Source organism: Lemur catta, chromosome 22, assembly GCF_020740605.2.
Source record: "Lemur catta isolate mLemCat1 chromosome 22, mLemCat1.pri, whole genome shotgun sequence".
Taxonomy (NCBI): Eukaryota; Metazoa; Chordata; class Mammalia; order Primates; family Lemuridae; genus Lemur; species Lemur catta.
The window spans coordinates 14,937,496-15,225,853 of NC_059149.1; the positions used below are offsets into that span (position 1 = coordinate 14,937,496).

Below are 288,358 nucleotides of genomic sequence, written 5' to 3' on the forward strand. Positions count from 1 at the left end.
GATTGTTTTAAAAAATTATAAGATTAGGAAAACCAGACTTGATTTAGGGATGATTTATTGTGAAAGACAAATTTTCCCTCAAGTGCCTTTGAGGGTCTTGGTGTAACAGAGAAGTGTTAAGCTCACTAGACACCGTGCATATGTGGGGCATATTTAGGTTTCTTAGGCTAAGCACCTCTGCTCTGTCCCTCTAAATGCCTGTAGCACAGCTCTAAACAAGACATTCCCTCAGTGTCTCTCAGATTGACAGAACCAGAGACATCCTGTAGTTTCTTCTGCCTTCTGCAGTGACATTTCTAGGATTGGTTTTCCAAGGAGAATGCTCATAAAAGAGAATGCATGCCTAGGCCTCATTTGCAGAGGGACCCCATAGCACTTAATTGTCACTTTTCTGTGAGAAGCACAATTGGGCTTAGGTTCTTGCTGTTGTGGACTCAAGGTCCCGATCTCCTAGATAGATTTGTTCCAGGTCCCTCTGCTCTCTTAAGTAATTAGACTTCCTCTCTTGAGCCAGAAGCCTCATATTTACAAATAGAATGGTGAACAGATGGAGAAGGCTGAACTCTTTGAAGGAATTAAGTCCCGGAGATCCCCAAGGAAAGGTTGAGAGGGAGCTCTTGGCTGTTACTCAGATGTTAGGCAGACTTCAGTTGGAAAGTTTCATAGCTAAAAATCTTTATTCAATGTGTGGCTGAAGGCATGGTAGCCTATAAACGTAGACTAGGGAACAAATGGTTTCCACATGCACTGCTTGGTTTGTGTGTTTACCTCTCCCCCTACAGGTGAGCTTGGACCACCTCAAGAGCTGAGTGTGTAGCTAGCTGAAGGGCTTGGCATGGTTGACTTCTCGTTAGTGTAATGGCATGTAGACACTTCATTTAGAATTTTACAATTTTATTTTAGCTCCTGGCCAAGACAACTTCAGGTCAAATTCTTGCTCATAAAAATGGATGCCTTTAAGTAAAGAAAATAAACTTCTAAGATTAGCAAAGGACATGTGAGAGTTGACCTCTTGTCTCTAGCTGTGTCTTTTGTGATGAGTGAGCTACCTAAACTGATGTCTCAGTCCGCTGAGACAGCTGCTGCTTTGTCACTTCTGCCCTTGGACTTTGAAGGTCTTTTGCTTTTGGCTTGAATTTTGTCGTGTGTGTGTGTGTGTGTGTGTGTGTGTGTATGTGTTTTAGGGGAAGGCAGAGAATGAGAGGAAACCTCTCTGGATTTTTCTCTCTCTGAGTTTGCTGGCTTGTATCTCCTGATCTATTAATTTCTTTAGAACAGTTTCTTTCTTGGCCAGTATATTTCTGTTCAGCAATTCATCTTTCCATGATATGGGGAATATAGCAGTGTTATGAAGGAACATAGTTATTTTAATGGTGCAGAAACCTTTTTAAGATTTGACTTGCTTTCATGAAGTCGTTTTAGAGGTTATGAAGAAAGTGGAGATTATTGCTTGGAATATCCTCAACTTGTGTCCTAACAATGAATTTAATGCTGAAATGAACAGCAGTGATGAGCCATCATGAAGTGTGGGCCTCTGCATATTTTCTACTGGTGATTCTTTTACGTTACCATTATGCATTCTTTATAGTGTCATTGGAAGAAAGCAGTGTTAAAGTAGGGATCACATACCCAGCTCAAGCCATTAATTTTCATGGCTCTCCCCCTTCATTAATTACCTTTATAAGAAGTGAATTTTCTCATGTGCATTTTTAACCTTACAGAGAATTGCAGATGAAGTTTTAGGAAAATTTGTTCAGTTGTTTGGGAGATATCCAAATGCAAAAGCAGCAAAAGTATTTGTCAGCCATTCAAAAAATTATTCAGATCTTCTGTTGTACTCAGAAACCTTGAAAATAGATCAATTTACATATGACATTTATTATAGCTATTTATAGTTTGATTTACAAAATATGCTCAGCATGCAAACTTGCTGGATGCATACTAAAAAAAAATGAATACTTAAAGGGATTTTTAGCTACAGATAAAATTTAAGCTGTGCTCTTGTTCAGCCAGGCTTGGTTGACACATGTGCATGTTCTTGAATTGGATGTCTTGTCTATAAAAAAGATAAATGAATATGTCTTTATTAAAATAAAGTATTTAGGCTGAAGGCTTCAAATATCAGCTTTTATCTTTAATTCTATTATTTCTTTCTTTACATTCTAATTTATATTAAGGGGGCCAGAGCTGTAGGAAATATGAAAAAGATACAAGACAAGACTTCTTTTGGAATCCTACATTTTAGTTAGGGAGATATGACGAGCATGTGTGAAACCTTCATTGTCGTAGGCAAGGCAGTGTATAATCAGGAAGTGCATTGTGAGATGTGGGTTGTAATTACCCAAGAATTTCAGAGAAGGGAGAGAAGAATGTAGATTGGAATAATCGGAAGAAGAAGAGCTAGTATACCAGTTATGCTAACTTGAATAATTTAAAATTCAAGCATTCTAGATTCATTTGGGCCCTCAAAAAAAAAAAAAAAATCCAATCAATCCCTTCTTTCCTTTGGTTGAATTCCCTCCATAACTCCTTTTTATTCTATTCTTTCTGTCTCTTTTCCTCTTCCTGATACTTTCATCTCTTTTTGTCTCTTTGAGATTCATGTTGAACCCTTCCTCAGATCTCTCTTTATGTTCACCAATTGTCTCTTTTCCTATGTTGACTCTGCTGTTTAACGCATTTGCTGAATTTTATAACTTCCATGACTATATTTTTAATATACCTTTTTATTCTGAGAAATTTTACTTATTTTCAGTGTATCTTCCTTCTCAGCTTTCTTTCCTGATTTTAATTTTTAAACAGTGTAACTTTTCTTGTTTTCTTCCCCCCATATCTTCTTTCATGTCCTTAATTATGTTAAACATAATTATTTTATGGTTTCATTGAAATTGTTTAACTATTTGAATTTATTGAAGACTTAATTCTGAAGTTTATTGCACTCTTGATGGATAGATTCCTAGCGTATTTGTAAACTATTGCTCATGTATTTATAGTTAGTGAGCTTCAAGTTCATCTTTACTGGCATTTTATCGGTGGGACTTCTGTTGGGGACGTAGCCAATACAGAGTTGTTTTACCTTCACATTCCAAGGTATTAATAACCTGGGACAGAATTTTATGTTGGTTTCTTGGATTGAGAGGGAACCTACCATGTGGCTAGTATAAACTTAAACCAAAAGTCTGTATGTGGCCCAAACCCAGATATATGCATTCCTAGGGGAGAATATTTTTTCCACCCAAGGCTCAGTCTGCGACAGACAACTTTTTAAAGATATCTCGCTGTGCTGCTGGTTGGTTTGTTTTTTTCCCTTAACCCATCCTTTTATGAGGGTGGATTTTAAAGGGTCCTGGCTTTAAGCAGAGGCCTGAATTTTTAATCCCCACACAAAAAATCAAAACCCCTAGGATACCAATAACAACAATGGCCACCCCTTTCCTTGTCTTGCAAAGTGATGGCAGCTGGAAGGCTTACCTCTGCGGTTGTCAGCTCCTTTTTTCTCTCCTGGTATTTGAAAATTTTATTTTCTTGCATATTCATCTATACTTAAAAAAAATGTTTTTTGTATAGTATCTGGCATGTTTAGATTGTATTGTAGAAGAAGGGTTTGAGGACTCTTCTTTTCTCCCCAGAACCAGAGATCTTAATTCCTTACTATTTTCCCCATAAAGGAGTTTCCAAACCTTCTTATCCTAATGAGCTTCAGGGCTGCAATTCTCCCTTTCCTTTCCAATATTAGCAGAAAATTGCTCTTTCTGGGGTCATCTTTCTGTCTGCCTGAATTAAGCACACACCTCCATTTTGAAAAGTTTTTGCTTTCTCTCTGCCTTTTCTTATTTCTGACCCAATTCTTTTCTGCTTTTCACAATTGAAGCCATTGATAGGATGTTCTATTAATACATTGTTAGCTGTGCTGTCTGATTATCAACTCATTTCTGAATGTCTTATAATATGACTTTCATCTTGAGCTCTCCACTGAAGCTGTTCTCCCCACTGTTACCAATGACAACATACATGCTGTATCCAAAAGGCTTTTCTCCTCCCCCGGATCTCATACTATTTTGCTTCTCTGAGGTTTTTGTGTTGATCATTTCCTGTTTTAAACCTTATTTCTTTGAGGCTCATGCCATGATACTGTTCTAATTCTCCTCTACTTCTCTTATGTATCTGGCCTCCTCTCCTCTGACTTCTTCCTTGAATTCTTTTCTTCTCCCCATCCATTAAGTAGGGGTGGCATTTCTCTTCTTGACTCTGTGTTCTTATTTCTCTATGTGTTCTTCGTTTCTATGTCACTTTTTTTTAAACAGATGATTCACCAATCTCTCTTTAGCCTTGTGTCTCTTGAGCTAAAATTCTTGTTTTTCAGTTATCCGTCAGATACTTTTTCCTGGATGTCCTACTGACATACCAAAATTGTTGGATTTTATACCAAACTCATGCTTTTCTTTCTTTTTTTTTTTTTTTTGAGACAGAGTCTCGCTCTGTTGCCCGGGTTGGAGTGAGTGCTGTGGTGTCAGCCTAGCTCACAGCAACATCAGACTCCTGGGCTCAAGCGATCCTGCTGCCTCAGCCTCCCGAGTAGCTGGGACTACAGGCATGTGCCACCATGCCCGGCTAATTTTTTCTATATATATTTTTAGTTGGCCAGCTAATTTCTTTCTATTTTTAGTAGAGACGGGGTCTCACTCTTGCTCAGAGCTGGTCTCAAACTCCTGACCTTGAGCGATCCATCCGCCTCGGCCTCCCAGAGTGCTAGGATTACAGGCGTGAGCCACCGCGCCCGGCCCCAAACTCATGCTTTTCTTTTCAAAAATAGCCCATTCTTCTTTTATCTTTTTTCATCTAATCCCATCTGCATGTACCATTCTTCTGATTTACCTAATTCTGTTGGTGTTATCACTATTCTTCTCTTCTCATGGATTTAAAAAATGATTAGAGAAAACTTTAATTCTTCTTAAATTTTTTTTCCAATTTCTCTTTGATTTGTCTCCTATTTTCCAGTCTTATTGTATCTCTTCCTGTTTGAGCCATTTTTGCGCTATTTGTCTTCTAACTGGTTTGTCTACCCATAGGCTCACTTTTCTATAATCCATTCTACCCACCATCTTTAGATGATCTAATTCACCAATGACCATGTTATTACCCAGCTCAAAAACCTTAAATGGCTACCAAATAATATCAGTATTAACTCCCAACTCCTTATCAGATGGTAGCAAAAGCCTGCAGCATCTAGAGCTGTTGTCCTAGGTCTAACTTTAGCTCTATGACTAATTTGTTTTGTGAACAGGGTGAAATCGCTAGTCATCAGGGAAAAGTTCTCTGTGCTCTCAAATGAAGTTCTAGCAAAAGAAAAATGGCCCAAAGAGACTTTTCCAAAAGAGGAGACCCACGTGGCCAATTAAACATGAATATATGCTCAATCCTAATGACATATCTATCACTATATACCATAAGGACAGATCAAATAAAAAGATAGACAACAAGTATGTGTCACAACAGAAATTTTTATGTATTGCAGGTCTATGAATAAGCAACTGGTATATACCCACCAGGAATGTTTACATATATTCACCAAAGGGCATGTACAGGAGTGTTCACAACAGCACTATTCAAATTAGCCCCAAACTTGAAACTACTTCAGATATTATAGACTGGGTAAATAAATTGTGGTGTATGAACAAGTGGAACAGTATTCAGCAGTGAGAATGAACAAACTATACGACATGGATGAATCTCACCAAGACGAAGAAAGAGGCTAGATACCTAAACGTACATGCCATATATTTTATCTCTATAATGTACAAGAATGGGCAAAATGAATCTGGGCAGTGATTACCCCAGGGGTGGGTAACTGGAAGTGAATTATGAGTTTGTCCAGCCTGGCTGGTGGGAGCAGGCACAATTCTTGGTCCAGTGTGAGGACTGCTTCCTCTAGTGCTTTAGGATGGTCCTTTTCCTTGTCTTGAGTAGTTTCTCCATGTGCACACATGGATCAGACCCTCTGCAGATGTCTGAGATAATGGCAGGAGGAGACTTGAGATAAAATTGAAAAAATGACACATAGGATTGCTCCTTATCTTGGATTTATAGAGCTATTTGTAGAGGTTGTACAGTTCTGGGTCCAAAATGCCCTGAAGATGGGATGAAGTAGTGAAAAAAGGACATGACTTGGAGAATTTAATGACCCCAGAAGTCTAGACATATTTTTCTCAAGTTCTGAATGTTCAGAATCCTTGCGCATTCAGACGGAGTTGGACTGCCTCCCTTTTGGAATGAGGTCTCTTTATCATCAGAGTTCCTACACTGTTTATTCAGACTGTTTTTCTATGAAGGAGACATGGCCATGCGTGTTTTTGTTATGACTAGTGTCATTGCTTCCTTAGGACAGTGGCCAGAGAGATAAATTAACTGGGTGATTCTAATTTCAGGATGACATTGACATGAAAGGGACTCCAGGGAATAAGTACCCTGACCTCTCTATCCTCTATTCCTTCATCCTCTTGCTGGGGCTCCTCTTTGACCAAACTCTACTGGAAGCCAGAGGGCAAGGAAGTCAGTTGAAGTAGTTCATAAAAGTCAGCCTCCTGGGTCAGAGAGCCAACGGGGAAGACTGAACAGAAGAGATGAGGAACAAAAGGAAGATAGCCAGTCCAGCAGGGTTTTGTGTAACAGACAATGTATTGCAATGTAACTCTCTAACATTGCTTTGGTAGGTGGCATAGGGTCGTTAGCAAGACCACAGAGTTAGTAGATCTGTGCTTTTTGTCCCAGCTCTGCAGTGACTCACTGTGACCCTGGATACTTCACTTAACCTTTCTGATACTCTATTTGCTCATCTGTAGGAGCGGGTTAGACAAGCCGACCTCTGTGGTCTCCTTTTGGTCTTGTGTTGTGCGTACAGGAATGAGTAATCTTACATCAGACAAAATGAGGTCTAAAATAAATTTTCTGAGGCTCATAACTTGAAATTTTTATGACTTCAGCCAGGTTCAGTGAAGAAAAAGACCAGTGTTGTGGAAGATAATTATACCTTTACTTAGTAGCCATGAAAATTTTTGAAAAAAATGTGTTTTTCATGTCTAAAATCTCTTTTTAATGTAGTAACTCTGTGAAAACTTTGTCACTTAGGGATTAAAATTCTCTTTTTGTGTGTATTTATAGTCCCAATGGTCCACCTTAGAGAAAAGCTGAATTTCTTGCTAATACCACTTGCTTTTGTCAAGGAACTCACCACTTATTTTTTACAGTTCTTTCCTTTCAGGTACCCTTTCAGCATAGAGTTGGAGAAAGAAAGAGAGAGAAAGAGAAAGTTTTTGGACCTTACATGTTCTCTAGTCACTAAGGAGCCAAAAGGTTGTTTATTGATTTTCTTTTGGCTTTTGAAGTCAAAGGTATTCTCCCACATGGGCTACAGAATTCTTGGTATGGTGATGCCCTTGGGGCTCTGACATTGCCGATCCAGATGCTAGAGTTGGTTTTGAGCAAAGGCAAAGACTAATGATCCAGTAATGTTACACATCACAGACAAGCCAGATGGAATTAGTTTTCAGACTTCCTGGTGTCTGCAAGGGGAGATTTTCCTTTTGTGTGAGGCTCAACTCCATTTATACCTCATTCACAAAGCCTCCTCTCATCACATAAATCCACTGTTATCATTTTCCTTCTGCTCTCAAAATACTCTCGGTTAACAGTTCATCATAGGCAACCTTCTGATGTCAACTCACTTCTCAAGGCAGGAATCAGGGAACTTCCAATATGGTGACATGGGGAAGGGTGCATTTATTTAGGGACAAACAAAACAACCAAATTCATGATAGACACATATTCACAAGAATATGTAACTGTGTCATTTTTGGCATATCATAACAGGACTATAATATGTAGATGTAAATTGGATGACTGAGTAGGAAGCAATAGGGCAAGAGATGTTGGCCCAGGGTGGGGGGAAAAATGACAGAAGCAAGGAAACAGAGGGGAACAAGAGAAGGTGGAATTATTTTATATAAATTCACTTTCCTTGATCTAGCCCACCTTTAGGGAACTTGAAAATAGTTCATCTGATATGGAGTAGTGGATTACAAACTAGCTAAGTGTGAGTCAGTGACCACAGACGGTGGCATTGGGACAAGGTCTATTGCACAAAAAAAGGTTAAGAATTTCTGAATTAGGAAAATAACTTAACAAAGAGGCACCCAGATGACTGATATCAGTGCATTTACTAGGTCCCACATCAGCAGGGAAACTGACTTCTGAATCAGCAAACCACATATACTGCAAGGTCTATCATGTGAGCAACGTAAAGGGCTATTCAAGGTTAAGATGGCCCAGGATATGTCAGTGTGCTGCATAGCTCTCACATAGGCAATATGTGATACATGTGCAACATAAATTTTTTTTTTGATATTTGAACTTAATGTGGTTTCCTGGTAAGAGTAACTGTTCCACCTGGTAAAGCTTGATACCTACTTCCTTTCTTACACCAAAATAAATTCCAGAAGGATCAAATGTTTAAATGTAAAACCATGGATCTATAAAAACACTAGAATAAAACTTTTGTGAATTTTAAAAATGATCTTGGAATGGGTATGGCTCTTTTAAGCATGATATAAAACTTAGAGCTGTATGGAAGAGGATAAACAGATTTGCCTATATAAAAATAAAAAATTTTACATGAAAAAAATACCATAAGAGAGTCAAAAGGCAGCCTGGAAAAAAAATAATAGCAACACTTGTAACAAAAGGACTCATTTTCCATAGTACCCAAATTGCTTTTAAAAACAGAAAAGAAACAGAAAAGAAAAAGATCTAAAATTTAGAGAAAAATGTCAGTAAGACATGAGGGAGTTCACATAAAAAAGAATGAATTTGTCTTATAAACAAGTGAAAAGAGACTCATGCTCACTGATAACGAAAGCCATAAAAAATAAGTGAACAGATTAGCATGTTACCACCATTGGTTTGGCAAAGATTTAGAAGTTTTATAATCTTCTCAGTTGGCTAAGATATATGCAGACACCCTTGTACATTGTTGTTCCTGGAAGAACAAATTGGTACAAGTGTTTGAAGATCAATTTGGCAATATCTGTAAAAATTTAAAATTCTCAATTCCTTTGACTCACCAATTCTACTTTTATGAATTTCTTTTGTAGATAAATTCATGTAAATTTGCAAAATATATGTACAGGTTGATGCTTTCTAATTACAGCAAAAGAATATAATAGACACTAAGAAGTACCCTATATAGCCATCCAAAGGTGGCAGTGTATATTCATTATGGTACATTAATGCAATGGTTTATAGCTTTCAAAATGAGGTAGATCTAGTATTAATGTGGAAAGCTGTCTAACATACATTAAATTAAAAATGAGTTGCAAAATAGTATGGATGGAACGATCCTATTTGAGTTAAAAAGCATTCAGAATATTTGTAACACATGGAAAGTTAGCAGAATGGTAGGTTGGGATGGGGATGGGAGTGGGCAGGGGAAGATTGGAGATTTGCAGAATCTCCCCACCCACTCCCACTTCATAGCTTTCTGTAGTGTTTGAAGTTTTAAATAAAATTTATAAAATATTTGGAAAACATTCATAAAGATTTCATTAAAAAGGATTAGTTACTGTTATGCTTTGAATATTCCTTCTGAAACTTATATGGAGATTTAATGGATGTGGGGTTTTTGGGAGGCGATTACGTCAGGAGGGCTGTGCCCTCACGAGTGGATTAATGGCATTATTGTGGAAGTGGGTTAGTTATTGAGAGCCTGGGTTTGTTATAAAAGTGATTTCAGTCCAGTTTCCTCTCTCTGTCTCATGTGCTCACTTCTGCCTTTCACCCTTCCTCCGTGATGATCCTCGTCAGAAGGCAGTGCCATGCTCTTGGACTTCCCAGCCCCCAGAACTGTCAGACATAAATTTCTTTTCTTTGTAAGTTATCCAGTCTATGGTATTTTGTTATAGCAGCAGCAAAAAAAAAAAAAAAAAAAAAAAAAAAGACTAAGACAATTACCAAGAAAAAAAATGAATGCCTGCCTCATATTTTAGATATTCCCATTTGTATAATGTTGAGAGATTGAGGAGGGACATATTAAGGTAAGGTTGGTGCCATCGGGAATGCCCCTAGACCCACCTCATTGGTGTATGATGTTTACTCTCTTGCATTTTTGAAGAAGCAATGGCTGGTATTTTGAGAGGTTTTCAGGCTCTCAGTGCAAGTGAGGTCTTGGTAGAATCTCAGCTCTACTATTTGTCAATGTCACCTGGACAAGTTCCTTCATCTTTCTGAGGCTTGCAACAGGGAGAAAATTAATAGAGGCCACATGAAAAATGTGTGTGAAACAGATAGCAAAGTAAACCCATCTGAGTTAATTCTTTGGAAAACTGTGGAGAATTTGTTGTATACTTTATAATTTCCAAGGCACTCTTACTAGTATTCTATTATTTGAGTCTCAAACAGTCCAGTGAGGTAGATAAAGATGGCATTTGTCCTTCTTGTTTTATAGGTAAATCTAGAATGCAGTAGGGGACTTGTTATGTAGGTGATAAAAGAGACATGATCACAGTTTCCTGCCTCCTATTTCAGACCCTCTCCACTACATCTCAAAGTCTGTAGGGAGTGATTGGGCAGCACTGAACAAACAGAATGAGAAATTTCATGTAGCAAGAAGCCAGTGTACCTTTCACAGGGTACTGGTAGGGTGATCTCTTACAGAGGCCACTGCCAGTGTCCCCTCAGCTTTGTGCATTGTGGGAAGCCAGGCAAATGAACACCTTGAATAGAAAACAGGTAGGCATCTTGTGTCTTATTTCAGTTTGCCATTCTGTGACATTCCTGGACAGAGGCTATTTCCTTCTGGATTCAGGGGTGTTTGACCTGACTGTGTCTCTGCTGAGTGACAGCTTCCCAGTCCTTAGGACCGGCATCTACACTGGACTCAGAAGCATGTTTCTCTTTTAGGGCTACAGACTAGTGATAAGGGTGGCATAAGAGAACGTTAGAATTAACTTTCTGAAGACAGGATTGTAGCTGAAAGAGGGCATATGGAAGTGGGAAAAATCTCAGCAGCTTTTATGATGACAGTGATAATTGTATTACATAGGCAAAAAAAAAAAAAGAGTAAGAATTTGGGGATGTATCATGCTTAAATGGGAGTCTTTGAGACAGACCTACCTGGATCTTTCTGAGCAAAGAATGAAAACAAAACAAAACAAAACACCCCCATTTTCCGAGTGAAGTGAAAGGGGAAAAGGCTGAATTAGCTTCTCCTTCCATCCCAACAGCCCTCGAGCAGTTCTTGTCAAGCATCTGCAAGTTGACATAAGGTTGCCCCATTCAATCTGGCTCTAAATTGTTCCGTTAAATGCTAGACAACTTTTGTCACAGAATCTATCCCTCTCCTTCAGGATGATTGTCTATAATTAAGGAGAAAACCAGAAAATAATGATAGGGTTCTCTTTTGCCTTTCTAATAGCTTTCTTATTAAGCTTGTCTGAAAAAGCCACTGAGATGTTGATTTCCCACGTAACCACAAGAAGCCAGCCATTATATAATTACTTCTTTTTAAAAACTACAAAGGGAAATGTGTCAGAAATGCTTTCAATGGGCAAAAGACACCACGAAGCACAAAGAAAAAAAAATTCCTCTCCACCAAAAAAAGCAGTGAATAAATCAGTTATTAAAGAAACGTCTTTGCTAAATCCACTGAAGCGCAAGTTGCGAATCACCCATAGGGTGATCTTCGAGGTGTGCTTGCCGCAAGAAGAGGAGGACGGGATGGGGTGTGTGTGGAAGAGGACAGTGAAGCTGTGGGTGGTATAATGACATTTGTGCCTTTTAATGGTAAGAAGAGTGAGACCTCACTTACATTTTCTCTGTTGGAGGAGACCAAAATGCTCACGGGCTGAGACCTGATGCAGGTCCCTGGTGATGTCATCGCTGTTAGTCACGTTAGTGGGAAAGGGGCAAGGTCCACGTTCGCAATGCCCCTCAACTACCAGCGTATTCCCATACTGGGTGCCAGAGGGAGAGCGAGAAATACCTCGTAGGATGGGTTCCCTTCTCCTTTTGCTGTTTTCTTTCCTTTCCCCCTTCCTTCTGCCCAAAGAGAGGGACTGTTAAGGTGATTACCCATTGAAGTCACTCAATGAACAGGAGCCAATGTTAGCAAGGGCAAGGTTTGTCCTGTGGGTGTTTTATTTAAGGGGTGGAGAAGCCTATAGGACCCAGAGGTTACTTTAGGTCAAGGTCACACATTATAAATGGTTGGGGATTCATTTCCAAATTCTGTTATGATTTTCCCTCTGATGATCAGGGCTTCTCCTTTTTAAATCTACTTCTCCCTGCATCCCACTGTGGTGCTTTAGGGTGGGACATTGCTCTATGCTAAGAAAACAAGAGCTGACCAAGAAGAGCTTTTGTGCTGATGTGATACAAACATCACCTCCTTGGAGGGCAGCCTGGTTTTATCCTTTATTCATTAGGAGATACTCCTCCTTGGAGGTGGATTGATGAGCAGGGTGGAGGCAAGCTTGGAATGGCCTTAAGAAGGGATAGTGTGTGGCCAATGATTGTCTCGAAACATCTGGTTAGCATCTCAGCTCACCCCGTAGTGGAAAGACCTGGCCTGGGAGACCTCGGGTATAGACCTAGGACAAGCCATGGAACCCCCTCAATTCTCAGTTTCTTTATCCATACAATGGGATGGGACAGGGTTAAATTTTTAATCTTTTAAATTTCATGGAGTTAAAAAGTAGTTTGCGTGAATTAGCTGTATTAATCATACAATAATGAAATATTAGAATCAGAAGAATATTTAGAGGCCACTAGCAATCCTATGGTCCAATTTCCTACACAGTAAAGTAGTTTTCTTTGCAACATCCCTCACAGGTGATCATCCGGCATTAATTTGAACATTCCCAGGACAAGGAGCACATTACTTCACAAGTGAGCATTTGAATTCTTTTTAACAACTCTATCAGATGGCAAAATGTGCATACTTGTAATATCTACTCCCTGATTTAATTCTTGCTAATCCAGGACCCATGTTATGATGGTTAATTTTATGTGTCAACTTGACTAGGCCACAGGACCCAGATATTTGGTCAAACACCAGTCTAGATGTTGCTGTGAGAGTATTTTAAGATGAAATTAACATTGAAATCAGCAGATTTTGAGTAAAGCAGGTTGCCCTTTGTAATATGGGTGGGCCTCACCCAGTCAGTTGAAGGATTTAGGAAACTACAGACTGAGATCCCTCAAGGAAGAGGGAATTCTGCCTCTAGACTGTCTCCAGACTCCAGCTGCAGCATCAGCTCTTCCCTGGGTCTCCAGCCCGTTGGCCCACCTTGCAGATTTTGGACTTGCCAGTCTCCACAATTGTGTGAGCCAATTTCTTAAAATAAATCTCTCTCTCTCTCTCTCTCTCTCTCTTTCTCTCTCTCTCCCCCCCCCATCTATCTCCTATTTGCTCTGGAAAACCCTAATACACCCACAGAGCAATATGTCAGGCCTTCCTATGTTTGAAGAGCATTTCCATATCACTCCATGTTAAGTTGGGTCCTGAGAACAGGTGGATGGTTGGATGAAGATTTCTCCAGGCAAAGGAAAAGAAAGTTCACCCTTGGACTCAGGAGGGGCAGTGACAAAATGCCAAGACATAAGTGGGAAAATAAAGAATGCAAAGTGCTGAAGGTGTTAGCACCTACTAGATGCTCCTTTAACGAGAGCAGTTAGGATGACTGAAGACACATCAGGCCAGGTCAGGAGACAATGCAATCATCCCCCACCAGTGTTCTCTAACATTTGCAGGGCTTGTTGGGCTATCACAATATTTGCTTTCACGCTTGGGAGATAATTGGCACTTAGCTGTTACGGCAGCAGCAGTAGGGGAAAAAGAATAACACACGGAGAAGGGGGTACGTCTGGTTTTCATCTGCTAGATCCGGCACATGCCCATGTGAATGAAAAATAACAGCCACGGATGGCTCGGTGCCTGGACATCTGTCGTCACCCTGTCTGGTAGCTACGCTTTCTTCCTTGAGCATGAATGAGGTGACTGAGGGGGAACTGGAAAATCTCTGCAGTGTGGGAGCCAAGGACAGCGTTCCTGAGGCAGCACTGAAATGCGCCTGCAGTCGGAGTCTTTGCGTGGGTGTTCACCGTTGAACACTTGTGCAAGGAACAGGAACTGTGGCTGGTTTTGCTCATGCTTCCTTTGTGGATGACTCCTGCCCCATGAGTCTATGGTTCCAGTATTGCAGGAAAAAAAAATAGAAATAAAAATCCTACAAGCCCACTACCCAAGCACAACTGTTTTCAATGTTTTTTGTTGTTGTTGTTTTCACCCACCTGCCGACATACTTTAGTGTAATTATAATCAGTGTATGAATAGAGCTTTATATAGTATTTTTTTCACTTAAAACCCTTTGATGAACACGTTCTTATATTGTTTCTCTTCATTAGTCCCATTTTATAGCTGTGGTATTATTTCAGAGCGGATGCACCGTGGCTAAGTTCACTCTCCCTCGTTGTTAGACATTTCCAATACTGGTTATAAAAAATCTCTACAATGAATATCTTTCTGTGTATAGCTTTTTCCTCTTTTGAATAACATCCTTCAGCATTTCCAGAGAATGAGTCAAGAGATGTATTTTTATGTCTTGATATAGATTGCTACATTGTTTCCTAAAAGGGTTTGTATTGGTATAAATTACCAAAAATAATGTGCAAATGTGCCACTTTGCCAGAATGTTGCCAGATTGAGTATTAATTATAGTGAGTATAAAGAAATATTACAGGCCAGGCGAGGTGGCTCACGCCTGTAATCCTAGCACTCTGGGAGGCCGAGGCGGGTGGATCGCTCGAGGTCAGGAGTTCAAGACCAGCCTGAGCAAGAGCGAGATCCCGTCTCTACTAAAAATAGAAAGAAATGATCTGGCCAACTAAAATATATACAGAAAAAATTAGCTGGGCATGGTGGCGCATGCCTGTAGTCTCAGCTACTCGGGAGGCTGAGGCAGGAGGATCGCTTAAGCCCAGGAGTTTGAGGTTGCTGTGAGCTAGGCTGACGCCATGGCACTCACTCTAGCCAGGGCAACAGAGTGAGACTCTGTCTCAAAAAAAAAAAAAAAAAAAAAAAAGAAATATTACAGTATACTTTTCTTTTCTTTTTTTAAAAAATTAACAAAGATAATCTTTTTGCATATATTATTTAAGCACTTAAATTTCTTCTTGTATGTATTGTTTGGGCTTGCTGGGTTCTGTTGGGGTATTGATTTTTACAATTTAATTTGAATGAACTCTTTACATGTTAGAATTGATAGAAATATGTTTCTACTCTATCATTTTTATTTTTAGCTTTATCTTTTCTTTTTGTGTAAAAGGTGAATTCTTTTTTTATTTTAGTGGGCTGATTACCCTCATTGCTTTATTGAGGCAAACCCTTTAATCAACCATGTATTATCTTGTACTTGATTTTTGTTTTTATCTGCAACTTGAACTTAGTGGAATGTTGTCTAATTTCTGAGAACATTTTGATATTCAAATCTAGTTCTGGTTCAGAATGGTTCTGTTTCATCCAAACGCACTCAACCAACAAAAAATTCAAAAATAATCTTTGGCTCCTTTTATTATTCAGAATATGAAATTAATAGTTCAGTTTTTGCAGGGAAGTATGGTTCATTCCCATTTTTTGTTGAAGTCCTTGAATGGCTTTAGTCCCTTTCATATGTGCTCCATATGTATTCTCTACTTGGGGGAAAACCTTTGAAGGCAGAGTTGCAGTACTCAATTTACTTGGTGTTGAGTCTTTGCCCAGCCTCTTAGCTCGTGCATCCTCCTGGCTATATTGCCTGAGATGCCCTTTGCTCTGGTTACTGTCTGAATCAAGGCCTGTCACCAGCCCTGAAGCAGCCATTGGTTTAGGGTTGCTGACCAGTTGGTTTGCGGTTCACCTCCCTCCCACATGGCAGCTGGGAGGTTGGAACTCTGTCCCAGTTGGGTGGGTTTGTGTATGGCCCTCCTCTGTTCTGGGTTAAGACCAAGACCTACCATTCAGAGCACAGGCTGTGGTTAATTTACAAGCAGGCTCTAGAATGGAAGGTTGAGAAACCCTGCCCTGTGGTGTGTTTGCTCACAGCGGCTCGTTAGCACAGCAGCTCGTTAGTAAGTGGTGTTCGAGCATTTATCAATGATCTGGGCGTTCTTTTATGGCTTAGCCTGCATGCCATCTTAGAGCCCAACAGTAGAAGGACAGAGGAAGACAGAAGACAGAAGGAGATGTGGCCCAGACTGACAGCCACTCCCCAGACAGTTCAGTAGTTCAGGTTAAAATGTCCAGAGACTGTATTAAGCAGGGGCCCAGCCCAGGCTGCTGTTAGTACTGATAACTGAAATTAGTGATTGAAGCAAGCATCTCAATCAATCCAGGTTTATTCAGCCAGCTTTAGGGAGTGTCCAGGAAAACCGAGAGCCACAGATAGATCTGTGACTGTTTTTCCAGAAAGGCTTTCAGGAGGTTTAGTATTTTAGTATTCACATATTTCCTTAAAGAATGAAAAGTCGCATAGGAAGCGGGGCAGGTAGGTAGTAAGGCAAATGGCTACTTTCTTGTGAGACTTCATTAGTGCCCAGTAGATCTACATTTTACATAAGATAAGGTGAATGTGTGAAAAGTAAAAGGGAGTAAAGGCAGAATCAATTATGCAGATGTCTCTGGGTGCGTGGAGGAATGATTGATCTTGTCCTGTCTCTGTTCTGCACCTGGGAATATGAACGTGTAACCAACATCATCAGTGTGCATTTGAACAGACTTTAGTTTTAGGAGTTAGACGTAGCCTCAGACCTAGAGTTATAATATACATGTCCTTGTTTACGGGAGGCCAAGGAATTTCTTTATGAATGGTGTGTGGGGGCCAGTCCTTGTAGATGCCTGAGGCCTTGTACCTTCCCCTGGGGATCCGGCTGATGCTAACGCTAGTAACAGCTAATCATTTGGAAGAGCATGTCACATGATTCGGTCTCTGGGGCTTGACTTTCCCTTTGGCCTAAAGAGTTTGGGGAGGCCCTGAGATTTTTATATGTTTCCTTGATGGAACCAAACATCTGATGGGCGAAGAAAGCCTCTGGGATCCCTAGTGTAAAATTCCATCTTCGATGGGCAAGTTGCTGAGTCATGGTTCTTGGCTCTCAGACATGAGGATGAGAAACATCTAGATGAAGGGACATTCAAGGTACTGACAGGAGTGGGAAACAGTAGTTTCCTCGTGACTCTGGCTCCCTCGGAGAACCATGTCCCTTCACTTTTCAAGGCTAGCCGGGGGTCCAGAGCTCCCCTTAAAGGGACTCAAGATTTTCCTATATTTCCATTCTTGGGGGGAAGGCTGGTGGGGCGGTGGGATTGGGGGGTGGCTGGCAGGCCCATATTAAGTCTACTGAAGATGGAAAGAGGACTAATTATGCTTACAGGGGTCACCCAGGGACTCTGGAAAGGTTGCTTGCTTGGGGGTCACTATGCCTTGAATGTTGGTATTTCCCCCAATATTTGTATATGGGAATTTAGCTCCTTAGGTAACGGTATTAAGAGGTGGGGCCTTTGGCAGGTGATTAGGTCACAAGGGCTTTGCCCTCACGCATGGATAAGTGCCTTTATAAAAGGGCTTGAGGGGAGTGAGTTCGTCCTTTTCTTTGCCCCTCATCCCTGTGCGGACAGAATTCATCCTTTGTATCCTTCCTCCACGCGAGGACTCACCGAAGATGCTCTTCGTGTGCGACAACCTCAGCGGACACGGAGTCTGCGGCACCTTGATCTTGGACTTCCAGCTTCCAGGGCTGGAGGAAAATAAATTTCTATTATTTATAAATTACCCAGTGGAAGGTATTTGGTTACAGTAGCAGGAATGGACTGAGACCGGGGTCTTGCCCCACTTCCCTGCCCAGGCTGTCTTGCTGGCCGGCCCCGCTGAATTTTTTTGGGCAAAGACTCCGTCTCCTGCCCCGACTCCTGGGGGAGTGTTTCGGCTCTGGGCTTCCACAGCGCTGCATATTTCTAACATTGCTCCTCATGCATTTTTTTTATCATCATCATTATCATGACCCAGTTTTCAAACAATGTTTAACTATGTACTAGTTAAACCAATATACAAAAAAAAAAAAAAAAGGCAGAAAAACAATATATCAAGTATCCCTGTACCTGCCATCCGGATTTAATGAATGTTAATATTCTTTTGATTAGGTTTTATAAAGAAATGAAACATTATGGATACAGCTAACGTTCCACTTTCCACCACGTCTCCTCCTCTCTTTGTCCGGGCAGAGGTAATCTCATCATGATTCACCGTTTTCAGGATGTAAGTCTCCGGAGTGCACGTTTGTGGAGGGTAGCACTATATCTTATTCATCTTGAATTGCTAGCTAATAGCAGCAGCGCCTGACACTAAAAGAGATAAATAAATATTCAATGAAAGAATAAATGAGTGGCATGGATTTTTTATAATAATAATACTAATAATTTTTTTAATCTTCACTGTACCTAACAGGTGCTCTTTGAATGTTTGATGAGTTGAAGAATTAAAAAAAAAAAGTCTTGGTCTCTTACTCAGAGTAATTTCCTCAGTTTTGTCATTTTCCCTTCTCCTTTGTGTGGTCTGGACTCATAGAACGCATTTGCCCCGAGCTCTTACAAAAAGCTAATATTTTGGCATCTTTAGGCTTTTTATGTAATGCACTTTTTAGGCTTTGTGTGTAAAATATGCAGTGTAGAAAGGTGATCTACCTTGAGGAATTTACAATGCACATAAAGACCAACCTGATTTCCTCAGAATTAATTTCAGATGCAAGAAAGAGAGGAGGTGTGAAGGCATGAGATGTAGCAAGAAAGCAATTACTTAACTGATGTCATTAGAAACTGTTTGCGTTTGATTTGAGTGGGGAATATTCTAGAATACCATTTCTCTGAGCTCTTGTCAGGAAATGCCAGCCCCAATAACTTGATACACACAGAGGTGGAAAACACACACACATACACACGCTCTGTTCATTTGTGTCTGTTCTTCACTGTATAGCCCTGTGAAATCTCCTGTGGACTATTAAGAACTGGGATGGATAGCGTAGAAGAACTAGAAATTTAGCTCTTGTTATAGGAAGCTTCTCACAGTGAGTTAATATAACCAACCACACAATGCATACATTTTTTTTTTCTTTCGAGGGATGCTAGCGGTCTCTTCCATGTTTCCATGTCTTCTTAACCACCTGTTTCCTTGGTGGAAGGATATTGATGTTTCCACACAGATTTGGAGCGAAAAGCCTTGGTTTTATTCATTTTCCCCTCTGAATGAGGGAAGCTTTTCAAAATGAACATACTGAACAGCAAATTATCATCCCATTAAGCGCTTAAAATTACAGGCAGCTGAGCCAAACCTGCTACTAGTCTCCCCACCCCCTTCCCTGGGTGCAGTCTAACAAGCCAGCTACAAATTCCAGATGATCAATTAGCTTAGCTGTGATGGTAATTTACAAAACCCAGTGTTTTGCTTCAAAGTCATTGAGAGGCAATCTCCAGCGACAAGCTGTGCTTCAGGCGCTCTCCGGCAAGAAGTCTTCTGCTTGGGCTCTTGCGGATTTCATGGCTTTGGTGTCTAGAAGTTCTGGATATCAGAAAGGAGCCCTCCACTGTTGCTCACTGCTATGCCAATTTCTGGTTCTCCTGATGCTTCCACTGCCACCCCATTTGCCGCCAGATACAATGTCTCTACGTTTGAAATGCGGTTGTCATCTGGTACCTTTTGCATGAAACCAGTGGCCATGAGAGTAGAGAGTAGAGAGTGATCCATGATTGTATCCACTCACTCCTTTATTAATTAATTAATTCAGCATTTACTGAGTGAGCACCCACTATGTTCTGGACACTGTACCAAGCGCTAAGGATTAAAAGATGAGTAAGAAACAGTCACTGCCCTCATGCAGTGCTCACAGTCTAGCAAGAAAGAGAGACATATAATCAAAGGATGGCAATGCACTGGCCCATAGAAAGAGGGACAAGCTGCCACCATGAGATTGTTACAGCCCAACCAGGTTGTATTGCCTGCTGCACAGAAAGGAGCCAGCACACTGAGACAGCCGGAGCTGTAGCCGAGAAAGAGTTTAAAATCCCATAGCGCCAAGTGAGGAGATGAGAGGAATTTCTCAAATCTGTCCCCCCAGGAATTTGGGAGAAAGGGTTTTTAAAGACAGTTTGGTGGGCAAAGGACTTGGCAATTGGGTCTGCTAATTGGCTGGGTTCTGGGTGGAACCATGGAGGTGTAGAAATTGGCTTCTTGTGCTGAGTCAATTCCTCAGTGGCGCATCCATCATAAGACCGGTTGAGTCAGTTCCTTGGTACGGGCCACTGGTGTGGAGGTGGGGTCAGCCGATCCGCTGGAAGGCAGGGCCTGGAAAACATCTCAAAAACTACCCTTAGGTTTCACAAGGGTGATGTTATCTATGGGGAAAGTTAAGAATCTTTATGACCACCAGCTAGGTGACTCCTGAGTAGCAATTATAGGAAAGCAAACTGGGGGACAATGGCTGGTTATTATTATTATTTTTTAACTATGCCTGTGCCTTTGCAGAGTTTAGGGTCCTACCACGATTCTCCCCTTGCACCCCTTTGTTAATTTGTGAAGGGCGGTTTCAAGATCTGTATTCATCAAGTAGCTTCTGAAGAACATAAGGAACCTCCTCAACAACAATGTTTCTTCCCTGCTCAGTGGGGCTGTCCAATTACTGTCTGAAGAAGTTAAATGAAAGTCCATTCATGGTGGAAAGAGTCTCCAGGAATTCATAGTTCCCTGCACGTTCCCCCTACATAGTGGACTCCAGATGAACTGGATTTGCTCACTACCCACAAAGACACATTGCCCTGACTTCCTTCTGTTCATGTTCTTTCCTTTGCCTGAAATGCCTCCTCCCTGTTGCTTTGTTTAGAAATCTTATGGGTACTTTAATGCCAGGCCCACTTTGCTCCAAGCTGCTGGAGCACCCGGTGCTATTCATGGAGCACAGAGCATGGAGCACGTGGCCTTGCTTGAGCACTTTAGGTACAGCTGGGTCCCCACAGTGGACTGCGAGCATCCTGCCACATGCAGTTTCCAATAACCACTTATTTACTGAATAGGAACGTTCCCATACCAAGGAGAGAAAATTCAGTTTTGATTTTCCTGGCTGAGCTGTTACAAGGAAATCCCCCAGACTCACAGTTTGAGTCCGATCACCCTTAAAGTGAGGAAGATTTATAAAGCTAATGGCAAAGTTTCGTTTTCTGGAGTCAAGACCTGGAGGGAGATCAAAAAGCTTTGTTTCTGTGTTCTGTTTTCGTAGGGGAGAAATATTCCAATTAATTTTATTCCAGGCCAGAGGAAAAAGAAGAGCTTCTAATTAGATATGGGGGACCTGCCTCCAAACAGAGCTGTTGACTCACTGATCTAAAGTCACACGCATTGCTTTGGAAATTCTCTTGTCAGCAGCCTGACTTGTGTAGCTGTGGCAGGAGGGTCATTCTATCAGCCCAGGGGGGCTCTGTTGCCACAGCTGGGCAGGCGGGCTGGCCGATGGAGGCAGGACACTTCATCCTGTGGATGATAATGGATATGGTCTTGATTGGGATCTTGGTTGGAGTCTTGAGATGCAGGTCCCTGATACCTGTTAATGTCACTAGGATTTGGTAGCCTTTGTCCGATTTGGCATTTTCATAGCATGGTAACAAATGTTTGGTAAATCACAGGAGCTAATTCCACTGGGGAATTGAAAGAGAAGGCACGTGGATTTTAGCTTGAGAGTTTTACAGTTTAACAGGAAAGACAAGAAAAACATCCATTTCAAAGGCATGGAAACAAAGAACTGACACCCATAATCCCATATGACTTTGATGCTGTGTGCTGTGCTCCTGCCTGTGCCAGCTGGTCACTCCAGTCAGTGGGGTCTCGGTGTCTGGGCTCTGCACACAGTCCCGGTTCTGAGAAAACCAAAGGGATCAAAACACAGTAATCAGTTCAAGCTGCTTGTTGATAAAGAAATCCGTTGGTTGATTCTATGGGCATTTATAGGATGTATCCAAGAGTTGAGAGTAGAAGTGAGTGAGAAGGATATCTGGGTGTCAGCAGGCATAATGGGTGGTGATGCTGACTATTGGGTTTGGATTATCTCATCACTGGGTTTTGGGACCATGATCCTGGTCTAGGGGGGGGCCATCTGAAAGGTTAGCACAAAAGTGCACTAATGTTAAGGCTGGAAACATGAGGTCCAGAATTCTAGGCAAGGAGGTTAGGAGGCAAAATCTGGGTCAACAGCCAGAGAGATGCTTTGCAGGCTTCACCGAGGTGGTGAACATTAGCAGGGCTTTGAAAGAGGAAAGGAACATCTCTTTATTGAGAGGATAGGCACCTGCATAGCAAAGGGAAGATGGTGAGTGATTCCCAGCTGCTAACTCAGACGACTGGTCCAGGATGCCGCCCTGTGCTGGGGGAAATCTGAAATATCAACCTCAGGGTCTTACAGACCCCCTAGAAGTCAATGGGGAGGATGGCACTGTCATCCTCACTTGAAAACCACTGTCAGGATTATTTATTTGTCTTCCTTGGCAGTCAGTAAGAGTTGGCAACTCCCTGGGTATGGCAGAGTCATGAGGCAGTGTTGAAAATATGCTGCATTTTAAAAATTGTGTTTGAAATGCTGAGATATTTTAATCAGTTTAGAGTCAATCCGCCTCAGAAAAAAAGAGGATGCAAGTTTGAAAACCATGCCAGTGTAGCCCTTTAATAGCTAATTATGCTATAGGCAGGGAAATGGTTAGGCAGTGGCTGTTGGGATGAATAATGACATTAAATGAAACACAAAACAAATCCATATAGGCTTTATTGGATTGGAAGGGAGAGACAGAGAGAGGCTGAAAATTTACCCAAATCTGATTAGGGAAATAAAACCTCAGACAGGAAAAAGATGGATGGTGTGAGAGGATGAACTTGAGTTCCGCTGGGAGGTAAATGCCCTGCGAGGTTGCACCACAGAGTTCCAGGGCTGGAGGGAGTTCAGGCATTGAGTTCAGTTGCTCGTTTTTTTATTTTTTACTTTTATTTTTATTTTTATTTTTTACTGATGAAACAGCAGAGGCTTAAAGGATGAAACAACTTGACAGTTCTTACTGGCTAATAAGGGACAGAATTTAAACTTGAATCCTGATCTTCTGACTGTTGAAAAGTTTGAGGCAATTTGATGAATCACAGCGCTCAGCCCATTAACAGAGCTGCCTGCAAAAAGTACCCAATAAATATTTATCAGGCTCTATGAGTCAGTGTTCCTTGTCATCCAAGTCCCTCTGCCACCTGTCAGGCACTCAGGGATCCTGGTAGCAGAGCAGCTAATACCACGCAATACTGAGGTACCATCCTTTGTCTTTTACTCTCTTCAGTGGACAGCAGGAATCTGGGGTGGACCCTGGTTCCCTTAGTTCTCCAACAAGACTCTCAATTTCCAGGTTGGCTCCTTGGACTTGGTTCCATGTGTGTCCCCTCAGTTCCATCCAGTGCTATCCCTGTCCCACAGCCACAAGGCAGGGAGTCCTCAGGAATGTTCACCTGTGTCCTTTATTTTGTGCATAGAATCAGCGTTAAATTCAGACTCTTCTCAAACCATGCATTCAGCCATTGCCTTTTCTTCTATTTCTCAGGCCATTGTCTTTCACCAGAAACTCGTTGTCTTCCCAGCCATCCCTCTTGCCACTGAGAAAATAATTTCTTCTGCTGTAGATCTGACCTTAGCATCTTTTTTCGTTAGGTCTGAACATGGTTTTCCATTCCCTTTAGATCAGGCCTAAGATTTGACCACACCCTTTTTCTTACCTTGTCATCTTTTATACCATGTTCCAATATCTGTCTGTTTCAGAGAGAAATAATCTATGGAAGCATTTTGGACATGCAGAGAGAGAAATATGGTGTGTTAATATATAAGCTGGCCGAGCCCACAGTGACTGACGGATTTCTTTTCTAGTTTGCGAGATAATCGTGTGTCTTTCCTGACATTTCTTAAAAGGGACTTCCAGAGAGTGAGAAGCAGCTAGTTTTCTATTTGTGGCACTTTATCATCTTTGTTTTGATAAAAATGGCTTATTTAAAAAAGGTTCGAAGTAGCATTCCAGTTTCCATGCAGTCTGTTTTTGTGGTTGAAGATGATTTTAGATTTTTAGAAGCTTTTCAGTGCCCAGAAATGCATGTTGGAATGTGAAGTGGCTCTAGCTTTCCCAAGATGCCCCTCCTTTAATTATAATGGTCACATGGAAATTCTATTTTTGGCTTCTGGTTGAAGATTAAGGATCGGATGAGGATATGTTAGAAGTTGACTGTGTAGCACATGGGCAGTGACTTGAAGGTAATGAAACCTAGGAGATTTGTGATGCCACACAGTCCTGAGCCAAATTTTGCTTTTCCCTGCCATAGCTCCCAAATGCTTTCTCGTTAATTAATTCTGACAATATTGATTAAGGATTAACTGAATTTCAGGTGCTATATTACATACCAGGGATTCAAACTTGAATAATAGCACAAATCGATTCCAGATGGATTTCAGACGTAATTGTGAAAGGTAAATGAATAAAGCTTTTAGAATATGGGTGATCATTTTATGACCCTGGAGTAAGCAAAGTTTTTTTTATTTTTCCTAAAGCAGGACCTGGCTGGGCACACTGGCTCACGTCTGTAAGCCCAGCAATTTGGGAAGCCAAGGCGGAAGGATCATCTTGAGCCTAGGAGGTAGACCAGCCTGGGCAACATAACAAGACCCCCATTTCTAAAAAAAAAAAAAAAAGAATTAAAGAATTATCCAGGCATGGTGGTGCTTGCCTGTAGTCCTAGCTACTCGGGAGGCTGAGGTGGGAGGATCGCTTGAGCCCAGGAGTTCCAGGTTGCAGTGAGCTATGATTGCTCCACTGTATTGCAGCCTGGGCGACAGAATGAGTGCAAAACCCTGTCTCCACTAACAACAACAACAACAACAAGAGCAGGACCTAGAAAGGAAAAGGAATGGATAAAGGAAAAAAATTAGACTATATTAAGATTTAAAATTTTTATTCATCAAAAGACATCATAAAAAGAGTGAAAAGACAGCCGAAGAGAATGAGAAGAGATTTGCCACAAAGAACTCATATCCAGAATATATAAAGAACTCTTACAAATCAGTAAGAAAAAGAAACACAATAGAAAAATGGGCAAAATACTTGAATAGGAACTTCACAAAGGAACTTATCTGAAAGAAAGACCAATAAACATGAAAATTTTTTCAATGTACAGTCTTCAGGGAAATGTCAATTGAAATCACAATGAAATGCTTGTACATATACACTGGAAATGGCTAAAATGAAACAGACCCCAAATACCAAGTGTTGATGAAGATGTAGAACAACTAAGAATTTGGAAACCACTTTGGAAAACTGGCACTGTCTACTAAGATGGAAAAAACGCATATACACACATATGGGTGTGTGTGTATATATGTATATAAATATACATATGTATATATGATCTCATTTGAGTTTCTAAACACCACATAAGACTTCTAAGTATTGTACCCACTTTAGAAATGTGGAAACTGAGGCTTCCCTGTACGAGAATGGAGTGGGTGGTGGGGCCAGGATTTGAACCTGGGCCTTCTGATTCTTCCAGGGTGAGGCACTAAAAAACATTGAATGGGTATATATTGCTTTAGTAGGTTATATTTTATGTGGAATAAGGTCCTGATTTTTTTGGCCATGTACTACCATAAATGTTAAAGGAGTCCTAAAATGAAAAACAAATCAGAACAAAATAAAACCCATCAGCCCACATTTTTTTCTCTTCCTGGTATTGCTAGATACCTGCACTTGACTGGGAAAGTAAAAGAAATCAGTTTTCCCTCTGACCTGCCATAAATTTACTGACCTGAGGATGCAAAGAACTGGTGTGAACCATACTGTGCATCATCACGATTTAATAGGGCCACTTTCTGACATGCCAAAGTGGTTTGAGTTGAATGAATCACAGTGGTATTAATAAAAGGAAAGATTGTGCAGGGTGGCCTCATTTGAACACATCCTGCATAAATGGCTTCGGTTTTAAGGGAAATAAAATCTCCTACCCCCGAAAACCTGGAGGGTACGATTGTTGGGTTCTGAATATTTTGTGAAATGGTTTTCCAGCCGATGCAGCAGGGCACCCGCAGCCGGCTCCCTTGCATTCCAATTCAACCCTCCCCTGAAGCTACCGGAGATTTTATTACCACTTAGAAACCCTGACATTCTGCAAATTGTCTGGTGAACCCTTAATGATTTCTCAAACAAGAGTGAGGTAATCTTCATGGTAATTTTAAATATTCCAGAGGTCAGGGGGGGCATTTATGGTTTCCTTTATCATGGAACAAAATGGCTTTTTCAGTCAATCATTTAAGTAACACATTCTGTATATTACGCATAGTATCACATCGGAATCTGCTTTTCGTGCCCCATTTCGGAGGTGCTGTGGGTATTTGTCAGGAAGGCTGGAATGTCAGACCAGATGGCATGGGTTGTTATTGGAAACAGATCATTGGTTCATGCGAGCCTTTCTTCTTTCCCCTTCCTCCACTCTGTCTTCAGTTCTATCGGCACAAACAGTAATTGGCTACCGGGAAAGAGAAAAGGGAAATTGACTCTCTTGGAATGGCTGACTGAGTGAATGGCCAGATGTGAGCTTTGTTCTAGGTTCATACCGAACATATTAGCTTTCGTGTGGAGTGTGATGGGGTTGCCGATACCCAGAAGGGGAATTTGAACGCACTTTGGTGGCTTGAGTTAGTGTAAGTCTCTCCAAAAGGGGAGCTTAGATAGGTTAGGTTTCTTCTTCTGCTTGAAAACAACTTTATGAATAGAAAAGTGTGAATTAGGTCATTTTGTTCTCAGATTGTAAAAGTTTGGAAGGTACATGTTTGGGTGGCACCTTGCCCAGTGCTTCTATACGATGAGATGCTTTTGGATAATAATAGCAATCGTATTAATTAAACAATCATGAGTACTTAAATGAGTGGGAGAAAGCCATGGATTTTTCAGATTATTGTCAAGACAAGAAAGTGACATGGCTCCATGAGGTGGCATTCCTCCGTTCACCTACCGCAGAGGGTGGCTGAATGTGCCTCTCTAGGAGTTGCTTTCAGAACCTCATCCAAACACTCCAAACATTTTCATTTACAAGGATCGTAAGAGAAGGATTGTAGAAAGCCCGGCAGAGTAGGGGTCTGAGCTTTGTGCAGGAAGGAAAGTCACTGCCTTAGCGCACTTTTTGCCAAGATTTCTTGGCTGGAGCCAGGAAGGAAGGGTGTGGTGGGCCAGCATCTGAACCATGCTAAACGTTTCCTAACTACTGCCTCTCCCAAAGAACATTCAAGAAATCAAATCCCCAGTTCCTTGCGGTCTGAATATATTACAACTTGGATAAACGAGGAAAAGGAGTTGATACAGGCTAGGGCGGGAGGACAATACTGTAGAAAAATATCTCAGCAATTGGCTTACCTCCTTCCCCGCTTTGCTTCCTTAGCAGGAAACTGACAAGTGAGGGCTTCTTTCGGGACCTCTCCTATTTCCATCCTCCTCTCCCACCCCCCATACTGGGGTTCTTTTTGACCTGTGAGCCATCCATGTGTGTTGCAGCCACTGTGTCATCCCGAGTCAGTGGTGACAAACCAAGCCTCCCCTGCCTTCCCTCAGAGGACACCTCCTGTTTGAACAGTTCTGCGGGATCCCACGGTGTTTGGTTGGTACCATTTGCTGTGACAGGGGCATGAAGGCTGCTGACAGTGGCCGCTCTCAGTAGAATCATCCTGCTCCCCTCCCCCCATGTTAGGATGAAGTTTCATCTCCCTGGAGAATCTGCCTACGCTGGGGCAGCCATATGTGTGTTTGTGAAGCCACAGGGCCTGAGCCACTCATTCACATTTGTCTGATCCGAGAGCAGCCCTCTCCGCGCGGAGGTGGTGGCTGCAGGGAGAGATTTGCATTTCTGACCTGCTGCGTGCCTTTGCTGAATGAAATTCATATAATTACTACACACCATGACTTCCTCTAGAGTTGTATCCGTTCTGGTTGGCTTTTTTTCTTCCTCCACTTCATCATCATCCAATTAATTAACGGTTGCCATGGTGACTGTTGCCATGGCAGCATAAAATTCTCCCAAAGGGCTTCTCATTCATATTCTAATGGAATACATGCACGTGGCTGGGCGGCTGGAAAAAGTGGTAAGGAGAATTCAAGAAGAATGGAGGGGACATCAGAAAAGAGCTGCCTCATCCCTTCGCTCTGCCCTGTCTAGCTTTGGCTCTAGCCCGCCTCACCTTAGGAAAAGCGGGTTTATTTTTCTTTAATATTATTTTTTTCTGTAGACATGCCTGGCTATTCCTCGGGCTTATTATAGCCTTGGGTAAAGTGAGGCTTTCTCTGCCTTAGGGCCACGCTCTTCTCTCATTTTTTTTTTTTTTTTTTCTCGTTCATAAAGTGCGGGGCACATTGATTTTCCTCTGCTGTTTAGTCTGGCAGGCCTGCTGGTGGGATTTTTAATGGATTCTCTGTAGGCCAAATAAAGGAAGCAGAGCACTGTCACTTACAACTGTTGGCAGCTTCCACCTCTCAAAAGAAGGTGATATCTGTCACCTGTCCACATATAGTTTCCCAGAAAGCAATGATTCTAACAAGAATTTCTTAACTGCTTTTGCAAATCTGTCCACGGATGGCTTATGCTTGGTGAATGTCTAACTACACTCATTCATTCTCGCAGTGCCTCCAGAGAGGACTTAAAATTTCCAGGATGGGCCAGGCGCAGTGGCTCACGCCTGTAATCCTAGCACTCTGGGAGGCCGAGGCGGGCGGATCGTTTGAGCTCAGGAGTTCGAGACCAGCCTAAGCAAGAGTGAGATCCCGTCTCTACTAAAAATAGAAAGAAATTATCTGGCCAACTAAAATATATATAGAAAAAATTAGCTGGGCATGGTGGCATATGCCTGTAGTCCCAGCTACTCGGGAGGCTGAGGCAGGAGGATTGCTTAAGCCCAGGAGTTTGAGGTTGCTGTGAGCTAGGCGGATGCCACGGCGCTCACTCTAGCCTGGGCAACCAAGCAAGACTCTGTCTCAAAAAAAAAAAAAAAAATTTCCAGGATGTTTCTTGCAACCCATATATCCCTGGCATTTTGACCTGACTCTGGTGACCCTAGCTCCCTACCTACTCCTGGTGGGAGTGCGCCTATTTTGGTCTGCCTTGCAGCACTCAGCAACCTTGCAGTAGTTCAGTTCAGGTCTGCATCACCCTGCTGTGTCTTCCTGTGTCTAGACCCTGCCCTCTCCAGTCATCCTCCACACAGCTGTCACTCTCATTTATAAATCACAGTGTTTGACTGTAACCTTCACCTGCCTTCAACCCTTCCCAGGGGTCCCACTGTCTGTAGCAATGGCCTTCAAACTTTCCTGTACATCAGGATCGCTTGCGGAGCTTGTGAAATAAGCGGATCCCTGGGCGTCCCTCCTGGAGATTATGCTTCAGTAAATCTCCTTTTCTATCAAACACTAGGTTATCCTAACGTAGATTTGAGGGCTCAGAAAGCAATACTCCAAAGACATGCTGAGAAGCCTCAGAAGCTGCCTCAAAATTAAGGTCTGTCTGACCTAGTCCTTGTTCCCTGCCAAGCTCAGGGACGGAGGGGTTCTCTCTGGAATTTCCTTATGTGACCAATAAGCTTCTTTCCCAAAGAAATGCAATTGTTGTAACCCCCCTCTCGCTAGGAATCTCATCAAATAACCAGGAAAGATCACCAAAGGGAAGAGACCTGGGCATTGTCCCACTCCCAGACTCTGTCTATGCTTCCGAGGTTACCTGTGTCAGGTCAGCAGTCTGAAATGTTGGTTCTTGGTGGGCTCTTGGCTGAAGAATGACCAGTCACACCAAAAGCAAGGTAAGCACCAAATGAGGTTTATTGAGCAGAGAAAGATAGGATTATAGAGCAAGAACAAGATGTAGGTTTACAGTGCAAGAGCAAGATACATTCGCCACAGACAACAAATGGACCCCTTGGTTATAGTCTGGGGTCTTGTTTTCTGGCGTCTGGATTGGGCCCTCCTCATGGTTTAGACATCACCTTCCAACCACTGTGACGGACAGTTGGGAGTTATATAACCTGAGTCTTACTGCACATGCAGAACTCCCATGAGCCTCTCTGCAAGCCCATGTGGGAGGCTGAAACTCGATGTAGATTTAAGCTAATGACCTGATAATTAGCCTTAGGTTGTCCTAGGTCACCTTCCAGATTCTATTGTACCTGTGCTGCTTGGCCTGAGGGCTAGAGCGTTGTCTGGCTGATTTGTACTGTGTTTCCTCCTCCCCCAGATGTAGCAAGTGCTCCGGAGCACCAACCTTTGTCCCCAGGAGGGGCCAGAGGTCCCTTGCTGTCTGCCTAACACCTGGAAGGCTTTATCTGCATAATGAGACAAGCTTTGTTCTGTGTAGCTTCTCCCTTCATCTTCCTCTGACATCTCCCCCCCACCCCCCAGGTCTGCACATCTCACCCCTGAGAAGACAGTATTTAAGCATCAACCATCTGGCCCCTCTCTGAGTTCACATTTTGTATAACTCCCATGCACATGTGTGCACGTTATTAAATTTTGTCTGTCTTTTCTCCTATGAATCTGCCTTTTGTCTGATGATTTTCAGAAACCTTCAGAGGGTGGAGAGGACGTTTCCCCTTGGCCCCGACAGCGACAACTCATGGGCTGTATTTTGAGAAATGCTGGTGCAAAGGTGAAGCCCAAATTCTTAGCGTGACATATGAAGCCCACTACAATTTGATGGCAATCTCTTTCTGCTTTTTAAACTTCTCTTCTGATAATGATTCCTCCTCTGATCTTTCACCCCGTGCCTTGGGTTCTAATTATATCCAATTTTTCATTATTCCCCATACATGTTGAATGCAACTCAAGCTCCAAGCCTTTGCTCAAACTCTTCCTTTGTCTGAACGACCTCCCTGTCTCTGACCCTGGTCAGACACCTCCTCAGCTCAATGTCACCTCCTTCTTGAAGCCTCCATGTCTCTCTCAGATAGGACCACCCCTTCCTTGTGTCCCAGAGCACTTTATTAAGCCTATACTTGTCCTTATCACATTTTAGTTTAATTCTCTTTTTAAGGGTCTGTATTCCTTGCTCCTTGAAGATGTAGTGCTGATGGAAGAAAAGTGAAAATTATTTAGCACCTACTAAATATTGTTCTTGGTGCCAGTGAACCATTCTTTTCATCATAAAAAACAGCCTGTCTCATTATGCAGATAAAGCCTTCCAGGTGTTAGGTAGACAGCAAGGGACCTCTGGCCCCTCCTGCTCTGGAGCAATTGCTACATCTGGGGGAGGAGGGAACACAGCACAAATCAGCCAATCAGAACTTAGTGGGCCAACTGCAAAAGAATACAGACAATGCTCTAGCCCTCAGGCCAAGCAGCACAGGTACAATAGAATAACTACCTGAAATAACTACCTGAATGGAGTCCTCCCTTCCAGGCAGTGTGCAGGGATTTACATACATGTTCTCATTTAATATTCACGGCAGCCTTATAAAACTGCCAGTATGACGCCTTTTTAATTTTACAGATAAGGAAAAGGACAACAACTTACTCAAAGTTGATAGCTAATAAATGACTCAGTTGGAATTTATCCAAATTTGTCTGACTCCAGAGCCTGCCTCGGTGAGCCTGTCTCTCATCCTTATTGAATTTTAAGGTGGAGAAACTCGCTCGAGGGTACTCAGCAAGGGAGAGCCAGGGCTGCAGACCCCGATGTCTGGGGAAAGACACCCTTTGGGCATTGATTCCTTAGCATCTCCTGCAGTTCTTGACACATGGTTCATTGAATGGAAGCAGGTCTATTGTGCATTGATACAATTTTTATTTTAAGACTTAGAAATCACCTAGCCAGGGTAGTGTAGTTAGAACGAGGCTGAATTGAGATTCCACCACAGGCGTTTTCACGATCAAGTGAAACTTCTCCTTTGTCCCGGATGCCTCCTCAATGCTATGGACACTTGGATATGTATTTGGGATTCTGCCCATCATTTATAGCATTGTTCCAGGGGGGAAAACATATCCTGGGGTTGTTTTTAAGACTGTTAGAGTGACCACTTAGGACTTGGGCTAAGTTGGAGCATCCTCACGAGCTGCCCTGTCACTGTCCTCAGAAGCAGCAACATTTATACCCAGATCCAGGTAGGCGTCTGCAAAGTATTTATGGTTTCAGAATGGAATTGCAGTATATGTTTGGTACTTAGTCCAACAAGGAAGATCTGGAAGTGGATTCAGCTGGACCAGGCAGCTGATGAAGGAAGGAGATGTTTTCAAACCCCTTCGCAAACACAGCTCTGCCTGCACCCTCGGAGGAGCTGGAAAAAACAATCCTGCAGTCAACCCTACATGTTCTGTTTATGACAGCGTCTGTGTGACAGGTTATAGCCAGAGCCTGGCATGCCCAGTGTCCTCTGATAAGGCATCTGATGCTTTTCTTTTGCTAGGAATTTAAGTCACTGATCCATCTGTCTATCAAGCATCTGAAGTCAGCAGTGCCTCTGGTAGTCGGTGCCCAAGCTCCCTTTTCTCCCTGTCCATTGGCAAAGCTACTCACTCCATCCTGGGGTAGCTGTGAGCTATGGCTGGGGCTTTGTTCTGTCTGGGCTTCTGGGGGATGAAAGGTTGTTGGCTTTTTCCCAGGGTAAAGCCAGTGTTGAGAGGTCACGGGGTGCTGAGAGAGAAGCCCTCCTGTGCACATGACTGAGCTTCATTGATTTCCACCTTGCCCGGTTGTATCACTCCGGTGCACCTGCTGCCGGCTGCCAACACGGTAACATGCCGTGCTCAGCCTCCAGGGGAGGTGGTTGTGAAAAATTCATCTCTTGGATGATTCATCAGGCCCCTGCATTCTGATCCACTCCTGCGCTCCCTGCACCCCACCTCCCACCTTATCAGCAGGAAGATCAAGGCATCCGATTTTGAAGAGGTGGAAGTCAGAGGGTGAAATTATTAACCCCCGTGTCAATTCTAATTAATGCAGCTGGCTGCCTGGATATTTAGTGACTGGAAATGAAATCAATTGGAGTTTTAAAATTTAATATACATACAGCTGGTAGCATAAATCAGCAACACATTGCTGGGTAACTCACTCCTCTGTAGTTCAGGGGAAGCATTTCTGTCCTCATCGCTATCTGGTGTATTTTACAAATTCTGAAATTAATCCAGAGTTGTTGGTCTCCCAAGAAAGGGCATGCCGGTGTAATGGCTTTGAAAAATCTAACTCCCACTGCAACTTGGATCTGAGAAGAAAATGGAATTTCTATATTCTGCTTATGGTTGTTTTAGTTTAATTAACGATCCCCCCCACCCCCACCCCCAGAGGAAAGAAAAGATGAAATGTCTAATTTGGTTTGAGTGAATGTCTGATTTGATCATTTCAACAAAGCCTTCGAGGAATACTCAGTCTTCCTAGGAAAAAAATGGTTTGAATCTCAGATTGCCTCCACCCTCTGACGGCTTGTCTTCCTAAAATGGCATCTGGTGTATGAAGGCATCCGGTCTGCGGGGGAGTGAGGGGCTGTGGCTCACGTGACCTCATGGGGTGGGGAGGAGCCGAGGGGCTTGAGTGTAGGGGCTGTGGCTGCAGGTGGACATCTCCTTCTCCAGGTTCCTGCCTCAAGTGTTTATGGTTTCAGAATGGAATTTCAGTCAAATGTTTGGTTGGTGTCACCTGGGGCTGGCTGGGGGCTTCTCCCCTGCCTGACCCCTGGATCCCTGTGGCCGCAGTCATTGGATGCTGCCCCTGCCCATCCTGGCAGGCCCCTGGCTGTCATCGTTGGTGCCAGGCGGTCAGAAGGTGGCTCAGCAAAGTGAAACCTCAGAGCTTCCCTCAGTCCGTCCTTGCTGCCTCGCCCGGTTGATGTGGCCTGGCTCTGGGCTGGTGTAAGGCAGCTGGAGAGAGTTCTTTTTCCATAAGTCTATGCATGGAGCAGAGGCTACTCTCTTAGGTTCACTTATTCAAGGCCAAATGCAAAGAGGGGACATGGGGACACGCCTCTCATAGCTGTCCTCATAGCTGTCCTCTGCTCTCTTCAGCTCTCCCTCCATCCTCCAGGCTGGAAGAGGAGTGGGTCTTTCCCTCCCTCTCCTGTATGATAATCTTCTGCCGTGGGGGTGGCAGGAATTCTGGCCTTCCTGCCCTAGGGGAGGGGGCAGATATTCTAAGCAATAGTAGGATCTTTTTCCATCAGTGTCATCTGACAATGCGGGGTTGGGGGTGGGGAGCGTCCCCTGCAGTGAGGACCTGTGTGTGACTCCCCCAGAAAGGGGGGAGGGTGAGAAATGGGCTTACTGCTTTGGGAGTAGAGCCGGAGACTTGCTTCTGATTGGGATGGGCCTGCACACTCAGAGTCTGACAGGGCCAAAGACAAGGCGGGCATCTCTCCTGTCTGAGCTGCTGCCTTAAGGGCCCAGCAGGAAGGTCGCCAATGAACCAATGAAAACACCCTTGGCAAAGAAGAGGAACCATCACAAAACCAACCCATCAAGTGTGAACTTTCTGGAAATCCCCTTTGTATATTTTGGTTGAGCTTTTTTTTTTTTTAAATCAGCTATGTGTTTTGAAACTATTTTCTCACAGTTTGTGGTTAGTCTTTTCTTTCTCTTAACAGCGTCTTTAATAGACAAGACTTTAATGAAGTCAAATTTATCATTTTTTTTCTTTCATGGATTATTGCTTTTGGTGTTGTATCTAAAAACTCATCATCAAATCCAAGGTTATCTAGATTTCCTCCTGTTATCATCTAGGATTTTTATAGTGTTGTGTTTTACATTTAGGTCTATGATGCATTTTGGGTTAATTTTTTGAAGAGTATAAGGTCTGTGTCTAGATTCATTTTTTTTTTTTTTTTTTGCTCGTGAGTGTCTAGTTGTTCCAGCACCATTTGTTGAAGAGACTATTTTTTCTCCATTGTATTGCCTTTGGTATTTGTCAAAGATCAGTTGATGATATTTGTGGGAGTCTACTTCTGGGTTCTCTATTCTGTTCCATTGGTCTATGTGTCTATTACTTTGCTGATACCACACTGTCATGATTACAGTAGCTTTATAGCAAGTCTTGAAGTGGGTAGCATAAGTCTTCCAACTTTGTTCTTCTTTCTATTGTGTGTTGGCTATCCTAGGTCATTTGCCTTTCCACCCAAATGTTAGAATCAGTTTGTCCATATCCACAACATAATGTGCTGACATTTTAATTGGGATTGCATTGAATATATAGATCAATTTGGCAAGAACTGAAATCTTGACAAGATTGAATTTTCCTATCCTTGTACATAGAATATATTTCTATTTGTTTAAATCTTCTTTGATTTCTTTCATCAGAGTTTTGTAGTATTCCTTATATAGATCTTGTACTTTTAGACTTATACTTAAGTAATTTTTGGGGGTGCTAATATAAATGGTATTGTATTTTTAATTTCAAAATCCATTTGTTCATTGCTGGCATATAAGAAAGCAATCAACTTTTATGTATTAACTTTGTATCCTGCAACTTTGCTATAATCACCTATTAATTCTGTGAGGCTTTTTTGTGTGTGTGTTTGGGATTTCCTACATAAACAGCCATGTCATCTGTGAACAAATATGATTTTATTTCTTAATTCCTAATATGCATACCTTTTATTCCCTTTTGATGTTCACTAGGTGAGAGTGGACATTCTTGCCTTGTTCTTGATCTTAAAAAAGCATCTACTTTCTCACCATTAAATATGTTAGCTATAGGTTTTCTATAGATATTATTTATCAAGTTGAGGAAGTTCCCATCTATTCCTAGTTTGTTGAGAATTTTTATTATGAATGGGTGTTGGATTTTGTCAAATGTTCTTTCTGCAGCTATCAATGTTCCGTTAGTTATCTTAACCAGTGTCTTGTTATTGGACATTCTGCTTGGCTCTATTTTTACTATCATATATACAGCTTGATATCTTTATATATAATGTTTAAATTTTAAAATCATGTCGAGGATAAATTCCTTGAAGAGGAATTGCAGAGCCAAAGAATAGGCATATTTTAAGGCTTTTGACTGATATATTGCAAATTGTCTTCCCCAAAGCTTGTACCAACTTACATTTCCAAAAGCAGTAAGTGAAAATGCCTACTTTCCCATTTTTTGGCCAATAGTGGATATTATTATTATTATTTTCATATCTGCTAATTAAAAAAAAACGCAATATATGTGCATTCTTTGATTACTATTGAGGGTGAATTTTTTTTTTACTTGTGGGTTTTCTTTCTGTTTTTTTAAAATAATCATTTGTTGACATGCACTTTTTGGTTGTTTCTTCACTAAGTTGTTCATTTGGAATTAATTGTTTTAACAAAAGGTTCAGACCAATCAAGTCCAACTAGCTGGGTTTTACCTGAAGACTTCTCACCTAGGCAAAAGAAGAAAAGGTCTATGACAGTGCAGTTTTGATGCAAATATTCTGATTAGTCATGAATTAATCTCTGCTGGACCTCCTGCAGTTTGCCTTTTGAAACTCATTTTCCACGAAGAGTAGAGAGATGGATTATAAAATGTTGGCTAAAGGGATGATTCTCCTGAGCTAAATGCTCTGCCTAGGAAGGTCCTTTAGGTTCTCTGCATCCTTCTGGTAATAAGATTAACACGTCAGATCTGTTGCTAAGGAAGAATTTGGAATATTCACTTTCAAAAAACCCCCTTTTTTGGGCAGCTTGAGGCCCATCACTTACCTTTTTCAACAAAGCATTTAAACCTTTGAATGAATTTGGGACTTCTGGGATCCAGGGTAGTTAACTTTGTAATACTATGCAGGAAACCTGCCTGCTGGGGTACTGGGGTGAAATGATCCTGAATGTTTGTGTAGCAGTGACAGTGAGCTAGAGGCAGACATGGATGTGCTCTCAGACTCCCTGCAATATCATGAAGGAAGACTCCAGAAGAAATGGCATCCAGACCTTGCCCTGCTGCTTTGAAATGCACAACCATCAAGATATAGGGTTAACTACGTGCCTGTTGCTTTATGGGATGTTGCTCCTAAACTCTATGCCAAAAATCCTTCTTGATCAATTTGACAGGACAAAATGTTATTGTCATTATTTGTGGATTGTCCCTCCTTCCTAAAATGAGTAGACCCAGGGATTGGGATCTTTGGCCAGGAGTTATGGGAGTTTGTAGGCAGCAGCTGAACGAAGGGGAGAGACAGGGGGCCCAGAGAAGGATTTTGGAGCTGAGACACTGGGATCATGGGGCTGAGAGCTATAAGGAGAGAAAAAGAGACCCCTCAATGGAAGGCTGGGGGGAGACATCAAAGATTAAATGGAGATTCCAAGAGTTTGCTGTGGTATATGTGATATAAAACACTCTTCTAACTTCCCTATGAAATCTTTAGGAAACTCTAAATTGCACTATTGTTTAGACGGGGACAGGTTTTTTCCCCAGAGTGAAAAGTTTTGCTGAGCCCTGCATTCAGGCAGGCAGAGAAAGCCAACATGGAAGTTACAGGTTGATCACAATTGCTACTCCAACTTGAGGATCTTGTTTAACGTGCACACACACACACACACACACACACACAACTGCATGGACCCCTAGAGAGTGTGGTGCGTGGGTGTATGTTTAGTATAGTAACCTCCATTTAGTGCACACATGGAACTGCACAGTCATGTTTTTGCTGTACTCTGTCGCCCAGCTTTATCCCACAGTGTTGACCCTTATTTTGTCCTCCTTCCTGTTTCTTCACTTACTTTTTTTTTTTAATCTGGAAGTGCACAATGCATCTTAGAACCTGTTTCCAGTCTTTTTGCATGGAGCTCATGTAACTAAGTGCATGTGGTTTAATTTCAGTCAGACTCTGCAGGAGCAATAACCAATGTCACTGTGGACAATTACCCTGTCGACGCTGTTACCCAGACTGCTAACCTCACTTTCCCTTCAGCTTTACTGTAATTGGGAAAAGAGTGCGATTAAAAATACACATCAACAAAATGAGGGTGATAACTACCATCCCTGATGTCCTGGCCGTGTGACGCTTGGTGCCCCTTGATGTCTATGTCCCTCTGCCATGAGGGGTATTGCACACGGGTGACACTGTGGATTGAAGCATTCTGAGGCCAGGGCCTCCTTAACTTCCTGTGAATGGAACTCCGGCACCTTGATCAGAGAAAAGCTATTTTTGCTCCAGCTCTGCTGAGCTAGATTCTATCTCAGATTATATTAAAGGAACTGCCTTCCTCCTTTTTTCTTCGTTGCTATGGAATAGCTTTTCCTCCCAGATTGATTTTTTTTTCCCTTGAAGAAGCCTCAACCTACACAACACTTGGTAGTAATTTAAAATGAGCAAAGAGCTGTAGCTTCTATTAGAGGCATAAAGCAACCTGCTAAGCGTCGTCAGGGGTCACCAAGGACTGTCTTTTAACTAAACACCAAAGTGCTATTTTCAAACAAAGCAGACTTCTCTCCTCTTTGGCAAACACTGATCTACTGCTCGATTTTTCCAATTATGGGCTGTGCTCCCCCCTGCCCACAAGCCTGCTAATCAGACTTTTATTAGTCTTGCTAGCTTGCACCCAGGGCTCCTAGCTGAATGCAGGCATCACAGAGAGAGGAGGGCGTGCTTTCACTGGAGTCCGCTTCCCACACTGATCTATGAGTCATGAATTAGATTGAGCTGCTCGCCTGCTGTGGAACAAAATGCATTAAGTGCCTGTCCCTCCAGATCTGGCGCGTGTGTGTGTGTGTGTGTGTGTGTGTGGTGTTCCCGTGTGGACAGGCAGGGCAGCCGCAGGAAGCTGGGCTGCAGAGCCCGCTGGGGGCAGCTAACCTGGGGTGCAAATGCCGCTCTCATGCCGGCTCCTGGCGAGTTGTTCCTGCCTTGCTTCATCCAGCAATGCTGCTTTCCACACCTAGGGCCACTGCCAGCCCGTGTGGCCCTGGGGAACAGAGTGGGGTTACTTTTGGTACAAATATAATTCCCAAAATTCTATTTTCACTCAAAGAGCTTGTAAAACGGGAGCTGGGCTCGAGGAAGTGGCGTACCGCTAGAAACGCGTCTGGTTTTGGTGGTGGACATTGCCTGGTATTTCCTCAATGATCAGGCATTGAGTTTCCGGTCTCCGCCATCCGGGCAGGCTCCGGCGTGCCTTGCCTGTTTTCTCAGCAAGCTCTGCGCACCTAGCTCACAGCACCCCGATCGCATCGCGCAGTCATCGGCCCTCTGCAGGCCTGGGGGTGCTCCCAGCAACAGCTGCCGGATGTCAGGCATCGCCACTTCCGCTGGCACCCGGAAGTGGTTACTCAAGCTTTGCCGGATGTTTGTGTAAGAAGGGGAGAGACCTACGAGGTTCCGCTGGCTGACTCAAGAGGTCAATGCTAATTCTCCAGTTAGGTGATTGAGACAAGCTTATTCGATACCTTCCGATGTTTAGTCTCTCCTGTGCATATCCTAATTCTTAACTGATTCCAGGCCTTTTTCCCTCTTTGTCCAGAACACTGGGAGCCCTGGAGTCCCCCCTCCAAGCCCTCCTCTTTCTCCCCGGGCTCTGAGCTCTGCTAGCGCGAGTCCAGCTTCCATGGACACTGAGTCACCGGGACCCTGGTGGGAGGCCGGGGCTGGGAGAGATGCCAAGTATCTCACCTGGAACTGGAGCGAGCTCGTCTGCAGTTCTCCCTGTAGACCTGTCAGGTATGTTGCGTCACGAGGTTACGGGTTAGAAGTACTTTTAGACGTCTAATCGTGTATTGTTATCAATCCTTTTGTCATATATTGCGTAAACAACTGTGTTGATTGTAAAAGACTTGAAACATGGCAAACGCCTAGAGAATGCTCGAACTTGTGGAAAATACTGATGCATTCCCATTATTTGTTTTTGAGCCCAGCTAAGCCTAAGTCTTACAAAAACTGAAAATAAAAGCTTTTCTTTATGGTATCCTGAGCGTTATAGTGGCACATTATATTGACTAACTTCAGCTGACGCAAAGAAAGGAAGAGAAAAAAAGAAGTGGCGAAGGGTGACTCATCGGCTCTCGGCAGCGCAATTACGCAGGGCACAAAGAGCCTGCGACGAGGGCTCTGCGAGAGGCAGAAACAAAGAGCGGGGCGCTTCGGTGCAGAGGGTTTGCGTCCACCGGGCCAAATGGCCGTGCGTAGGTCGGTAATCATGAAAGCACAGCCAGTGGAGACGTGGGTCCTTTGAAGTTTCTTTTCTTTCCTTCCTTTTTTTTTTCTTTAAGTGATTTCAATTATAGAGCAGCTCCTGTTTTTACAGTGTCCTGGGTGAAACCAAGCGCTAAGATTTTGAAATCCTGATGAATAGAAACTAGAAAAACAGTCTAAAAGCTGCTAGCCATTTCTGTGAAAGCATCAATTTAGTTTTGGTGGAGACGTCCTTGTTTTCTGAAAGGCTCTGAAAGAGCCCTGGGGTGAAACCCGTGTCAAGGCAGAGAGCCGCTGCGTGGGGGTCGAACTGGGAGGAAGTCTAAGCCGGAGGCGATGTCTTAACACAGGGACGCAGTGATCTGCTTGGTAGTTTTTATCTGAGGGTATGGTTGAGGGGGCCACGTGGTGGCTTTCTGGTAGAGGGTGAAGGGAAAGGAAGGGTGGGTCACGCTTCTCTTTGGGGGATGACAGCAGACTGGGAACTCAGCAGGAAGGGGACCCCATATAAGGCTGATCTGAGACCCTCTGGTTGCAGTTGTCTTCCAAATGAATGTCTATGTTGTATCTCTCTTCTGTAGCCTCAACACCATCGGTCAAGTCCTGTCCAAAATTTCAGTCCGGTCTGAGTGATCACTGTGGGGAGTTAAGGGAAGGGTCTTGGGCCACTCCTGGGACAGTGAGTTAAAGGAAGAGCAGCAGCTGCATGCTGAAGTGACTTGCACAGGAGGGCTGATGTCCCAGGGCCAGAGAGGAGGTTGCAGTCTGGGCCTGGGCAGCCCACCCTGGGGACAAGCCACACCAAGACTGATTTGCAGGATATGTGAGAATTCTTGGTGGTGATGGAGGATGTTCTGGAAACACCTGGGAAGGGAAGTGGGGGTGGACATTCAGAGCAGGTGAAATTTGTGGTAGTCACAGCTCAACCAGCCATGACCGTCCTGAGGTCCCGAGGGCGAGGTTGGGTTACCTAAGACCATCACTGTCACAGAGCAGGGCAACTCCATTCTTTTCCCAGTTTTTGAATTCACTCTGAATTTGATAGCTATAGGGTTTGCATCAGGATTTGGTCTAGTCTGTTTTGGTGTGTTAAGACATCACTCCTAGGTCCTATTTAAATAGGCAGCTGACAGAATACGTTCTGACCACTGCATGGCAAGGTAATTATTTAGCTCGGTGACACATGATGTGCTCTATGCCTCCTACTCCTAAGCATCTCTGCACAGGCCTAGCATTACAATGTGACAGTTGACTGTTTACTCTGGGCTTGTTCATTTCCATGATAACCACCTTTTTAGTTAATATTCTCTATAGAATATACTTTGGCATCTTTTATTCTCCTTAAATTTCTAATTCCCACTTTTCCATGTTGGAAAGGCTGGTCCGGTCAGGGTGATTTGATCCCTGAGTCATTCCTGGGAGAGAAGCTCCTATCCATGGAGACCCGTGTTCCCAGCCACTACCTCTGCCAGAGTGACCACATCAGAACAGGAAAGGCTGATTGTTGCAGATGCCACATAACCCCCTAGTGGACAATAATAATGTGAAAAATAGCTCATGTATATTGAACTGTTTTATGAGGAGCATTGTGCTAAGCAACTTAAAAAGTGTGATCTCACCTAATCCTTACAAAACCCCTATTCGGTTGAGACCATGTTATTGTTGGGAAAAAAATGAGATTAAGGAGATTTGAGTACTTTGCCTGAGGTCATACAGGTGGTAGGTGGCCAAGCTGGGACCCAAGTCTGGGGCTGCTGGACTTGAGGGGAGGATCTCGTATCTTGCCAGTGCCACATTGTATGTGAAGGGTCCAAGCGTTGGTGCCACATGTGGGAAGGGTGTTAGAAATCGCACACCAGCCTCAGAAGCTGGAGAGGCAGCGGCACCATTAGAAAGACTACAAAGGAGGAGGACAGAACTTGCTAAAATACAGGACTGAGTCAGCCACTGTATTTGTGCCACATTAAGATAAAATTATAGTCTGATCCACACCTTGGAGGCACAGGATGTGACAAAGTTGGAACACGACATGGGTTTATGAGATTCACTATTTTGGGTGGTTGCCTCTTGTCAATCAGTCCCTCACCCTCATGTAATCCTACAATCCAGGGCACCCTCTCCACTGTGGATCCCAGCAGCCCCCTTTCCACTCTACCTTGGCCTCTGCCCCATTTTCCAGTAGAAGTTACCTACCTGCACCTAATCTCAAAAAAGGGCCATCCCCAAGGGAGTTGCCAGGAGGAGGGATTCAGAAGTTCAGGACCACTGTCCAGTTCCTTAGAGTAAAGGGGAGTGAGGAAAATTCCAGGTGGAACACATCACTCTCTACCCACAGCCAAGCCCCTCCTCGTGTCCTGGCACGTTCAAGGACCCGAAGCTGAAATCATCTCATGTCATCACTTTGTATTTTCCCAGGAGGCAGTGGAAAGTGACTATTATATATCCCCCACATAAAAAGATAAAAATGACTCTGGAACATGTTGTTTGTTTAAAAATAATGTCAATGTTTAGCACCTGAATACGTACTGCAAGAGCCCCGGGGGAGAAAGTAACAGAGAGGTGTGACACGAGTGTAAGCAATGACGGATTAGGATCTTAGCATCCTGCTGGGTTATGTAACACCAGATTTTTTTTTAGGGTTCTCAGGGACTGGAAAAATGAAGTATGAAAAACAGATCCAAAATGGAAATGACTCATATTGATTACACACACACACACACACACACACACACACGCATGCGTGTGCACACACATATCTCAATTTAAATCTCGGGGCTCATGTTGGTAATGAATGATACCTATAGCTGTAACTGCAATTATCATGACTTGTGGGCTGATTTAATTTCACCGGCCATGCTTGGTCCTGCCAAGTCCCCCTGGGATGGTCTCTCAAAAGCCATAGTCGCAGGAGGGTTGAAAATTTGGTATCTCCAGATGCCAGGGCCCTACAGGGTCCAGAAGGGGATCATTTTAAAAAGCTTGTGGTTTCAGAGACGCCCAGTGAGCTCATTTTTACCCAGCAGGCAGCGGTGGCACCTGCTGTATGAGGGCTGAGAGAAGGGACAGCTCAGGTGCAGAGAGCCCAGTAGAAATCTCCCCAAGTTTCTTTCTTTCTTTTTTCTTTTTTTCTTGCCTTAAGTCTATGAATCGAGTTTGGTATTAAAATACAATCCAGGCCGGGCGTGGTGGCTCACGCCTGTAATCCTAGCACTCTGGGAGGCCGAGGCGGGTGGATCGCTCGAGGTCAGGAGTTCGAGACCAGCCTGAGCAAGAGCGAGACCCTGTCTCTACTAAAACAATAGAAATAAATTATCTGGCCAACTAAAATATATATAGAAAAAATTAGCCGGGCATGGTGGCGCATGCCTGTAGTCCCAGCTACCCGGGAGGCCGAGGCAGTAGGATTGCTTAAGCCCAGGAGTTTGAGGTTGCTGTGAGCTAGGCTGACGCCACGGGACTCACTCTAGCCTGGGCAACAAAGCAAGACTCTGTCTCAAAAAAAACAAAAAAACAAAAAAACAAAAAACAAACAAACACAATCCATCGACACAAAGAACGAAAGCCAACCAAGACCTACTCTGTCAGCCAAAGAGTTAATTTATCAATTAGAAAATTCAAATTAGCAGAACATTCATACCTCAAAGAGTGGCCCCATCAAATGGATCAATGAGTGAACTCTTGTTTCGTCACCTGCTCTATTTAGTTCATCCTTGATCTTAACCAGCTACATGCTGGTCTCGGCTTGTGCTGGACCTCATGGCTGACAATTTCTTTTCCCTCTTAACACATCTACTCTTATTTCAGAAAAAAAAATTGCCTTCCACAGTTAGCTTCACCACCATGTTCACCGTGAAGCCTTTTTGGCCTTTTAGGCCATTAGTGATGTCCTCCCAGAGGCTGCCTCTCAGGGAGGAGGAGTATTGGGGAGTTTTAATTATTTAGCTGTACATCTCCCCCAGTGCCTTCCTGATTGTGGCAAGACTGAATTTTGCCTTTGTATCTCCAGCACGTAGCTCTTTACCTGGAACATGCTAGCCGCTCAATGAACATTTCTGGAACAAATAATGAATAATAATGAATGAAACTTCTACTTCTGTCCCTGTTAAAATTATACACCAACTCGTGTTGTAAAGGGATATATATATATTTTTTTACCCTGTACCTGCTACACTCTGTCCCTGTCAAGACACCAAAAACATTTAGCAGATATGTCTTGCTACACAGTAACTTCCAGAATTAGCGTTAGGCCCTGTCCACTTAGAGTGGATGTGACCTTCCTATGAGACAGAAATGACTGAATCTATTTCAACCGGAGTGGGAGTAGGAAGAGGAGAATGAATCTATGCAGTGTAAACCAACTAATTAAAATAAACGATGGATTTACACCTACTCTTACAGCTCTTTAGAAGAAAGTTTCAGTGCTTATTCAAATTGCTTTTAGCGTTATCTTAAGAGGCACTTGAATCAACCTTCCTGAGCTGGAGTTGACACTTTATTCTTTGTCACCATCCACCGGAATATCTTTTGATTATAGATCCATTTTATAGACTTCAGCTTAACAAACCACTTGATGTTGGTCTGAAAAATTTCTCTTAAAGGCCAAATTTCTGGACCCCTTTCTTCAAGTTTACTTGGCAGAAAACAAAACCCAAGATAAGCAAACCTAAATACTGAAGAATTCCCAGTGAGAGAGCAACACAGACAGTCAGAATTTACAATTGGCAGAGATTATAAATACCCCAAGTCTCATTTTCCAAACTAAAGCTGTCAGGATCTAGCTAAAGAGTTCAGAAATAATTCCGGCTTCATGCTTTGCTTTTTTATATTCACAGAGGAGGGGAAGGAGACATAGATGCACCTGCATGGTTTGTGTTTGTTCTCAGCCCACCCAAACTCTGCATGAGAGATCATGGAGACCAAAAATATGCAGTCCCCAAGCTGCATATTTGCAGATCCCATCCCTTCAGGTGGGCAGGGCTAGAAGCAATGTGCAACCTCTAAGTTTGATGTCTGGGGTGTGCTGTTGGTTGCCTGCCTTGGTTCCTGGCATCTCAGTCTTACCTTGATTGTGGAGTCAATATAATGCACCTGCCAAGACCTTGCTATTCTGCTCATCATAAAAGTCTAGATCTGACCTTGTCCTTCTCCCCACTGCCTGGAGTCCTGCCTTAAAGAGTCCTCCCTTGGTGCCCACAGCTTGTTGTCCACTTGGCTACTGGGAGTGGGACCACCCAACATCTCAACCACAGGGAGAACTGATACTCTCCTGGATGTTATCCAAGTTGTCACACTGTCTTGGATATTGTAATTAGATTGGGAATCACCCTTCTCAGGGGTCAGCTGCAAAGTTGGATCAGACCCTTATGCAAACCCAGGTAATTGTGTTTCTGCTGTCTGTGTTATCCCAGCAAGCCTTGAAGTCATGTGTGCATGTATCATGATAGCAGCTTTTTGTTTGAGTTGGGAGAAACCAGAGATTAAATGAGATGTTTTGATTATGTAGCTATCTCAGTGAGCTATACAGCCCACACCCCATTTTTCTTGTCATCACAGAGAACTTACTTTTTTTCTTTTTTTTTGTTAGCCATTTTGCTCAAGTTGTTGCCAAGAGGAACAAAGGAATCTGCTGTTGTGCTCTAAAATTTCCCAGAATGTGAAATTGAAGCCAAGTTTGCTGGTCTTTTCTTGGTCAAGTTGAATTCTTACCCTTTTGTCATAGCCCTAAACAAATGATCTATCTGAAACAAAGAACGGCTGGAAGTTGGGGATGGAGGTCAAACATGTTGCCAATACTGGACTTAATTTGTCCAGTGGGAGAGACCGTGGATGTGGGTGATGTGGGCTGGGTGATTTTTAAAAGAAAGCAAACAAATGGAGCCACACAATTTGGGAGATTGAATTTTGTTTTGTTTGTTCTGTGTGCAAAATGAGATTGTGGGGAAACAGAGACATTACCCATGAAGAATGCTAAGGTAATTTATGTTGCTTCCTTCTCTCAATTACGTTCTGTGAGCTTGGAGTGGAATTGCGTTCCATTGAGTTACAGTCTGTGCACTGCCAGTCTCTATAGAAATGACTCTCTAGAGTAATTTCATAACCTGCGCTGACAAAGATATAATTCATGCTGTGCTGCCTTTTGTGGGGGCCTTAACAAAAAACATGTACTACTTCACAGTTGTGGTTATGTTTTTTTTAAGTTTGACCCCCCCCAAAGGAAAAGTAAGTTTCTCTTTCTTACTAAATTATAAAACCAATTAACTTAAGGGGAAAAGGCAAAATCGAGAACCCTGAAATAAAAACTGCCGACCAAAACCAACTAATCTTCAGCAAAGCAGACAACACTATACACTGGGGAAAAGAATCTCTATTCAATAAATGGTGCTGGGAATATTGGATAGCCACACGTAGGAGAATGAAACAGGACCCCTATCTCTTGCCATATACAAAAATTAATTCAAGATGGATAACAGACTTAAATGTAAGGCATGAAACCATAAAAATTCTAGAGGAAAACATAGAAAAAACTCTTCTAGACATCAGCCTAGGCAAAGAATTTATGACTAAGACCCCAAAGGCAAATATAGCAACAACAAAAATAAATAAATGAGACTTAATTAAATTAAAAAGCTTCTGCACAGCAAAGGAAATAATCAACAGAGTGAAAAGATAATCTATAGGATGGAAGAAAATATGCAAAAACTGTACATCCAACAAAGAACTAATATCCAGAATCTTCAAAGAACTTAAACAAATAAGTGAAAAACCCAACCAACCAAATGAAGAAACACCCCCCCCCAAAAACAAAAACCCATCAAAGAATGGGCAAAACAAAGTTTTTTGGAAGAAGATAGACAGATGGCCAAGAAACATCTAAAAAAATGCTGAACATCACTAATCATCAGGGAAATGCAAATTAAAACTACAATGAGATATCACCTTACCCTATCAGAATGGCCATTATTAAAAAGTTAGAAAACAATAGATGCTGCTATGGATGCAGCGAGAAAGTAACACTTATACACTATTGGTGGGACTGCAATTAGTACAACCTCTATGGAAACCAGTATGGAGATTCCTCTGAGAAATAAATGTAGACCTACCATTTGGTCTAGCAGTCCCACTGCTGGGTATCTACTCAAAGGAAAAGAAGTCGTTTTATAAGAAAGATACCTGCACTCAAATGTTTATTGCAGCACAATTCACAATTGCAAAGATGTGGAATCAACCTAAATGTCCATAAATTCATGAATGGATAATTAAAATGTGGTGTGTGTACACACACACACACACACACACACACACCCCATGGAACGCTACTCAGCCATAAAACAGAATGAAATAATGTTGTTTTCAGCAACTTGGATGGAATTGGAGACCAATATCCTAAGTGAAATATCTCAGGAATGGAAAACCAAACACCATATGTTCTCACTAACAAGTGGAAGCTAAACAATGGGCACACATGGGCACATGGTGATATACAGGACATGAGAAACCAAGGAAGGAGGAGGGAGGCAGGCGGCTGAGGGGTGAACACATACCTGTTGGGTACAGTGAACACTATTCTGGTGACGGGCACACTAAAAGCCCTGACTGAAGCATTATTCCAAGTATCCATGTAACAAAAACACTTGTACCCTCTTAATTAATATTTTGAAATAAAAAATTGATTTATAAATTGCAGCTAAAAATAAAAGACAAAGTTGAGCATCCTAGCCTGGCAGAAAGAAACTTAAAGCACACACACACAAGTTTTCTCATATGAAAATGGCAGGATGAAACTCAATCATTTCCAAGTTCAATTCCCATGTCCCTAGAGTCTCGGACTCTCTGGTTCTAGGTTTTATTTTTTCCCTGGAAATGTGACTGCTGAATGAAAAAAGGAAGTTCCTCTAGAGGTTTTTCTTTAGAAGAGAATCCCTCTGCTACAGATGGCTTCTGTTGGGTGCTGGCTGGCCTATTTCCTCTGTGTCTGCAGGACGGATGGAGATGAGATTGGCGGAAGGGTATCATGTGATTATGGAGGCTGTCAAGTCCAAAGTCTGCAGGGTGGAGATTCAGGAGAGCCAATGTTCCAGTTGCAATCTGAAGGCAGTCTGCTAGAGAATTCTCTCTTGCTTGGGGGAGACTGGTGTTTTTGTTCTATGCAGGCCTTCAGCTGACTGGATGAGGTCCACCCACGTGATGGGACAATCTACTTTACTCAAAGTTCGCTGATTCAGATGTTCATTTCATCCAACACATTCTCATGGAAACACCTGGAATAATGTTTGACCAAACATCTGGGCACCCCATGGCCCAGCCAAGTTGACACGTAAAATTAACCCTCATAATTCCCGCTCCCCCTCTCACAAATCCCACTGGGAATGTGTGAATCCCAGCCGATCTTACTTCCTCTCAAGCTGGCCCCTTGCATCATGGTCATCCAACACAGCGCTAGAAAGATTCAGCTCAGTTTCTCCAGAAGGTCATGCGGAAGCACCTCTGTGTTTCTGTCGGGACTTGTGAGCAGGCCTCTGTGTCAGGCCTGTTCCAGCTGGATGGAGGAGAAGAGGCGAACTGATTCAGACACAGAGAAAAACAAGGGGCTGCAGTATTATGCACGCCTCCCTCTAACACGAGCGTTTTAGTATCGTCCTCCCAGCCGTCCTACGGCCTCATTTCATCTCTCTGGGAAGGCCTGACTAGTGAGGGAGGCGTTTGGAAACCTGTCAGGATCCCTCAGAAGCCTTCAACAGGGGGAGTCTCTCAGCACCCCTGGGGGATCAAAGTGGTGAGCAAAACGGCTCAGTTCCTTTCTTCCCTGATTCCCTGGAACTGACAGGCAAAAGACCGAGCATCTCCAGGCAGGCAGGCAGCTGTGGTTTCAGGGTAGCATATTACCTACAAGATCACCTCATCTTAAGACCCATTCTTTGCGTCTTCTACCAAGTCTTTTTATTTTCCTTGTCAGTAAAGTGCATAACATGTAAAGTCTTATCAGTAGGATTCAAAGCAGCATTAAATGTAGTTGCTGTTTGCTGTTACCTAGTACAATCCAGCCAGTGTCATCGCATCTGATTTAAGGAAGTAGCTTGTTAAGCTGAAAGCTAAACCTTCCCTCTTTTTTCTTTCCACCCTCCTGTCTCTCCATTTTCCTCTCCTTTCTCTGTCTATTCACTCACAGCTCCTTATCTAAGAGGTATTTATTAAGCACTATGCTGATAATTAGGAATATAAAGATGAACAACAACCATCTTTGCTTTTGAGACTATCACCATCCACCAGGGGAGATGAGATAAAGACAAACCTTTGTAGTGCTTTGTGGTGAAAACTGTGACTCACACTGGACTGCTCTGGGAAAACAGAGGCAGGAATCCCAAGTCAAGTCATGTCCTGCGGATTCGTGAAAGATGAGATGGAGTTTTCTAGGCACACACAGGGCTGGAGGTGGGGAAAGTGTCCAAGGAGAGAGATGACATGATGATGAGAAGAAAATAGGGATCAGGCTAGTTGGAGACAGTGTCTGCCCCGGGGCTTTTGTGGGGCTCCCTTATGGCATTCAAATCCTGTGTGGTCAGGCAAGAATTTTTGTTTTCTTTTCCATATTCTCAGAACTCCCTCCCCTAACCTCCCCTTGTTTTGCCAATACCGGGGCTGATGTCTTTGCCCTCTGAAGCATTTTTCTGATGCACGACAGCCTCTCTCCTTGGGCATCGCTGACCTTGGCCTCTGCCAATGATACTGCTCTCCCTCTTAGCTCAGGGCTGAGGGCTATGAGCGATCACTGATGAATTCTTATGACCCGAAAAGAGCTGCAGCGAGAGCCAGCTCCCTATCTGAGGTTTAAGTGAAATATCGGGCAGTGATTCACCATTACTCAGAAGCTTGTCAGTTCATCAATCTCAAGCAACTCCATTTCCTTTACTTTTGAGCAAACCTCACTGGATGGTGCGTATATATTGGAGCAGTTGGGTAAGGTAGCAAGCTCAGACTTGAGTTCGCTTCCCATTACTCCGGTGAGGGAATGCTTATGCTTTTGTGGACCTCTGTAAAATAGGCATGCTGACGTCCTTCGGGAGAAGTAGGAGTGTGAAAATGTGGCTGCGTTGCCAATAATATGGGAGGAGGCTGAAAATAGCTGATGGAAGTTGTGATTATGGCCAACAGAAATAGGAAACTGCTGCTAGGTCATCTGCCTGGTACCCAGAACTGGCCTATTAGCTGTCATTAGCCCTTATCCAGGAAACAATTTGCATCCGTTGAAATCCTTATAAAATTGGATTTCTGCCCACAGACCCATCATTCTGCTTTTTCTCATGGGTTAAAGAGAAAGTGGTGTGTGAACTACTCTCTCCCCTGGCCTGGGAGACAGTGAGTACGGTCACTCCTCCTGGCAACAATATGGCCACGGGCCCATGTTATCACAGGGCGGAAGAGACTTCAAGAGGCTTCTTGTCCCATCTCCTGCCAAGCAGCCTCCACCGTCCATCCCCTCAAAGCTGGGAGGTCTTAGAGTTTCTGTTGGAATCTGGTAACTTCCCAGAGAAATCCTCTCCAGGGACCGCATAACCTTCAAGTGTGCAATGTTTTTGTATGTTTCCTTCTGCGGATCCTCGTCTTGAAGATGGCTCTAAGAGGCATATGTAATTGTGTGCCCTGGAGATCCAGTTTTAGAATGTGAACCTTCTAGCCCAGGGTATAAGCCATTTGAGGCAGGTCTCCATGTTGGGTGACCCTCTTCTTAAATCCCCCTTGGCTTCTGTGTGCTCTGAATCTCCTATGGGTTTTGGAGATCTCTTCCTTCTACTCTGAATTTTTCCATTTAAGAGTAGTCTGGCCCGATGTGGGGCTAGAATGCCTGAGCCGGGGCTCTGCTCTTAGGGAAGGTGTGCTCGGGCCTGCTTAGTAAGATGTTGGTGACATCTCTGAGCTCTGGGTTCTCTCTCTCCCTCTGTCTCATTCCTTCCCTTCCTTACAGAGTTATTATGCAGCTATAAAATACGATGTTGAAAACGTTTATAAATGGATCATGAAAGACATTTAAAGAAGTTTACCTGACCTTCTGCACTAAGGTCAGGTATAACTCAAGAAGGTCTTTTTTTTTTTCTTTTCCAACTCTGACACAAGAATCTCTATTTTGCCTCCTCTTAAAAAGTTGAGACAGTATCTTTGTGATGACCTGCCACTTTCTCCTTCTACCACTCCATTTCTACTCACCTTTTAAGGTCTATGAAAAAGAACTTTCTTTCATATTTAACTTAAGCAAATCTTCCTCCTTCCTGAACAACACTCATAGAATGTCATTGTCCTTGAACACATTTTAGGACCTGGTTGTTTCTGCCCATGTTACTCATGGTTGTCTTGGATTTTTGGTTTTCTTTCCTCGATCAGATTTCACCCCCACCAAAGCACTTACGCACGATATTGAACTTCTCTACTTGGGTTCTATTGTCCCACTAGCATACAGGTGCCTTGAGGGAAGGCATGGATGGCTTATGCTCATTTTTATAGCTCTGGTGCCTGGTACATAGTAGGTGCCAACAAACGTGTGTTGAAATGAACTAGTAAACTCCACTGTGATCTTGTGCTAACAGAATGTGGAGTAGGTGGTAGAAGCTAATGGTGTAGGCTGCTTTACATAATATGACGCACATTCTCTTTTGAACTTGTATCTTGCACACACAAATGTGGCGGTTGCAGTCACTGTCCCTGGAGACCCCTGCAGTGTCTGCCTCTGCTGTGACTGTCATATCCCCTGCCCCGCCCTCCACTATGATCTCAGAGATGCAGAATGGTACAACGGGGGGTGGTCTGTGGCTGACAGTCCTGGGCGGGGGGCCTGATATTCATTCTCCTCTTCTTGCTGTTTGTTGCTGTTCACATATTCTCCCAGGCACCCTGGCAGGCAGTTGTGGCTGTGTGTCTGAATTCTAGAGGATGAGAGCAAACCTCAAACATGGCAGAGGTGACAGAGGTGCCAGGGACCTGAGCCCCCGAGACATCGCGCGGAGCCATCATACCCACTTCAGCTTTTAATGTGTGAGACAACCTTAAGGCATTGCTGTCTTGGGGCTGTTTCAGAGCCAGACTTATTGTTACCTAATGCAGGGCCCCCTGGCATGGTTTAGGCTTAGCTCTCGTCTTACAGATGAGGAAGCTGAGAGTCCAAGTGGCCAGCCTGTTTCCACAGTGTGGCGGCGGGACCCCTGAGACTAAAAGTCCAGGTCCAGGGTCCGAGCCTGACTGTGAGCAGCTCACACTCAAGTGTGAAGCTCGTGGCTGCCTCTCCAGCGAGGGCAGGCTGGGAAGGGTCTCTAAGATTTTACAAATTACTTTATAATCCTGAAGACAGACGTAGTGAAGATGACTTCATTGCACAAGATCCTGTTTCTTTTGCAATGTGTAAACAGGCTGGGGTGGGCAGTGTGGGTGCAAACCCGGTGTCTAGCACAGCCATAGAAAGCACAGTCCCGAATGCCATATACTCCCATAGCATCAGGGTTAGGAGCAGGCAGCTGGGAGTGTAGGAATGCGGTACCCAGGAAGACTTAACCTATGTACTGGCCAGACATCGGCCTTAGAAAGAAATGAGAATAGATTGTTTGCTTTCTACTAGGTGAAAAATAGGGTTTTGATCGACATTTAATAAATTTGGGAGGAAACTCAGCACAGAGGCCTCCTGGGCCAGAGTCCTTGCTATTACAGGGAGGGTGGGTGGGAAGGGTGGGAGGAGAAGGAACCTGCCTAGGATGGGCTCTGAGTACCAGTATGAGGCTGGGCTTCCCAGTGGCTCCTTCCTGCAGGGACTCTTCCCTGGCAATCTCCTTGTTATGCAATTACGCCAGAGGCGAGTGTTTTCACCAGAGTATGTTTCTACGGAGGATCTTGTAATTAGGCTCTTTTGTAAATCACAGATTTTGTATACAAAATAGAAAGATGCCCCATCACAAAATCATGTAATGATAGCAGTTTACGTGCTCACGAGACTAAAAATACTTGAGGTGGGCCAACCAGCTGGTCAGACAAATAGGCAGTGTGGTCTATGGGGGAAGTGATGACATCTCAACCCTCGGTTTGGGGACTCGGTGGGGGTCATATGACCTCTTTGTCCCTGGAGCCTTCTCTGTGGCTGTTGACTGGCCTTGTGCTGACTCTGCTTCTGGAGCCTGGTGGGTACGTGAAACATAGAGAGTGTGTGTGTGGGGAGATGTCGGGGGTGGATCTAGGATTTGCTCGGATCTTGTAGAAAGCTCTTAGAACTTAAAGGAACCTAATAATTCACCAATTCAAATCCCCCTCCTTCTTTTTCCTAACCTGGAAAAAAATCAGGCTTAGAGAAGTAACATTTTCAAGTTCACAAGACAGGTCAGTAAGAAAATCAAGAAAGTCAAGACCCACCCTCACCCCCCCCACCCCCGCCCCCGACTTCCAGAGTGGTTTTGACACCACCATAACTACAAATGAAGACTTGACCATCATCTCCGTAATCACTGGAAACACAGTTTAGGGTTTATTTATCTTTAAAAGAAGCAAACCTATATAGTGATCTGGATCGAAACTGAAACACTTGTAGAATATGGCCCTTTAGGGTCATGATACATTCTTTCGTACCCCACCCCCCACACAAATGGTTCATTAGTAAACTACAGAGAGTTCTCTGTGTCTTTAACGTTTCCTCAAAAAGTTAAACACTGATTTACCATATGATGAGGGGGCTCTCTCAAGCCTGTTTTTTTTTTTTTTTTTTTGAGACAGAGTCTTGCTCTGTCGCCCCAGGGAGAGTGCAGTGCAGTGGTGTCATCATAGCTCACTGCAACCTCAAACTCCTGGACTTGAGCAATCCTCCTTCCTCAGCCTTCTGAATAGCTGGGACTACAGGCACATGCCACAATGCCCAGCTAATTTTTCTATTTTTAGTAGAAATGGGGTCTCACTCTTGCTCAGGCTGGTCTTGAACTTCTGAACTCAAGCAATCCTCTCGCCTCGGCCTCCTAGAGTGCTAGGATTACAGGTGTGAACCACCACACCCAGCCTCTCTGGCCTTTTTATCAGGGCACTAAAGCCATTCATGAGGGCTCCATGCCCATGACCCAATCACACCCAAAGGCTCTACCTCCTCATGCCAACACCTTGGGGATTGGGATTTCAACCTGTGAATTTTGGTGGGACACGAGTATTCAGACCATGGCAGAGGCTAAGGGTATGCCAAATGAGAGGGGGAGGGGAGAAGGGGAGGAGGGGTAGGGGAAAGGCAGGTGAGAGGAGACAAGAGGAAAGGAAGAAGAGGGGAGGAGGAGGGGGAGGAGGAAATGGAAAGAGCAAGCATGCGGTGTCCCTAGCAGGGTTTGTCTGGATTGGACAGTTTGATTGATGGAGCCCTGAGCTGGTCAATATTGGTGTCTTATTCAAGCTCTATCAATTTCTAATTTTCTCTGATCTGAGCAAACTATTTGCAAGTAAATGCTGTGGGTCCCAGGCAGACCCCAAGAAGAAAGCTCAGATGACTCCCTGTAAGGTAATTTCTGGCACCAGAGAAGCAGCTCAAAGCACCTCTGTGCATAATCCTGAATGAGTGGCACAATCTCAATACTAACGATAGCTTCTATTTATCAAACACTCATGAACCAGACCCCGTCTTCAGCTCTTTACCCAGCACCACGACCCTATGAGGTGTATGCAATTAATATCCCCACTTCAGACCTGACTTGAGCAAGTAACTCATCCAGGGTCACTTAGTCAATAAATAGTGACACCTGGATACATGTTTGTCTAATTCCAGAGCCCAAACTAGTATCTACAACATGCTATGGGCTTCTTAACCAAGAATCTTTGTCTCCCAAGGGCCGGGCCCAGGCCTGAAATAGCATAAGTGCTCATCGGATGAATGAATGAAGTATGAAGGGCAGTGAGGTCGATGATTGTAAGCCTGGTACGAAAATTTATATCCTGTCCCAGGAATCACATTTCCTTAATAGATTTCCAAGGCAAGCCCTAAAAACAGAGAGGGTTTGTTTTTCAGCAATGCCCGTGCAGAAAAGCAATTTTTTATTTTTAATTTTGCAACCGCAAAGGGCCCCGAGTTTCCCTTGCAAATGAGCTCAGGATCCCGAAGTTTCCAGGAGGAGCCAACCCGGAGACTCCTTGGATCATGGTGGCTGTCTTCCCAGCCCACCCTTGGAGTGACCTGCCCCCTTGAGCTGTCCTCAAAGATGCGTTAAGGAAACACATTTTGGAAGGAAGGATGTAACCGAGCCCAGGGGCCAACTGTGCATTTGGCCGGGCTCCAAGGACACTGCATACAAGTCAGAACTACGCTTTCTAGTTGACACCACAGGATGCTGGTTTCAAAAGACTTGTCATTCTCGTCTGTTTACCACATACCTCTTTGTCATGGGCTCTTCTTTTCCAAAAATTTTTGTATTTTTCCCTGGCATTTTGTGTTTTGGTAATTGACTACAAGAATATTTCTATAGCATAAATCAACAATGAGAAACAAATTACCCCTGCCTGCATCCTTTCTTGCCTTTTTCATCCCTAATGACATTTTCTTTATGATGACTAACCCAGACTGACGTAATTTATCAATTGATCTTGACGATGTACATTAGGAAATGTGTTCTGCAGCCCTCAGCAGGCCGCCTCCCATGTGCGCCACGTTGCCTTAGAAAACCTATTAGAGCAACAGAAGTAACTAAAGCCCAGCCTTTTTGCCGAGAATATTAGAACCGGTGGTAATTACTTTATTAATCATAAGGTGAAACAGCACGCTTATGTCACGGCAGCCATAAAATAAGTGGCTTTATGGCAAATGTAGTTAAAAAGAAATGACAGGTTGGATTTATAGTACTGAGCAGTTGGAAAAAAGAAATTCTGCATATGGCAATTTTCTTTCTTTGGTTAGATGTTCATTAAACCAAATACTGCTAAAAACCATGTGTAACTAATTCCCTAGTGGGTCCGTGTCCTGAGAGGATTTATTTTAAAATACAAATTAGAGCTTGGATTTGCCTTTTTATTAAAAATAAATATAGTGAGTCAACATCTCATCTCCTGAGGGAAAGGAGAGAGAGGCGCAGACGTGGTGTAGGAAGGATTCTTGCAGAGGGAATTGGAGGCCATGCTTGCATTTGGGTTGTGCTGTAGGTGCCGGCAGAGTTCAGAGGCTACAGTCCAGACTGAAGCCCAAACACGGCCACCATCCGAAGGTAGGGACACATAGTGACCAAGACTATCATTGAGAGTGATGCTTACACTTCTATTGTTATGGTAGGTATTTTGTTTTCCTTAAAGTCAGTATTAACTCTAAGTAAATAAAAATAATCTTGGGTTTCCACAAGTGTGCTTGGCTTTCATACACCTTGCAAAAAAAAAAAAAAGAGAGAGAGAATTAGGATTCATCAATGTTTCACTTTCTGTTACTGATTAAAGCCATTTGTGTGTGTGTGTGTGTGTGTGTGCGCGCGCTCCTGTGATTAGACGAGAGAGAGAAAATTAACAATCGTTGAGTGCTGACTCCATTCCAGACACATTCTACATTAATCTAGCTATTAATGACTATCTCGTTTAATACTCAAAGCTGTTCTGTGTTGTAGATAGCCATTGTCCCGTGTTTACAGGACAAAACTGAGGCTCAGCAATCTCTCTCTGAAGGCAGCTCTGTAAACGGGAGATCTGGAATTGTGACTCAGAACTGCCAGATTCCAAAATCCAAGCTCTTTGCCCTATACTAGGATGTTTCCAATTAAAATACAAAACAAAATTATTGAATGCTGAGCGCTGGCCGATTTCATAAAGCAAAATGGTGAGGTATGTATTATTGTCCTCATTTTGCAGGTAGATACTCAAAAGAAGGTAAGTTGATAAGGTCCCATCGCTAGGGAGAGAGTTCAAACCCAAATCTGTTTACAGGAGTTGACAGCTACTTCTTTATGGTCTCAGTAACCTCTTCTGCCAAATAACTACCTGTCCTGGGAACTTTCTCTTTGTGTTCAATCCCGCCTGGCCAAAACTTAGATTCATTTTCTTTTGCTTTGCTTTTTGTGATCGATAGAAAAAACTCACCACCATCCTTTAGGCAATCATATCCACAGAGTGTCAACTCTTTAAATTATCCTCCAGCAGATTGGACACTATCCTAGTAAAACAAACCATTATGTTTTCCCTTCGTGGAGACAGTATTACTTGTTACTTCTCTTCCCGTCACACAGATCAATACAGAGAAACCAGACAGAAGAAACTGCTTCGGGAAATAGAACCTGCTGTCTTTTTATGTCACAATTGAGGCCAGTATTGTTTCAAACAGACAGAACGTGGAGTTGAGGACTCAATTTAGGTGAAGTTCTGGCATTGAATAGGCACCTAACAGATGTTGGCTCTCTCATCTCTCCTCGAGAAGCCCACTGCCCCAGGACGTGAGACCTGAGAAGTTCCCTTAGGAGGAGAGGATGGAAGTTCTGACACGCAGGTGGCCTTAGGAAGATGGGGGTAGCAGACCTGAGGGACTGGGGTTTTGGAGCAAGACTCCAGATGGAAAGGGAGGCAATGCGGTCAGCACAGGAACTTAGCGGTAACGCTAGAGTACAATGTAGATCAGAAATAAGAGCCAGAGTGCAAGTTCAAGAAGGATTGCTATCTTACTCAATGCATGACTGAGCGACATGGGTCCTTAACTTCCTTTATGGACATGATAGGTCACAGGGCCTGGGTTAACTTTGAGGCAGGTCCAGCTATATAATTTGGGGTTAGTGCAAAATGAAATCGCAGGGTCCTTGTTCTGAAGCTAGAAAAAAAGTGCTGTTAAACGTTCTAAAATGTTAAACTTTTTTTTCCCTTCCTGGTTTCTTTCTCCATTATACTGGTTTTTTTTTTTTTTTTGCTATTTGATGTTGCACTCCCTCAGGCGTGAGGATACTTGCAAAGGCCAATAGGGACTCTCACAAGTGCCTGGGGACCCCAACTTGTGACTTGGAGGTGTGGCCTACCAGCTTCCAGGACAGCCTCCATCAGCCCCCAGACCAATGTGCCATGTGATTCACAGCCTGCCAAGGACCCCTACCCACGAGCAGGCTTCCGATGAGATTGGCATCAGTTTTTGTGCCGCTACAGGCAAGGCTGTTCTGTAGATATGTGGTCCCTAACCGCCGGGTGGTGGATTGGTACCAATTTGTGGCCTGTTAGGAACTGGGCCACACAGCAGGAAGTGAGGGGAGGGTGAGTGAGTGAAGCTTTGTCTGCATTTACAGCCGTTCCCCATCGCTGGCATCACTGCATAAGCTCCGCCTCCTGTCTATCAGTGGTGGCATTAGGTTCTCATAGGAGCACAAACTCTACTGTAAACTGTGCATGAGAGGGATCTAGGCTGTGTGCCTTATGAGGATCTAATGCCTGATGAGCTGAGGTGGAGCTGAGGCGGTGATGCTAGCGCTGGGGAGCAGCTGCAAATGTAACACGCTTGAATCATCCTGAAACCATCCACCCCCCACACCCGCATGCCGTCCATGGAAAAATTGTCTTCCATGAAACCGGTCCCTGGTGCCAAGAAGGCTGAGACCGCTGCTGTAGATCATTGCTGAGTCCATTACTGAAACAATACGAGGAAGTCAGCAGTTAATTACATACTGAGGAAGCTCCTTCACAGGAGCCTGCACTCCGCTCTCTTTTCCATGCTCTCTGAAAAGACGCAATCATCCATTATAGTCATCACTGGCTTTGTTATTTTTTGTGTCCCTAATTGGCACTTTTCTTTCAGATAGTGAGGCATGGTGAAAAGTATGCTCGTGGGGAAGCCACTGGCCTGGTGCTCTGGTTCTGGGTCTATTGATACTTCAGCCTGTGACTCTGAGTGAGTCCCTTTACTGTTTTGGGTCTCAGCTGTCCAATCGAATGAGGGGGTTGGAGCAGATCTAGCTAAGTTCCACTCCTGTTGGACATTCTGTTACTGTCTTCTGTGATGTGCCCAGCAGGAGGCTGGAGATTACAGCAGACATGGAGAAGGAAGCTTGTTCTCTGGTTCTGGCCCTCAGGAAGTTCTCAGAGCTGGGGAGACTGGGTGGAAACAGAGAAGTCCATCATTGTGTAGCTCTTCAAGGGTTACAGGAGTTTGCAGGGGGGAAATTTGGTTTGCTAGCTGGAGTGAGAGGGGATAGGCCATCCTAGCTAGAGTGGAGAGAGTCCGATGTTGGAAGGAGGGAGTGAGAAAGATGAACAAGGATCTCAAATAAAGGCAAGGACGTCTGGACTTCACTGGCAATAACGCCCCAGCGTCAACATTCCATTAGGGGAGTTACAGCACGAGATAGGCTCTTTAAAAAATGTATTTGTTAGGAATGCATTTGGCTACACAAACCATAGTGGCCTAAACACATCTGGGTAGATTTTTCTATTTAACAAGACATCAGGAGCTAGCAGGTGCTGGTGCTGATTTAGCAGTCAGGGTTACTGTAACATTAGAATGCAGAAATCCTAATGTTGAGGTTATTTCTGCAATTTTCACAGCCTTTTACTCATGGTTGCAAGACAGTTGCTACAGCTCCTGCTCACGCCTCCGTATATGGCAAAAAAAGAAAAAAGAAAAAAAAGTTTAAAAAAAAGAGTGAATCCACAGAGGGTTGTAGCAGTTGAATCTTTCCTTTTATATCACAAAAACTTTAATAGAAGCCCCCAATCCCAGACCCCCTAAAAGAAAATAAAATTAGACTTCTGTTTCCGTCTCAGGGTCATAGCTTGGCCACGTGACTATTCTAGCTGCAGAGAGAATTTCCAACCTCTATAGAAGCCATTCCCAATCCTGTTGTCCCTTGCAGCCTCCTACTATACATTGTGCATTGATTTTTTTTTAATTTCTGTGGTAGCTAACTGTGAGCGTCTTAAGAAACTTCTCACCTGAGTCACTCAAGCATTTGGCTTGTGCTGGGTTCGCAACAACAATTCCTGCCTGGCTGTGAGTGTGAATTGAGCGAGCACAGCCCTGTTGGTGTCCTGTCTCTGTTGCTTTTCTCAAATAACCAAATTCCCGATGCATTGGCCAGAATTTATTTTATTATCCTGGCCCTATTCCAGCGTATTTCATAGCATCCATTAAAAAATATATTCTTCGGTTTGCACTTATGAAACTTTATTGTCTTAATCCATTCATTATCATCCGTTTGAAGTTTAAGTCCTGAAGTACAGCCTTAGCTACACAGCTGCATCTACCTGTTGGTGCAAACCACAGTGCACAGGATGGTGCACTTCCGGTGACAGATCAATCACTTTCCCAGGCCCGTGCAACCTCTGTCAATGGTAGATGATTGTAGTGGGTTTTGCTGTTTCCTGAATGACTATAAAACATTCTTACTTTGGTCAAATTACTTCTCTGGCTTCATCCATAAATTCGCTTCATTTCAGTTGAGCTTATCCTATTAAAAAGCAGGAAGTCCTCTGGCGTTCTATTTTTGGACAGGTTTGTGAGTCTTTTTTTTTTTTTTTCCCCTTGCTGTTTTTTTTTTTTTTTTATCTTTTATCTTTACAAGTTTCTGTGGTATAAAATTGGTCATTTTTACTGACCATTACTGCAGGCTGAATTCTTTCCTATAAACCCTAATTTTGCAATCTGGGAGCAATATACGTTGCTGATGTGATTTTTTTTCCCATCTCTCCTTGTTAGGCTGGAAGAGCAGCCTTTCTTGCTGTAATTTATGGTGGCGTCTTGTATTAATATTCAACACTCTCCTGTTGCAGGTGCTTTTTAAAATTAAGGCTTATGTTTTGCCTGTTTCTCAGTGAATTTAATATTTTTTCCAATTTGTCAGGTAAATCTTAACTCCCTTTTTTTCCCCCTATTGATCCAGGACTAAAATGCATGTTGCTTTATGTCCAGAGCCTGATGTATTATTACTGCAGGTAAAGATTATTGACACATTCTAACATGCGTGTGAATCTCACCATGACATGGAACCCCTGCAGAGTCACGCCTCGTTAAGGAACACTGTAACCTCATGTGCTGTCTAAGTTGAGGGCCCAAATGTGGCACCTGCCCCACTGCTGGCTGTCTCCAAGCTGGAAGGGGCAGCAAACAGCATACAGTTGTGGATTTTGGAGGGAGAGCATTAAAAAAATAATAAAACTGAACCTTGTGAGATTTGGTTGTTTACAGAACAGATTTTGTGGTCTAGATCTTGCCTGGATGCCCTGGGGGTGGCTGTCACAGAAGCCTCCTGTGGCATTGAGTGCAGTGATTAGAGATGGGGGAACGAGGAAGACAGTGGGCTGGAGGTGGAAATACACCTCCCCAAGCATTCACATTTATTCTCTCTCGCTTGAAGCCGGATAGATTTCTGCCTAGCAGTGAGGCCGTTCTGATACACAACCTCAGCACAGAATTTTAAGTTCCTTTGTGCTCAGGGAACAATGATTTGGGTTAGCTGGGATTAACCCACAGTGGAACCTCAGCAAGATTGGTTGTGCATCTCTCAATGAACTGAGGAATCACTTACAGTTTCATGAATGGGCTTCATTTGTCTGATGCGTGGAGCTGAGTTGTCACAGGCAGGGTGGGAAGGGCAGGCTGGGAACTCCCCATGCCTGGCAGGTTGTCATCCAGTGTGTCCCTTGAGTATGCACTCTGAGGGGCTCTCAGTGGAGACTCTGATGGTGACACCTCGTTTTGCTACCCTGCTCACAGAACACATACGTGCATCATGGAAGCATCTTATAATTTAAAAAATGTCCTTTACGCAAAGAACCCAGAGCCTGCATGTTTTAACTCCCAAGCGGCAGAGCCTTGTTTTGACACTTGGAGCCAGATGTTCACATCTGTGTAAAATAGTATCCACTGGATGTTGAGGACTATGCATGAAATCTTTAAGATAAGTTGTAAAGGCAGATATTGATAGCCTCAATCTAGAACAGTTAAGCCATTTTTTTTTGTCTCTTGAAGAGGAGCTAAAAGGGAGAGGCACACATCTAATAGGATTAGTCCTGTGTTGGGAAATTTGTAAATGAGCTACTATCAATCCAAATAGGTGTCAGATAGCAAACGTGCATCTTATTTCTCTAATACAGTGACATATCTGTCTCCCTGGTTGTCCCCCACCCGCCTCATTTAAGGCGACTAGCGCTTAGTAGGTCCTTGCTGTTCTTGGTATTTTTTCCCCACCGTTCTAGGGCTGTATAGATACCAACACAACAAGTCTATGGTCTGGAGAAAAAGGAGGCGAGGAGGAGAGAACCAACATTTACTGAGCACCTAGAATGTGCTGGGCTTTGTCCACACTTAGGATGTGGTGATGTCCCCACTTCCCACTAAAGACTCCATGGTAGAGACAGCTCCAGGCAAGGTCCCCAGATCACACAGTGATGAGGCACAGAACTGAGTCTGCCTGAACACAATCCCCCCACAACACCATCCATAACCCCATGTGGCCTAAAAGCAAAGCATTTAATTTCGTATTCCTAGTGATCTAGTTCATTTGCATATACCAACTTACATGTCAATTGCTGTACCTTAGACGACGACATTTTATTGGAGCAGTTTATAAGCCTCATCCTTCAAATATTGAGAAAAATATATGAAGTACTCAAACAAGCTTTGAAAGTTATTCATTCTTAGCTTCCTAGACCTTTCTGTGACTTCTAGTTCCTTCCGCATCTCCGTGTGGCTGGGCGCTTCCACAGCTGAGTGGAAAGAGGGTCACCCCAGGCCCTGATGATCTCAGGCCACACAAACCTGTACCTATTTCTTCAGAGGACAGACTCCCTGGATTTACCTAAATGGTGGTGTTCAGAGTACAGGGAGAAGGGATGGGAGTGAGATGCCCAGGCTCTTTCAGGGACAAAGCTAGTATGCCAGAGTGGGAAGGAATAGGTGGCACATGTGCTCGTTTTCAGGTCCCCTCCCCATACTTACAGCTGTCATGGATGCTCCAGCCCCTTCTGCCTCCCACTCTGTCTGGGGTATGTGCCCATTCACTCTGGCTCGGCCCCACCCAAGCTCCAGCACTAAGTGGGTTATCTCTAGATCAAATTACATCCTCGACTCTCCGCCGCCATCAGTTGATGCAATCAGTAATTAATTAGGCATCAACAGTCTGGTTAATGATAACATTAGGTTAACGTTTAGAACAGACCTTTCTCCTGTTTTATTTTAGTCCTTAATTGCCTGTTTGGGTTCATCCTTACAACACCAGCCCCAGACGAGGCTGTAACACATCTAGAGTCACCCTCCATCCACATGTGGTCTCAGCGAGGTCCTTGGAGGGGCACACCCGCAGAGGACAGCTCTCGGTGCAGCTGCATTTGACTGTCAGAGACGTGTGGGGTAAACACTGTTAGTATGAGCTTGATGCTGCCTGACGGAGCCGAGCGAGGGGTGCCATATGGCAGGGCTGTCGTCATTAATAACAGCAGCTGGCGTAGGAGTGAAGAGGTGTCTCTGTGTGCGGTGATGGGGGGAGGGGAATTTCAAATACATCACCAAATCCTCCGGGGAAAAGAGAAGTAGGAATGGACTCGACATGTGGTCGACCTCCTTTCTCACCCTTGGCCCTGCTGGGAGCAGACATGGAGCCCTCGTGGTCAGAGCACAGTGGCTTCGTCTTTTCTTGATGACTGTGGCCACACTGCCCTTCCAAGAAAATATGTAGACTCTGTCCCCCATGCTTTCCATATGGACTTTGGTGGATGACACTGGCTGGAGGGCAGATCGTCATCAGGAAGTCCTCAAGCCTGGGCGTGGCGGATGAGCCGGGAAGGCCGGAGCACGTGGCTGGGAATGAATGCACGGGAGCAGAGGAGAGGCTGCACTTCCGGTCTGCAAGTGTTGCGGGTCTCTGAGCTTCCGGGGTCATGGGCTGGTTCATTTCTAAGAGGGAGGTCAGGGCTCTGGGCAAATCATACCACGGGCTCTTCCACAATCCTCAGGATATTTTGGCCTACTTGGTACCTGGATAAAATGAATCCCCTTGTGCAGGAGAAGGAGCTGCGGAAGGAGAGCTGTCATCAAAGCCATGTATAGCCAAGGCAATTGTGTATGGAGGAGGAGGTGGGGGTTTTCTTGCCTGAGAGCCAGCTCCAGGACCACCTGCATTGCCTTGGCAACCGCGATGGGGGAAGAATTTATAGGCTCATTCCTACGTGAGTACCTTAGGTCTTTTTAAATTCCTGCTGGCTTTTCTACCCACCCACTTGCTTCTCTGAGTCACCTCTCGGGGCTCTGCGAGATGCTCTCTCACAGTCTGAGCTTTGGCACACAGCTCAGGGACTGAGGGAGGGGGCTGAGGGATGGGGGCAGGGGGAGCAGCTTTTCAATGTTTCTCTTTGGTCCCTGCAATGTCAATTCAAGGGTATAGATGGAAAAATCGACTTTTGAAGTGTTACTGCTCAAATCCCCTTCATTCACCTAAAATCTGAAGGGCCTTTCTAAACAGCTTGTGGGGTGTCAGGCACTCAGGATGATCTTGGGTGAGTTGTAGGACAACCTCCCTGTCCCTGATCTGGTCTCTGTCAACATGAGCACTGGACCACCTGGCCACAGTGGGCCACTCCGGCTCCGGCATTTTGTATGCTCTGGTTGGGCTTCTCCTTGTTTAACCATGGCTGGTTTAAGAACAAAACACCTGTCCCATTTCCTGTTGCCAAGAACTTGCAAAACCAAGCCAAGCAAGCTGCCTTGTTAGCACCAGCCAACAGGAGTTGGGAGCCAGGGCTCAAACCGAATTTGGTGCCAAAAACCCGAAAAAACTGAACCAAGTGTTCGGCTCCCAAATTACACTAAAAAAATAAAAAAAAAATAAAAAACCACACAACTGAACTTAGAAACCAAGAACCAAATGTGTATTTTTAAAAATAGAACAAGCCACTTTTTAGACTAGTTAGAACCAGAATCAGTTCTTTATATTTTTGAAAACTATTTAATTTGAACACCAAAATATACCCTGGACTGAATCAGATATTCCCAACAGTTTTGGTCTCTGGTTAAAAACAGACAAGCAAGCAAGCATAGAGATTGAAAAAAGCTCCCCGACATTTAGAATGAGACTTTGGAACAAAATTGGAAAAAGGAGTTTTAGTACATTTCAGTCAAGTGAAACCTCTATAACCAATTGGGAAAATATTGGTGGATTCCACTGTCCAAATAACCTTGGATCTACCATGGTTCATCTCTGATGCATTAGGCCACAATTTCCAGTGGCTACTCATTCCTTTGTGCCCATCTGTGCTTGATTTGTCCTCACTCAACCGAACCCCGGGACAGACAGAGCTGGGTCTGACTTGTTCAACTGCTACATCTCGGGCAGGGCAGAGAAAAGGTGCTCTGGGAGTAGTGGGTTCTAGAAAGCTCTGTCATGAGGTTGTCATCCTTTGAGTAATGGAGTCTCTCGTTATTGTCCCATTTTAAAGATGGTAACATTCCCACGGCTAATAGGAATAGCTCACATTTATTAAGCTAGGTTGTGAACAGCACCATCATATACGCACGATTTCTTACAATTAGTTTTTTCTTCTATCCAAGTTACACATGAACATAGTTTAAAAAGTCAGATTGTCCTCCAGGGTTTGTTAGGAAAAACAGCAGTCCCCACTCTCTTCAAATTGTCCCTTCCCCAGAGGCAGCTGTTTTCAATCGTTTCAGTGAATCTTGGGTATTTACTTCCATGTCTTTACATATGTGCTTGTCTCACTGGCTTAATTTATTAGGACTTCTTAGTATGTAAAGTGAGGATCTAGTTCCCGTTACTTCTTTGCCCCCAAGACACACACACACACACACACACACTCCAAACACACCACACATGTACACCATGCCCTCCTTCACAAACACACCCCCTACACACCCCACAAACACCTCTCACGCACCACATACTCTGTGCAAACCTTACAAACATAGCACACTCCTGCATCACACACCCCACAAACACAGCACACTTCCCCAAAAAACACACATACCGCACACTCTGCACCTCCCCCACAAACACAACCCCACCCCACACACACCCCCCCCCCACACACACATGACCCCATATACCCCAGAAACACATCACAGACACACACTGAACCACACATACACACACTTTCTGGACCTCCCATTCTTGCAATATGGTTATACTATAATTTTGATTGATACGGGGGGTCATTGTTTGCATTTTATGGATATGTAAATGCTCTGTACAACTGAGCCATGTAGTAAACTATGATTACTTTCCATTGCTTCAGAATTTTCCTGTTTCCCTGGAGTCAATAATTAGCTTGGGTTTTTATATGTGCGTGTGTGTTTACACTTAATGTTCTATGACTTATCACAAAGTCAACCTCAGAATCCCCTCTGGCTGCACATCTCTCAATACATTCAAGCACATTAGGTATCCCATTCGTTTCATCTTTAAAAAAATTAAATCTCCTTTCTTGATTTCATTTTGTAAAGTGGGGAATAGGAACCATTTCAGCTTTTTTCTAAGGCTTCCCTGAGGCCAAACCAGTTTGTAAAGTCCTCAGACCTTTATTTCTGGATACCAGTTGGCCCAAGTTCAGACATTATTCTGTTTAATGTTGAAATACATTTTTTATTTTTTGTCTACCAGCTTCTAACAGCTCTTAGAACGTTCCTGTCTGCAAAACACTTGTGGAAAAATAAGTCTCAAAAGCTATAAGTATAAAAGCAGGTGGATCCTGCCTGCTTTCAGCCCACATATACTTTTTTCTTTTCATTCTATGTAAGTCAGAACTAGACTGAAAATTAAAATCTTGTAATATACATAGCACGTTTGAGGGACCTGCTACCACTGTCGAGGGCTGCATGGGGTTCGATTCTGGAAAGTGAAATGGCTCGTGCTCTATCTTAAGTGCTATTTTCTATCTCAAATGTGTAAGATCACCCTCCGAACCATGGTGTTTCGTACCTTTCCCACAATGCTCTCCAAGGTAAGGATTAAATGCGCTTTGGTTAGAGTTTCAGGAGGTGGAGTAGCATCCCCGGTGAAACTTAACCTGATGGAATCCCCAAGGCTAGAACCCTAGTTGGAGAGAAAACAGGAAGGAATATCGGCAACCTCTGTCAGTAAGGCCTGTCTTTGACATTGAGGTCTTTCTCTCCATTCTCAAAGCACCTGTGCCACTAAGGAGCCAGATGTGAGCTTCTGCTTCCAAATTAGCGACATCATAGTCTTGCTAAGTTAAAGCAGTTTAGATTTCAAGACTGGCTTCTGACTCACTTCCCACCTACCCCCATTTTCCCTCCCTCCCTCTTTCTTCCTTTCTCTTTCTCTTCAGCCTCTTCCTCTTCCTCCTCCCTTCTGTTCTCCTCTCTCTTTCTCTCTTTCCCACTTTTACCTTAGAGAGATTGAACGTGAGGTAAGAATGATACTCCTGGGTTCAAATCTGTGGCTGGCTGGTTGCAGGACGTTGAGAAGTCTACATGGACTCTCTAACCATCTCTAACCATTTCTTCATCTATAGTACGGGGATGATAAGACTACCAAGTGATTATGAGGACTGAACAAAGTCATGCATGAGAAGAGCTTGGTACAGAGCTTGGAATATACTAACTGTAGAATAAATGTCTTTATAACAATCGTGATATTGTCTTAAGACTTTCACCCCCAAATTCAATGCTGCTTAAAAGAGATACCCCTACTCTAGGAAATTTTGGCAATTTTTATAGTATGAATCTATATTTCAGCTCTTTGGAATATTTAAGTGGAATAAAATCTTGGTTTGGCTCAGAGAATATATGTTGATCCAGTTTTATTCTGGCCTAACCATTTTAGCAAATATATAGATTTGTGTTGGGTTTATATCTTGGATCTGTAAGCATTGTTAAATTGGGATTTGGTGTTTTGTTTTTATCCCGGTGTTTTAGTTGTTAAAATCTTGGATTCACAGCTGAGAGTCTACATGTGGTTCTGATGGGATTCCGAGCTTTCTGCTGGAGTCCAGAGCAGAACATCCAAGGCCTTGTGAAATAACAGCTCTCTGGCTTTTCGAACAAGATACTTCCCAGGTTAGGTGCACAGAAAAGGTTTGATGAGTCTGTTGCTTAATCACACAATGTCATAGTTATTTGGAAAAACCAGCTCATCGGCCCATCAGCAAAGAGCCTCTGAATGTGGTTTCTCGTTTGCAGAATCGCATTCAATGCTCACCTGCCGGTGTGAGTGGCTGCGGTAGCTGTCAAGACAGGTGATGGGAAGGAAGCGTTGCAGGGCTTGTGTCCACAGGGGCGCATCTCGGGTCAGCCTCTCAGCGGCTGTGCGTGGTCAGAGGTCCGAGTCCGCAGTGCGTTTTGTCTCAATGAAGCACTCGAGGCTGTTCAGGGTGCTTGATTTGAGAGAGGTGAGTGGTTGTCAAGGCAACCGCCTTTTCATTCATTCATATAATGGAAGTCGCAATACTTAAGGAAGACCCAGAAATAATGGTTGCACTGGAACTGCCCACATCTAGCCAGTTCAGGAAATCTGGGCCCTTAAAGGAAGAAAACGAGATGAGAACATATACAATCAATCAATCAGGCTTACTTGGCGTCTGCATTTTTTTTCCTGTGGGTTTGATCTGAAGAAACAGTTTGGCTCAGGGAACATTTGAATATCCCACTCTACAATGTCACAGATTGCTGCCCTTGCTGTGACAGTTTGCAGAAAACACTCCACATAAACTCTTGTCCATGTGTAAAATCCTGAACGTGTGACACCTGCCTTTTCCCAGAAGATTTTAATGGCCTGTGCTGGGTGCAGTACCCAGTGTCCTGTGCCTCCATTTTAATTATTTATCCATGTAGTCATTCAGACACTCAGTCAACAAATACTTGTCGAGTATCTACTGTGTTGCCAGCTCTTGAACAAGACACTGCCAAGGTTAAGTGCCCACAGGAAACTCATGTTTAACAGATACTTGCTGTCAAGCACAGTTCTGGTATCACGTGCACAGGCAGGAAGGAGGGGTGGGTACCTGGTGAGTCCTAAAGGACGCGTGTCAGGGAGGCAGCCTTCCACGTGACTCTTCTCCCGGACAGCTCACCGGAAACCGAGCCCTGTAATTCTTCCACGAAACACTTCTCATGCCAGCCCTTCTCTCAACCCAGGGCGTCTGGCGTGGGCAGAGTCTTTATCAATTTATGGACAGATTGTCGAAAAAACCTCTAAATGGGTCTTCCTGGCTCCCATCTGTAACTCATCTAATTCATCCTGTGCAGTCCTGAGCAACACATTTTCCTTAAACATGATTTTCCCCAAGAACCAACAGTATCTCAAATCCAAACCACTCAGCTCAGCTTTCAGGGTCCATCATGTATCCGGCTCCAATGAACACATTGATTGTATTCGCCTCCGTCAGCGGCCATTGCTGACAGCTTCATTTCCTCACTGTTAAATTGGAACTAATCAGTCAACACCCATGTGTACATATGGTGGTAAAACTCAACAGAAACCAAGTAGGTGGGAGGGGGCAGGAGGAGACAGGTAAATTTACACCTAACGGGTACAAAGCATGCTACCTTGGTGATGGGCACACTTACAACTTTGACTTAAACTGCACAAAAGCAAAACATGTAATCAGAATGTTTGTACCCCCATAATATTCTGAAATTTAAAAAACGTTATAGATTTTTATAATGTTTTATAATAAAAGATGATAACAAAATATTATAAATAATTAAAAAAGTCTTGCTGTTACCCAAAACATTATGATGTCCTCCCTTGGAGGAGCAGTCCCATTGAAAACTGTAAAGGCTGTAAAGTTATCATTGACTGGACAATAGACATTTGTGTTTTTGTTTGAAGATTTTTCTAGGCCCCAGATCAGTGGGATGGTAGGTGGAGAGTCCTGTGAGAAGTACTGTCGGTGGATATGATTGAAGGCTGTTGTCTTGGAGTAATGGCTGGACTGGGCCATGCCTGGACCCTTAAAACTTCCCGCTTTATCCTCCATATTCTTTTGCTGCTGTTTATGTGTCTGGGAGTGAAGGACTCCAAGATCTCAGGGAATAACAGAGCTGGGAACATTTCCGAGTGGGAAGGTGCGTTAGAAAGATTCCCTGGTGTCCGCGTGGACTGTGGAAGAACAGGGTAGCACGTGTGTGTGCAGGGAGTATGTGTAGGCGCTTGATTCGGAAATCTAGGAAGGACTCACAAGACAATGTCCATAAAACACATAAAACACAGTGGTCGGTACTAAGAAGCGATGCGCACTGTCTGGGGAATGGACACGCTTGAAGCTGTGACTCGGGGCAGGGGGTGGGGCAAGGGCAATATACATAACGTAAACTTTTGTGCCCCCATAATATGCTGAAATAAAAAAAAAAAGGAATATTAGTGCCATTGGGCTCCTTTCCCCTGGATGACAGAAACAATTGTGGGAATAAAGAGAAAGTGAGGAGATAAAAGAGGCATTTGGAAACCATAAATCCTTGATGAGCAAATATTGAATGAATGATGCAGTATCTTCCGGGGCTGCTGAATGCTCTTACTGTTAAATGCCTGCTGGTGGGGGTGAGGGTTACTAAATAACTGTGTCCCACGTCCTCCCCTCTTCCCAAAAGCTCTTCAAAATTCAGACATCCCTGAAAAGATCAATGATGGTCCCTCAAGAGATCAAAGAGAGCTGATGTTTTGTGAGTGGCCCCAGGACCAACATGAGTACTAGGCATTGCGAGCTGAGTTTCCTTGGGATTCCGGGACCTGAGGTTGATTTGTCTACTGCTCAGCTGGACCTACTGATCAGTAGTTTCCAGCTATGGGGCCATATATGCTCACCTGAAATATGGATCTCTTCAGGCAATTGCAGTGGATAACAACTCAGTGAAATTGACAGGAATTTGGTGCAATGGGGACAGAGACCCTGTCGTCAGTCTCAGCCTGGCCGGGACACTGAGATGTCATCAGATCTATTCCTGGGCCTCTAAGCAGGGCTACATTTCCACCCATACCCAAGAGGAAGCTGTCTGCTCTTTCTAAAAATATCTTCAGATTTTGTTAACACATTGTCCCTTTTAATATACACCACTGTCTTACCACCCTAGGGAAAGGTTTTTTTTTTTTCTTTTTCTTTTTGTGTCTAATCTAATTTCTTACAGCTGCAATATAGTCTGTTTTTCTGTGCAGTTCAGTGGCTATAAAGGGACACTCCCCAGCCACCCATATGGCATTCCTTTGTGGCAGACAATGGCACTGGTGAAATGCCACATCAGTTGTCTGAGGATCCCTGTGCAGTGGAAACTCCAACTGAAATTGCACATAATCATTAACATTCTACCTACTGCAAGGGGGCTCAAAGAGGGGGTGTAAGGAAAAGCTGTGAAGCCAGGGTGCTGTTGGAGCTTCAGCCTCCTTTTCCGGCAAACACACTGGAGTTATAAATACATGCATGGACCACAGTGACAGTGCAGGGAGACAGGAGCTGTGTGGGTGTAGGCCAGCTCCCTGCCTCATCTTTGGGAGTTCTGAAAGGTGGCCGGCTGAACTTGTACCATGAGAACAAGAGGTCCATGCTGCCATGCTGCGTACCTGGTTTCTGGAAGGGACAGTAGCCTCTGCCAAGACCACAGCTATTGAGGCTGTTGACATTGATTGACTGATGTAGCTCGGTTGGTTGTGGCCCAGATCTGGTTAATGACGGGAAAGGTGGGGGACCACTGTGACTTAATCCTTCTTGGCTTTGTGGAAGCCTTTCCTATAATCAGAAGACTAGAAAAGAAACTTAGAGATACATATGCTAACTGCTACACTTTACAGAGGAGGAAAGAGGCACCCAGAGTTAGAGTCACTGACACGAAGTCACAGTGAGATAAGGCTTCTCAGAGACTGTTTGGTTGCAAGTAAGGGAAACCCACTTGGACAAAGTGAGGGGAAAGGAAGGCTAAAGCCTTGGGGCAGGAAGTGCAGAGGGAATGGAACCAGGATCTTAAAACCTTTAGAAACTGTGATTTCTTGTTCTCCTTCTCTCTTCCCCCACCGGGCTCTCTCACATTTGCTTCTCTGCTCATCTGTTTCTGTCTCTCTTCCAGTAGACCAGCCTCTCTGTGGGCCAACACTGTGCCCTGCTGGTGCCCAGCAGGGATGAGCGGTGGCCCTGGACTGGCACACCCCCGAGTCCGTTCCAGTCCCCAGCCATTTGCAGGCGCTGGGGAGCAGGTGTTCTGAGAAGCGGGTGTAGGTAGGGTGGGAAATTGTTGGCCAGCACGTCTACCAAGTGATGGAGCCGGAATGAGGTCTTGCACCCGCTTCCTGTGCTTTCCCACTACACTGGGCTGTGTCCATATAACCACTCAGAAGGCAAGTACAAATTGAAATAGAAATTTGGAATTGGGTTGGGACAAGAGATGACAATTTTCTGTTTCTTAGACCTTCCATCTGCCACTCTTTTTTTTTTTTTTTAGTTTCTCAAACTGTTTAGAGGGATGGGCGTGGTCCATTTATTGAGTTCCCTGAGATTCCAACAGCCAACTTGGCATTAGTCTGTGACAACAGCTTTGGGGTAATTTAGCAATCCTCGCAAACCAATTTGTGTTTCATAGGATCATAGGATTTAGAGCTGGCATGGGAAAGACATGTTTAGTGGAACCTCCTCCACTGCCATTTTACAGATGGGGAAACTGAGACCCCGAGAGCTACAAGGACAACTGTGAGGCATCCAAAACGCCAGTGGCAGACCTGGGGCTGATGAAGACTCTCTCTGTTCCTGATCTGCAGCTGCCTGCAACAGCTGCTATAACAGCTCCTTCCTTGGGTCTGGAAATCAGCCGTGAAGACATTTGGGAAATGAGACTCCACTCGAAAAGCCAATCCATGGGCAGGCCTTCTCTGCATGTTTCTGAAGGGCCCAGAGAGTCACTCTGCCTTCCTCAAAGACAGACAGCAGAGTGGGTCCAGCCCACAGAGCTGCCGGCAGAAGCCAGGCCTTGGAGCCTTCAGTGCCTGGCGTGGCTCATCCACTCCACATGGGAACCGAAGGCAATTCCCAGAGTGACCCTGCAGCAGCAGGGACACCCTTCTCCAGCCTCATGCACATCCTTGGGACAGAACACGCAGCCAGGCCCTGCCAGCAGGGAGCAGCGTTTATGGCTCCTCTGTGAGACACAAATCCAAACACCCACTGATTTCATTTTCCTAACAACAGCATTTCTAGCCTTCCCACAGCACTAATAAATTGCCTCTGGAGTATCACTTGCTTCAAAACATTTCCCTTTTTCTTTGCTTCTGGGAGAGCAGGCAGTTCAGGGAATTCATCTACGTGGATGGCAACCCCATTCTTTGGCTTCTGATTGTCTGGGATAGACCAGATTTGTTTTGTTTTGTTTTTTTAAAGAAAAAAAAAAAACAAGCTTTCTTATCATACCTTATTCCTTCCAAAATTCCTGTGTGCATGTTTGATTTATTTATCAACTGTGAGTATAGTCCACGCCACAGGACACTGGGCAGCAGAATTCATTGCAACGGGATTAGCAAGGGGAAGTCAGGCTGGTCCTGAATTTTCTACGCAGCTGGTAATCTTGCCTTAATCAGGGGCTGGCCTGCCTTTGTGGGTGGGGTTCTCCCTCTGGCTGCAATGGCATACTTCTGGCCCAGGGATGCATCTCTGGACTTTGGGACCCTCCCCACTTCAGCTTGTCCTTAGTTATTTGACCCAAGAAATCTGAGTCCCTTCTCATAAACCTCATCGCCAAACTCCTCCATAGGAGTTAATGTCTTTTCATGGAAAAATGGTTTGGGTAGCATTTTGAATGATGAATTAGCTGCTGAGTATTCATGAATAAATGAACCAAATCTAAAATATCTCACAATGAACACATTCATTGTAGCAATTGACCAAGGTGTCTGAGTCTTGAAACTCATCCAAGGTCTGCCAGGGACTTTTTGCTTGCCTTTTGGAGAGCTTTGCAGACAAGGCGTACTTCAAATGTTCCCGAGTCTATTGTTTGATGCTATTTTGGGTTTTCTCACATGTGGAATGTATTCCTATACTTAGATTGTACCCCAGCACCCAGGGGTATTTGAAAATGTTTCCAATTGACCAACTGTAGTGTATTAACAAATCCTTGCATGTGCTTTCCAAAGCACTTAGATCCGGCTGACTCCCTATCTCTGCGCCCTTTTCCAGCATAACCTCCAGCCAGAGCTGTGCTGACCACACCTTTTGCAAAACTTTGCCCAAAGAATGTCCCCAGCTTGGGATCACCAGGTCCCGCAGACAGCAGTAGGCTTCTATTAGTGAGGAAGCCACAAAAATAAAATGCTGCTGATGCCAGAAAGTGGGCTCTCAGAAACAGTTTAATTGGTGGAAGACAGAAGTGTATATGATCAGAAGCAATGCCTGGAGTTCCTGAGCAATGTGGCATTTTCTACCCAAAGCTCTGTCCTTCTGTACTGATAAAGGATGTCTCTTGTCAAGCACTGCAGTGGAAATCGTCTCCCTCCTTTATGCCTAAGCATGAACAAAAACCCTGAAGCTCATACCTCCTTTTTAATTGATCAAAATAAGCTTTGTGACTCTGTTTTATTCCGGGTCTAGGAGAGGAGAAACAATCGCCCGCCCAGGGAACAGGGAGGGTGGGCCATGTTTGCAGCAGTGCTCACTATAGCACGAGAATGCTAACTGAAGCCCTCAAACCCTAGAGGATTTAGCCCAAATTAAGGACTTTGTTAGCAGCTGATTGCCAGAGCCCTTCCTCCTTTTATTTCTTTTGTTGACTTGCAGCAAGCTACACAAAAGGAACCTTTTTCTTCTTCTGCCCACAGAGTCCTCTCTCAAAAAGCCTTTCTGAGAAATAATCCAATTCTGTCTCAAACATAAGGACTTTCATTCTCTGTCCTTTGTGTTGTTTATCTTGGGAATTTCTTTCTAATTTTAGGGTTTTGTCTTTTTTTTTTTCCCCCCTACTCAAAGTAAAGCACATGGCTTGCAGTGTGAGGAAGACCGCACTAGCGGGTCACACTAGACCACCGTCTTAGCGCTGTGACCAAGCCACATGGGTTTTGGGCCTCACTCTTTGTTAGCATCCTTGGGAGAGGAAAATACATTCATACAAAGTTAAGAGGCAAATTATCCATAGTTGAAGTGACTAATCATTGCTTAACTTAGTTGTGAAAGATTATGGAGGGAAGAATGCAGAATTTGTAAGGAGCTGGAAGACTGAATTATGGATTAGCAGGGGAGGTGGGGGCCTGTGACCATGAATATATATTTATCTCCATGGTGTGTCTGGGTATGGTGTTTACGTAAAACATAAAAAGACATATCTACCTCTGCAAAAATAAACCAGGAAAACATTATGCTATCTGCAGCTACGCTAGCATCACAGTTATTAGCTGCTTTAACACATAACTCAGGCGAGCTCAGGTTTTCTTAATTCCTTCAAAAATGCTTTATATATATGAAATGTCATCCCACAGTATTTTGCTAACAAATCAGACAAGCCAATGGTAAAAGTCTTAAACACAGATTTAAAAAAATAAGCACCATGTTGTAATACATACAGAATAAAAGCCCTACCTGTGACTACATCACAATTTAGGGTGGTGATTTATTATGCAAGTAAAACCTGTTTTGAATTTGCCACATTGGAAATGGCAAATAGGCCAATAATCAACTTTTCAATGTTTCAAGCTGGCCCTGATACATTCGGTTAGAGTGGAGAATGCCTTGGCATGGCCGATATCATAAAGACCAATGACCCTGGAGTGCAGAGAAGGAAAGCAGAAAGATTTCAGATCTGTTCATTCTGGTCTATGAGAGAAAGAGTTGCCTATGAATTTGTTCAAAGACTGATATTCATAGAGCAAATTGTTGCTCTTCCTGTTCCCCTCCTGGGGAATTATTCTGGATACTTCCATATGCCTGCATGTCCACATCAAATTGGCCATCAGATCTTGCAAAATCCACCTCTGAGCAGCTCTTGACTCTGTCCTGTCCCGTTCTTCCGTGGTCACTGCCTTAGACCTGGCCCTGTAGCCAGAACATCCACATTAGACTATTATTCGAGATGTAACATAAGTAAGGGCCTGAAAAAGGGAAAATATTTTACAAGTTGTCTCTTTAACCTCCCCATCCCCACTCTTTTTGAGAATTAAAACCTGCATCCTTGCCCAAGGCCAGTAATCAGAAGGGCAGGAAAATGTTCTTTGTTTCTAGTATCTTAAACCACAGGAGATGGCTCAGTGGGACAGAGGTCATGAGATCATCTTTACCGGAGATGCTGTAGTTGAACAGCAACAGCTCAAAGCTGACATCCCCCTTTTAAAAGCTCTGTATTTCTGCTTATAGGCAGGATGAGGGGACTTTAAGATGAGCGTCTGCCATCCTCTTCATTTGCTGGCAAATTAATAAACTTCTCTTTCTTTTTCCTCAAACCACTTGTCCTCATTCTTCATTCAGCCATGGGGACCAGTAGTGAACTATCAGTAACAGAGAGAAAAAGAAATACTAAGCTACAGACTTTTTCATAGCAGCTAGCCTTACCTTAACCATAGCACTTCATTTGATCAGTGCCGCTCGCGGTAAGTGGGGGAGTGAAATGCATGAGTGGCTAAGGGTTCCACGCAAGCCAGAAGGAACCTCTAAGAAAGCCACGGAAATATGCAGAACTGTTGAAGTGGGCATGAGGTTGCCCGCAGAACATGGTCTAAGGGGTAGAAGCTAATTTTATGTAAATCTCCATAGACACGGTGACCTCAACAGACATCTGCTTCCTTCCTGATGCTTTTGACAACAGGATCCACTTCTTTGTATTCCAAAGCCAGCTTAATACCTGGGGCACAGAGGGACTCTCCCAAATGGTGTTTGGAGTGAAAGACATCCTGCCATAAACACTTATGTAAAATAAAGCATCCTTTTATAAGACAATTACATAGTGCCTAATGCATCTGTTTTATAAGTTTAGATTTTTATATGCCACTTTCTTAAAGTGGGACTCATCAAAAATGGGCCAAAATCCCATTTAAGAACACATGTAATCGAACCTTCCCTTGTCTCCTCCTCCAACCCCAAGAATGCAGGGACAGGCATCGGGTCCCAGGAAGATACACAGTGTGTTCCGAACTTCAAGCTTTGAATTCATACTGTTAGCTCTTTTCTTTTGCAGCTTGTTTTTATGCAGTGCTGTCTTAGGGGGTCTGTCTCTTTCCCCTGGATGACCGATTTCCACTTAGTGAATTAATTTTGTGATGCCAGCCGTGGACCAAGTCTACTCTCTTGTACTCGCCCAGGAAGGCCCCAAATATGAGTTCCAGAAGCTTAGAGAAGACATGGATGTCACATTCTTGGGGCTGGAGTACAGAGGAAGCAGCAGAGTGAGGCTGAGGCCTGGCTTGCCAATAAGACGTCCCTACATGCCAGGTACCCAGCTTGGCACGTGGTGGCAGAACATACCAAGAGCCGCATGGAGCCTGTGCATTCTTTTTCCTATTTCTGTGTGGATTCTCAATGTCAACGGGAGAGTTGCTGTTTCCTTAGCCGACCCTAACTGTCCCCATGACAGCCTCACCTGAGTCATCCCTTCACATCTGTACACGAAACAACCCATGTCCCCCTGTTTCTAATGAAGCCCATTACAGGCTAGTGGAAGTCCCAGGGCAGCACTCCTTCCCATGCAGGGTGGCAGGAGAGTCCTCTTGTGTGCACGCTCTCTCTCTCTCCCTGCTGTGAATCTTTACAAAAGCCTGCCCCTTCTGGCCTCTTGTTTCCTTCTCCCTAGACTTTCCCCATCTTGGGTGTCTCTGCCGGTGTCATCTGGTCCCCTCAGGTCTTAGTGTCCTCCTGCTCATTCTGGACTCTTCTGCCCTTCTCTGCTCCCTTCCAACTTATTGCTCCTAATTTTTTAAACATTGTGAGGTTGACTGTGCCGTGTGGCAAACCAGTTAAGATGACAGCACTGATGCACACAGCTTACTGTTGAAGTCAACACATGTCTATTTGTCATGACGGGAACTAATGAATTTGCAGAATTGTTTGGTTTTTTTTGTGCACAGGATGTTTCATTGTAGGTGGTTCAAAAATAGTGGTAATCAGTTTCAGTTTCGTGGCCAGCCATACATGTGTGGTGTCAGTCGGTCCTGGTGGTTGGAAGGATGTGCCCTGTGGAAGATAGAGTCACACTTCCTCCCTGCGGTGGGGTAGAAGGAAGGGACTCAGCTCTGCTCTCATCTCCTCTGGCCTCACACCCACAGCTCCAGCCCTGCCCTCTGATCTGGCCGTAGGAATGGGTTTCTGGAAGTTCCCTTTTGAGTCAAGTGAATCCCGGGGCCCTTTACGGATCCCCACTCACGGGTGCCGGAACACCTGTGTGTGTGGCTCCCACCTCAGGGGCAGCCTGCAAACCACAAAGCAGCTTCCAGAGCCTGTGGCTTTGGTGTCAGACGAATGCGGGTTGAAATCCCCATTCTTCTGCTCACCCTCCTCACCAGCTGTGTAACTGGGAGAACAACCCACCCTCTCTGGGCTCTGATTTCCCCATCTGTTAAATGGGGATATTATGTGCAAACCACCCACCACAGAGCTTCGTGCATTACTGATGGATAAAGAAAGGCTTTTGATTTTCTGTCTCTGCCTCCAGCTCTAGCCAGACCCTCTTCCTGCCCAGCCAACAACCCCCACCCTGCAACCCACCCTGACCCGGAGGCCTGGGCCACTAACATTCCTTCCTTCTCCTCTCAGGCCAGAGTGGGTTGGCAGTTACCATTGCACAGTTCATTAGCAGGCAAATGGACAGGTGATACTTCCCGCAGGCAAAATAAACAGCTCCGGAGAAAGCAAATGTCTGGGCTTAATACCAGGGCAAGGCAGCTGAGTCGGGGCTGGAGCAGGGGAGGGGGAAGGAACTGCAGTTTCAATATAACCTAAAACCGGGGCTGCCCGCTTACCATCAGCACCGTCTGGAAGCTTTCTGAACACTGAGACCCACCCAGGGAGGTTTCATGGGGATGTGCCTGAACCAGAAGGTGTTTTGCCTCATGGGGACCTTCTAGAGGGTGCACAGCTGGGGTGGGGTGGCGGTACTTAGGGACTGGGTGTAAATAGGCAGATGGTGGTATAAAAAGTGAACACAGATCACAGAAAACAAATTTAAGAGAGGGATGTTGCACGATCTTCTCTAATTTGCTCATGGGTTTTTTGACTGCCACTTAAAGGCAAAAGTCCCCCAGTTGCACCCCTTGAAACCCTGAAGATGCAGGGTCTTTGGCGGGATGGGAGGAGCCAGCCCCAGGTGCAGCTCCACCTGCTGTGACGTTGGCGGGTCAGGTCCAGCTGGGAGCTTTCTCATCTGGAGCTGAGACCCCAGCTCACACTCCCTCTCTCTGTCCCTGGGCTCCCACTGCTGGTCCCTCCATCTGACCACCTGCTCTGTGGCCAACCCCCGCCCCCCAGGGAGGCCTGTAGCAGCCCCTCTTCCGTTTTGCAAGACAAACAGAGGAACAGATGGACGGGCCCCACCGAGAGGCCAGTGGACAGCTGTCCCAGCTGCCTCTCTGGGCCCTCCCCACCACCTGACACGCACCCCTGTGAGTGTTCGTGGGGGTGGAGGGAGGATTCGGCAACGGCAGGAATCAGACTGGATGTCTTGCCAACTGCCTCTGCTCAGCTCAGCCTTAGGGACCGACTTCCTCGTCTGCTGAGCCAGGAAACAGGGGCGCAAGACAGTGACAAGGCACGGGATAAGGGACAATCTGAGACAAACAGGAAGCCCACTGCTCAACTAGTCAAGGGCTTGGGTGTTTGTTTTTCTCACCACAATCCTATCAGGGGGTTCCCAGGTTATGTGGATGTGTTGATCCTGCACACAATGCCCAGGGCCCCCGGGAGCAGAGGGAGTGTTGAAATAAAACATTCGCTCTGCCCAGCCCCCTGTCCCCTGAAATCCTCCCAAAGTCAGGCAGGCTTCTTGCTGGGCATGGGCTCGTTTGTCCACAAGTGAACTTCTCAGGCTCCACTGGCCTGAGTGAAAGGAAGAGAAACACGGCACTGGTGTCTGGCTTTGCTCCCAGCAACAGACTCCCTGGCATTCCAACCTCGGACCTGCAAATCCCTCCCTTCTGGTTGGCGAGGTCCCTGTCTCGTGGGCTTTGGTGGCAGTTCTCCCGGAGGCTCCCCTGGGTAACCAGCCCTTCACCACTCCCAGCACCCACCTCTCCCACAGGGGCGTAGGTGGGTGCTCCACTCCCTGGCCCTCCTGGCAGAGGGTGGTGTTCCTGTTGCCTCTTGTGGGTGAGGCTGTACCTGCTTTTGTGGTTTCTTCCATAGATGCTGAGAGAAATGCCCTCTCCCTCCCTGAATTGCACTGTAGTCCTAGTCCTGGCCACATTTCCCACCTTTCTTGTCCTCTTCCCTGTCTTCTGCTGAGGTTTCTGGCAAAGCCTCCCAGTGATGGCCCAAGGAGGACTTGAACCACACTGGGCTCTGTGCCCTCAAGCCCACGGGTTTGGTCCGGAGCCCCAGGACCAAGCTTAGGCTCACTGCCCCTTAGAGCCTGCAGGTGAAGTGTCTTCCTCTTTGGTCCCTTGCCCCAGAGTTTAAGGGACAGCTGTAGCTTCCCAGCCAACAGAGCCCCCGTAGACCATGTGGAAATAAATAAAAACCATGGCGGACCTATTCCTGTGGACCAAGCTCTCAGTCCCTGCAGAGAAAACTATCAGTCGATTCTTCTTGTGTAGAGAGGTTTCTTGACTCCTTTAGAACGTGGAAAAACGCCTGTCTTCTGAATGAAAAAAAGTCATTACCAAGTTCAGGGTTGTGTTACTGTACAACTTTTTCTTCATTCTTTCTGCTTCTGTTATGTGAAGAAGGACAGAGACCTGGAAGGTTAAGCAGAATGAGGAGCCCCTTCAGTGAGCTCTGTCAATTGAGGGGCATGGGGCTCTCCACGTGTGCATGAACCAGATTTCCCAAAGGTAGAGGGAAGCTGGCCTAAAATCCCAGAGTCATCCTTGGAAGACTCGAATGTCAGAAGTATTCAGGTGTGTTAGAGAGGGGCATTCTAATCAGATCAGATGAAAAACTAAGATTAAAGAGGTTTCACTAAACGTAAGGGTTTGTAAGTGCCTTATCTGGGGTTTGCTGTGGCTATAATAGAATACCACAGACTGGGTAATCTACAAGGAAAAGAAATTTATTTCTTACAATTCTATAGGCTGGGAAGTACAAGGGCGAGGGGCTACATCTGGTGAGGTCTGTCATGCTGGTGGGGACTCTCTGCAGAGTCCCGACATGGCGCAGGGCATCACATGGCAAGAGGACTGAGCATAACAAACCCACTTCTGTAACAGACCCACTCCAGTGATAACCAGCTCACTCCTGTAATAACCTATTAATCCATTAACCCATTAATCCATTAGTCCATGAATGGATTAATCCATTCATGAGGTCTCTGCCAATCACCTCTCAAAGGTCCCACCTCTTAATACTGTTATAATCAGGATTAAGTTTCAACATGAGTTTCAGAGGGGACAAACATTCAAACCATAGCAGTAAGAAAGGTACAAAATTGTTCTTGTTTGTGTATTTCTTTAAATGTTATTCTACTTGAGTTCTTTCAATATATTCTTTAGTGAAACTATTAATTCCACCATTTTTAAGATCTCATGCTTAAATATCTTAATTTTCTTTGTAAAAGGATAGATAGAAAAGCATGTGATTATTTTCTGCTTTTAACTATAACAAAACTACCACGTGACCCACATGGACGTCAGCAAGGTACTGTTGCTTACATAATGCTGGCATATCCCAAATGCAGGCCAAATTCCTGAGAGGACATTACCAGTTGCTAACAGATGCTAGCTGTGTGACTCATTCTTAATTAACAGTATCAGCGGTATTTGGTTTTGCACTGTTAGTGTGGTTGGTGAAATGAAAATGATTTTCCTCTCCTGCTTGTCCATATGCCCAAATATTTAATATCTTTTGAGAACAAAATAAAACCACTGATAGCTAGCATTTATCAAATACTCATTGTGTATCTGAGGCTGTGTTAGTCACTTTCATAGAGTAGCTCATTTAATCCTTCAAGAACCCCATGAAGTAGGCATCATCATCTCCATTTTGCAGAAAAGGAAAGTGAGACTAAGAAAATATTAAGTCACTGCTCAAGGTCACAGTGCAGGGAGTGGTGGGGTTGGGATTCTGTCCCACATCTGACCAGATCCCAGAACCCCAGCAGACTAAGTTTTCCTGCAAATGCTGGAGAATTTTCAAGTTGTCCTTTGCCTGTGAGACTTTCCAATAGCTCCTTCTTTAATCAACATTGTACCATTTTTCACCATTTGATAAGGTAATAATTTTCCCCCAACTTTAAAAGCTTATTCAGTCAGGTTGGAGCCATTTCTGTCTCAGTAATATCTGAGATGTTCAACAGTTTGATTCCTTTCCTAAGGATTTAGTGTTCCTGTAAGAAATGTTTTTCCTGGCATTATGAAATTGTATGTCTCATTTTTGCATTGCCATGGCTTCTTTAAGTCAAGGTTTTGTGATGTGGGAGATTTATGGATTGACCATTATAAGCTTGCATATGTGAGGACATATGTGTATTCTCCTTTTAGGATTGTCAGATTATTTCAACAAAAAGCTGGATAGTTTTGATAAAAAATTTTCATCCACAATAATATGTGCATGACATGGGAAGTTTATAGGTTATAAGAAATCTTACATTTTATACTAGTTTTGCACTTTTGTCAATTTTATTATTTTTTTAAGAAATCTATTTGCTTCTGTGACAATTAACTTTATGTGGAAACTTGGCTAGACCATGGTACCAAGTTTTTGGTCAAACACAGATGTTGCTCTGAAGATATTTTTTAGATGTGATGAACTTTTAATCAGTAGACTTTGAGAAAACAGATTACTTTTCATGATATTGGTGAGCCTCATCCAATCAGTTGAAGATCTTAAGAAGAAAATGACTGAGGTACCCCGAGGATGAAGAAATTCTGATCCAGGTTGCCTTCAGACTTGAGCTGCAACAGCAACTCTTTCCTGGGTATTTAGCCTGCCTGCTTTACAGATTTTGGACTTGCCAGCCCCTACAGTCATGTGAGCCAATTCCTGAAAATAACTCTCTCTCTCTATATATATATACACACACACACACACACACACACACACACACACACACACACACACACACACACATTCTATTGGTTCTCTTTTTCTGAAACACCCTGACTAATACACCTCCCAATCAAGTAAAAGACATGTTTAAAGAAACACACAGCTTACTTCTTGATAGTTCAGCACATAATATGTTGGGTCTGATAGTCCATAGATTATTGATGACACTAAAAGTTATTTTCACACTGGTATTTGCCAAAGGAAATAAAAAAAAATTTCAAAGTATTTTAGCAAATCTGCAGTAGCAGATTCTTTGTGAAAAATGTGTTTCCAGTTCTCAGGAAATGTGTTCCCTCAGGAATCGGGTACCATATTTCAGGGGAAATGTGCAGGGAGCCCTTTTCTCCATGGTGACAACATTCAGAGTAGGACAAATCCATCAAAACAAGATTTCTAGTGATTAGCTAAAACTCAAACTCCAAATCACAGTGTAGTGAATTTTCAAAAGGAAGCCCTGTCTCCCAGTATTTGAGGACTATGCGTGTAAACGTGGCCTCAGAAGTCAGTCTATTGAGTATATGAACTTATGAACAGTCCCTCCACCATGGAAAGAGATAGGTGAATAGTGATGGAGCATCCACAGCTGAGAGGATTATAAGACGGGGGTTCCAGGAGGAGAAGAGTAAGAGTCCAGAGCTGGTGATGGTGGTGTGGCTGTGTGATCTATCAGGACTTCAATCAGAGCTCAGGTTGTCATATTCCTTTTGATAAGGATTACTGTTAAGCCCCAACACCACCAACTACTTGGAATATAAACAATGCCCTTCCAAAGTAGCATCTCAAAGCACAACAAAAAGAAGTCTAAACTTCACAGATTAGCAGGTGACCTATCTTACCCACCTCATCCCTAGAACTTTCTTCAACTGCATATGCTAGAATTCTTAGGTCGTGCACCACGTCCAAAGATTACTTCTAGTTATTCTCACTTCTGGGTTGGTGCCAGACTCTGTTTTGCCTTTGAAGGTGCTGCTGCCCTGCTCCAGGAGGAGACGTGGTTGGGTTTGCTCTCTCCCCTCAGGCAGCCATCCTGCCCAGTCTAGGTGCTGTCTGCAGATACGAAATATCCTGTGTAATGCTCACGCCAGGCTGGGCCTCCCTGGGTGTGGGCTGTCTGTGTTATCACTCTCTGGGATTGCAGCTCCTGCCGTTCTCTCACTCTGCCATTTCCTTGGGGTGCAAGTCTGTCTCCACGAGGGCTTACCACTGGAGGCAGATTCAGGTGCTGGGGGTCTTAAACTCCAGCACCACCATTCCCCCACAATGCTTGGCCCTTAATGGTCACAGGTTCTGCTTCCTTTTTCACATAGTGAATTATTTATTTTTTGGACTACTGATAACCCACAATCAGAAAATCTTGGTGACATACAACTCTGGTGTTTATTTATTGCTCATACATCTACAGATCAACCATGGTTTGACTGATGTAGGCTTGGCTCAGCTGGGCCTGGATGCAGCTTGGTTTCAGGCCTGCTCCACATGTCTGTCATCCTTCTGGAGTCAGTAAGCCACCTGGGGGCATGGCCTTTTCACACAGAAATGCGGATGGGCATATTCCAGCCTTTGTGAACATTGCATTGACATTGCAAGTCACGTGGCCACGCCCAACAGCAACAGCAATGACTCTTAGGTCTGAAGGCATGAGGAGTGAATCTGTGCTGAACAGAACCAGTGTACACCGTATAAGTGACTTCACACAGCCTTCTCCTAATTTCTACCTTGGTAAGAGTTACCCCACTATGTCTGACAGTCTTCGTAATTTTGAATCCTAGAAGAAAGCGTTTGGTATCTCAGGCTCTTTTCTTGCAAGAGTCTACTCCAGGGGTCCCCAACCTATAGTGAGTTGTACAATTATTTCATTATGTATTACAATGTAATTTAATGATAGAAATAAAGTGCACAATAAAAGTAATGCACTTGGATCATCCTGAAACAATCCCCCTTCCCTGGTCCATGGAAAAATTGTCTTCCATGAAAACAGGCCCTGGTGCCAAAAAGGTAGGGGACTGCTGGTCCCTGGAACGACTGTCTAGCCACTCCTCAGCATATTCTAAGCTCATTTCAGATCTATACCAATGCCCCTGTGGGTAACAAGCTGTGAATCACCAACTGCCTACCAAGCGGAAGCTCAAGCCTGGCTCAGGCAAAATGCTGTGATAAAGGGACAGATCTCAAAAGAGGTATTATCATGAGGGATCTGAGCTCTTCCTCCTTTTTTATTTGAGCAGAGTCACAATGTCCATGGTTATTCTGCCACTTTGCCGCTCACCTGCCTGGAGCATCTTTGTTTGTTTGCCAGTTAATTAATATGGAGTTCATTACAGAGGAATAAAAATTATGACAACTTTAGCATGTTCATTATCTGAATATTTGCCAGCTGCAATGTTTGCAGAGCTGACCGATGTAAAAGATTATCTTTAAATTGTATAATATTATTTTGTTGAATTATCTGGGATCAGGTTAGAAATTAACAAGCGTATATTTATTCCCCATGGTCACCAAGCGCCCATGATTGGTTTAATTTAAATTTGGAAAGGGTGAGCAGAGTAGGACATTAGCTAGATGCTTGACTATGACAATTCATTCGGTTTAGTTAATTTTGAAGGCTATTTGCTTTGTTAGTAAATAATTGCACCATCGATACAAGTCTTTTTATTTTTTCTTGTGGCAAGTTTCATAATTAAAAAATGGTAACATCATTAAGCAGTAGGTTAATCATGTGTGATATATTACCGAGTCCAATGCCTTATAATTTGGAGTGATTTGACCCCATTAATTGTGGATGGTTTTGCTGAGAAAGGCTGAAGAGGAGTTGGTGGCTGGGGGTGGTGGGAATTGGGGGCAGTTCTGCCTTGTTTCTCCCCTAACTGCAACTAAAGCTTCCGTAATGCTCGACTGTATGGGCTTTTACCCCTGGACAGGGCAGCACATGACACTGGGGTGAAATCATAGACCTGGCGTCAGGACTGGGATGTTTGTCCTTATGACACCAATTCTTCTTTCTGTACTTTGACTCACACAACCTAGCCAGCCCTCGATCTTGCCTCTGCCATATATTTGAAATGAGGTAATCTATCTAAAAGTATTTTAGAAAAGATAAAGCACTATGCAAGTGTTTATTTCTGTCATTCTCAATATTGTTAACATCCACAGGAAGCTTTCCTTCAATTACAATTTTCAAAGGAATAAATGCATTTACCTCTTTGTTTTGTTTCTTTTGTATTTGATGGTAATGCTAAAATGAAAAACTTGGGAAATTCATGGTGGTTTATTAATATCAAAGCTTCCCTCCACTCCCCCATATTCCCTGCCTGTTTGTGCTGAAACTATTTTGGTCATGGTTGATTTTTACTTTGGTCTTGGATTATATAGCTCAGTTTCTTTGATACTATGAACATAAACAATTTCACATCTTAATGGAAGAATACTTCTTTCCTCTACTTTTCCCATCTCGGCTTCTCCAGCCCCCACGATGGGTGGCCCATTGTCAGGGTCAAGGTCCCAGCCCACCCTTGACTCAACTACTAGAGCGGGGGCTGGCCCAGGTGCCGTGTCACCCTGGATTCGTCTGACCAGAGCCGAGCTGCGCTGCTGACGGCTGACCTCCCATCTGGTTTGACATTGTACCATCCACTCCGTCTCTGCAATACTTTTCAATAGTTGGCCCTTTCTTGTGTCTGGGTTTTCAAACCAAAGCCTGTGACTCAGCTTCTGCTTTGGTCTGAGACCTATAGGATCTCCTGTCAGCGTTCCTCCCTGGGGCCCAATGCCTGGCCCTGGGCTGGTCCAGGTCACCTGTGAGCTGCCCTGCCAAGTGTCTTATGTGTACTTTTCCAGACTTCTAAGGGTGTTATTTTAAGAGGTGACACTAGGTTTTCTCTTAGGGAAAGAAATGTCTTTGTTTAGGAAAATTCCTTGATAAATCACTTGAAGTAGGAGGTGTCAAAGGGAGAGAAAAATGTCACCAGGATCCCAAGACACAAAACAGTGTAGGTAAGCTGGTCTGTGAAGAAAACAGGTGCAGGGGGAGGTAGAAGAGAGCAAGGGAGAAGAAAGAAGCTGCTGCTAAAGGGAGGTGTGTGTGGATGGGGAGCCCTGGGGCGGTGGCTTTGTGTTCTTTGCTGTGGGTGAGGCCCTTGACGAGTCAGCCACGTTTACCGCGTGGATAACTGCCCCGTGTTAATTCGTTTTTATTTTTTTTACAAAAATCAAGGAAGGATTGAGTTGTACCAAGAAAGGCAACACTGCATGTATCCTTTAGGAAAAAACAGAGAGGTTTCCTCTCAGATGACGCACTCCAACTAGGAAATGGAAGAAAGTTTAACAAAGGGAACATTTTCCAGGAGGCGGGCAGGGTTAGGGAAGAGCAGCACATGAGGGTGAAGTACCCAGAACCAGCCACCATGGGGAGCTGTTTCCACCCGGACGCCGGAAGGGGCGAGGCAGGGAGAGGAGCAGTTCCTAGAACGGAGGGGCTGGAGCTGGAGGTTGGCAGCCCCGGGAGAGTGTTCCTAGGGGTGGGGGGAGGATGACCACCCTGACCCCATCCTTTCTTCTCTCCCCGCCCCGCCCCCCCCCCCCAGCTCCTGCTGTCTCTCCAATTGGCCAAACCCAACTGGAAGCCAAAAGACAAGGGTGCCCATGCCTGTGACCACCCAGGACACACGACGGGGGTGGGGAAGGATGGGACATTGGTCTGGATGCCAGTCAAGAAATACTCAGTGTGCCGTGGAAGCTCGGGCCTTAGGCAGAGGCGACCTGAGAACATAACCCTCCCAGGAATTCCCTAAAATGTTTGGGATGGCTTTGATGGTCCACAGAATAGTGTTCAGATTAAACTTATTTAGTTCTTACAGGGTTGGAAGACCCCAGGCGAATCTGAGTTGTGAAAGTTACAATCTCAATTGCCCACCTATTGATTCTGCTCGTTAAAACGCGCCATTTCCTCTGGAAACACCTGGTTCTGAGAGTTGTCTTTATCCCCTGGTCTCCATGCCATGTGGGTCTTCATGGTCAGTTGGGTCCACTTCCCTGTACCGATCGATCCTTGAATGTTGGCATATCTAGTGCCCTGTCTTGGCCATTAGCCTCTGTCCCTTGTTACAACTACACAGTCACATGTTGCAGACAAGTCCTAAGATATGACCTTCTGGGTCTCACCCATGGAGCACAGAGATACACCCATCATCCACTTATAGGCCTCAGGATTTCTTTCTGGTTCTATGGCCTGTATTTGATTACTGAATAAATATGCCTATACCTGTTCGATCTATGTCCATGAGAAGTACAGGTAAAACATCCATCTGGCAATAAGCTTCAGAGACATACAGGCCTTCCCAGGCTAGTGGGTATTTTAAACTTGACTTTGTCGATTTTATAGTTGCCACTGATGTTTTCAAAGGACTCAAATGTTCTTGCTGAACAGCCGGTTTGCTCTGTAGGAAACCTAACACGAGATGATTTTCTATTTTCATCAGATATGTATTATTTATTGGAAATTGAATCGTCATTCAGAATTTGCTCTTTGGGGTTAATTATTAAGATTGAAGTTGCACATTCTTCCCTCTGCCCACAAAAATCCTGTTCTGATCTTTTTTTGCTTCTGTCTGAGCAAACTGAATGCTGTTTAATTCACCTTGGCCTCGTTGAGCAGAACCACAATGGTATTTTGCTTGAAGCTGTGTGTTCTGGCAGCAGCTTACATAAGCAGAAAAACCTGCATTTCAAAGACAGCACAAAGACAAATGGCAAGCACCTGCTTCCAGCAAGGGTGCCACGTCAGGCACCGGCTGGTGGCATGGACTCTGGGGTAGGAAAGGGCCTGGCTCTGCTACTTACTCTCTGGGTGCCAGGGGAAAGTTAGCTGTAAAATGCAGGGGGCTAATATTTAGTCTGCAGGTTTGTTGTGGGGGCAAACCACGTTGCAAAGCGAGGGTCAGAAAGCAATCCCATCTTTTCCTAACCTTATCCTCCCATCTGAAGATGCCCATTGAGCAGAAACAGCCAATGTGCCAGGCACATACACAGGACCATTTCGAGCAGCGTAATGTCTGTAATCCCTGCAATTAGTCCCTCAGTGCCACTCAGTGGAAAGATGGTCTGGGTGGTGAGGGATGGGAGGTTACCTGGTTCCAGCAGCTGGTAGGTGAGCAGCACAGATCTCAGTAAGTGGTTTGGTATATTATTTTAGAAACTCTTAAATCCTCTTGATCATCCCTGCAGGATGCCTTTCCACCTGCCAGCTCCCTCTTCCAATACATATGTACTGATGCACGCTCACACTCACGCACACACTGCCCTGTGTCTGGCTACTTCTCTTTGTGAATGCCTCCATTTCCTATTTACAGTGAAGCCAGGTTTATCTTTGCTGTTCACCCGAGCCTGAAACAGCTCACTCAGGCGGTACTTTTTTCCCTTGATATGGAGAGAAAGACAGTGGTCTGTGAGCTGACCAAGAAGCATTTGGACCATTCAGGAATCAGGTAATGGGATTTTTTTGGAAATAGGTCTGTGCAGAGAGAATAGATATCTTTAGAAACTAACTGATGGCATTACAGTGTGAGTGAGCAATTAATTTTCTTCTCACCTGGATCCCCTGGAAAGCCTGGAAAGTCTCCTCCAGCTAATCTATAAATTTTTCCTTTAGCCAGCACTAATCCATTACTGTGTGTATGAGGCTTCAGTGCCCCTGGCGAATGCGAAACCCTGCCTGGCACAGAATACAGGAGCTAATCTAGAAAATCAGCAGCATTTCTATACATTGTCAATGAAATATACAAAAAAAAAATTAAGAAAACAATCCCATTTACAATACCTGCCAAAAAATAGGAGTAAATTTAACCAAGGAAGTAAAACATCTGTGTATTGAAAACTATAAAACATTGATGAAAGAAACTGAAGGAGGCACAAATAAATGAAAAGATATCCTGTGTTCATGGATTAGAAGAATTAATATTGTCAGAATGTCCATATTACCCAAAGTAATCTACAGCTTCAGTGCAATCCCTATCAAAATTTCAATTACATTTTTCACAGAACAAGAAAAAGAAAACAATCTTAAAACTAATATGGAATACAGAAGACCCTGCATAGCCAAAGAAATCTTGAGCAAAAAGAACAAAGCTGGGCCAGGCGAGGTGGCTCACCCCTATAACCCTAGCACTTTGGGAGGCTGAGGCAAGAGGAGGTTTGTTTGAGCTCAGGAGTTCAAGACCAGCCTGAGTAAGAGTGAGACACCATCTCTACAGAAAATAGAAAAATTAGCTGGTCATTCATGGCACATGCCTGTAGTCCTAGCTACTTGAGAGGCTGAGAAAGGAGGATTGCTTGAGCCCAGAGGTTTGAGGCTGCAGGGAGCTATGATGATACCACTGCACTCTACACCCAGGGGGGTGACAGAGCAAGACTCTGTCTTAAAAGAAACCAAAAAACTCCAGCATGGTACTAACATAAAGGACACATTGGCCTATGGAACAGGATAGAAAGCCCAGAAAGAAACCCACACGTTTATGGTCGATTTATTTTCAACAAAAGTACCAAGAACACACAATGGGGAAAGGACAGTCTCTTCAATAAATGGCACTGGAACACCTGGATATCCATGTACAAAGGTATAAAATTGGGCCCTCATGTCATAGCATATATAAAAATCAACTTGAAAGGGATTAAAGACTTAAATGTAAGACCTGAAACTGTAAAACTACTAGAAGGAAACAGGAGAAAAGCTTCATGACATTGGCCTAGGGTAATGATTCCTTGGGTATGACCCCAAAAAGCACAGGCAACAAAAGCAAAAATAGACAAATGGCATTGTATCAAACTAAAAAGCTTCTGCACAATAAAGGAAACAATTAACAGAATGAAGAGACAACCCACAGATTGGGAGAAATATTTGCAAACCATACATCTGATAAGGAGCAAATATCCAAAACATACAAGGAACTCAAAAAACTCAATAGCAAGAAAACAAATAACCTGATTAAAAAATGAGCAAAGGACTTGAACAAATATTTCTCAAATAAAGACATACAAATAGCCAATAGGTATATGAAAAAATGCTCAACATCACTAATCATCAAGGAAATGCAAATTAAAACCACAATGAGATCTCACTTTATACCTATTAGAATGGCTATTTTCAAAAAGATAAAAGATAGTAAGTGTCTGTGAGGATGTGGAGAAAAGAGAACTTTTGTACACTGTTGGTGGGAATGTAAATTAGTACAACCATTATGGAAAATGTATGGAGGTTCCCCAACAAATGAAAAATAGAATTACCATTTGATCCAACAATCCCAATTCTTGGTATATATCCAAAGGAATGGAAATGAGTATGTTGAAGAGATCTTTACTCCCATGTTCACTGAAACATTATTCATGATAGCCAAGATATGGAATCAACTTAAGTGTCCATCAGTGGATGAATGGATAAAGAAAATGTGGTATGTATTCAAAATGGAACAACAATTCAGCCTTAAAAAAGAAGGAAATTCTGTCATTTGTGACAACATGGTTGAACTTGAAGGGCATTATGCTAAGAAAATAGGCAATCTCTTTATTCTAGATTCTCTAAGTCTATTTATAGAACCTAGGGCTGAATTTCTGGTTGGCACCCATAGTGGTACTTGAGCACTTTTCACAGACACTACCGTTTAGCCATATCCACCTCCCTCTGTGTTTGTACAATTAATCTTTGGGGCCAAGGTTAGAGCCTAACATGAATCCCTACAAAATATCTCCTTATAACATTCATCTTTTCATTTCAACTTGTCAAAGGCAGTTTGGAGCATGATTCGGTCATTAAAATATTAGCTATAATTTGCTCACAGATTGGATGAGCTTGCCTTTTCTATTTTTATCAATGTCAGTAGTTCTTAACCTTTTTCTATCCAAACATCTGAGGGATATGATACTTTCCCATCAATGACACTGGCTGATTACTCAAGGAATTGCTGTTGGAGGTTGAGGAGCAGGATGGCCTAAATATTAGGTTACAAGGCATTTGTGGAGTGAAGCCCACCACCTCCCTCACCCGACCCCTGCTCATAATTCTGATTAGCCCCTTAGAATGGCTGATTCAAGCTATATTAATAATTATGTTGAAAATACAATGGTACATAACTAATTACATCACTCCAGACCAGCCACCATCTACTGGTCATTTGGAGAATATGTATCTGTGTGTGTATGTATGTGTGTGTGTTTTAGATCATTAAATAGGAAATGTCTGATTTCAAATAAAAATGTAGTTTATTATATCTCAAACAAGAAGCAGTATAGTGTTGCCGTCTTTACGGTAGCTTGTTTATGCCAGGAGTGAAGAAGCCTGGAGAGTGAGTGGCAAGGGCATTTTCCACAGCTTGTTGAGAATTGAATATTTTTCCTTGCAAGAAGTGGTCTAAAGCCTGGAAGGAGTGGTAGTCAGTTGGTGCAAGGTCTGGTAATATGGTTTGAAAATAACATGAATTTTTGACTTATCCATAGTTTCACAAAAATTGCTCTAAAAAAGTTTTTGAAAGATAATCACAAGCCAAAATGTGCGTTTGAAAGACTAAGGATGTACCTTCACAATAAAAATAAAACAAGAAGTGTCAACATGAAATGTCAGAGATATCAACTGTCAAACTTAGAACTTAAGGAAATCAGACATTTCCTACTTAATAACATAGCATGTCTGTCTGTTTGTATGTATGTATATATATTCATCCAGTAATTAATCTTCTTGGTTACAAGGTTATCATGAGACAACTTGTTAAATGCCTTATTAAGATCTACACAAACACACGCACACACACACACACACACACAGGCACACCAACTTGCTCTGGAGTTCTTTCTCGTAGAAGTCAGAATTCAGTAATAATAAGTGCTTTTGAAATTTAGAATTCAAAATACAGAGGGTATACAGATTTGGAAAGAGGTATGGACCCTCCACACAGCACTCTGTGTCACAGCATCGTCCCAGCTCTGCCCACAGCCAAAGCAGCATGTGTAGGTGATTATATAACTTCCACATAATATCATAGATTTTCATACCGGAAGTATTTTACCTTAGATACACATTTCCTCAAGACTTTTTCTGGCTTGGTTTATTACTTCAATTTCTTTCTTTTTTTTTTTTTTTTTGTTTCAAAGTATTATGGGAGTACACATGTTTTTGGTTACATAGATTGCTTTTGTAATGCTTGAGTCAGGATTTTAAGTTTGCCCGTCACCCAGATAGTGTTCATTGTCCCCGTTAGGTAGTTTTTTACCCATCCCCTCCTCTCCCCTCCCCACTGCTTGATTTCCATTGAGTTTTACTTCCCTCTATGCACATGTGTGCTCATCAGTTAGTTTATTACTTCAATTTCTTTTAGTCAATTATATTTTAGCCATTTTCATTTCCTCTGAAAAGCCAATAAAAAACATAATTACAAAAAAGTTCTGGTAGAAAAGGCTATCAGCCATTTCATTGTCTGGGTTGCTTAAGAAATGTTTATTTGTGGACCAGGAATTTCTTATTTGCATTGGCCCTGCCTTTGTGTATATATCCACTGCATAGCAAAATCCCTTTCCTGAGTTGGTGAGCCTTGGAGGCCTTTGATATAAGGCCTTGTGACAAGGCAGACCTGACAGGTGGTTTTAACAGCCCTAAATTAACCCTTTCAGGCAATGGGTTTGTTCTCTGCTCTCACCGGAGCAGGCAGCAGTATTTATCAAATGCCCGTATGAAAAACAGGTATTAGACAATGATCCAGTATTTTAAAAATATGCCACACATTCTTTTGAAAAGAAAAACAAGCAAACAAACAAAAACCAAGAAGGAAGTTTGTTAATCAGATAAATATTGCTGTATTACCTACTACTTTGAAAACAACTGGCTGGGCCCAAACCTGCTGCAGATGTGTTCAATAAAAAGGTGCCCTTGAGGAACTTAAAATCTAGTTTAAAAAAATCATTATATATTTTCAAAAATATGTTTTCTGTTTATAAAGATGACATATGTTTGTTATGGGAAATTTGGAAAATATATTAGAATATAAGAAAGAAAATTGAAATCACCCATATCCTACTGCCAAGACATAATGACCATTAACATTGGTGTAGTTTTTTTTAAATGTGCATGTGTTTAAATTTCTTTTTGCAAAGTTGGGATCACATTATACAGATTTAAATGTGGCTTTTTACCCACTATAGTTATAACATTTTCCAAAGTCATTAAGTGTTATTAATATTTAAAAATATCTTACAGGTATGACATATCCATTATTTTACATAATAATTAATTTAGCAAATTAAAAAGTTAGAACCTACAGAAATTGAGATAAGGGAAAGGGAAATCAAAGGGCATGAAATTTCAACAAATTCCTGGAGGATGGACAACAGAAGGAAGCTGCAGTCATGCCGGGGGAAGCCCTGGGCTAGGAGAGGGCAAATATGTCCGAGGGTGGAGGACGAGCTGGGGCCCAAACCAGGGAATTGGTCGAAATTCTGTATGTAAAACAGGCAACTCCAATGTCCTTTCCAGAACTCCACAGGGAGAAAAACCCAGGGCCAGACACTCATGCCCATGAAAAATAGGAGGTTCTTTCCCGTATAGTTGCACAAATTTTCTGGGAGAGGCTGTTTGGCTGTGTGAGTTCTAGAAACATCTTTTAAAAATTTAGTTCTGTTTGTCTTTCTTTGTGTGTGATGAATCTTTTCCAAAGATTATCATCTTGATGTCTCTTTTGAGGGTTATATTCTACTTCTTTGTTGCAGAATCCTTTCCTTGACTAAATGTTGGTTTTTGTTTTTCCTCATGAGCAGGGTAGGTGAATTCTCTCCATCTGGTTACTCTCAGAATCCTCCTCTCATGTCTTATTAGGAGAGATAGTTGAGGTAAATTTATATTATTATCAATGTTTACTCTTTCTAGCAAAAGTTTCTACTGAGTCCTCCTCTAAGGCTCCTTTCTGATTTATGAGGGGGAAGCAGTTTTCCTTTAGTTTGGCTCTGTGTCTACCACATGTCTGGTAGATGCGCCAACAACATAGTCCATATAGTTTCTGACATGTAAATAGTGTCTATCCACAGGTTACCATCTTGATTTTGTCATTTTTATCAGGGTGTAGAAAGCAGAACGTCAGACATCTGGGTTCATCTCTTCTTAGCTGGCAGCATGAGTGAGATAGTTATTTTTCTATTTTTGCATATATTCAAATTATGTGAGAATTTCCAAATGAGTGGGAAAGGTCACCGTGAGCTGGAATGGTCACAGGAAACCACAGAATAAATAATACCTGAGGACTTGAAGGATGGATGGGATTCAAATTGATAGAGCAGATCATGGAGGAAGTTGCTGAGCTGGGCACAAGCACAGATACACAAATGCACAAATTGGAGTCAAAAAGAGAAGTGCCTTGGTCCTCGAGAGGACTCATACAGGGTGCGAAAGCTTTCCTTTTTGGGACACTCTTGAGGGGCACACTCCACTGGTGTTAGGCTCAGAATATACGTGGGGAAGATGGGTTTATGGGCCTTAAAGTGGAAGGGCCATTTGAATATTTTGAAAGTGATGACATGAGTTGGTGCTTGGGATGACTCAGCTGTGGCCACATGACTGGCAGCTGCTGACGAAGTGGTGTGGGCTGGCGAGTGAAGGGGGTAAGGCTCCCCGGTGGAGGGGAAAGAGGAGACACCCCCGACACTGCGCAGTGGGTGAGAGGAACCCCTAACCTAGAAGCAGAAGCAAATGAACACGTTGAAACAACATTGGACACAGTCTTGGGCTTTATTTTTATATATCTTAGACTTTTCGTATGTATTATGTGATTTATCTTCCCAACAAACTTGTTGAGTAAGTAGGGCAGGTCTTATGAATCGTGTAGGTTAAATGAGGCAGTGAGGCCCAAAGAAGTCAAATCACAGGCTAAGGTCGCACCAAATTAGATAAAAAGCTACTTCCTGACTCCCTCTCCTGAGCAGTTTCAGCGCTGAGACTAATTGTGGGGTTCGTCAGCAATGATTAATGGAGGTGCTCATCTAGCCCTTGCAGGCTTTGGGAGAGAAGGTATTTTTGCCGGGTCTGGGCTCTGCCCAGTTGCCTGTCATATGTCAAAAGACATGTTGCAGGGAGTGAACCAAAGGTACCTCTTGTCCCCGAATATGACCTATGACTGGGTCATGGCAAAGCAAAAGGAAGGCTTCCTCCCTTCCTGCCTTCCCTGTCTAGAGCTTAAAGACACTGTTAAGCATCCTACTGTCCATTCTGTTTTCCAGGGGCTACCCGCTTAGCTCTTTAGATCCAAGTCTCTCCCAAGCAAAGGACACACTTGCATTTCCAATCTAACTCCAAAGCACAGAGCACTGAGGCTGCTTCCTCCGGGAAGCCCTCCTTGATCTCCCAGATCTGAGGCTGGTGTCCCGCCTTCTGCCCCATAGCCCCTAGTACTTCCACGGTACCAGCAGCTTTGACTGGCAATGGCCCATTGACCTTTCTGGGTTCCCCGCTAGACTGTACTTCTCATAGGCAAGGGCCTGCCCCTCTAGACCACCAATTTACCCTGCAAGTGATTACGGTGGTCAAGGATACTTGCTTGAAGCCATGGAAAGAGGAAACTGGAGACTGAGACTTTACAAGATCCTTCCTCCTGCCTCCCAAAAGTCTCACTCCAGCTGAAGGTTGTCAGAGAAAGTAGTGGGGGGAGTATCGATCATTCTTTGCTGAAGCTGGTGGTTTCATGGTGACTGCGATTCCCAAGAAATCTGGACCCAAAGGGTGGGTGGTGAGAGGCAAATAAAGGCCACCCCAAGGGCCCCTTACTTGGAAGGAGGAGGGGTGTAGATAAGAGGGATCCTTCCCCTGCCCTTGGAGGATAAGTAGTGAAATGGATTCCCAGCGGGACTCTGGTAGCAGCTATTGATCATGATGAAAACTAAAAGGGTTGGGCCACGTCCCCATGGCTCATCTTGGCAGCCGCACTTGGATGTGGCCTGCACAACTCCAGGGGTGAGTTTTGAACCTGAACCATTACAAAAAGGCTGGATGAACCAAATCTGAACATGCAGAATGCAAATGCCAAGAAATTTTAAAAGATGTGACGTGTGTTATTCAAACCCCAAGGCAAATAGCATTTAAGGAGAACACTGATACTTGGGGACGGCTGCCATTTTCTAACTCTGAAACACCCACTCCCGCCCGTCTCACCCGTGACTATTATGGAGAACAAGCCATAAAATATGACGGCAAAGCACTTTGCACACATAAAACGCTACACGACTGATACTTACTCTTACTTCCCATCATTTAATGTCTGAAAATAAATGTCTACCATTTATAACAGTTTTATGTGACTTTGATGACTCCTGGCTCTTACTAAACATGGAAGTAGAAACTGGGCTGTATGTGGAGGCCCTCGAGTGCCTTGTGGGTGAAACTGCCTTGTTATAATACATTTGTTTGAGTCCCTCTCATTGAAATAGATTTGTTTGCATGTCTGGAATATTCTGAAGGTAGATAAAATGCTTTACTCACTCTTTTCTCCCCTGACTGTATCACAGAGTAGGTGGTTAATATATGTTCATTGAATGAATTAATGATTGGGTGTGGTTCAAGATGAGCTAAGGCTGCAAGCTTTCAGGTAGAGGGGGAGTCAACCAACTGTCCCTAACCCTGACACATTGCTTTATGGCTGGGGTGAGGTCATTGGCATTGTGAGGGAAGTAGTCCAAGCCGCTTCCAAACTATGCATTTCTCTAGAGGTTAAGATTGTTGGATCTGAATATTGCCTCCTCATGGACCATAAGAACTGTTCTTATTTTGCATTCATGATTCAATTAGCCATTTTCCTGGAAAATGTCAGCCCCGTTTCATTGGCCAAATTAGGATTCTTCACCTCCCTTCCTCCCTCAAAAAAACAAAGACAAAAACAACCAAACAAAAAACACTGCCCTTCATACTCTGGACATCAAATATCTCATCTCTAAAGAGTAAGGGCTGGTCCAAATGCCTCCTTCCAACCTAATACTCCACAATTCCATGAGAACACCGCAGTCTAGTGCCTGCTGATGGAATCGATTCATTTAGAGAAGAAAACAGGATGGGGAAGGAGCTTCCAAGCAGCCTCAGCCACGTAACACTGTGCTTGACAGTGCAATTCACCTTGTGCTCCTTCTGGAATCACAACCTCCGATATGCTGTGTACCCCTGACAGCTGGGGCACCATTTGCTGAATGGAGGCAGGATACGCAGATATGCATTTTGCAACCATTCTGTCTCACCCACGCAGGAAACCATTCACCTCTGCTGACCTAGCAACCAGATCATAAGCTCAACAGAGAAACTGGAGGTGGTGTGGAAGCTTAGAAGACGAAAGAGCAAGATTGCTTTATGCAAGGTCATCGCCCAGATTTATTTATGGCCCCTAAGTTAGACGCCGCCCTCCCCATGCCTCAGAAAGAGAGGTCCGATATTTAGCAGTAGCATGATTTTTTTTTAATCCATGAAATTATTACACGTTGCCAGAATTCAGCTTGGAACTGTTTGGCCAGATCAGAGGACTATATTCAACAAAGACTGTGTATGAGGTCATTAACTAGGATGGCCGGGAGGGGAGGGGGCAGAATGTGGACATGCCACACAGCCCTGCTTGAACTTCACTCAAGAGCCAGGCATAGCTCTTCATTTTGAGTTTAAAAAAAAAAAAAAAAAAAAAGACAAGCTTGGCAGCATGAAATATTAATATTGAGAACCAGCCAACAGGTTCATAAAAATTAAGTACTCCTTTTGCCTTCTCTTTTTGGAATCAGACCAGCTCTCCTTGTCATTATCCGATCGATATGGCCGGTGGCAATTATGGACACATGGCAATGACGTTGATGTGTTCACTAGGAGCTCCCATCCGTCTCTCCTTCTTCCTTAATTTCTGCTGACATACATGTTTGCACTGACAAAAGGCTTAGATTTGTAGGACAAGAGCACTGGGATTGTGTCCATTTAGCCTAAAATTTGGTACTGTGGTGACGTTTTAATGAGATTTGCTCCTTGTGAATCTTAATTTACAGGACTAGCCTGAACCTGCTTTCATTTAACATTTACTGGCTCCGTCAGTGTTGGGAAGTGCAGGTACAGAGTGGACTATTCACAGACTGCCTCTCTCTGATGTGTGTGGTTTATTGGAGAACAATGTGGATAAAGGAATCATTTTTTAAAAAAAGTTACAATAGCAAGTAGTGAAGATAGGAGGGAGGTGAAAGGGAACTAGGTTTCCCTTCTGTAGCACTTCTCTCCTCCTCCACCCAGAGCTAGAGGCATCATCACGCTGTGTGCTCTCCTACACTGCAACATCATTCAGATGCCTTCAGTTGATTGAGGTCAACAGGTGAGTATGGGTGGCAGGATGTTAGCGCTCACAAGGGGCAGCAGTTGACAGAGATGACTTGTGAGATGGAGACTCCGGCAGGAGGCCCCTCCTGTCCGATCTGGTCTGCTGCAGGCTTTCCCTGCTGGTTGTGCTAAAGTCCCTTCCGCCCTCCCTCCCCAGTCTGTGAGAGCCCAGCCGGGCAGAATGCAAGAAGCCCACAGTGGTAAGATCTGGTAGCAAGTGCCACCCAGGGCACCCAGCTGAGCCTCGGTGGTGGTGTGCCCATCAGGTAGGAGTCTTCCTCCATCCTGTTTGATTGGGTTTCTCCTCCAGTTCCAACTTCACACTCCATTCTTTTCCCTACTCTCTGGACTCTGGACCCAATTCAGGGCCCTGGGACAACCCCATAGGTGCAGGTCTTTAAACTCCTTGGGTGGCTGTCACCCAGCAAGTGGGGTAAGCAAGTATTGGAGAGATGTGAGGACTAAGGCCCCCAAGGGTCCCACAGCTCCTCAGGGATGGGAAGTCCTAAGCCATGCAACAGAGCAGCTCCAAGTCCCTTGGGTTTGCCAGGGTCTACAGGGGTCATTGGGCATTGGACAAATTACTTAATCTCTGTGTGTCTGTTTCCTCGCCTGTCAAATGGTGACTACAATAACACTGACCCCTTAGAGTCAATAGGACAAAATGATTTAATAGTGTAAAGTGTTTAGAAGTAAAGCCTGTCACAAAGTGAGTACTTTTTAGGTATTAATTCTATTTTACATTTTTTTTTATTACTTCAATGTTAACCTTTAAGGAATCCACACAATTCTATAAATCATTTGCTATTTCATTCCCATTTTACTGATGAGGAAATTGGGATTTTAGAGAGTTACAATAATCTGTCCAAGGTCACATATGCATCCAGTACGTGTCTGAGTCGGGGTTCAGATCCAGTTTGGCCTGACTGTAAGGCCTGCTCATTTTGCCATATGCTCCACTGATCTCCATTTGCTCAAAAGTCAAATTTATGGTATGTTTTAAAAATCCTAGCTAATGTATACACAGATACAGTTACATGGCCTGCTATCAGTGTGGTGGCATTCTTTCTGGAGTACAAACTGCAAACCCTGGCTGCTAGAGAACCTTCTAGAAGAAGGAGCTGTGTAGCAGAGTGAAAGCTGTAATGCCAGCTTGTTAGCAAGCACGTAAACACCGAGAGAGCGACACTACAGCTATTTCTTCACACAGCGCCCAGTGCCACAACCTGCCTTCCTCCAGGGACTGACGAGCTTCGTCCAAACTTCCCCGTGGGCTCTGCCAAGCCTCTCTGCTCCCTGAACCTTCTGAGCAATGTTTGAACACCCTATTCTTCAGCCTTGGCTTTGGGAGGGAGGCGTTTACTAAGGAGCTCCCAGCCAAGCTGTGGTTTTGGGAGGAATCACTTAGCAGCGTGCTGATGATGCACAGAGTTGAAAAGGAAATAGATAATTCCAGGAGCAGCCCTGAAGGCAGTTTCAGCAGAAGAGGAGGCACATTAAGGTACAGAAGAGAAAAACAGTTAGAAGTTAGAAGAATCGACCAAAGCAAGGTAAGTCGCGTAAGTTGGGATGAACCCATTGGGTTTTGGGGCCTTGGGCAAAGCTAAGAATATCTGTGCCAGGTACAAATTCTTGGCCTCACACTTAGAGATTTGGAGCAGAAAAGCTAAAAAAGAAAGGCAGGGAAAGGAAGTCACACCCACTGTAACCAGAAGTGAGTTGCCCAACCAGGGAACCTCCCTGCTGGAGCTATTCCAGTAGCACCAACGTCAAGGACATTGCCAGTGAGTTCAGAGATTTAGCAGCCGAGGAAATGTGGCCCTAGAAACCTGATGCTGTATATCAGTGGTACTGGAAGCCTCTCAGTTATGATTCTGACCTACGTAGGAAGGCATAAGAAAGACATTTTTGTGTGTGTGTGACTTTGTGGTGTTTTTGCAGAGTAAAATAGTTTCAAATGATTCCATAAGGCAGAACAATTCCCCTTCTGAAAATTGAATGTGAGAACGACCACAAAAATCCACCTATTGAAACCTTCAGGTGATTGAGCTCGAATTAATGGAGATTTGCGCCATTTGGGGATAAGTATAATTTGGCATTTTTACTTTTGATGCAGAGGTGGTCATGAAGACCCTTTCAAAGACAGGAAATGAGGCAGTGAGAGCGACTGTGAATGGGAAATGCCAAGACACTGGTGACTGTGCAAATGAAACAGAACCGAGCCACGGCTGCGGCAGGTGATTTCACAAGGCCAAGGTCATGCCGGTTCCCTCGGTGGGGGTGTGAGTGTCCAGCAGGCCAGAGGCTCTGCAGCTCACGCTGCCCAGGGCACTGTGGGTCAAGGTCATACTCGTGGACTAGAGGTAAAGTGGAGACTAAATCTCCTCCCTAATGAGTAGCTGGATCTGGGGATGCAATCCAGCCATGAGTTCTGGAAGTTTCCACCACTCTTGCTCTCTTCACTCAAAATTGGGTGCCAGCTCTAATAAAGTGACCTTTGTCTTCAGGGTCCTTTGCCCTTTCTCTTTCAGCCTCTAATGGGTCCCACTGCTACCCCAGGAGGGGATTGGAGGGAGCCTTTCTCTCTTCTTTCAACTCACACCGAGTTCTAGTCCCGAGCATTCTGGATGTGACACCAGGAAACTTGACTCCTAGTCTCTGCCACTTAGGATGCCGTGTGATCTTTGGCAAGTCACTCCACCTCTCTGGGGGCTTGTTTTTCTCATCTAAAATGAAGGGGATGGGACGATTTCTAAAAATCCCCTTTCAAAATCTTCCAAATTCTATGAATTTCCTGTGAGTAAAACTGGGCCTGTTCACATGTCTTGGGGTAATGCCACAGAGGAGCCCAGGGGGTGAGCAGTCACTTCACCATTGGGTCTAAGTGAGAAGGAGACTGGGAGCTGATGAGAAACGTTACATCCTGTGGCCCAGATTGCATGGGAAGCCAGGGTTGTAGACATCATGGACATTGACGTAAGCAAGCCTTTTGCTTTTTCCATCGTTGAGATTAAGAATAGTCATGTACCCTAGGAGGTAGCTCTGCTAGACATGGGCCCCTTGGAATATTTGCTGGCCTATTGTACATTCAGAATCTAGAAATAAAAGGTTATGAAAGTGAATACTATTTCAAACATTTTCTCTCAAATGAAGCCCACTCCTCTCCCCAGCACTATGGAAAGAGTACTCTGCCTCTTTAGTGACTATGGATTCCATGCCAGGACTCATTCTGCTCAAGAAGTATTAATCCTTTTCCTGGCCCATGTTAGGCTTTTTGCAACAGCTGATGATAAAGTCTTGACAGCTGTTGTTTGCATGGTAGGTGGGGAGAGCTGAGCTGAAATGGAATTGTTTGTGCTTCTTTTTTTTTCTCCTTTTTTATTTTTTGCAAGATGGGGTCTTGCTGTGTTGCCCAGGCTGGTCTTGAACTCCTGGCCTCAAGTGATCCTCCTTCTTTGGCCTCCGAAAGTGCTGAGATTATTGGTGTGAGCAGGCCTGTTTGTGCTTCTTTTGTCTTGCCATCAAATAACAGTGACCTTCAGCTGAACTTCTCCAGGTCCAGTACCACCACTTTAACAAAACCTAACTCAGGCCTCGTGTTAAGACAGAGGTGAAGCACAGGGGAACCTTGAACTAAGGAGAAATGGAGGCCAAAGGTGGGGTTTACTAGGACCCAGGAAACCATCTTCCTTCCTTCATTGAGTTCTAAGCGCTTGCTTTCACTCACTCACTAATTCCTAGGAAATGATTTGAACCCACGGCTGTCTTTTTGGGCAAATCCAGTAACTGGTGCCTGTCTTTCCCCCTTGGAAAAGGGTCCACTTCCAAATCAAACATAGGATACATCTCAAGGCATCCATGTGTAGATCCAGGCAGAATCTCCCCAGGGGAGTGTTCTAAGCTCAGGCCAGGAGAATGGACTTATTTTTTAATCTTGCACTTTGCCCTCTGTGACTCCTCATCTCATTTTCTGCTCTTGGAGAAATCCTTCAGTACGTGGTCCTTCTGGGAGGACGCACAGCCAACCAGCTGTGAAGCACTTTCAGAGCCCAAAATAGAAAGTCTACGAGCTCGCCGCTCCCCGGGCCGTTTTGTGCCTGCCTGCTCAGATGCTATGGGAGTGAGGTGGGGAGGGCCGGCTCCTCTGAGCAGAGGGGATACAGGGCTAAGTCACCACCTTCATAGTTCTAGAAATCATCTCAAATCTCTGCCAATTGTGGCATTATCGCTAATCCCTGGATTCCTGCCCCGACCTGATATGAAAATAAAAGTTGATTGCTTTCTAAGATTAAATGAGCTGTACACACCGATTTTAGGATTTCTGAGGGTTACAGTGGTCCTTGGATATTGTCAACAACAGACCAACCTATTAAGAGGCAAGAAGGGGAAATGCTTTAAACAAACAAACAAAAGCCTTTCCCCTGCTCTGCTAATCCACCTTGAGATATGATGACTCATGTCGGGTTGCCTTGGTAACCATGACATAAGAGGGAGTGTGTGCGTATGTGTGTGAGTGTGTTGGTGGGGAATCCTTTCACATCCCATAACTCACCCTGTGAGTGCTGAGAGCTGACCCTTTATGCACAGACGTCGCCCTTTGGCACCTGGAATCCCTTTGCTGTCGCACGGTCTGACCATGGGCTGCTTGTTGCTGATCACGGTCCCTGCGTGAGCAGTTTTGGTGGACGGGGTGTCTGTGAGTCTGCCCAAGGGCACCTGGAGTGTGATCAGAGGCTCCGTGAGCCCCCCTCCATCCCCTCTCCGGCGATCCTGATGGGACTGTGGTTGGTCCCCATCCAGTGAGGACCTCTGCAACGCCATGGTGGTTTTAGCCCTTGGGAGATCTGGTCTGTCCTCCCTCGCTGTGCCCTGTGGGTGGGCACGTTTCACCAGAGAGGGAAGAGGCATCCCCAGCTGGGAAAGGAGAGTCAGAGCGTGTGGGTCCCCGATCTGCCTTATGTAAGTCCAAAGGGAAGCTCCTCTAACCTCTGGTTTGCTCCAAAACACCAGCGGTAGAGAAATAGTCACAACAGTAAGTTGTTAAGATAGACCCTTACTTTGAAGCAGAATTTGCAGCAAAGGCTAAACATTCAGGAGAAATCGCATTGCAACAAATCCTTTCCTGCAGAAATGCCTCAGCCGAGCTGTTCAGTATCCCGGGAAGACATCTGGATTCAGCGAGTTTTCTGCGACTCACGATCCCGGGCAGTGACCGTTTTACGTGGTTCTGGTCCGGTAACTTAACTAACACCGTGAAAAGCTCAGTAAAATGAGATTTATCAGAGAATGACTTGTATCCAGGAATAAGTGGTGTTACTAGGGGGCAACATAGTCAAAAAAATTAACCAATTCCCATCGGTGTGACCTTGGGCAAGTCTCTTTAAATCTATGACCTCGGTTTATCTATTTTTAATGACGAGGCTAGTAATATCTTTCAGGGTCACGGTGAGAATTCAAGGAGAGAGTGTGGGAAAGTGCTTTGTGATCTGGATGCGATGTTCCAGCGGAGGTTATTGCCATTGCTTCAGAGGAGATTTGAATTCCAGCCAATACCAGTACATCAAAATGCTGGACCTTGACATTGTCTTGTCATGTGATTTACAATGTCTTCCATTAACAGTATCTAAACAAAATCTGGGCTTTTTTCCGAGCTTTACTGAGGTATGATTGACAAAATTTGTAAATATTTAAGGTATACAATGTAACGATTTGATGTTATGCATATATATTGTGAAAAGATTACCATAATCAAGTTAAATAGCATATCCATTACCTCCCATAGTTAGCCTTTAAAAATTTTTTTTTGTCTGTATGGTGAGATCTATTCTCTTAGCAGATTTCAAGTACATAATACATTATTAGTAACTAGTCACCATGCTGTACATTAGATCTCCAGAACTTATTCATCTTATAACTGAAAGTTGGTAACTTTTGACCAATATATCCTCCTTTCTCAATTTAATATTTAGAATTGTATTTAAGAATCTCATGTACTAGACTTAAGGCATGTTGCGTAGATCCCTTGCTGTCATGCAACCAGGACAACAAAGTCGGAGGCGGGGAGGCGATGGAGTAGCACACCCCCTGACACCTTGCGAGCCGTTGTTACTAAGGCAGTAGAGTTGGAAGGTGAAGTGCAGGGACCCGGAAATCAGACACACCTGGGTTCCCGGTGCGCTTCGCTGCTCCTTAGTCTCTAACATCAGGCAAGTCACTTAACCTCTTCAGTCCTCAGTTTCACCTTTTGTAAAATGACTTTTGTAAATGAGCCGTAATAATGACTCATGGGTTCCTTGTGACATTTAAATAGGCCAATGCATGTAAACACTTAACCCACTGACTGGTACACAGCAAGTGCGCAGAAATGTTCTTTGTTAATAATGCTTGTAATCGGTTTATGTTTCCTTATCATTTAATGTTTCTTTTAGATATGGAACTTTTTTTAAAAAAAAAAATCACTTAATTCTGGGTTCATTTTGCTGTAGGTTGAAAATATGAGCGCACCTATAATTACCATTTCTATTTATGACTCCGGATGGAGCACATGTGATAATAGGAAAGCACCTGGCACAATGCCTGGTACACAGTGAATGTTCTAGAAACCTATCACAATGGGATGAAGACATGCAAAAATCTGCAGTGCAAGCCAGGCATGGTGGCTCAAGCCTGTAAACCCAGTGATGCAGGAGGTTGAGGCGAGAGGATCACTTGAGGCCAGAAGTTCAAGACCAACTCGGACAACATAGGGAGACCCTGTCTCTAAAAAAGAAAGAAATCAGACATTTCCTACTTAATAACCTAAATATTTTAATCCCTATACTTGTAGATGATCAGTAGCAGAGGATCAGCCAGACTAAAAAAGAAGACCATCCATATGAACGTACTCACTCGCATGCAAGTTTATAACTATGCTTCGTGGTGAACCCACGAGAATATTCTGCATGGCTACTTTGCCAAGGAAGTGACAGGTCAGGAGCAGAGTTCACAGTGTGGCTCTCGTCCTTCCTAGACGGCATCCTGGGTGAAGTCTTGGCCTCTTGGTGCCTTGGTTTCCTAGCTGTAGAATAGAGATAATAGCACCTACCTCACAAGGTTATTTTGAGGATGCAATGTCCTGATTCATGGGAGGTGCAGAGCGCAGTGCCTGGCACAGAGTAAAAACTTAAACTATGAACTGTTCACTGGCTTTTATTATTTACAGGCAATTAGTTCAGTCTCACACGATGTCTCCACATTGGCTCTTCAAGGGTTGGTAATTCTGATTGTAATTTAGCCTTTCTTCTTGGAGTAGCTTGAGAGCGTGACATTAATTTCCCCAGACATTTGTGGGCCCACAAGCTAATAGGCTGTTATTATGTCATCTTATCAATGAAAAGATTTGAATGAAAAATTAAGTATCGGCTTGTCCCAAGTGTCCTTGTGCATCCGTAACTGAGATGGCGGAAGAATCCAGAAGCTTCGCTGACCTGGCTCATCTTACTGTCAGCCCGTACCAGCCATGATGGTGCACGGTGAGCTTCTCATGGTGCTCAGAGGATCCATCCCACCCCTTGAAACACAGCTGGCCTTTGCAGCCAAAGGACCATACCCGGAGACTCCAGTCCTGGAGTCCTCGTCACACTTGCCGGGGTCCTGCTGGTCCCTTACCCTCAGTTCCTAGGCTGACGGTGAGCTGAGCCACTCCTGGCTCTCAGGAGGTCAGGAACAAAGGAAGGAACCATGGTCTTTTCTCTGTATGGCCCGGGAAGACCCCTGCACATCCAAGTAGCCAAAGCGCTGCGTCCTTGGAAGACTGGGGCGGATGAGAGGGATTTGTTAAGACCAGGATTATTTTTCCCTTCAATCAAAAATAAATGTTCATTAGAAGGAAATAAGGTTAGATTATTCAGATAAACAAAAAGAAGCCAAATATAACCTATTATTCTTATAAAATATTCACCTATAACTTTATTTCTCATAAATATCTATCCAATGTCCCAAAGGCATGGAGTTAGACGAATGAAGTCTGCCCTACAAATACATTTCAGCACTTGATAAGGTAGAATTTTCTGGTGGCATAAAAGTGGTAAGAAAAGATGAGCTGCCTTTTGAGGAAATAAGTTCCCAGACCTTGGAGATGTTTCACCTGATGGAAGAGGTTCAGTTTTAATAGTCATCTAAGAATTAAAACAAGAATTTTGTAATAATGGAAGAGGCTCCTTCCAAAGAAGCACAGAACACTCTCTCTGTGGTGTGTTCCATCTGCCCAAGACACCTAGTTCATGGTGATGATCCTTGGTGATCTTTAAAGGAAGGAAGGGTCCGTGTTAGCAGGATGTTCCAAGTACAAGGCTAGATAGATGCCCGGGGAAATAACATGGCATAAGATACAGCCAGTGCCCCAAGGGAGCTTATGGCTATTTGGATTGTAGGGAATTGGTAAAACCCATTCTCCTTGTTTCTAATGTGGTAATACCAAGAGATCACTTGCCCAGGTCACAAAGAGTTAGAGGAATTGCTGGGAGGAGAATCTGGAATTGGACACGAGGAGGCAGGAAACAGAAAGTCCCAGGGAACAAAAGGGTCAGCCAGGATGAGGGTGGACATTGGCTGCGTCATAGCCAAGGTCACAGAAAGAGACGCCCTCTGCCCTCCCCACCATGCCTGATGGCAACAGGGAGAGAAAAACAGCTCACATTCAGTTCATTCTCCTTCCTGCTGGTGCTAAGACCTCAATTCTTTGCGGCAGTGGCTGACACAGGATTTCTAGCAGTCCCCACACTCCCACCCTCCCTTCGAGAAAGCTGAGGCCCTGGGTAGGCAGCTCTGCCTGCAGCGGGGCTGACACCAGAGCACTTGCATTTTCGGTGCGCGAGCTGCATCGGGCCATGCCGTGTCCCATTTAGCAAGTGCAGGGAGAACGCTTTGATTTGGTGGCTGATGGCACGAGTCATCTGGCCTGTGATGGTGGGTGAAATACCATCTGATTCAGAGCTGCTTTCGTGACTTCCTCCAGAGCCGACTGCCTCGTTCGTGTCTCCAAAATATAAAAATAGCAAGGGTTAGATCTCTATGCCTCTCCTGGGGAGGCTGTGATTGAGTGATGATTTTGCCAGCAAAATATTGAGGCAGTTGGATTGTTCTCTTTTAATCAGAGTCTAGAAAAGGCAGCATCTCGTTGTTGGAGAGAAGAATGCTACCTCTGAACCTTGCTGCATTCCTTCCCAGGGCTTAAGGACTCAGGAGACCCTGTTTGGTCCAACATCTCCAGCTGGTTCATTTCACATGGAGCTTTGCTTTCTATCGCTGGGACCTTCTCCAAACATTAGTCTGTGGACAAGATCAATCTTTCAGCAGAGGGGTGGTTAAGGCAGGACTATGGGGGAAGGTTTGGGGTGGGACTAGAGTGCCTGGATGTCACCATGAAAGATCCCTTATATGTGGTACCTTCTACTGAGATCCTTTCAAAAGTTCCTTCAAAAAGAATGTAAACCTTCAGAAAGGGCCACACTAATTGAAGCTAAGGTATGGCGAGGTCGTGTTACTCCAGGTCAGAGGTATGGGTGTCGGGAAGCTCAGGGAGCCATGAGGTCCCAGAGACAAGGTCTGAGATGAGAAGGGGGCAGAGTCTAGGGAATCTGCGGGTGTCGACAACGGCACCCCCCTATGATGTAGGAGTGCCCAGAAGCCTTCTCATGCTGTTCATTTGTTCCGGGGCTCCCTCCTCCCACACAGAGGATTAGCGTTTGGGATTAGAGTGGATGCTCCTGATAGACGTTATGTTAAAAATCAGTTCCCTTCTCTTCCCTTGAGAAGAACTCATCTCATGCATGTGGCCAACTGTAGGCTCCCAGGCTGCATTTGAACACAAAATCCCCAGGACAATCCCAGGCCTTTGACAATGTGGGAATTAACTAGATTACATGTAGGGTGAATGTGGATCGTCTTCTTCAGGGCCCCCCAGAGCAGCAGCCACCTGCCTTAGAAAGAAGTGGATCGTGGCTGGAACTCTCTCTAAAAGCATAGCTGAGCTCCGTCATTCTGCGACCCCTTTGTATCACAAGTAGCAGCCTCCACTCCCTCTGCAATCAGCCAGCCTTCCCATTGTCCGCACACCCACAGACTCAGGCAGGGACAGTCCCCAGGGACAAAAGAGCAGTTTTTCATGGCAGCGTTGAGATGACACTCACTTAGACATAAATCTACAGATAGGCCAGCCTCGAGTATAAACGGCAATTAGATGTTTCCGGGACACCCTCCATAGGCACCTTTCTTTCTTTTATACCTTTTCTGTCTTTTCTCTCCTGAACGTACTGCTTTTATACCAGTAGGACAGGAATGGCGAATATATTCCATTTTGAGTGCCAACTACGACTAATTAGTAGAGACTTCCTGGACCACTGTATCAAAAAAGATAAACAAGCTGCATGTAAACTCTGCAATTGATCGCTAGTATCTGCCACTGAGGCATTATTATTTGCCATCTTCTTATTCATCTGTGAGCTCTCAGAAGGCAGGAACCATGTCTTGCTCAACTTTGCATCTCTGGTTATTAGCCTTCACTTATTTTTTATAGTTGAACTGTAACTGTATTAACCGTGGCATCTTTAATCCTTAACTTGCTCATTTCCAGCTCTGCCCAAATTTCAGCTGTCACAGAGTGAGTGACATTGTGTAATGGAAATGTAGCACTTCAGTTCCCCCATGGTCTAAGCATATGCACAAGAGCATAGCCAGGTGGAGAAGAAGAGAGAATGAGAAGAGTCTTTAAACATTGAGAAACTGGAGAAGGAAAAGGAAGGATGCAGGGGATGATGAGGGAATGTGTCAGAGAGCCTAGCACCAGCTGAAGGAAGTAGAAGCATTCCCAAACATGCAGTGCCACGTACTATCAGAGACCTCTGTAGAACATACATGTGAGCAGGCTTGAACAGACTTGCAAAAGCAGATTGCTAAATTTTTTTGGAATTTTGCAAGTCAGTTGACATCATGTTGATAGCTTGAAATTAGCTATGACAACAGTATTTACACCATAGTAATTGGCAAAGGCTAAAAAAGAAGGTCTCTCCCCACCCAGAGCTGATTGTCAAACATTTACCAGCACAAGGCTGAATGTATGCCCCAAAGCTCTGGGTGGAGAGAGGAATGAAAGCATTAGTGCCCATCTATGTATCATCCAAAATAGGCTCATCTGTCCTCAGTTTTAAGTCTTGATAGGAACTCTATACAGTGGGAGGGGAAGCTTGCCTGAGGTGGCTGGGAAGAAAGGACTCTCCCAGTGTAACTCTTGTCTTCTCTGCCTAATAATGGTGCGGACAGCAGAGTCTCCTGGTGGATTCCTTCTGAGAAAAAGGCGTCAAGGTGGCAAGATTGTAGCTACTTTCTCTCCTTGGAGCAGGAACCCCTCTTTCCCACTGCTGGGGCTCTTGGCCATGTCATCGTGCACTGCTCTTCCAGGTGAGGTGGGGAGGGGGCTGGGTGGGAAGGTCCTGGGAGAATGCCTGACTTGGAGGCCATTCCTTCATTAAATGTCCCTGGGGACAATCTGGAGACTCTTCTTTAGCTAGACTGTGATTTTGGAACAACGGCTGAATGGGACAGGAGAAAGAGGATCATCCTGCCCATTGACATTGTCACTGACTCGGAGCAGTAGGAATGTGTCAGGTGAAGACAGGAGCAGGGCAAACCAGCAAGACAGAGAAAATAAATGCCAGAGGGGAGGAGTGTATTGTCACTAGAGAGGGGAGAGGAAGACAGCATTTGCATATCGTCCGCTCACTCACAGAAGTGTTTTCTGAACTTCAGTGATGCCGAGCACTCTCTCACGATTTCTGCCATTTCTCTTTTCCATCTATTTTATTATTTATTTGATATTTTTGCTTAAAATAATTCATTTTTTTTGAAAAAAAAAAACTCAGCCTCATGTTAAAAATAGTATCCTTAAAACCATGGGTTTGATAGGTGATTTTAGTTTTTCTAATACATATTACTATAAATGCATGACTATTAAAATAGAAAACTCCTTATGCATCTACTCCTGAAGTCTTCATGCTGCACCCAGGTGTGAATAATGGTCTCTGTGACTGCAGACAGTCATCACCCAGAACGAAGCCACGGAAGGTGCTTGATTGTGTATTTCTGTAATTCATCAATGCCTCCCCTCCCTCACCCAACTCGCACACTGGGCAAAGCTCTCATGTGGCCTCAGACCCATTGTTTTCCCTTTTCAAAGGCCTCAAGCTCAACATGAAGGAGAATCAGAGCCGTCTGCCCTGTGCGATCGGGTGTTGGTTTATTAAGAGTGGAGTTGTTGCCTGAGCAATGGTCTACAAGGTGCTGCACTTTGAAACAGGGTTTCTGGTGGGGACTATTCTATTAATAGAAGAAGGCTTTTCCCTCCATTTAAAGCATTTTGTTTCAAGAATAAAGCAAAATAAAATGAAGGAACAAAAATACCAAGAAGAAATATGTATTTTCATTTCATCCTTCTTCCTGTGTCTGTGCTCTTTTGTTTTTTCTCATGCTGGGTCTCTTGTCTGTTCCTCATTTTCTTAATCCTTTTCTCATCTGTCTATTCTTTCTTCATCCTGACCCCCAAATAGGAATCTAGTCTCCATCTTTTTGTTATTCATAACAGGGCACATTTTTTTTGGTAGACACTTAATCCTGACGTGCAATGTTTTGGTGGCGTAAATGACTTCCGGAAGGGAGTTACAGGGCAGGTTCCCCAAACATGAGCACTGTAGGCAGCTGGTAACGGTGGGCCTGTCTGCTTCGTTGGACCGTGCTTCCACGAGGGGGCGCTCTGCCCTTTAAATGTCAAAGAGTTTATCTTCACTAGAATTCAGTATTGCAATAGGAACAATAGAAATGTTGATTTCCTTTTGGACATAGCTGCTACTGAACACAGCTCTGGGGAAGAGATGATTAAGGCTCTGCCAGTTGCAAAGAAAATACTCGGTTGTAGCAGCAAATTCACCCAACACCGTAGACATACTGTCAGTTAACAGTGGTGGCCGTAGCTGCAGTGGCATTTCTAATGCACTGACTTTCATGAGATCCTTTTCTAGCCCAGCTGTCGGCCAGCAAATTTCTTGCTCCAAATTCAACCTGGAGTCGAGGGACCCTTCTCAACAATGTCACAGAGTACTGCTAGGGCCTCTAATCTTCATAGGATGAATCTCAGGTTTGGTCTGGTTTTAATTTAAGCTAGGTGAGATCTCAGGCATTCCCAAGTCCCAACCCTTCCCTGCACAAACGAGGAGACAGGCCCAGAGAGGTGGAGCTGTGTGTCTAGACCACACAGCACCAAGGGGACAGATCTTTTGATGCTACGTTTCCAATTTCTTCAGTCCTTACATATCTGTACCTTCTTTACAAATACCTTCTTCCGGCTTTCAACGGTTGTCTTTTGACAATAAGATTTTTTTAAAGTCTTTCCAGACCTGACAGAGCCCCCTATAGCTCTGACCTTGTAATATTTTACTACAGACATGAGGTTACAGTAGTTTATATATACCGGGGGTTGCTATGATTTTTTTTCCAAATAATGCACACGTATTGAATTCTAAGGGAATAGTTTCACTGGGCCCAGGCTTGACACATGAGTCATGATGATTAGAGGATAATGAAAAAGAACGGACCCTAACTGTCTCAGCATCCAGCTGATGGGGAGCCAAGCTCGAAGGTGGGCCCGGATCCTCTTCCCTCTCAAAGGCAGGGTAAGGCCTTCATTCCATCAACTCGCATCGAGAACCTTCCATGGACTCAGCCGGTCTTACTGGCTCTGAGCTTGCTGTTCTCATTTCGAACCACAGAGAGAACGTGAAAAGGAAACGGTTGAAGGAAAATAATATGATATCTGAGAAGCCGCGTGAGGTTGTCAGGGGACACGGGCTCATGTCACTTCTCTCCCACACCCTGTGCGTGACTTTGAGCAGGTCACTTCACCTCTCCAGGGTTGTTTGCTCCACTGAAAAATGAGGGGGTCGATCGAGATGAATGCCAGCGCCATGGGGCTCCTATGCTGCAGTCCAAGCCGGTGTGGACTGAAGTCAGAAGGCTTTGTCCCCTGCTCTGGGGGTGGCCACAGGACCCCCAGCTGTGGCTCCTCACGCCCACTCTCTGCCATCTGAGTTTCAGGTTATTTTTTTTCCTTCCTCCTGCCCCTTCAATTCTTTTGTTGAAGAAGCTCTTTCCTGCTGCCTCTGCCTCTGCTAGAGCTGTTTGATCCGGTGGAGCCAGTCGAAGCCAGAAGGACACTTGCTAGAATCTTGCTTTCTGACGCGCTGGCCGTGGCTTGCTTGGGAATTAAATAGGCGCTAGCTTGTCGCCGGTGTTCACCGCGGCGGAACCACGGGTGCAGGAATGCCATTCTCAGCCAGCCCAGTTTAATCAGCTAAAGACAATGGAGCTTGCAAGCGGTGTCACATTGAGTCTCTGCACGCACCTCGGACGCTGTCATCCTTTTCATCAAAATGATTGAAAACGTATTTCGAAACAGCATTGAGGGTCCCTGTCTAAATCAAACTGCTGTATCGGTCTCATTGTCCTGATGGGAAGTGCTTCAGCTTCTGGGACACAGTGGCTTCTCAATAGAGATTCATTATTATTGCTGATAATAACAACTGTATAGACAAACAGAAAAGAAATTCCTCTTCCATGAGAAAAAAGAATCTCATTCAAACCAAGAGAATGAAAATTGCTCTTGTTCAACTGCTTTACAATGCCTGCCTTCCCTTTCTGCTGGAAAGGAGGCTGAGTTTAAAAGCTTATCTGGGTTTGATCCCTCCCCCCACCCCCCGCCAAAGCAAAGCAGAATAGCTGTTTAGCTTGAAAAGTTGCAAGAGCTCATGCCAATTGGTTAACAAACCACATACACACACCCGTGAACATCCTCATGATTATAAAATCTCAATCACCAAAAATCATCAAGAAAAAATGTAAAGACGCCCTTAAAAATTGGGCAAAGGATAGAAATAGATGATTCATAAGGAGGAAATACAAATAGCAAAAAAGAAATCATCTGAAAAAATATTCCACACACGCATCATTTTTAAAAATTCAAATTATAACAAGAAGATGCTCCGGCCACTCATCAAATTAGCAAAGACTTAAAAAAAAAAATGATAGCAAAGGAGGACTTTGCTTTTGTGTAATGAGTTCCTGGAAAATACATATGAAATATAACCCTCAGCCCCTAATCAATATTATTGTCTGCGAAAAGAGCTGTGCAATGAAGTGGTCCCGGCCTTTGCTATGCAAATCTACCATCCTCTTTGTTCCTTAAGTTTTTCCTTGGCCAAAAGTTGTTTGTATTCAGACTCTTAAATTCTACAATTCTCCCAAGGTACTGTTTTTTGTTTGCCCAAAACCTTTCAGTCTATTAGTAGATAATGTAGACACCTAATGAGTATTAGACATAGGAAAGTGTCCTTAAAAGCATCCAGTCCCGATGGTGATTTTACCGCTGAACGGAGTGAGGTTCACACATCCCGAAGGTGGGGTGGGGGTAGGGCTCTTTTTACCGTAAAAGTTTTTCCTTGGGGTAAAAGTCAACATCTAACAAAATCCACGCGGCACCTGCTCAAAGCCCTTGTGAAAAGACTTAGGGTGTTTCACCGCTGGGTTTCGCAGGCAAGAGCCACGGCCTCCCACGTGTGTACACACGGAATGATCGGCTCAAGTGAAAGAAAGATGTGTTAGGATTTCTACTTTTCCAACTTGTCTTGGCCTTTGAGATTTTCATTTTCAATGCTATTATAATGTACAGGTTAGCATAGCCGTTTATTTCTTGGGGATGCATAATCGAAATTGCTTTGCTGGTAGGATAGCGTTATCGAAAAGTTTGCAGACAACTAGAGAGGGGTGCCCATGTGTCTTATTCTGTGCGATTCGGGAAGCAGGCAGGGCCTTCGGAATGAAGGGAGGAAGCAAGGCAGGCTGTGGTCTTAGGGAGGCCCGGCAGGGCTCCTGGTAGTGGGCAGGGATCACCTCCCCATCCATGGCCACGTGGATACTAAGGCAACTGGACAGTTCGGCTGAATCGCAAGGCCATGCGGGCATGCTGGAAGACAGTCAAATTTTTTAAAGGCCATCTTGCCCGAAAAGCTCGTTTGTGGTTGCTTGGGTCCTGTCCAGCCCCCCAGGCCCTGGATTCCAGGCCTCATGACATGGGAAGCAGGGAGCTATGGCAAGCGAGCCGAGGGCTCATTGAGAGGGTTCCAGTTAGCAGCCAATGGCAGGGAAGGCCAGGCGAGCGAGTGAGCACGGTGATACACAGGGTCAGGCAGTGAACTAGAGAGCTTAGCGGGCTTATCCGAGTGAAAGCAGAGGGCTAGCACGGGCCTGGAAGCAAACTGCCTATGACAGACGGAGGTGTGTGCGATGGGGAAGGAGGAGGAGCCGGAACCCGACACTGGAAAAGCTTGATGGAGCTGTATTCAGTCCCTCCAGGAGTCTGGCACCATGTGCTAGGGGTTAGGGAAGAGCCACGACATGATTTGGAGGCTCATTTATGTTTCACTAAGGACCACAGACTCTGGGCAATCAGCTCACTAGATCATGCCTTTATTCACAAGCAGAACCGTGGGAAAAATAGGTAGATCTACGAGCCCACAGTTATTATTTCCTGGATAAGAAAGGTCCAATGGCTTTCCAATAATTTCTGGGCATCCAGACAGCCTCTCTTGGGTATGCAAGTGTAAGTAATCTCATGCGCTTCTGCTCTGGCCTCCTCGTGGGTATCTAGGACCCCCCAAAACTATCCTGGAAGATGCCACTCTTTCAACCTCAGTATCTCATGGAATCGAAGAGTGGGGCTGAATGAATTCATCCTTCCTCTCCTTGAGGCCAGCACACACTCACAGAAAGTTGAAAGCCAAATGGGAATCAAACCATTGGTTTTACTAATGGGCAGGCAGGTGCCAACTAAGCCCCAGAGTATAGAGCTCTCTGGGGAAGCTCGAGTGGAGAAAGTGGCTTCGACCTGAGGACAAAGGAGGTTCCAGCTGCTTCTCCAATTGCAGACCTTGAGCCTGCCTCTCACCTGGGCTTTAGCCTACCTGAGCATGGGGTAATGCCAAGACAGGTACAGTGCCCAGGACGCTACTGTGGACATCCTAACCCACTAGAAGCTCACTGAATTACAACTCATTTAAGCTGAGAGCTGAAGCTCTAGCATCTGTTCTAGTACACTGTAATCTAAAGGAAGAGATTAATTGAATTTAGTGCTGATTTCATTTACAAATATTTTTGAGACTATAAAATTTCCAAATTCTCTGGAAATGTTATTTTTGTTTAGTTTTTGCTTTCATGTCAAAATTAAACATTTTATTTTGAGATGATTGTAGATTCGTGGGCAAAATTGTAAGAAATAATATGGAGAGATCTCGGTACCTTTCACCCAGTTCCTCCAACAGTAACTTCTTGCCAAACTATTGTACTGTTTCACAGAAGGACGTTGACATTGATACCATCAAGATACAGACCATTTCTGTGTCTACAAGGGTCCCTCAGGTTGCCCTTTTATAGCTATGTCCACTTCCCTCCTGCCCCCACCCCTTCCCTAATCCTTGGCAACCACTGTTCTTCCTCTGTACAATTTTGTCTTTGCAGCAATGTTATCTAAATGGAATTATACAGTATGCAACTTTTTGGGATTGCCTTTTCCCCCCCACAGCATAATTCTCTGAAAGTTGTTGCATGTATCAGTAGCTTATTCATTTTTATTGCTGAATAGTATTCCATGGCATGGGTGTACCACAGTTTAGCCATTCACTTGTTGAAGGATATCTGCATTGTGCCCAGTTTGGGGCTATCACAAAGATGCTATGAATATTGGTGTACAGGTTTTCTTTTTTTGTGACCATGAGTTTTTATTTCTATTATTCATTTATTTTATTTTATGAATGCCCAGGGTGGGCAGTTGTTGGGTCATGTGGTAATTGTATGTTGAGTTTCTAAAGAAACTACTAAACTGTTTTCCAGAGTGGCTGTACTATTTTACATTTCCACCAGCAATATATGAGTGATTCTTACCAGCACTTAGTGTTGTCATTATTTTTTGTTTTAACTATTCCGCTAGGTGTGTAGTGATATCTCACTGTAGTTTTAATTTGTATCTGCCCTAATAGCTAATGATGTTGAAATCTTCTCATATGTTTATTTGCCAGCTGTACATTTCTTCCTTGAAATGTCTCTCCATGGCAGTTACCAAGGCTGAAGAATGGAAGAAAACTTTCCATTTCTTCACCTTATACAGTATGAATCATACCCAACTTTTCTAAGTACTTTTAGGTCACCCTTTTTATGATTCATTCACAGAGATACTACAAATTGAATTTCGATTTTTTCCTAACTCCCACCGCCAGCAGCTTAGGATCCATTCTCCTGATTTCTCCAGCCTCATCTTGGGCTGGGCCACCATCATTTCTCAGACTCAGCACCCATGACTCACTGCAGAGAATGTGATCCTTTGGGGAGTGGTATAAAATTGGGGAGAATGGAAGGAGGAATGAGTCATGTACCACACATTCAATTTTATTGTTTGTTTGATTAACTTTCTCTGAAGACCAGCAGAGTCACAGGCCTGGAGAGTTGGCCAGAGAGAAATACTGAAGGAAAAGAAAGGCAGGACCCAAGTAATGATGCCTTTGAAATCCCACAGTAAAAATTGTAACCACAGAGAGTGAGAATTTCAAAGTAAGTCTCTTGACCATGTACAAATATAATATACATGTAGAGACTTTTCTGTCTTTGCCTAGAAGCCCAGTAACAGAGGAGACCTTCAGGGGTGGGGGAAAGGAGAGATCTGTTGACTGGAAAGCAGCTGCCACTAGTGTGACAATTTATGTGACATCCCATGTTTATCTTTGAAATTCATACCCAAAATGCCCATTGTATTACGTGATAAATGCATGTTTGATTGATTAAAAAGATATATCATCTCTAGATTTTCAGATAAATTTATGTTCAAAGAAATTTCCCATATTCTGTGGCTTATCCACCCCGCCAATAACCACCCCCCATACATATGTATGGCAGGAATTAAGACTATGCATTTTCCATAGCTTAGATTGCTTCAGAAAGAATGACTTTGCCAATAGAAACAGTCTTTCAGGAGCACCCTGCACAAACTTACAAACAAAACCCACTAAACTGTGTCTACCTATTAAATTACCTAAAATGGAAAATCAATTGTCAAGCTTCTGATAAAATTCCAGATTTATGAAGTACAACATTCATCCCTGGAAGATTTATTTTTTTCCCTCGCTCTCTCTAAGCTCATTCTGCTCCTGCAGATAGCTGTGCTACTTAATACCCTCTTGGCACTTGGTCTATTTTCCTCCCTCGATTGCCTTTGAATGTACTGTAATCCTCTTTTCTGGGTACTGTCCCTTTGACTACAGGTAAATCGACTGTATCCAGTTGTGGGACAGATGCGACATGAAAGAAGAAAGTCACAATTGCTTTGTCTGATGCTGTCACTCATGCCCGGGGCTGAGAGGCAGACATTTTTAAAAGTCTAAGGGCTCAGATACATCTAGGAAACAGATGGGAAACAAGTGAAGCATTGGCAGATTTGCAAATTCCAGTTCTTTGATATTTGTCCGCCCAGGAGTGGGTGGGACAGAGAAATGTGAGAATAATGAGGATATGGGTGGGGAAAGGCTTGTAATTTTTCACAGTCTTCTTTGGATATGGACTGAAGGAAGGATGTGGGGAGGAGGCATTTATCGTTTGCTTTGTACCCTGACCTTTTCCTAAGTCACTGAGCTCCTTGGAATATAAAATTGTAATCAGGAGTCCCTAATGGATAACTTTGCAATTATGCATTGACTCACTCAACAAATGCACATTGATACTGACTAAATTAGGCTTGAATGGAACTCCAAGGTAAAATAACTGAGAAAATAAAATACCACGAGAGAAGGGCTCTGTGCCCCCTCCCGGACTTCAATCCCCCATAGTTGGCGCATTTGGCAGTTAAACTAGTCGAGTAAATTAGGGCAGGCCCAGGGGACAAAATCAAAGAAGAGGACATGTGAGGTTCATATAATCAGTAGACACTCTCCCTAGGCCCTGGGCCTATAGGCAATACTTTGCAAGGAATTAAAAAGAAAACAACTCATTTATTCATTCGTTTATTCCTCAAGCATTTATTGAACACCTCTGTGTGCCAGGCACTTTCCTAGGCACTGGGAACACAAAGCATGAACAGGGTGCAGCTCCTGGCTTTGAGGAGCTCTCTGCCCACTGGGGAGCGCACCTGTTCTAATGCCCATGAACTTCTGACAAAGAGGGGGTCTCCTCCACTCCCGTGCGCCTTTTGAACACAGTGAAAAATCCCAGGGCAGGCCACACTCACACATGTATGGAAAGATTCACATGCCCCAAACTACTATAGCTTCCCTGTGGAGTAGAGCCCTTCCTCCCAGAAAAAAAAAGTTTGGCAAATCAAGCCTGCTATTGGGGAAGAAAATTCATGATCAGAAGGGTCACGAAATTTATTCACTGAGTGAATCTAAACTCTCAAACCAAGAGAATCTGACATACATGCTCCAAGAGAAACATCTCCCAGGTAGAGCCAGCCAGTGCGTCTTTTAATATTTATTTAATATCTTGCTATATTCATGGCACAGTGAAGTAGATGCTGTATTCCTGACTTGAAAATGTTCAGTTGAGGTGGGGATGTGAATAAATGTATTAAAATAGCTAAAAACATTAAATTGTACAGTGGCCATGTAGGAATAGCACACATGAAAGCTCAGGGGTGACAGGAAAGCCCAACAGCTGAGTAGAGTCTACCAGGGAAGAGTTCTTAGAAGAAATGAGCTCAGAACTGGACGTTAGAAGATCACAGGGTGTGAGAAGACAGGCCTGCAGCCAAACTTCCCTGGAGCCCCATTTACTTATCCATAAAGTGGGTGCAATGCACGCAGATTACAGGAATTTTGTAAGGATAAAATGTGACAACATTGGTATGGTGTCCAGGAAGCATCAATGAATATCAGATTCCCTTCTCTGTTCTATTTTACACCATCCACATTCACTTTCATTTAATGATAGAAATGCCCGTGAAACAAGGAATAGTCCACCTCTCACATTTTCCACATTGAGCATGAATTACATATAACATAGAAAAAATAAAGCAGAAAATTAAAATAGTGTTTTCTCTCTGCAGTTTTGGTCTCAAGGAAGTAACGGGTTTTTGGTAGTCACTTCACAGCAAAAAATTGAATGAGGGCTTTCCAGCTACCCAGAAATGGTATTTTAATCCAATGTTAAGCATCCTTCACTTGCTAGTTAGACCCACTTGGACTGAAATAGATGCCAGAAATGCAATGCTATGTTTACCACCCTGTCACTCCCCAAGGGCGTGGTGAGGATTGAGGTCTCTGCCAGCCAGTGACACAAGGGCCTGAGCATTACTGTCATTGCTGCATGAAGTCACAGCCCCGCTGGAAGGGGGAGCCCCCACCCGGGCAGGCCTTGCTGGCATCAGTGGCTGGAGACCAGAAACTGCCTGAAGTGTGTGCGGCCACCTTGCAAACACAGGCTCACCCCATCAGAGAGGAAAGATTAGTCTGCTGAGTGAAAACGTGCTCAGATCTCAGGGCCTTTCTGCCACCCACACTGGGCCACATGTGCAATACCCAACAAAATTTTTGGCTAAGAAATGCTCATAATTTCGAGATAAACCTACCACTTCAACTTGTTTTCATGGCAAGGGAAGATCTGCTTTCCAGAGAAATATCATTAGTCCCAGATCTCTTAATTCCTCCGACAAAATAGGGGCAAGAGAAGTGGTGGCAGCTCTGAGTTCTCTATCTGGTTACCGAGGTTTATGCACTGTTACAGGTCACGCTGTGTCCCCAGGACCTCAGAATGTGACCCTCTTTGGAAACAGCGTCTTTACAGAGGGGATCAAGTTAAAATGAGGTGACTAGCATGAGCCTTAATCCAAAATGACTGGTGTCCTTATAAAAAACGGAATTAAGGGGAATTTTGGACACAAGACAGACATACACAGGGGCCAGGAACAAGGCCTGAAAAAGACCCATGCCTTGGGCCTTCAGAGGGAGGACGGCCCTGCCAACAACTTCCTTTCAGCCTCTGGCTTCCATACCTGTGGGACAATAAATATCTATTGTTCTAAACCACCCAGTTTGTGGTCCTTTGTTACGGCAATGCTAGGAAATGCATGTGAGTATAGTAGAGCATTTTCCCACTAAAAGAGACTTGCATAGGAAATATTCACCCCAGTGAAGACATCCAACTTCCACCAAGGTAATTGTGGGGTTGCATGAATCCTGGAGAGGAGAAAGAAACCTAAGAAATAGCTCACTGGACATAGATGTGACTAGAGTTGATGCTCTTCCATTAAATGTGGCTGGGGGTACTTCGTTCAGCAGTCTTCACCTTCATGTCCATTCTGTTCTCCATTTTAACAAAGAAGTCTCAATGACACAGGATACTTGGTTCTGTGATGATTTGGGTTTTCAGCAACTCAGCTCAACCCTCACCTCCTCAGAGAGGCAGACGTGAAGTTCCTGAGACACGGGGCACCTGACAGAGGCTGGTGGCAGAGAGGCCAGGTGTCCGGACTTCCCTGGCTGCTACTGGATTTTGTTGTTTCTTGCAGAGCCCTGTTTAACTTAATGGTGCCGCGGGAACAGGCAGAGAGGGATTTTTGCACCACCTTCCTGGAATCAGGAGAGGCACAGAAGACAAGAAAAGCGAATTCCAGGAAAGCCGCGGCATGTTGGGAGCTGCGTTGTGGTGGAATGACAAATTCCTTGTTATCTGCATGGGGATGGGATCATGTGTGAATGCAGCATGAGTCACCAACAGGTAGGACACGACCCAGGATGGTCCTATTTGGAATTCTAGCCACACCTTTGGGACTGCAGTTCTGTGAAGCCCAAGAGTCTGATGAGAGTCAAGAAAAATCTACATTGCAACTCTTGAAAGAATGTGACATCTTGGTAGATACGGTCAATATTTCTGCCTTTTTTTTAAAAGTATGTTCTTGCCTTAATATTATTTTTCATAATAAGAATAACATTGAAACACACTAAAGAAAATAGAAAATATAAAACAAAATAGTCCATAGTTCCATAACCCTAATACAATTTCTCAAATACGAAAAAATAAAAGAATCATTAAGTAAAATATAGTATATCCAGACAGGTGAATTTTATGCATTTAAATGGAAATAGCAAAGACTTTCATGTTTACTTGTGGTGAAGATTTTATAATGTATACGTATATATAACCATCAAGTTATACAAATGACTATATACAATTTTTAACTGACAACTATATCTCAATAAAATTGGGGGGAAAATAATTACATAAATATTTAACAAAAATGTCCTAAAGAATCAGAGTATTAAATTCTGTGTACCGTATGACTTGGAAAAGTACGCTCAGAAGGAAATATACCAAAATATAGTGGGTGAATTTTATTTTCTTTTTGATAGTTTTTTTTTTTTTAATTTTAGAAATGTTTTGCAATGCCTCAAAAGTGAGCTTCTACCCAGAGTTTGGTAAATGTTCAGTTTTATTTCCTTATAATTTTCCTATCATCTGATTACATATTTACTATTTCAGTGCAGCTGAAATTCTTTCAAGAATGCCATGACCCCTCTCCACTTTCTATAAAAGTTGTCAACTGATAATGTTAAAACTAGAAGAGGTTTTGGAGACCAACTACTCAACCTGTCACGGATGTGGAAACTAACTGAAACTGTTCCTGTCTGCTTCCCGGGGTCACATCAATAGTGGCAGGGCTGGCGTGCTAGGGCTTCCAGAACATCTGTCCCAGGGCTCCAGCCACAGTGTCTTGCTGTTCAACATGCTACGTGAGCAACAAGCTGGCTGTGCTGACACGCATGTAGTTCCCGATTCCAAGCAAATAAGTATGATAACCAAGTTCATCTGAAGCAGAGTATACTGCACAGAAATTTAAAATTTATAGGAAAGGCATATACATGATATTAGCAACTATTACTTGTACTCAGTCAAATCAGTTTTTATTTTATGTCTTCTCATGTTGTGAGTCCTCTGGGATCTGCACACAGGTACCAAGTCGTTGCCTATTCCTGGCGCTGGGCACTGCTGAATCGTCATCCCTGCTCTGGCTTTGTTGACTGCGCATGACTGTCTACTTCAGTAGCTCTCAGTTGTGGCCCAGATGGTCATGGGGGGGTCCCTGGGGCCTTTTAGGGGGTCTACAAGGTCAAGACAATTTTCATAATGCTAAAATACTGTTTGCTTTTTCTTTCTCATTCTCTCATCAATGTACAGTGCTGTATTCCAGAGGCAGCAGACAGAATACAGCAAGGGGAGAGGTGAGAATCCAGTCGTCATCTATCAAGCCAGACATGAAAGAGATTTGCATATATGTAAAACAATGCCACTCTTCTCACTACCTTTTTTTAACGAAAAATATAGTCATTTCTCCTATTATTGACATATTATCTATGTCAGCATGGAATGGGTTCATTATTCTTATTTTAAGTAAATTACTATATAATTTTTTTTTAATTTCTCAGTTTTAACTTCTAATAAAGTCAATACCAATAGATGTAATCCACATACACAAAAGCTCTCTGGGCTCTTCCCTGATTAGAAAGAATATAAAGGAGTCGTGAGATCAAACAGCATGAGAGCCACCACCCTACACCCGCCACCTCAGGGACTGAAGTCCCACAGTAGCAGTGTCCCTGGCTCTTGGTGCTGCTCCAGGGCTGAGGGTCACCCTACAGAATGGAGAGACTGGAGGGAATTTCTGGATCATGAGGTTGCAGCTGCTGGCAGAAGGTCCCAACACAACTTCCTTCTGGGTTACAGAAGTAGTGAAACGTTGAAGGCATGAGCAGGCGTTTGAGAGCCATAGGGAGGAAGATTGGGACAGGAAAATAAGGAATTGAGAGAAAAAAGCTGGGATGGTTTAGGCTGCTCTGTGCCCTTTATTCTGCTGTCAGACCTAAAATATCCTAAATCGACTATAACTGGTTTATCTTTAGCACTGATATCTGACGCAGTATGGCTTTCAAGTGTAGAAAAAGGCTTCACAGCCCATGGAAATACCTCCCCAAAGCATGACATTCTTTAATCTAGGACAGAACATGTCATCAGGCAATTAGAGATTTTTAAAAAGCCTAGAATATAAATAATTCCTACGGAGAGTTTATGTGTTGGTTGCAGGATGTGTAAGCCTGGTTGCACTTTAGAATCACTGGGGAGCTTGGAAAGTTCTAGGTGCCCAGGCCCCGGGGGTAGAACCAGGCATGATGGGTCTTAAATCTCACCACATGATTCCAATATGTGGCCAAGACTAAGAACCACAAGCAAATCAAGAAGGCAGGTCCCACTGGAAATGGCTGGGGCCCATTATTGCCTGACAGCCAAGGGAGGGGCGTGCCGGGCGTCCCAGAGTACAGCGGGCAGACTTCCGCTTCCGCTCCAGGCCTCGGCCAATCGGGTCTCCTTCCCTGCTACTTCCGGTGGGAGCAGGTGGGGGTTGCCCAGATTCTCTGTCCTCCCAGCCGCCCTGTGCTTAGCCAGCCCGCAGAGGGCACAGCCCTTAGCCGGCGGGAGGAGAGGCAACTTCCCAGTTCTTTTCCAGCTCTTTAAATCAACAATTTTGGTCACAGATCAGACTGCTCAGTCTTTACACGTCTGAAAGTTAGACTTTGACGTGCTTGTTTTTCTTCCCCCGTCTGACTCACAGATGAGTCATAAGGAACCTTGTTAATCTGCACTGCACCGAGGCAGGCGAGGGCGCGGGCACAGGGCTTCCTTCTGGGTGAGGGTTGGGCTGAGCCCGCAGATCCCAGCCCTGGGAGCTGCCTCCCCCCGGCTCTCTGCAGAAAGGCTGGCGGGGGATCAATGGTTACACACGCCCCCGTTCTCCCAAAATGATTTCATGAGCTATGGCTGTATCAGCATCCCGGGGTTATTATACATTACTATGACCATAAAAACATACTCAGCTGATCCATTTAATACCTTATAATTACATTTGTTTTCTTGATCAACCGATTCAATTTGTCCGAGGATTAATAATTGTTCATATCCTTTTCTTGCTCAGTTTCCTATGTACCTGGCACGATTGCATTCCCAAACTCTTCCAGAAGCATAAATCTCCTTTCGTGGCATTCAAACATGCCACTATCAGTTTTTAATTTTTTCTTTGGAGACATCCTTCTAGAGTCCCTAGCCTTTCTCGGCCTTGTTGCTTTCTACAGATTCTGTTCTGTTGTTGTCTGCATTAGGATGACGACATGCTTGGGGGGCTGTTTGTTGCAGTGCCTCCCACCGTGAAATTTACTGTACTTTCAGCTAGACTGAAATGTTCAAGTCAACCAACGATGCTTTCTCCCAGGTCTCCTGTCTTTGCCAACCAATAACTCCTTTGATATATAGCTGCAAGAATGAAGCCTTGTAGCCTTGTCTTCTAGGTCACAAAGGATTTCATCTCTGTTTTGAAGAGTCAGTGTTCCTTTTACAGAGAGAAAAACAGAGGCCCGGAGAATATTAACATTTTGCTGAAAATCCCAGAGACCAAAGTCAGGTCTCCTTTCTAGCGCCGATCTCTGACTTTCACACGAGATATCCATGAAATTCTTTTCCAGTTGATCCAGGAGAATCTAAGAGACTGAGTAGTGTATCAGCATAAAGCCGTTCCACATGATCCCTTGCAGGAGAAAAAGTGCCTCCTAAGCATGTTCCCATTACAGATGGTTATTCTTCATTTACCAGTTTTACTTTCACAATTTACTTTTTTTTAATGGGCATTTTATTTCTCAATGAGAGAGAATCATGTGGTCATATTACTTTTATAGCCATGACTATTGGAAGCCTGCAACGAAATTTCCATGACTTCCACCCACCTCCTCCCTGCCCAGCTGTAGGCTGTGTCAGTGACAGCGACAGCATGCTCAGAATGGAGCCTGTAGAGGCTGGGTCAGAACTACTCAAGAAGCTTTGTTTTCAGCAAGCCAGTTGTAAACACATTTCAGACCTCTTGGTTTCTCTCAATTCTTCTGGAGTCTGGGTTCAAGGTTGCAAGATGGCATTCCTTCTGGTAGTGAGCAAAGCTTCTCCATTCATGGCCAGGACCCAGCTTTGACAGAACAGAAATGCCAGCTCCACCAGCTTCATCACATAGCACAGAACAAAGCAGAAACATTGATGATCTCAAGGACTATGTGTTGACAAGTAAAAGCACCAAGGATAGGAGGTAGGAAGCTCGGCATGAAAGTGGCTGGAAGAAGACCGGGGTCACTGGGGGATTGATGGGTACAGAAGAGGCCAGAAATTTAGGTTTCTGTGAGATACTTCATTGCATGGAATATTCAGCCACACTCAGAACCTTGAGCATGGAAACATCCAATAAATAGCTGTAAAGCAGATTTGGATACATAATGCTCTGTGCTGTGTTTACATGTGTGTGTTTGTGTGTGTACATGTGTGTGCGTGTGCATGTTCTATTTAACTCAAAGAGACAAAGTGAAAGCATCAGAAGGTACTTTGAGTACCTCTGGTGGGTACTTAGGGTGAAAGCTACTATCTGATGTTTGTACCTCTCGAATCAGGAGCAGTTGCTACTGTCACCATATTATCTGCTCAGCCAACCTCTCAAGTGTCAAAACCAGCCAGAGGAGGTTACTGCAGGGCGTTGTAACTTACTAAGAGATGTGCTTCAAAGCATGGAAAAGGGGTCTTTTCTCAGTTGGATAATACTGAGTCATCCTTACCCAACTTTGCCTGGCTTTTTCTTATCTTTCTAAATATCAAATACTTAAGGAAACATTCTTCCCTGCCCCAAGCTAGGGCAGATACCCCATTATATGGGTCCTTCACCCTTGTCCTCTTCCTCTGTAGCACCTATCGTAGTTATTATTAGAGAAGTAAGTGTCACGAGTTATTGAATTCTGCCTCCCCTCAACACTGCTTTATGGCTGTTGCCTTAATATTATATTTATTTGTCAAATGAATGAATGGTCATTTTGCATCTAAAAATATCTGTGATACACAATGGCAAAAATCCAACATAGGGAGTACATTTTCCTTTTATTCTATGGTCAGATTTCTTCCTTCATGCCTCTGTTTTCAAATCCAAAAGCCCAAATGACGAGAGCAAACGAGAGGCCGTGCACTTAACAGAGAGGCTGGGACATTTCTGGACCACATAGGTGCGCTTAATGTATGTGATGACATTTGGTGGCCACGATGACTAAGCCTCTCTTTAGGGCTCATTGAGATAGTTAAAGATTTCTATTTAGAGTAAATTTAGCCATAATGACAGCAGCGGTCATCACCATAATAGCTAACTCAAAGACACAGCTTTCATTCAAGGAACTGAGTGGTTCCCACTTAGCCTGTTAATCTTGCCTCCCTTCTGACTGCCCGGGTAGACCCTTACATACCTTCTAGCACATTCCTTGTCCTGCCTTCTATTGGAACTTTCTCTGGCTCCCCGAACTTATATCATCCTACCTTGTTTGAACTCCCATAGCCCCTGCGTACGTGCTTAACGACATAATCAAACATTCAAGCATTTGCCCAACAAATGTGTGTTGTACAGCAGCTGAAATATGCCAGGCACTGTGCTGAGAGCACTTGCAAATATTGCAAAAATGCATCTTTCCCTGTTATTTCACAGACGCAAGTCATTTGCCCTCTGGGTTTGTGGAGGGGCTGCGGGTGGAAGAGAAGGGAAGGGAAGGCCACATCTTACGTAGTTTAACTCCTGATACATTTGGAATCGTGTTCAATCTGTTTAATCATAGAGTTGACAAATGACATGACCTCCATTTCATGACTACTGAATTCACTATGTAGGAGATGGGACTGACTAATCCAAACTTAAAGGAAATTGATATTAAATAAACCAAGGCAGGGAACAATGACAAAGATGAGCCTAGGCAGAAAATAGCAAACAGAAACATTCTGAGGCAGGACTAAGGCTAGAAAATACTCTTTTGGGTCCACACAGCACTTTTCCTGAAATACCTCCGAAGAGGAAGTTTTGGCTGCTGCTTTTGTGTGACAACACTCAGTGCTGTGTTGAGGTGCGAAAGAAGACACATGCCAGAGAGAGCACTGTGGATAGGAAAACAAAAGGGGGGTAACCCTGGGGAAAGAAAGCCGGGTGGAAGGTGGCACACAACTAGAGCACAATCACAGCATGCAGACGGACCCAAGGCACCGGGAGCATCTGCCACATGCATGGCCCCTACTGAGGGATCATGTTAGACACAGGTCACCTTGCTCTGGGCCACTTGACCAGCTCCCAGCTGATTTTAATGGGGAGACCACTTGGCTCAAAGGCTGCTGGGTGGCCTAAGTGGCATCCCAAGAAAAGGTGACCTCTGCCCAACAGGGACACTCATCCCAGGGACCAACCACATAGTCCTTATGGGCTGGCCGATGCTCCAGTCACATGGAGAAGCAATTAGCAGGTGGCACCTTCACTGCTTGCAAAAGCAGAGATGTGCAGTAGCTAATGCCATGAGGGCTCACTAGTAGTGCTGAGTAGCAACTTTTGAGCAGTCAGACAAGCTCCACGTTGCTAGAAACGCACTGTCTAGTCAATGAATGTTCAGTTCGCCAAGAAGACTGCAGACATCGATTCCTGTTCTCTCCTACTTCCCCCTGTGTGCAGGTATCTGTCCCTTGCATCCAGAAACAAGTGCAATGAACACAGACAGGTCCAAACTGGGATCGTCCTCCCGGACAGAGCAACCTGTCACCTCCACTCAGGTGCTTCCAGCTCAGAAGTCCTAGGAGGGAAACCAACTTTCCTCACTAAAAATGGTACCGTGATATGTGTGAGGATTTTAATTCTCCCTACTGTCAAACAGTTAGATTTATCACTGTTGTACCAGAGAGAACAGAGCATTTGGGGCTGACCCCTGAAAATATCATTGAATCTATAAATTTTAGAGTCTTTCCTGATTCCTATTCCCCTTAAAATATGTTCTGTCTCATCCAGTGAAGTCCCTCGTTGAGGTCCAGGACAGACCGGGTGACACTAGATCAGAGCAGGGAGACAGAAAGCAACTTGATGGACAAGAGGGACAGGTTCCTGAGATTTGCTGGGCTTAGGGGACAGGGGACAGTTTTTGGTGTCACAGGCAGCGGAAACCTCTTTAGATTTGAAGCAATTAACAATGAAGAAGGCAGCTCTCTGGAACTATAGGAGTGCAATTGATGAGAACTCACTCCTCGGAGTCCAAAGCAAGAGCAGATGGCGGCACAGTTCTCAGCATTCGGGATGCTGTGGGCCCCTATGGAATGTGGCCAGATTTCCTGCAACCCTGAATGGCCAGGAGTTTGCCACTTTCTTAGTAAGGAGTAAAGGGAGCTTGGCATTAGGATCCTGCCAGGGGTGGTCTGTGACTCGCTAAATGTGCAGTTATTTGCCTCATAACCGTGCAGCAGATTGTATGGCGTCTCCACTTCCTTCTCTAGTCACTTTCCCGCCAATGTCGGGAGGTCCCGTTACTTCTTTTTATTCCGTGCTAAAATAACTTCCTCTTCAGCTGAATTCACCAGATATGTTGGCGAGGATGCAAGGCCCTAGCATGAATGCCACAAAAGCTTAGTTTCTAATTCAGTGTTTGTCACTGACATGATCATACTTTTTGTGACATTCCTCCGTCATAGACAACGATCATGTCAGCTGAGCAGCATGCCTCGCCCTCTGGTTTCCAGTAGGAGGACGAGGTGGGCAGGGAGTGGAAAGACATTGTCCCGGGATGATATGGAAGTGGCATCCACACTCCACAGCCCCCTCCTCACCCAGGGCAGACGTCGTTCATCCGTGAGCCACTTCCTCCTGCCAACTCTGCCTCATGATCCTTTCCCACGTAGCCACGAGGAAACCACAATAAATCGACTGGCATTGGCAGATGAGATAGAACCTATGTGCCACCCGGTCTTATTCTTCTTCATCGTTTTACAGAAGTGGTTAGAAAAATCATGTCCAGACAGAAGTGGCAGAATCGATCCTGAATATATCCCTCAGAGCAAAAATTCAGGATCTTATGAATGTTAAGAGGCTCCGATAGGAGTGAACCAATTGCACTGATAGAATCAAAACAATACTGCAAATATTAGCTATGTTTGCCTATTATGAAATATATATATTAAAGGGAAAAAAGCTAAAAGATGTCTGAATTAAAGAGCTCTGCCAGGTTTAGTTAAATGTTCTCTGATGTGTAAAGAAGCTGATTCTAGTTGCTGCTTTGGTTCTGGTGTCCAGAGAGCAGAGCAGAGAGGCAGCCCCTGGTGCGATTTGCAAGATGTGTTCTTGTCCAGAGTGCCACACGCTGCACTGCGGCTATGAGTCAGAAGCCATCGTGGGAAGCAGCTGGTGCCGGCAGGCTGGTGCAGAAGCCTCCTCCGGGGAGGCTTGAGTTGGCAGCCCTGGCAGAGGAGAAGCTGGCATGAGGATCCCGTATGGGGAGAGGCCCTGAGGGAGGGAGGGAAAGGCCACAGAGCATAGGTCGAGGGACTAAAGTGCAGCGATGTCTTGCCACATTCTTCAACCCCCTTGGCAAACCAGAATGATAATGAATCTGAACTCTCACTGCAATTGTCAGAGTCTCTTAGAACACAAAGACAGGAAAGAGTTCAAGAAACTCTCAAGAACAACTTAATGCCTGGTATGGTGACTCATGCCTGTAATCCCAGCATTTTAGGAGGCCGAGGCGGGAGAATCTTTTGAGTCCAGGAGTTCAAGACCAGCCTGGGCAACATAGGGAGACCCTGTCTCTACAATAAATAAATAAATAAAATTTTAAAAATTTAGAAAAGTACCCAACTGAAAACCTGATAGTATGCCAAGTGGCACCATGAAATGTTCAAGCTGAAACCGTCTTTATTGATATAGTCCTCAGCCAGCCTTCTTTTTGTACAGATGAGGAAATGAAAGCCCAGGGAAGTCAAGAACTTCAGCAGAATTAAGCAATAGAGTTGGGATTAGGATGCAAGAGACCCAAGCCTTGGTCCAGGGACTTTTCCTGTATTTCACCCTGTCTTTCCACAGACAATAGCCTTGAAAATCTAAGAGCAAAAGACCTCACACAGCTCAAGAGACTCGTGACCGAGTTGCCGGGTCATTGAGTTGTCACCAAATTGAGAAATAGCCTTTGTGTGGAGGTCTTTCTTGGCGATGCTCTTTCGGAATCTTCATTGACATCCACCATGAATCACCGACGTCCGACAGCACGGTGGCAGCTTCCGACAGAGTTTAAGAAGAAACAAATGGGCCAACGCAGAGGAAACGAACAGTGCACTGACACTTCTGCCTCCTCCAGTGAGGTATTAGGGCTGAATTATTATAACAGGAAATGCTAAACTACTACGGAAAGAAAAGGTGTGATTACTCATGTCAATGTTCAAATTGCCGTTTTCCATGAAGGGATTAATCAGCAGCCACGACACTTTCTGTGCTTGATATAAAATACTTTCCTCTTCTCCATGAGTTTCACACCCCCCAACCCCAGTATTAGGATTTCTTATACATAATCATGTGGTCCTTTCCAAAAATTAAAAACAGAAATTTTTAAAAAATCTTGTTTAGAGAATGGTGTAAGTCTATTCTAAGTTTAGAAGGCCTCCTGGCCAGGACAAGGATGAAGGCAAGGCCAGAGGGGGGGCTGGGTGCACGCTTTGAGGATGGGGGATCATTATACCTCATACTTCCAGGGGTCCTAGGTGGGGATGGGAGGAAGGAGGCGGAGGGCCAGGGATGGCATGACGAAGAGGGACATTGCAGACAGGTGGCCTGCAATGGTGGAAGACGTAACACTCCAACAGCCAGGGCCCTGCAACTCCGGCAATTTTAGAGGTGTAGGAACTTCTACTGGTCTGCAACTGGGAGACCAAGCCTGGCAGGGAATGCCAAGGCCAGGTTCCGCATGCCTTTAGCTGAGGTCTTAAGTCGGAGATCTGGGTAAAGCCATGATGAAAGAACAGGACTGGGTTGAAAGACACACAGCACTGGGAGGGTTGGTCCAGAATGAGGAGCAAAGCCTGAGTCCCCGAAACAGGTCCCCAGGCACTGGGAACCAAGCTGGGAGAGTCAGAGGAGTCTGTAGCCAGACTGAGCTGCAGACATAGGACTAGGACGCCTTGAGTCCCCCTTGCCAAGGCAGGGCTGAGTGTTGGGGGATGGAGGAAGTGGGGAACTGGCAGCCACCGCACTCAATATTCCTCTTCTCCCACTTTCTTCCTCCCCAGTTGGTTCCCTCGCATTGCTTTGAAACAAGATGCTCTCTTGTGCCTGCCTCGATCAAAGACTGAAACCTTTGTTTAATGTTAGAAAATACCATGTTTAAAGGCGTCTCTGTTGGAGCCGCTGCATTATAGCATCCAGAAATGAATTTTGGGTAGGAAGACATAGAACAATATTCTGGCCCAAGGGATCTGAACCTGGGGTATTCATGAAATGGGCTTCAGTGTGTTTGCGAGGCTCCCAAATGAATATGCAAAATTGTGTAGGTTTGTTTAATTTTCTAGGGAGGAGAATTCACTGAACTATGACTTGGTGTCGTGGAGAACCATGCCCTGAAAAGAATCCAAGCTGCTCATTGAGAGATGAGGATTTGACACACAGAGTTGGGAGGGGTTTTTGTCTTGCATAAGGGTGTCTCCAACAGAGATCTGTCACTCAAGGAACATTTGTAGAGTGAATAAATGAATGGATGAATGAATGAATGAAGGCTTCTTGCTCTCAGTCCCTTACAGTCTCACCCCCACTCCCAGCCACTCCCCATTGGTGTCTCCAGGTCCAGCTCCCTGTGGGGACAGTGAATGCCAAGCAGGGTGACCTCAGGAGTAGAGGGAAGACATGGTGTGCAGGTGCCTCCACTCCAGCAAAGCCCCACATGGCACATCCTTCCCCTGGGGACCAATACCCTGTTCCCATTGCCCCACCACCTCTTTTCAGCAGGGGAATGACTGGCTGCCCCTGTCTGGTGAAATTGGCCCTTGGTCCTGATCTTCCGAGCTCATCAGTCCTGCCTCCAGCTCTGGGAATGTTGCATCTTGCATAGTTTTCAAGAAAATAAGAGTTTCATGTTAGAGGAGAGCATCTATCTTCTAGAACACCTGAAAATTGGCCATTGGATTGTCAAACCATGACAACTGTTTTGAGTCTACCATTGGCCCTTCCCACATCTCCACTTTCTACCTGGCTGGGGAAGTGAGAGCAGGTAACAGTGATAAATGTCACTTTGTCATTGGCTGATTAGCTGATTACATCTTCTTTCCTTCTCTCCCTCCTTCCTTCCCTCCCTCCCTTCCTTCCTTCCTTGCTTCCCTCTCACTCTCTCTTCCTTACTGGGTCACTGGACCAGGTGCTGGAGGTACAAAGTTGCATAAGATACAATCTCTGCCCTTTGAAAACTCTCCAAGTCTAGCCACGGACAGGGTACAGGGTCCCCACAGAAGGGAGTTGTCTACACAACCCAGAAGGTCAGGAAAGGTCTCACAGGTGGAGAGAAAGTAACGATTGAGATGAGGCTTACAAGACCGCTGCCAATCAAACTCGTGGCAAAGGGCAGTGTAGGCAGCTATTACACCTGCTTTGTTTACCAGCGAATATCCAGTGTCTTAGAGTAGGTCTGGAACATAAAAGATTCTTGGTGAATGCCTGCTGAATAAATGAATCTGCCATTTTCCCTTTTTTGATCATGATAGTAGCTATCATTCATTAAGGACTTACTAGAAATGAGACATTGGGCTGTTGTTTTGCGTGTAATATCTCTTTAATGCATCACAATAACCCCATGTGGCAGGTGCCATCTGTTTTGTAGATGACACTGAGGTTCAAAGAGGTGATGGAGTTGGTACAAAGCCTGCACCCAAACCATGTGTGACTCACTCTGAGTCTGAGCACTGCACCCTGGAAGTACACTGCCTTTGTAACCTCAGCGATTCTGGGCACTGGGCCAGACACATAGTAGGTCCTCAGGATGTGTTTACTGAATTGAGTCCCTATGTGAAGGACCTAACAGATGGTAGACAGAGGTCAGTACTTATGACCCATGGGGCTAATAATCTGAAGTTCCAGTGCCCGGGGTGGATTATGAAATCCAGAGCCAGGATTGGTAGAGTAGAAAAATCTCCTTCTAACAATGAGATTCATTCTCATGCCCATGAAGGGTTTAACAGAGAACCTTTCTTTCACTGTATGAGGGTGTGACTTCAAATTTTTCTCGAAATGCACATTTTTAATTAGAATACTTGATGTGGGTTGCCAAGCTTCTGAGAACTAAAAGGACACTTGTGCCTGGGGGACAGTTATGGAGACTGATCCTTCGGTAAGTGCATAATAAAAAATACACAGAAAGCAACTGAAATTAAACCCACAGGGAACCCTTTTTACTCGGTTTCAAATACCTAGAGAATGACTTGGCAGCTACAGAATAAAGAGACAGAATGGAAACAAAAACCAATCCCGATTTGCTTAATTTTGCATTCTTTTTCCTCAGAGAATTCTGAGAATCTAGTGTTGGCAGAAATGTTTGAGACCCTCATGTCTTAAGACCCCCTTCTGCAGGTGGGACTGTGAGGCCCAAAGAAGTCATGGCAAGGTCAAACCAAGTGAGCCAGGGGTAGGACAGTAAAGAAGAGAAGGCAAGACTGTGTCCTACAGCAGCACACTGCATGGGCCCTTAAGCCCCTGCTAGACATTTGCTGGTGGTGAGGACGATTTGGAGGGGGAGAGGGTGGTGTGTAGGGGACAGCTCTCCAGCAACATGGCTCTTGCTTTTGTTCCAAGTAAAATTAAAAATTGTTCAAAATGAAAATTACCATGCCAAGAAAATCAGATGTCAAGGAATAGAGAGTCATTTATTATTGTTCGTCTCCAAGACTTGATCTGGTAGATTGTAGGAGAGATGCCATATTCTTTGGGGCCCCTTTCCTGCTCCAAAATTCTCTTCTACTTGGGTCTCCCAGCCCTGGGCACATTATTATCTCTTATTGGTGCCTTAAAGCTGAGAGTGGCACCAATAAGACTTGCAAATATCTTGGACTGAACAGGAATCAGAGTAATATTAATGCACTAGAGAAAGAATGGGTGATTGAAAAAGAGAGGGTAGTATATTAGAATATATAATTCCAAGGGGAGGAATGCCTCCTACATTCAGCTCTGTTCAGGAGAGAGGGATATGGCATTCGAAGGATGCTTGTGGCTCTAATCGCTAGAGATACAGGCTAGGATGTATATATATTTCATAGCATTTTTTAAATAAAATAGTTCTCCACTCTGGATCTGATTCTATGGTCACTAAATAATCTTTTTATAGAAACATCAGTGTCCAGACAGCTTGACTCTAGGAGTAGAGTACGAGGATGTGCACAGGACTGCTGAGAGCTGGTTTGAGAAGAGCGAAGGAATAAAGTTTGGGGCCCCACTGAGGACAGACAGCTGAAAATCTTCACAGGTGGTTTGAAGTGATTAGTCCAAGTTTCATTCCCACCCTGGCAGGCCCAGTGATTTGTCCTCAGTTTCCATTGTCTCGTGCACATCAGCCCTGGAGAAGGAGATCATTCTTGCTATGAATAACAAATTGGTGGTATAGCTTTGGTGTCTGCCAGGAAGTCTGTGGACCTGTTAGGTGAGGGTCGGATCCCAAAGCCTGTTCATTCTGATTCAGCAATTCCCACCTTAGACGCGTCTTGGCAGCCAGCCATTCTGCACCAAGTAACCCCTCCTCCAGCTCCCCCAGGTTGTCAAGCCCCACATCCCCCGCCACCCGGTACTGCCCCTTGCTGGCTGGTCTCTCACTCTTCCATGCTGGGCCCCTGGCTGGCCAGGAGAGCAGGGCTCGTCTGCACTGTGGTTAAGGGTCTTCTTCACCTCTTCACCTTTCTGTGTTTCTGTTCTTTCGTCTACACACTGGAAATGCTGCCTCTGTACCTCTCCCACAGCCCAGATGAGACCATGCCTAGGAAAAGGCTTTAAAAAGCATCCAACACTTCACACAGATGTGGTACGCTGATAACAAGCCTACCAGCACACATTTCTATGCATGCTCCCTATACACTTAGCAAGATCAAAAAGATTCTCTTCTCCAGCCATTTGTCCTGAAATGGGCAAATGTCCAAGACAGATGGCCAGATCTGAGGGTGACCTTATTTGGGCCACCATAGTGTTTTATTTAAAAAAAAAAAAACCCTCAATTCACTTCCGTTAACAAATAAAGATCTTCTCTCCTAAATATAATTGCATTTCCTCCTTGTTCTTTTAGAAATGGAGAAAATGACCAAGAAGGATCTAATTCACAAAACATCTTCATACACTTGAAGACAGCCCTAACGGTGCTTTCCCGTTTGTCACCTGTAGACAAATGTCCAATTATCTTGATTTTCATATTAGTATATTATTCCTTAAGTTTTACTTTGTGTCACATGTCTCATTGTTTTTATTTCATTAGCTAAAAGTCTGAGCATTTGGAACAATTTTTCTTTATCTCAAATAGCACAATTTGAAAATCTCTGTTCCATTCCAACTCTTCTATTACTACACCATTTAACAGAGTTCTGGACTAACGGTGGGTATATTCACTTTAAGAAGCTTCTCTTTAAAATTTATTTATTTTTAATGCAGTTGTCCTATTAATAGCATAGTTGTCCTAGTTGTCATAGTAATAGGGCACTTAGAATATGGCTAAATAAATTCCTAATAAGGCTGAGATTGTGAAGAAGAAAACAAAGAATACCACCCCCTCCCATCCTTCCCACTGACTTCTTTAGAAGGTTCTGACAATTAATCACTATGCTGGATACTGTGTGATCCTAACCTCTAATAAGCATCTTCAGTTTATGTCCTTAAGGCAAATGTATGTACAATACAATGGTGTTCACACTGGGGCTGGAGCTGCTACGAAAAAACACATGCTTATGTAAAAAATATCTTGGCAGAAAAGCAACATAATTCCTTATCACAAAACATTTTTCTCAATCCCTTTTCTCCATGCCATTCCGAAAAAAATCCAGAAATCAAACCAACATTCTTTACTTTTAGTCCATCCAAAATTTTACTCTCTTGAGGCATGTGGGCATAGAGCTATATTTACAACTACCAACCAAATGCCTTGGAATCACAGATGGTTAGGACCTGGGTCATTCTCAGAGGATTTGGTTTTTTTAGCCTGGGGACCCTTATGTAGAAAGCTGAGATGGAATGGAGACCTGAGGTCTTGCCCATTTTGTGTCCCTGTTTGCCTGCCCCTTAGCGTACCAGGTAATCTTAGGTTTCCAGGGAGTAGACTGGGAAACCAACGATCTAGACAACCCTGTAGTTCTGCGGATGAAGCAGCAGAGATCCAATCCACAGGGATGAAGTGACTTGTTCTAGCCGTCACTGGCAAAGCTGGGGGGAGACTCTAGGTCTCTTGACTTCCAGCGAAGTGTCCTTTCATTTGCACAGCACGTAAGAAATGATTATAACAGATAACTACTTTTTTTCTTATTCCATTAGCCAGAAGAGTTCAGCTGAGGATCAGATGGCTGGATGGGAAAGTCTGCCCACTGGAGGCACGAGGAAATCAAATGACTTCACTGGAATTAGACAGTAGCTCTTTTCTTTGACTGAGAGGAGAGTGAAAAGTACGAGGGGAAACCAGTGTAAGAATTATTTCCTAGAAATTACTTCTTTATGGTTGGCCATGGTGTGCTGTGTGGAAGGATACCTTCCACTCATTGGCTGTGTGACCTAGAGCAAGTCACTTAACTTCTCTGGACCTTGGAACTCTTGTCTCCTCTGAGAACACAGTGGAGACCATTGGACGCCATGCTGGTCTCTTGTCTGTCCCAGATGGACATAATCTTTCCTTCCTTGTCTCAATATTTCTCATAGAGCTACGAAATCCTTAATTTTATGTGGTTTTTTATTTGTTTGTTTGTTTGTTTGTTAGGTAGTTTGTGCATTGAATAATTGTCTCCCCAGCTGGACAATAATTTTTTTCTTGGCATAGTGTGCCTTTTTGCTTCTTTTAACATGTGTTTTGCTGGCTCTCGTCTCACTTACGATGCAGGAACCCAGACCCATGCAAAGAGTCCCCTCTGGTATTTCCAGAAGCCCTGAGTGGTCTCACAGGTGCTCCCATACTGTTGGTTCAGCCATCCTTGTCTCTGATCTCTGCTCCAGGGCTCTCTAGATAGTACCATGTCTATTCAGCACCATTGCATCTGCCTGGTGTCACTGCCACCTCTACTGGGCATTGCTGTGCCCCCTTGACACTAGTCCTTACCAGCTGCAGAAAATGACATAGTAGCTGCCTGCATGTTCTTCCTTTCTCTGATGTGCATGTGTATTTTCAATTTCACCCCCTCCCTCTCCCCTACTAGTTATTAGTCTCCAGGCTACTGAATATCTAGGTAGGATTGGGACTGCACTAAGGAAGGAATAAACATCACCCAGAGCAGGGAGCTCTGACCAATGAGACTTCAAGTCTTTCCTTTTGGGTGGAAGGGGAGTGTATTTTCATTTGTATGAGGGCTACTTACATGACACTGGGTAGGAGCATGTTGTTGCTGCTGTTGTTATTTAAAAATTTAATCACAGGGGAAAAAGGGTGCGTGTGGATATTCAATAACAAAAGAGGTGAAATATTGCTCTCTTAACACCCATTCCAATCCCCTGGGCTTGCCTTTCTGAGCTACGGAATAGAAAGCTGAAATTAGATTTCCCAAATCCACTTCCAGCTAGGGTGCTTGCTTGAGATATGGTGTAGTACAAGGCCCGAAATTAAGATTCAATAACATGTACTACCTCAACACCTGGTAAAATTGAGAGGGCTTCAAATGGCCTAATCTCAAGTCCTCTGCCCACTCTGCTCTGGCAGATAAGGCCTCCTAGCCAAACAGCACTTCTTATCATGGGCACGAAGCCCAGTGCCTGCCTACCCCTGAGTAGTGGGCTCCAGTTCCCTGCCGGCACGTGGAATTATTCAAACAAGCTGATCACAACCTCCCATGGGAACCAGTGGTCACCTCTCCCTCTTGTTCCTACAAAGCCTGCCGGCCACAGTCCCTGCCTGTTCACTCTGCTCCCAGGCACAACCCCCACATGGCCCTGTAGGGTATGCAATGTCCTCCTCCCATGGACTGTGGGTATAAACTGCTGTTGGCCTCATCTGTCCAGGCTTGAGTGTCTCGTGTGTGGCCATTCCCATAACCTGAGAGCAGAAATCCCTCCCTCACCAACTGAGTGAAGAGGGAGTGAATAAAACACATGGTTCTACCAAATCAGTGCTCTTCCATGAGATTTTGAGGCAGAATTAAGCAGCGTGGGAGTAGTTATGTGGACAATATAGAGACAGAAGCATCCATTCTTCTAGAGTAGCTATGAAGAAAATTTTGGTGTTCATTCCCTGATAACATAGGTGCAGGGGAATGGGAGCTGGCTGTGCTTGTGTCTTCTTCTAGAACAGTCCCACATGGGGGTTGGGCTTTTCTCCCACTTCTGCTGTATCTGGCTGCACTTTTCCTGGCTAAGTAGAATCTTACACTGGTTCTCCAGATCTCTAGAGGTTCTGTAAGCAAAGTAATGTATTTTAATAGACTGCTTTCTACTTAAACTATCTAAAGTAGATTCTAATGTCCGTAACTAAGATGATACACGTGGCTTAACAACATAGGGTTTTGTTGGTCTCAGGAAACATGAATTCTGGAGGCAGGTAGCTTCAGGATGGCACAGTCTTCAGTTCAATGGTGGCATCAGTTTGCGGGGCCCCTTCTATCTTTCTGCAAAGCGTTTGTCCTTGTGGCTGCAAAGGTTTTTGTTCCCCCTTCAGTTCCATGTCTACCTTCTAAGCAGGAAAAAGAAAGTGACCCATGGGAAAAATATACATCTGTTTGATTTTTTCTGGGTAACAAACACACCCCAAAATCTGGTGGCTTAAAACAACAACCATTTTGTGAGCTGAGTGGTCCTTCGGCTCTGGGTCAGCTTAGCTGATCTCTGTTGGGCTCACTCATGCATCTGCAGTCACCTGGCAGGCTGGCTGGAGGTTAGATGTCCTAGTAAGGCTCATTCATGTGCCCGGTTGTTGGCATGCTGTGGCCAGGGTGACAGGAGTACCTGGGCCACAGGTCTCACATCATGTAATGAGATACCCCTGGTGTCTTCGCGTGGCAGCCTCAAGTTTCCAAGAACAGCAAATAAGGGCAAGTTCCATCCTGCAATCACATTTCTGCTTTTGTTTGCATCTTGGTTGCTGTTGTACCACCGTCACACAACCAACCCAGAATCAAGGTGTGACCCTCTGCCTTTTGCTGGGAGGAGTTGCAAAGTCAATTCCAAAAATACGGCAGTGGGAAGAATGGATGGCTATTCTTGCAGTCTATCCTGGGAGGCACCAAATCAAGACAGCACAACCGTCCGGGAAATCCTCAGCGGGCTTCTAACTGTTTCTCCCAGGTCAGTCAGAATTGCACGTGGTCCTTTGATCACTGCTAATAGCAAAGGAGGCTGTGAATGTGGTTTTGTTGTTGTTTGTTTGCTTTTAATCTGCTTCTCCTCCTGGAACAAAATTCTAGTAGTTCTGTGAGTAATGGGAATTGGGCTGGATGTTAGCAGCGTCTGCCCTCCGTAATAGGAGGAGCAATAAGGGAGCCACTTCTGTGAAACTGCACTTTCATTCCTTTTCCTGTGGAAGACCGGGTGGAGACAGACGCCATAGTCCCCACCACGCAATGGTAAAGGGTTTGTAGCTGTGCCTTTCTCCCTTGGGCCTCCAGGTATTGGTTCACAGACTCAAGACATTACACTTGGTTGAGCTCAGTGTCTCTGTCCCCTAAACACACACACAACTCACTTCTGTCTCCTCCTCCTCCTCCTCTAAATAGTATCTGCGAAGCACATGGCATACACGCTAGACCTTGGTAGAAGAATAAGCTGCCATTGCTACACAGCCCGAGGCTGATTATGGTGGGTTCAGCGTGTCATTGTCAATCCCACTATTTCATAGTCATACGATACAGAGCACAGACAACTGGCAACACTCTGTCTCCGACAGTCCTTATGATCTAGAGAATCTGTGTTCTTTTTACAGGAATCCAGCCTCTTTCTTGGGATGCCCTTTTGAAAACTTGAAATGCTCTCCAAGTCTGGAGACAAACTTCTGAGTGAACTGCATCTGAACTTATTAACTTCTTTTTTTTTCCCCCCCCTTGGTTAAATTTCAGTGAAGCCAGAGACGATCATAATTTTCATGAACACAAGCTAAAGGTTTTGTTGCCTGTTGAGCAAAGTAGCTGCTTCCTCTTGCAAAAGAACTGATTCCCATTCTCTCTGCGTTGGTGTTTTCATTAAAATTTCCATTATCCTCTTCCTTCCAACGCAGTTACAGATGAAATTGTCCCGGCCATGTTTCTCAAGCAAAATCACTCCTGCTTCAAAATATGCGAATGGAAAAGAGGAGCAGAGCCATTCTCCTCCAAATATAGATCAGCTTGGTAGGGAAAAAAAAAAATCATTTTTTTGAGTCCTGTGGCCTTCATAATCATTCTAAATCAATATTATTAGCTTCATCAGCCACACCAGGACAGAGAAAATAATGGGTTGAAATAGAGTCATGGTGATGGAGGCAGAGGTGATAGTACCTAAAGATGCTCTTAAAACGATGGCAACCTGTTCGTTAAGGGTCTACCGGTTTACTCTGAGCCTGGCCCTGATAAATGATATCTTATCTCATATCATATCTGTCCAGCCTGGGGCAGTCCATACACTACAAACTGGCCTTTGATTGGCCTCCTGAGGAAACTGGAGGTGCAGGCCTGTCACAGAATGGAGGTGCCAGTCTGGCTCTGCCATGTGCTCAGTGACCTTGGCCAAGGAATTTACGCTCTCTGACCCTCAGTTCTCTTACCTGGAACCCAATGCTAATTCACTGCTGATGGATGTCTTCCCTATCTTCCTACTTCAGACAAGTAGTCATCAAGTGAGTGCATTTGAAAGTGCTTTGTCCGCTGGAAAACTCTGTTCCAACATAAGAAAGATGGATTGGCAAAGGTCATAGAAAAAAAAAAATGGTGCATGAGTCCAATACAACCAGGCAAGTCATTCTCCTTGGAGAACGATGCCAGCCCTGTGCCCTCCATGCCTCTGCCGGGGAAAAGGAAAAGTGTGTGTTAAGCCCTTTGCTTCATGCTACCGTAGCTGCCATTTTGGAGCATTGACTCTGAGCCAAGCAAAATCATTCCCACACATCGTCTCATACAACCCTTGAAACAAAACTTTTGTACCTAATATGTAGATAAAGATCCAGAGGCCCAGAAAACTTAGGTCATGTGCTATTGTCACAACACTAGTAAATAGAGGGGCTGGGTTTTCAGTCCTTGTTTGCCTGATGCCAAAGCCAGTATTCTTGACCACCATGAGGTACTTTTACTGGGGAAGAATAAGAAACTCCCACCCTTGAAAGATATATCTCTGGGAGAAAGAAACTCAGAATGGCTGAGAGTCCAACTTAGCACTTAGCTTGCCCTGACAGACCAACCTGTTCTTCTACTGTATTGCCCATTGGAAACAAAGTCCCTAAGGAACTTTTTCCTTTCAAAATTACCTTCAATGTCATCCTATTTTTGCCAACATTTATTCAGTGCTTATTACATATCAAGCATAAATTCTGTGCGTGTATAGATATATTTAATCCTCACGATAATCTGAGGTAGATACCACTATTATTGCCATTTTAAAGTGATAACACTGGCCGGGCATGGTGGCTCACGCCTGTAATCCTAGCCCTCTGGGAGGCCGAGGCGGGCGGATCGCTCGAGGTCAGGAGTTCGAGACCAGCCTGAGCAACACCCCGTCTCTACTAAAAATAGAAATAAAAATTATCTGGACAACTAAAAATATATATAGAAAAAATTAGCCGGGCATGGTGGCGCATGCCTGTAGTCCCAGCTACTCGGGAGGCTGAGGCAGGAGGATCGCTTAAGCCCAGGAGTTTGAGGTTGCTGTGAGCTAGACTGACACCACGGCACTCACTCTAGCCCGGGCAACAAAGTGAGACTCTGTCTCAAAAAAAAAAAAAAGTGATAACACTGAGACATGGAAAAGTTATGACACTTGTCTAAGGTAACATGGCTACCAAGGGAGGCAGATTCGAACCCCGGCAGTCTGATTTCGGGAGCCTGTGCTCCCGCATTCTAACCACAGTAAAACAGTTTGCAAAAACACACGCCCAATGATTAGCAGTTATCTCTGGAAAATTAAATTTCAGTGGGAAATACACAGGGGAAGACTTTTTCTTTATTTTGTCTGTACTTAAGTACTCTTGACATTTTTATGGTATATAAATATTATTTTTATAATTAAAAAATACACATGCATTTAAATATCTTTTGCCCTCAGTCTAGTTTGGGCATTAATTAAAAACTGATTATTTATAATGATGGGGCTGACATTTTCCAGGGGATTCCAGAAATCTAGGAAAGATGCCAAGGGTGGCCCGGTTATGATGAAGCTAGAGTCCGTGTTTATCAGGCACGGCCAGCTCCCCCGTCACCCTCCCTCCTCCCCCCACCCCGATGTCAGCGCGTGGGCAGCAGACAGGCAGGGCAGGGGGCTCTATGGCTGCATTATGTGGATTTATGTCCACTCTGAACCAGAGGGCAAATGAGAAAATGTAAATTTTGGCAGCTGCTTTTGTGGGCACTGACCTCCAGGGACTCATTCAGTCCCAGACCTCACCCAGGGAGTGATTCCCCCACATCCGCTATAATTTATTGACAAGAGTTGTTTCTCTTCCTGACGCTGAAGGACTTGCCCAGCACAATTTTAAACAAAGCACCGCGTAGGTCAAAGCGGTGGACTGAATCACCATTTCCTCACACCGCCGGCCCTGCCCGGGGTCATATTTTTCCCTCCGTCCTCCCCAGTTTTGAAGACACTGGCAGCACACATCGTCCCTAGACATTTCCCATTGTCCCCCCGTCAGCCTGAAACAAAGACAAGTCGCCCCGTCTTCCCAGTCTTAACCCAGCTGGGCGGCTGAGACTTCAAGACACTATTTCGCAGTGCCTGGTAGCAGGTGTATCTTTCTTCCAATATTACAGGATGTTCACTTCGAAATAAAGAGATTTCAAATTTCCCTGCTGTCTCAAATGTCATAAAATTAAATAGACTGTATCCTTCTACATTTTTGGACAGAATGATGAAATCACAGGACATTATCATCATTAGTATTTTCAGGGTACTTGAAGGTATGCTTAGGTATTGCTACCTGTCCAAGTAAATGACCATGAGCTCCTTTTCTTCTATTGAGGACGAATGCTACCGTTTGAGTGTTTCTCTGAATGCCACGAGGTATTCTGTAAATGATCTTGTCTGATGAATCAAAACCCGGTTGTATTTCCTTCAACCCTTGTAGAAGTCATCATGGTCACAATGGTGATTCTATTCACCATGGTGACCAGTTACTGGAGTGTCTTTCTAGGTGTCAGTGCTGAGCACGTCTGTCAATGATCTGCCAGTCTCTACAACAGCCTTGCAATGGGTTATCATTCCTATGTCACAGATGAGAGAGAAGTGGTTCTGAGAAGTTAAGTCCCCCTAAATGATAAGCCACATAATTCATAAAAGGGCCAGATGGGAGTTTATCTTCTCACTACGAAGGGCTTGGGCTCAGACACTTAAAGGAACAGACTATTCTCACGTTCTGTTAGGATTCGGATTCTCCCACCATCTGGCCTCTCTGTTCCTGGCATGGGACATTTCAGCATGTCCTCCGAGGCTCCCTGGCTGTGCTCTTCTGTCTGGAATGCCCGTCCTCTCTCCTTCTGCCTGGGGGACATACTCATGTTTAGGACCCAGCTCTACCACATTGCCAAAGAAGCCACATCACTCTCTCTCCCACACCCCCCTCCACACACACCCAGTAAAACTGACCAGGTGGTTCTTTTGTCCCACTGTTCTCTGCCCAAAGGTTTATTACAAAACCTATGACACTTCACTGCTGGTATTTCTCTCTATGCCTCTCTTTAGTACTAAACTGTGAGTCCTTTCAAGGCTTGACTGTGTCATTTTCAGCCTAGACCAGTGCCTGGCAATGAGTGGGTGCTCAACAAATACAGTTGTCCCTTGATATTCATGGCGATTGGTTCCAGGAACCCTCCCGGCTCCCGCCCATACCAAAATCTGTGAATACTCAAGTCCCCGATATAAAATGGCATAGTTTTTGCATATAACCTATGCACATCCTCCCATATACTTTAAATCATCTCTAGATTACTTATAATACCTAACACAATGTAAATGCTACGCAAATAGTTGTTATGCTACATTGCTTTTTATTTCCATTATTTTTTTATTGTTGTATTATTATTGAGGTTTTGTTCTGAATAGCTTTGATTCATAGTTGGTTGAACACATGGATATGGACGGCTGACTGTATTTGTTGCATGAATGGGTGGACAGAGGGATAAATGGAAGGATACTCTCTAGAACTTAAAGGGATCAACATATAAGCAATCAACAATGTCATGTGTATTTTCTATATTCTTTGAGAATACTTAATTCTGTTCTAGAAGACAAGAAAACAAACAACATGGATGAAACTCATAAGAAACATGAGCTATAGGTGATGAATAAGCAAGTATCTTATGAGATATAGAATTCATAAAATATGTTAGGTATACAGAAGTTAGTAAACTAGGAGGCAGGTTAAACATAGATAAAGTTAGTAAAGCATGTATTGCTACACGTAGGTAGAAAGGGCTGGAAGAACCAAGAGGCAACAAATATTCGTGAAGCTCAAATCTATGTATAAAAAAATGTCTGCTGAGTCACATTTAAATTTTATTCCTACTGAATTCAAGATTTTTCCTTTCTTTAGGCAAAATCTATAGTAAATGAATCTTTAGAGCCACTCGTTCTTTTCCCTAATCCTATCAAGTGGTCTCTGTAAAATAGATTCGTTGGGGTATCACATTGTAACTGTGCTTGTGAAAGTTTAAAAGCTTCTTATAACCGAGATCTGCTGGTTCACTAACTGCAAAATAATAAATAAATAAATAAAAATAAAAAAGTAAAAGAAAAGAAAAAGAATGTCTCTATCTGATCTTGTATATTCAATTTACTCCCCATCTTCTAGTAATGGGATGATATTCCATCTCCACTAGAACAGCACGGTGACATCTATGAGCTGGAGGATGTGTAATGCTAGGAAAATAACCTTATGGTGCCTTAGGGACTGACGATACATCTGTGATCCTGTAAAGGTGTTTATTGGCAATGCATAACAGAGTCAGGGCTCAGTTTTATATATGTTGGTGAAAATAAATAGCATGTGCTGTTCCTCGGGACTTTATATCCTCAGATCTCCATGGAGCTGGAACACTAAGACTGCAGAAAGTCTCTGTTTGGTTGTCTATTTACAACAGGATTAAAGTTCCCACAGCTGGAAAGAAGGCCTGCACACTTCGCTCCATAGGGCAGCTGCTGACGGAATGGAAGCCCCAGGGAGGTGGCTCCTCTACAGACCAAAGGAAACAAGGTTGAGATAGACGGAGAGGCATAGCCACTCACCTTGGACCAGAGCCCGAGCTCCCACTCGCTAGGTGCTCACCAGGGGTGCAGCCTCCAGAGAAAGTCCAGACCCTCTGGTCCCTGGAGACTGAGCCAGCACCTGACCCCAAGGCCCACTGGTACCTTTGCATGGACGTGGAAGGGGCAGCCACCTGTGAATTTCCTGCCCACCACTTCCCCTCTCCAGCATCTGGCCAGTCACTCCTCCCAAGCTCAAATCCTCTCCAAGGAGTCTTTCACTCTACCTTTAGAAATACAGTCTTAAAGTTGAAATATGCTGATAGAGGCAGCCCGTTGTGTTTATATCGCATTAAGATGCAGATGGCTGACATAAAATGCTTTCCGGACAGCTGGCTGTGCTGGGCATGCTCTGGGCTGTGTGAGGGAAGGAAAATGCAGAAAGTTGGAAGTTGGGATCTTCAACGGAGATTTGAAACATTGAATGTTTTTCTCATTGTTCAGAAACTCTTTGGGGTATGTGATAGGTGCTGGGAGGAGGCGGATAGAGGAGTCAGTCATTGGCTACTTGTTCTTCCCTGTATTGAATGCTCTGCTTATGCTATACATTTTTTAATGTTATCCTTTGCTCTTCCAAAGAGGTCACTTTTAAACGACCAGATCTAATGTGCACAGCCTGAAGGGTTTTCCTCTTGGTTGCATCTGCCTCCCACACAGTTCTCTTTCTTCCTCTGGGATTTCACTTGCTTTGGGGATTTATGGTTGAAATTTTTACTTTGTTTATACAGAGTCTGACACGACTTCTCAGTGGATCATCCCTGTCCTAACAGAGTGTAGTGTAGGGACGGGATAAATGTTGCAAGTGCGAAAGAGGAATCTGTGGTCTTCTGGGAGCTGAGCCCATAGTTGCATTTGTTAAGTGCAAGAAAGGTCAGTGAATAGGGCACCTGCTTTGTACCAGTTTGTTCAGAGAATGGTGGTTTCTTATCCTTTCACATTAAGCTAAAGAATCAGCCCTCCACCAGGGCTGGCACAGGCAGCCGTCAGCTCTCCCAGATCTTTCTGTATTTCCCCCACCCTGTGTCATCCTCTCTCCCCTTTTGGGACATTTCTCCTCCATCCTCTCACACACTGCCCTGCCTTCTCCTGTCAAATTATGCACACAGACCACGACTTAAAACATGCTCTTGTTAAATTATAAGTCACTAGAAAGAGCTCCGGCTCTCACCTCTCCCAGTGTATTACATTTGAACAAGGATCAAAGGCTTAAATTAAAAGAATTAATCTCTTGTCGGGGGATTTCAGCCACCAATACAGGAGGAGAATATTAAAGGGGAGGTACCAGTAGGCCTTCCCAATATCCTTGAAATTATATACTTAGGAGGTGACTTGGGGAAAGAATTGAAGCCTTGGACTATTATTCATCATTCCCTGTATCCGCTGTGATGTTTCCCATGTGTACTCGTGTATGCCCCTCACTTTTCTAAAGAAATCATCTAATCCAATCCCCTGCCTGAAGCCCTGTTAGGATATTCCTGATTTGTGTTCAATCAATAGCTCAAAGATCGGAGACTATCTTACAAACAGGCCAACCCATTGAAAGACATACCCAAATGCTAGTAAGTTCTCCTGTTCCATTTACTCACTGGTCCTTAGCTCTGACCTTGAAGCCTTGTGGGTTCTGTCTGTTCTCTCTCGCATACAACAGTGTTCAAAGAGCCGAAGAGAACAGTCACATCCTCCCTCCCCAGGTTTTCCTTACATACATTGGAAATTACTCTGGCTGAGTGAATTGAGCTAAAAACCCACAGGGAGGATATACCCCTTGTGGGTGCAATTTCAAAACATGGCCACCACAAATTCTCAAACATATCTCTTAAAATAAGATGCGGTCTATGGTTCCTCCCTTTGAATCTAGACGACTTGTGACGCTTTGACCAATTGAATACAGTGAAATGACATCTTGTACCTTTTACCTTGTTTGCTAGAACAATCGCTCTTGGAGCATGAAGCTGCATATGAGAAATCCAACTATCCTGAGTTGCCATACTGTGAGGAAGCCCAAGCTACGTAGAAAGGTTCCAGCAGACAGTCCCAGTGGAGCCCAGCCTTCAGGTCGTCCCAGCACAGGCACTAGACATGTGATTCCAGCCCCCGGATTTCTGAGTCACTCTTAGGTATTCTAGTCCTGCCAAATGGAACTCCTGATATTATAGAGTCAAGACAAATCATCCCTGCTGTGCTTTGTCCGAATTTTCCAGTCACAGAAACTGTGAGTATAATAAAATGATTATTACTTTACACTATTGAGTTTTGGGTTGGTTTGTTACTCAGCAAGAAATAGCTGGAACAGAGATCCATCCCTAAATGACCTTGGCCATGGCCGCTTTTGCCCAAGAGTAACATTAACATGAATTTCCTTTACTCTTCCTTTACTGAAATTCCTTTACTCAGCTATTAAATTTGTTAATCTTGCATTTAAATGAAAACTGCCTCCAGGGTACCAGGGAAAAGCAGCAATGTCATAAACTGCAGGAAGTAATCACATAAACAGACAATGCATCAAAAACAGTGCCAAGAGAATCCAAGTCTCTAAATGTTGTGTCTTAAACTTTGCTGCTTTATATTACACCCCCCAATGCAAAGTGTTAGTCTTAGCTCATTTATTCAGATAGTAAAGACTTCAGAATCCTCTATCGTCCAGTATTAATTATGCCACTTCCAGCCTTGCATCTTCAGAGGGAGGGAAGCCAACTTGGATGTGAAGTCTGGGTAAGTCCTCCAATCTTCTGTGCGCTCAAATGCAAGTGATGGGAAATACCTCCCTTGCAAGATTGTGGTAAGGATGACAAATCAAGCAAGGAAAGTGCTCAGTGCCTACCAGGTGCTCACGGCTGCTTGCTGCAGATTTGATCACGTCCCTTTTACATCTTCGTCCAAGTTGTTAAAAGAAGCACTGGACAGGCCAGGGTCCAGGACAGGCTCACTCCTGGTGACCACCTGGGAGCCAGTTATCAACTCTTTGGATTCAATAACTGAACCAGCTTCAAATACAAGCTCCATAGAAGCTGGGATCATACGTAGTCTGTTATGTTTCCTGACATCCCACGTGCTTAGAACAGCATTCAGTAAGTACTCAATAAAGATTTGTTAAATAAATGAGTGCAATTCTGTGAGTGGCTCTCTCCTCACTCACATGTTCTGGGAAGACGCCTGGGAAGTCCCTGCTGTCCCTGCCATGCCGCCCTCTGGCCCAAGGCTGGCTCTGCCTCTCTCATCCTCGCGTATCAGCTCACAGATGTACGGAGAACAAAAGATCACATGCAGAGCTCAGGAAACTGACAACTCCCTCTGCTACACCTATTTTCCACTTCCTAATTACCAAGATGTTTAAACTATACCATGAATAGCCACATTAAAGCCATTTGTTATATGTAAAGCAGGGGCATAGCACATTGATAATTAAGGCCTCCCTCTGTGCCAACCTACATGCCAGAGGTATAATTAAGTGTAAGTACCTCTTAGTTTGCGATCCATTATTACTGGGCTTAAACATACATTCAGCAGTTATTAGTGAAATTCCATAGTGTCCCAAGGAACTGTTGTTTTAATAAATGGAGTAGGAGTTTTCCAGCCTGTATCATACTTGCTCCACTGATGTTGGGCAATGGATGGGTGGTATAATTTTTGGGTGTCTGCATATTCTCCATTTCCAATATAGAAAACCCAAATCTTAGGCACTCCCAGGACTATAAGAATAGCCTTCTGCCGTCCCTTACTGGTTTGCATCAGCCAATGAAGAGGTTTTTCTTTCTTCTAAGATTTGCTGCTCAGAGGGTCTCTACTCCATGCAAAACAAGAAACACCCATGGATCCAGTTCTCTTCACATTGGATTCCAGGGAAGAAGGAACTTAGAATCAAGAGAACAACATGCATTTATTATGAGGTTTCCGGAGTGTAGTGGTTATCATGTTCGCCTGACATGCGTTTATTACGGTCTTGCTATGTCTACAGCCCTGAGCTAGGGGGATATTGAAATAGCATGTTTTCAAAAAGAACTAGCATTATACATAGGCTTATTTAAGTACTTAGATCTCCACCTTATTAAAAGCAGACAAGAAAGCAAAGATGATGGTAGAAAGGGGATAGTCAGTCCCCTCATACCTCATTCTGGCTTCCACTGGAGTATGGGAAGAGTGAGCCCCCAGAAAGGAGTTGAGACCTTCCTGTCCTTACAGGAGGCTTAATCCCAGGGAAGACTGTAAAACCATCAAAAGAACCAAAGATCTGCTTGTCCTTTGAACAGCTGTCCCTTGGATAGCCACTTTCTGCCAAGGGTAGAGCACATCAGTTAGGAATAAGTTACAAACTGTACTTCCTTAAAAAAACTTGGAATTCAGGTCTTCTGTGCTGTCAGTTCAAGGTACGAATAGACCTTAGAGGGCAGAGAGTGTGCCTGGGTCAAAAAGCATCTCCCTTCTCTCATCTCTCTCTTTGATCCCCATCTTCTTTCACCATCTACCTCAATGTCATCCTCTCTATGGAAGCTTTGTGCTTTTCCAGACCAAAATTACTTCTTCATTCCCTAAACTCTTTGTGTGTTTTGTCCTTTGGAAGGCGCTTAGCACATTCCATCTGGTGCCAGGCATCCATGGACTCCCCTAACGGGCCAGACACAATACCATTCTCACAATCAAGCTCAATGAAATCCCACCCAGCAACCCCCTGCAAACCATGACATGGAAAATAACCTGTTCTTCAAATCACTGACCTTTCAACAGGCGTGTGGATTTATTCATCTGTTCAGAGGATGTACATGGTGGTCTATGATTTTCTCTGTGCAGTGGTTTGTCTTGCATCTTGAGCTTCCTCAGTCTGCGTGAGACCTTTTGTGACCTCCCCATCTACGCTGTGAGGTCATGGGTAAAGGTCATATCCTTTGAGGAAATGTAAGAGCAGATGGGATGAGGAAGTGGAAAATATATAATGCAGGAAACAGCCTTGACCTCTGATCCTGACACACAGACTGACTGGATTAGAGATGCTTATAAGGCAATGGGCCTGATATTATCGTAAAACACAAAGGCTAACATTCATTGAGCCCTGGATGTGCAATGGGAATTACGCTGAGCTCCTTAAAACATTCTAGTAGTCACGAGTTGTGTCATTCAACCGTCACAGTAACCTGTGGATTATTACTAGTATTTGATAGATACAGACACAAGGCTCAGAGTAGTTAAGTAAAATACTCAAGGTATCACAGTTAGTAATTTGCAGAGCAAGGATTTGACCTTGGATCCATTTGACTTCAAAACTAGGGCCTTTTCCAGCTGAGTAGGATCAAATCCCAGCTCCGCCAGTTGGGAGGCTCAGACTATGTCATTTAATTCCTGAGTCAGTTAAGCCTTAGTTTCCTCATCTAAAAAGACAGGCATAAAACAGTACGTATAGGATTGTTTTGAGGACAAAATGAGGAAATACACATAAAGCATTTAGTCCAGTACATGGCAAAAAGTAAACACATGATAAAATTTTGTTATTGATATTAATAAGCATTACCATCCACTTTAGCAAGGATGGTAACCACTGCTTACCATCACTGATGGTAAGCAAGGTGTGCATTCAATGTGAGCCATTGTGGCCAAAAATGAACCCGAATTCAGCAACATCTTAGTTTTCTAGGGATGCCATAACAAAGTACCACAGACTGTTTGGCTTAAACAAGAGAAGCTAACATATCATCAGGTAATGAATGCAATGCTGAGGGTGCTTATGGGGGCTTCTGGCCAGGCTGCCTGACCTAGTCCTGAGTGATCCAAGAGGCCAGGACAGCTGAAGTCTGAATGCCTAGCAGAGTTGGCCTAATAGTGTGGGCAGGTGTGTGTGTGTGTGTGTGTGTGTGGTGGGGGGGAGGGGTGTCAAGTGCCAGCAGATGAGAATGGGCCTTGGGAATGTTCATTCATTCATTCAAAAAATATTTATTGTGCTCCTATAATGCCAAGCACTGTGATCAAAACATATTACCATAGGTGGGTCTTTACTCCGAGAGTATGTGGTAGCCAGAATTCTAAAGTAGCCCCCAAGATTTTCGTTTCCGGGTACCTTGAGTGTGCGAAGATAAAGGGATAGCATGTCAGTGTGGTTTTTTATATTATGGGGCAAAAGAGATTTTTCAGATGTAGTTAAGCCTACTAATCAGATGGTTTTGAGTTGATCAAAAGATAAATTATCTGAGTGGGTCTGACCTAATCACGTGAGCCCTTTAATTCTGGCTGGAGAGGGCAGAGACAAAGATTTGACACATGAAAGGAATTTGATGCAAGAAAGAGTCTCCATGGCTGGCTTTGAAGAGGAAAGGGACCCAGAAGTAGCAAGTAGGAGCTGAGAGTGGTTCTCGGTTGATAGCCCACAAGGAAACAGAGACCTCAGTCTTAAAACCACGAGGAATTAAACTTTGCCAACAACCTGCTTGAGCTCAGAATAGGACTTTAAGCCCCAGGTGAGAATGCAGCCTGGGCTACAGGTTGATTTTGGTCTTGGGGCACCCTGAGTGGAGAATCCAGGCACCATGCTGACTTCTCACCTATAGAAATTGCGAGCAAATAAAATGGATGTTGTGGTAAGCGGCTAAGTTTGTGATAAATTGTTACACAGCAGTTGAAAGCACGTATATGACATTTCACCACAAATTCAGATTTGACCAATGTTTGGACATCTCCTCCTGAGCTAGGGGTGGTGTCAGGAATGTTCATACATGCCAGAGTTTTCAATTTTCCCTTTAATCTTTCATGGATGGTGCTACTTTCAGTTGACATCACCAGCACACTTCTTCGCTACCATGAAGCAGTTGTGCTGTTATACGAATAATATTCTCAAAACCCTCAGATGAAATCAATCAGCAATTCCATCGCTCCTACTGTGATGGTTGGTACAGAGAAGGATAAATGACCAAGGCCTAAGACAATTAGTGCATGGTATCCACTAAGCCAAATAATTGGCTCAGAAGTGAGCAAGTAATGTACGTTGGTCCAGTCAGGGTGAGGTCCAATAATTTTGTCTAGTGATTGGGGAAGAGAAGTTCTCTAGCTTATTCTGGGCAATGTGACATGCCACTGGGAGGCCTGGAACTGCTGCTACCATCTTTCTCCCAGGAGAAAAGCAAATAAAGAATGGCAGAAACAAGAGACCCAAAGAGAAATTTACCTGGAACCCTGATCAAACCATGCCTGAAGCTTGTCCCATATATGGACTTTTTAGTAGCCATGAGCTAATAATTTACTCTACTATTAATATTTAAACCATTTTGAGTTGGGTTTTCAGTTATTTGAAAATAAAACCATCCTAATAAAACAATTATTATTCCTATTGGATAGATGAGAAACTGAAAGTGACCGAGGCATTATTTGCCATAAGTGGCAGAGTTGGGATTTAAAGCCCAATCCTTTAGCCCCAAGTTCAGTGCTTAGTCTATTACACAAGCTGCCACACCTAATTTATCTTTGTCCCATCCTACTGGTAGAATACGCTTTGCTTCCCTTGGAAAAAAATATCACTCTTATCTTAGAAATCACCCCCTTCTCCTCATAGCTAGAAAGGGACTCCCAGCTTTACAACCTATATGTTTCTACGTCTCAGCTTCTGGCACTGTCCCATGTCTGTTTTCTACAATTCAAATCCAATAAGGTCAGCATATATCTGAAAAGAGCTTTCTTTTTTCACTCCCTGATTTTTCTCCAAGGGGTCACAGCACTGAGTCCTATGGAAACAGCACAGACCTTTCCAGGTAGGTGGAGAATAGGGGCTTAGGTCAGCACAGCAACCTAGGAAGATCTCCTGCCCCAGCTGTCTCCAAACACCCAGGGAACCAGTCTGGGGAGAAAGGTGTGCAGTGAGTAAGCAAAAGAGAAAGCCCAGAGATAAATGAGAAGGAGCCCCACTCTTTAGCAAGAAAATGTCCCATTAATCAAAGTCAAGACACACCCCCACCTCCCACAGGGCTGGCATCTGAAACGAAATCAAGTAACCAAATACAAGTTCCTTCCTGTCTTCCTGTCGGTGGAAGGCAATATTATTAGCAAATTAGCAAACACCTCCATCAGTGGTGAAAGAAAATCAATGGGTTTTGGAGTTTTACAAAAACAGGAAAAAGGCTAGAACTCACGGCAGAAAGATGATACGCCCCTTACAGGGCTCGATATTTCTTTCCTAGAGATTAAGGCCCCAGCTGGCTTCACACCCCAACCCCTAGTTCCTCGCCCTGAGGAGGGGGCCTCGCCCTCTTTCCAGACACTTCAATGGCTTCCCTCTGTTCCCTGCTCTCAGGAGCTGAGCTGAGAGTTATTCCTTTGCCTGCATACTGGCTGGCCAAAGCTCAGGAGACCCCTGGCCCTGGGGGATGTGTGTTGGAAACATCCCTTTGAAGTCCTTCCGGGATATGTGCATGACAATGGCAAGTGTTGACCTTGCAATTTCTTCTTCCAACATTCTCCCTCCGGAGCAACGAAGACATGTGCAGCCCAGAAAGAGGGAGGGTTGTACAGTCCCTGCTTTTGGAAAAGGGGGTGGGACATTTGGGTTATATACAGAGCAGTGACAGCACAGAGACTGAACCAGGAATGGCCCCACCCAGCCCTAGAGGGGGATTGATCTCTTTATCTCTTCTCTTCTTTTTTTTTTGAATCCGGTAATAGTTATAAGCTCTATTAAAAAAAAAAATGGATATTTTCTGGGGATTCACAACATTGAGGGCCCAAGTACTCCAAAGAATCCCTTATCTTTAAAAAATAAAATGCCCTGCTCTGGAGACAGACCCACCTGGCATCCTTCTCCACCAAAGTGCCGCTGAGGGCACGAACCTGGCATAGTTCAGGGTGGCAGAGGTCACTTTGAACTAAGCAAGCGGGGCTTAAATCATGAGATGGAGCGCAGCCTTCTTCCGACATCTGGAATTTTAATGAGCTCAAATCAGGCAGGCAGAGCCAGAGAATATGCTTTAGGGCCATAGAAAAGCTTTTATATAAGCATCTGGGGTGAATTTTCCAAGCATACAGAAGGCACTCAATAAAGATTTTTAAGAATCAGTTTGTTCTGTTGAATAGCAGATGCCTTTAGAAGTGACCATTGCTAAAATGCCTCCACCCCTGGAGATTTTGGAAACATACTCAAAATCTTCCCCTCCTTCTGCTCAATCATCTCAGTTTTGCCTCTTTTTTAAAGCCTGACTCAAGTTTCAGGGGAGCACATGATGACTGCCAGAGGCAGAGTGGCCCCCTCCGCTTCCTGGGGGAGGCGCTGACACAGGTAGAGAACAAGGCACATATGCACCTCCACCTGAGCCCACTGCCTTTCTGGAACCCCATTCTCTTCCAGGGGACAAGTAAGTGGTGGATACAACTTGCCCTGACACAACCCGGAGCCCCCATGACGCATGGGACGAGGGCAATGATTCACAGTACTCCCCTGGCCCCACCTGCAGTACAAGCTCTCACTGAGTAACGCCCTCACCCCCAAGGCCAGCCTTCCCTTCCACTTCTCTGTGTCCCACACACTGGCAGCCCCTTCCCTGGGCCATGCACTGTTTCTGTAAGAGAAGTACCAGGAGGAGGCTCTGCTTGGATTCCCATTATTCAACCTCTTTTCTGCTCAGAACGGGCTCTTCTCTGTTCTGTTCTCTGCCACCCAACTGACTCAGTCCCCCTCCGGGAGTGCTCATCCTGAACTGGAAGAATGTGTGGGGACCGCTCTCTCTCATGGTGCCCTTTGGGCATCCAGGACTAGGGAGAATTTCTGAGGCACAGGTGCAGGAAGGACTCGAGCACCTTCTCCACTTCCCTCACAACGGGTCCCCCATCTCTGGCTCAACAGGACGTGTCCTCCTGGCCACAGCGTGCGTGACCCATTTCCTGAGTCTCAGTCAAGAGAGCTCTTTTCCCTGCCTCCTCGACAGGCTGGGTGCTCTGGGGACCTTTCAGTTCCTTCCCTGGTGTGGGCGTCCCCACCACAAAAACTGCACCTATTCCAACAGCAAGTACGGTCTGTGATGATACAAAGCTTAGAGAGATGCAAGAACATCGGAACCTGACAGTAACGCTGGAAGTTTCCTCCCCCGATGTCTTCATTTGATAGATGAGAAGACTGAGACCCAGAGTAGTGGGGAAAGAAAATCCATTTGCCACGTTGGACATAACCATTCACGTGGCAGCCACATGCTTCTCAACTCCAGGCTCAGCTGCTGCGTCTAGGTCTTTCCATTTTAGAAATGTTCATGCTGAGCAGGTTTGCTGGAACAATGGAGGGTGTGGGTAGAACAATACGAGAAATGACCTAGCACAGAGAGAGGCTGGCTCAGAAGGAGGTGAGGCTCCTGTCTCCCCACCACAGACACACAGTGGTGGACAAACGCAGATGACACCTGGAGGCTTGTGAATTAGCAAGGACGGCCACTTAAGCTCATTCCTGTTTCAGACAGGCCTCCTCTCCGGTGGGGTTTATCGATCCGGAGCAGTCACTGAGAATGTAGATATTTTTCAAACAGAAATGGTGACTCCTCACATGTGAGCCGGAAATGAATGAACAGGGAAACAGGCCCAATCCAACAAGGACACCGTAGCTGGCTGTAGACTTTTGAGGGTTCATAAAATCTCTAGATGAATAAAATTCGTTCTAACGGACCGGTTAAGTATGAGAAACAAGTTCTTTTAAAAAAACATACTTGTGATGTAGCTAATAGAACAGTCTAATCAAGAGCACAAAAGACTCCCAGGCGCTTTCCCGCGTTCCAAAGATGGCGGCCGCCACCGCTGTGACCACCCAGGCGCCAGGCACAGCACACTGTCCTCGCTCCCACACAGACAGTCGGGTTGTTTTCCTTCTCACGCTGCCCACAAACGTTTGTCTGGCTCCAGACTTTGCAAACAACGTTTCATTTTGGTCCGCAGCTTCCCTGGTGAAGTCTCTAGTCCGAGATGAATCACCGGAAGTGCAAGGGAAGTTGGTTGTCACTGCCCGGCTGTCCCCTCCGGACTCGGCCTGCGGGCAGTCGGACGTCTCCACTGGCAGGATGTGGGCACTGCGACCTGCCGGGGGCAGCCTGCAGCTCCCATCCCTCCCCAGCCTGAGAGCAAACAGGGAGGCGCAGCCGGAGCCAGGGCCCTGGGCACGGCTGCCACATGTCCCCACTGGGGGTGACTGTCTGCTTTCCTGACCCAACTGCTTTCTCCTTCTCTTGACAGGCAACTCTGAGGTCTTCATTAATACTGACTGTCACAAACGAGGGGCTTCATTTATGTAATCTGGAGAAGAAAATGTGGTTTGGATACGTTACAGGCAGCATGAAGAGATGCTGTAGGCTGTCCCTGTACCAGTCACCTCATTATGTGCCAGGTACAATTCTAAGCACTTCATATGTATTAGTTCACTTCATCGTCCTAACAACTTAGGAAGTAGGTACTATTATTATCCTCATTTTATTGATGGGGAAACTATAGCACAGACATAGTAAGAAACTTGGCCAAAATCCTGTGGCTAGGAGGTGGCAAAGCTGGGATGTGAACTGCAGTGGTCTGGTCCCCTTGTTCTCTGCCCCCACCTTGCTGTCTTGCAGCTGGCAGCTGGAGGGACCCAAGAAGGCTTTCATGAAGGCAGGAATATTTACACAGAGCCTCGAAGAGGGTGGGTGGCGTTTGGATATGCAGACATGGAAGGAAGCACATTCCGGGTACAGTAAACAGTGTGAGGGAAGTCGAGTCTAGCACGCTTGGAACTATTGTTTCCTAGCAAGCCAACAATAGCCCTATGGCCTCAGCACAAGTTCAAGTTCAGAAAGTGTAACTTGTCAAAATAAAGAGCCCGAATAAAAGGTCAAATATGAGGGACCAACAAAGGTTGAGAATCTAGCCTTTTGAACTTCAATTTCCACAATTCCCATTAATTCTTTCTATGTCGGTCCTTAGCTAAATCATTGACTCAAAAAGAAGGCGTGACTTTGATAGGAGCAAACCTATATCAGAGCAGCTCAGATCATATCCTGACATGGCACGGTCCCAAAGGCAGGGCTAACCGTTGCCCCAGAACCTCAGTGTTTGGTATTTCCTGATCTATAGGGAGGGATAAATAGACCATTTTTATTTTTATATATCCTGGAGCAGAGAAAGGCTGGAAGACCAGGGGCCATGTTCTCTTCCTTAAGAAAAAATCAACCTATTTCAAAAGTAAGATCTTGTCTAGCACTACAAGGGCATCTCATGAGGCTTTAAAAGCAACCAAATTATAATGGCCACACACTCCATGACCAATGAGACTACTGAATGAATACTGGCAGTGAGTATTAAACTTGAAGAAACTGCTACAGGTAAATGCATGCTATTTCGTTTAACTGATTGCTGATTTGTTTCATATCTCCCTCTTGAATTGAGACCGTAATTAAAAACCAGGAAGACTGAAGAACAGGTACAAGATCCCTCAAAAGCCGAGTCAGGACAAATGAATAAGTATGCCAATATCCCGGACCCTTCCCTTCCAGGTGATGGTGGTAGGGCTGTAGCTTCATTTGATACCGGCACCAGCCACTGGCTGATGTCCCGGGTTCTGGAAAGAGGCACGGAAGGCGGGGTGGTTGTGGTGCAAGTAGATCACATTTGAATTAATGTGGTGCAGATGTCAGACCCGCAGGCTTGCCATCCGCCTCCCTAGAGCCTGCCTGGGGAAGAGTGGGGGATTGTGAGCTTCAGCTCCAGCTAGACCTTGGTGCAAATTCTCGCTGTGCCACATACTTGCTGTGCAGCCCAGAGGAAGTTACTTTAACTTCAGTGAATCTCAGTTTGCTCATGAAGGAGCTCAGGAAATTTTACCCCAAAATATGACTCCTTGATATAAAGAATATTTTGAATTAAAGGCCGTTAGAGAACAACAGTTCCTTGGAACGGGCTTTCCCTCTATATATTGCAGGAAGCATGATTGAGGATGACCTGGCCCAAATCATTTTAAACATATATCTGTCTCTCAGGTTAATTTACAAGTCAATCTGTTTCCCACGTGCATTCATCCTCTCTAGCAACCATTTATTGACCTTAAACAAAATTACCTATATTCCTCATCCCCCCCATTCCCTCTAAATGGAGGGTATATACATTTCTGGACCCCACTGGGATATTGGGTAATCACTCTGTGCTTCTCCCCATGTGTATGGTAAATAAACCTCTTTCTCTTATTAATCTGCCTTAATGGTGAGTTGATCTTTCAGTGAACTTTCTGGGGAGGGAGAAGGGGGAAGTTTCCCCTTACCCCCACGCTCACATGAAAAGTGGAAATGATGACGTTTTATTTGCAAGGTTATTTAGAGGAATCAAATGAGATGATGTGAGGCACTTAGCACAGTACCCGACACATAGTAGATGCCTCTTAGTAGGTGCCTCTTAGCTCCTTTGCCTTTCTTCTCTTGCTCGATAGATTCCTCCACCTCCTTGTAACACCATGTGGTCTGAGCACACAATATTACAACTGTTCCTCATATGGTTCAACACGAAGGCAACCCTGGGAATCAGAGACTCAACCCTTGCAAAGGGGACAAGAAGCAGAACTAAGCCCTAAGAGTAGAAGTGAAATTGGAGGTGGTTGGAGGCCTTGATGGGAAATACTGGGCTGAGAAAGGCATTAGGGTTGAAGGATGCCATATATCAAAAGAGAAAAGCTTTCAGGTCTCCTGGAACAATATTTTGAGCATTGCGGATCTGCTGAAGTTGCCACTTGTGCCTCTGGCGAACATAGACCCTAAGAAGGTCTTCAGACGTGAACTCTAAACTCTCTACTTCCTTTATCAAACATAAGCCAAGGAGAGGGGTGGGCTGCCTGATTCGGCACGAGAGGGACTGGCTACTGACAAACCCACCTCCTAAAAAAACCATAAAAGCCACCTCATTAATTTCTCGAAAGATTTGCTTGTGGCACCCTGAAGACAATTGCTGAAGCCTCATCTTTGGTGTCAGGTGCATGCTCAGAGAATGAAGCGCGAGCGTGGAGCTGGCATGCGACAGAGGTGACCTAAGAGTCACCCCGCCTCGCCCTTCCTCCTCCGACCACCTGCCCTGCCCACCGTGAGACAGTTCTGCAGCTGGAGCAACAGCTAGAGGTCATCGCCCCCTGCAACCTGAGCCTCCCTTTCAAAAGGGGTGGGAACCCTCACCTTCGTGGAATGCCTCCTGTTTGACTTGCTGCAGCCACTGCAGTGTTGTCCGGCTCTCTAAGGCACAGGTCGTCTCCTCGTTGTCTGTTGATTACACATTAGCATAAGTTGAAACTGCTGTTTTCCCACGAGCTGTTGAACCCACCAAGGTTCTGATCGGTCACTGAGATATTTATCCCTGGACTCCTGGGCCATAATTCTTTCAGGATTTCTCAGCCTCTTTCACACCACCTAACAAGAAATGCAGCATGGTTTAGGGAAAAGCATGGCTCCACTGTATACCTGGCTTAGGAAAGAGAACACATTGACTATGAAAGCCAAAGAAGCCCCACTCTAGGTACATTTGGGTGACAAACACATTTTGAAGGTTCAAGGTATAAAATATAATTAAGGGTGAAACAAACTTGCAAATTAGCCCAGGTGCATAAGCCTAGGGTCTAAAAGAAAACAAATATTAACATAAGGAAAATTAAACTGTAAAACCAACATTTTAATTTTCTACTGGCTGTGTAGCAACTGCTATCAGAGGAAAAATTTCTATATGCTTGAATTGAAGGAATGAGAAAAACTTATTGTGAATTGCTAAGTGTTTCTGAAGTAACTTAGCTTTTTCTCTTATAGTAAAGATAACACTTATTTACTGTTTAAATTTTGGAAGAAGCACCAAGAAAAATAAAAATCATCCTTAATTCTGTAACACCAAGATATAGTTGTTAGCAGTTTACTCATTTTTCTTCTTCTGCATCTATGTGTACATAGATATATTTATATAATTGAGATTAAATTATATGTAAAGTTATCACTTGAAATTTTCAATTAACATATCATTAATAATTTTGTCTGATGTTAAGTATTATCTTATAATATGTATTCAAATGGAAAATAACTGCCTTTTCCAATATAAAAAATAACACCTGCTTTTTAAAAATAATTCGAAAGTAAAAACATGGATAATAAATTCATGTAAAAATCATGCCATTAATTTGTACTTGACAAAGGTGGTATTCCATATGTGAAATGTCTTCAATTAATGGTGTTAGAGCTACTGGCTATTCATTTGGGAATTTTTTTAAGTTAAATCTTTATCTCACACCATAAACACAAAGAAATAATAGATGCATTACAGTGCTAAATATAAAAAGCAAAACTATACTAACCATTAGAAGAACACATAGGGACTTATTTTCATGATCTTGAGAAAGGGAAGGTCTTAAATATGTAAGAAAAGATCAATAACAGAATATATATTGTAAAAAAATCTCATAAATCATTAACTTTTAGATAAACAACCCAAGAAGAAAATGGACAAGGGAGACGAACATGAATTTTGCAGAATTGTCTAATAAACAGAGGTAAAAGTGATCAATCTTGTAAGTTATCAGAGAAATGCAAATTAAAACAATATAAAGATATATTCCTCTCCTTGTCAAACCAGCAAAACATTAGATTAGTCAAATAATTCAGTGCTGACAAAAGAGAAAAGGAATGGCATTCTCATCTAAGATTAGTGGAAAAGTAAATCAATGTCACCCTTGTGAAAGAAGGTTTGGCAGAAACTATCAGTATTCAAAATGAATGCATTCTTTCATCTGGCAATTCCACTTCAAAACATTTATCCAGAGAATATGCACAACATTTAAAAAGGAACCAGACAAGGTGTTCCCTGCTGTACTGTGGTTTGTGATAGCAAAAGACCGGATGCAGATGAAATGCCCATCATGTAGGATGATAAAACAAGCCAGAACACACCCATACTTGGTAGCACGTGCATATTACAGATTACCACCCAGCGGCAGAAAAGAACAAGAAAGACCTACATATTGACACAAAAAGAACTTCAACATATGTTGTTAAAAGAAGAAAGCAAATTGCAGGATAATATATATGGATCCATCTCACGTCCTTTAAAGAACACACACAAATAAAACTATGTCTTCTATATGTGTGCATATGTTCTTAAAAGTCTGGAAGGACACAAATGAAACTGAAAACAATGGTTATCTCTGGGAAGGAGGATAGGATTTGGTGGGGTGAGAAAAAGAGAGAATGAAGAAGAACGCCTGCTTTTTAAGCTATGTAATTTTTTTCCTGTATTGTTGAAAGTTTATACCTTGAGAATGTATTCATATTTTGTAATTTTGGATATGTAAATGAAAAGTGAAGGATGGGGTGGGCGGACAGAGAATCCCATCACACAGATCCAACCACTGCCAGCCTCTGGGTGAGAATTATCTTTTCAGACATCCATCTATACTATGCGCATATATATATATATATATATAGAGAGAGAGAGAGAGAGAGAGAGAGAGAAATAGAGATATATACTGTACAGAAGTGAAATTTATTCATTTATTTGTTCAACAAACCTTTTGAATACCTAGACTGTTGTTCTAGGTTCTAATTCCCTGACTTTATGTTATTGAGGGTGAATATAATAGGCTGGGTGTGGTGGCTCACACCTGTAATCCTAGCACTCTGGGAGGCCGAGGAGGATGGCTTGAGCCTAGGAGTTTGAGGTTGCTGTGAGCTAGGCTGATGCCACGGCACTCTAGCTCAGGTGACAGAGTGAGACTCTGTCTCTAAATAAATAAATAAATTCAAACTCTAAAATGATCACAGTATCACATCATCTCACTTATAATTTAGGAACTACAGGTTCAGCTAATTTAGGTGATCATCTGGTGGTGAGAAGAAAACATAATCTTCCTTACAAGATGAATGTTTTGCTTGGATGGCCTAAGGATTTCAAAGAGGATTTTCATGAAGACCACGACTGATCCATTGGCAGCAAACACTCATAATTGTGCAGACTCACTATGAGCCATTCACCACTTTTAACTGCTTTACATTTATTAATTCATCAAATCCCCATAATAACCCACTGATATAGGTATTTAATATCCTCAATTGACAGGCAGTAAAACTGAAACAGAGAGAATATGTAAATAAATTACCTGGTATCATATAGCAAATCCGTGAAAGAACTGAATCTCATGTGCTTAACCAACACTCTGTTTTGCTTTTCAACATGTAGGGCAAAGGGAGGTAGGCAAGACTTTAAATTTGTATGCCTTTTGCCAACTGGCTCTTCAGGAAGATTTTTATCAGTTTAAAAACTCACGAAAGGTGCGGGAGAGTCCCTGTTTTTCTAATCCCTCTTCAACACTGAATATTGTTGTCTTGTTGCTTTAATCTTTGCCAATCTGATAGGTTTTAAAAAAGAATATCTCCTATTTTATTAGCATTCTGTACAGTAAAAACAAGTTATGAAAGGTTTGCTTGCTTTCTTTTTATTTCTAGGATTGTTTTTTCATATATTCTGTCCATCTTTTCCTTACTGATATTTTAGAATCCTCTACTACAGAAATAAGCCTTCTGATTAGCATATAAGTAGCAAAAGTTCTCTCTTGTTGTCATTATATTTCAATCTTGTTTAGGGCCTTTTGTTTTGATATTGCTCCATACAAGTTTATATCCTAATGTGTTAAAAAAAAGTTTTAATATTTATGATTTCTGACTTATATTGTGCTTATAAAGATTTTTACCACCCCAAATTTTAAAAGAAATTTACCCATATTTCCTTCTAGTATTTTTTACACTTTTGTGTTTTTTCTTTTTTTAAATCTTTGATCCACTTAGAATTTATGTTAATGTATGGACCAAAGCAAGGAGCCAGCTTTATTTTATTACAAAATTGCAAGCTAGTTGACCCAATATCAATTTATATAAAAGAAAGAGGAAATTATGAAGACAGAAAAAAAAAGAAAAAGACATGCTATGTAGAGAGGAACAAAGATAAGATTTATAGAAGACTTCTCATAAGAAACTATGCAGCCAAAAGACAATGGAGGAACATTTTCAAATACCAAAGTGAAAAACAAAAATTGTTAACCCAGAATTTTATATTTAGCAAAAATAACTTTCAAAAATGAAGGCAAAATAAAGACAAAAAATACAGAGGTTATTCAATGCCAGCAGTCCTGAATTACAAGAAATGTTAAAGGAAGTTCTTCAGACAGAAGGAGTACAATATCAAGTAGAAACTTGGATCTATATCAAGAACTAAAGAGCTCCAGAAATGATAAAAAGGAAAGTAAATATAAAATACATTTTCTTATTTTTAATTGCTCTAAAAGAGAACTCACTGGCTATAGCAAAAAAGAAACAATATGTTGGGGGATTTATAACATATGTAAAAGTATAAAGTGTGACAAAAATAGCACAAAAAATGGAAGGAATGAATTGGAAGTAAACTGTTGTCAGGTTCTTACAGAATACAAGAAATGGTACTATATTATTTGAAGTTAGACTGTGATAGTCATGATTACATATTATAATCCCTAGTGCAACCACCAAAATTTTTTTAGAGCAGTATAACTGATAAGCTAATAATTAAGATAAAATATAATCATAAAAATGCCCAGTTAATGTAAAAGAAGGCAGGAAAACAAGAATAAAGTAACAAAAAACAGAGGAACAAATAGAAAACAAGCAACAAGATGGTAAATTTAAATTCAACCCTGTCACTAACCACATTTGTTGCAAATAGTCCAAACATGCCAATTAAAAGAGATTGATGAGAAAGCCAAGGCCCAAACCAACTTTAAATATAAAGACATAGATAGGTTAAAAGTAAAAGGATGAAAAAAGATACACCATGTATACATTAATCAAAAGAAATCTGAAGTAGTTATATTAATATCATAAAGTATACTGCAGAATAGAGAATATTACTAGAGATAAAGATATCACAAAGTGATCAATTCACTAAGAAGATGTAACATATATTTTGAAGCCCTGCTGTTAGGAACATTCACATTTACAACTGTTGTATCTCCTTGATGAATGCACCAAACAACAGAGCTTCAAAATATGTTTTATATCTGTATACATTTGAAAGTGATAGGATAAATAGATAAGTCCACAATTATAGTTGGAGATTTCAACATTTCTCCCTCAATAATTGATAGAATAAATAGAAAATCACCAAAGGAGGGAATGACCAAATTTGAACACTTGGATCTAATTAACATTAACAGAATATTCCATCCAAGAAGAGCAGCATATACATAATTTTCAAAGGTATATAGCAGTCTTAGATTAGCCTCTTCTGGACCATGAAATAAACCTTATCAAATTTAAAAGAATTGAAATTATACAAATTGTGTAATTCCACTACAGTGGAATTCAACTAGATACTAGTATTGAAAAGATATCTGGGAAATCCCAAAATATTTGGAAATCAAACAATGTTAAGTTGACATCTGATAAGGTGTGAATAGATGCTGAGATATCTAAAATAGCTATTTTCAGAGATCTTGGTTGGGTTTTACTATTCTGTTCAGCTATTATGCATACACTTTTAAAGTTTACCCAGGGTATTTTATTTTTTATTTTACCTTTTTTGATTTTATTGTTGTGGTTGCTTTTGGGAATGAAATGTCTTATGACATTCTGTTTTCTAACTGATTATTATTTGTGTCTAAGAACATTGATTTTGCATTAAAAAAATCGCAACCTTATTGAACTCATTATTTCCAATAACTTTATTTTTCTGAGCACGTCAATGAGTTTCCTCCTCCTGTTAAAATATTTATGTTGCATTTCTTCATTCTTTTGTCTAAGCGTATTGACTAACACTTTAAGAACAATGTTAAACAAAATTGGGGTGCCTGGGACATTGTTTTGCTTCTGATTTGGATGGACACACTTCTCACCTTCACCAGTCTTACGACATGATTTCTCACGGCTGCAATGAACCAACGGGGGTGTGACGGCAGATACAACACGATGGCTCTGTGGAAATGAAGCTGAAAAGCCTCCTTCCACGCAGTGAGCAAACCCCATGGGGCAGAAAAGCTTATCCAAATGACTCAAACTTCAGCAGAGAACCAGGATCGTTCAATGACAGAAGTAGAGCCTCCTGTCCCTAGCGATCCAGAGAGTTTCTTTTTGCCTTTTGGGGAAGGGACGGGGCTGATAACCTGATTTAGCGGGGATGTAGACACACTGCCTCTCCTGCAGCCTGGAATGCCTGGAGTACTGAAACTTTCTGTTCTTTGAGTGCTCTCCAGAAATGGTAACACCTTTAGCCCTTTTGGCTTTCAGAGATTAGCTGGCAGCTGCCCTGGGGGTGAGAGGAGGGGCAGAAAAGTTCAACAAAGGCACTTGTGCTCGGTTTCAGGAGTGGGGAGAAGGTTGCTATAAGGATTGAAATACAAACCCCACTCATTTCACAATTTGAACTGAGGCTACCCCATCCTCCCCAGGGCGCTAGAGCATTACCAAACCTTGGTGAAGAAAGTTCACACCTCTGATTGTCTTGGGTGCCAGAAAAGTCTGGCCACCTTGTCAAGGTGTGAGCCCAGAGGTCTTCAGCTGTACTGTGGAGATCATCAAATCCATTTCACAAGAAAGGTGTGAATGCAATTCAGTAATATACATAAAACTCCTACCTCACTTGTGGACATGGAGATTCTTGGGTGAGTCGGGACCACTGTGGTTCTGTGTGCACATGTAATTCACTCCTTTGGAGGTCCTAGAATTTCCAACTGCAACAGTTAGGGTGTAACCAGCCTGGGGTAATTTCTACAATAATAAAAAAGGATTAGAATATGCCTGTGGCCTCTTCCATTGCTACCTAACACGACGACAAAGACTGTGACCAAGATGCTGTGGGCAAAGCAAGTCATCTGAGATTTGAGGCAATGGGACAATCCCAGATCCTACTTTCATGGTTCTCTCTCGCCCTAGAAGGTTTCTGGGGCAGATTCTCTCTCTACCATATTGACACCAAAAATAAATGGCCGAATGGAAAAAGTGCATGTGTTGAGTCAGGCACTGGCTGCACCGTGCCTTGGCCTGGACTTCTGCAGGACGCAAAACCAAAATGTACTCGGGAGAAGCAGTCACCGTAGTGGCCCTTCATGTGATGATGTAAAACTCCATCACGGGATAGAAAACATCAGCCCCACCTTCTAAGAAACTTTTTCTTATGAGGGAAGCTATTATTAACTCAAAGACTGAGGTCAGTCAAAGAGAGGAGAATCGACAGGGGTGCTGAATCAAATGGTAGATGCTGATGTCCCATTTTGGGTCCTGATAACAGAATTTTAGCCCATTGAGGGAGAATGCTCCCTGCGGTGACCTCTCTGGGCTGTGGCTGATGTGGCAGAGAAAGGGCTGGAACGTGGTCAGAAGGACGGCCCCCGGGCAGAGGAGGGCGATCTCACAGGCAGGAGGGGAGACTCTAATCAACATGTTAACTGGGGTGCAAGGGACCAGAGACAATGAAGTCACAAAGATGATGAAGTCACATTGTAACCTGCTCTCAGGAAAAGCTATGAGCCTCCTAGGAGCCCTGCTGTCCTGGGAGGGGGCGACTTGCAGGGCATGAGTCAAAGACACCGCTGAACGGTCTCACCTGAGAGACATTGGCTTGTCCTCCTTCCAGGAAAAGGCAATTTAAGCTTCCCAATGCCATCCATAAATCCTAAGTCCTGTAACTTCCCGTGGAACGAGAATCCATTATAGTTACCATTACTGTTTCCTTCTGCCCTAAGTTAAATATTGGGGACGGGCTGTGTTTGAAGGGACAGAGCCCTCTAATTTTTCTATCATATGCGAAACCAGGCACACAAGGAAAATAAACCCCCCAAGCAGCCAAGATGTCCCATGAAGTTGGGCAACACCTTCCTCATGTGGTTTTTTCAGCAGTTGAGCGCCAGAGCGAGAATCCCTGAGACCAGCAGGCCCACCCTCCACCACGTGGCCAAAACGGAGGTAAGAGCAGGCAAGGGACATAAATCATAGGTTCTGAATGTGTCCAGAGGCTGAAGAACCCTGTCACTTGCTGCCCTCGTCCCTATTCCCCGTGGCAAAGTCTCCCCTTCGAGATGCCGGGGAATAACTGCTCTGACACAGGAGGAGGTTGGACACTTTGGAGCCCTGGGTAGGTGGTTCCATCAAAAAAATGACTTTTGCTTTTTACATAAAGCAGCCACCTCTATGCCTGGAGTGACAGCTGCCCTGAGGGTGGATCACAAGAACAAGGCCAAAACAGACAAAAAAACTGACTCCTTTTGAAATAAAAAATAAAACGCAGAATAAACTAACCCTCCTCTATGCAAAGAGTTTTTGCCTGCATTTTAGCCAAAAGGCCCTTCCTGTATGTGATCATTTTTCTGCTTTGTCTGAAGGGCAGGCTCCAGGAAGGCCGCCATGACACTTCAGAAGGACGGTGGCAGGTCAACCCAACCACGGCGCGTGTCGGGGGCTCCTGAACCAGGCCAAGCAAACTCCCCCTGCTGCGAATCTGGAATTTCAAACAAGAGAAGTTAGCCTTGGTCTCTGCTTGTGACCAGACTGGGGGGGAAGAAAGCTTTGGAACTGCAGGAAACAGGAGGCCGGAGAAGGAGGCCAGACAGCCCACAAAGAGAGCAGGAGGGGCCAGTGTGCAGCAGGAGGCACATCTGACAGGAGGACACTGTCACTGAGGGACAGAGCCCCATGCGTTTCCAGTCCCTGGTTCCAGGTCATGCTTTGACCTGGATTCAGTGAGACATCCTGAATCTGTGTAACACATAAGCCCTGGTTAGTGTCAAAGTGAATTTGAACTGGGCTTCTGTTGTTTACCACCAAAAGGGAGGCCAAGGCAGGAGGATCACTTGAGGCCAGGAGTTCGAGACCAGCCTGGACAACATAGTGACACCCCATCTTTACAAAAATTTTTTTTAAAAAATCAGCCATGGGGTAAGCACAGGACCTCCCACATAGCAGGCCTTTGGTGAGGCCTGTTGATGATCTCATGATCTAAATGATCCATTTATACCACCCCATGAGGTGGCAGGTCCCATTGCTCTCTCAGACCTTTTCTCCCTAACAAAATCCCCTCGATGCCCCTACACTCACGCAGCCCCCCTCAGCGAGGGCCTTCTCCTCCCCGGGCTCCATGACTAATGTTGGATTCAGCTGTGCTCTGAGCTTGAATGACATTTTTTCCATAACAGACACATCCACTCATTCTTCTCCCCCCACGTCAACCTGGGGGGATGACTCACCTGCTGTTTGCTGCACCCCGACTCCTCCACCCCCCTCCACTCCCAGGGGCCGAGCGGGCTGGAGAGAGGGGAGGGGGGAAGCTGAGCAGGGCAGACGAGCTCCCGAAGGACAGGACGGTGGAGCCCACAGCCACACGCTCCATGCGGAGCGGTGCCCACCGGGGCACGATGGGGGGACCTGGTGGGGGCGGATCTGGGAGGGGGGGCAGGAGCGGGTCACAGGGGGAGAGTTTGAGAGGAGCCCAGGCGCAAGGGGGCACGGCAGCCTGACTGACCCCTGAGCGCATGAGATGGCATGGATGTCCTCCCGCCCCTGCCAGGGTCTCTCCACGACACCCAGAACTCCCTGGTGGGCCTGGTCCTGCGATTCACTGGGAGCATTTCCACGGTGGCACTGGGAACAGAGGGAGAGTGTCCTAATGCAGCCCCGCAGGGGGACTTGGCTGCGAGAAGTTACATACAGGTGACTCAGAGAGTCACAGTGACCCGAGAGACCTAAATAAAGGCTGTCAGAGCTCTGGTGTGACCTGCCCCACAGAAGGTGCTCCTTGCAGGAGGGCAAACCCACACTGCAGCCGAGGTACAACGGGGCAGTGTTGCAGCTCCCCAGGCTGGGGTTGCCTGGCCTCTTCAGGAAACAAAGCGCTTACTTTGCCAGGGAGCAACTAGAGATTCAAGTTCAGGGTGTTTCAGCACATACTGCCTACTGGGCACAGGCTGGAATAGGATCCCACACTTCGGAGCGGGAGGGAAGCTTGGAGGTGCTCTAGTCCCCAGGAGGGAAGAGAAGCAAAGTGACTTGTCTAGACCACCCACTAGAAACGACGAAGCCGGGAGGAGAGTTCCTAATTCCTGCTTCTCTTCATGATCTGCTGTAGCCTACCCTCTCCCAGGAAATTACTGTATAATAAATGCAACATGTTTGCCTGGCAAATCTCAAAATTAAGGTCAGCAGAGAGAAAGTGCCCACGCACTGTGCTGTGATTCCCCAGGCCAGCGAGGGTTGTCACTCCCTGGGAAGAGAGACCCGTGTCCTTGGCCCTGATCTCTTCCTTTCTTAGTGAACACAGGCATACCTCTGTCCCCATTTTCTTTGCAAGACCATCTCCTACTCAAGTTCATTCATATCACTAGGACCAGGCAGCCTCTCCCACCTGCTTGTCTCTTGAATATGAGCAAATGATAAAAAAAAATGCAGGAGGGAAATCTGGCAGATCTGTTTCCATATCCCTTAATTCCTCCCGTTAATCTGTCCTGGTACCAACCTGCCAGCCTGTCCTCTGTCACCTCCCCCCAGTGAGAGGAAATCCGACGTAGCGTAGCGTGTCTATGGTGGAGTCAGACTTTGTTTGAGTCCAACCTACCTCCCTTGCTGGCTGTTATTTAAATAACTTATGAGCAGGTTATTTATTCCCTCTGTCTCAGTGTCTTCATTTACAAATTTAAATGGATAATACCCAGCTCTCGGGGGTTCTGTGAGAGTTAAATGAAATAAGTGGCACATACATGGCACTTGATATGCAAACGTGGCATATAAGGAGAACTCAGTTATACTCATTGCTTTGTTGGATTGCTTATTCCAATCTATCCTGGGTTTTTTGTTTTTGTTTTTGTTTTTTAACCACAGGGCCAGAGCTGGGACAAGGAGGGAAGATAAAGAGAAGGAAAGCACCTGTCAGCCGCCTTCCGACTGTGCTTTTCCCGATGTCACTCCTGGTCTCCCTCCAGATGTCACCCCCAGGCCACGCTTTCTCGCATTACCAGCAAACGCCATGCTCTCCCACTCTCGGGCCGGCCTAGTCACGAAAGGCTGGGAGACTCACGCCTGTCTTCTGACCGTGCCCGTCCTCGCCCCTGGGCTCCTTTACCTGCAAGGCCTAATCAGGAAAGGGGTGGGGACCTGAGGAGGAGGTGTCTTTGCCTGAGTCCTGTTCCTGTGTCCACCAGCAGCAACTCCCCTTGGAAGAGCCAAAGAGCTCTAGGCTTGCCTGGGGGCCCAAGGGTAGAGCTGGCTTCCTCTGAGAACGTGGCAGAGTCGGCTGCAACAGTGTCCCCATCCCACCTACTCCCCTTGCAGGGTGACTTTTACACACCCCCATTGGCGGGGGGAGGGGGGGCTGTGTTCCCTCCCTTTGAACCTGGGTGGGCTTGTGACTGTAGTAGAAATGACACTCGTGACTGCCAAGTTCACAAGAAGTGCCACCACTTCTGCCTGGTTGTGAAAAGACTGTCATCCTCGCTGGCCTGGCACAGAGAAGTTCAATGCCCAAAGGTCCAAGGAAACTGAAATCAGGACAGGGTCAGGGACTCAGACACTTTGTGCCCCTGAGTGAGGACACAGGGCCCCGTGTGGCCGATTCCAACCTCCCACAGCCTGGCCCGCTCCCCCCCAGCAGTTGGGTCAACCTCTAGGCCACCTGGCTTGAATCCCTGTGGGGGGTTGAGTCCCACTGGCCGAGCCAGTGACACACACCCAGAGGCAGAGGGGGAAAATGGATCCTGTCCCTGGGACAAGGTGACAGTCGCCCTGCAGAAGGGAGGGTCTTGTCCTGGAGCTGGGTCTTCCCACCTCCCACCCTCACTTCCGGGACTCCTGCCTGCCCCACAGGCCGTGAAGGTTCCCTGCTGTTCCTCTGACCTTGGGATCTCACTGCCAGCACCTTCCCCAGCGAAAGAAGCGAGAAGATGTCACCTCTCCGTTGCTGGCCAGCATCTGTGTCTCGGTAGAATGCTGTGACGTTCTGACCCAGGGAGGCCGACTGGGACACAGGGAGCCAGAGGGTGCTGGGAGCCCAGGGGGTGAGTCTGGCCCAGCCAGGGCCGGCGCAGGGCCAGTTCTGAGTAAAAAGTCACCTTGTCCTCAGGGCACTTGGAATCCTGGGGATTTGGGCACCTACATAAACAGCAAAAACAATGACATGCACCAGGGAAGCCAATGTTGGTGAAGAAGCCAGAAGTAAGGGACTGAGCCAGGCCAGCTTGGGGCCCCAGAGAAGGCTGCAAGGAGAAGCAACGCTGAGCTGAGTTCTGAAGGTTCTGTCCCCCGTGTCCTCTGCAGTTTTAACACAACAAATATGTCTTGGAGCCCTCGCTGTGTGTCAGGCGCAGTTCTGTGCCCTTGACGTACTTGACTTCATTTAATCACCGGCAAGCCTACATGGTCGATACTCTTACTACGGCCATTCTACAGATGAGAAGACTGAGGCACAAGGTGGCATGACTTGCCAACCTCCCTCTACCGGGGAAGCACCAAACCAGGATTTGAACTCAGGCTCTCGAGGCCCCTGCTAGTCACCACTGCCCTGCGGCCCGTCTGCAGAATGTCACAGGAACACGAGGCTGGGAGGGCCTTGAGAAGTCACCTACACCTGTCCCACATGGACCTGAGCCCCTGGAGCCCAGAGGTGCTTATTGAAAACAGAGCTGCCCGGGCTTCTTGCAAAGTCTCATTCGGGACATCTGATGTGAGGCCCAGAGAGCTGGATTTTTACTGTTGGCCCAAACCATTTTTGTGGTCAGATACTGACCTAATTCCACCTGATTTACCACTAAATTTTATAAGCAAGGAAAGCAACTCAGAAGAATTAAGGGAAGGGCCCAGTGTTGCACGCCCAGGACACAGCCCATGGCCAAGCCAGCCCCAGAGGGAGGACCCTGGCCTCTCAGTCTTCCCCACACCCATGGTCCAGCCTGTTCCTCCAGAGAAGCTTGAGCCAACATTTATCGCCCTGGGACAGACTTCTGAGGTTAGGCAAAAAAACCCTCTGCTGACCTAAATAAATCAGCTTACTCTTTACGTCGGTTCGCGGTCTGCTGGGTCCAGAGGTGTCGTCAGCAGTTACAAATGTACTGCGATTCAAGGGACTCTAAGGGACACTTCTCCATGCCCCTTAGGTCCCCCACGGGTCTGAAGTTCCCATCATTTGATTCATTCCTTTGGGCATCCTAGAAGAAGCCACTACGGTGCAAATGGCTCACTCGGAAATACTCGGATGCTAGTAGCTGTTAGGACGTGGGTTCATCAATAGACCCAAACCCTCAAGAAGCGAGGCCAGAGATAGCTGCGCTTTGCTAGAGAAGATAGTTGAGGAGAAGACAAAGTGTGAAATCCAAGTGTCACAACAGAGGCAGAAACAGATGGCAGCTGGGTTTCTGGGATGGGGGAGGTGGAAGGAGGCTGACAAAGATAGACATCATCTCTCCCAGATGTACCTTGTCCTAGTTGGAACCGTCTCTCCTCATCCCAGCTGCAAAGCCAGAGGATTTACGTGCAAAGCACCTTACACCCTCAGTCTCTCCTACAGATACTTATCAGAGAGGGAGGCAGAGCTGTAGGAAACACAGTTCGCACCGGAAGCCCAGCTTGGGAACCTACTAGCAGCAAACTGCTGTTCACTGGCGTAATTTCTGGTACCCTGGAAATATATCCCCTTGGCTGGAGATAGTACTGGCCCATCTAATATAAAATTTTTTGCTGAAATGGCTAATGGCAGAGATTTCCTTGTAAAACACATAGCCTCTGAGAGAGGCTCACTTCGAGTTCTCTGTTTTTTCTGGTGCAGATCTGGAGGGCAACCACACCTGCCTCGCACATGGGTGACAGTGTGGACCGTGTGATACCACGTCCCCGCTGCAGGGCTGTGTTTCTTTCTTCTGCTCTGCGTGGAAAGCCCTTCTCACCTGCAGTCACCTGATGCTAATTTTCCAGAGTCTCGCCCTTCCACTCTCCAGAAGGAATGATGGAAACACAGCCAGGAGACAATCCTTTTCATTACTTTATTAAAAAAATACAGTGCTAGAGTGCACAGTTCTGAAAAGGGCGCCATGATACGACTCAGGAAGAGATTTCCTTCATCCTCCAGGGTAAATCAGCTGTGTTATTCAAAGGATGGGTAGATTGCACCATCCCCAAACAGTCTCCAAAGATTTGAGTTAACAATCCACCATCACGCCCCCTTGCTGGAATACTAGGATGCCAAAGACGAAGAGTGCTTGAGTGATTATCTCACCCAGTGGACAGAAATTAAGGCAATCACAGGGGACAGATAGCTCAAGTCATGAGTGATTCAAGCCGGGTTGGGTGGGGGGTACTATTGCAACTCAGAGCGTTTATACCCCAACCGGGGAATACGATTCAAAAAGTTTAAGACATAGATCTGTTTCCAAATCCAACACTTTTTCCGTTAAGTGTATTAATTTCTTCTGTAATAAATTATCATAAATTGGGTGGCTTAAAGCACTAGTAATTTATTTTCTCATAGTTCTGGAGGTTAGAAGTTCAAAATCAAGGTGTCAGCAAGGCCACGCTTCCTCTGAAGGCTCCAAGGGAGAATTCTGCCCTGTCCCTTCCTGCATCTGGTAGCTACGGGCATTCCTTGGTTGTGGCAGTCTGACTGCCATCTCTGCCTCCATCTTCCCGTCACCTTGTCCTGTGTGTCTGTCTCCTCTTCTGTCTCTTATGAGGATGGTTGTCATTGGATTCAAGGTCCACCCGGATAATCCAGGACGACCACATCTCGATATCCTTAACTTGATTACATCTGCAAAGACCTTTTTTTAAATAAGGTCACGTTCACGGATTCTGGGCGTTAGGATGTGGACATATCCTTTGGGCCATCACTAGGCCCGCTACACCAGGCTACAGTGGAGTGAAAGGAGAACAAACAAGCCACGCCAGGACCTGCAGGGGGGTCTCAGGAATGTGATTTCCCTTTGTCTAATTTCTGAGAGCAATTTGCATCCGGTCTGTAGCATGGCGAGCAGAGGTGTGCCTTATGGCTTCCATGTGGTAGCCACATGCTGACGCAGGATCCAGGCTGCCTTGAATGGTGACAGGCTGAACTCATTCTTTGATTCTGGCAGCCCTCATCACTGTTTCTTATGGAGCAGAACTTCTTTCAACTTTTTAGTCCCCTCCCCGACCCTGGTGCCACCGGCACTGTCTCTTCCTCATTCCTGAAGTGCTTATCATTCTTCTCTTGCAGTTCCTTAGTGATCGTCTCCCACAGGATTCTCTAACTCAGTGGTTCTTAAATTGCGGTGTTCAGCAGAACAGCCCGGAGAACTTGTTCAAGTACAAATTGGGCTCTGCCCCCGGAGTTTCTGACTCAGTAGGTTGCAGGTGGGGTGAAGAGTTTACATTTTTATCCCAGGTGACCCCGGGTCAGGGACCACAGTGAGAACCACTGCTCCAGATTGGCCCTTCTTCTCGGTCTTGTCGGGGTGTTCGCTTCCACTGGTGTCCCCTTCCTGCTTCTGCCTCCCGTCCCCCTCCTCTGTGCCCTCTGGTCCCTTGCTCAATCCTATCTACCTGTTGGCGTTATAGCCACACAGCTGGAGACAGAACGGAGTTAGTTTCCCTCCTACCCCCGCAGATTCCCACCTGACCACTTCATACCTCTGATGTCTATCAAAACCCTTTCCTCCATTCCTCCACCCTCTGACTTCTCTTAAGTCCAAGCTGAGGAAATCCAAGGAACTCGGGCTTACTTGGAAGCACTCAGAAAACAGGAAAATCTGGTCCCAAGCAGGGGAAATGGCAGCCTGGTGACAAGCCTGCCTTCAGATACTCTCAACAGACTGACAAAGCGGGTAGGCGGGGGCTGGCTCCAGCCTGGCCCGGGACGATTACAGAGAAAACATCCAACCCCACCTCCACCCACCCGTCCACCCTTGCTCCTCTGTCCTCACCAGACCCACGTGCCCCAGAGCACAGCAACTCCTCTCCAGGGTCAGCCCTCGGATGCCAGCAGACTGTCTTCCCAGGACATTGAGCAACGCTTGGTGAAGTATTTCCAGCATTCACGGACTCCCCGACAGCCTGCGAGACATTTTCTCCGAGGAATTTCAGCACACATAACCAGTGCTTTGTTTCCCTGTGAATGAGGGCTTGTCCGCGTGCCAGTGTTTCGCCATACAGGAGATTAGCAAACGCGAGCCGCAGCCTCTTAGCAGATGCATTTCACTCTTAATGATCTTTCTTCATACTATGCACAAATGTCAAACCACTCCAGGAGAAAAAAAAAAAAAAAAAGATGGGAGGGGGCGTTAGTCCCATGTGAAGAGCTAATTAATCCAGACAATCTGCTGTTACAAACCCTTTTGGTATCAAATACCCACTGTCTGTTTTCCTAAAGATGGTCTGAGCTGAGCATGGCCGTGGACTGTCATCAGAGTTCTGCCAATAGCGTGTGGACACCCAAAGCCTCTCACTATTTCCCTTATGCCTTCAAACATGGAATTTTTTTCTTTTTTAAAATAAGAGGTCAAGTGCTAATGGTGATGGTTCACATATAACTCTTATGTCCCAAGTGCACAGTTGACTATTCCACAAATGGGCTTAGGGACCAAGTAGAAGGGAAGGTCTAACTTGGTACTGGGCTACTTGGATACAAGAGGTGGCTGAGGTTGGGTTGGCAGGTCTCTTGCTAAGATGGGATCATCTCATATCTCAGTTCCTTGCTCTGTGGTCTGAGTAAGTTTGATTAAGAGATCTGTGTTAGTTTTCTAGGGCTGTCATGATAAAGAACCACAGACCGGGTGGGTTAAACAACAGAAATGTATTTCCTCCCAGTTCTGGAAGCTGGAAATCTGAGATCAAGGCATATGGTTGGTTTCTTCTGAGGCCAATCTCCTTGGCTTGATCATGGCCGCCTTCTCCCTGTGTCTTCACGTGGTCTTCCCTCTGTGCAAGTGTCTGTATCCTAATTCCCTCGTCTTCTGAGGATGAGAGTCCTATTGAATTAGTGCCCACCCATATGACCTCATTTAACCTTAATCACTTGTTAAAAACCCTGTCTCCCAATACGGTTACATTCTGGGGTACTGAGGCTGAGGACTTCAACATAGGAACTTTGAGGGGACACAGTTCAGTCCCTAACAGTACTATCATTCACTTAAACCATTTGTCCCATTTCACTGATTCTGAGATGTATGTTATTCCACATTTTAACATCTGTGAAATTAGGCTACATTATGATGTTCAGAGTTTCATTGGCAGACACGTTTCTTTATTAGTGGAACATAAAGTAATAGTGCACCTTACAACCGATGGCGTCCTGGATTTAATAACCTATATCCTCGCAATATCTCATTCTACAAATTAGAAAACTGAGGGACACAGGTTAAGCAACTTGCCCGAGGCAACACCAGCCTCCCCAGTCTGACCTCCAGGCCCACCCAGTTTAACACGGCGCTGGACTTTCCCTCGGTGTTGCTGTGAGCTAAATGAATCAGCACCTGCGAGGCACTTGGAACACCTCCTGGAACAGAGTATGTGAGCAATAAATGTTAGCAATTACTACTCCTTATGTGGGTGATTCAGTCTAACAAAAGAGAATCAAAGTTTGACTCTTTGTTTTTTCAACCTGAATGTGTGTTTTCCAGTGATCTACCATATACAAGCTTTGATGAGCTTTGAAGGATAAAAACAGTGAATAAGGAAGATCCCTGTTTTTGAAAGACTTTGTGTCAAGAAAAGGAAGACAGGTAGCCAGTAAGGACATGCCAAAGCGGCGTGTGACAATACCACCGGGGTGGTGTAAGGGAGGCATTGTAGGAGCGAAGAGGATGGATGCTGCTTCTGGCTGGGTGACCAGGAGGGTGGCGTCTAAGAGGCAGAGGCATCTGAGTCGGACTTAAATGATCAGTAAGATTTCCAAAGCTTAAGAACGGGCCAAGAAGGTAGTTGGAGCCGTACAACAACATGGACAGAGGCCCGGAAGTGAGAATGTCCTATGGGACGTGCTAGTTCAGTTTGACAAAGGCCGTATGCAGGGCAGGAATGGCAGATGGAACTGGTAAGGAAGGCAGTGACACGGACTGAATGCTGTGGCCCCTTGAAATTCATAAGCTGAAGCCCTAATGTGACAATATTGGGAGGTGGGCCTTTGCGAGGTCGATTAGGGTTAGATGAGATCCTACAGGGCCCCACAGTGGCATTAGTGCTCTTGTAAGAAGAGGAAGAGACCAGAGCTCTCTCTCTGCCACTGGAGCGCAAGGTAGGAAGGCAGCTGTCCCCAAGCCAGGAAGCAGAGGGAGGGCGGCTGTCAACCCGGCTCCAGGAAACAGAGAAGGAGGAACGCCACACAAGCTACCCCTGTGGGAAGTGGCTAGGCGAAGGCAGAAAAGAGTTAAGAATGTTTCAGAGCTTTTAGAGTCTGGTTGTTCAGGAAGAGGAAAGGGGATGTCAGGGAGGGAGGCTGTGTGTGGAGGACCAGATGAGGAATTTCATTTCAGACTTCCCAAGGTTAGGTGGGTTGGGGGAGCCAGTTGGGCTGCAAATGTGGGGACGTGGGGACAGTCGGAGCTGCCACAGAGAGACTCCAGAGCCATCTGGAGTCCCCTCCTCGAAGGAAGGGTAGTCCACAGCCTAGCCAATGGTCCTCAAACTCTACGTATAAGCGTGGATTTCTATGTCATCCTCCATTCTAACTCAGAACGAACGGCTCAGGGCTCTACATCTTTAACACCGTCTCCAAGGTATTCTTCGCAGACACTCTGAAGACTATAATTGGAGGAACTTTGACTCATGGATACGGGTGTCAGAGAGTAGAAAGTGTATGTGCCAAGTTGCCACACAGAGGGTGTGTCCTCTCCTACCTCCCACTGTCTTTGCTGGCCATATTGCATGTGCCTCAGCTGCTGTGCCGACTGTCAGATCTCACTGGTGGTGCCACCTCCTTGTCTCCTTGGCTGCCCTGTCCCCACAGGCCCCTGAGGTCTGGGTGTGCCCAATACCCTACTTCCCATCCACAGTGTTTTGTGCCAAGAATATCAGTTTGCTTCCATGAAAGACTCCCCTCCCCTCTTCCATCTAATCCCCAATTTCCCAAAATCCTTCCCCCCCCACCCCCAAGACTGATTCTGTGTGTTCTGGATTTTATCTAGAGGGTCACTGTGACCTAAGCTAAAGAATTCGTTCTGTAAGTGTTTGTGTGGTCCACAAAGGGAAGGCATTTTGATGGCTGTGGCCTGAATCTTTCTCTGAAGACTTCAGAGCCAGGGATCCCAGCAGGACTGGCTCACCCTCATGTCCTCCTAGGCCTGGTAGCTGGCCTGCTGTGGGACGAAAAGGACCGCAGAGGCCTCTATGTCACCTCTCACTTTGGCTCTAACATCTACAAGCTGTGTGACCTCAAGCAGGTGACTTCCCCTCTCTGAGCCTCCATTCCCTCATCATTAAAGTCATGCACTAGTTCCCCTACAGGAGGCTGTTGTGCAGATGAAGCGAAACTGTGTGTAAAGTGCCCAGTTCAGTGCCTGGCGCATAGACACTGCTGAGAAGAACGGTGACTTGTCAACTTCTCCAACATCCCTCAACCTCCAGTGCTCTGCCATGGGGCTCTGTCCCAACCAACCTCCCAGACAAGCACCCACTGTCCTGGGGCAACAAATAAAGAAACGTTTCTAGGCTGTGTAGTATACTTTCAGTGTAGCTTCTATTTAGGACAGACTTACCACCGCATCCAGAATCTTCCAAATTAGGCAAGTGGTGCAGAAGCTGCTCCATTTATCCAATTCATTCAACTCCTGTTTGTGGATTGTCCCCTGTGAGCTCTGCACGGGGCGCTCCTAGAGTGAGAAAGCCTTCGGGAAAGAAAAGGTCACACTATTCTTTCTCTGGCAAGAGCTACAGAGCGAGGAGAACACCCTGAGCATGATGAGCCTGTCAGAGGACAATTGTTCCCAGGGCCAAGTGGCGAGGAACAAAAGGGCATCTCAAGGCCCAGCCAGGGGCATTGGCTGCCTCCTGGGCAGCAGAAGCGTCCTGCCAGCACGGCCCTGACACAAGCAGGAAGCCAGCACGGCCCACTAGACCGCACTACGGTTCCCTGTGTGCCAGGATCATGGGGCATTGAATGGAATCCAGGCTGTGCACCTGGGTAACAGAAGGTGACAACACTAAAGGCAATGAACACTGTCCCCAGGGCCCTAGCATCCTCCCTGAAATTTGCATTTAAAAGGTTTGGAGATGAGCGAGCTGGGCTAGCTGTGGGCTACAGGGGGAAATACTATGCGAGGGGTGGGGGGAGGAAGCGCTCTGTATAAAGGAAAGGCACTGCCAGCCCTTGGCTTTGGAACTGGAAGTGAACGCGTGTCCGGCAGCTGTCCGTCCTGGGAGCACATCTTGTCACCACTGAGTAGGCCCTGCCCATTCTCTGTGGCCGACCTGCCAGCCTTCCAAGCCACCAGCAAACCCTATGTGATGACAGACAGACACCCACCCCAGGACCCAGCCAGGCTTCACAGCTGACTCCTTGGCTGGCAAGGACCTCGGGGAGACATTTAGACAACCTACATAGTTCAGTGACTTAACTGGAAAAGACACCATGACACTGGAGCATTCTACCAAAAAAAAAAAAAAAAAAGCATTAAAATCAAAAGACATTCAAGGCGTCCGGCCTTCAGAATTTCTGTGAAGTTCAGACCCATTATCCCTTATGTTAGCAGTAATGGCTTTAATAACCCAAGTGCAAATATGCCAGATATGGCTAAAATGAATGGTCCATGGTCACAGCTATCACCGTCACTTTAGTTCTGTTTAGTTAGTCACAGACCAGTTAGAACTCTTTCTTAGGCACACGGGGACCATGAAGTCATTGGGTGTTTCTCAGCACCATTCTGGATGCATCCCTTTTCTGCAGAAATTCCCCATGATCCTTAACAGCGCAGGATGGAAATTAAAAAATGACCCTGACCATGAGGGATGGGGTTAGGGGCGAGAATGGCAGAATAGGATATCTGTGGGTACAAAGGCCTTATAAATAGTAAATTGTTCTCTTCTCCCATTTTGCTTTGAGTATCAACCAACGGTAGCAAACGCCAGCAGCTAGGGGCGTTCCGGACACCCAGTGCCATGTCAAACAATCCACATTGAACAGGAAGCACCCACATACCTTTGCAGGCTCTGCCCCCCTGCCCGGTGAGCTGATGTTCCACAGTGGGGTAGTTCGCATTAGCTAGAAGCATCATCAGCTGGTGAGTGTGAATGAGGTCAGAAACTCATCATCCCTCGTCTCTGTAAAATCCTCCCCACCACGTATTTCTTGGAGCCTTCTGGCACGTCTTCCATGTCTGTGAACAATTCTGGGCTTGTTGTTCCCCCCACGGGGCTCTGCTGGGCATCTGCCTGATCTCTCCTGGGGAGAGGCTGCCCTGTCCAGGGCCTGTCTTCTTGTGTCCCCAAACCTGCCTTCCCAGTGCTGCCCAGGAGAGGAGTGTTCCTCCAGCCCTCACTGCACCAGAGCCAGGCTGGTGCCCTGCAGACGTGCAGAGATGGGGAGGAAACTGCCCCTTCCGGAAGGGGTCGGGGTGGACAACCGTCCATTGCCACCATCTCTTTCTTCTGTCTCCCAGGTGTCTTAGCACCTCAAACTTCCTGCTCAGGGATCCCCTTCTGAGTCCTCCTCCTGTGCAAAGCAACTCACCTGGGGACCCCGCATGCCACTTGCCCATTTTCAGACTAAGCTCAGCTGGGCCCACTGTGCTCTAAGCAATCCAAAATGCATACAAGGACCTGCAACACAGATGTTTAAGGAAGACTCATGGAGGAGGCAGGACTTGAACAGGATTTTGAAGCAAAACAGCCAAATAGGTAGAAAACAGGGTGGAAAAGTGCCACAAGAACTCAAGGGTTTGTCATATCTGTCTTGTCCTTGAGGAGAAAAAGGAAGAGGGGACGAAGGGGGCCGGCAGTTCCTAGGAGCTCAGCCCTCGGTGGGCTCTTTCCATAGGTGCTATTTCATTTAATCCTCAAAACAACCTATTAATTCCTCTCATTAGTGTTTTTCAGATGGGAAAACCAATGCTTTGACAGATGAACTCGTGGCCTTTGTCAACACCATGGATCACACTCTGGGACTTGCACTCCAGAAAAGTAAGTTCTTCTCTGCTGAAGAGCTGGGGGTGGGAGGTGGAGGGTGACTGGAGACTGGAGGGATGGAGTACTTTGCTTCCCAGCTTCTTGCATGCTAGACCCTTCTGTCCACACCACAGATTTCCTCTGGGCGTCACCACGTCTGCAAGATGATCATTATTTTGCAGGCCAAGCAAGGTACAAGGTGCCAAAGTCCTAAGGAGGGGGCATTCGATTGAGACTATTTGACAGCCTCTTCTTCTATGAGCAGAAGATCCTTAGATGAAAACAGAGCTATTAATAGCTCTGTTTCTAAATACAACATTTTTTATACATCCCCTGGTTCACAGAAGAAGAGACCCACTCTGTGGCTTTCTTTGAATTGGCATATCTAAATCCAAACTAGAAGGATTATCACTTAAATTCCTAAACCATGGATAGGAATGAAATTCAGCAACGCAAAGGACAAGGAAGCAAGTCTCTGGGCTCCTTAGTTATCGATGCACTTAGACAACAATGCACTACCGAACTATGTCATTCCAGGTGCTGAGCTAGGGATGGAAGCAAGACACAAAGATAAATAACTCAGGGTCTCTACCTTCAAATGGATCCCTCTCAATCTCTCTCCTTCTTTCCTCACCACAGCTTTGTTCTGTCCTCAATAAGAAAAAAAAACAAAAAGACCTGCTATAGTGACATCATCAGGGTATCATCTCCTGTTGGAAACGCTCCATTTATACCCTCAACGTTTTTCAAACTCACTCACACTTCCACTGCTAAACCTGAGTTTTAAAAACTGGTATACCAATGGGTTAAAAAAAAAAATGCCAGTGATGAAACAAGGAAATACTCAGCTGGGCTTTGCAAATGCCAAACACAGTTTTGTCTGTATACAAATGAACCCGGAAGCATGGGTTGGAACAAAGATGACCCTGTAATCCAATCCTCTCTGTGCAAATAAGAATGTGTGAGTGGGGTAATGTGCTCCTTGGCCGAAACTCTTGTCCAGGGGAGTTGGGTCATGCCTCGCGGCCTTTGACCATAGTTTTGTTGGAGGTCAGAGGCCTCTCTAGACCCCGGGAAGCAGAATAAGCAACCAATGGAGAATCAGAATGAAGGCTGTTTTTTTGGTATGGCAGAAAGTAAAGAGCCCCAGATCACAGCTCAAATGGCACGGATTGAAGATTTAAATTGGAGTCACAGCTCTGCAAGTCACAGGCCATGAGTTCCCAGGCAACTCACATAAGCTCTTGGAGCCTCAGTGTTCCTGCCTGTACACAGGGGGAGGGGGCTAGCCATGCCAGCTCTCATGACCTCAAAGTAGTATTGTAAGATTCTGCAGATAGAATATATTTGAAACCGTGCTGTAAGCTGTCTAATGCATGACAAATGTAGGAGGTTCCCATCATTGTTGGTAAGTCTCTACAATGGTATAGTTAGAAAATTCAAGTAGTCCAATTGTGATTCTATGTGGTGCCTACCATTTCCCTCCTGCAGAAATAGAAAGTAGCCACTTGCTAAGTAGAAGGCCAGCCCCACAAAGAGATGGGCATTGATGTGAATTCTGTTAAGAGGCTAACCAGCCTACCTCCCTGTCTACGGTCAACCAAAGAATGCCATGTAAATGCTGGTTAGTATCAGGTGTGTGGCTAAAACAGCCACTTGCATGGAGGCAGCAGTGGAGGTCGTGCTCGGCCTTTCCTTAGGGCCAAGAGATACTCCATAGTGATCTCTGGAGTCAGAATATACCAGGAAAGAATGTGACCTAAACTTCACAAGTCACATGTCCCTGAGCCCCAGGGCCCATCCCATCTTGCCACCGATTTAACCTTTAAAGGGCATGCCCTGGGGAAACAATGATCTCAGTCCTTGCCCTTCAGCACTGTGAACTCCAGACCGCGTGTGTAAAGGCAGCCTGAGTCAGGTGACTCAGAACAGTTCAAAGCCACAGCCATCGTCGCAGGATCATGAAAACCCCAACCTATAGCGTTAGCTCAGGGAAGCAAGTCGACTGCTTCCTCAAAGAAACGTCTTTCAACGAGCCTAATGATTCATAAGAGAGCAGAAAATATGTTATGCTTCTATTTATACTTTCCAAGCTGGCTTCACTGCTTTTATGAAATGTTGTTAGCACATGAGAAAGGTTATCTATTGACTTTTAGCAGAATGATAAATTAAACTTCTCTTGTCTCTTTGTTTCTTAGTATAACACTAGTGTTGCTTTCCAACACCCTCTTTTGAATGTATGATCAGCATCCACAAATATTCAACTCGTTAAGCTGGAATTTGAAAAAGTCGACACACACATAATTAATACTAAACAGCTGTCAATGATGAACATTAGCTGGTTGATGGATTGCAGTCATAATTAATGCCAAAATATAAGAAAGAGCAATTTGACTTTATACTGTTCATGTTAAGCCAACTAGAAAGAACAAATACATGAAATCTTGTGATTCCACAAGAATCTTGAAATAAATACATTTTAGAGCATCATGTGCCTCTGCATTCTGCCTGTTCAGATATATATAGGGAATTCTGGAAATTTGTCATATTTTTTCTAATTGCTTTCAGATTTTATAAATTTCTGCCTATCAAATAAACTGCATTTATAAGACATAATTAACCTATTTTCATATTTTAATCATCAAAGACATATATAACTGTAATCACAGCTTCAGATCAGCATGATAATCAATGTTATCAAACTGAATTAATTTAACTCTAATCAAAAGCAAAAATATCGTGACATTCTACTTAACGCATGCAGTTTTATTTTGGGAATGTTCAGTGTCTATTGGACTTTTTGAAATAATGAAAATAATTCAAAATCCCTCTTTGCTTCCTCTCTAAGGGCTCAGGTCCCCCAGGGGGTGAACCACTGCGTTAGGGTCTCATACAGGGCCCAGTAGTAGAATTTACATGGCCTTGGAGAGGAAGCTCTGTTACTTAGTTCCATCTCTGTCCCTAGAAAAGATGTGTATAACCAAGACACAAGCCCAGTGCTTACCTTTCCAGTGTTTCAACTTCCCCATCTGAAAAGCGGGAATAACTAAGAGATAATTTAAGAAAAGAAAAAAGAAAGGAAAAAGGTAATAGAAAAATCTGCATCTCTGGGCTTAACAAGTCTACAGGAAGAAAATAATTGGGGTGCTCTGAGTTTAGAGAAAACCTTGTGATTTCACCACTTGTTCCGAGTCCCAGATAAACTCAACCTGTTTGAGGGTTTAAAGAATTCCAAAAATTCAGCTAGACCAGATTAGTTCCATCTCAAGTGATTTGAATTCAATAATCTTCAGGAAAAAAAGAGTACAATTCCAGAGGGAGAAATTAGTTTGAATTCTGGAACAGTGAACAAAGCCAAAAGTTTGGACTCAAGCCCTAAAGAGATTCAAATTTTATTTCAGTCCGAAATAAAAACTTGTTTGATTATTTCCACATCTTCTTCTTTTGTAGTTTATATTGTAGCTGTTGGGGGTGACTTTCCTTAGGAAACAGAGCTTGTACCTTGATAGCTATGGGATGCTTTAAAAAGCGTACTCACAGAGACAATAGTCCCTTCTGGCTTTTCTGAAAGTCCCTCCCTGAGTTGAATCCCAAGCTACCCATGTACATTCTTATGCAAATAAGCCAAATATCCCAACCAGGTGCAGAAAACAGGAAATTCCAACACAGAAAAAGAAACTTTATTTGCTCAGAGAATTGCAACATTCTTGGCATTAACTAATCTCATGAAGAGTGAGGTGCTGAGAGAGTTGGGGACCCCTGCATTTCAGCTTGAGGAGACCAACATGATCCCAATAAGATGTGTTACCCTAAAGGACCACTATTTCTGCCCTTCGTCTACACAGCCCCTTGGCCAACCGTCTTCTCTGCAAGAGTCTCCATCTTGCAGACAAGTGCTCTGTGTTTCTGTGACGTGCTTATTGGAATCCAAAGAAAACCTGCAGACGTGATCTGTATTTGGGTGACCCACGGGTTTGCAGTCAATTGATTATCCAAATCAGGTGAGATGAATGGAAAGACACTGAAGGGCAATACTAGAAGTTCACTACCACCGTCTTGCCCCCTCACTGCTGCCAGTGAATGCTCTGACATCAAGCCCAGGCTCCCCTCCTTGCAAAGCTCTGCAGAATCCGGATTTGCTCCAGTAAATCTTAGGTCTCAAAACTTTCCAGCACACCCTCTGTCCCCACCAGGACTGGCTCTTTCCTACGTCTGCAAACATCTCCTTCTCTACTGTGTCTGCTCTGGACGTGCCCCTATCTGCAATGCCACCCTTCTCCTCTCCAAATGCCAGTCCTTCCTTGAGGACCTACCTAGGTCCCATCTTTTCTATGAAGTTCTTTCTACTGACCCAAAAGATCATTCTCCTTTCCGAGTTTCTACTGCACTCAACATTGGCACTTACGTATAATTGCCTAAAGCCGATATACCATCTAGTACTTCTGCTACCACCTTATAAACTCATAAACCTGTAAGCTCCCAGTGGAAGGGATTATGTCTTACATTTCCGCATCATCCTCTCCACAAAGGCATTAGAACAAATTCACTGAGACCTAAGTTGATTGACTAGAGTATCATGAATTAAGGATGGAGCCAATTCCTAATGAAATGCATCTAACTGACCAATTACACTTTCTCTGTGGTCTTGAGTTTATATTAGCAAGGGAAGGGTAAAAATTAACTCCCAGAAATTAATGAGATAAACTTTATAAAGCTTTTCAGTGTGTAGGTAGGGTCCTGAAGTGATTGGTTCTATGAGATTGTTATCTTATAGAACAATACAACTAATATTGCTTGACCGAATGCAGGTGAGAGGAACCCAGAAGACAGCAGGGACAAGGTCATCTCTTTACAGAGAGAAGGGGTCATTTTTGTTGTACATTGTAGTGGCTTTTTTTGTTTGTTTGTTTGTTTGTTTGTTTGTTTGAGACAGAATCTTGCTCTGTCACCCACGCTAGAGTATAGTGGCATCATCATAGCTCACTGCAGCCTCCGACTCCTGGGCTTAAGCGATCCTCCTGCCTCAGCCTCCCAAGCAGTTAAGGCTACAGGCACACACCATCACACCCAGCTAATTGTTTTTTCTATTTTTAGTAGAGACAGGGTCTCACTCTTGCTCAGGCTGGTCTGAAATTCCTGGCCTCAAGCGATCCTCCCGCCTTGGCCTCTCAAAATGCCAGGATTACAGGTGTGAGCCACCCACCGTGCCTGGCCTGTGGTGGTTTCTTGTTAGAAATTTATAGTGTATAGATGTTTAAAGCATCCAAATGTCAGCACTAAAGTCTTATTTCAAAGCCCCACTAAAAACTGACGCTGGGAAAAGAAAAAAAAAAATGAACAAACTTTTTTCTATCATGCAGAATGCTTCCAAACTATTTGTATTTGTCATCCTGAAACATATTTATTGACTTAAAATCAGGTGTAGAAATCAGGTGTAGAAATATCATTCCCATTTATGACAAACAAGACTCCCTGCAGCCTAGTTTCTGGGGAGTGAAACAAACAGCAGGAGGCTATTTGTTGCTTATGCAGGTTAAGACAAAAGTAATGACAGACAACACATATGGAATATTTGCTATCCCCAAATTCTTAGGCTCCACCCCTATATTCTGATTCAGGGACATTGAGGCAAGGCCCAGGAATATGCATTTTCATCAAGCACCCTGGGTGATTATGATGTTGGAAGTCCATAATCACATTTTTAAAAACACTGATTTAAAGGAACGTTCATATTTTGGCCCATGTGAGGCTGAAAAAAACTTAACCACTGCCGTTTTGAGACTAAATGGAAGAGCAGCAGGAATTCCGTCCAATTTAGAATGTTCTATGACACAGTCTTCCCTTACCTCCCACTTTGTTTACATGTTATTTGTGCTCACTAAAAAAATTTCCAGAGGTGAATATAGTAGCAGTGGCTATTGTCATTTGCACCACAGAGCCTTGAAAGGGCTCAGAAATTGGTGGCACCAAGTTACTTTGGAAGCGGACTTAATATAGAAATGTTTAAGAGGTTGTTGACAAGCTGTGAGCAGACCACTTCTGATAGAGTAGACCTGCCCTCCCACAGATAACAATAATAAAATTTGAGAAAAATAATTTTAAAAAAAAACCTATCTGAAAGCATTGTAGTGTAAAAAAAAAAAAAAAAGCAGGCTTATTCTGGAGGGGAGTTGACTTTTGGAAGAAGAGAATGGCACAAGGTACCAGATACCCCTCCCCACCTTTTCTTTTGTGTTTTTTGGACTGAGGGAAGGTGGCCACATGGCACTGCTGATAGACAATCTGCTGTCTTTCTGGCCTGAAAAACCAGAGAAAAGGGTTCAGGGCAACAATAGCCACAACCACTGGGAAGATAAAGAGTTAACTATTAGGAAGGAGAGGGCCAGAGAAGGGGAGCCACAGATTATGTGTGTAAACTCTGTCTAAATATCTGGCTGACTCCCAAGCTGCACATGCGCAGGGCAGACTGCAAACAGCCCAGCTAAATATACAAGAACCAAAAGGAGATCTGAGCCGCCACCGCAAATCAACATTGTCATTTGACTACAACCAAGGCAATTGCCTACGAAAACAAATAAATGGGAAACAACAACACTCTCCCAGATTATGCAGAATATAACATTCATAATATCCAGAACACACTCCAAAATTATTCTACACGTGAAGAAACAGGAAAATGCAATTCATTCTCAAACAAAAAGATAATTAACAGAAACTGACCTTGAGATGACCCAGATGTTTGAAGCAGCAAAGATTTTAAGGTAGCTCTTGTAACTACGTCCAAGGATGTAAAAGATGTTATACTTCTAATGAGTGAAAAGATAGGAAATCGTAGCAAAGAGAAACTATTTTTAAAAAGTAGAAATTCTAGAACTGAGAAGCGTGATATCTGAAATAAAATATTCACACGGTAGAGTAAGGGTAGGATGGAGATGACAAAGGAAAGTGTCAGGAAACAAGAAAACAGATGGACAGAAATCATGCAATTTAAAGTACAGAAAAGGTGGTTGGAACTACAGATCCATTCCCTTATGCGACTCAGCCAGATGAGTTTCCCTTCTCTACCCCAGCAGAAGACTAAAGGTTTAACATTCTCTAAAGAGGGTAAAATAAAAAGGTCTCTGGACTGAGCGACCAAGCATAGTTGAGAATGGTAGCACAATATTAAAAACAGAAAAATAAACTAGAAATTGATATACTGGATATGGAGATAACCCCCACCCCCACCCTAGCACTCTTTCTCAAAATGGTAGCAGCCAGACTTATACTGCTAAGGAAGATATTAAAATGTTCTACTTTGGGAAATCTCACCAACACAGAAGAAAAGACCTAATGGGACTGATAGCCAAGGTTCTACTCTCTAGCACAACAACCCAGCCAGTTCCTATCTAGGAGAATATGTGCCTGGATGATTGCATTCCAGGAGCAGAGTGGAGAAAGAGAGCTGAGACTTCCATCATTCAGTGTGCAAATTTTCATAAAATACTTGTGTTTTTAGTCCCAAGCCTCTCTCCCATCCTCTGCTGTGCCAAATATTCCCACCAAGCAGATGAATTAGATGTCTGAGTGAAGGTCAGAGCTTATTCCTAGCTACATTCACTTTTGTAATTTTGAATTTTCTAACACAAGCATATGTTAATTATACAAAAAATAAAACATTAATTTTGAAGCCCTCAGGAAAAGAATTGACAGGTAAATTTGAGGAAATAGCACACAGAATGTAACAAAAGACAAAGAGGGCAGCTGGACATGGTGGCTCACACTTATAATCTCAGCGCTTTGGGAAGCCAAGGTCGGAGGATTGCTTGAGCTCAGGAGTTCAAGACCAGCCTGGGCAACATAGCAAGACCCCATCTCTACAAAAAAATAGAAAAATCGGCTGGGCATGGTGGCCCATGCCTGTAGTCCTAGCTACTAGGGAGACTGAGGCAGGAGGATCACTTGAGCCCAGGAGTTCAAGGCTGTAGTGAGCTATGATCATCCCACGGCACTCTAGCCCAGGCAACAGAGTGAGACCCTGTCTCTTAAAAATAAATAACAAGATAAAAACGTAAAAAGACACAGAGAAGAAAAGTCAGAAAATAAAGAGAAAAAATTTAGAAAAATCAATTCAAGAAGTCTGACATCAACTAATAGTAGTTCTAAGAAAAGAATAAATAAAACAAAGAGAAGGAACTGTCAGAGAAATAACAGAAAACTTCCCAGAACTAAATGAGTCTCCAGATTGAAAGTAACCACAAAATGCTCAGCGCGGTGAATGAATAAACAGTGACACACACTAAACTATGCCAGACATTTAAAAAAGAAGGTACTAAAATCATTTAGAGAGAACGAAACAATCACGTACAAAAGAAATGAAGTCAGAAATGCACCAGAATGTTCAATAGCAGCACTGGAAACCAGAAGACATTCAACCAATGCTTACTTCAAACAAAATTCTGAGGGAAATTATGTTCATACCCAGAATTCTATTACCGGTCAAATGATCAAATATGAGAATAAAGACATTTTCAAATTTCAAGGAATCTAGAATTTTGCCTCCAATGCACCTTTTCTTAATAAGCTTCTACAGAATATGCTCCAGAAAAACAGAGAAGTAAAATAAGATAAGGATGCTGGACACAGGACAGGTGCAACAAAAATCCAGGAGCAAACTGGGCAACAAGAGCATGATCCAATTAAGTACAGACTGGACTAGAAGGATTAAGGGCTCAGGGCGGGATGTCTTTGGAGCACAAAGGATTGATCAATTATCAAAACTATTGAGTCATTTGAAAGTAAAATAGAAGGTGTTTGACAGACTTGAACGCTCATGAGGCGTTGGGGGGAACTATAGAAATTTTTTAAAAAGCAATTATTATTATTAGGCAGGGACCAAATCTGCAGGTGGCAGATACAGGCCAGGAGGGCAGTTCCTAGGGATGAATAAGCTGGGGTGGGGGGAAGGGACTGCAGGAAAACACAACTAACAACCACAAAGAGCAGGAACTTGAGGTTTTGAGGCATACGCACCTATGGAGCTGAAACTTTGTTGTAAGAACACCTGTCAATCATGTATATCCATCATCTGGTAACATCCCACACTTCCCATAAGCCCTTCCCCGGACCAGGCCAATAAAGGAAACCACCTGGGAGTTCTCAACATCTTTCTCCACTCGTGGAGACTGACACGTTCCTCTCTGGAATGTACTCTCGCTATATATCCTCCCTTCTTCTCTGCAATAAAAGCTGTTTGTGTGGAATTGCTTCCTGTCTGTGGTCACTCCGTCACACCGGCTCTGCTTGTGCATTTTCCAAGCAAAGAGCCAAAGAACCAGGATAACAGTCCACCAAGAGTCCGGACCTGACAATTATCTTCAATAAAAACAAAAATTTCTAAACCCAACAAAATGCAAGTACAGCACACCACTTGGCTCAGAAGCAAACAATATATACACAACCATAATAAGGTGAACACCAAATGTGATTTAACCATAAATTTGATAAAACTGCACTGGTAGAATCAGAGGAATGGAATAGGGAATGAATAGAAACGAAATCTGGCTGCTATCATACCAATTAGCAGAGCGTGTCGAACACTGCTAAATCGAGAAATAACAGTATATGTGTGTTATTTAGAACCAAGGAGGTAAATACCAGAATAACCAGCTAAAAGGGTGGATTGCCAGTGACGGCTCTGGACGGCAAGATCACAGATTGATTGTGGAGGTGGGGACTGTTGCTTTTCATTATCAGCCTTTAAAGAGGATTTGACTTTCAGCCAGGTTATGTATAACTTTGATAAATATAAAAAGAAGTTTAAAATAAATAAATACAAAAAAGTTTGAATTGCTAGCCATCAGATATAGTCTAAAGAATGATTCTGGGAGGGGTGATGACAACGATAGCTAAGACTTAAGTCATGGTCTCAATCTGCTCTTGCCTTCCTAAGCATCTAGTATATATCAATTCATCAGTCCTTATAACGTTCTTATGTCCCCATTTTGCAGACAAAGAAACTGAGGCAGAGTAAAGTTAAGTAATTTGTCCAAGATTCATGCAACTGCTAAATGGTCAAATCAGAGTTTAAACTGAGACAGAAGTTTCCAGAATCTTGCAATTTACTAATTGCCCCTTTAGGAAAAAATTTCTTCTAACCCCTCTCTTTCCTCCTTCTGTTTTATTTAAGTCCAGTGATTTTAGTACACATAAAATATATTAAAATAAATGTCAATGGTTTAAAATACTCAAAAAATATTTTCGCAAGTTTTAAACCTAAATAATTTCATTATTATAAATTGGATACATTATAAAATGATGATTCTACATCATGTAATATTTGTTTTAAAAATCAGGAAAATATAAAGAACAGATTGCTCTTTTCCCCGAAAGTTCAAGTTCAACAGATCTCTGGAGCTGGGCGGGGAGGTTTGAAGACGACTGAAACAAAGACCTTGGGTTTCTAGAGCTTCTATTGTATTGAAACTATGTTTGAAGCTATTTAAGTCTTAAAGTGGTAAGTACCACTATCGTCACTGTCCCAATTATCGTGGCCCCTGCGCTCCCTGATCAGGTAATTCCAGGCAAGCCGGTGGTGGTAGCCCAAGGAATGAGTTTGAAAATAGATTCACAGAACCCTTAAGTTGGCATATGCTAGACTGATTTGTCAGAAATCGTGACAATTCTTCAGATTCCGTAGATATGGCAATGTTCTCCTTGTCTCCTAGGTCCTCTGACAATACTTGAATCTCAATACTGTGTTCTAAATTCTGAGAAGGTTCTTGAAATACTGTGGTTGGATTCTGTCACTATATTCTATGTAACAAGTACCTTTAGGAAAAATACCTAACTGCTCATTTATCGAACACTGTGCTCACAAACAAATCCGTTTACTATTTATAATAAGCATGCAGAGTTGTATTATCCTTATTTTAGCGATGAGAAAGACTGAGGTTCAGGGAGGCTAAATAACTTGCCTAAAATCACACAGTGGGATCCCCATAAGTGTGATTCAGATCCAGTTGTACTGACAGATTTCTCCGTTATCCAAACTGTTCTTGGTTCCTCTTGTCTGCAAGAGTAAAGCTGTAATATATTTAGATGATTCAGACCCATGGAATTTTTTTTAAAGGTCAGATGTCTTTTCTTCACAAGCAGGTGCAAGAGCCTTAATGAGAAATCATTACTTTTAAGAATGGTTTGAGACGTATTCAGAAGAAGAGAAACGTCTTTCACTAAAATCAGATATGCTAAAAGGTCAGTCTAACATTATGAGCAACGTATTGGGGGGTTTCTGGAGAAGAGGGAAACGGGTGGTGTTTAAATCATTTAAGTGACCTCTTATGTTTCCCGTAGTTTCAACATAATTCTTCGACAAGTTGACGGCACTTCCAGCTTTGAAGTGTTTTTGCATATATTTGATGTGCCGCAACTTCCCCTTCCTTTGAAAGAAACATTGGTTATCTTCCAGAGAGCTCTGGGAATATTTCATAGGTCTATCATCTTTGGGGGAAAATGGTTTTTCACATAAAATATTGTGTTAGGCGTTGAAAGCTGGCTTTGTTAATCTTCCATCTCTTAAAAATTGGGCCATCGCAGTGACATTATAAGAGAGCAGTTGTCTATAATTTGCCCAGCTAAATTTGGCTTCCGGATTGTCAAATATGCAAGCGTATTGTTTGGAATAATAGTTAATAATAGTTTCCAAGCAAGTCGGAAATAGAGCCACCATCGTTGAAAAGCTGGAGCCAAAATGCAACTGCCTCTCCAGCAAGATAATGAGTTAATGAGGAAGACCTCTTTCACACCAGTGACACCACCACCGTTCAGAGCCATCCGGGCGCCCACTACCTTGAACGTCAAGTTGCTAACCCACCGCAGTGTGGTCTCTAAGAATAGACCCACCGCCTCTTCAGCAAGGGCATGAGCTAAACAGCTGGCACTTGTCTCTGTGTTCTGCAGGAAATGATGACAATACGAATAAGGCCCTGGGTTTATAGAGCTCCTGTTGAGAACCAGGGCAAGCTGTTGGATTACGAAAGAGGGTGACTTTAAAACTCTGAGATTCTAGGGCACCAGCAATAGCTCCTTTGATGTGCTGCCCAGAAAAGCCTTCCTGGATCCTCCCAGCGCAGGTTTTGCATTGGATATTCTCCATCTGCCCCACCAGAACCACCCTCTGTCCTTTTGCTGTCTGCACTGTGTCCCCGGAGGCTGATCTCTAAGGACTGCCACTACACAGCTCCCGTGAACTCTAGCTTCCTGTTGGTTTTGGCCAACGGGGGTACCAGGCACATGATCAGAGGATGCTGGGGGAGTGAGGACGGCATGTTGGCTCCCCTGACTTGGCAGTGGCTGCTGCTGTGGCTGGTCCTAGTGCTTCAGCATGCCCTGTGGCTTTTCTCTAAACCTGCTCCACCTTTGCAAATGTTCCCTCCACGGAACTCTCTTGGGTCACCCCCTTTGCGTGTGTCGTTGGTTTCCTGTGGGACTGATAACACGTCCTCATGCTCTTCCCTTGCAACACATTGAGGTTGACGCCTGCCATGCGGAGATTTCAGCTTTGGAGAACGCAGAGGTTGGTGAGATGGACACTCTCCAGGCTGCCTGAGACTGAGTCCCAGCCCAGCTATATCCGCTCTCTGCGTGAACTTGAGCAAGTCCTTAAAACTTCACTGTCTGGCTTTTAAAGCTCTGGACATTCAGAATGTGTGACTTCATGTCTTCCAAACCTCCAGTTTGGCTCTTTCCAGAATCACGGCGACCTCACAGCCACTACACACGACTTCCCACTTCATGTTTCACTTCCCCGACAATATGGTACCACCCTTCCCAGTAGATGCTCCATCCCAGCCTTTATTTGTCTCCGCCAATGTGCACAGGTCAATTCTTAGGTCACAATACCCTCCCAGTACTTGTTAACTTGGGAACAACTCAGTACATGTAAACTTATATCAGTAGTATTTAATAAATCACTAGTAGCATTTAATAAATAAAATTTAGCCATGTAATTTATGACCATTTGCCTTCATGTTCTGGGATAGACTGCTCTGTTTTTTCCCTAAGGCCTTTGGAAACGTGAAAGATGTAACATATAATCTGTCCTGATATGCAAGTGTATGTGAGTGTATCGTATCTATCCAACTATCTATCAATGCAACCATACTGTCTGGGGGTTGAGGGTGGAGGGTAGAACCATGGTAAAAAAAACGCAGCGGGCTGTAAAATAATGTAGCTCTGCGTTTCAACACCAGCTTGTGTGACTGACCGTGTCACCTTGGGCAAATCACTTAGGCTCTCAGATCTTATTTCCTCTTCCATAAAAAAAAAAAATGCTGCTAATCCCATCTCTGTCCCAGGTTATTATTGAGGATTAAAGTACTTATTTTATATAAAGTGCCTGACACATAGAAGTGCTTAATAAGTGTTCATTTCCTTCCTCCCAGAATTATGGCTTCTAAACAATGGAAATCCTGAAATTCCATGGAAGTTCTGTTTTCTTTTTCTAAGAGTCCTGGATGCTTTGAGTCAGACTGCCCAAGGCCAGAAGCTGTGACATCAGGAGTTTTACAGACGGACAAAAGAAAACTTTCTACTGCGGAGACCTCCCAGTTAATCTCAGCAAAGCCCCTTGAGGCCAAATTCTTAATCGCCAGAAATTTAGGTGATTAAATAAGACTTAGTAGTAGTAAAGACGTAAGTTTTGTTACCTGTCTCCTGGGTTCTTAGGAAACCAGAGGGGCCCTAAGAAGTTGCCATGAGGTTGAGAATTGGCTTAATGCTAGATGTCTTCAGCCCAACTCATCAGTGTGTTCAGTTTTACTAACTATTATAGCTAAGAAAAAAATCCAGAGGAGAAAGGAAACTTCTGGGGTGATGCGTATGTTCGCTATTTTGAACATGTTGATGGTTTGTGGGTGTGTATATATATATATATGTTCAGTTTATTATTATATGTCAGTTGAGACTCTCAATAAAGCTGTTTTAAAAGGTCACACAAGAAAAGCAAATTTTTTTAAAAGGCAAAAATTCATTAGTCTGTGCACTTATGTTTTGTGTATTTTATTGTGTATAAGTTCTATCTTAATAAAGTGTAAATAAATAAAGCAAGATGTCAAACAGTGAATATATAGGCTATCTTGTGTATAAGGAATAAGCAGGGTATAAAATATATATATTTGCACGTGTTGGTATCTTCATAAGAGTTTTATTTATAAAAATAAACAAGAATTAAATGACAATTATCACATGTGGCCCAGGGGGAGGAAGAGAAGGATGGAGGAAGGAGTGAAGCTTCTCAGTGTTTACCTCTTCAGATTGTCTTGCTCTTTGAATCCTGTGAAAACTGAAAGTAAATAATGAATCTTTAAAGGGAGATGAGTAACTAGGTGATCGGGGTGGAGCGTGGGGGCGTTGATACCGGGAGAAGAAAAGGCCAGATCGGTACTTTCTAAAATCAGAAATACTTTGAAAGCAGGAACAAGAAAAGCCCAAGTTGAAAGGTTCTGCAGGGCTCTGTGAAAACGCCACCCACGGCTTGAGGGTATTGGGTGGGTGTCCGCAATCTGCCTGCCACGTGACTGATCTCCTGCCCAGGAGTACAAACATCTTATTAGACTCTAAACAGATTTGCCAGGTATATTTAAAATGAAACAAACCCCAAACACCTTACCATGTTCTCCCGTTATGATAATAAATTGACCAACCGCTACATATAGATTGAGACACCTTGTATGTGCTCAGCACCCTTGCAGCGCTGACAGGGACCCAGGGAAGGGGGCTTGGAAGGCCAGGCTCATTCTCTCAGGGAGCTCAGGCCAGCTCACAGGTGAAACGGCAGGGGACAGCTAACTTTATGACCTAACCTCATACAGCTGGACAGTTGTCATCTGCTGGAGGAAGAGGTGCAAGTTCAAAGCACATGGGACCGACCAGGGTCATGACTTCAGTGACTCAATTTCCTTTTTGGGGGGGAAAAAGGCTCTGTCACCCAGGCTGGAGAGCAGTGGCACGACTATAGCTCACTGCAGCCTCAACCTCCTGGGCTCAAGTGATCCTCCTGCCTCAGCCTCCCTAGTAGCTGGGACTAGAGGCACGAGCTGCCACACCTGGCTAATTTTCTTATTTATTTATTTGAGATGGGGTCTCACTATGTTGCCCAGCCTGGTCTCAAACTCCTGACCTTAGGTGATCCTCCCGTCTCAGACTCCCGAAGTGCTGGGATTACAGACGTGAGCCACCATGCCTGGCCATCAATTTCTAGACACTAATTTTTAGGGTCCCCCCCCCACTGTTAGGCCCCACAGTGGCTGGAAAGGAAATGGGCTCGGTTTATTACCAGCCAGAAAGGGCTCCCACACAGCCCACGCATTGCTCGGCTGTCCCCCTTGCTAATCTTTGAGTCACTGAGAGCCCTTCCTCCCTCGTCCCCTCCCTCCTTCCTCTTCTAGGCCCCTCACCACAGGTTGGGGCTCCATCCTGCCTCAGCTTCCTGGGTTCCCGCTAACAACCCCCCTTTGCCCCGTGGACCAGGAAACCAGGGCTGTCATAACAAAGGATCACAAAGCAGGTGGCTTAAAACCACAGATATCTGTTCTCTCACAGTTCTGGAGCTAGAAGTTCAAAATCAAGGTGTCAGCAGGGCAGGGCTCCCTCCAAATCCTCCAAGGGAGGAGCCTTCCTTGCCTTGTCCAGCTTCTGGTAGACCGAGGCACTCCTTGGCTCGTGGCAGCATCGCTCCAACCTCTGCTTTTATTACCACACGGTGCTCTCCTCTCTGTGTGGATCTGTGTCTGTCCCTTCTCTCCTTACAGGGACCCTGGTTATACTGGATGAAGGGCCCAACCTGTTCTAGGATGGCCTCATCTTAACTTACATCTTAATCACTTCTGCAAAGACCCTATTTCCAGATAAAGTCACGTTCACAGGTATTAGGGATTAGGACTTCAATATATCTTTTGGGGGGCACAGTTTAACCCACAACACCCGACTTTCTGAGAGGGATCCCTGCTATACAAACAAGTCTTGCCTGTCATTGCAATGGTGTCTCATGGCAAAACTTCCAGGGGTAATTATGTTAAAAGCCTCCCTCCCTGCAGCAGGGTGGGATGAGTAAAGAGAGTAGAAAAACCACTTCCTTCCAGGTTGGGGAGGAGGAGCACAGAGAAGCCCGCCTGGCCCTGCGAGAGGTCCCTGTGGATCCCCGTTGGCGCTTGCTGGCTGACACGCTCCTTGGATCTCTGAAGCAATGCTGACTTCGAGGCTGTAATGGAAAGGGGGTAGAACCTGCACCACCACCACCTCTAGGAGCTGGGTAACCGTGCTGATCCCTGGTTTCCCTGGCCATAAAATAAAGAGGTTGAGCTATGTTACCCAGGGGCATATTTTAGCTTGAAAATGTCCCAGCTTCACGGTGGTATTTGAGGGTTTCCTGCTCTCACTGATTCTGTGTTAACCAGAGGTAACTGACTCAGGGCCTGGGCACGGGTCCCTGATGGAGAAGTCCCCCGCCTGCTGTCAGCTCGCAGCCCTAGCTGGGGTGGAAGACCAGAAGGCTGAATTGGCAGAAAGGCAGAGGCAGCTGGGAGGGGTGTGGGTGGTGGCTCTACAGAACATAGGCCCGGATCCCTTGACGCTCCTGTGAGAGGTCATTTGGGTTCCTGCAACTCCTCCTTTTCTGCCAGTCACTCGCCCTGCTCCTAGACACCTCCTCAGAGTGGGGCAAGGGAAATTGAAAAAGACCCGTTAGACTTCCTGCCCACTAGCGCTTGATTTAGGAGGACTTAGGAAAGGCCTTAGATTTCCTGAAACTTGACCTCCCTGCCTGCCCACTCCTCTCAGTAGAGCGTAGGTAGCCAAGGTGTTGTGAGTTGAATTGAGTTTCCAAAAGGGTATGAACCCACTGGGCACGGGGTTCATTCCATCAGGCAGGCAGTCATCCGTCCATCAAGCAGTCTTCAAGCACCTGCAGTGTGGGTAAGGCAGCCCCACTGTCCCCAGAGTCCAACCAGCCTCAAGTCTGCCTGGACCTTCCTAAGAGGGGCACCAGGAGGACGGTGGGCCAGAGGGTAAGGGGACACATGAGACACTGTGCTTTACCGACTAGAATTTGAACCCGGGCCACTTAAAGCTTTAAGGCCCTTGGCTTGGGGGTGGAGCAGTTTGCAGAGAGAGTACCTGTGGTTGAAACTTTGTGTCCTAACCCTTAGGCCACGTCTTAGGTGAGCTGGTGTCTCTGAGGAGTGTGTGTCCATCGGTAACCCTGCCTAGTAGACAGTGTTTTTCTCTGGCTTCCCTACCTGCCTGTGCCCCCCACCCCAGCAGCACCCGTGGAGCAGAATCGTCCCAATCATGTGCCTCGTGTCCACGCTGACACCCAGTGCTGTAGTCACTAGCATTGCATTCGAGTTACAAAACTTTTTCCACGTTGCAACACAAGCCCCCACACAAGATTGATCTCTTCCCTCCATTTCTCAAGACTTGTTTGTACATTGATTTCATCCCAGCAGCTTTATTTCAAGTGAATCCAAGTAGACTTCCTCTTTTAACTTAATTCAATCTTAGGGGAAACCGGCATCCAAGCGCATTAGAAGGGCTCTGATCCCAGGCTGGTGCTGTCTTGTAAGCACAGAGGATACACTTTCTCCTTATTTTTGCCTCAATGGGACCCAACCCAAGTCCATGTCTCCTTTGTGCTCCTTGGGTCCGGTTCTTTGACACTAGCTCCTTGGACACTGTTTCTCTCTGCCTGAAGACCTAGGAAGACCATGAGCCGAGGAGGCATGGGTAGGGGAGTGAGTGACAGGGTCATCGATGCTTGGGGTCCTGCCTGGCTCACCTGTGATCCCTACTTACATGATCCTTCATAGAACTACCCATCATCCCTATGGTCCTAGTTACGTATTTCTGTAGACAAGCCACTCCAAAACCTCGTGGCTCAAAACAGCCATCCTTTATTGAACTCACAAGTGTACGATGGGGACAAGGCTCTCAGGGAAATCTCATCTCTGCTTCATACAGTACCAGCTGGGGTGTCTCAGTGGGGGGCTGGACAGTCACTTCCTAGATGCCTCATTCTCATACCTGGAAAGTTGGTGCGCGTGGTAGGATGGGGGCTCAGCCAGGGCTGAGGGCTGAAGGCCTCAGGGCCTCCCCACGTGGGCCTCCTCCTAGGCTATGTGGCTTACTGTCAGCACAGTGGGCGGGTTCCAAGAGCAAGTGTCCCAAGAGAACACGGCACTTTTATGACCTAACCTCGGAATCACGTGATGTCATTTCTACCATTCTCTACTGACACAGGCAGTCATAAAGGCCCACTCATGTCCAAAGTAGAGGGACACAGACCTCACCACTATGGATGGGAGGAGTGTCAATGTCACACATTAAGCGCATGGGGGATGGGATATATTGTGGTGGAAATCTCTGGGAAATCCAGTCTGCCATGATTTATTCTCTGACTGTAATAATTCACATCCATCCCACAGACGAAATACACTCAACCCCTTCCTCCAAAGCCCCCAAGTCTCACCCTACTAAGTCCACTTGGAATTCCAGGGTATCATTATCTACATCCAGTCCAGGTGCTCATGTGTCCCCTCGTTCTTTGAGAATAGCTCCTCGGAAACTATTTCTCGCTCCCTGAAGACCTACGAAAGACTATGAACTAAAGAGACATGTTATCAGCACCCCCCTCCATAACATACCCAACATGCAACAGTGGGACAGGCAAAGGATGACCACTATAAACTCCCATTCAGGAGGGGAGAAATTAGCCTGCATTGTCGTGGGGAAAAAACTGAGAGCTGCCGGGGGCCAATCCAGGATGGAGATCGGGGAAGAGAGCCATGGAGGAAAGGCAGGATGGCAGAAGGCTCAGCACTCCACAAACACCCTAAACTTAAGTCCTACTAAAATTCCAGATGCACTAGGCATGAGGAAGTCCACAGTGGAGTAAAAAGTAGTTCTCAACAGAGGCAGAACATTCAGACAGACCAAAGTGCCTGGGGAACTCTGCTGACGTCTGACAGAATGCCCATATTTGTATGGTATTTTCAAGTTTGATGAGAAATGGTTGGGATATATACTTGATGTTTCTTGGCACAGGTACCAACATCTTCCCAAGTGGTTTCCTTCCACTTTTCCCAGCGGCTTCCCCATGCATCCACCCTGGCGTCCTGTTGTTCTTGCCAATAATTTAATTGCTCTCTTTGCACTGGCTCCATGCTATGGACAGTCTAATTCAAGGTTTGGCTCTTAAACATGTATCATTTCACTGGATTCATGAAGGGGAGAAAAGAATGCAGAACCCATTAAGGCATCAAAGACTAGCTCGTCCACACTCCCAAGGCAAAAATGAAAGTCCCCAGGCAAGGACCTCATCTCTCCCGCGACAGTGACCAGCAACCAGGGCTTCCTGTCAATCCCTTGTGAGCTGCTGGGGGGACTGCCCTGGTGTTGTCAGCAGAAGGAGCAGCTGCCCTGTGATTGTCCCCAGGGAGCTGGAGCTGCACTGTTGGACAAACTGCAGTTGATTCGTTTAAAACTCAGAATTAGACAGATCCCCCGCAGGGGTGGGGAACCTGGGCTTTTCTGATTTCAAGATCGTTCTTTTTTTTAAGCACCAAAGGAGGCAAGAAAAGCTTTATCTTTCTCTGCTGCATCCCATTTAATAAAAGGATTTGTTCTGTAAAATTTGGATTCAGTCAAAAGGCCCCACTTAAGGACCTAGAAGGCTACAAGTGGCCTGCAGGTGGCAGGTCCCCCAGCCCTGGAAGGGTTATAGCTTGAAGGTTATTGGGGTTTCTGGCCACGAGCAAAGCTTTGAGGAAGAGTCCCTCTTCCCAAGCCAAGCACCCCCACCCCCGACATTCTTTCAACACATTACTTCCTCCAGCACTTCCTCTGGCCTGGGGGTGGGGTTGGGGGAGGAGGATGAAAATGTATCTAATCTCTAAAAATAACTTGTGGTATTGGAAGTGAGTGTTTCAGGCTGAAGGGAGGGAGACCTGTGTCCGCCCACTCACCTCGGCTCAGCCTCCAGAGAACACCATGTGGTTGGTTTGGACCCTCCCGGGTTCCTCCAGATGCTGTTGGCTTGCAAATGTCACAGCCCAGACCCCAGCTGGGTCGGGTCCACCAACGCCAGCACACAGCACTTCCCCGAACCGGGCAGGTGACAGGCCCTGGGCACAGGCCTTGGCCGCACACCACATCCTCTCTCTTTTCAATCTTTGAGAGACTTTACTCAGCCAAGGGGAGAGGATCCCCCGCATCCGCCACACTAAGGCGCGTGGGTGGCAAGCCGAGAAATGACTGGTGGCCCTGGGCCTGCCACAGCCACACGTAGGCTAGTCGCTTCATTAGGGCAAAACCCAGCCCATGTGCCCAGGGACTCCAGTGGGAAAGGAAGCCACAGGGGCAGCCTTCCCGTGCTGGGATCCGGAGGACCTTCCACACCAGGTTCCGATGCTGGCGGCCATTGCTTGCCACAGGACACTAAAACAGGCCTCGAAGATTCCTTAAAGTTACTAAGAATGAACTGGCTGGTTCCACTGTAAGGAATTCGAGCTGGTTAAGACAGGCTCTCCCTCCCACGTCCTCACGGGCCAGGCCCACCTTGAGTGGCACCTTGCCTGGGTGCAGGCGCCCCGTGGGGACAGCTCTGCCTAGGAGGGTCCTCCAGGTGGGCAGGTGACCAGTTGTCCCACACAGTAAAGTTACTTACGCTGGGCCTCAGTAGAGCCTGCAGGCCATCTGCACCAGCATCCCCAGAGAGCTATAGAAATGCAGATTCCTGGGCCCGTCAAACTCCCACTACACTGGGATCTCTCACGGTGGCAGCTCAGAACCTTTATTATGAGCAAATATTAAATATAATTTGCTTAGAAGCAAAATCTGTTTCATAAGTTTAAGAATCACTTCTCTTTCACCATGTTAGGAACTCACTAAATGCTTATCAGGTAAATAAATACCAACTAATTCCTGCCAAGGCATCAACCAATCCCTCCCAACAACGGTTGGCAGGTTTGTTTTTTTTACAGGAAGCCTTGAAAATTCCAAAACTGAAGTTAAAATGTCAGACCGTTGAGTGTGTGGGGAGAATGGTCAGGTGGGAGCCCTGTCCACGTCCCCTCGAAAGTGTCTTCTACTCAGAGACACACGGTCCCATGGAGAGGGACACAGTCTTGTTGAGCACTGACCATTTTCTCATTGTGTATCAGGGCGGCTGCCAGGCACTTTACAAACATTATTTCAACATTCACATCGACATGCAAAGTATCTTACAACCTCCAGTTTCCAGAAACTGTGGTCAGGAAAGGTTAAGTAACTTGCCTCTGTGTGTTGCTGTTGAGGGTCAAGGTGCAGATTCAAACCCACTCAAGTCCCCAAGCCTGCACGGTCCCACCACACCCATCACAATCTGCCTCCTAAGTTCAAAATGGCATCAGACATCCATAAACTAGCAGGACAGGCAAGGAACTCCAGGCTTATCTAGAACAATTTTCCCATCTTACAGGGAAGAGGTGATGCAGTGTGAACTCAAGGCTCCCTGATGTGTTTTATCTGTGTGTTTTATCTGGACTGCTTAGTTTTGTTTAGGAAACTTAAATTAGTCAACCCTTGAAATTCTACGTTAGAACCCACATTTTTCCTTTCGTATACAAGCAGATGTTTATAACCCTGGGCCCCATTCCTGAGTCTGTAATGGTTAACTGTGTAGGTTTTGGAATCCACAGACCTGGGCATGAGCCTTTGGTTCTAGGCCTTATTGGTTGTGTGACCTTGGATAGGTCACTTAACCTCTCTGAGCCTCTTTTCCTCAACTGTAAAGTAGATATAGTAACAGTGTCCACTTCATAGGCTGCCTGTGAACATGGGATGAGATGATATATGCTCAGTGCCAAGTACTGGTGCTTAATAAATATTAGTCACTAGAAGCTCAGGTTGGGCAGGTTTTGACCATGGTGACACGGTTGGTATATGATAGAGCCAAGACGCGCATTCAGATTCCAGACTCCAATCCCCAAGATGCTCCTCCTGAATCATGCCTATAAACACCCTTGTGCCCCCTCCCCCCACTCCCCAGGAAGCTCCCAGGTAATCCTGCCCGAGATGACAAAGCCCGAGTTTCCCCAATGTCTTAGACAGGACTAGCTAGAGATGTCATTTGCCCTCAAGAGACAAAGTGGTCATGACACAGAGCAGCTGTCCCCAACCTGTTTGTCACCAAGGACTGTTTTCATGGAAGACAATTTTTCCACGAACTGGATGGGGGGGGTGGTTTGGGGATGGTTCAAGTGCATTACATTTTTTATGCACTTTATTTCTATTATTATTACATTGTAATATATAATGAAATAATTATACAACTCACCATAGGTTGGGGACCCCTGGCGTAGAGAACACTGATTTGAGATCCAGATTCTAGTCTTGACTAGCTTCGGGACCCCAAGCAAGTCACTTAGCCTCACTGGGCCTCAGTTTCCTCACCTGTTAGACAGGAAATGCCTGTGTCCTGGTCTGAATTGTGTCACCCCCAAATTCCCATGTTGACGTCCCTATCCCTAGTACTTCAGATTGTAACTGTATTTGTAAATAAGGGCATTAAAGAGATGATTAAGTTAAATGAGGCCATTAGGGCTGCACTCTAATCCAATATGACTGGTGTCCTTACAAGAAAAGGAAGAGACATCAGGGTCGCAGCCTCCAGAACTGTAGGAAGATAAATTTCTATTGTTTAAGCCACCCGGTCTGTGGTGCTTCGGTGTAGCTGCCTTAGCAAACTAATGCGATCTAGAACCTGGTACATAGTGGGTATTGGACAAGGGTTAGCTCCTGTCCTTACACAAGCGGAGCAGAGGGTGTGGGATCGGCCTGACAGAGACTGTCGCCATGCCGCCGTGCCGAGACTGCCCGCTGGGCTGGGCTCTGCTGCCTGCCAAGCAGCCTGGAATTGCAGGCGCTGCCTGGCAAGAACGCCCTCTGCCTCAGGTAAGACTGGAAAGATAATGACAGATTTGTCAACTCTCCTTCAAGCTACCACCTTCCTGTTAGCACTTGTCATTGCAACCAGCCTTTTCTTCATTTCAACATCTTTCTTAACATGATTCCATCTCTAAATACCAACTCAATCACGATGGCACCTTATAACATTTTCTTAATAACATCTAGAAAGTTAGGGCCTGGCTCCTTCTTTTTACTCTTTTAATGTGACTCCCAGAACATTGGAAATTATATACACAGCTCACTTTCCATTTCTATTGGACAGAGCTGGGAAAGAAGGAAGATTGAGGCACAAGAATACTCTCGAGCAACTTGCTCTAGGTTCCGTGGAGAGTCAGAACCAATGTCATTGTCTGACAGCCTGGGCAGGAAGAGATACAGCCACATGAAACAGGAATGGCACCACTGGGCATGGTTCTTTGAAAACATCTCTCCAACACCGAGATCTTCATTTATAGCTTAGTATCTCCTAAGAAGGAAGCATGCGGAGATGGACTCAGCCCAGGAGAGGAAAGAAAGCCATAATCCTAAGTCTCAAAAAGCAGACAGAATGACCTAAGAATTTTCCATCTCTGATGTCTAGAGCAGTCATAAGAGTCTGCCTTCCTCCCACCACCACATCAGAACACGTATGACTAAGAAAAATAGTGAGACCATATGACAAATATTTTCACTCTGTTATCTCTTCTTTATCAACAGCAGTTGGGGTGGTTGATATTCATTCAACAAATCCCCAAATGATGCCATCTAAGGTACTGAAAGGATCGTTATCTTGCAGAGAGACTCACCTGGGTATGTGCGTTGCATCTAAGTGAAAATATGAGGAAAAGAGAGGTCACCTCAGTTGATTTTATCTCAACCTTGAGGACGGAAGGCCCATGCACAAAGATATCAGCAGCATCCAGTGTGGCAAATGTCACTAAGTTTGGGGACTGAGCTCCCAACACAGAGGTCCTTCTCTCAGCCAGATCGTGCCCCTGCCTCAAACCTGCAACCTAATCAGAGCTATTAGGAGAGACCCCCTAGCTCACCCTCTCACTGTTCTAAATGCCTTCCTTATCTGGAGTTATTCTCAGCAAGACAGGCAAGAACCATGATGTGAAAAGAAAAATAAAAACAGGTCTGGGAACAGCCTAAAGAGCTATCACTTAAGTTCATAGGAAAGTCATTAGGTTATTTCCAGAGCTTGTTTATTCTTGCCTTGCATATGACTAGAACAAAATAATTTATTAGTTTCGGTAGAAAAGAGGTGAGGGGAGGGAAAAAAAGAAGAAAATACTTCCAGACTGACTCCAAAAAAAGATGTCAAAGTAGCAAGAAAGAGAAAGATGATGAAAACTAAATTCATCAATTCAAAAAGCATAGCAGTTTATAGCTGGTTGGTAAACCTCTAGAAGTTTCAGTACAGTATTTATAACACCAAAATAAAATAATAGCTATGGTAATTCATTGAGTTTATAAAAATTGATCTTAGTATTCAGGACCCAAAGTATTCATGAATGTTTATATTTTTTTTCTTGTTTTCTCCTTTAAAAGGCACAAAGATACTTAGGAAATATTTTGATTACTTATTCTTAAATGTTTAATCTCTTGCAAGGGTAAGTTTGTTATTTTTCATTCCCCCAACTCATAAAAGAGGCTTTGTTAGAGAAAAGGATACTTATGGTGGTCACGGAACATATGTCTCAGTAATCCCCAGACAGAAGTCAGTTGTCCTACCATGAGAAAGGAGCCCTAACAAAGCCCCCTGCACCCTGGCTGGCCATGTGTCCAATGGCCGTGTGGACCAGCCTCCTGGCAAAGGCGCCGTGCAGGGCTGTGGCTGGGGCTGGCTGGCTCGGCTTCCTGAATCAGCACACTCTCCTCTCCACGGAGCAGATGGGCCAACCCTCAGGGAAAGGAAGCTCTTCTGAGATCCTCCTGTCTTCATTCTTCCCAAATGGGCTTTGCTATAAAAAGCAAATTAAACAAGCCATTGTTCCTTTCCTCCATGAAGCTGGCATACTAACATCCTGCCTAATACCAAAGACTCCCGGATGTTTGCTGCTGGCCTGGGGACGCCTGCCACTGCTTTACAGCAATAAGAAAAAAACACGCCTTCCACTTGGGAACAGAGTATCTCTTAAGTTCCAGGCCTTTCTTTTCAGTGTGTCTTTTTTTTTTTTTTTTTTAATGACATATAATACACAGCAGAAAAGGGCTTTCTTGTTAGCTCCAACATTCTTCTCCTCCGTGCCTGGAGAAGTCCTCCCACGGGCTTTCCAAATAGGCTTAGGCATTCTAATCGCAGGAGATCCCCAGGGCCTGGCCCTTAAAGCTGCCCCTCTACGTGATGTTTCTCAGTGAAAGACTTAATACATTGTGTTCAGGAGTCCTTCAAAAATCCTAAGTAGTCACCCACCCCCAACCTGAAGCAGAAAACATAAAATACCCTCCAAAAAGACAAGCAGCTGAGAGTAAAATAATAAAGCTAGACCGAGCCCCTATAAAGCAAGGCCCTGAGAGGGGGAAAAAAAGGAAGTAAAACACATCATCTGCCTTCGAACAGCTTTTGGTCTGTGCAGAAAGAAGAAAAATGGGGGAAAAGAGAGAGAAAGAGGGAGAGAGAAAAGGAAATTGGAAGACAGAGAGAGAAAGAAGGGAACAATCTGTATTTATCATTGACCACGTTGTAATATAATTGCTTGTGTATTAATAATACTCTCTCTCCTCTTATACTCCAGGATCTATACTTTAGGCTTCTAGTTTATATGTAAACTTTATTGCAAACTCAATTTTCACTGAAATCTAGCATTTATCCACAACTCACTGTAAGCTAAGCACCCTGAAGGCTATTTCTCCCAGGAGAGCATCTCTGCACTGCCTGTGTTCCATCCAAAGATAACTAGGCACTGCCTGAAGTCCCATGACGAGGCTGTGCCATTTCCATGAGATAAGCTGAGATCCCACTTTCACGCTTAGCTATGGGGCTTCTAGTGCCATTAATCGTGGAGCTGTCTCCCCGATGGAGTTCAAAACCTACCACAAACAGCTCCAACATTCAGTTCATTACACTTCAGCGTCCCTAAGGCAGGGATCCAACATTGCAAAGAAACCTGAACAGAGAGCCCCAGATACAAGGCGTTAAAGAGGGACCCTTCTAGGAAAGTAAGTCCTTGGTGGAAAATTACAATGAAACAGTAGGCTTTTAGCCAAAAGGATTTTCAAAATTACTTCCTCTTCTATCTTTTACAGTGATGGTTAGAGTAGATATTTTAAATACTCGTTTCTGAAAGCCAAGCCTACCACTGGGACATTTCACACTTACTAGTTTTCTAAACCGTCACTAAACTTGGGGGTCTTTGAGGTTTCCACCCTCAGCCTTCACATGAAGATTTTCAAAATGAAACCGTGGTACGTGCTTCCTGAACAGCTTCTCTCTGCATGGTCAAGTGGACGTGTTCTCAGAAGAGGAGAGACACTTCTGATAAATAAAGGACCCAAACAGGAAGTGAGCCCGTGACAAGTGAGGAGAGAGTGCGGATGCTATGCAAGGATGAGGAAGGTTCTAGGGGATGTAGCTCACGCTTCTTCAGGTGGAGTTCCTCAGTGGCATGATCTTCTCCCTCTCACCCCTCTGCTACAAGAGTCCTTGCAGGAAGCCACCAGCCAGGACCTCTGTGACCACCAAGGGCTCATGTCTGGGCTCATGGCTTCTACATTGTGCTGTAGTATTGGCTCAGCTACCATCGTGGGAGATGCAAATTGTATTCGTTTCCTGTGGCTGCTGTAACAAATTAGTGGTTTAAACAATATAACTTACACTCTTACAATTCTGGACGTCAGAATCCTTAAGTGGATCTCCTGGGGCCAAAATCAAGGTATCAATAGAACTGTGCTCCTTCTGGAGGCTTTAGAAAAGAACTGCTGTCCTTGTCTTTTCCAGCTTCTAGTAGCTGCCCACACACACACCCTGTCTCATGGCGCCTTCCTCCATCTTCAAAGCCAGCAAGGCAGGTTGGGTCCTTCTCACATCAAATCACTCTTGTTTACACTTCTGCCTTCCTCTTTTAAGGACACTTGTGTGGACATAGAGCCCACTCAGATAATCCACGATAATCTCTCTATTTTAAGGTCAGATGACTTGCAACTTTAATTCCCCTTTGCCATGTAATCCACTCATGGCAAAGGGGAATGTCTATCCGTTCATAGACATCTTTGGAGGGCCATTATTCTGCCTACCACACAAACAAACCCAAATGAAAAGTATATTAGATGGAAAAACATGCCCTCTAGATTAACACTCATGAACATATCTGGACAACATCAGGTAATAAATGCTGAATGCTAGCTCTATAGAGAAATAGCAAAGTTTAGCAGTGATTCAAGGCCAGAATATCCATCGTGTGTCAGGAGAGGTCATAATGAAATCAAAGCAGGATGAAGCACCCCAAGAGATTTTTGATCTATGAGAACTGATAGGAACCTCAATTAGTCATAGGGCTACCTTCACTGAGTGCTCCTACATTTTTGTGGTCAAACCTTTTGATGCAATAGTTGATGATATGAACAGATACAAACCAACACAAAGCAAGTTGTCAACCATTGCTGCCTGACAAGTTGTCACACTGTCTTTAAAAACATCCTTGGTTTTCACACTATTTACTCTAGTCTCACCTCCACCCCTTCCAACTCTGAGTCAGACTGAGAAGAACTGTTTACAGTCCTGACAGCTCAGGAGGCAAAGTTCTCACATGTTCCAGTAAACACATGGATTTGGGGGTTTTGTTTTTTTGTTTTTGCAAGAGCTTGCTCATGGCAAATTGTTTCTCCATTAGCCTGAGTGTTGAACTGGATTTGAAAATCTGACAAATATCTTGTGCCCATTAGAGTCACCGTGCACAGGGGACATTCCTGAGAAGGGCTTGAGGGACACCAGTGTGTTTTTGCACACTGAGACCCATGGACCTCTTAGGTGCCAACTTAAGTCTCATTCTCCCAGCACCTCTGTTTGGCATGTAGGGAAAATTGAAGTTCCAACACAGCTGGGATGGAAGCTGGGTATGTTTTACCTCCCCATAAGTCAGCATTTTTCTACTGTGCTTTGGCTGTCACTCGTGCAGTCACCCCTGATGATTCTACTATTGCTTTGGCATTTATAGAGAAGATAGGTTTCCTGGGTGTTGTATTATAAACTGTATATACTGTATAAAGATGCAGATATGTTATCTGGGGATATGCAATTGGTGTCAGTAAATCTCTTTCTAGTCTTTCTCTAAATTTTCCCAAATTCTGGATTTCACTATTTTTAGTAGTTCAATGAGATATTATATCCATGAATCTCTCTGTCTCTCTGTTGATATCTCTCTAAATCTGTCTTTATCTCTGTCTCCCATCTCTTCCTCTCTTTCTCTCTCTCTCTCTCTGTCCCCCTGTCTCTCTCCCTCACTATCTCTTCCCTTCCTTTAGAAATTCACTACAGTATGTCACATGCATTTTTGTAGAAGGGAAGAGACAAGTGCTATTCCATAGATTTGGGGGTACTTCCTCATCTGAAACCACCTCATTCATTTTGTCCTGTCTTGATCTGGCCAAAGAGTCTCCGGTTGAACGCACTTCCCTTTCCTAATGTGACTCACAGCTCTGTTCTTCATCTCGGTCCATACCAGTGGTCAGGAACCCATTCATTCAAGGACCCTGGTCAATCCTGCCCTACCGATTTCTGCCTTTTCCTTCTTCTTTGTGCATTTTACCCACACTTTCAAAATTCTATCCAAAGTGTTCTCATGGAAAGGTTCTCTACCCAGACACCCACCCACTCCCCTCCTACCCTTCTCCATCTGGTAAACTCCTCTGTCATCTAAAATTTCCATCTGTCCTGCAACATTGTCACAACTGCTCTGTTTGAATGAGTACACGCTTCACTGTCGGGGCGGAGGGGTATTTGAATAATACCAGGTAGCAGCTCTTTTGAATAAAATCCAGAGACATGGTTCAACATTATAATTCATGAATGTAAATTCATTCAGGATTGGGAACGTGTTAATCAATGCAGACTCCTCCCCTCTTCCTCAGATGGGGGTTTGTCTTGTCAAAGAAAAGAGAACAAGTCTAATCAAGTTGCTCAATCTACCAATTCACTCGGTCGCAGAGGTGTGTACCACCTGTCCCGTGAGAGTTTTTGCAAAGGAAGAGCTCTGTTAAAAGGCATCTGTGCCAAAGAAAGCCCTAAGGTTCAGAAGAGCAATTAAAACAAGCTACAGAGCTCAGGGAAGGCAAGAAGAGACAACAGTTGGTTTTCCCTGATGAAGCTGAGAGGTGAGGTATTAATCAGAAAGGATTTTGCTAAGATCAGAGAAGGTGGGAGACAGTGCCTGGATGGACCAGAAATCTAAGATTGTCTTTATGTGTAGAGAGAAGGGGAAAGGATACAGCCTCCAGAGCTTGCTTTGGTTAAACTGAGGTGTTGTACCCCACTGTCCAGCTTTGAGTTTGAGAAGACACCAGAAGTGGTTACTACGCAGAAGGATAAAATTGTTTGTTTCCATCCTTAAATGCTTTGGGAAGATATCAAATAGGAAAATTGGACCAGGAAGAAAAACAGTTGATGTCTTGAAACAGAACCCAGCAGAGGCAAGGACCTCATCCAACACTTGATGAGAAGGTCCCCCAAAAGAATGAGCAGCCCTACCGTGTTCAGGGGTACACAGACAATCTAGGCTCTTCATTATACCCATGAGGAGAACACCCATCACTTATTAGCAATGGTGTGCACCAGGCATGATTTATAGCTCTGAAAAGTACCTTAATCCTGCAAGAAAAATATTTTTATTTCCAATTTACAATTGTTGAAACTAAGGTTGTACCAACTAAGAAGCTGGTAGAACTAGGACCTAAAAATCAACTCAGCCTGATTCCAAAGGTGATGTTCTTTCACTCTTTAAGGAAATGAGAGGAATGCACATCCCTCAGGACACTGGGCTTAACAGACTTCCAATAGGAATCCACTAGTTTCTACCTTTCAAAATTAGTGTGAATGAAAATCCCAGTTCAAACGCTTTGCTCCATCATCCCTTTAAACACTGATATTATTGATCAATTTTTCTTGATGATATTGCAACATTATGAGTCCTTAGAATGAAAACCTCAATTGCCAGCACAGAAGGAAGGATCCTTCCAGAGAGAGGTGCTACATTGATGATTCCTGATAAGCCTTTTGTAAATCACCTTGGTTAGCAATGCTGGTTTCACGTCACAACCACTGGTGGTATTTTTAAACTAAATGCTCAGCTCCACGCTCAGAGGTCCTATCTCGTAGGGACAGGGCTCAGCAATCTATACTTTTTCAAAGTTGCTCACCTGCTTCTGATCTGCAGCCAGGGCTGGTACCCGCAGACACAGGGCGAAAGCGACTTCAGATTTTCTCTCTGTTCTGTCACTTGCAAATGCAATCACAATGCAATCAAAGAGAGGCACAAATCCCTGATCCAGAAACTCTTCCAAAGCAACACAAAGCAATCACAGAATAGTTTTTTTTTTTTTTTAAATGAAGGCCAAAGCTAAGCATAAACTAGGGCAGGAAAACCACCAGCTGTGAATATATTAAGCTTTATTTTAAGGGATTGCAATTGGAAATTGTTTAAATACTAGAGTGAGTGTGGTGAGGTGGCAGATGGCGAGGGGCCCCGAGCATGAAGGCAGCCTGGTCTCACAATCCCACCTTAATCCAGTCCCACCTCTCTGGTCGTCATTACGGGAAGTGCTGCACTGTTGCTTTGGCACGGTGGCTCTTTGGCTATACCTGAATCATTTTCATTTTAATCCAACCTTGATCCTTTAAAATAGACAAGGTCTCAAATGTTCCCATTTTTAGAACTGGAATTGTAACCAGTAATACCCCCAAATGTATCATGCATTTGTCCCATGCTCAGAAATGCATTATCATCCCTATCGTCGCCAAGCTCTATAAAAGCCCGGAGTTTTAAAACCAAATGCACAGAAGACCAGAAGCACTTCCCACGGGCCGCAAAATGTCAGAGCAGCTGCACACTGCGCGTGTGGTCTTCGTGTACAGGAGTCTGAGGACAGTGTGTGGATGCCAAGGATCTCCTAAAACTAGAACCAAATCTACCTGCCAGGAAATCTAAACTCTGGGATGCACCAGCTTAGTTCAGAAGGTCTTCTGATGTCCTCTGGTAGTGCTGCTTTAAGAGTTTGGGGGATATATTTTCAGGGTCACAGACATCAAAATAGCCTCCAGTAAGCGGGGTTCAGCCATAAGCATAGAGGGTCATGTCAGCTCACAGATGGGGCCGTGGAAGGAACCACAGTGCATTCCCTGACTAATGCCACCCACCAGGCTTCCTCGGCAGGATGGTGAAGGCAAGTTCTCCAAGCAAGTAAGACCTAGCGAGCTAAGCTGTGAAGGCTGGGTAAGAATTAGCCTGATAAAATCGAAAATTTACTATTTTCCTGAAGCCTCAACATCCCCACAAACCAGTTGTGGCACCCCATGCAGGTGACCAGGTGCACCAGCGTGATAAGGCTGGTCCCAGCCACAAGTCACTCTTCTTGCCCTGCACTGTGACCTAGTAACATTCAAACATACCAATGAAATCCTTCATGCCCTGTGCTTGTCTACTCCCCAGTCCCCCAATAAAAGCACTCACCTACGGGTCCCACCCACCTCTCTCTCTGCCCACCTCCCTGCTGGCTCAGCTTAGTCTCTACCTGCAGCGTTGGACCAGGCCAGGAGGTTCTAAGACAGACAGACTAGATGGCTCAAGGACCTGTCTGTACCAGTGACTATTCGCACACTGAGTGGGTGAAGAAGAGCACTTTAGACATGCTGAGGACCCAGAGCGAGAGAAGGTTGCCTTCCTCGGGTGCCGAATTAGACTAAGGCAGCAACACCTGGGCAAGACAAAAACAAGGGGAGACCAGGAAAGGGAGAGAAATGGTAATACCATGACATTTTCAACCATATTCAGGATTTTAAGGCAGTACTAAGGAAGCTCCTGGAAAAGTGAGTATATCCATTTAGTCAACCAAAACTTCGTTCCATGAGTATTTTTAAAAAGTGGAGGAAAGGAGACGCTAAAATATACTCTGCCATTTTCTATAAATGTCCTAACTGTCCAGGTGAAACCCGGAGGAGAAGGTCAGCAAGGAGTCACGGTGGACGGGGGGCTGGGTTCCCAGGCTTGGGATCATCCTGGTGACCAGTGGGACCATTGCGCTGAGGCTGCCACTGTTCTTCTGTCAGCTGAGCCCTCAGAAGCACCACAGTTGTCCATCCCCCTTTCAAGCCTAGACACAACCTCTTCCCTCCTAGGAGGGACACCATGTTCTAGCCAGCAGGGCAAAGACAACAGCAATAGTGTTCACATGAGAAAGGGGGAAAATCCCCAAATGAAACAGACATGGGTCCAACAGCCTTTGCGATGCCCTTTAAAGGCTAGCGAAACAACAGCTGCCTTGTTCTGATCCAATCTAATGTTTCAGAATTTATGCTCCTTAATTCTCCTACTTGGCCTCTATACAGACAAAGGAAGTACATGACCTTTGCCAAATCAGGTCCTGCTACCCTGCCAAGTCACAGGCCTGACTCAAAAACCAGACGGCCCATGTCCCTTCAGGCAGCTACCTTATCCATACCTGGGCGCGTTGGACCCAGGCTTCAGGTAGGTTCAAAGTGAGTCTGTCTGGGAAAGTTGGGCTTTTCTAAGGTCTCAAGGGGTGGTGCTTTCTATTCTTAGGGGTCACTTGGATTGCATGGTTTGCATGGATTGACTCCAATGTCTTTCCCCAGAATTCAAACACACAAACTGATGCCTGATGAGGTATGTGGCACAATGGCTATGAGAAGCTGATTTGGATACCAGACAGAAGCCTGTGTCAGAGCAAAGTGGAAGAATATACTCACTTCTGGGAAGTTAAACCAAACACCAACATCAGCCCTAACACACCTCCAAAGACAAACAAAAAAGCAAGTTAGAATTCCATGAATTCTCTTTTAAGAGCTATGATCTGAAGAGGTTGCAGATTGGGATGAGTTCACCTGGAACTATTTCAAAGTAACCCTGACCCAAAAGCAGGTAATATACAAACAATTTGCTTGTACCCAGAACCGATTTTGAACAAATCACATCAAAGTAGCAGTTCTGCTGAGTGCCGAGTCTCTGTTCTTTGGCCACTCTCCATGGTTTTAGTGGTCACTCCAGGCCACTTAAGCTGCCCAGGGCCAGGAGAGGTTGGTGCAAAGCTCAAGAGTTTAAGTGACTGAACAACCAAACAGAAGCAAATTACCTCTTCTGAAGGCCCGATCTTCGTGATCAAAGGGAATTGACTTCATACGAATGAGTACACAAACGAAAGAAGCAACACATTTCTAAATCCTTCACCATTATTGCACAAAAATGATTATGTGCCAACACCACACTAGTGCCTCAGAGAATAGGGAACAGGGCTGGTCTTTACATAGGTTTTTATGTGGTAAAGACAAATAAAATGACCCTTGCATTTGGAAAACATGTGATTTCCCACAAGTGAAAAATTGTCCTATTCCATCTTGTTAAGGACGTCTGTCCATGCTGCCTTCCCTTGTTCCGAGTTTGCTTTTGGGGGGTTAGAGAAGACAGATTTGGAGATTCAGTGCTTTCTATTTCCCTCTAGCAGCCATTCAGGAGGAATTATAGGGTCAGTTGCATTTGAGAAGGAATTTGAGAAAGGCAGAACAGTGATGCAGAGAGAAAAACAATCACATCACTAGACGTAAGATGCAGAGACAAGTGAAATGAGTGACTCCAGTTGTTCTCAAAGGGAAAGAAGATGAAATGCTTCCAGGTAGCAGTGAATCCCATGGGCTGGAAATTTAGAAGGAAGGGGTCAGCTTTTCCAATATGAGCGATGACAGCAGTGGTTTGGTTCCCTTTTCTTACCCAATGTCAAATTTTCTCATTCTAATAGCCTAGAACACATATGCATCAATGTGAAAATCTTCTTTTTGTAAGTGGTACGATAAGGTGCAGAGTTCATTAATTACTTGCACAAGGTAACCCAGTAGGGACTCGGTGCCAGAGCCAGTACGGACCTCTAAACGTCTAAGACAGCCTGGGCGTGGTAGCTCATATCTGTAATCCCAGCACTTTGGGAGGCTGAAGTGAAAGGCTTGCTTGAGGCCAGGAGTTCCAGACCAGCCTGGGCAACATAGCAAGACCCCATATTTACAACAACAACAACAAAAAAATTAGCTGGGCATGGCGGTGTGGACCTATAGTTTCAGCTACTCGGGAGGCTGAGGCAGGAGGATCACTTGAACCCAGGAGTCCAAGACTGCAGTGAGCTGTGAACGCACCACTGCACACCTGCCTGGGCAACAAAGCAAGACCCTATCTCAAAAATAAATGTCCAAAACATTGGGAAAATAATTTGATTCATCCACTTCGCACAGGTGAGTTTATTGGATGTTGATACACACTCACATAAGCACACTCCAATTAGGGTTGCCAGATAAAATACAAGATATTCAGGTACGTTTGGATGTCAGATAAATAATGGGTATTTTTAGTATACATATGTGCTAAATATTTCACTGGACATATTTATACCAAAAAGTTATTATTTATCTGAAATGCAAATTTTTTTTGTACAAATGTATGGGGTCCATGTGGAATTTTGTTACGTGTATGTGATTTACAGTGATCAAGTCAGGGAATTGAGGGTGTTTATTACCCAAGTACAATACATTTTTGTTTAACTATAGTCACTCTACTCCGCGAGCCACTGGGGTCAAAACCATGCCTGACTCTTTCCTCTGTTCCACCTAACATGAGATGAAGCAGATGAAGCTTCTCAGTAACTGATGGAAAATCGTTAGCTTTATAAGGCACACCAAGAGGTTGACAAGGAGAAGATGGATGATATCATTTTTTCCTGAGGTTTCTCCCAAGTCTGAAAAAAAAAATGAAGATGGAGAAGGAAGAGTCTAGAAGGCTCCAAAAATGATTTGCACATAAATTCAAAGATAATATTTGTGTGTGAGTGAAGAAGCCACAACCAAATTGTGAATTAGGAAAATTATAAGAGCAGGTGATACACTGACCTGTAGATTTGCTTCTATGGAAATTCTTGTCCTCATCCACAGTCTCTGCGAATACTGTGAGATTCCCTGAACTTTGGAGCTCTGGAAGGGCCTTAGACATCACCTGGGCTGAGCTGTCATCATACAGGGGAAGAACTAATACCTGGAGAGGAAGCCACTTGTCTACAGTCATATAGTGCAGTGGTCCCCAAACGTTTTGGCACCAGGGACCAGTTTCATGGAAGACAATTTTTCCACGGACAGGGGATGGGGGGAAGGGTGGCAGAGCTCTGCGGCCCAGGGATTGGGGACCACAGATATAGCAGGTTAGTGACATCTCAGTTTGTTGCACTGACCTATTAGTTTCAGGGACTGAGTCTCATACCAGAGGACAGGTTTTCAGCTCCGCTCATTTTAAAGGATAACATTTGTTATCTTTTTCTTTCTAAAAAAAGGCATTTACTTTTAATAGGAAATCTGAGAGGTACGGAAGTGCATAAAAGGAGAAAATTTAAGTTACCCATCAACCAGAATAAAACTATTATGAATACTTGATGTATTTGCTACGGTGACTTTTCCTGTGCACACTAAACTATAAAGAAGCAGGGACTGAATTAATCTTATTCAACTCTCTAACCTCAGCAGCTAGCCCAACATCTGGCAGTCAAAGGCATGCAATCCATGCTTGTTGAATAAAAGCCTCCGTGGATATGCACAGATGTAGATATATGTGGTATATGCTCATATGCTTATGTTTGTGTGATTTTAAAATTGCCATTATAGTTCGCTCAATTTTTCTCACTTATTATCGTATCCTAAATATTTTCCCATGTCACCAAATAGCTTCTGTAATAATATTTCAAATAGCTGCATAATATTTTACTGTTAAACCACAGATTTTTTTTTTTAACCCATCTCCAATCAATGGACATTTAGGTGGTTTCCACATTATTTTGAATTACAAATAGTGCTATGATAACTATCTTGGGTCACAAATCACAGTGAGAATTACTCTGTGGGGGCAAGTGGGCTTTTACTTTCACCAGCAGGAAAGCCCAGTAGCAAGACAACTACCTAGGATTATGTTATCAGCGCTCAATAGGTCATTTGACTCAGCTTCCCCTACGCGTCATGAGCCTTGGGTCAGAACTGCCAGTCTCTGTTTTATTTCAGTTCCACCTTACGTAAAAAAGTCATCTCATGTGAAGGTGATAAAGACTGAACCAAAGGGCATTTTAGAGTTGATTTCATCAGTCTCACTCTTAGCCAAAGAACACTAAAAAGTAAATAAAGTTCCCTCTTCTCCCCAAACAAATTCAAAATACGTATTCTACTAGGAACGGGATTTTAAATTCCAGAAAAATAGAATAGATGACTCAAATCCAAACCTTAGCATCCAACGTATTCATTTATTTTTTAATGCAATCTGTGTGTGTGAGTTCCCTGCAGCTGCCACACTCGGTTGAACATTTTTTAGTGATTGTATATTACACATCTGCTGACATTCGGCAACCTATGAGTTCAAGTTGCCACTTTAATTTTACCTTTTGGCTGAAGCGAAGCAGATCAAAGCAGACTTGTCAATGGCCAGAGGCCTGGGTTCTCAGATGCAAAGGGGAGCTTCACAGCCTTGTTTGTGTTCTGCCCTGAGCACTGACGCAAGAGAAAGTGGCCAGAGCATGTTCCTTCCTCCCCAGCGTCCCCTGCCTTTTCTCTTCCAAGTCCAAACTCAGCTTAGTTCCTGGCCTGGGGAGAGGACATTGGTGTCCCAGATTGGGCTGCTTCACCAAGCAGAGAGCACTGGTGACCGATCCACTGCATGATCTTGGCATATAGATCTTCCAGATGTGACCTGGGATTACCTGCTATTTCAGGGCTGTTCACACCCACCGTAGTGTACATTTCTGTCTTGGAGTCATGGCAGGACATAGAATGCCTCTTTCTTGTAACCTTCTAATAGGAATCCAACCAATGCAGAGTACTGTGGTCATTGCCAGTCCACACTTTATAAACTGCTAAAGATTCAGAGGTGACCAGGCACGGGGGCTCACGCCTGTAATCCCAACACCTTGGGAGGCTAAGGTGGGAGGATCGCTTGAGCCCAGCAGTTCAAGGCTGCAGTGAGCTATGATCACTCCAGCTTGGGTGACACAGTGACACGCTGTTTCAAAAAAAAAAAAAAAAAGTTTCAGAAGAAACTAGTACAGTAGCATCGCTCGTTCAGCAAGAGCCTCAGTTTCTCCAATTAAAAAATAGAGAGGTTGCAAGGAGAACAAACATTTTCCATCTTATGAGCTAGTTCTAACTGACTAGTGGTAACCACCTAGAGTACTGTCTAAAGACTACCAGACCTTATCCAGAACACAGGGGGAAGAAAAGGTTTTGGTGTCATGGAGTGACAGGGCCAGAAGGAAAATCTAGCCCACCCAAACCCCAAGCCTGTGAGCCCCTGAGAGGCAGCATTGGTCTGATTCATCTTGTACCCCCAGTGGCTGGCACAGTGCTTGGCACATAATGAAAACATGATTACACTGAGACACAATGACTACACTGAACACATAATTGAATGAATTAACTTCCTGCAAGTCTGACCACAGGGCTTACTTCTCTTTATTTTAAATTGTTACCATTGGATACAAACAAGGAGAGCCTCTCCAAATAGAGAAACATATGCCAACCCTTCAAAGAGATCAGAACGAATCCTAACATGAAAGGTACCCCACCAGGCCTGCTGGAGTCACAGGACGGGAAGAAAAGTGGAGATGCTGTCTCTCCTCCACCTCAGTCTCTGCTGGGGAGATACTGCGTGTGGTCCATAGGTAAGAGCACCAGAAATAGTCAATACATGGGTAAGTGAACTCTGACCTTTTCCTTTTGCCCAAATTCCTTTCTAAGAGGCCTGATGAGTCATGTCTACAAATGATAAAATCTCACTAAACAGTTATTGTTAACCTGATATAATGTGGGTTTATTTCCCAACCTGGTTCTAGTACAGCATCACATGAGAGATAGAAGACCCCCTTATCTTGACTCAACCATCCTAGCAGACCCCTATCTTAAGCCAAGCATTCCTTTCCACTGATTTCTGGTCTTCAGACAAAGCTTAACTCTTTCAATCAACTGTCAACTAAAGAATCCCTGAAACCTACCTGTGACTTGTAAACTCCTACTTTGAGATGTCCCACCTTTTCGGGCAGAACCAAAGTATACTTTCATGTACTGATTTATGATTTTATGTGTAATTCCTGTCCCCATGAGTGTGTAAAACCAAACTGTAATCTGACCTCCTCGGGTGCATTTCCTCAAAACCTCTTGAGAACTTGAGCCCTGGGCCATAGTCACACACATTTGGTTCAGAATAAACCTCTTTGAATTATTTTAGAGTTTGGTTTTTTCCAACCACAATAGAAAAGAATGGAAAGAAGGAAGGAAGAACAAACAAAAGAAAAGAGGGAAGAGTCATTTTATTACTATAAGCATTTTAAATGCTAAAGTGAAGCAAGTGATAGGAAAATAAATCAGACTCCCCATCTAGCATTTGTGGTACTTCCAGGATAATTTGATCTTGAAAAAGACTAGATTGACCCATCAATAGGAGGTCGTATGAGATCCAGGAGGGAGTCCTGGCTTTGAAGAATGAATACACAGATTCGACTCCCAGCTTTGCCAGCAGCTATTTGCAAAATGTACAAATATATTTTTTCTCTTCTCTTCTTTTTAATAAAAACATAAGATTGTTTAAAGCAATGATCGTAACACTGTGTTACTGGGTTTATATCATATCTAGATGTATAGTACGTGCCAATGACGGCACAAGAAGGGCGAAGGGGAGTATATGAGAGCAATGTTGTAATATTTTACCTGAATTAAGTCAGTATGAACCTGAAGTAGATGGTGCTGAGTTAAGATGTATACAATAATCCCTGGAGCAACCACTGAGGAAATAACTAAAAACCGAAACAAAACACTTAAAAAACAATCAAGAAAGGAATTAAGATGGGACACTAAAAAATATTTGTTTGACATGAAAGAAGGCAATAAAGAAGGTGCAAAAGATCAACTATTAAATGAGTTAATATGTGTAAAGCTCTCAGAATGGTGCTGGCTACACGAGTGTCCTTGTCATCTTTGTTTTGTTGTCATGCAACTCTGGGAGACAAAAGAGCTTACCTAGGAAGCTTTAAAGCCTCACCAATCACCAGTGTGGAAAGTCCAGGAAAGCAGCAAGCATCTAAAAACCAGTACAGCCACACAAGCAGGAAGCATTCTGGCAACCTCAGAATTCTTAAGAAAATGTAACAATTGCTGGGGGAAGAAAGGGGAGGGAATGGAGATGACATTGACCTAGAATAAACCCTGAGGTGGATGGACCCAAAAGATGCCTTGGAGTTTTAGCTCAGAGAGCCTTGCGTAAAGCTGTCGGATTCAGAAAGCGTTTTTCTAAAGTTGTGGGAGGGATAACAGAAATCAATTGAAGTTGAGCCTGACGGCTTCTAATGAATGAATGACAAACAAAAAGCAGAACTCCAACCGCAGTGGCTTTGCTTCTGCTTTCCGAAGGAAGGGACATTTATGAGCTTGAGTCTATGCCAAAAACTTTCCCTACTGGTTCATTGAATCTCAAACCCAGGAAGACAGAAACTAACATCCCCCACTAACCAGATAAAGAAACTGGAGCCGACCAAAGGAGCGGCACCTTCCTGGGGACACAGGGTAGTAACTGGCAAGTCAAGATTTGAGTCCTATCTTTTTTTTTTGTATACTACAGATACTATCTCAGTCAAATAAAAAGATCTTTAGTCCAAAACTGGAAATATTGAGAGAGAGAGAGAGAGAGAGAGAGAGAGCGCGAGTGCTGAGGCTGAGCAAAATGCATGGAGAGCAGATGAGGGAACAAACACCCAGTTGCCTACGTGAGCACAGGCTCCCAACTCAGGTGAAGTCTTCCCAACACGTGGAGAGAACCATGTGCTAGTTGCCTAGGGCTACCGTATCCAAGGACCACAAACAATGGCTTAAGACAACAGGAATTTATTCTCTCACAGTTCTAGAAGCTAGAAGTCTAAAATCAAGGTGGTGGCAATGCCATGCTCTCCCTGAAGGCTCTAGAAAGGTCCCTTCCTAGCCTCCCTCCTAGCTTCTGGTGGCTCCTGGAAGTCCTTGGCATTCCTTGGCTTATAGAAGCGTAATTCCAACAAACGTCTGCCTCTGTTGTCACATGGCATTATCCCCCTGTGTCTGTTTCTGTGCTCAAATTTTCCTCTTCTTCTAAGGACACGAGGCTTTCGGTTAGGACCTACCCTAATCCAGCATGAGCTCAATTTGATCACATCTGCAAAGATCCTATTTTGAAATGAGGTCACACTCCCAGGTACCTGGGGTTAGGACTTCAACATATCTTTTGAGGGGACACAACTCAACTCATATCAGCTGGTGTATAAAACCACAGTGGCACCACAGGAGGAGCCACAAGGCTGGAGAAGAAATGGGGGTGGCTCTTGTATTTGCTCTCCCGGGCCCACAGGAAGTAGACTGACTTTCACAGACCCCTTCCCATTGGTGTGACCCTCACTTTCTTTCAACTGTGTTGTCAGTGGAGTGGGCTACTGTGCCTCAGAAGCAAGAAACAGGCTCTACACTGTCTCTTTCTCCCCTGGTGCACCCCACGGATGGGTACCAATGGCCAGGATGCCATGTTGGCCCATTCTTCCCATGCAGGAGACGCGTGGAGGTAGCCCTCCTGTCCTGGGAAGAGACCTACCATTTCCCAACTTCTTGGAGGTGGTGGAATGAGTTCAATTTTGAATTGGAGAGAGAAACCCCACTAAATTTCCCAATCAATCTTTATAGAGATACAATGGTCCATCAGGAATGAACTTCTACTTTCATCAATACTTGGCTTTTCCCTTCTCTGACAGCACAAAGGGAAGACAGTGCCAGAGCCCTCTGGAACTGCTCTTGCAGTTGCTGTAGGGTCTCAACCCTACTCCAACATCACCATCCCCCACATTCGGGCTAAGAAACCACAAGTGCTATTCAAGGACAAATTGCTATGGGAACAGAGAGATGATTAACCACTCAGATGTGTCTCAAAATGCTTTCACATATATTGGTTTATATTATTCCTATAAGCTTTGCAGGTAAATCCGTAAGCATAATTATACTCAGTTTACAGATTAAGAAAAGAGAAAGCTTAGCAAGGATATTTTATTCAAGACTGCAGAGACCATAAGTAGCAGAACAGGACTTAAAAAGTCCAGCACCTGGGACCTTAAAGTCCATGCTCTTTCCTAGATATATTTCCCTTGTTGCCAAGGACAGTCTGCTAACTACTAGACCCCTCAGGAGAGGGAAATTCCTTAGGTATCATGTAACAGGACATTATCTTGCCCTTAAATTGTTAAGTACCTTGGACTGGATGTTATTACAATAGTTGGGAACACAACTGGCAGAATGGCCAATGTCCCCAAATGCCCACTGATGGGTGATGCCTGAGCTTCTAAATACAGTCGATTCAACAACCTTAGTATCTGTCCTGTGGGCTCTCTTGCCTGTCACCTGTTTTTTGCCTGATCCCCTGTAACTCACAGTCATCTCTCCTAGCTGGTGGCCAGGCCTCCAGCCCCACCTCCTGCACCTCCTACATTTGACTGAGACAGGATGGACCAGACCACAGCCACCGTCTAGGTTTGAACTACAGCTGGGTAAGAGCGGGTACAAGGAGTGAGAGGTGCAGGGGATGTTATGAAGGTACAGCTGACCCAACTTCATGATTCACTGGGTGTAAGGCATGAAGGACAGGGAGTCCAAAGCAACTCAGAAGCTCCTGACTCAGATGGCTGGGGTGGCATTAATTGGGATAGTGAATACAGGAGGATGTGCAGGTTTGCAGAGACGGGGTATCATATGGGCCTAGGAGCTATGACCCCTACACCCAGCTACAGGGGAGAGCAGTCGAGGCCAGAGACTCAGGCGTGGATGTCGTGTTTTACTTCCTAGGGCTGCCATAACATATTACCACAAACAGGTGGCTTACAATGACAGAAAATGTATTCTCTCACAGTTCAGGAGCTTGAAAGCTCAAAATCAAAGTGTCAGCAGAGTTGGTTCCCTCTTGGGAGCCCCGAAGAAGAACGTGTGCCGTGCCTCTCTACCTTCTTTCTGGTGGTCACTGGCCATCCTTGGCGTTCCTCCGACTGCAGAGGCATTACCCCAATCTCTGCCCTTGTCCCCCTGGTGTTCTCCTCTGCGTGCCTTCACGTGACTTTCTCATAGGAACACCAGCCTTTGGATGTGGGGCCCACCCTAACCTAATCCAGTATGACCTTATCTTAACTAACCGCATCTGCAAAGAACTGTCAGGTTTCAGTCTGAAATGTCAGTTCTTGGCACGCTTATGACCGAAGAATGAGCAGACACGCCAAAGTAAGGCAGGCAAAAAATGAGGTTTATTGATGAAAGACAGGATTATAGAGCAAGAGCAAGATACAGGTTTACAGAGCATGATACACACGCCACAGATAACTACCCAGCCCACCACCGCCGCAGCAAGGGGACAGCAAAAGTAAGGGCTGAGTGGGTATGATCTGCGTCTTCTTTTATAGTGCCCAGATAGGGCCCTCCCTGGTGGTTCAGAGGTCACTATGGAACCACTGTGATTGGACAGTTGGGAGTCACATGACCCGAACCTTAACTACGCATGTGGACCTCCCTTGTGGTTCAGAGGTCACCATAGAACCACTTAGATTGGACAGTTGAGAGTCACATGACCAGAGCCTTAACTTTGCATGTGGACCTCCCTTGTGGTTCAGAGGTCACCATGGAACCACTTTGATTGGACAGTTGGGAGTCACATGACCTGAGCCTTAACTACGCATGTGCATTCTACGTCGCTTTCCGGACTCTATGGTACCCATGCGGCTTGGCCCGTGGGCTAGAGAGTCCTCCGCATTCTTCTGTAGCTGGCGGGCTAAGCTCTCATCGGCGGATTCGTAGGGTCGTCCGTCCTCCCCCAGGTATGGAGAATTAGGGTTGGGCCGGACTACAGTGGGGGCAACAGCATCCACGTTCGTCACTAGGAGACCCGGAATCCCCCACTATCTACCTAACAGGACGCTGTTTCCAGATAAGGTCACGTTTGGAATTCTGGGTGGACGTGGATTTGGGGGGCGCTGTTCGATCCGGTAGGGGCGTTGTGCGCAGGAAATGGGAAGGCAGCTCGCTGCACACAGCGGAGAGCCGGAGAGCAACGCGGGGGGAGGAGACAGTGAGGGGCAGAGGAAGGCAGAGCAGCCCTGCAGGAGGGCCGAGGGCGAATTCTAGCTGTCAGCTTGACTGGACCGAGGGGTGCCCAGACGGCTCGGGAAGCACTGCTTCTGGGTCTGTCTGCAAGCATGTTTCCAAAGGGGACTGTCATGTGACTCGGAGGACTGAGAGAGGAAGACCAGCTCCCAGTGTGGACGGATACCCCTCTGTGCACTCCTAGGACAGCCAGCTAAAGAAGGGGGTGATTCTTATTCTGTCTCTGTCTCTCTCTCTCTCCTCCCCGCCCCCACCTCGTGCCCGCCGCAGGAGGACCACTTCTTCCTGCCCTTAAATATCAGGCTCCAGGTTCCTCAGCTTTTGGGCTCTGGAACCTGCGCCTCCCAGAGGCTCTTGGCCCTCTGGCCGTGAACAGGGAGCTGATCATCAGCTTCCCTGGTTTTGAGGCTTCTAGATTTGGGACTGAGCCACACGACTGGCTTCTCTAGTCCTCCACACGTGGAATTCCTCCGCCGCTGGGATCATTTGAGCTGATTCTCCTAATAAATTCCCTCTCATATACCCTATTGATTCTGTCTCTCCAGAGACGCATGACTACTAACACGGGAGGCCAAACAGAACTCCGAGGCATGTCCTGAGAACAGGAGGAAACAGCCTTGGAAGTGGAGTTTCCAAAGGGAGGAAGTGGGCAGTGTCGCAGAAAAGCCCAGCAATAAAAACCAAGCAGGCCCATTGGATTTGGCGATTAAAACCTGGCTAATGACCTTCCTTCCTCCATGGCTTCAGTGGAGCAACGGGAGCAGAGGTCTGGTTGCCACTGTGCGTTGAAGAAGGTTGGTGAAGGAAATTAGAAATATTTTGCCTTAAAGTATATTTCTTTGACATATTTTGAGATGGCTGTCGTGAGTCTCAGAGGTAGAAGTAACACTGCAGAGCTGTCTTTTGTGGGGGGAGGAATTTATATCTGCAGAGAATCTGCATTCAGGCAGCCGGGTCTGTCCTTACCTGACCTAGAAAGGAATAACTTAGAGCCTGACACCTTCAAAGGTCTCCAAAGAAACATTCACCATCTACTCTCTCTGAGGGCTGTGACCCTCAGGGTTCCATTTACAAAACAAAACCACCTTAGCGGGCTACTCCAGCCTCTTCTTCTCTCCCTCCCCAACCCTATTTTTCTGCTTCAGTCCCCCATTCTTTAAAAACCTCCGGGTACCTTACTGAAGAATTGAATCTTCATCCTGAGGGTCCCGGTGGATGTATGTTAAACTAAAAAATTCTATCTTCTTCCTCCTATTCATCAATCCACCTCATGTCAGTGGTTTTTTTTCAGCGAATGTCAGGGGGACAAGAACCTTTGCACCCTACAGTGGCCAGGGGGTAGGGCAGGAAGCCAAGACTGCTCTGAGGTGGAGGGTGAGGTAGGTCGTCTCTAGAAGGGGTACCAGTCAGGGGAGACTTTATTTATTTACTGTTTTGAAGATGAGACACACTTAGCCATGGTAATATGCTGAGATAAAAGAGCCTGGGGTGAAATATAGATTTCATATGCAAATGAAGGGGAAATTGATGAAGCAGGAAACCCCACAGTGGTGACCAGCAGCGGGAACGAAGGCAGTTTGGGGAACAAGCCTTAGATAGACAGGAGGGCAGTATGGCATGATAGTGTATTCAGTCTTTGTCCCCAGTGCCTGGCACAGAGCCCCTAAAACCCTTGGGATTTCCTGAGTGATAGGAGTTTATGTCAAGGAGGTGAAGTAGGGCGGGGCCCTTGGATAGCCTTAGGATGGGGCTGGTCCCTAGAAAGAACAAGTGATTAGAGGTTAAAACTTTCAGCCCCACCCCCTGACCTCTGGGAATGAGAGGTACTGGGAAATAAGCTTTATACAAACTCCAGAACAATAAGATTTGATGAGCCTCTCAGTGGCTGGTCCTGCAGAGGTGCTGGGAGGGTGGTGCTCCCAGAGGCACGGAAACTCCCTTCCCCTCTCATCCCCAGTGCCTTCCCTGTGTGCCTTTTTCCATCTGGCTGTTCCCTGAGTAAACAGTAAACATAAGCTTCCTGAGTTTTATGGGCCATTCTGGCAAATTATCAAACTCCGGGAGGAGGTCGAGGGAACCCCTGATTTATAGCTGGTCCATCGGTCAGAAGTACCCGAGGCCTGGACTTCCAATTGACATCCGAAGCTGGGGACAGGTTTGTGCAACTGAACTCTGAACTTGCAGGATCTGATGCTCACTCCAGGTGGGCAGTGTCAGAATTGAGTTCAAGTGGAGGACTCTCAGCTGGTGTTTGGAGAGTTGGAGAATTGCTTGGTCGGGGGGGGGGACAAAAACCACACATCTGGCATCAGAAGTGTTGTGTGAGAAGATGGAGAAACACCTTGTTCTTCAGGCAGGAAATCCCTTGAGAAGATGGCAAGGAAGAATGAGCGCAGTTTAAGAGCAGTGGGAGTTTGCCCCGGGGGCCTCAGTCCTGCTGATAAGGACCACGGCAGCGCTTACTAATACCCAGTGCCGCTGAGCTGACAAGAGGAAGCCAGCCCAGCTCCTGTGCAGAACTGCAGAGGCCTCACTGTGGTTGGAGACCAAGACTTTGCAGTCACGCCCACCTGCATTTCCTCCAGCTGGGCTGCTGCTCGAAGGAATTGTTGTGAAGTCCAACACTTGCACCCCAAACTGCCACACAAGTACAGGCTGGTTGATGTATTACCTTAGCAGCAGCTGGTGTGAAAGAGACGTCAATGTCTGCCAATCTCAGTGAGTGGTCTGGTCAGGATGGCGCTGAATGTTCATGCTTCCTCATACCCCTTCTGGTCCAAACACATAACAAGGAGAGATAAAATATCAAAATAGAAACTCGCTAAAACACAGGAGGTCTTAGAAACAAGCTAAACATCTCCAAGGACCAGAAGCAGACGGAAACCAAAGCAATGGGTGGAACCCTTGAGCCTTCAGCGTTCTGGGGCCAGAATCAGGCTACTAAGAGGTCAACTGCTTTGAATAACAGGGACTAAGTGTGCTCCTGCTTGAGGCAGCAGTGAAGCCAGGCTTACGCTTGGTGCCACTCCGGAGGCAGCTGGAAACAATGGCAGCTGCACCCTGTCTGTGGCTGGGGCTTCATGGAAAATGGAGAGAGACTCAGCCCAGGCCCAGGACCTCAATCAACTGGATCAGCTGGGACACTGAATCTGCCACACCTCCAAAGTCCCAGGGCATGGTATTCATAAAGATTCTTAGCTTCTCCCCATAGCTGGTGTCCATGAAGATTCTTAGCTTTCTCCATAGACAGCACCACCTTTTTGAAACCTAGGGGTGGTTTCTGAGATATCTTCCAGGTCCTGCATTCCAGTGGCACAGCTGACCCACCCAGACCAGCGGCCCATACCTAGGAACTGACTCAACTGGTCTTGTGACCCGTATCCAAGAACCTGGTCAGCAAAGAAGACAATTGCTGCAACCCTATGGTTCCCCCCAAACCCAGGCAATTAGCAGATTCAATTGCCTACACCAAACTGTCTTTAAAAACCCTGTCTCCCAATTCTCGGGGAGGCAGATTTGAGAAATTTCTCCCGTTTCCCCGCGTGGCGCTGTGAGGAATAAAGACTTTCTCTGCTATAAAACTTGCTGACTCAGCGTACTGGCTGCTGCTTGGGCAGCGGGCAAAAGAACTTGGTTGGGCAGCAACAAGTGGTCGCCTTGCAGTGGAGAGTGCAGGCATCTCCAGCAGCAGCTATTTCTGCTCCAGCCCCTCCCTCTGCTCCGGCTCCTGCCAGGCAGGTCTACTGTGACCCCAGCTCTGGCTTTCTCGAGGGCTCTAGTTCCTGGACCCGGAGACACTGCTGCTTGGACTCCACAGCCCTGGGGACAGCAGCGCCTGCTGTTGCCATTGCCATGGGCTGCCTCACCATCCCATGTTGACTTCTCTAGCTCTCCTGGCACCTGCGTGCGCACTTAGTTCTGTTTTAAATCCCCTCTGTTTAAAATCCCTAGAGATGCCTCTTTTACTTGACTGGCTGGTAAGGTGAGCAAGTGGGAAATCCAGCAGGTGCGAGTGTAAATTAGAACATCTTTGGCTGGTGAGAGTATAAACAGTCAAGACGCTATGCTGGGCAATATCTATACTGCTATGAGAATTACAAAAGCATGAGCCCTTTGTTCCAGCAATCCCACTTCCAGAAATTTCTCCTATAGATATACTTGAACATATGTAAATAATGCTTATAACGTTTATATAAGATTATTCACTGCAGCATTGTTTGTAGAAGCAAATGGTTGGAAACTACCTAAAAGTCCACTAATGAGTGATGATTAAACAGATTAGAATACATTCACAAAGTAAACTAACAGACAATCACTCAGAAGAATGAGGAAGTTCATTATGCACAGTTAAGGATAAATCTCTAAGGAATTAAAAAATCAAGTTACACAACAATGCACATAATGCCACCATAAAAGGAATGAGTATACAGATTACTTTTGCTTATATTCACAATGGTTAACCATAGCAAGAAACTAATAATATTGGTCACTTCTGAAACTAATAATACAGGAAGGTGGGAAAAATCTTTCACTGTTTACTCTTTAGTATTTTTAGAATTTGGCAATATGTGAGGGATTACATATTTCAAGTATAAATAATATTTGTTTTTTTTTAAATGCAGCTCTCTGCTGCTTCCAAGAGACACACCTAAAACACACACACATGCAGGCAGAGATTGGAAATAAGTGGGTGGAAAATATATACTATGAAAAGCTAAATAGAAAGCAAAAGAGTGCTAGAAAAGACATTTTAATCAGACAATAAAAAGTGAAGCTAAAGCACTAACAGGGACAAAGAATGATGTTACATAAAATTTAATGGGGAAAAAAATCTACCAATCAAATATGTATATGTGTAACAATGTAGTCTTGAATATATAAAGCAAAAACTGAAATAATCAGAGGGAAGAAATGGATCGTGCCAAGAAAGAATTAGTAAGGGCAGAAGATTAGAACAGTAAAATTAACAAGTCTAATCTGATAAGCCTTTATAAAATCTTTCACAAACAAATGGAGCCTATACATTGTTTTCAGGCACATATAACATGCACAAAGACTGACCAACAACCATAGAAGACAGAAGAAATCTCAACACATTTCAAAGAATCCATGCCAGACAGACTACATTCTCCAACCACATGTTGATCAGGAATCGGCAATAAAAAGATCGTTTTATCTTGTTTGAAAATTTAAAAATGTATTTCTAAGAAATTTATGAACCTAAGTAGAAATCACAATGGAAACAATTAAGTTTTTGGAAGTTGATGGCAATGGAAATGCTAAATATCAAACTTTATGGAAAGAATATTTAGTGGGACATTGATGACTTTAAGTGGATCTATTTTATAAAAGAAACAAAAAGATTGGGCAGGGCACGGTGGCTCACGCCTGTAATCCTAGCACTCTGGGAGGCTGAGGCGGGCGGATTGTTTGAGCTCAGGAGTTTGAGACCAGCCTGAGCAAGAGCGAGACCCCGTCTCTACTAAAAATAGAAAAGAAACTATATGGGCAGCTAAAATCATATATATATATATAGAAAAAATTAGGTGGGCATGGTGGCGCATGCCTGTAGTCCCAGCCACTCGGGAGGCTGAGGCAGGAGGATTGCTTGAGCCCAGGAGTTGGAGGTTGCTGTGAGCTAGGCTGATGCCACGGCACTCTAGCCCGGGCAACAGAGTGAGACTCTGTCTCAAACAAACAAACAAAAAGAAACAGAAAGATTGAAAATAAGTTCAAAAAATGTTCTTTTCTCAAAGCTAATACATTTACAGAACACGGAAGAAAGGATTCTGAGTTAGGAAGTTTAAACACATGCATCGAATTTCTCTCCCTCCAGGGACTCCACTAACACTAAAGGATTTCTTAAAAGGACAGAAAGGCACAAACACAGAGAGGAGAGAGGAGGAAACAACAGCAATAAAATGTTGAAGCTGGAATGCAGATGGGTGAATGGTAACTGACTCCGCAGACCCGAGATAGTTAAATCCTAAACCAACACGGGAAGAACTGTGAGCAAACTTGTTAATACAGCAGCAGCTCCGTAGAGCTCAGACATTGGCAATATCAGGTCCAATGATATTGTGTATTGTGTATCACACCATACACAAAAATCAATTCCAGGTCAATTAAAACCCCAAATTAAAGTTGGAGGACCTGTTAAACTTAATGAAGAAAATATAGAATAATATATTCATAACCTCTGGAGCGTAGGAGGATCTCCTTAAAGAAAAAAAAAGAAACAAAAAAAGGACAGACCATTAAAGTACATTTTATTATGTTAAAATAGAAATCTTTTGTTCACCAAAGACACATAAACGAAGTTAGAAGACAAGACACAGCCTGGGAAAAGATATTTGTAAAACTTGAAACTAACAAAGGATTACGTCCAAAAGTTATAAATGATTTTTACAATTGAATTTAAAAAAAAGACCAACATATCCATAGAAAAGGAGGCAAAGTATAGAAAAAGACAAATCACAGAAGAAAACTGAAAATAAGCATATGGAAAACACACTCAGCAGCACTGACAATTAGGGAAATGCAAATTGAAAGAAGAGTGAGATACCACCAGACTGGTGAAAACTGCTGATGTGAAAACACCACGGGTAGGTGAGGACCTGGAGAAACGGGACCTCACACGTGTACTGGTAGGTGTGTATATTTGGCAGCAGTAGTAGACCCAGCAATTCTGTTATACTTCCAGGTGTACATGCTAGGAAAAAAATCCTCCAGCAAGGCACAGTGGCTCATGCCTATGATCTTAGCACTTTGGGAGGCTGAGGCAGGAGGATCACTTGAGCCCAAGAGCTCGAGAGTAGCCTGGGCATCATAGGGAGACCCTGTCTCTACAAAAAATAAAAAATTAGCTGGTGCCTATAGTCCCAACTACTTGGGAGGCTGAGGCAGGAGGGTTGCTTGAGCCTAGGAGTTCCAGTTTACAATGAGCTCTGATTCTGCCACTGCACTCCAGCCTGGGTGACCAAGTGAGACCCTGTCTCTAAAAAGAAAAAAAAAAAATCTTCCATTTTTATACTAGGAGACAGGTAGTAGAGTATCTATTACAGTGCTTTGTAAAAGGCAAGAAAAAAAAAAAAGAAATAGCATAAATATCAATCAAACGGAGAGTGGATAAATGAATTACGATAGCTTCCTAAAATGGAATACTATCCAGCAGTAGAGTGAAAATGAAACAATATGGAGAAATATCCAAGAACAAAAAGTTAGATAAGAAAGCCAGTTACAGAAGGATGGTTACTGAATGACAACACGTCCAAGGGCTGTCTGGAAAGTATCCAGCCATTGTTAATGTAATTTTTCATATTACATGGCTGGATACTTTCTGGACAGCCATCATACATAAAGTTCACAAATGTGCAGAACAATGCTGTATTTTTAAAGGCTATATACACATACAATAATAGTGTAAAAAAAAAAACGTGTGAGATTGAAAAATACCAAATTTGGAGTAATGAGTACCTGTGGGGAGGAAGGACAGGAGAGAGGGAAGAAGCAACAGAAAAGGGAACAGATATGAAACAAGGGCTCCCAGGACTTATCAAATGTGTTGCTAAGATTTTATGGCAAAGAAGAAAAAGGCTTTTGATAGAGCTGGGCAGTGCGTACGTAAGTGTTTGTGAGATTATTCTTTGTACTTTTCCGTATGTTTAAGATATATCATGATGAAAATGGTTATAGAATGACCTGAAAGAGTATTCATAGACATTTAGCGCAAAGGTGGTGGAAGTAAGACTCCTGCTGTCAGCCGTACGAGCCAGACCCCACGTGAAGTCCCAACTGCACATGTAGACCACCCAGATAAACGGGATACGGATTGTATCTGTAAACCGAACGGCCAGTGAGCGGTGGCCGGGACCTGTCGACAGACACAAACTAGGTCAGAAAAAGAAATAGGGGAATGCACCAGGGATGTTTAGCCTTGAGCCAAAGACTTTTCTGAAATTTTGCAAGCAGTGGGTGGGACATGCCAGCAGCTCGTGGAGTGTTTTCCGGGAAAATGGCAGCCCGCCAAAGAGCACTTTGTATTCCACAAAGGATGTAAGTTCAGATGAGACACAAATGCTGTCCGGTTCTCAGCCTCAGCCAAGTTGCAGGGCACCTCTGGCAATAAACTTCCCTGATCTAAGATGCACAGACGTTTCTGGAAAGGCCCAGATTCCCTGGCTTCCCTCTGAGTCCTGATGGGGCTGACTTGGGCTGACTTCTGGGGCTGGGAGGTAACACGGCCCCACAGCTAACTCGGTAGTCTGGGGTCTTTCAGACTCATCGGGGTCCTGGTCTTGGTCTGAACCCCGGGATGCTGTGTCTAGGTGCCTAGATGCAGCAGTTAGTCTGCATTCACCAGAGTGAACCCACAAATGGGCAAAGAGCTATGTGTGACACTAAGTACAGCTTCCCTCTAACATGAACAGTCAACAACAAGCTCCCAATCATTTCTATTCCATTAAACACTGCAAATTAGAGTCCAAGGAGGAAGCTAATTTCCAATCAAACAGAAGAACCGGGGGCCCGAAATCTGTTCTCCGGTTTTTGCCCAGATGGCCACGTAGGCACACACGCACAAGCCAGCTCACCCACTCAAAACATAACAGAGTGAAACGCGTAGAAATAAACAGGTGACTAGATCCTGTGTCATGCGCTCTTTTGCTTTTATTATAGTCATTCATTTTTAACACATTGAAGGGGTGTGATTTGAATGCTCCAATATTTTGTGGAAAGGGTGCAGGTGTCTAAAATGGGTTCACTTTTGACTTGGGTCCTTTTGCCACCAATACTCAGGCAGCCCCGGAGCACACCAGAGCCTTCCCTTTGAGCTGATGTTACGCTCTGCCAAGTGACAGCACGACAGCCACATTTCAGACCAATTTATTCTACTTGAATATAATGTGTCTCATTAATCTCTTCCATCTGTTGTTTATGTGCATGAACAATTCTAATGGGAAATATAAAGTCCTGACACAGGATTTACTACTTGGGCCTCTGTGTCCAGGTTTAATTTGTAAGGAGCTACTATCCCTGCAGATGGGACACAGATATCCAAGCATTGGCTTTTGCCCCAGTCACAAAGACATTTGCGAGAACGTCCCTGTGTGCCCGGGCAGCGTTCCCATGGCCAGCACCAGACAGCCTCATGTGTCACCATACCCTGGTATCATCAGAAGTCAAAGGCAGAATAGGATTTCCAAGGCAGGAACGGAGGCCTGCCAACTCGGTCATTCAGGAGCTTTTCCTCTTCCTACTGCCACTGCTTTCAGATCAATGCATCGCTCAGTGTACCCGCCACCAGGCTCCGGACAGGACAGACAAAAGTCATTGTCAGTCAGTTTTACTACTTGGAAATAGTGCAGTCGAAAGTGCTCGTGTGAGAAGAGGCTGACATTAAATTGGCCACCCTGAGGACTAGGGATTACTGACTAGCCAGGCTTCCAATTCCCACATTGCCAGGGGTAATCAGCATCTTCCAGGGAAAATTAACACCTCGTGAAAAGCCAATCTGAAAAACCCCAGTATAATGAGATGAGAATAACTAAGTGTGCTTATTAGTTCAACAAACATTTGAAGGCCCAGTATGTGATGTGCTTTGTGTCGCTGGGCATCCAGTGGTGAGTGAGACAGACACAATCCCTACTTGTCCAAATTATTCAGTGCAGTTACGGGCTGAGTTGAGTCCCCCAGAAATTGATATGTGGCAGTACTAACCCTCCGAACCTCAGAATGCACCCTCTTTGGAGACAGAGTCTTTACAGAGGTGATCGAGTTAAAATGAGGTCACTGGAGTGGGTCCTAAACCAATCAGACTATAGAAAGGAGAAATTTGGAGACACTGCATGAAGAACGTCGTAAAGATGAAGGCAGAGATTGGGGTGATACTTCTATAACCAAAAGAATGCTACAAATTGCCAACAAACTGCAGAAGCCAGGGGAGAAGCAAAACTCTATCTTGGACAACTTTCCGTGTCAGTGCTTACAGATTCCCTTTATTATATTTTTTGAATAGCTGCATAGTTATCTCATTCTATATATAAACCATGTTTATTGAATGCATCTTTTATTAATAGACATTGAAGTCATTTTGAGGTTTCTTTGCTATTACAAAGAATGCTGCAAGAAGTATCTTTTGTATAGATATCCTTGCACATTTGTATGATTTATTTCTATAAAGTAAACTCCCTTTTACTTTATAGTCAAATTGTTGGATCAAAGGTGTCTTGGTCCATTTGGGCTGCTATAACAAAATGCCTGAGATTAGGTGCTATGGTTTGAATGTTTGTCCCCTACAAAACTCATGCTGAAATTTAATTACCAATGTAATTGTATTCGAAAGTAGAGCCATTAAGAGGTACTTAGACTGTGAGGGTTTCACCCTCATTGGTGGGTTTAATAATGCTTTAATAAAAGAGCTTTCTGGAGTGGGCTCTCTCTCTCTCTCTCTTTCCACTTTTCAGCCACGTGAGGAGGAGGATGCGATGTTCAAGGCACCATCTTGGAAGCAGAAACCAAGCCTTCACCGAGACACCAAATCTGCCAGCACCTTTGTCTCGAACTTCCCAGCCTTCAGAACTGTGAAAAATAAATTTCTATTGTTTCTAATTTTCCCAGAATGTGGTATTCTGTTATAGCAATACAAAATAAACTATGATACTGGGTAATTTATAAATAGTCAGCAGATTTGGTGTCTGGTGAGTGCTGCTCCCTGCTTCCAAGATGGCGCCTTCCCGCGGTGCCCTCCCAGGGCGGAAGGGGTGAATGCCGTGTCATCACATGGCAGAAGAAATAGAAGGGACAGGCAACTCTCTGAAGCCTCTTTTATAAGGGCACTAATCCCATTCATAAAAGGTGGAGCCGTGGTAGCCGAATCACCTTTGAAAGGCCTCATCTCTTAGTACTATCAAATTGGGTCTAGATTCCAACATGAACCTTGGAGGGGAACAAAAATTCAAACTATAGCAAAAGGGTAGGTGTCTAATTTTTATTTTGATACATACTTTCAAGAGGCTGTAACAATTTATATTCTCAGAGAGGTGGGTTTTGCAGGTACAGAGAGTGTCATTGTTGCAGTAAGTATGTGTCCCAATCTTGCCTGCTTGGCTTAGCGGTAAAATCCTGTTCCAGTCGTCACTGAAAGAACTCTCTGGTGCTCTTGGCCATTGGAAACTCAGCAAGTTTACTCAGCTCTGCCAGTTTATTTATGGACAAGGCACTCTTCAGCAGGTATGGGGGAGGTGGCATTTCAGAATAACAGAAGGTTGGCACAACAGGGTCCTTGGGGAGATGATTTAATCGACCTCCTCTTTTGACAGCTGAGCAAATGGAGGTGTGGGCGGAAGATCTCTCTGGGTGCGCGTCACCCTGGCCCATCCTCCTGAGACGTGGGTGTGCATCAGTCATTCAGAACTTCTGGGTCTTTCCAGTGAAACCTCAGGGAGCAACATGTGTTCTCAGAGGTGCAGCTGACACCTAGGCTGCGAGAGATGTTCTCGAAATGTGCATCCTCCCAGAGTGGATGCACCGTACCTGCTCTGGGCTGAACAAAACGATGACAGTATATTTGTTGAACGACAGATTGAAGTAGAAAAGCTTCCTCCTGTGGCGTGACTCACTCTGCAGCGTGTGATCTGTGGGGAGCATCCGTCTCCCACCCCAGTCTTCCTGCTTCCACCCTTAGAGTTGGAACTTCCTTCCCTTCAGAAGTGAGAGAGAGATGCAGGGTGCCGTGGTGTGCACCTGTAGTCCCAGCGACTTGGGAGGATGAGGCGAGAGGATCCCTTGAGCCCAGGGGTTCAGACCAGCCTGGGTAACATAACAAGACCCTGTCTTAAAAAAACAAACAAAAAAAATTTTTTAAAAAGAAGAAGTAAGAGAGAGGAAACCTCACCCATTTTCCAGCTCTCTCCCTCCTCACCAAAGGAGGAAGCCGGGTGTCTCCGAGTAGTCAAACTGGGAGGGAGGAATGGCCACGATTAGTCCCCTGTCTAGGAAGAGCTCTGTCTTCCCGGCAACTCCTGGAGGGGTGGCCTGCGGCTGTCTAGCTCTGACTAGGGGTACACGTGCGTCTGGGGAGAGTTGAGTAACTTGATTCAGGCTCATTGTTCCACAGTCTAAACTGCGTTCTTAGTCTAGCTTATCAGTAAGCTGATATTTTCATGTGACTCCTGTTTCTATTTCTTGATTAATGCAGAACTTGCAGGAAGAAAGGGGCTTTATTCATTGGCTATCCTTCATCCACCACATTCTCCTTCGAAGACTGCGGGCTTCAAAGCTCAAGGTGTAAGAGATGGGTCCAGCAGGTACGGTGCAGTACTTGATGGTTTTCTATGTGCAGAAGCTGCTGGAACCATGAGACCCCCGTTCTCTTGGGCTTCAAGGATTAGGGATCAGGTGGGATTGGATCTCTCAAGTATATCCAGTTAGATGATGCCCTTTTACCTAGACTGTTGGGAGTAGGAGCTAGTGACAGCCTGACTCATCTACAGCCATGTTAACAAGAGGGGCAGAGGCACCAGCAAAAGCAAACTGCAAATAAGAATCATGAGACCAACTAGACACACACACACACACACACACACACACACACACACACACACGTGGTTGGGGGGAGGAGAAAGAAATTAGAAAAGAAGAAAAAATATAATTAAACTATATCTCTTGAATTGTTAGGAGTGTTCCTGAAATATTGTTTGGGGGTGAATCAAAAAAACTGTAGACTAATGCGTTTACTTTAATTATATTTGGGTAAAAACAAACCAAAAAAAGAATCTATCTATATGTAAATGTGCATTTGCATCTGTTTGCATGAACCAGGAAAAGCGTGGGAAGTATACAGCAGGTGTTAGCATTGGTAGCTCGAGGGGATGGAGTTGGAGAGGGTTTGCTTTTACTTTATATGTCTTTGTACCATTTCAATTGTCACAATAAGCATGTATTCCTTTTGTATCAAAAAACATCGATAAAAGAGATTAGGTGAAAATAAAAAGAAAATGTTAGTTTGAGATTTGTATGTTTATCTGTATTTGGAGGGAGAGAGAAAGAGAAAAGCAAAGTATAGAATAGTGTCTATCATGATTTATTTATGTCAACAAAAATTTCATTCACATATACGATAGTATATACATTGCAATATTAATATCTTTCTGTATTTAAAGTATTTGCCACAAGTGGGTAATTCTTCCATTTGTCAAAAAATTATATTTATGAATAATTTAGAATACAAGAAAAAATGCTTATGATGTCTTAAACAAAAGAGCAATATATCAAACTGCTTGTATGTCAAAATTTCTACAGTAGGGGAAACATAGGGAGAAATGCACAGACAAAAGACTAGATGGGAAAATGCCAAATGTTAATAATGATGGTGAAATTATAGGTGGCATTTCTGAAAATTAAAAACGTGTCCTGTGGGCATGACTTTAGCTCCGTGGCATCGGGGTTGGTAAAGGTGTAGCCTGGCTGTGGATGGGAGCAAGGGTAGGACCACAGCATCTGTCTGGTATCCTTCTGAGGTCATGAATTACGCCCTGAGCCCTAGACTAGAACACACGCCATTGGACTGAATAGAATTTAGGAATATTCCGTGTTAGACAGCTTCCTTTATTCGGGTGATTCAGAAATACAGACTTTGGAGTCAGGCTGCCTGGATTCAAATTCTAGTTCTGTGATCTGGATCGGGCACAAGTTTCTTAACCCCCTAACCACATTTCTGTGTTTTCCTTCTGTGAAAAGGGAATAATAATAATTTATGCTTCATAGGATTATTATGAGGACTCAGTGAGTTAAGAGATGTAAAAATCTCAGAATAATGTTTTCCCACCGCACTATGTAAGTGTTTACTATTATTATTAATATTATCATTTTCACATTTTAAAAATGATGGCAGTAATACTTGATTTGTCATCATTGCTTCGATAATTACTACAATTTATTAAACACGTACTATATGGCAGGCACTGTTAGGCAATTTGCTTACCTTAGATCTAATTCTTCTTTAGAACTACCAGGTAAGTATTATAAACCCTGAGATAGGGAAGTTGAAGTTCAAAGAGAATGTTTTGATGGGGTCCATACCTAGTAGTTGGCAGAACTAGGATTGAAGCCTAAGTCTGTCTGCTGCCGAAGTCCAAGCTTGTGTCTACGGTTCACTGCTCTCGTGTATTACCCAAAGTATTCATGCATATATGCACACACGTTCAGACACAGAGATTCTCTTGGTCTTTACTATCTATGAACTGACCAAAAAAGAAGCCAGTTTTGGTGTCTGTGTTAGTTCATTTTTGCATTGCTATAAAGGAATCCCTGAAACTGGGTAATTTATAAAGAAAAAATATTTATGTGGCTCACAGTTCTGCAGACTATATAAGAAGCATCGTGCCGGCATCTGCTTCTGGTGAGGCCTTCCAGTAGCTTCCAACCAAGGTGGAAGGTGAAGGGGGAATCCGAAACATGATGAGGAAGTCTTTTTCCCAGTGAGGAGTGGCATTAGTATAACATCAATACAACAAAATCTTAAAACAGTTCTGAACTGACTTAGCATATTTCTTCTTCCATAACAGTTCATTGTAATGACTATCAGAATATTTTACCTCTCTATGTCAATTTCTGTTTTTCAGACTAAGTTTACCTATGGCCCAAATTTCATACATTTATTAAATTTGTAAAATTTCAAGAACTCTATCATATACACTGGGGAAATAATAGTTTCATCAGTTATTAAGGATCTTTTTAGTTACAGACTGCTGTGTTAATGCCTAGGTCTTTCTGTTATATAAACGCTCTAGGTATTAATAGTCTTATGTTCCAGTGAATGTCCAAAAATATGGAATAGCAGCCGTATTTATAATTGATTTTTTAGCATTTCCTGAAATTGATCTTACTATAAATTGAGATTTTTTAAAAAGGAAAATATGTTTAAGAAACAAATATCTATCACCCAACCTAGAGTCTGCTAATATTGGACTTTGAGAAAAGTTGCTCATTTTTCTAGCAAATTTTGAAACCATTTCTTTTCTTTTCTTTTAGTTAGAGACAGGGTCTTGCTGTGTCGCCCAGGCTGGAGGGCAGTGGCACGATCATAGCTCACTGTAGTGTCAAGTGATCCTCCCACCACGGCCTCACAGTGTGTTGGCATTATGGGCATGAGCCACCATGACTGGCCAGAAACCATATCTTAAACCAATTTTTAGACAAGAGGAAAGATTTTCTGATTATACTTTGGGAGGCAGTAATCTTAGACAGGATTAGCCTTACAAGTACTTTATTGACCTAGCTTTTAAAACACACTCAGCATGAATCTTTCCCACTATTATAGTGCTTTTAAAAGAACCTAATAATGGGTTTACTGCATTAAGAAACAATAAAGATTATACAAACTAGTCAATCAAATAGTACAAATGGGCCTTGCCAAATGGCAATGGTTGGCTGAGATTTTCAATGTACATAATTGATCTTACACAGAGGTAAACAGGGTTCCAACCAGCTATGTGTGGGGTGAACCTGAGCCCTCTTCGGTGACTCTAGACCACACAAGATCCTCACTGGAGGCATCTCACGTTACATGTTGCTTAGCACCATGGTGCCTTGTGGGTGGTGAAATACAAACCGTCACCACTGGGGAAGAAAAAGAAAACAACCACATTTCAGAATACCCAGGGTCAGCTTTCACTGCACTTCTAATTATCCCTTCCTTACCTATGTCTGCCCAAGGGCAGGGAGAGGGTATGAAAAGTGAGACACATGCCTTGGGAACAAAATTTGAAGATACCAAAAAATTCAGTTACCAAGACAAACAACATTTCAATGCATTATTTTTAAAAACTAAAATTCAATGCAAAAAATCCATGATAAATGAAATAACAAAATTTTAAGTTGTAAACTAAAAATAAAATCCTAAATTTGGCTTAGGGGACCCCAGGAAAACATGTGGCCCCTCAGCTGAATCCAAACTTCACAGAACAAATCCCTCAGGAGCTCAGTACCAATCAATGGACTTTTGTAAATTTTATGTAACCTTACGGAAAGTTCCGTGCTTGTCCCCGAGGCCACATCAGAAGAACAAGAACAACTCGTTTGAGGAGAAGGAAAGGGAAGTTTATTAATTTGGTGGCAAATTAGGAGGATAGAAATTCTTGTCTTAAAGTGCCATCATTCTATCTATAAGCAGAAATACAGAGTTTTTAAAGGGAGAGTTTTCAGCTTCAGGCTACTGCTATTTAACTATGGTTGATGACTCTGATCCATCCTGTCTCCAGGGAAGACAGTCTCGTGACCTCTGCCAGGACAATTCTGTTGAGCCATCTCCTGTGGTACAAAGACCAAAGGACACTCCCCTGCCCCTCTGATCACTGGCCTCAGGGAGGAGGAATGCAGGTTTTAATTCCCAAAAAGAGTGGGGAGGGTTTTAAAGAGACCACTTGTAAAGCATTTTACCCTTTTTCAGACCGTTCCCTCTGTGACATTACTAATACAAACATTATTAACATCCTGGTTTTACAGATGAGGAAACAGCCTCTGAGAGATTCACTGACCTGCTCAGGTCACACTGTAGGTCAGCATATGAATGAATCAGTATTGAAATGCTAGTTTTTTTAAACTGGAGGCCTCCATCTCCCCTTTATAACACACGAAAACTCTTGCTCCTTTGCTCTTTCCCCTTCTTCATGGCCCTGAACAAACATTTTGACCAGACTCTCTATCTGTAGTGTCATAGAACAGAGTTAGCCATGGACAAGAATATTTTGCCCTCCTTATAAGCCCCATCCTACACTGAATATCAACCCAGAAGAGTTAGAGCTTTGCCCCCTGCAGTAAGAAATGTATCTATGCAGGCCCTAAAACACGAGGAAGAAGAGGAGAGGGCCTTACTAACTCAACCATACCGTCCTGTGCACAGCCCTGCTTGGGTTCGGTGTTTCGTAGCACAGACAGCAGCGTAGGTGATGCCCAACTCACAATGCTTAAAAGAGAGTTTTCACTATGTCATGGATCGTTTTTGGACTCCCCTACACAGACATAGAGAAAATAACTTTTTAAGTCAAATGAGTTGCTAAAAATAAAGTCATATTTGCCTTCCTGGTATGTCTAAATTTACATCTATCTAGCTCATGTTATTTACCTCTAAATTTTTTTTTTATTTCTCTGAAAATGAAAACTCCCCATCTAGTATCATTAAAAGGCTTAAAAGTCATCCTGATGGAATTTTTTTCTGATGTTTAAAGATTTTAATCTGGTTGTTATTACCCGTGATTTTCGTAATCTTTGTCAGTTACTTCCTACGTATCTGAGTCCTCATGCAGAGTGTATTGTTCAGATGATAAAAAGCAGATATGAATAAGGACTGTTATCAGTGCCTATCTCAGATGCTAGGAATGTATGACAAACTCTAAGAATTAGGGGGAGAAAAGTTGCATTTTATTCAAGTGTTTTGAAGCCCAGACTAAATTTAGAAGGATGCCTTTAGATTTCAAGATTCTCTGGGTTTCTTAAATGTACAAACACAGACACGCATGTGGGTAATGGAAGTAGTGAAGACAGGCTGAACAGACGGGAAACATCCCTTGTGAACCACTTGATTAGAGTCTAAATTGCCCAAATATTCCTTTACTTTGCTTCAGGCAGACGCTATTTGAAACCAAACATGCTATTAACCAACTGGGCTCACCAATGTCAGGAACTGCCTGTTTGCTGCAGGTATTTCATTAAGTTAGCACCTCAAGGTATGAGGAGTAGGCTCGTAGTTCACTCTCTAGCAGGAAGATAAAGAAAAGCATTTTCTAAAATTAAGCTCTTATTCACCAAATAGCCAGGACACATTAGCCAGGAGAGATAACTACTTTTTTAAATGCTACAATAGATAAGAATAACGAGCAAAACAACTAATTTTCTTGTTGTCTGGGGGACACTGAAGATAATGGAGATGTTAATAGGGATAGGACAACAGAGATGAGCATTAGGTATCTTCAGGTTTGAAAGAATGGAATGCGGAAGACCTGAGTCACCAGCAATGTGGATGACCAGCAATCTGGAAACAGTCGGTCACAGAAGGAATGAGTAGCCAGGAAACCTGTGAATGTATTATAAGTTGAAGAAAAGCCTTGGCCAGGAAGAGAGGAAGGAAGAGGACTTTGGAGTCGGCCTCATTTTTTGGCAGCTCCAGAAAATACAGAATCAGGAACACCAGGTAGAAACTATTGCATGGCCCATTTTGACATTCGGGATAATGTTGCAACAACTGGCATTGGAAGAAACAAGCTGAAAATATGGTGAACTTCCCTTTCCTGAAATAGTTCAAGCTGGAGCTAGCTGGGCGCTTATTTAGAAATGCTACAGAGGGGATTTCTGAAAATAGAAGTAATTGAATTCGCCATCTTCCAAGGCGCCATCTAAGAATATGATTCTATGTTGGGGAGTATATTGGTCCCAAGACATGCAAAACAGCTAATTGTGGTTATTACAGAATCCAACTCAAAGATGTATTAATAGACTCACTTTTAAAACTTGGTGTGGCTTTTCATTGACCATCAAGGCCTACAGGATTGTGTATCTTGCCCTTTTCCCTACGTACTTGGCTTGCTCAATCTCAGTATTGCTAATCTTGTTCTTATCAACACTCCAACATTTAGTGGTTTAAAATAAAAACCATTTTATTTGCTCACAATTCTGCAGGTCAGTAATTTGGGCTGGGATCAACTGGGCAGGTGACTTATGCTGGTGTTGCCTGGAGTCACCCAGTGAGGCTATAGGGTGGGTGGAACCACGTGCGGGTTGGCTGGGGGCTGCTTGGTCTGGAGGGTCTCAGCCAGGACGACCTCTCTGCTGCACATGTTTTCATTCTCTACTGGGCTAGCCTGGGCTTCTTCATACAGCAGTGGTGGTGTTCAAAGGAGATGAGAACAGAAGTTGCCAGACCTCTTGTGGGCCTGGGCTTGGAAGTCATATAACATCACCGCTCCATCATTGATTATTGGTCTATTGGTCAAAGCAAGTTACAAGGCCAGTCCAACTTGAAGAGGGTAGGAAAATAAATTCCACTTCTTGATGGGAGGAACTGCAGATTTAGTGACTTTTTTTTTTTTTTTAACTGGTCTCACTCTTTCACCCAGGCTGGAGTGCAGTGGTGCCATCATAGCTCACAGCAACCTCAAACATCTGGGCTCAGGCAATTCTCTTGCCTCAGCCTCCTGAGTAGCTGGGACTATGGGTGCACCACTATATCCAGCTAATTTTTTAAAGATTTTTGGAGATGGGGTCTCACTCTGTTGCCTAGACTGGTCTCAAACTCCTGGCCTCAAGTGATCTTCCGCCTGGGCCTCCCAAAGTGCTGGGGTTGCAGCTGTGAGCCACCTCGCCCACCTGGCATTAGTGGCATTTTTAATCCACTGCATCAGCAAATGCATCCAACTTTATCATCTCTTGTACTGATGCCTAGTCTCCTGTCTGTGTCCTCTGGGGATGACATTGCAATACGATGGGAATGGAAACCTTTTCCAAAAAGCTTCCAACTGTGATGAGGCAGCTGTAGCCTCTTTACTTCCTCCATAGTTGTTGATAAGCGAGGCTTAGCATAAGGTTTGATGTAAACCTTTCCTGAAACTGTCACCAGTATCTTGTGTGAAGAGGAGGCAGAATAATTCCAATTTGCTACCTACACCAGATTGCTAGAGGAACTTTACACTCAAGTGCCCTTCTCACAGCACCCTTGCTGATAAACCAGTGTTAGCCAAAGCCCAATAAGCGTGCTGACATTTCACTGAGAGTTGTTATCTCCAGATACCTGTGGATAAATGTGCTAATGAGAGCATTTTCTTAAGGGCTCTTCTATCCATGATTATTCCAAGCCACGGTTGAATGCAAACATCATCAGGACAGTGTGTTGTGCTTAATAGCCTAGAATGCTTCTGTAATACTTAATCCCCATTATACTTGTGACAGATCAGCCTCTGAAAGAAGAGCACAGCCCCAGGGGAGAGAGTGGCTTAATCATCAAGCCTCAGGTAGGAGAGAACCGACAGGTAATGAATTCCCAGCCCCTTGACACTTACGGAGTCTGTACATTTCTAGTCTAATCAGGACAGAGACCAACATAATCATTTGTCATCAAACTTTGTTATTCAAACCATTTATGGTTTAATTCTCTGGGAATCGCTAGCTGTTTCTTATGCTTCCTTGATAGAGAAAGAGGCCAGTGGAAAGAATTTTTATGTCATGCAAAGGCTTTACTCAAAGACATTTGGTGTCCCACATTGTTCACATAAGGCCGTTGACCAAACATCTAGAGGGGTTTGGTTTTGTTATTTTGCCCAGGCTGGTCTCGAACTCCTGGCCTTAAGTGATCCTCCTGCTTCAGTCTCCTGAGTACCTGGGATTACAGGTGTGCAGCCCTATGCCTGGCTACATCTAGAGTTGGTTCCAGTTTCTGCAGGGTTTTACTCATCCCTCCTTGAGTTTTTCATGTTCTGTCTGGAGTGTCATCAGTTGTGGGCGATGTGACCTCATGGGGTGCATAAAGGTGCCTCTTACTTCTTCCTCTTGCATCTCACTCCTCACCAGCCACTTCCTTTTTCTCTGCTCCCTTTCTTCATGCTCCCCGTAGGACTTGCTGACTATTTAAGTTAGGATTTGGTGCTTGTAACAGACTCTCCTCTTAAGTATTTTAAACACAAAGGGGTTTAATTACAGAAGTGGCTGGAAAGGCTGGAGAAGTGTGATCTCAGATGAGTCTCCAGGAGAAACTCCCAGAATGACAAAGCATCTACCACCAGGGAGCTACTCCCTCTGCTAACATCAGGAAAGCAGGAGACCGGAAGGTTGCCCCAGAAACGATGGAGTTCAAGAACATTTCACCATCGCTGCCACCCAGGGATGAAGACACAAGAATCTGAAAGTCGGGATCAAAAAGTCATTGCTTCTCACCACTTCTAAAGCTGGATCGGTGCTCCAGAAAATTCCATGACCCATGACCTTTCTTGCCTGCAGAAAATAGCCCAAAGCAGCATGAAAGCAGCCACTATATCACCCCTTCTTGCAAATATAAGCAAATCTAGAGGAAAGAAACAATTTTCTAGCTGTAAGAGAGTCTGGGATATGTTGTCATTTTTAGTTTTCTAAGCTCTGCAGTAAGGGAAGGCGTATTAGAAGGAGATGAGTGATCGTGATTGCCTATTGACCAAATCCTACAGGAGACTTGCTGGTCACCCTTCTCTCTGATAGCATCAATTAGAATGTTTAACAAGCACATGACAGGCACTCCCGAGCTCATTTTCAACATTATTCCATGTAATGCTAACATCACCCCCCTAAATTAGGCACTAGAATTACTCCAGTTTTCCAGATGGAGAAACGGGGGCCAAGAATGTTAAATAATTTACCCAAGAACACCCAGTAGGAATGGAAGAGATGGTGATCAAGAGATGGTGTAATACCAAAGTCCATCAGCACCAAAACCGATCTGATCTTAACCACCGCAACAGACCACGTTATAGAGTTGCTGACTCCCTGCCCAGAGCCTGGGCTCCCCGCACCAAGCATGTTGCAGTAGTCTTCCACTCTCCTTTCCAGAATTTGGCTATTGCTTCATTTGCTTAACCCACTGCAGCAAGCCCTGGATCTACAAGGAGATATTGGCCAGATAAAGTGCTGACACTGCTCTTGCTATATGATGTATGCTAGTTTTGCCACCCATATGCCAGTTGGTCTTCCAAGAAACAAATATCTTTGCAGAGAAATTGGAAAAGCACTTAGAATTTAATGATATATTTTTTAAAAAGAGGCTGAGAAGGATTTTTAGCTTCGTGTTCATAATCATCCCATGCCTGATGTTAGAAAATGTCACTCACAAACAGGAAAAAGAACACGAGCCACCAGATCACTGCAGACTCCATGAATAGTCTTTGGCAGGTGAAAATTAAGATAAAGGTATAGGCTAACCCACTTATTGGCTGCAAAGGCTATTTAAAGCATTTTCTTTCTACTCTGATAAAGAATGTAATTTAGGATCTGATGAGAAAAAAATCCCTCTGGGGGGCTGTTTGAAGCATCTTTCGGTCCCAGCTGATTACCAGACTGGTGTTTGTTGTCAGAAAAACAAAAACACGAAAATACTGTTCCTGGGATAGTACTTGTTTTTGTTTGTTTATTTATTATAATTCAGTCAAGGTTTAAATCATCTCAACTGAGAAACTCTTCATTCAATGAAACGCTCTGTGGATTCCACGATGGAGATGTCCGGGAGGAAAACTTTACCTCCACACTCAGAGCCTCCAGCTGGGACTGAGAATGAAATTCACATAATGCAGATTAACAGGAGAAAAGCACACAGGCTGGTACTTGCACATGGGAAATAAGGGAAAACAAAGACCCAAAGAAGTGGCAAAACCTAAGTGCTTATACGCCAGGTTGAACAAAGACTAGTAATTTGTGAAAACGTAGTGAGACAAAAGGGCTTGGGCAAGGGCAGTTAATCGTGGAGACGTGAGTAGGAGATAAGGGTTAATTTCAGGTTTGTTTCTCCAGTTGGACTGTGTTTGCGTCCACAGAGTCAGCCAACCTTAGATCAAAAATATTTGGAAAGAAAATAAAAAATAATACAACAATAAAAAATAATACAAATGAAAAACAATACAACTCTTTACATAGCATTTACATTGTATTAGGTATTATAAGCAATCTATCGATCATTTAGAGTATACAGGAGGATGTGTGTAGGTTATATGCAAATACCACTATATACTATGCAAATACGACTGTGTACTATATGCCATTTCATAGAAGAGACTTGAGCAACCTCAGATTTTGGTATCCACAGGGTATTCAGGAACTGATCTCCCTCAGGTACGGAGGGACGACTGTGCGGATTTCCATCAGCCTCAACTCCTTATGCCCAGTGATGAGACTGTTCCTTTTCTCCTGGTATAGAAAGGACATCTTCCATAGGGGGTTTCATCTCCTGCTTTTAGGAAGAAAAGAAGAGGTCAGAGAACCCTTCTTGCCATGGCTGTTTTGCAAGTGCCTTAAGCTCAAAATAATCCTTCTGCCAAACTGGCGTATTTTGGGGCAGTATATTCTGCCACCCTTCAGAGGGAAGCGTGTGGCAGCTGAGATCTCCTCACTTGGTACCTGGCTGGTCCTTCGGGCCATAGGCAGACTCACTGCCTCCAGGTTCTAGATATTTCCTTCTCAGACCCAAATGCTTTGAGATAGCTCCTGGTTCTCAGAGTGGGACTCTCACTTTATACACACAAATGCATCAGTAAGAAGTGCTTTTGGCAGGCAGGCTCTTTCAGAACCTCCATTTTTTTCCTTAAATATAGTAAATGGTGCCAAAAAAGGGTATTTATATCTGAGGAATCCCGTTGGTTATGCCTTCCTAAAAAGGATATGATAATAAGGTATTTTCTGCATACCTTCTTTTTCTTTGAGGATCACATAACAGCAAATGTTCTTAATGAGCCATGAGGTACCTTTTCCGCCTGGAAATCACCTCCTCATGTGTGGGTATCGAGTAAATGTCGGTAGCAATTTGTCATGGGTAAAAGCCAACGCTGTGGCACCGTCAATGGAGAGGATAAGCCCTCCTGTCATTGGTCGGATCATCTGCTCTTTATAGGTCAGCAGATCATCATATAACACCCCACAGTAGCACCCACACACTCAACTACTGTTGTGTGCTTGTTTGTGCAATAACTATTTGAAACTCTTCCGAACTCCTATACAATGCCCTTGTCTCGATGGGAAATGTTATTTTATTTAAATATGGACATCGATTTATTATATTGAAAGACCAATCTTCTTGGGGGTGAATAATTCCAGTTTATTTGGCTTTTCCCTGACCTCTGACATTAGAAAGCCGGCTTTGTGATTGTCCTCTGCCCTCTCTGCTAGTTCTGCCTGTTCTCTAAAAACCCCGAGCAAGTTTTAATCCTCTAGAGATGCAAAGTGTCGCACAAGTCCACGGGGCCCTTCTGCCTATACATACTTGGTGCTCAAAAAGGTTTGTTGAAGGAAAGAGTTCTTGCAGGCCCTGCACCTGGCGTGATGATTTGTGGAAAGCGTGTGTGGCATCCCCTGCGTTCTGAGAAATGCACGTGCACTGAGGCTGCGGTGGCAGAAAGAAAGGGGGGAGGATGGGAGAGCCATCGCACAATTTATGATGAAGCAAATGCCTCATTTAACGACATCCAGACACTGCAAACAACTGCACGAAATTCCCCTTTATGGGCCTAATGATGCTACGTAACAACAGATAAATCTCCTTCCAGACTGGCAGGCAGAACACGAAGTGTGTCTCTCCACCCGATTAAATATTTTCTGGTTTTCATTGCATAGCAATATAGCCAAGAGAGCTTTGCCAAAGGCACTTGATCCTGGGGAGAAAAACATATATATTTTTAAATTTGGCAAATAGCTTTATTGTTTGTTTTTCCATTTGCTGAGATGGAACATACTTGTTTTTCTAATTACTCTTATATTCCTGACAGGGAGAGAGGTTCCCTCTAATCACACATTTTACACAAAATGAGTAATCTTACAATGTTGGTTTATTTCATGGTTTTGGAAAGCAAATGCAGAGCACCATGACACGTTATTCCTCCACACGTCTCTTAAAAATGTGTACATTACTTACATAGCTTCACGCTGCAGAAAGTCCAGAACCATCAGTGTTACCACGTTAACAAAAGTAGAGCCATATTGCCATGACCACGCCTAACAAAATGATCAATTCCTTTGACTCTATCATCTGTTTCTCTCTTGAACAAGTTCCCTAGATCCTGTCGTTATTAACCCCACCCCGCGGAATCCGTGTGCCCTACTGTGTCCACTTAGAGTGGAACATCTGGAACCACTGCCTGGAAACACCCAGCTTCAGAGGAAAGATGAGTCATGCCTAAAGTACCTTGTCATGTCCATTCCTGCCTTCTCCACCACTCTGGGTAGAAAAGTCTTAATATTCTGATTTCTGGGAGGTTGGGGCACCTGGTTTTTCTCTTCCAGAGGAAAATCAGTCTATCAGTGAACTTTCTTCATCCTCTATTTTTAAATGGACTTTTCCCTAGTCATTAATTTCCTTTCCTGTCTCTCCAAGCCCACACTTCTCCTTTCCTTCTTGCTCATCCTGCTCCTCACCTGCGGAAGACTGATAATTCACTACTAAAAATAACCATGTTTCGCCCACAAACTTTCTTCTCCGGAAAACTTTGATGTGATTTTTCAGTAACTTGGATCAAGGGTTTTCTTAATCATTCCATCCTTGGTCTTAAACACATTCTATTAATTATTCCATTAGTCGTGATGGATCCCACTCGGCCTCTTCCCCCTCGGGGCAGAGTCACTGAGCAGAAGGTGGGCTCTCCACAGAGACCCATTAAAGGGAAAAGGGCATTAACATCTAAATGGATTTTTAAATCTAAAATAACATTTACTAACACAAAATTAAATTCTGCACAGGGACGCTCTGTGCATGGTTAGAAAAAGATCATTGCCAAGAGTAGTCCAAAAGTGTGGGAACCAGCAGAGGCAGATTCCAGAATATACTATTAATATTGACTATAGAAGCAAACACACTGTGTTTAGCAGAATTCTACTCTGGAATTCAAGATGATAATGCTAACGTTCATGTAGCAATTCACCATGTCTCTATCAATCTTCAAAACAACGCCATGAGGCAGGTGTGACTGTGACCATTCTATGATTTAAGGGGCTGGCCCTGGATCATGCAGCCAGTGGGTAGCAAATCTAAGGCAAACCCTGTCCTCTTTCCCAGCCAGGTGCCCAGGTCTCTGTTTCACACGCACTGTGCTTTTCACTCTGAGAACTGGGACTCGTTGCCTCTCTTCCTTCCTCTCTCAAAGCTACCTTGCTTCCTCAGACCTACAAAGAGGCTCTGGAAACCTGCAAAGTTGTTTATTTGCACTTATTTCTTTTTCTACGAAAAGAGGCCGGAACTTAACAGAAAAGTAAACATTTAATTTCCATATATGACAAATAGTCCTCTGGCCCAGGGGGTATTTTAAAGACCAAGCTTCACACAACCCCGATAGCAACTAGAAATATATCCAGGAGATATATATTTTTATATATCATTTTTTTTCCTGGGAAGGATTGCCTCTAGAGATGAAAAATCAGAATAGCTATTCAGGTGAAAATTCTATTACTACCTCAGTCTGTTCAGAAGACAAGAGAAGTAGAGCAAGATACACAAATCGCTGTCTGTAGATTCATTACTGATTCAACAAATGCTAATTAACACACCTTTGCTTTTGCAGCTTGTGGGATTTTTTTTTGCCAGTAAAGATATTTCATCAACCAGACTTGTGTCCCAGAGAGAGAATAAATAACTACCGGAGAGGCCAGACAGCCGGAAAGAAGAATGGGATTAAATCATCAGAATACGGGCCAGTGAAATAGAGTTGTTGAAGATAATAGTTGGGCACCTGAAGAAAAAAAGTAATGAGTCTCAAACCCCAGGCTCCTGCAGCTTGGAAACATGATCTGTAAACTGAGACATTTAGTAGTTGAATTCACTCTTCATATCTAAATTCGTGGCTTGGAAAATCAAGAACATCTCAAAGAACTGAGTTGAAAATTACGGGGAAAAGATAAGAGACTCAGAAAATAGACCCAGGAAACAATGTGTGAAAAATTAATATTTCTACAGGCCGGGGCTTTGCTATTAAGGCGTGACGATGAGATTGCAGTTATGTTATAGGTAGGATCCTACTGATGTTCTCATGAACGAAATGATAAAATGTCAGGAATTTCCCTAAAATTCCTCCCCTCCCCCCCCAGAAAAAAATAATGGGGAGCACAATTAGATGAAATCAGAATAATAAAATGTTGATCCTTGTTAAAACTGGAAAATGGTGCATGGGAGTTTATGAAACTGACAAGAAGTAGAGTTAAAACAAAGCGGCAGAGAAGGGTGGCTGCAGTATGGGGGACCAGAGAGACACTCTGAAGCTCCCACTTCCGCTGAAATACCGCTGCGTAGTTTCTTGATACATTACAACAAACAGGAGTTGTAATGATGATGTATGTGGGACATACTAGGAAGTAAGGGAAATGTTCAAGAACCAGAAAGAAAAGGAAAAGGAAAGAAAATCAGAACCCTACATCTTGAGTTGGGAGCATGAGTCGTACACAGGTAGGTGGGATTGATAAGAGCCGTTGCCCTGGGGGGGACCTACTTATGTCCTAAATTAGCATCACCATTAGGTTTCTAAGCCTAATGCTCTGAAAATTTGAGAAGCTGAGCTGAGACTTGGCGTTAAAGCTGAGACCCTCCAGGAAAGCTAACGCAGTGCACCTCTGATATGAAATGGTTCTAAGTCACTTGAGCCCAGGAGTTTGAGTTTGCAGTGAGCTATAATGACACCACCACGCTGGAGCGCCGACAACAGAGTGAGACACTCCCTGTCTCAAAAAAAAAAAAAGAAAAATCTAATAAGCTTTGATAACATATCAGTCATGTAAACACAACCACAATCAATATTTAAAGCATTTCCAGCACCTCGGAATGTTTCCTTGTGCCCCTTTCCAGTTAATCCCTTCCCCCAATTCCCAGCTGTTGAACTCACTGATCTGGTTTTTTCCCTATAACCTTTTCCAGAATGGCATATAACTGGAATCATTCAGCACATAGCCTTCTGTGTCTGGCTTCTTCCCCGCTTAGCATAAGGCTTTGAGATTCATCCACATTGTTAGGCATATGAATACTTCATTCTTTTTTATTATTGAGTGGTATTTCATCATATGGTTGTATCATGATTTTTTTTATTAATTTACCAGTTGAAGGGCATTTGCACTGTTTCCAGTTAGGTCTATCTTGAATAAACCTGCAATAAACATTTGCATACAGGTCTTGTGATAGGCATATGTTGTCCTTTCTCTTGGGTAAATACAAGTAGGAAGTGCTAAGTCATATGGTAAGTGTATGTTTAATTTCAAAGAAATTGCCAAACTGTGCTCTCAACATGGCTGCACCATTTTGCATCCCCACCAGCAAAGCACAAGAGTTCTGATGAATCCACATCCTTGCCAACACTTGATAAAATCAGTCTTTCTCCTTTTAGCCATTCTAGTGGGCATGTAGTGGTATCTCCTTGTGGTTTCAATTTGCATTTCCCTCATGTCTACTAGTATTGAGTATCTTTTCATATGTTTATTTGCCATGGTGAAGTGTTGGTTAAAAAACTTCTCTACAATTGTTTTGGGTCTTTTTCTTTTTCTTTTCTTTTCTTTTTTTTTTTTTTGAGACAGGGTCTCACTCTGTTGCCTGGGGTAGAGTGCTGTGGCATCAGCCTGGGTCAAAGCAACCTCAAACTCCTGGGCTCAAGTGATCCTCCTGCTTCAGCCTCCCGAGTAGCTGGGGCCACAGGCACTCGCTATCATCCTATTTTTAGTAGAGATGAGGTTTCACTGGTGCTCAGGCTGGTCTTGAACTCCTGACCTCAAGCGATCCTCCTGCCTGGGCTCTCCCTTTGTTAATGGGGTTGTGTATCTTATTTTTGAACTGTAAAAGTCTCCACGTCTTGGAGACTACATGTGCTTTATCAGCTATGTGTTCTGCAAATAATTTTACCCAGTTTGTGGCTTTTTAAATTCCTTTATATGTGTCTTTTGAAAAGCAGTTTTTAATATTGATGAAGTTAAATTGATCAATTTTTTTTTCTTTCATGCTTTGTACTTTTTTGTGTCCTATCCAAGAAATTTTTGACTAATCCACTGTCACAGAAATTTTCTGTTTTCTTTTAGAAGTTTTTTTTTAGCTCCTGTGGCTGACTGGGAGCTGCAGCTCTCTCTCCTGCCTGGCATCTGGGAGGTATTGTACCACTTTCCACCAAATACGTGTGGCTTTATGCACCATCCCGAAGTTGAATAATTGTAAAATCCTAAGTCGAGCCATCATAAGTCAAGAGACTGCATTAGTTAGTGATACATACATATAAAGAAATTCACGAGGGGCAAAGGTTAGATGGGAAAGGGACACACAGAGGGCTTCAAATGAATTGTTAATATTCTAATTCCAAACATGAGTAGTACATATAGTTAGTTCATTGATTTATCACTATTATTATCATTATTAGTTGAAATTTACATTTAAAAGGCGGTAGACAAAGCATTACTAAGCAAATGTGAGCAAAAAGAAAATAGCACTAGAAATAAAAATTTCAGACAAGATGAAACTTAAATGTATAACCACCGAATAAGATAGAGGGACATAAAATTCAAATGTCTGAAATGTTTCGCTTTTCTTCTAAGTTATACTCAGTAGGACATTATCAGAGGAAAAAAGAGAGAGACAAAGAGAGAGAAACTATATCATGTATGGAGTCTATTACCTTGCAGCAATATCTTCAATCTTGATTGATCATCTCGCCAAATTAGATTGATGACTTAGAAGGTTTATAGTTTTAACTCTGTATTGAAACACAGTATCAGTAGAGAAAAATGTACCTATCAGAAGCATACAGCTCAGTGAAGTTTTCAAAAACGAAACATCTGTGTCATTAGTCCCAGGTCAAGAAACAGAACATTATCAGTGACATCAGAAGTGTCCTGTGTGCCCCTCGCAAGAGAAGCACCATCCTGGCTTCTCACAGCACAGGTGAGTGTTGCCTGTTGAGCATCTCTGCATTTAACATCACTGCGATGTCATCATGTTGCTTTTGTACAGCACCTAGCGTGGAGACTGCTCACATGCCTCACAATCCCATGTGTGCTCTGAGATACCAAAAATAAACGTGATTAGTTGATGCTAACGGTGCATCTAGTCACCCTACTCCTATGCCACAAAGCCAACAACTTGATATGACGGTGGGGTATCTTCACACTCAACCCAACTAGAAATTTTACAAATATTTATTAAGGGCTTGCTATGTGCTAGGTACTGTGCTAAGTGCTTTACATATATAATCTTAGTTTATCCTCCTATAAATTTCCTTAGAAGTGAGTACTATTATTCGTATTATCCTTACTTTCCAAATTCTGAAATTGAGTCTCAAAGATATTAAGCAACTTCATGAAGGTCACACAGGTAATAGGTGGGTCCTTCTTACTCCAAAGTCCTGGCTACTATTCCATTAGACTTTCTAAAGATAGTTGATCTCTCAGCCTGTAGATAAGGAAATCAGAAATAGCTCCCATGTCCCCTGAGTCTACACAAGCTGTCTGATAAGCTGCACTCCTGACCACGGGAGAGGGCATATTAATCATTTCAGAGGTGCCACACGGAGGGGAAAACCAAGGTAATAGCCCCAAATGACCCCTGTCTACAGGCATTTAGTGCCATTTCTAATGACCTCACCCCACAACCCACCCCACCTGCCCTCACCCCACATATCCCTAAGAGATGCCTAAAAGAGGGAAAGTCCCTTTACATTTGCAGACAGAACCAATGGTAAATATCTGGAGTTACCAGACGTTATTGGTAAATTTGGTTTTCATTTCTATCTTTTGACCCAAGGCAAGCATCTTCCTATGGTTCAGAGAACTAAGATATGAATTGGGTGTTCCAGTCTGTTTATTGTCTTTTATAAAGGAGATAGGATTGGACTTTCATCCAGCGGCGAAATGGCTTCTTCTAATGCTTCAATTACACAATGACAAGATGAGTGAAAATCATTTCCTCGTGCATTGAAGGGGTGTGCTTATTTGCTACTCTTGTAAGCATTCAGCACTTTGTAGAGTTAGGATATGAACTTACAGAATCCATTTGGTTTGTTTTCTGGAAACACACAGCAACTGTCAAAAAGGATGGATGGGAACCTCATCTGGTCAGTTCCAGCCGACCTTGACCACTGATGAAAATGAGTACGAACTTTCTGCCTCTGCACACTGAACCCTCACCCCAGTAATCATCCCAGTGGTGCATTAAACTCCGCTATCTGGTCCGCAACCACTCTCGTTCAACCCTGCAAACCAGATGAGCCCGCAGTGCTTAAAGAAAGGGATTAGGACAATATTATCCACCGTTTAAGAATTGGGTTAAGCCCAGGCATGCCAGGGTGATAGGACTGCTTGAGCACCCACCCTCTTGCTCAGGGAACAGCCTCCTAACCAGCCTATATATTCTTGTGAGCCCTGTATGTCTATGGGGCTCAGAATGGCATCTGGACAGGAAACCGTCCTGACATTTGTAAAAGCATCAGGACTGGACATGCTATTCCTTCTGACAAGGTCTCAGGGCTTTTCTATCATTGCCCAGGATAAATCCCTGTTGAGAAGTCTCATGTAGGAGCAAACACAATGGCTCAAGGCCACACTGCACCTAACAATCACTAGTAACCACCAACTGCCTCTCATGATAAAAAGCATTTTAATATGCATCACTTTGTTTGACCCCTACGTCCTATGGAGGTCACTAGTTCTGTTTGTCAAGTAAATTTAGATCTACCCTTTTCCAGGCACTTGATAGAATTTCCCTTCTTGGCTCCCTTGTAGTTCGGTGGGGCCAGGTGGGTAGTTCCAGCCAACGGATTGTGAGCAAAAGAGATGTGGGCCACTTCCGGTTTAAATGATTTCATTACAGTGCAAGCAACAACATTCAGGACAGGTGCACCTCCTTCAGCCTGGGTCTTCGAGTAACCATCATGGGTGGCATGAAGCCCCCTAACGATTTGTAAAGGGCATCGAGTGAAAACAAGAAACAGACCTGTGCTTTGAACTGCTGAAACTTTGGGGTTGTTTGGTACCAAGTTGTAACCTGGCCCATCCCAATTTACACCACTGCTAGGTGGAGGAAACCATTGTTATAATCACTTTCCAGTTTCATTCATTCCTTTATGCAACAAACATTTACTGAGCTCCTACTTTGCTCCAGGATTTGTGCCAGCTCCGGGTATACAGAAGTGCACGAGGCAGACATCGTCCCTTGCTGTAGGTCTATGGCTGCACATATAAAAATATGGAGGAAAAAAATCTTCATTTCAGTAACTTGGGTTATCAGTTGGCCTCTCTGAGGTCAGTTCCTTCATCTGTACAACACACGATACCCACCTTACAAGATTTCTGTAAAGATTAGCAATAATGCCTGGCATAGGAGAGGGGGAAACCAAACAACAGCTGTGAATATTTTCTTTCACGTTCCTTAACAAATTCTTTTTGACAAAGATTAAAAGAGAGCAGAAAATAAGAATTTATATTCTCTGATCATCAGTTGTCATTTTCACAATATTCTTTGTCCCAAGATGTCTTGGTGTTTGTGTTTCTTTTTTAATTTAGTAATCAGTACCAGTTTATCTTCCAACTCCCCTGTAACTATAGACTCCAAGGTCTATAACAACTAGCCTGGAATTTTTCTGGAGACAAACTGTCTTGGAGAGGGCCCCGTGTTTCCAAACGCTGAGCTTACTAAGGACAAGCAACATCTTTCCACAAACACTCAGGAGTGCCTGAGTAGAGGGAGAATTCTAACTTTTTGTGCTGTTTTCTGCATTAAAATCCGCTCAAAGATGAGGAAGGTTGGGAAGAGAAAAGATGTCCCCAGAGGATGGGTTGGACAGAAGGACTTAAGATAACAGAATGTTTGCCTATTGCCCCCATATGCTCATTTTCCTGAGCGTGAATTTGTCTCCATGAGTGGGTGAGCATGACTCAGGCCATGCCTGAGTGCCTAAGGATTAGCGTGACTTACAAGTTCTCGCCAACTTCCTCAGTGTCAAACAGAAAGTGAAAAGAGAAGAGGGCTGCACAGAGAGGGTGTTTTCTTGAGATAATCTTCATCACCATCTCAAAATAGTCCTCAACCCTACAGGCAATAGTGATGACATTTGGACCGTCTAGAAAACATGCAAAATAGCTGTGATTCTGCTTTCTCTTTAAGAGGTGAGCAGTAATGGAGAAACAAATGTCTGACACCCACACCTTGGGAAGTTCATCAAAGCCAATGAGCTGTTGACTAGCCAACCTGAGGAATGGGCAGGTCTTTGGGTGTGAAGACAATCAATGCCTTTAGTTTGGGGATATGTCGAATTGGGGGTGCCCACGGAGGTGTTGAACGGGCAGTTAGAATGATGAGTCTATCCTGAGATGAAATGTTTGGACTGAAGATAAATATTTGACATTCATCCTTACATGAATGGTAATTGAATCCTTGAGAATGATTGAAGTGAATGTAGATACTAGACAATGAAGGCAGAATTGGTGAGGGGTAGTATGAAAACCATTGCGATTACTCATAACTTTGGGCCTCCTCCTTCATGCTACTAGAAAAGAAACAGAAAAATAAAGTGAAACACTGGGGGTTTGTCCCTGTCTTCTATTTTAGCCACCAAAGGCTCAAACCAGCCAGTTCTACCTAGGCAATAGAACATAAAAATTAAGAGCACTAGGTTGTAGAATCAGGTAGACCAGAATTTGAACCTCACTTCCAAAATGTATAAGATGTATGATCTCAGGAAAGTGATTTAATCTCTGAGCTTCAACTTCTTCATCTATAAAATCGATTAATATCTGTAACAAATAGCAACCTCTGAGAATTAGATCATGCACATGTATATATATATATGTATATATATATAGTACAGTGCCTCATAGGTAAGTATTCAAAAGGTGATATATAAAAATATTATGATTATGATTATAAGAGAAAGATGGCTATTAATACATGTCCAACAAGTTTCCCAACTCCCCCTTCCATAGTGTAGAGTTGTTGCTGCAAAGTGGGTGCCCAGCTAGGGACTCTGCTTCCCAGGCTCCCTTGCAGTCCGGTGGCCATGTGGCTGCTCCTGGCATGGGAACCTGAGTGGAAGTAGTTTGCACCACTTCCAGGTCGGGCCCACAAAAGCTCATAAAAGCCCATAAAAGCCATGCAACACTCCTCCATGATCTTTTTTTCTCCTTCCAACTTTGTAAAGTGGAGGTAACCTCCAGGGCAATCTTGGAAGTCATGAGTTAGGGACAGCAGAGCCAGCAAAGCCTACATCCCAGAATTATTATATAGAGGAGTGTCACTCTACTGAACTGTTCAACCACCCACTTGTTATGTGAGCAAGAAATAAATTTTGAGTGCCCCAGAGCTGTGATACGCTTAGAGGTCTATTTGTGACATCAGTTAGCTTACCCTAATGGATTTTATTTTCCAGTGGCTTGTCTCTTGACAGCCAAGCATCTACCCACAAGGCACAGGTAGATAATAGTTCACTGTAGTGCCTTCACGTCCCACTCTTAGACTCTTTAGGGTATCAAATACTCAGAGACTTATACTTGTTATAAAAATATTTTTGGAAGCCAAGAAGGAGTCAGTAGTGTTAGGGTTAGATAACACAGCTGTCTACATTGGAGACACATAAGATACGAGGCTAAAATACACTATAGGAAAGCAATGTAGGTTCGAAAAAAGCTGCAGGAGGTTGAAGTCTGTAGAAATGTGGCCAGCAAAGAATTTCTGGTGGCAACATGCCAGAAGGACTTCTAAAAACACAGATGTCTAATATTCATTTTTAAGCTATTTGCATTGCTGCAATGTAAACCCAGTGTCTCAAAACCTCAACCAGTTTGATATGTGCACACACAAACATCTATGCACACACACATTAAAAAGAGAGCAATGTTGAAACAGCAGCTCTGGCCTACTCTGGACCCCTGACCATTGAGCAACCTCAGGAAAAAAACAAAGCGGAATGAGATTTTATTCAAATTTTCCAAATCACTGACCTATGTCACAGGTATAAAAGTAAGGCATCTAAATTCAGTGTAACAACATAAATTAATCTGAAGGCACACTGACCTCTGGCCTTCAGAATAAAGTTAACTTTTGAGGTTTAAATCAGTGAAGCATACACACATATGCATGCGTGCATGTGTTCACACACACACACACACACACACACACACACACACACACACACACACACGCACACGCACACACACAGTACAGCCCTAAAAGTAACACAGTTTTCTGTAAAAATGTGGCTGAGAAGCTTTAGGAAAGCTAAAATTTAACTTTGGCAATTTAGATATGGTCTCAGGCACCTACTAAAATAGGAGTCTAACCAAAAAGACAACATCTAGTTAACTACATTGTGCCCGGGAGTCAGGGAAACGATGAACATGAAACCCGCCTGGGGCAGAGGTGGGATGGGGGAGGGTGGTATTTAAAAAAAAAAAAAGGGACCAGAATTTGTCAGTGTTTATCAGTGTCCAGGAAGAAAGCCACGGGGTCTGGTTGACAAGACCATTCTATTCACAAGAGAGTTCTATTCCACTGTAGGGGATGGATATTTTATTACAGTGCTTCATACTAAAAATATCCCTCCATCATTTCATTCATTTCAGCAGTTTTTGTAATAGCAAAAGATTGTAAGCAACAGATATGCCCATCAAATTATGGTATATCCCTACAATGGAAAAATGGGATACCTTGGAAAGATATAACGTTAAGTGAAAAAAGCAAGACATATAACAGCGTGCACAGAGTAATATTAATAACATTTACACACATGAAGTGCAAGTGGAAGAAGTAGACACACATGTATTTAATACGTTTCTACACACATAGAATATCTCTGGAAGGAAACATGAGAAATTGAGAACTGTGGATAGGAATTTGGAGACCTGGAGACAAAGGTGGGAGAATGATTCTGTTTCCACTGTATAACTTTTGTTCTATTTGACTTTTTTAGCATGTGCATGTTTATTATTTTTTAAAATAATAATAAATAGTAATTAAAGAGAAATTAAACCGATAATCTATAAAGCTTCTATGATTTTGTTTTTACTTTAGCAAGTGTGCTACACACACACACACACACACACACACACACGAGAACAAGGAAGGGGTAATAAACTGGACATATATTTTAAATTCACCTCCTTTTCCTCTGATTCTTGTCTTACCAAGGCCTTTCCTGAAATTATAACTGGTTTTTCACATACCTAAGTGTACAGGGAGAAGATGAGCCAGCCAATGAACTGTCCTATGGTCCATTTGTGGTTACATTTCTTATTCTAAACTGATAATCTCCTCTTGGGAGTTTGGCCATTATGATTATATTGTTCCTCTTTGCCTAATCAGAAGATCTGGATTCTGAAACTCCAACCGGAAGAGCAGATCCTGGGTGCGGGATGTGCCTTTGAGGCACTGCTGGTGAGGTCATCTGGCCCCATTCATGACAGGATATCGCCGGCTGGTCCATCTAGAACATTCCATCCATCTCAGGGGTAGTTACCAGGGAAGAGGAAGAGACAGGGTGGTCTGGATGCCACACACCGGCGTCACCGTACTCCTGCTCTCCGCTCAGGCATCCTTCCACTCTACCATCCATGGATCTAGCGCATTTCCAGGAGGAGAGGGAAGAATGTAAATTTTTGTCAGTATCCAATGGCTCTGTACCTCCTTTAAGGGCTGAAATATTAACAAAGGCCCCGTTGTGAACCAAAACAAACAAAAAGCAAAAAACCCCACAAAAACAGCAAGCCTGAGCTATTTTAGAGACTGTGTCATTCAACACGATTTCATCAGCACTCAGCTCGGGGGACGTGATTTACAAGAGGCAGTCAGCCTCCCTAGGTGGGAACTCATTTTTAATAAATGGTAGCGAGTAGGCTCATTCCGACCTGTGACTATGAGTCACTGTGTCTGAAGCCTTATGACAAACACCCTCAGGAACAGAGATGACCTTGGGCCTGGGACTTTTTCTTTCAGGCAAAAACCAAGTATGTTTCCTGACATTGGTACCAAGGCCCGAAAGTCTCAAATCAGATCAGTGAGAGTAATGGGGGCCCGTGAACTGAGAGGACCAGACCCCGTTGTCACCATGGCCCCTTCCTCCTCACGGAAGTCTGTGATTCAGTGCCCTGGGAAACCTGGTAGGAGGAACAGCTTTTAATTCTGACTAAAACCGAGCTGCAGGGGGAGAGGAGGGTAAATTGCTTTTTGAAAAAACTTGTAACCGTGTGATTCCTGCTGTCGCTAATAATACTACAGATTAATAACAGGCGGATAGCTTAGCAACTGGTTTTTGCTTCGGATTGTCTTTGACGGTGACAGCACATCTTTTCCAAGAGTGAAATGAGGAGACGTTCCAAGGCACATAGGAAACCTAAGATGCGTTGGGCTACGGGCTAGGGACAAGGGGACATCTGGGGCCCCCACAAGGCAGAAGGGAGACAGGCCACAAGCTCATCCCCTTTGAAGGACACTGATCTTTCCCTAGTCTGTGAGCTGCGCAGAACACCTCGTGGGAGGTGGCAGTGTTGTCCTGCCACCCCTGTTTCTTCCACCTCTTGCTTGAAAGTGCCACTCTGTCATCTAATGTTAAATTGAGGGGGAAAAAAGGGAAGAAGAAACAGGTGTTTGAGAATCAGAAAGAAATAGGAGTGGCTGTTTCTCTCTGAGCAGGAAGAGGAGGAAGCAGAAAATGGTAGAGATTAGAATCTGAGTCAGAAGGCAAAAGTCTCAGTCCCCAAGAAAAAGACAAATGGTGGGATGGGTCGGTCTGCCCAGGGAGAGCACATCAAAAAGCACTTGATTTTCAGTCTTAATCGCTGCATCTGAGTGTGTGTGTGTGTGTGTGTGTGTTTGCTTACATAAACAAGAAAAATCTCTGGAAAAATACACAAGAAGCTGATAACATTGTTTGCTTCCAGGAAGGGAACTTCTTGTACCTCCTGAATGTTGAATGAGGTGGATGTATCATCTATTCAATCCATATATAAAGAAAATATACGGAAAGCAGAACGCATCTCGACTAATGGGAAGAAGGAAACAGTCGTCCCTGTCTTAGAAGTAGAGAGTCTTATAGATAAATCCATCTATTCGTGAATGAAACATTTGTAGATGACAGTCACAAGGGGAGGTCTCACGGTCAGGTGTACACTCGCACACACACACCACTTCCAATACATGGCAAAGAGGTTTCAGTTCTGAGTCCCAAGAACATGGAAATCTTTAATATTCCTATTTTAATAATCATAGAAGTAACATAACAAATGTAGAAAATATTTTAAAATATTCCCCCCAAAATACAATTACTTTTAATCCTACGCTCAGAAATAATCCCTTTAAGTACTCGCTCTGCCTAGACAGGACAGAGTGGATATCACAGACCACTCTTGGGTCATACATGACTTAACCTCAATATAGTATTGGTCTAGAAGGAGACAATTCTTTTTTTAAAAATCTACCAACCTGATGCTCTGAATATTTTCCATTTAATGTCTTTCAACAAATAAGGCAACACTTTTTTGGCTTTCTTGAGTTGGCAAATAATCTGAATTCTTGCCGTATCAGGGATTCTCTAAGATCGTCTCAGAAAGTAGACTTTTCCTAATCTGAATAGATGGAGTTGAGCTTTTCCAGAAAAGAGGAAGGGGCCATCATCAACCATGCCAAGCACAGGATTCTCCCCAGTGAAGAAGATCCAACCTTGAACAAGGTCATCTGCAGCCCTTCCCCACCAACTCAATACCCACCTACACTCCCTCCAAAGAAATAAAAATTCAGGTTCTTTTCCTACATTATATTCCTCAAGGTAAACTCCTTTGGGAGCGCTAAAGTAAATCCCGGGATGCCACAGCAGAAGCCACGGAGGGTGTGTTGTTTAGCACTGTTTGAAGGTGTAATCCCCACACCTTACCCAGAGTATGTACAGCATGTGCGTGTTAGGATCACTTTGCTTTTTGTCACCATTTGGTGGAGCTCAGCAATGCAAAGCAGGGCTCTAGAGTCACACAGACAGGGATCCAATTACTGATGCCACCAATTATTTAATTGGGACATTGGGCAAGATTTTTTTTTAAGAAAACAATTAGACATTTATTCATTTATCAAATTTGGAAAGAGTTTCTTTCTTTATTTATTTCAGCATATTAGGGGGGGTACAAATGTTTAGGTTACATATGTTGCCTTTGCCCTGCCCGAGTCAGAGCTTCAAGCATGTCCATCCCCCAGATGGTGTGCACCACATCCATTAGGTGTGAATATACCCATCCCCTCCTGCCCCCACCTGCCCGACACCCGATGAATGTTACTATTATATGTGCACGTAAGTGTTGATCGGTTAACACCGATCTGATGGTGAGTACATGTGGTGCTTGTTTTTCCATTCGTATGATACTTCACTTAGTAGAATGGGCTCCAGCTCTATCCAGGATAATACAAGAGGTACTAGATCACCATCTTTTTTTGTGGCTGAGTAGAACTCCATGGTATACATACACCACATTTTACTAATCCACTCATAGATTGATGGGCACTTGGATTGTTTCATCAAGATTTTTAATCTAAGTCTCTATTTCCTCATCCATAAAATAAGGATAATAACACCTTCCTTGTAGAGTTTTTGTGAGGTTTAAATGAAAATATATAAAAAGATTAGCTCAATGCATGCTTCACGGTGCACATGGAATAAACCTTATCTGTTATCGTTGGCCACATGCTATGGAAACAAGAGTGCCTATCTCGTGGGTGACAAAACATTGCTCAAAGTGTCCAGTGACTCAGACTGTCATATTCTAGGTCTCTGGGTTCTAGAGCCCTTGACTTTTCAGGAGCCAGAAAAGTAACAGCTTATATCTTGGGCTTCATCTAGTTCCATTTTCAACCCCACATCCCACATCCCATGAGTGAGCACACAACACGTCACCGTAAAGGAGTGGATTTTATCATTTATGATTTGACTAGATCACAGGTGAGCTGTCCTTAAGAGAACTCTGAACGATAAAAAGTCATTGGCTTTAAAAAAAATTTCCAGAATTTCAAACAGTCTGAGAAACCTGGCAAAAATAAGGCAAGAATTTTTTTAAATCCCACTGGTCCTACCTAAAAATCGGATAAGAGCCACTAATGTTAGCTGCCAGGTTCCCTGTACACAGAGAGGTCATCACAGCCCCAAAGGGGCTGAGCAAGTGACTCTGGAGGACTTGGAAGTTCCCAACCCTTCTCTTTTAGATAATTGTGCAAAAGGTCTCAAGGTTACGGAATTTAGAATTTTTTAAAAAGACAAACAAGGCGTATTTCCGATGTCCCACAGCAGTGAGAAACGTCAGCACATAAGGCACTTGCATTCAAAAGGAACCCTTTCCCAGCGATATAAGGAGAGAGCCATGCACATTGGCTCCATTCCAGCTTGCTTGATATGTTCTGTAAATTCTTCCACTGTGTTCCCAAAAGAAGTCTATGAGAATATGTACTGTACTCCCACGACTTTTTCCTCTCCCCCTCCCCTTCCTACCCCACGCCTGTTACCAAATAACAATAACTAAGAAAAAACTTCAGATTTTTTTAAAGGAAGCTACATCTTATTTATTTTACGAGTAGAGAAATTAGAATGAAGTAACTTAGGTCATTAATACAAGGCATTATTTTATTCAAGGCATTGAATAAAACAAGGACTATGGGACCAAAAGTAAGTTCTATCCTCAACATCTCAATGTGAAAAGAATGACTTGAGCACACACACACACACACACACACACACACACACACACACGAACAACAAAAAATCCCAAGACATCTAAGCCCAGTGTCTTTTTAATCTAAATTAACAGGAATCTATAAGCTATGAGTCAGCCACTTGTAGGAAACGAGTTGAGATGGCAAAGCAGGCAGATGGGAGGAGGAATCTTGGGTGAATGGGGCCACTGACATCCCAGAGAAATGTCCCTTGGTAGTGTGACCACACATCCAGTTTGCCTGGCACGATCACGGATGATGCCTGCAGTCACAGTTTGGGGAATAATAGTGTCTCCTTTCACTCTCACAATTGTCCTTGTTTGGATGATAAGTTATATATTCACCCTACCCATGAGGAGCATTATAAAGGTGTCAAATGTCCCATGGTAGGGGCAGGGTGATAGAGAGAGGATTCATTTCTTCCAAGAGACAAAACCTAGGAGAGTTGATGTTCCGCAGAGGATGCTGGAAGGCGCAAACACCAGTGGAGAACAGTTTATACTCGCACAAGGGAGCACCGAGGAGGATTACTGTCCCACAGAGACATCGTAGCATGTTATGGCCCTTTGTCCTTTGAACTCCATGTGGATTTTGTGCTTGGGCCATTCTTGCCTTTACAGCATTCTGCTTACACTACAGCTATGTGTCTGTATACACACACAGAGTATTTCTTCCACTAAGATGTAAATTCCTTAGGGAAAAGATGATGCTTTTAACCACTTTGTAGTCTCCATTCCGCAGGGGTAGGAAGAGGTTTGTACACAGAGAAGCATGTCATCACTTCTTATGTCTCCCATTAGAAGGCTGTCATTGAGGTTGGTGGCTGCCACCGTTTCATGCCAATGTCTGGGCACATAAGTAGACTGTGTTTCCCGGACCTTCTTACCATTAGAAATGCCATGGGACCAAGTCCTCACCCAACAGAATGGGAATGGAAATGACATATGTCACTTGTAGGCTTGAGCCTTTACAAAGTGGAGGATCTTGGACCAGCAGTTAAGTGCTCCAGCAGCGGGCCTGGCTCACCAGGGGCCATGCTGATTTAGCACCGTGATTCTCCCTCTGACTCAGGAAAGTAGGACAGTTGGTCACCTTAGCTCTAGCCGAGATGTGGCATGCCCTGTTTCTTCTCACAACTCAATGTCCAGAATCAGACGCCTGGCTCCTCTATACGATCACAAGGAGGACAGTGATGTATAATCTGAAAATGTGCCCAGAAACGGAAAGAACAAAACCAGTTGGCAAGCAACATGAGCATAATCTCTTGTCATAAATTGGTATTCTGATTTATAAATCACTCTCTTGTGAGTTATTTTTTTTCCTCCTTATTTTTGATTTTAGGGGAACTTGGCTATATAAGTAAATTCTGAATTTAGCTCAATGTATTGAATTTCTACTTCTCTGCTAAGTTATCCAGGAACTGCAGAGATAAGTAAGCTATAATCTCTGCCCTCAAAGAGTTTAAAATTAATAAAGGAAATAAGATTATAAGTAATGGGATAATATAAGATGAACACAGAAGGACATAGAAAGAGCTGAGACATTAAGAGCCAGAAGGAATCACACCCAACTGAAGTCATTCAAAAGAAGAATCCAAGGGGAAGAGTATTATTGCAAGACAGTATTCATCAGAGACATATGATTGTGAAAAATCTCACACTTATACTGTGATCAACTATCTTTACATCTAACAAGAGTTTAGGAGTTAAGAATTTTTGTTTAAACTTTTTGTTCGTACTGTATTTCGAGGTGCACCATTGAATTTATTGACCTGTGAAAATAATGGATCACTGGTTTAAAATTAGTTTATTATGAAAAGAAAAATAATGATGATGATATTCAAGATGACTCAAATAATGGTCCAATCAGACTCAAAATCAAATCGAATGAATCGTGCTAAGAAAGAAAATATAAAACATTTATCATCCTACTATGAAATATCAACTATCACTTTAAATTACTGTTGGCATTTTAATTATATTGAGTTTATATCTAAATGTATATGTAAATTTGTGTTGGTTTTATAGTTGCTGGCATCATAAAGAATGTATTCTAATTTTATATTTCGACACAGAGAATTAACAACATAATAAAAATAAGTCAAAAAAATTGTGCAAAATCAAAACCATAATATCAAGCCCTCTGAGAAATCTTGCTCCATTAACCGAACCTTCCATGAAATCCCCCAAATTTAAGACTTTTAAAACTTATCACAAAGGCTGGGTTTATTACTTAGAAGTTATTATTCTAGTCTTCCTATTTCCCAAGCCTTTGGCAAAACAAACAAAAAAATTGTTTTCCAATCAATAAATAATTATAGCATGTTATGTTGTTTTACCAGTGTTATTTGTTCTCTCACTTTTAGGAAATCTCTACTGTATTCTAAAAATCTTCAATAACATTCCCTGTAGGTGAAAGTTAGCATTGATGTGTGGGGATGTTTTGCCTCTGATAATTATTCTTAATACGAGTGACTAATCTCTCCACAGCCCGCTTGGAGTTAACAGGGGGGTTGTCACGAAGTGATTGCGATGAGCCAACTACTGAGTCAGAAACAGATTAAAAGATAAGTGATGTCTTCATGTTTCTCTAGGTGTAGGACCAGAAGGGAGGCTGCAGTCATTGGGCAAGTTTTTCTGCATCGCTCTCAACTGTCATTTGAGGCAGGCCCTTTTCCCAGGCAGATTTTGGGAAAGTGATCTTGGAAAACGGGATCTGCAGTGGGTGAGGCTCACATCCCTGTCTAGGGTTTACTCCAGGATCTCAGAAGACTCTGTCACCAAGACAGACTCGTACTTGGAAATGTTACCAATCCTTCCACAGCTTTCATGCTGCAAACGACTGTAGAGTGAGAATCTGTTGCACAAACTGATGGAGAAAGAGCCAAATGCAATGTGATAGAAGAATTTGCACTTTTTGGGGAGACTTGTGGCTCTCAGTAAAAAGCAGCTGGCAGCACCTGCTCACACTGTCGCTCTGCGTTCTCCTTGTCCCTACTCCCCAAGTAGGGACATGCATGTCCCCAAGTCAGGTCCCCTCTGGAAACACAGCAGAGGCAATAAACCAGGGCTCCCCAAGGTCAAGGCCTGCGAGACAGCATCTGCATTTACAAGTCTCATTATCCAAAAGCTTTGGGGGCAAATCATTCATTCACAAACACTTCTTGGCCCCTGCAAAGTGTCAGACACTGTGCTAAGCCTGGGGCACTAAGGTAAGTAAGATTTGGTCCCCGAAATCAGGGTTCCCTTCAGACATATAGGACACACGGACAAAGTCAGCCTCATGTGGTAAGAGCTATAACAGAGATAAAAACCACGTGCTCTTCTGAGCAGGAACGGCATTTGAGCTGGGTCTTCAAGGGTGGGTAGATTTATAACCAAGAAAGGGGGCCTTCTTGTTTGAAAAACTGCAAGAAGTCTGGTGTAGCAGGAACACGGAGGGGGCAGAGGGAAGTGGAGAAGTTTCCTCGTTCATCCCCCCGATATTTACCGGGTGTCATTAGGAACCTTATGCTTGGCCTTGGAGATGCAGAGCAAGACGAGGCTTAGGCTCTCCTGACTTTACCTTCCAGTGGAGGGAGACGGGCCAGACGTGAGCAAACAAATGACAACTTTCAAATCAAGATAAGGGCTAGAAAGAGACTAAAACAGAATAATGTGATGGCGAGAGAGAGGGACCATCTTTAGACAGGTGGTCAGATGTAGTGTAGGGGCTGGGCTGAGAAGAAAGGATGGATGGATGGAAAGACTGTGAGCAGGTGAATGAAGGGCCAGGTGAAAACACCTGCCCGAAGCTGTTTGCTGAGTGCGAAGGTCAGCTGAAAACAGCTGACCTCTATGGAAGTTGTTAAAGAAATTAGCAAACGGCCCTGACCCTTTGCACGTGTCCTTGGAAATAAAAACAGGGAGGACCTGACCTGAGGAGGCCATTTTCTCCTTCAGACTTTGGTCTCGTCCCTTCTCTAGATACCCACTGTGTTTGGACTAGTTATTCTATTCCTTTGCCACCGAGCTCAGGAGCGAAAAAGCAGCCGCTACAAGTGGTGACCCCAACGTGACTCAGGAATCCACGCATCCAGTGAGCATTTTTGTCATTGGGACTGCAAGGGGAATCATCCTGGTAAGGGACAGTCCTGTCCGCTGCTTTGGGAAAGGGACCGAGGCGTGTAGTTTCAGAGGGGGATTTCTAACGTGGGGCAGAACTGAATCAGTGGCAGAGCTGGGACCAGAGAGAACCCAAGTCTCTTGACTTCCAGGCTTAATGTTATTGCTATTTTTTTTTTCTTTTTCTTTTTTTTTGAAAAATAAGCACTTAACCAATATTGGCCTACTCGACCAGACTGAGAAAAGACATTTATTACTCCCATCCATTTCCATCTCAACAGACTCACAAACAATCGCAGGACACGTGAGTCCATCTATGGACAACCTTGGAGTTGATTAAATGCACTTGTGTCTGTCTTGCTCCTGCAAGCAGAGAAACAGCCCCTGCCCTCAAGGGCTTTGGAGAGTGAAGTTTTCCTGTGGACTCAATTTCAGACTCGGAAAACCAAGCCTAAAATAAATAATCATTCTGCCATCAAGCCAGAGACCTTCACGTGGAAGTAAGTATTTCTTACTCTCGGGGGAGGATTCTCCCCATCCTTTGCATCAGGTTGTCGTGGCCACTCCTTTTTCTTGAAGGAGTTGAAAAGCCACTTCCAACTTTTCCATATGGAAAAACAAAGAAAATATTTTGCCTTGAGAAACTTCTGGCATTTTCCTATCCCTGGTTGTGATCCGTGCAGCTTGAGAAAAGCCAGTGTCGTAGATACTATTTTGGTACATCTAATCCCAAGCTGAAAAAAGGACAATTACTCCAAGCTGGGGAGAGAGATTGAACCACAGGTTGTTTGAATTGGGTTCCGTTTAGCTTTGTGGAGGAAAGGTAGTCCCGCTTCCTGCTTCGTGGGTTATTTCACAAATGCTGTCCTTCAAAGCCCTGCGAGGATCCTTTCTGTGATTAAAGTCACCAAGACGTTTTATGATTGAAAACTCCCCTTGGTTTAGGATTTATTTAGATACTCCTCTGCCGTGCTCTCGCTAACGCTGTGGCTCCGGTGGGAATTGTGCGAGGAGGTTTACTCGTAAGTCACAAAACCAAGCTAATATGACAGGCAGCGAGGAGCCATCTGGCAAATTGTTTGTAAAACACTTACCTTATATTTGTTAAATCCCATTTCCCTGTAAGTCACTTAACAAGAGACCTAGCGCACACTGTTAAACCAATTCTGAAAGTTCCCAAAGCTTTCTTGGTGGGTATCAAACCACATTCTCATGTTCAGGAAAATTATTTAAAGCCATCCAGGTATAAAATGCAGACTTAAGAAGGAAGACAGATTCCTCAGTGTTAGGGGACTTCATTAGGGCATTATGAAACAGTCACAGAGGCTTCTAGAACTTCCAGTGACTGATGAAACAAAACCAGCCTCTGGTAGGTTAAGTGCTAGACTCTGCTTCCCTTGGAGTTCACAAGAGGCTCGGGATAAGAGGACAGATCAGTCATCACCCCCCAGCCTTAGGGGCAGAACCAGCATTCTAAGACGGTCACATCATTCCACCTGGGAGAAGAGGGATGAAAATTAAAAGCCTCAGGCTCCTACTCCAGCTGACAGTGGATAGGGAGCAGAAACCGTCAGAAAAATCTAATCAAGCCCAGAAAAGCCTTTAACTAAGTACCAGACCCACTCCCTATCAAAGCAAAAATGGTTTATGTCTCTCTAGCTATCCTATTCGGGCCCTGGGATTCTGAAATGCTTCAAGACTTTAAGTGGGTCTCGTGTTCGCATCTGATCCTTACCAAATGCAACTCCTATTTCTTACTTTGGTTTTAATTCATGGCTTGATTAAGGAAGGCCGCATTGACTCTTTGGATTTAGAATGTCAAAGTGGAGTTTCACTCCACACCCTGCGCCTCAGCCCACCACCCCTACGCTGCTGCCCCTTGCCTCCCCCCCATGCCCCATTCCAGTGTCCCACCAGAGACACAGGTGTGGCCCCAACCCAGCCCCAGCTGCTCGGCTGCTCAGCTGCTGGCAGTGTGAGCTGGTGGTGGTGACGGCTGGGGTTGCCCAGCGCTCCTAAGGAGAGAGGCCAGAGTAGACACCTGCAAAGCAGAGAAAATTTGTTTTAGCAACGTCCAGTGAAGAATTTACAAAACAGGAGCCTCTGGCCCAAGGTGAAGCATTCCAGCAGGGTCTTCAGTTCCCATCTGCCCCTCCCCCCAAACCCCCATGTGTGGGAAGCCCCCATGCCTCCTGCCCACCCTGACGTTTCCTGAATTCTCTCCACCCAAGGGTAAGCCGTGATCCCTGAGAATCCTTTGGTGCTGGGAAAACGATAGGAAAGCGTTGCTGGTTACACCCTCAAGTGTCTGCTGTCCAAGAGTCTCGGGAGAAAAACGTCTGGCTGAAATTCTCAGGCATCCTAAATTTTTCTACTTCAATTTCTTCATCTCGTAAAGAGATGGTCACAGCTAACCCGACCCTCACTCTCTTTAGACTGGCCCCCCTTTGGAGAGGAAGAATTTATTTTTAAAGAAAGATATCTGTAAGTATGACAAACTGGAGGAGTTGGAAAGTTTTAGAATTAAACAGTTTTGGTTCAAATAAAGTGACTAATTTCTAGACACTCTTATACTGGCCTTTCGAGACAATTTGGTGCCTAATATACATCTTGAGAAGCTATTTTTGCAGCAGCTATCGGCACTTGCATAGTCCATTTTCTAATTATCTGGGTTGATAAGGACTAGGGCTGCTCTGATGACCTGAAGCCCTATTTTAAGCAGTGCTCTAACTTATTTTCAAAGCAAATAAACGTTATCCCCTTTGATCTTCTCATCAATAATCTGAAGCAGGGAAGATAATGAGCTGGAACCTAGGCGTGCTCTGCTTTCCAGGGGGCACTGTGGGCCTGGGTTTTCTGTTTATTCAACGTTCACAGTTTTACTCACCTCCCTTGGAGATTCTCAAAGCCATGTTCCCACCCTCAAGGCCAAACTCCTCTTCCATCCATTCGCTGGGGCTGCTTCAGGACTTGCTAATTGGTTAGGTTTGGGGCCAAATTATAGGGGTGTAGAAATCATCTTCTCGTGTTGAGTCAGTTCCTTGGCTTGGGCAGCTGGTCTGGGTGGGTCAGCGAACCCGCTGGAATTTGGGGCCTGAATGGTATCTCAGAAACTGCCTTTAGGTTTCGAAAAGGTGATGTCACCTAGGGAGAAAATTGAGTTTTTACGACCACCAACCATGTGGCTCCAGAGTAGCAATTGTAGAGAAGCAAACGGGGACAGTGGCTGATTATCATCATTATTTTTAGCGAGGCCTGTGCCTTTGCAGGGTTTTAGGCCATTCCCACAGTTCTCACCTTGCACCCCTTTGTGGATTTGCAAAGGGCAGTTTCAGTTTTCATGTTTTGTTTTTAAAAAATAATAGGCACATGTATGTGATTTAATGTTTTGTGAAAATGTATTCTATGTTCTATTTATATTAAAAAGACTTGGAGAGTACACAGTGAAATGCTAACAGGGATCATGGGCGGGTGGTGGGATTCTTCCGTACGCACAGAATGTATTGTTTGAACTTCCGCTAATGAACATATATTAGCTGTATAATCATACACACCCATTCCAAATTAATTTCCATCCACAGGAAAGCGGTCTGCACTTCCTTCTGGGGCACACACACTGTTCACACCAGTTCCTGGGAGCATCTGTGCCCGTCCCTCCAATCTGTCACGTGGCTGCCTCCTGACACCTCGAAGGTAGTGCGCCCTGAGGACTCCACGTCTATCCCCAGTTGTCTCATGGAACAGACTTGATGATTTGCCATTTTGGCCACTCCTCAGAGAAAAACAAAAACAGCAGTTGAGTCAGAGAAAGTACATGGATGGAGAAATTTAAATCCTGTAACCTCAAATACACGGATCTGAATTTGGAATCTATGTCATTTTTCCCTGGGAGTCAAGTTTAGAATGACAAAAAAGAATCTGATTTCAGGTGTGCAAAGACCAGATAAAGCAAGGCTTTATTGGAGGTACAACAGACGGAAAAGGAGAAAACCGTGCCTTGTGACATCGTATGAGGATCTTGTTTTCCTTTTCTTCCCCTCCACCCTCTTACTGCCACGTTCTTTAAATTCTGGCTTGCCCTGCGTGGTGGCGTGTTCCAGTTTCTGTTCTTTCCCCAGCAAAGACCTGGACAGGCAGATAAAACCTTTCCAAGGGGGTGAATGAAATCTTGGGGGCAAGGAAGGCACAGAGAAGAGAGGAAAACAACCCAAAACAAAGCCAGAGGCATACCTGAGTGTCCCGAGTTGAATTGGGTTTTTTTTTTCTTTTTTAGCTGAAGAATGAAGACACAGAGGTAGAGCCCAAATTCTGAAGTCCTGGTAGAAATCACTTACTATCCCCCCTAAAATCATCCACACTTCCCCATCTTCCTTGCCCCCACGAAGAAGGGTGTAGGAGCGTCTGCAACCCACTGGGGTGTGGGGTGATCACTCACCTGTGACTTCTCCCCGTCCACACTGAAACACAGTTTGCATGCCTTTTCTGATATCAACCTGCCTTTTTTGAGTTGGTTTTCAGTGAGCCTTGAGAGGGTGAAGGGGAAGTTTTCCCCTGGTCCCCACGCCTTTGGTGCTGTGGGCTGGACAACCGAATCCACTCTGCTCTTCTGGAAGCAGCAGCCAAGGGAACCCCGGACCAGCTAAGCTGGACTCTCCATCTCTTTGTGGAATCCAGTGGAGCAGACGGTAAGAATCACTGTTTGTCTCCTTTTTTTCTTTTCCAAATTTAAGATTAATGGGAGAAAAGTATTTGTATGGCTAGTGTTAGGTTTACAGACTCTGATGTATTTCTTGTTATGAATGAATATTCGTGTTGTCTGATCTTTTGCCTCCCAGAAACAGTCTTTGTTTTTCCTTTGTCTTTGTCTTCGTTGTGTCATTTTGTCACGAAGAGGGGTACCATAGGGTAGAACATAAGCTTAAAGCCCTATAAGCCTGTGGTTCAACCTCCTTCACCCCCAGATTGGGGAGTTTGACGATTCTCATCAGACCAGCATACAAATTGTGCTGTGGGTCTCTGAAATAAAAACGGGATGAGGCTCCCCTTTCGTCCTGTTTTATGTCCTGGAGAGCTTGACTTGTGACCAAGTGGGACCACTTTCTCTTGGTCTCTGCCATCCATCTGAGGGGCATGATTTTCAAGTCACATCTGGTGGCCAGTCTGAAAAGAATGGGGACCCTTGGACACATAATATTTTAAGCAGCATACTTTTAGTTCCAAATGTGCCAAGCTCTTAGGGGAGTGCGTCTTAGTAAGTCCCATCCATAAAGGGCTTTTGTTGCCTCAACTCTTGTTGTCCGGTTGGTCCTGGAAAAGTCCAGTCCCAGGAGGCCATACCTGGTATCACAGATCAACAGGTCTGTGGCTGGCAGCCCCCCACGAGTTTGTAGGTATCAGAGACACCGTGTGCACACACCATCCTTAACCATCTGTGGAAACAAGAGTCTTTTGTTGTCTTAACCTATTTCTGGGAGCAAATTTGTGAGGAGATCATGAAGGCTGAATCCTCTGTGCCCATTTTAAAAGCAACACTTATGCCCATGGTGTTCCAAAGCTGGAAAGTTACCTCTGGGACGTTCACTGAAACAGGCTTATTGGCCTGAAACAAAATAAATACATTGACTGTATTTAAAAAAAAAAAAAAAAACTTTTTATAGAGAGCGTTCACCTTAAACAGCTCTTACTGGTACCTATGAAAATATAGAAAAGAAATAGAGCATAAAAAACTCCCTGGGCAAGATTTTTAAAAGGCAGAAACCAGATGGAAAACAAAGTTAAAATCCTTTGTACACTCAACTAGCACCGCCTGTTTGGATTCCCTGTGGGATTTGCAACAGACACCTCACCCTCCACCCCATTGTCTAATGGTCAAGATTCTTACTCTTACCACCCTGGCCTGGTTTGATCCCCGTCAGAGAAACTGTTCCTTGAAGATGTAAATCCTGTAACTCAGGTAAAAACAGAAAAGGAAGCTTTTTGAATTTGCATTTGTGTGACTCTTGAGTTTTGGGAGTACCCATTTGTTAATGAGCTTTTTCCCTCCCATGGACACCTATTGTTTCCCTGTCATCTGTAAGTGTCTTTTTTTTCTTTTAGCTGTCATGGAGGGGGGCCTCTGGGTCTTTTAAGGACTCCTTTTTGCACCTCTTTGGAGATGCCTTGTGCACCCTTGATTGAGTCATAGCAGGCTTGTTGGTTTGCTTCTGAGTCACTTGGTAGGTACCTTGGGTTTAAAAGAAAAGAAAATGTAAGGCAGGAATATTTGCTGTTTGTCCTGGCTGAAATCTAATACTAAGAAATTTAATTTAAGAAAGCTCTATGGTCAAAAGTAAGCTTAATTAAAAGCTGATATTCAGACTATATATTTTTAAGCTTCTGTGTTCTCTTTGGATCCTATCTCTCCCATGGGAACTTTTTTCAGTCAACTGATACCGCTTTTTAATCATATGTTTGGTCTTTCTGTTTGCATCCTATTTTTTTTTTTTGGCATATCTTTGCTGAGAAAAAAAAAGTAAAATTTCATTGGCCTTTTTGGAAAAACCTAAAATCTTCCCAAATGGGCTCCTCTAAGACTTGTTCTTCCATTTGCTTCTACTTGTAATTCTTTTTGCCAGCTTTGATGACACATGAAGGGATCTAGAGAGGACTTCTGGTGACCCTGAGACCCCTGAGGGACACCAAAAAAAGGTGCCACTGACCCTCTTGTTTTGGGGAGTCCCTGGTCTTCCTCATGAAGCCCCAAGAGTCATAGGAAGGTTGCTGTCAGGTCCAAAGCTCTGCTTTCTTTTGCATTAAGCACCTTTGATATCTTTGGCTTTGGGATACATGTGTGTGTTGTATGTTGTGTCTATATGTACGTATATGTATTTATGTGTTTGTATATTGTCTACATGGTACCAAATTGACTTATAAGTAAATGAATACGCATAAATGAAATAACTAGCCTGAATGATTTTCAAGTTCACATGACTTTAGTAATCCTTGATAAATAAAGCTAGTTTTAAAATTGTTGGTCAAATAAAATTAAAGTGTCTTTAAAATTTAATTCACACCTTTTTGCCTGGGTCTACTCATCAGCCAGATTTATGCTTTCTCTGCTAGATGTTTTATGGTCATAACACTATTACTTCTATGATATTTTTGATCATTGCTTGATTTATTTGCATGCTAAAGCTGTGAGGGCTGGCTCCTGGGCTCCCCTGATGCCTTGCACACATCTTACTGTGAGCTTATGTCTGTGATTTTAAGACTTTGGGTTCTGGGGTCTAGACAGGTGGCCATGGTGAGGCCTGGGGACATAAGTGTCCACAGCACCTGGTCCATTTGCTGCAGGGCAGAGCCAAGGCCAGTGTGGCCCATTCTCCCTGACCCGGCTCTGCCTCTAGACGTTGTCTTCATAGCTCCATTGTCCGTCCTGGGCTCTACACTTGATATATAATTTAGGAGCCAGACAGGCCCTACCTTTCATAGCCACCCCTGGGTGACGTGTGGGTACTTGGGGCTCAGGATGACTGGGTGGGGGACCCTATAAGGAGTACTTATGTCCAGTATCGTATAGGCCTTGGTTAAGACGAGATTGGCTGATGCAGAGTTGGCCTGATTTTGCTTTACCAAAAGAAAAAAAATAAATGGCTAGCTTTATTTTCCATAAACAATTCAAATAAAATTGTTAAGAATGAATAAAATAGGTAAAGGTGAATGGGATAAATGTTTATAAATGAACTTGTCATAGTTTCAAAAATCTCTTCAGTAATTAAGAATTTTAAATTCATGTTATATGAAGTATTATATAATCATAAAATTTGAGTCATTTCTAAGTAAGTTAAAATACTTAAACATTAAGCATAAGTTTAAGCTTATATACTTTAATATTTTGTTTGTATATGATATATAAAAGTTAAATATATCTAGATTTGTTAATAAATATGAAACAATTGAAACATAACTTTCTAAAACTTATGAAATGTTTTCGTCTACAAATACTGATATAAAACAATTAAAAATAGCTTACTTTCTAGGTTTTTCACTGAAAATTAGGGTTACTAAAATTAAAATTGTAATTAATATATGTAATTAAAACTAGTAGGTATAAGAAACAATTCTGTATACAGAGTGTACAAAGAAAGTAAGATGTTATAAGGTATAAGGATGTATTTTGTTGAGAAAAATGATTTTGTCTAGTTTAGAGATTACTTAAAGGTTATTTCAGGATAAATGAATGGAAGAAAATGATACAGACAAAACTAAATGGATATAAAAAAGAAAGGAAGAGAATGGAAAAAATTTAAGAGGTTATAAAAGATTTATGGTAATTTTATTTTGTATAGTCAAAGCTGACTGAGATTGGATGGATTTGTTTATAAGGTTTAATTAAAGTTAGCTTTAGTATTAAAGGCACACTGGGCCAGGCACAGTGCCTCATGCCTGTAATCCTAGCACTTTGGGAGACCAAGGCAGGAGGATCGCTTGAGGCTAGGAGTTTGAGACCAGCCTGAGGGAGACCCCATCTCTACAAAAAATAGAAAAATTAGCCAGGCATGATGGTATGTGCCTGTAGTCCCAGCTACTTGGGAGGGTGAGGCAGGAGGATTGTTTGACCCCAGCAGTTTGAGGTTGCAATGAGCTATGATGATGCCACTGCACTCTAGCATGGGCAACAGAGTGAGACCTTGTCTCAAAAAAAAAAAAAAAGAAAACATTAATACCAACCTAGAATTTGGTTTTCTGTTTCAAACAAGATTTTCATGTAGTACTGATTTAAAAAATAAAAGATTTTTGTTCACCTTTTGGAGAAACAGATTCTGTGTGCCTCATGCTGTCTTTATTAGGTCTTTTGATTCTTTGGAAAAGTGAATCTCCTCTCTGTCAAAGAGTGAAGAAAGGACTTTGCTTTCTGAAATTTTTTAATTGTCACTTTGGCAAAATGTATGACTATTATTTTACAGTGACCTGTGATCTTATTTTCATCAAGCATTTTAAACCTTTGACATATTTGACAAGCCTCCCAAAATCAAATTGCAAGATCTAAAATTAAATTTGTGTGACCTCAGACTAACTTTGGAATGTTTCATAAGGCCCCTAAAGCATCCAAAAGGGAGATAATTAAATAGTCGTATTTATATGTTAAATTATATGGGAAGTATTGTGAAATAAGAAATGATGTTTAACATTTTTTCAGTTATACTTGTATGGATATGTAATTAATATGTGTCCCAAAATTGTCTGAGATTCCTGAAAGTTTAATATGTCTTGGTATATGATACAAGTCATAATTATGATTATGTTAAATTGTTGTAGGCCACAAAAAAAATGACCAAATTTCCTTGTCAATTGTGTCTTTATCCATGGCCATTTTAACTCTTGTTGCATACATTTAATAGTTTTACTCTGATGCTTTTTTCCTGAAAGCTCTTTGCACATCCTAAAGCATATTTTCAAAAAGGTTCATGAAAAAGATTGCAACAAGTACTCTTTGAATACAGGTTTCTGATAACTTTAAGATCATATCATTGGACTGGGTAAAAAAAAAAATTCAAGAATTCTAATGAAAAAACCGTACTTATAAAATTACTAACTCAACATCAAGCAAAACAAGATTTAATTACTTTGGACTAAAATGACTTTCATGAGTTTTTTTGTCGGAAACCTTGCTGATTCTTTTTATGTTTTGTTTTCCAGAGTTGAGAAAACTTTTTTAAAGCTATTTGTGGCTTTACAGCAATTTGGTAACATATACTTCTGTGAGCAAAATTGAAACATTTATCTTTCTCTTTACCTGATCCCTCCAAAATCCAGAAACTAATTGTGAGTATTCTCATTTTATGGCAATATAGTTATTTGCATAAGTTCGATAACAATCTGTTCTCTTTTGTAACGGGGAACAATTGGAGACACTGGGCATTTTACCAAGGCTTTGCCTGGATTGTCTGATTTTGACATATGACCAGACAGCTTTAAGGAACTGAGGTTAACATTATGAATCCAATGTAAGCCCTTGGAAAGACTGGCCTGATACCTTAAATATATGGGTCACATGGTTGCCTTGTGATAAGCAAAGAATGTCACTTTCTGACAGGCCCGGGAACCTCAAGGTATTTTGAGGACCTCAAGAAGAGAGGAATTCACCCAACTGTGAGACAGATATTACAGACATAGTCTGAGGGTAGTCAAATCCTTGGCCTGGCTGTCTACCCTTGAGATACTTTTTTTTTTTTTTTTTTTGAGACAGAGTCTCACTTTGTTGCTCAGGCTAGAGTGCCGTGGCGTCAGCCTAGCTCACAGCAACCTCCAACTCCTGGGCTCAAGCAATCCTCCTGCCTCAGCCTCCCAAGTAGCTGGGACTACAGGCATGCGCCACCATGCCTGGCTAATTTTTTCTATATATTTTTTTAGTTGGCCAGATAATTTCTATTTTTACTAGAGATGGGGTCTCACTCTTGCTCAGGCTGGAGATACTTTTGAAAGTCTAGTCTGAGGTTTCTTATGAAAAGTTCCAGCAAAGCCAACTTAAAAGAATCTATATGATAAATCACTATTCCTACTGCACTTCATGCAAATAATCAGGCCAAGTTAATGAAAGTAAACCTATTTTGCAAACAAATTAGTCTTGTCATAAATATTCTTGGTAGAAAGGGGAAACTGGAGAGAAGAAATTATATTTCAGAAGAAAATTATAGTTCACCTGTTACAACATTCTAGTCCTGTCTAGGCCATTGTTTTTGAGTTTTTAGTATCTGGACTGAATCCTGAATTTTTAGTTTCCTCCAATATCTGGCTGCAACTCCTCCAGACTAACATTTTCAATTTTTCTTTCAATCTTCTGACTTGAAATCACGAAAAATTAAAACTGCCTTTTTTTTTTTCTAAGGCCGTGTAAGCTAGAGCTAGTCAATTTGGCTTTGAAGAAAAACCATAACAACAGCTTATATTTGGACAAACTTTACACACAAACAATCCAGGAAAATCTATCAGATTGCCACTGGTTTTCTCAGCTGACTACCCACCAGACTCTGCTACCTCCCTTAAGTCATCTACATGTCTCTATCTCCCTGTGCCCTGTGAAGAGGGGAATATGAGCATCTGTACAGAAGTGGGTTGTAAAGTAAACACTCACCTGTGATTCCCCCCCATGCATGGTACAATACAGTAAATTCTGTATGCCTTTTTTTCCTATGAATCTGCCTTTTTGCCAGTTGATTTTCAGTGAACCTTCAGGAGCAAAGGGGAAGTTTTCCCTTGGCGCCTACAAAGCAAACAAATACACATTGGAGGCCGAAAGTTCTGAGTCAACAAATAGGGGGGGAGAAAATCCTTTCTACTGACTGAATGATCTTTAATTTTTAAGATCTTTCATAAGTGAATCCTTAGAAATCCTACTCATGTCATAAAAGTCTTCAAAGGTCAGGCTGAATATATAAACCACTTTAAGTCCTAACAGGAAATAAACGATGTTGAGCTTGAAGTGCCTCCTTAGATACTCCATATGAAATTCAGTACAAAGCCATAAAATGAGAGAGGAGGGAAAGCCACATACACAGTTTCTCAGTGTTCTTCTGCAAAAGGTCAATTTTATTTTAATCCTGCTGTCCTGGGCCCAGGCAGGGAAATGCACCCTTCTCTTTCATATGTGGTGAGACTCCGGGCTGCTGCTGCTATAAGCGATCACATTGTCCAGATCATCAACAAGGACTTATTTTTAGGCCCGAAAAGGATGAGAATTTCCTATGCTTCCACCGTCCTCCGAAGGCAACGGGGCCTTGTTTGTGAGTATTATCAACAAGGATAGAGAACAGAAAATCTTCCAGATTTTTTTTCCACCCACGCTGACATGTTGACTGAAAACATTTCTGAACAGGACTCAAAAAAGAGAAAACACGAGCAGGAAAAAAATCTCCTCAATGGGAATGAAGTCTTTAAAACGTTCATCTCAGTCTTCAAAAAAAAAAAAAAAAAACCCTTATCTGAGGTCCTGTCATAGCTAGAGAATGCAGGAGTTTGGAAGCCGTGTGACCTTTCCCCGATAACTCTTCTTAGACACTGAGTGGCCTGGGGGCTCCAGAACAAGTGGGGCATTAGTGGATAAAAATCTCTAGATGCTTCCATACTAATCCTTCTGCGATCAAGAGCCACACTGAGGCCAGAGTGCTGCTAAGCCTCCTCTTCTCCATACTTTTTGTGACACCTTTAGTTCCTGCCTAGAAGGACTTGAAGTTTTACGAGTTGTCATTTAAGGGAATATATTTATCGCTGCTTTGGAACAAACATGCTGAAGCGAGGATACATTTTTTTTTTATTCCTTGTAAAATCAACTTCCCACCCAAAGCCAAATGTCTGGGTTCCCGAGGAGCTGGGAGGTGGCAGCCCCCACCCCGGCTGGGGTGAATGAACAGCTGTTTAGCACCTGCCTTTGTTTGATGCCTTTCCGAGGGTCTCAACGTCAGCCTGAAGCCACCATGGAAAGTGACAGAGGCAACCTGTCCTAGATGTGACGGTGGGTTTTCCAGGTGAGTTTCCTGATCCTCAATGCTAGGAATGCTATGCTTGGGTCCGTCGGTAGACTAGGAATAAGAGAGTCAAGGTGTGGGGCTTGTGGGCAGGGGAGAGAACCCCATACATTCTTGATTCTGGAAACTCTCATTCTCTTTGTCCTTATCCCCAGGGGCCACCCTCAGACCTTTCTCCGTATGTGACACTATCCTTTTGTCCCTGTACCTAGGAAGGTTTGTCTTTCCAGGAAGTAAGGATAACCTGGAAACAAGAGGACCTAGTGATTTCCACTTTGGACAGCCTGCTTACCCCTTTTCATTCATTCATTCATTCAATGTACATATTCTGAACAGTTACCATGAGCCAGGCTCTGGGCTCAGCACTGAGGCTGTGGGGCGAACGAACACTTACATTTTCCCTGCTTACTCTGCCTTACACCTAGCGAGCTGACCGGGACCAATCCTTACCCCCCTCATCCTTGAACTGGGCTTGGGGAACTCTGCACTCTCCTATTCCTGGCCTTTCATCCATTTAACAGACTTACTGATCACCTGCCGTGTTCGAAACACTGTGAGGATACGCAGGAGAATCAGGTAAGCATCTTGTCCTCGTTGTCGGTGGGGAAGAGGCTCGTATAAAAGTAAAATACAGATCTGGGCTGTTTCCAGTTTGGAGCTATTATGCAAAAAGCTCTGATGAATATTCCTGTACTGTTATTCTTGTGGACATGTGTTTTCATTCATCTTGGGTAAAAACATTATCCAAAGGTCTGTTACTGGATGAATAGGTAAACCGTGGTATGTTCCTTCATTCAATGGAATGTTATTCAGAAATAGAACTGAACTACTAATACTTGCAGCAACATGGAAGGATTCCAAAAACATTGCAATGAGCAAAGGGAGCCAGGCACAAAAAGAGTTCATTCTGCACGATTCTATTTATATAAAGTTCTAGAACAGGCAAAACTCATCTATGTTGCGAGAAATTAGGACAGTGGTTGCCTCTGGCAGGGGGGATTGACTGGAGGAGACGCGTGAGGAAAGTTCTATATCTTGTCTGGGTGCTGGTTGCACAGATGTACAGATTTGTCAAAACCTGCCACACTGTATGCTTTAAATCCCTTCATTTGATTATACGTAAATTATACCTTAGTAAATATTTCATTGAAAAAACAAATCTGTACAGGGTTCATTTGCATTGGGAACAAACAGGGCAAAAAGTTAAGATTTGACAATTAGGTGGTGGTTACATACACGTTTGTTATTTGTGATACTATTTTTGTGCTTTTTGAAACAACTTACAATAAAAAAGTGTAAAGTTTAAAAGTAAGAAATAGATATAGAAGAATTAAATCCCAAGGTAGAAGGAAGCTTCTTTCTTTCTCTTTTCCTTCCTTCCTTCCTTCCTCCTTTCCTTCCTTCCTTCCTTTTTCTTCCTTCCATTTTTCCTTTCCTTCCTTCCTTTTTCTTCCTTCCATTTTTCCTTTCCTTCTTTCCTTCCTCCCTCCCTCCCTCCCTCCCTCCCTTCCTTCCTTCCTTCCTTCTTTCCCTCCTTCCTTTTTTCTTCCTTCCTTCCTTCCTTCTCTTTCTTTTTGTTTTTCTGAGAGGGCTCTGGGTGTGTTGCCTAGTCTGGTCTCAAACTCCTGGCCTCAACTGATCCTCCCCCCTTGGCCTCCCAAAGTGCTGGGATTACAGGCTCGCACCACCACACCCGGCTTAGAAGGGATCTTAACTTTCATTGAGTCCAACTTCCCATTTTCCACTTGGATTCCCTTAAAACATCCCTGGTAGGTGGTCTTTCAAACTGGACTTGAACATGTGGAAGGAGAGTGCTTCCTACCTCCTGGGGCAGCAAGTTCCAAAATCAAAATGGTCAGTGCAGCAGCCAGGGAAGTACAGGAATAAGGTGCGGTGGACATTTGGAGCCACAAGGGAGGAGCCCTAGAGAGCCCACCCTCCTTAGGAGCAGGTCCACTTGACAGCTGCCAGCAACTGGCACCAGAGACGCACCAGTGAGCAAAAGCTGACTCGTTCTTGCAAATGGCAGAGCTGCAGGTCGAGTCTGACTTAAAGGTCTGGTTCTTTCCTCTCTGCCTGACACTGTCCATGTCTCCTGGCACTGAGCTAGCTTCGGGGCTCATAGGAGAAGGTCAAGGAGGGAGATGGCAAGCCCGGAGCCAGGCCGGTTAGGAGTCAGAGCTGGGAGGCCAGGCTGCACACTGGGCACATGCTGAGAGGGCCTCCTTCCCCTTCATCCAGGACACCAGCAAGGTAAAACAACATTCTGGAAACTGTGGTCCAAGAAATATTCTGGAAACTGTGGTCCAAGAAATATTCTTAATAGCTATAATGACCACACAGCAGAAGGGCCGGGGCAGGCCCGCTGTTGCCCGCCATCACAGCAGCCGAGTGGCTCTGCTGGTAGCCCTCCTCCCTGGCTGGGGAAAGTGAGACTCTGGGACCCAGGAGCCTGGCTGGTCCTGTATCAGCCTCTCCCTGTGAAGGGTCAGGTCCAGGGACAAGCACAGATTAGCTTTTCCCATCACTTAGGATTCTCAGGTTGCCAGCAACAGAAAACAGCTCATCTAAGCAACAAAACCAATGCATTAGACAGACACAGGGTAGTTCCCAGAGTAGGAGGAAGAAGAGAACCATCAGGCCCAGAACGACAGGAACCAGGGCCATCTGAGATCAGAGCAGCAGAGTCACATCGATGGTCCCACTGGGATAAATCCATGCCAGCTGTCCCCATGTCTGCTCTAGAGAAAGAGTCCGGTGGGCTGGCCTGGGGGTTGTGCCCACCCCAGGAAGACACCTTGACTGACAGTCCCACCGAGGCTGGGAGATTGCCCCAGTGGAAAATCACAGTGCTTATAGCCAAAAGAAGAAATGCGGGGCAGGAGAAATGCCTGACATACTCCCACTACCCTCAGTGCCTGGCTCATGTCCTCATCTGCTACAGGGCATCTGCCAGGCAATGTGATGTCACAAAGCACCCTGGCACGCTGAGCCTCAATGGCCCAACCACCTCACGGCTCCCCCCCAAGTCAGTCTCCCTTCTTGGATCTTGAATTTTCCACAGAGGATGTGGATAATGTGGACTTCGGAATGAACTTCTCTCCAAATCCACCAGCCAGGTTTTGTCCACAAATGTGAGTGTCCCGGGGTGCCCACACTGTGGCCCAGGCTAAGCTCCAGTTGAGCGGGAGTGCTCCCTAAGCAGAGCCGGGGTGAGTCTTCCTGGGCCGCCTCTGGCTCCATCTGGCTGAGCAAGTCCAGGGCTTCCCTTGGCAAGCTCTGCCCGAAACCAGGCGTTAGGGAAGCCTGTCCCTTCCGGAGGCCGTGCTGGGAGCCCATGCAGGGAGAAGAGGCCCGCAGACCTGGATCTAACCTTGGCCTGACTCCCGGGGTGACCAGGGCCAGCAGAAAGGATAAGGAAACACAGGCAGGACACGGGATGATGGATGCCCCAGAGGGACCATAGAATTCTTACGAATCTGGTAGCATCACTTGTTTGTCCACTAGAACGTGAACTTGAGTCCAGGGCCTCTGTTTTATTCACTGCTACGTCTCCACTGCCTAGAGCAGCGCACGGCCCACTGAGACGTGAAGTCTTTGTAGCATGAATTACCCAGTGACATTTCATTGTCTTCTTTGAAAAGCTGAGCTGGCATCCTCTCCCCAGTGGCTAGTCCTGCCCGTGGAAGGGGACTAGAAAGGCCCCACTTCTGCTGGGTTCCGGCCATCAGACGCAGCCCTGTGACCGGGCCAGGCAGCTGGCCGGCTGCTCCGCGGTGCTCAGGGCTGAGGATGAGTCAGGAGCTCCTCTGCCCTCGGCACAAGGCTGAAGAGGCTGTGACGTGCTCGGTGGCCCCTCTGGGCAGCGGAAACACACAGACACGCTGGGCTCCGGCTGAGGAGGGCCGGGAGAGGGCAAGCTGTTACGTAAGGGACAGAGGGGGACTGGCCTGCCCCCATGGGCCTCATTCCTCAGCTCCTTTTCTTCCTTGACTACAGAGGATGTGAAGAAAGGAGAGAGGAAACCACCCGCTGCTGGGGCAGCTGTATCCCCCAGCCTGGGACACACACTCTCACCTGAGCTCAGGGGCCAGCGTGCCCCACCTGCCCCAGCCCCTGACAGGGACAAGCCTCTTGGGATGCACCCTCGGCAGGGACCCTGCTGGCCAAGCCCTCACCAATCAGCACCCTGTCCCCACTCCTCCCCACTGCAGGCCGTGCCACCTCCCCGCAGCCTCTCCGCATCCTTCCCTTCTGTCCCTCCTTAGTGCTGCCGTGGGGAACAACTTCCCCTCCGCAACCAGCTGTCCTGGGGTGCAGAGAGCTGCCTGCCAAAGCTGTCCCCTCAGCAGCTTGTCTGAACTCCCCTCCTGCTCACCTCCAGGCCCCTCACCTGTGCCCGCCAGCGACACTGTGAAGGAAGCTTCCAGAGGAATCTCCGGGACTAGCCCACCAGAGCCACCATCCTGGCCCTGCCACTGGTAAGCTCACAGAGGACCCTCACAGAGGAACCTGAGCTCTGTGTGCCTCACTGTCCTCATCTGTAAAGTGGGAGCAATCCCAGAGCCCCTGTCATGGGCCCAAGCTGAAGATCAGTCTGGTTCGCGTAGCACCAAAATGGCTCCAGGCACGCAGAAAGTGCTTGATTGATAAATGCTCACTGTTAGTATGACGCCTGTCCTCATCCCACCTGCCTTGCAGGGCCGACCTGGAAGTCTCATCCTGGTCTTTCTCTTCCCCAGACTCCCAGGGCAATCCCTGTCGGGCACACGACCTAGCGCTGTATAGCACGTGTTATCA

The 288,358-nt window shown here is 44.1% G+C and overlaps 1 long non-coding RNA gene across 2 annotated transcripts; it reads left to right on the top strand.

The window, feature by feature from the left end:
* Positions 1–39,378: 39,378 nt before the first annotated feature.
* On the top strand, positions 39,379–149,414 carry LOC123626409. Of its 2 annotated transcripts, none has more exons than XR_006730846.1 (3): positions 39,379–39,430; positions 39,554–39,750; positions 149,102–149,414. It is a non-coding gene; the product is annotated as an uncharacterized LOC123626409 (long non-coding RNA). The 2 variants fall into 2 exon arrangements; XR_006730845.1 differs by having other exon boundaries at positions 39,402–39,453.
* The last annotated feature ends 138,944 nt before the right edge of the window (positions 149,415–288,358 follow it).